General features: G+C 40.5%; 9 protein-coding genes and 3 long non-coding RNA genes across 25 annotated transcripts; 5 read left to right on the forward strand and 7 right to left on the reverse strand.

The window, feature by feature from the left end:
* Nucleotides 1–17,107: 17,107 nt before the first annotated feature.
* On the reverse strand, nucleotides 17,108–24,813 carry LOC124285486 (chromobox protein homolog 8-like). The gene is made up of 5 exons (XM_046721728.1): nucleotides 24,666–24,813; nucleotides 24,527–24,570; nucleotides 24,373–24,438; nucleotides 24,182–24,245; nucleotides 17,108–18,751 (listed from the first exon to the last, which is right to left on the reverse strand). Exons 1-5 carry the CDS (start codon nucleotides 24,732–24,734, stop codon nucleotides 17,963–17,965), a joined length of 1,032 nt encoding a protein of 343 aa, XP_046577684.1. The 5' UTR covers nucleotides 24,735–24,813; the 3' UTR covers nucleotides 17,108–17,962.
* A 9,278-nt stretch (nucleotides 24,814–34,091) lies between these two features.
* Nucleotides 34,092–77,206, reverse strand: LOC124285501 (probable chitinase 10). The gene is given in 23 exon segments (XM_046721742.1): nucleotides 34,092–34,486; nucleotides 36,187–36,524; nucleotides 37,971–38,107; nucleotides 39,472–39,591; nucleotides 43,085–43,270; nucleotides 43,922–44,027; nucleotides 44,974–45,049; nucleotides 45,052–45,097; nucleotides 45,204–45,462; nucleotides 46,124–46,316; nucleotides 63,247–63,426; nucleotides 64,729–65,046; nucleotides 67,555–67,631; nucleotides 68,294–68,361; nucleotides 68,364–68,435; nucleotides 68,989–69,108; nucleotides 69,886–70,071; nucleotides 72,000–72,123; nucleotides 72,808–72,932; nucleotides 74,077–74,332; nucleotides 75,100–75,292; nucleotides 76,859–76,913; nucleotides 77,147–77,206. Coding segments are annotated over 22 exon segments (3,411 nt in total). The 5' UTR covers nucleotides 77,147–77,206; the 3' UTR covers nucleotides 34,092–34,310.
* A 14,485-nt stretch (nucleotides 77,207–91,691) lies between these two features.
* On the reverse strand, nucleotides 91,692–104,184 carry LOC124285473 (chitotriosidase-1-like). 2 transcript variants are annotated; one of them, XM_046721716.1, is made up of 11 exons: nucleotides 104,078–104,184; nucleotides 102,838–102,886; nucleotides 100,141–100,333; nucleotides 98,270–98,525; nucleotides 97,321–97,445; nucleotides 96,449–96,572; nucleotides 95,625–95,810; nucleotides 95,029–95,148; nucleotides 93,761–93,900; nucleotides 93,090–93,340; nucleotides 91,692–92,559 (listed from the first exon to the last, which is right to left on the reverse strand). In XM_046721716.1, the coding sequence occupies exons 1-11, from the start codon at nucleotides 104,078–104,080 to the stop codon at nucleotides 92,375–92,377; spliced, it is 1,632 nt and encodes a 543-aa protein (XP_046577672.1). In that variant the 5' UTR covers nucleotides 104,081–104,184; the 3' UTR covers nucleotides 91,692–92,374. The 2 variants fall into 2 exon arrangements, with proteins under 2 accessions (XP_046577672.1, XP_046577673.1); XM_046721717.1 differs by lacking the exons at nucleotides 102,838–102,886; nucleotides 104,078–104,184 and adding an exon at nucleotides 101,223–101,358.
* Nucleotides 104,185–126,931: 22,747 nt separating this feature from the next.
* Nucleotides 126,932–128,593, reverse strand: LOC124285474. Of its 2 annotated transcripts, XR_006900824.1 has the most exons (3): nucleotides 128,168–128,593; nucleotides 127,191–127,491; nucleotides 126,932–127,128 (listed from the first exon to the last, which is right to left on the reverse strand). It is a non-coding gene; the product is annotated as an uncharacterized LOC124285474 (long non-coding RNA). The 2 variants fall into 2 exon arrangements; XR_006900823.1 differs by having other exon boundaries at nucleotides 126,932–127,491.
* Nucleotides 128,594–128,942: 349 nt separating this feature from the next.
* On the reverse strand, nucleotides 128,943–155,303 carry LOC124285472 (acidic mammalian chitinase-like). 7 transcript variants are annotated; one of them, XM_046721709.1, is made up of 14 exons: nucleotides 155,179–155,303; nucleotides 143,300–143,348; nucleotides 142,818–142,866; nucleotides 142,340–142,532; nucleotides 141,362–141,617; nucleotides 140,808–140,932; nucleotides 140,031–140,154; nucleotides 138,916–139,101; nucleotides 137,817–137,936; nucleotides 137,078–137,208; nucleotides 136,171–136,208; nucleotides 134,252–135,457; nucleotides 133,566–133,631; nucleotides 130,046–131,288 (listed from the first exon to the last, which is right to left on the reverse strand). In XM_046721709.1, the coding sequence occupies exons 3-14, from the start codon at nucleotides 142,864–142,866 to the stop codon at nucleotides 130,903–130,905; spliced, it is 2,880 nt and encodes a 959-aa protein (XP_046577665.1). In that variant the 5' UTR covers nucleotides 143,300–143,348; nucleotides 155,179–155,303; the 3' UTR covers nucleotides 130,046–130,902. The 7 variants fall into 7 exon arrangements, with proteins under 7 accessions (XP_046577671.1, XP_046577668.1, XP_046577665.1 ...); XM_046721714.1 differs by lacking the exon at nucleotides 155,179–155,303 and adding an exon at nucleotides 151,195–151,280 and having other exon boundaries at nucleotides 134,252–134,308; XM_046721708.1 differs by lacking the exon at nucleotides 155,179–155,303 and adding an exon at nucleotides 151,195–151,280.
* LOC124285476 lies at nucleotides 149,670–173,893 on the forward strand. The gene is made up of 4 exons (XR_006900826.1): nucleotides 149,670–149,752; nucleotides 162,478–162,485; nucleotides 171,383–171,389; nucleotides 173,883–173,893. It is a non-coding gene; the product is annotated as an uncharacterized LOC124285476 (long non-coding RNA).
* LOC124285475 lies at nucleotides 161,406–166,190 on the reverse strand. The gene is made up of 2 exons (XR_006900825.1): nucleotides 166,129–166,190; nucleotides 161,406–162,722 (listed from the first exon to the last, which is right to left on the reverse strand). It is a non-coding gene; the product is annotated as an uncharacterized LOC124285475 (long non-coding RNA).
* Nucleotides 173,894–176,227: 2,334 nt separating the features above from the next.
* On the forward strand, nucleotides 176,228–219,377 carry LOC124285459 (toll-like receptor 4). Of its 3 annotated transcripts, XM_046721693.1 has the most exons (3): nucleotides 176,228–176,326; nucleotides 204,196–206,552; nucleotides 219,169–219,377. In XM_046721693.1, exons 2-3 carry the CDS (start codon nucleotides 204,216–204,218, stop codon nucleotides 219,346–219,348), a joined length of 2,517 nt encoding a protein of 838 aa, XP_046577649.1. In that variant the 5' UTR covers nucleotides 176,228–176,326; nucleotides 204,196–204,215; the 3' UTR covers nucleotides 219,349–219,377. The 3 variants fall into 3 exon arrangements, with proteins under 3 accessions (XP_046577649.1, XP_046577647.1, XP_046577648.1); XM_046721691.1 differs by lacking the exon at nucleotides 219,169–219,377 and having other exon boundaries at nucleotides 204,196–206,929; XM_046721692.1 differs by lacking the exons at nucleotides 176,228–176,326; nucleotides 219,169–219,377 and adding an exon at nucleotides 201,062–201,076 and having other exon boundaries at nucleotides 204,196–206,929.
* LOC124285463 (toll-like receptor 4) lies at nucleotides 191,499–193,377 on the forward strand. The gene has a single exon (XM_046721699.1). It carries the CDS (start codon nucleotides 191,635–191,637, stop codon nucleotides 193,177–193,179), a length of 1,545 nt encoding a protein of 514 aa, XP_046577655.1. The 5' UTR covers nucleotides 191,499–191,634; the 3' UTR covers nucleotides 193,180–193,377.
* A 7,493-nt stretch (nucleotides 219,378–226,870) lies between the features above and the next one.
* LOC124285502 (toll-like receptor 4) lies at nucleotides 226,871–228,972 on the forward strand. The gene has a single exon (XM_046721743.1). The coding sequence runs from the start codon at nucleotides 227,050–227,052 to the stop codon at nucleotides 228,970–228,972; it is 1,923 nt and encodes a 640-aa protein (XP_046577699.1). The 5' UTR covers nucleotides 226,871–227,049.
* A 20,183-nt stretch (nucleotides 228,973–249,155) lies between these two features.
* On the reverse strand, nucleotides 249,156–250,503 carry LOC124285465 (toll-like receptor 4). Its single transcript, XM_046721702.1, has one exon. The coding sequence runs from the start codon at nucleotides 250,446–250,448 to the stop codon at nucleotides 249,534–249,536; it is 915 nt and encodes a 304-aa protein (XP_046577658.1). The 5' UTR covers nucleotides 250,449–250,503; the 3' UTR covers nucleotides 249,156–249,533.
* An 11,675-nt stretch (nucleotides 250,504–262,178) lies between these two features.
* Nucleotides 262,179–269,461, forward strand: LOC124285461 (E3 ubiquitin-protein ligase TRIM56-like). Of its 4 annotated transcripts, none has more exons than XM_046721697.1 (4): nucleotides 262,179–262,279; nucleotides 265,448–265,748; nucleotides 266,507–268,071; nucleotides 269,179–269,461. In XM_046721697.1, exons 2-4 carry the CDS (start codon nucleotides 265,448–265,450, stop codon nucleotides 269,218–269,220), a joined length of 1,908 nt encoding a protein of 635 aa, XP_046577653.1. In that variant the 5' UTR covers nucleotides 262,179–262,279; the 3' UTR covers nucleotides 269,221–269,461. The 4 variants fall into 4 exon arrangements, with proteins under 4 accessions (XP_046577653.1, XP_046577654.1, XP_046577651.1 ...); XM_046721698.1 differs by lacking the exon at nucleotides 269,179–269,461 and having other exon boundaries at nucleotides 266,507–267,452; nucleotides 267,550–267,687; XM_046721696.1 differs by lacking the exon at nucleotides 269,179–269,461 and adding an exon at nucleotides 264,017–264,105 and having other exon boundaries at nucleotides 262,202–262,279; nucleotides 266,507–269,097.
* Nucleotides 269,462–288,358: the final 18,897 nt, after the last annotated feature.

Genomic DNA, 288,358 nt, shown 5'->3' on the forward strand with positions numbered 1-288,358 from the left:
TTTGGACTAATTAAAATATGTATATTGAAGAAGAAATATAAATGCCGTATGTATGCTTTACGGTCCTAAATAAATATTCATTGACTGAATTTGTACTTTCAAAACCACGTCAGATTATGTCGACCAAACTGTTTCGTTTATACAGCTAGCTAACTTAATTGTTGAAAGTTTTTTCCGGTTGTTGTTTTTTTGTTCAGCTAAGATAATGTTGGCAGTTGAAAATACGGACATGTGAACGTCATAATTGAAACGTTATTTACATGAATGAATAACCGGCGAATACTGTTAGTTTAACTTGGTAGATCATGAATTTCAGAAAACAGTTTCGATTAGGTTTAACACAATATGGTCTTTAATACAAATGACTGGTGTGTAGATACCATGTTGCGTGTTAACAGGGCCGCATGAAAATGTCCTGAAACTCATCACCAACATCCGACATGTTACATCGCAGTTCCGGATTCAGTTGTACATATATACATAAATTAAATATGAGGAAAACACCAGTTAAATTGTGATGGATTAAATAACATGCATATCGATCCAATATATTACAACCCTTTCAGAATCGCGATCGCAACTATGTGATTGTAACGACGGACGTAGAATTATGATCGCTTTGCGGAAGCTGATGAATATTAGATTTATGATAACAAATATTTTCTTATTTTCCTGTTATGTTTTATATTAAAACAGGAACAGTTATGCATGACATTGATAAGTCTCATCATGTGACTGGTTACGCGCTAACGATCAGGCATGTCTGGACACAACGTCCAATATCAGACTGGGCCCAGTTCAACACGCAGGTGTTAGGCGTTACAGGGTCCAGGGCTTTTATACTCTAAATATGCTCTGTGTGTACGTATAATCTGGGATTAACTCGCGGCAAAGGCATTAGCAGTATGTATAGAGTGGGCCTGGGGCGGAATGTCAGTCACAAGTTATCGGAGTCAGCTGCAGGAATGTGATTGCAATTCTCGCTTTGAAAATATTTAGCGGTACACTTACTGCGGAAGTTCAATTTGACGTAATAATTAATCAATCAATGTTACCGTTCTATGACTGATGGATTTGAATTAATGATGAAGCACGCAGCGGAGATATTGGTGGTAAAAGTAAATATTCAAACAAGAGTTTTGACTGATTTGTTTATTTCGAAAAACATGCAATGCACTTGGTGTTATTAAGGTATATCTGTACACCTGTACGTTCAACAAGTTTGATGTGGAGATGCCGATCTCTTCAGAAGATATGTGTCAAAAAGCAGAATTTGTAATAACATTTCAAAATAAAACATATATGAAACTGTTAGAAAATGAAAATGTTGAAATACCATGAAATGGGGATTTTTAAATATAACTTTACACAATTTTTCTATTTTATTTCTGTATTTAATTACATCATACAAAACAGTCGTTTTTCATTGTTAACGCTCTGCGCGTGAGATAAATTTCAGGGAAAACATCCTCGGTCTACACCGGTAACTGAGAAGGCGTGGCGTAGATGTCAAGCTGACCTGAGGTATCGCGGGGAGCAGGTGTCACGTGCAACTGTCATGGCGTCGTTTATCAGAAGAATCGTTGATACTAAGTCTTGTCGGTGCAATGTTTTTCATTTGCATATAGTTATAATTATGTCAGACTCACTGATGATATAAAATTACATTTCTACAATATAAAATGCAATATTAATCTGTTAGAACAATCCTTAGTTTCGTAATAAGCAGTATAATTACAGGTTTTCGTTTTGCCTGTAAAAATACCCCTCACCGCTTGAACACCCCGAAATATTATTATTATGCTAGCATGCTCTATTTATACCTCCCATGGTTTGACCACAGTGTCAGAATCCACACTGGAATGTCGGTACAGCTACAGTAACAGGGGTACGGAGACAGCTTTTTGAGAAAAGGGGGGAGGGATTGCACAGTTAATTTTCACCCGTTTTCACCCGAGTTTAAATGGTCATTTAATAAACTTCCAGGACAATATTGCGCACCCGTGCACCCCACTCTGGATCCGCCTATGAGTACTGGTTAAGATGAACAACGGGTGAGTGTTATGATTATACAACTTCTTTCTAATTAACATTAGTGCAGTTTGTTCCCGTATGTTCATCACGCCGACTTCTAAATGCCACTCAAAGAAGTTACAGTAAAGATAATCACCTACAGACGTGTCACCAGCTGCAGTCCGTCTATCTTGTCGGGTACCGTCTTTGAAGGGTATATCAGTACACAACGCATAATGCGTATTATCATCTGGTTGGGTAGCCACTATTAGAGGTGGGTATTGCAGAGAATTTTCATATTGCGATGCGAAAGCATGTATTGCGATATGTATTGCAATATATTGCATGAAGTATTTTCAAACCAAAAAATACTTATAATCAAGTTAATTCTTGATTTATAGAGCAAAAACACAACAAAATCACTAGGCTTGATTAAGCTTTAATAACAACTTTTAATCATGATAAAATAAAAATGTGAATAACATTTGGCACAAATGAAACAAGGACATATCCGAAGATTTCCGAGTGTTACGAAATTTTCCGAATGCAAGTCAAAATTCGATCAGCGTATCGCAATACGTATCGTTTTCAGGTCTGAACCGGTAAATACCGGTAAACCGGTTATATTGCGCAGCCATAGCCACTGTACGACAGGGTAGACAGATGTAGGTGTATATTGCTTTATGGAGGACTATAGTGTGATTAAGAATCCAAGAAGAACCGATGCCAGTTGACATGCAATCGTAAACTGACCCTTTACATGTCTGCTCATTTGAAAGTAGTAATGTGCCGTAGGCCATTCACAACAGATTAGACCTGAACATTAAAGACTACTTAACAGAAGTTATAGAAGACTCGTTTCCTTCGTATAACTTTCATATTACAGTCATACCACTGACGACTAGATAATAATTGGCAATGAAAGAATCGTGTTTCTTTAACCACTTTTGAAAGGACTTCAGTATGTATTTTCCTTATAAGAATTCGAAGACAGGGTATCTTTGAGGTATCTATCTAAGTGGCCAAAATAAAAGACCATTTGAAGCCTGAATAGTAAGTGTTCGATGTCGAAACTTTGTCCCGTGAGTGATTTATAAAGTCAAATATTTTTGTCATCGTTGTTAAATGCGTTTGACAATGTTAGAACAAAAGGAAATACGAAAGAAAACAGACAACACATATATGGTACATGTACCTATGTAATGGATACATCAACTAACACACAGACAGACACATCAAGTTTTGACAAAATGTGTGAGATGCCACACATTGAATGGTAGTCTGTCATATAGACGCTGAGACAAATATATCCAAGAAAGCCCATGCAAGTCTGGTGAGGTGAGGTGAAATTGGGTTTAACGTCGTGCGTGAGAATATTTCGCTAATATGACGACGTGCATGCGAGTGTGTATGTGCGGCTGCTTGTACTAGCCCAGACTGAAGCTGGTTTTATAGTGCTAGCCCACTGAGATACCATGCCGCAGTGAAGCATGAATACCCCACTCAGACACATTATACTGACTCCGAGCCGACCAGTCCTTGTTGTACCCATTAATGCCGAGCGCCAGGCAGGGACCAACAAGTACCATATTTTAACGTCTTTTGGTATGACGCGGTCGGGAATCGAACCCGCGATCTTCCCCTCTCCGGGCGGACGCTTTAACCACTACACCACGGAGGCGGTGTCTAGATTTCCACAGTTTCAGGAAATGATGAAAGTATCTGGCTCCTTTGCATTATATTTTATTATTACAATTTAGGAACTGTTTTTATTTGCGTAAAATATGTTCTTTTCAGACAGACAGACAGATAGTTTATTCAGTATTTTAGACCAAACGACCCATAGTACAGTTACATATTTTCAAAGTTTACATGCTAATCACGTTTTACATCTACATGTATATACAAATGCATTTTTCAGAAAACGAACGACAGAGGTAATAACATCTTCATATGTTCATTTCAGAGACTAAATTTAGTTGTTAGTCTAATTGACTGGTAACACGCAGTAGATGCAATCAATGACGGCTCTCGTAGACTCTATATGTACCCTGTTTTAAATTCTGACCGCCTCTGTGGTGTAGTGGTTAGAGCGTCCGCCCCGAGAGCGGAAGGTTGCGGGTTCGATCCCCGATCGCGTCATACCAAAAGACGTTAAAATATGGTACTTGTTGGTCCCTGCCTGGCGCTCGGCATTAATGGGTACAACAAGGACTTGTCGGCTCGGAGTCAGTATAATGTGTCTGAGTGGGGTATTCATGCTTCACTGCGGCATGGTATCTCAGTGGGCTAGCACTATAAAACCAGCTTCAGTCTGGGCTAGTACAAGCAGCCGCACATACACATACACACGCATGCACGTCGTCATATTAGCGAAATATTCTCACGCACGACATAAAACCCAATTTCACCTCACCTCACCTCACCTCACCTTTTAAATTCTTATTTTCTCTCATTTCAGATCTTGTATTTGTCTTAGTTCGCAGTTCGGAGTAAAATTTACATTCACCACGATTTTATCTTACGACATTGTATGAAATATTTCGAAACTATTTTGTATAATAAACTATAGAACCCCGGAATCAATATCAATAAAATCTTATCAGGGTTATATCAAAAGTTAATTTGAAAAACATGCATTTTATGCACCGGTTTATAAACCTGGATCCATGTAAACTACATCAAATAGAAATAAAACACCTCGTTACCAATCTATTTGTAAATATTATTGCATCGAAGAATTGATCGGTAGGCGATAAAACCTGCCCTTGCGCAGAATCAGAGGCAGTGCTAAAGGGGCTCTGTCGTTTTGATATTGATTTGTAATTATCATCAAATGTTACACATTTATTTCAATCGTCGATAATTTCATAATTTTACAACATTAGCTGTAAAAATATTTCCTTGATCTCTAGAAATTTACATTTGTCGGCATGGCTTTTATGTTCCAGGACGCTACAGAGACTAGACGTGACGGATCTCCACTGACAAAGAATGTATTTCGGAGTTACAATCAATACATTGAGTTTGGCGTGAAATACTTTGAAATAAATTGCATAACTCGGACATTTAAGTACATATTTATACGGATATACAACATGATAAATCAGAGCAAGAGAGAGCGAGAGAGAGAGGGAGAAAGAGAGATGGGGAGAGACAGAGGGAGAGAGAGAATGAGAGAGAGAGGGATGGAGAGAGGGATGGGAGAGAAAGGGAGGGAGAGAGAGAGGGAGGGACAGATACACATACGGACATTAATAGACAACCGAACAGGCACACTCACACTCACACACACATCGCACACACACGCGCGCGCACACACACACACGTGTAATTCATGCGAGTCATTGAAAATGATACCTTTACATACCCCTTTACGTAATCTACATCATAAAATGCTTAATGGCTCATACTGATAAATAGAAATAAATCCATTTGATAACATGTATTCGTAAAATAACAAAAGTCGATTAATATAAATATTCAATACATGCTTATCATCACAGCGATCGATTTGGGACAACCAATGCCTGAGAGAACATTTAATTCCAGAGACTTACCACACTATAGCCCTGATATGCACTGGTCTAGATGACTTAACAGCCATTGTTAATCCCTGATGTATTGTACATTGACTGTCGGCCACCCTGAACGATGTGTGCAGCAATATATTACTGTCACTCTTTAATTACTGCTGTTTATAATTATGACTTTATACATGCCGTGCGACCTTGCATTCAAAACCTTGCTCCAAAGACGAAAAGATACTAGGAAGGTCTTACCGTCGGCCCAACTAGGGTCTGGTTAAGTGCTCCAGGCCCAAACGCCACAAGTACTGCACAACACTGACTTTGTACATACTGTCGGTATAAAGCAAATGCCGTAAGCAAGCGAGAACCGTACACCGAACACATACATACAGGAGCATACACGTTATCATATGTAACGTCACTGAAGAACGCGTGGAGATCCGGGTTAGAATTGGTCTTCAGCAACCCATGTCGTTAGAGGTGACAAACGGGATCAAGTGGTCAGGCCCGTTGACTTGGTTGACACATGTCAATATATCCAAATTTCGTAGATCGATGCTCATGATTTCAATCAGACTCGATTATTTACAGACCGCCGTCATACACATGTAGCTGGAATATTGCTGAGTGCATCGCCAAACAACCAACAAACACTAACGTCTCGACTAGTGAGTGAATGTTGTTAATTTAGAAACCGTTGCTGAATTCAGAATTACTTTGTCTATAGAATCCAGAAGAGTAGATAAACTTGATTTCAGCTCAGGTCTAAACTGCATGTAAATCTAAATTCAACAGGTTTTTCTTAAGAATCTACGAAGCACACATGTTGTTCATAATGAAGTAACTATAATCAACGTAAAAGATATTCATGTTTCAACCTTCAGGGTAAATTGTTACCAGCTAAGCAAGGTTCTACCGACAGGCTTGAGGTCTACTGAAAGCGCAGGGTTCTACTGACAGGAAATGGTCCTACCAATAGAGAACGGTTCTACGGAGATGACATGGTTCTATCGACTGGGGTGGGATTTTAACGACAGAGCAAGGAGTTCTCTGACAAGTCACAATAATCCGTATAATGTGTGGCCTTCACATTTTGTATTCAAATTGTTTTTGAAGACACGGAACGCTTTATAGATAACCATTTTATTGTTTATTTCGGAGCTACGGTTTGTATATATATCCTATAGTTTCGATGAAATGGACATGTTGAGGCCGTTTTCAAATTTTACACACCAGAGACAAAAGTTATATCCGACGAAATTCGTAGTTCTGGCCTGTACCGTATGGTCCCTTGTTGTTCCAGGTGAGCACCTGACTTGCCCTTGTGAACACCCGGTGTCATATCTATGTGATGGTGTCTTATAAACACATGATGATTATAGTGGGTATTGTACATTAGACTCTGCTGGTATATTTATTTCACTTGACTACGATAAGAACTCAGTTGTTCCCTAGCTTGAAGCTTTAACAGATGCGCAGGGTTGTATTCATATATGATGATGATGATGATGATGATGATGATGATGATTATTTGAAGATTTAACGTGCGTTTTCCAAAATAATGTGAAGTCGCACACGAAATCTTGTGTGTGATTATCGAGCACTTTTGGTAACACTGTTGGACATTGTTCTGGATAAAATATTTTTTTTCGTGACTATATCGGTTATGACTGTGACGTCAAGTACATGTTTACTCGTGTATCATATTGTAAACAACACGTCTCTGCTACGTGCAGTGTGAAGTAGTTGTTCGATTGATGGCCATCTCCACAGGTACGCGTGACAGGTTTCCCACAAAAACACAATTAGCAAAGCGTTAGCAAATTGTAATCATTCATAGCATCTATATCATCCATATGAAACCTCCTAGTCAAGTTAAAATTAATAGTTATAATGAAAAGTCGGTGGTTTATAAACCCACGACAACAACATAACTTAATGTTCAAAATACATGTTAATTTATATATTCAAATCTATCTATTAATTCGCTTGTTTGGCACACTATCAAACATCCTTAATACAGAGAGTTAAGTATGACGTCCATGGCAGCATCTGTGTCAACATCTTATATCAAAGGGTTTATGGTATTTTCTAAACATTTTATTGTAGGTGGTTTCTTCTCATCATGTTTTTGGTTTTACACGTTACGATAAGAGTACAATTTTAGGACGTCATTTTATTTCATATTACGTTTTCATCATATATTATGGTATGGTACTTCACCATATATTATGGTATGACCAAGTTATTTTGGTTAAAAAAAATATTTAAAAAATTGTTTGCAAAAATCAGATACACGGAAAAGAAGTAGCATTCTGTGCGTAATACATATGTCCCATACAGAAGAAACGGGAAAAGAAAAAAAAATCACAGAACAATGCCATGTTTCAGTTGCTTTGAAGAATATGTTGTTGAAATAACACACAGCTATATGAAAAAACGGGAAATCAGAGGAGAGGTATTGCTTATGTCTTCGTACTATATATACAACAATGCAAAATGAAAACATAAACGTATGTCAATTTCATGACATTGTTTCATATTTAAAAAGTCAAGGGATAAATATGCACTTATCTAATTCTTTCATAATACTAACAAAAGCTACAGAATAGTTTTTCTTACGTGACTTAAAAAGTTCATACATGCTAATGAAATGAAGATCGATTGCAAAGAAATTCTTTCTGAAAACCGAGTGGACAAAAGATAAATATTCGTTTTCTATAAAAAAGGAGTAAGTCTGTTGATTGTAATAGAACTTTTAGCCAAGCAACCTGCAAGTGTTATGGGTCCGTGGGTGCTGGTAATTCAGGTTTACCCTTCATATAGATTGGCTTAATGTTTCATGTATCTATACTTATTGTAGTGTTTCATCAACAAATATTGTTTAAATCATTTTCACAATTCATTCAACAACAACCGTCAATAGCAATAACGTGTGGTGGGGGAGGCTGAGTTCTTTTCAGCAAGGAAAATCATATGTCTCAGAAATATAATATTTTTTAAATGACCACCTTGCAGCAATGTCTTAGTTTGTTGCAGAAGTTTTCTATTTAAACCACAAGTATCTATTTCAGAATTTTCAGGGACACTTTTCTGATAAAATCCCAACCCCAAGAATATCGACCCAAAGTGAGCGTAAATTTTATAAGCGGCAATGTATTTTCCACGCAGTATTTTACGTTGATCCCGAAACCATCGTTTATGTTTTGTTCAGGCTCACCGGGGCAAGTGTGGTATACCATGGTAATGTAGAGATTCGACCAGTGATCATCTGGATGTACTTTAACGATGTACCTTCATCAATTCAAAGATGAAGGACATCCATGACGACCAGGGTTAGAAAATTGGTTCCAAGCAACCTACTGTAGCGAGATGTGACAGGTGGTCAGAGACGGTGACGTGGTTGAAATCGTGCCCCGACGTTGCTCGCAACACCTCTATCATACACGGACACGTAGTATTAGCGTAACATCGCCCTGGCTTTTCTTCTTCTTCTGCAAATATCATCATCAAGACACACGCCGTGCTGAATTAGCGTAAGGTCGCCCTGAGCGTGCGCGCGCATGCTTCTGAGACGGTATCAGCATCCTCTGACCGTGGCACAAATCAATAAATTGAAAGGTAGCAGTAATTTTTAATATGTGCGACATTTCGCCTTTCCCCTGTAACAAAACCCCACATGAGTCAGGAGTCTGCAAAAACTAACTCTCTCACTTTAAAAGGGCTGGCGGAGATCTTATTTTATTTGTTCACAAACCGAATAGCGAAATATAATAAAATAGAGACTCAGTATAGAACTGAAATAGCTTTGATGTCTTGGCAATATCTGATAATGTGCATCAACATAATTACTGCAGCAGTACAACTATGTCGGATGTGTGCAAAATGTGTCAGTATGAAGAAATGGCGGAGTGGTTTAACATTCTGCTTGTCACACACAATACACCCGGTTGGATTTCGCACATGAGTACGTATTGCACAATTACGAAAAGTATGTATGAATGGATGCTATGTATTCAACTTAAAAGATGTTAAGGAACATCGATTATTTTCATATGACTATAGCCTTATCTGACTGGTTTGACTGTTCTAACTCTAAAGAACTCGCTATAACAGATTCGACCCGTGAAGAACCGGGTTAGAAGCGACAAAACCCTTTCCACATTCCCAGGAAATCTCTGCCAAAAGCATGCTTGTCGTAAGAGGTGACTAACGGAATCGGGTGGTCAGGCTCGCTGACTTGGTTGAAACATGTGATCGTATCCCAGCTGTGTAGATCTATGCTCATGATATGTTGATCACTGGATTATCTGGTCCACACTAGATTATTTACAGACCGCCGCCATATAGCTGTAATATTGCTGGGTGCGGCGTTAAGCAACAAACCAACCAACTATAACAGATTCACTATAGGTGTGGAATGTTAAAAGGTGGAGGACATCATACGAATGGATCATTGATCACGGAAGACGAGTTCAGTCAACCCCATGTTCGTTGTGCCCACGGCCATCGTAAGGCAGGACAATTGGGCAAAGCGGTGTTAAACAATACTCACTCACTGTTCGGATAATGTATGTACAAAAAAGGTCATGTATAAATATAATCAAACGATTTTGTTAGTGTGTGACTTTCTCATCTGGACGACGCATCCATATGAATCAGTGGATAAACAGCCGATTAGCATGTATCCTATCAACACATCCTTACGTTTCTTTCATACAGAAAGAATCAGAATCGCATCAAAGAACATTTTGGCACTGATACCAATGAACACATGACGATCTGATGTGTTCTACTGGAACACTACGGCAGATGTTAGAAACCTTAATGCCCAAACAATGCTTCAAATCGTTATTTTTGCGCATGAGTATCATTATATCTGAATTTGTGAATGTTTCTTTTACCTATCCATGGAAATATATTGAGGCATTATCCTTCAATGTTTAAACTAAATACATTATCGATGTATGCTATAAAAAGAGGCATTATCCTTCAATGTTTAAACTAAATACATTATCGATGTATGCTATCTCTCAACATGGTATGTGTTGCAGAACCGAGTTCATTCAAACTCACTTCAGTTCAGGTCTGGCCAAAATATTGTCAATGTAATGAAGATATATAGCACAAACAAGAGAAATGTATACACTATACTTTCGAGTATCGGGCTATAAAATATTTCTTGAGTCGATGAATCCTTTCTTACCAAAACTTATGTTTCACAAGACTAAAACAGGAGATCTCGTTTCACAAACACTCAAGATTATTAGAAACAAAACAACGGGAGTGATGACGATGTGTGTGAGGACTGACTGAGTATGGTGTGCAATATTCCAGAGGAACACCAGAAATGGGCTTCACAAATCCCATGTCGGGATTCGTTTGAAAACGCTTTAACCACTTCCCCTATTGAGGACCTGTTGAAATCATATGTTTGAAACATAACTTCGCTATTGAGGACAGGGAAACTATTAGCAGTCGTCAACATATTTACAGCTACCCCAAGACAAGCACAACACTAGAAAAACCATCTACTGATTGATTTACTCACGAAAGTGCTAAATTCACAAAAGCGGGTTTTGTATTTTATTGTCCATGCATTGATCTCTCATGAATGATTTTTTTTATTTTACAATATAAATTGTTAGGACACAACAACCTGTGACTTGTAAACAACGGATGAGGTTTCTGTAAAGAAAGTAAGTGAGATTATGGTTATGAATAATGATTCTAGCAATATTGATCAAGGTCAGGAAACAGGAATGGGTTTAACATGTGTCAAATCGAACCCGGCGAGCGAACACTTTATCAAATTGGCTACCCAGGAAATAAATTTCGTAAAATCTTTTTCAATGTTCATGTACACAGCGTAGATTGTAGGATTCCGACTTCTACGACATGTGAACATGCGTCAATGAACAACTCTCAAATCGCAATAACACCCGGTGTTCGTACATGAACCCTGTAGTGACCAATATTGTCCAACATGGTCACAAACTTTTAGCGTTAATGACCTGATACCATGGTAACCAGAAGCTTTGTCAGCAATAAATGCTCTTAAACTCCAAGCGATGCATTGTCGGAATATTTCTACACCTTTACTCCAGATGTTCACATCGTAAAAAAAAGACCTAGATTCCTTTTGATTCTGTAAAGAGTACGTTTATATATGCCGCTCCACCGGCAGCATTCGAGCCACGTAGTGACCATTATATGGGAAACTCACGTCAGAACAGATTTATTCCCTTCAACATAGAATAATTCCGAGTGTGAACCACGTGATGTTCCTTGCTATTAGGGCTGCGCAATATAACCGGTTTACCGGTATTTACCGGTTCAGACCTGAAAACGATGCGTATTGCGATACGCTGGTCGAAAACCGGTATTTTGACTTGCATTCGGAAAATGTCGTAACACTCGGAAATCTTCGGATATGTCCTTGTTTCATTTGTGCCAAATATTATTCACATTTTTATTTTATCATGATTAAAAGTTGTCATTAAAGCTTAATCAAGCCTAGTGATTTTGTTGTGTTTTTGCTCTATAAATGAAGAATTAACTTGATTATAAGTATTTTTTTGTATAAAAATACTTCATGCAATATATTGCAATACATATCGCAATACATGCTTTCGCATCGCAATATATCGCAATATGAATATTCTCTGCAATACCCACACCTACTTGCTATCTAGCCGTTTCCGTAAAACAGAAGCCCAAAATGAGGCAAGTTTAGATTTTCTTCAGGTTGGAATCTCCTACCCTACTGCAGTTAGTTTTCAGTTCAAATGGAGTTCTTTGTTTGTATAACAAATGTATAATGTATTTTCATGCATACATATGTATATGTATATTCGGGCGATACTAGGAATCAGTTCCTACTCAAATATTCTCAGTGATGATCGTGCGTTTAGTCACCAATTTTCCAAACGTCATTAAAAAATTCAGAATAACATATCAAAATAACAAAACCACCCCTAAATATATTAAAACATATCCGATTCTTTTAATCATGTCTGCATTGGAGCTTTACATGCATACATCTGCCCCATTACCAGTAGCTTCATCATTTAGGACATACGATGTAATTGGGCTAGGTGTCTTTGTGTACTGATTTAGATGTTACAAATCACGTGACGTCTAACAACCGACCACGCCCTGCTTATTTGTAGTTTATATACAGCGTGACTCAAGTTTAACCGGGAGTTCTAATTCAAGAATTCCCGTCTCCACTTTATTTCATTTCTGCAATTACATCTGGTTACTTGACGTTCAAATCAAAACTCTTTCGTTAAAGGCGTATTAGTAAATGAGTTATTCGATAACATATGACCTATATTTCCCTGGGCTGGGGAGAAAAAGCGTCATAATGTCTGCCCGCAAATAGGCTGAACGGTTCAAAAGAAAATTTAAAAAAAGATTTAATCTTTTCTGCCGTAGCTTAAACTGTGATGTTATTAAAAAGGGTCACTGATGTATGGTATGATTTAGTCAATTCATGTATTTTATTTCTATTTCCTGACTAATCAAGTGACGGACGTGCGGGACACACGGCCAGCTGACATGAGATGCCCATTATGTCGGTCACGTAGACTAACATCTAGTCTCTGACATGACCACTTCAAAGAGAAAAGGTTTCCTAAATTATATTAATAAAATTAATAAAAATGAGCCCAAAGATTTTCTTCATTTTCAAACTTGCCCCACTTTCTAGATCTGCATGGGCTGTATGTGGTATATCTGCTTTCAGTGTCTGTACGACAGACCACTGATCACAGTACCAGGGTACATCAGTTAGGAGAAGTGAGGTATATATGAAAGAATCTCGTCGAACGTTATATGCATCATTCCAACACGATAAAACCCTATGAAACAGATGTAATGGGATAAACCTAGATACATCATTCTATATTATAGGATCCTATAAACCGTTTCCAGGCCTAGTTACTATTATCAACAAGCGTTGCGATATAAGATGACATAATGCTGACTGGCATAAAACAAGAAAGATGTAAACGCGTATATGCAAAAGATCACAAGTTCGTGTGAAAATCTTGTTTCTGGAAATCTTTGAAAGTCTGGGATGATTGGGCAATTCTAGATTGCCAAATCTACAGTGTGAATGGTTTGGATTTTACTTATTTAATATTTTTGTTTGTTGCCGATATATAGTTTCAAATAGGGTAATTTTATTTCTTTGGCCAAATGTTAATCGGACTGTACAGCTTCCAAACAAGAAAACATATTCTTATCCTCCTGTGCATTTTCATATATCCCTATCCCCCTCTGCCTAACAAAAACTGCCCGGACTGGAGATGATGGAACTCCAATCAGTTCTTGGTTCTCCTTTAACTTCATGGATGGGAATTTCCCACAGTTAGAACCTAAACACGTGTAGCTGTTAAACATGATTCTAAATATGTTAACATCCTAAACGTGTCAAATACAAAGTGCGAAAAACACAGTTGTAGTTTCGATCTAAACACATTTTCAGTTTATCAGTCTATCTCGGATTAACTTTGGAGTTAAAGCAAAAACGACGCAGGTGGTCGTTCATCACTCCGCTCAAGAATGATTGCCCTGTATAATGCCGTCAGACCAAGATTCAGAGCGAAACTGATGTTCGAACCCACGACCAGCTGATCCGACATAACATGCCCAACTGCTCTGCCCCGGGGGTGATTTTCATTTTATGCCGCACAGAAATATAACAGCTATATTTTTACGTCGGTCTGTACAAAATCGAACAGGACCCGAACAAAGAAGTGACTGTACATTAAAGAACGAAGGCATAACTTGGCTTTTACAGAGCTTCAAACCTCAAGGGGGCTTTGGGGTAGCCTAGTGGTTAAAGAGTTCGCTCCTCACGCCGAAGGCCCGGGTTCGATTCCCCACATGGGTACAATGTGTGCAGCCCCTTTCTGGTGTCCCCTGCCGTGATATTGCTGGAATATTGCTAAAAGCAACGTAAAACCAAAGTCACTCACTCAAACCTCAAGACGGAAAAAAGCTTGAGATGCGGGGTCCAAGGTGGGTTTTATGGGGGCGCGGTCCAACTGAAGCCAACGCATAATTGAAATGCCCTTCTCAGTAAAGACACTAAAACGATGTCTACAGACCTATTGTGTGAGTTTTTCATATGTTTGGCGTGAGATTTATCAGTTTTGTGGTGAAAGCGTCACATGAAAAAGCGTGAGTCTCAAGCCAAATGCGTGAGTTGGCAGGTATTTCAAGCTTGGTGTACTTGACCTTTAATCTCGACAGGGTCTGTTGATCTGCCATTATTAAGGTGCAATCGGGCATCCTCGAGACAACCAGGAGACAATACGTTTCGCATCACGTACTTACTTCGTTGTTCTAAAAACACTTTATCTATCATTCATAATGATTAAATTTGCAGACTCAGAACAAAATAATCTTTGGGATGATCCTCTCTGTGCAAGGATACACGAAAGTACCTGAACGTGTCTGGAATATTCTGACAATATTCCTGATTGCCTTATCAAGAATGTTCCGGATCATTCAAAAATAAATAACGAGAACCCAAAGAGAAGGTTGGACTTGGTTATTTTCCCCGAGTGACTTGTTCAAGAGAGTGGTCCATTATCGAGATTAAATGCAATAAAACACAAAAGACGGCATTCCACAATATGTCGCCATCAACAGATGACAGATTGAAGGAAACGGTATCAAATAGGAATAATTCCTCACTGTGTAAAGAACACAACTGCTTGGAGGTTTCACATCTGAATTTATGTGATGTGCTGATATGAAGAATTACATAGATGCGTGTAAAAACTCCATAGTATTTTAATTTGATTTTTTTTTCTGCAACGCTTACGGGAATACTTGTCAGCTCAGTTAAACATCACTACACCTGATGCCTGTGAACAAAATGGGAAACTTTAGTCCTGTGCTGAGGAATATCTGGAGTGAGTGAGTTGAATTTTACGCCGCTTTTAGCAATATACCTACAATATCATGGCGGGGGACACCACAAATGGGCGTCACACATTGAACATATGTGGGGAATCGAACCCGGGTCTTTGGAGTGACGAGCGAACGCTGTGACCAGTGGGCTGTCCCCCATGCCCCGAGTACCATCTTAATTTAGGTAGTCAATACGAACCTAATGCTAATATCGTTTAACATATGCAAACTGGTAACCTGTGCCTATAAAATGCTTCTATTCAACGTTCTCTACCACTGACTGACTGACTGAGTTTGGTTTTACGCCGCTTTTAGCAATATTCCACCAACATCACGGCGGAAAGAGACACCAGAGTTCTCTACCAATGTACTTAAAGTATGACTTACTGCCCTATGGGTAAGCAGGAGGCAAGTACGGCAAACAGTCTCCCCATTCTCCAATCCCAGTAATAATCATTACAACTATCCCTGTCGTCTTAAACATCCCCAGATGCAGTCTTTCCTGAACTTAACTACTCCGCTTTTGATGAGATATTTTATCGTTTCATCGTTCACAAAAATAATTCCCAAATGTCATTTGCACATTAAAACAGAATAAAATATTCGATATGTCCATAAAACGTGTTTTGTGCAGTATGTCTGGATTCCAATTTAAATGCTTTAATGATATTCAACCATATTACTATCAAACATCTTTTGCAATAAAAGTGGACTGGGGCGCACTGGCGCACTTTCAGATTTCGCCCGTTGTCAGGGACTAGATCCCAGAAGGACTTCGCTTTATGCAATGTAGACGACCATATGTTTCATTTCTCTCTCTTAAACCCATTTTCCTTAATGAGGAATCTAGCTCGACAATTCATGAATTTTTTCATAAGACGTTTTCTCCTCTAAAACCATATTTCTTTATGCTCAATCTTAATGAGGATTCCATCTCGACATTTCAGTTTGGTTTGGGTGTCTCACAAAATATACCTTTATCCCAGTCATAGTGGAGCTACACATGTCAGTCGGTCTACATTTGCGGTAAGATGACAACAGATTGTGGTGATCAGGTCTGTGCTTAACCCACTCACTGAAAATAACCATTTTTGAAATACACGAACTTTTACGTAATTATCACTGCATTTAGAAAGAGTCCTTCACGTGACAGTGAGTGAGTATGGTTTTACGCAGCTTAAATCAATATTCCAGCAATATCACGGCGGGGGACACCAGAAATGGGCTTCACACACTGTACCCATGTGGAGAATCGAATCCGGGTCTTCGGGGTGACGAGCGAAAGCTTTAACCACTAGGCTACCCCACCGCCCCTTGTAATTTGAAATTGATAATAAACACTCATACAGAGTTTCTGAAACGTACTCTGAAGTCGCGCTGTTTCAGCGTTATCACCAACCTCATAATACATGCATAGATTATTTTTCCCCGCCCGGACACACATCGACGATATATTTTAGATAATCTGCTCTTGACCATTTTAACTCGTGTTAATCAGATGTGGTATTTCTAATTGTTAAAGAAGCATCTAAAAACTCAATCTGGTTATAAAAATACCAAAATAGATTCATCCATTTCATTGTCCTAATGCTTTTCGATTTTTTTAATAAAAACATCACAACAGAAAAAAAACGAAGACAGCATTAAATTTAATTAGCGGAAAATACGCAGCATTCACTTACACAAAATGTTCTAACATGGGATGTGTATAATTAGGAGACACCGCGCATGGTCCCACTACAACATATATATCTTGTACATAACATATACATTTCACCACGTTGCATATCAGTCTCTCTCACAGCTCACTCTCTCACTACCGCCGATCGCATGTCAATATCACTACCGTCTTGTCATTTCAGTTTCCATTTGAAAACGTGAATCCAAGTTTTTAATGTTATCAACTTATGACGTAATGCAAAAAAACCCAAACATTTGTTTGATGCTCCTTCGTAACTGATGATATTATTTTTCCTGTGTCAGAGATAAATACTTTTAAATGATTGACTACGAATTGACTACGCATTGTGACTAAATCACGTTCTTCTAAAATGAGTTTACTGCTCTCTCTACTACACGCAAGTAACGAAATATCAATATCAAAATATGCATCATTTATGACAAGTTGACACATCATATCAGTATTAGATTTATCGGCTGAGAACGAAATATAACCTGTCATGCTGAGCACACTTCGACCCTTCTAATAATGCACATTTCTTGGATACAACGAAGGCCGACACATGTCCCAGTTCAGAATCGCTTTCATTCAATCACGTGATCGCCATCAAACACGTGACATATCCAGAGCAACAATTAAAAACACCCTCCCATGACGTCAACGAAAGGTGACATGACGGCGCACAAATCTACTCGGCGACACAAGTATAGAAGCGGCAATGATCACAGCTGTGATCATTTGCATGATATGAGGTTTGTAAGTCACACATTCAACGCATAATAATAGTAATCCATTTCTGAATATGCACTCATTCATTGTCCTCGCGCTTCCGGAAGAAACCGGAATCGGATGTGCACTCTCTCACAGTTATCGTTATGGAATCACGCAATGATACGTCTGTGATACAAACTTGATCCAGAATTGGTTTGATACTTGACGGTGGGCTCCAATAGCTTTTCGTTTCCACAGCTTTCTCTTTCACTTTCACTGACTCGGCTGGGGTCTGAAGATTCGAGTTGACATCGGAGAAATTATAGATTGACGGATCGGAAATCTTTTTTGCATCTCCGTTGGGTTTGCTATTACCGTGTCCGTTTCTTATTCCAGTATCGCCCGAAACATTTTCTTTCTCTTTAAGCTTGGCCTCTTCGGCTAGTTTTAATGCATACTGTTGCTGTTTCAACCGTTTAGCAGACGGTGGGCGTCCAACTTTTCGTTTCCCCGGGACGACGATTTGAGGTTTGCGTCTACCCGGCGCGCCTTTCAATTTATGTTTGGGTTTAGCTTTTGGCGGCACCCAGCCCGGGGGTCGGGGGTATTTGGGAGGCCTCCCTGGACCTCTCTTGACAGGGACTGGGGGTGGGAGTGAGTGGCCACTTGTGGAGGGTCCAGCTCGCGGGTCACTTTTGTCTTTCCTGTCGTCTTCGTTTCTGTCGACTTTTTCCGACTTGGCTATTTCCTTGGCGCGAATGTTGGAGAGGACTTCCATGCTGCTGCAGCTGGAGTCGTCGTCCATGTTCGAGTCTCTGTCGCGACGTCGTCGCACACTCGTCTCAGATTCTGTGTCGCTGTCGTCGTCGCTGTCATCAGAAACAGTCTGGAAATAAATAAATAAATAAATAAATAAATACAACATCTTACAGCACGGTAGATACACTGGTCAGTGCCTTGATCTGGAAATAATAGGTTTATGCCGCTTTCAGCAATATTCCAGCAATATCACGGTGGGGACACCAGAAATGGGCTTCACACATTCTATCCATGTGAGGAATTGAACCCGGTTTTCTAGGGTGACGAGCGTACGCTTTAACCATTAAGCTACTTGTGTGGTTGACAATGGGAGACATATAAAGCAGGGGATCAGCACTGTTTAAATACTTTCAAGTACTTTAGCAATATTAAGAAACCGAATTAGTCTATACACCCGTATTCCTTTCTCATGTTCGCAAGTTTAAATGTGTTCCAAGTCAATTCGGCTCTAATCTTTTCCTAGATAATTTGGGGGCTGTGGGGTAGCCTAGTGGATAAAGCGTTGGCTCGTCACGCCGAAGATCTGGGTTCGAATCCCCACGTGGGTACAATGTGTGAAGCGCATTTCTGGTGTCCCCCGCCGTGATGTTGCTGGAATATTGCTAAAAGCGGCGTAAAACCAAACTCAGTCAATCAGTCCTAGATAATTTAAGTTGTGGATGGCTTTTCACTCCATAAATGTATGTAACCTTATCTGTTCAAGGAGTAATGAAATGTTTTATTACCTACACGTATTGATCCTAAAATAATATCGTTTCTCAAATTATCCACATTCCTGCTCGTCTCCCTAATAATTTATCAGATGACAAATACATATTTCATACACAGCCTTGTTTCATGTCAGTCTGTTATTCCCGAGTCGTGATCTGGTATCTCACGACAAGCCACATTGTGTGGATACGGGCACAACTGTTTACAGTTCCCGTGAGGATTTCACACAGACTGCGCCTCCAATAGTGAATAAGTACGCCTTTACGCCGCGTGTAGAATTATTCATATATCACGTATATATGAGGACTCGAAACCGGGCTTGGTCATGGCAAGCTAACCCTTTAATAACACGGCTCCCTATAGTGCACCCTCCAGCTATATGGCGGCGGTCTGTAAATAATTGAGTCTGGACCAGACAATCCAGTGACCAACAGCATGAGCATTGATCTACGCAAGTTGGATACGATGACATGTGTCAACCACGTCAGCGAGTCTTACCACCCGATCCCGTTAGTTGCTTCTTACCACAAGCATGGGTTGCTGAAGACCAATTCTAACCCGGATCTCCACGGGTGTATTTAAATCAAAGTATTGCAATAGAATTCCGCCATTACTACACCTATGTACTATGATTATATGTTATTGTGATCACGATGACATGACAAACACAACCCACGTAGGGTAGTTGGCAAGTGCTACAAAAAGATCTCGTTCAACAGTTCCAGACGAATAATACGGTAAAAGTACACAATTCTGTTGTCAAAACAATCATTTTCTTCTTAAAAGTGTGATACAAACTCAATTTTTCACTTTAAAAAAATAATTTCTCGTATGGAGTAAATGATACTTATATATGGTTACATGTCAGTGAGGCAGTCAAAATACTACAAGAATGTTTAAAATTCAGAATGATCTAATCTGGTTTCGTTATAGTGTAGGATTCATTGTGTGTACGTTTGCATTCCATGCGAAATAGTTGGTCATCATTAGAGTGCAATATTCGACTGAAAAGCTTGAAATTAATATGAACAAATTTGTATCCTGATTGGCACACAAAGGCAAATTCAGCGATGTCGGAATTCTGCAGCAAGTGACATTTTATGAAAATCGAGGTATCGCTGAATTCTGGGAAATCGCTGGCACCGGTTAGACATTGCAATAATTTAATTCAGGAAGGAATCCAAACCTCATGACATGATATCCACAGTTTCAATAAAACCGTAACTTAAACTCGTTATACATGGGATTACAGACTCTATTTCGTCTTAATAAGGTTTCAATACTCTTTCTATTCGATTTTTCTCATTCGAATGAATTGTTTCCTTATTCTAAGAAATTTTAAGTTTCTAATCGGTAACAAGACGATTTAAAATCAAAGACTAAATTTTTAAATAACTGAATTTATTTGTAGCTCATTCCACCACATGTATCAGTTTGATCTGAAAGCCCCGGAGATAATAATGGTCCTTGTAGGGCTGTAACGATAATCTCATTGCGATATGATACGTGTGTCGATATAGAAATATTTCTATGGTCTTAATAGTAGTCGAAATTGAACACATTTACAATAACACATTTACAAAAATAAACATTTACAATAATAAAACAGTTGCTTGTGGGACCCTGTATATACAAGACTAAGATACATTCTACACTCGTCTGATCCTTCCAACAGTTTAAGGGTCATATTTGATAGAAAAGCTTGACAATAATACCAACAAATTAGCATCCTTTGACAAACAAAGGCAATTTACGCGAATGTCGCAATTGTGCATCAAGTGACATTTTTGGAAAATCTTACTGCGATCGAGGTATTGCTGAATTCTGGGAAATCGCTGGCACCGGGTAAACCTTGCAGTAACTTATTCAGGAAGGAATCCAAACCTCATGCCATGATACCCACTGTTTCATTAAAACCGTAAAATAATCTCGGTACACAAGGGCATGTCGCATCCAACGAAACAATGTCGTGTTACTGTTAACTCCTAAACTCTTATCGAACGTTACAAGCCCTGTTGATTGGGTCTTTTATTTGCTGGATGTCTAACACCGAACTCGACATTTTTCCAAATGTGGCAGAGATTGACATCATGAGCATACCCCCAGTTTCATTAAAACCGTTAAATAATCTCGGTACACAAGGGCATATACTAAGATGATAAGGCAACACCAAACATATTCCACGGGACGCACAAGGCCAAGACAATGTGGTGAAAAATAATTGACTGGATGATTGACAATCAGTGACGACACCGGGTGTTCACGAAAACGGCATTTCCCGTCCTGTACACAGCTCGCATACAAGTACATGTTATCGTTTTGGTCTGTTTGATTGGCATTTTAGAAGTTGATGAATAATAAGAAAGGTATGATACTTCATAGATGACAACTTCTTTATCATAATATGATGCGACGTCTGGTATAGGTCCTTGTACCGTTGTCAAACCAGAGTATCGGTATAAGAACTCTTACTTGACAACGGTAAAAGAACCCATACCGAAACGTTGCATCATAAACTAATAAAGAAGTTGTCATCCATAAACTCTCTTAAATTTCTTGTTATCGATTGTATGAATACATTGTATTCTGATACGCGTATTCTGTACATATGATAATCGTATCGAGGCACTGAATGTCGCATCCAACGAAACAATGTCGCGTTACTGTTAACTCACATACTCATATCGAACGTTACAAGCCCTGTTAATTGGGTCTTTTATTTGCTGCATGTCTAACACCGTACTCGACATTATTCCCAATGTGGCAGAGATTGACATCATGAGCATTGAACTACGCAACTGGGATAAATAGGTATGCTCCAAGAAGACACTAAGCAGTGGACAGAATAACGGAACCACTTTGTCGTCGACAGTAACTGAAAAATCCTAGACAGTTGCGTCATTATAAGAATGGTTATATAAGGTAATATCCCCGTTAAGTAACACGTATTGGGTGATGAATATACCTCATTATTCCATTGTATTGGCTTACGGGCAACACCTGTCTAGAAACTGCTACACAACACAATCGGTTGTCGGCTATGGGAGTAATTTATTGCAACCAGATAATTTCCTTAATTATGACTTCTTTATATGCATGTGCTTAGGTATATACATGTAACTTCAGTTTGACAGTTTATACAATGTTAATCTCGTCCAGCCGTTGTAATACCAATAGGCGCTGTACATATTTGCCCCAGCATGATTTAAAGCGGATATTAATTTCGTCATCACAAAACACAAATTCGTTTCAAACACAATTGGACTTTTCACATTAATTTAAGTGCTCGGGTTTTCTCGTTTGTCACAATTGCGTTGTTTGTAATGGGTTACTGTCAGAATAAGATACGTTCAAAACTTAATACATATATAAAACACCTTTCTTGCTCATATCGCTTGTTTTTAAACAAACGCTAATGATTAAACATTGTGACACATGGCTATGCATTAAGTCATAACTGACATATCGTTTATGTTTACGACAGAGAGTAGTATTCACACACATGAAATCTAGTTCTGAACCAAGGATTGCAAGGACAACGGACATTAATAGGCGTACGGCGCAGATGACTGAATGAAAAAGCGTGTTTTGTAAAGGCCGCTTCAAATAATATGAAAATAAACGAACTACAGTTGTCACGGTAACAGTTAGCAGGTTCTACGGGCTTATAAAAGTACACAACAATCATTCCCTAAGTCAACGTGAAAATTCCGGGTGTGATATTGAGTAATATTCACCCACAACGTCAATGTGAATACGTCAATGTAAATACCACAACGCGACAATGCCACATTGAGTAGTATGTACTGGGGAGTTGTTTTGTGAGGGGTTAGTTAAAGTTTAAACAGAGGGCATCCATTCAGCCATATGTAGCGTCGATGGGGCGAGGGTTTGGGTGTGATAGCGGATGTAGCATATATATAAACCCAATTAAAGCACTCTCTCATGCAAGCTGCATACGTTTGACATATTAATTGTTTGACCTTTACGTTAGGCAAAAACCTGAACGAGTTTAATAATTTCATTAACACTTGTCGTGTAAATATATCTAAATACAACACGCACAAATTGCAACACATAAACATTGTTTATAGGAAACTGTAAAGTCGTATTCCCATCACGAAAGTTAATTTGTACATTATTTGTGTATCTCAAGTTACAAATATATTAAAAGGGAAACAAATGAATGACATATTTGTGGAAATATGAAAAAATACTATGAACGTCAGTGTGATAGAAGTAGAAAAGAGCGTTGCTGAAACCACTCAACAAAATTTTAATACTGAGCTTGTAAACACAAACCTTAAAAATAACAAGAACTATTGAGTTAAGTGTCTTAATATATACACAACAAACAATATATATCTGTACATATATCTATATAATCTGTCTATATTTATATATATATATATATATATATATACACATCTATACATACATACACACACACATATATATATATAATCTGTCTATATTTATATATCTATATCTATATATCAATATATATTTATATATATACATATCTACACACACACACACACACACATATATATATATATATATAATCATGTACTCCTACACATCCGTAAACAAGACTGAACATTTACGTTACGCAAGTGAACGTTCGCGCATATAATATGCATCAACAATCATTTCTGTGGAATTTCTAAAATATGCAACAAATGTCACGACCCCTGAATTGTTTAATCTTAGCTTCAACAACATTGAAATTTCAAATGTGAAAGTTGAAAAAAACCAAACAATTCAAATATTCTACAATATTTACCTGCAATTTCTGTTTCTTTGGTTTTGGTCCCCGTTTTAAGCCAGTCGGCGGGTTGTCCCTCTGACTGTAGACAATCACAAAGCGGATCAAATTACAAACATTATCAGGTGAACAAATTACTCGCCAGAGCAATACGACAGCGCGACTTGAATATTCAGAACGGCCATTATAATCTCACAAAATCAACCTACCTATTTTTGAAAGCTTCGATTAAACGCAGATCTAGAATGTTTTCAGCTGGCTCCCATGTATTGTGTCTGCAACATAACAAAGAACAGCGTTGAGCCCGTGTGCACAAGCAACAACGAACCCAGTACCCCACGAAAATAGGTGATAGCTACTTACTTAACAGACCAGCCTTTCCATTTGACGAAGTACTCAGTCCTTCCCTGAAATCAAAACACGAGGACGATTAGACACTATCATGGAGGGTGCCTTCGCTAAATCGACTCGCGCAAGGAAACTGGGATACATAGCCACCTACCCGACGTATCCTCTTTTTTGTGATGCACTCGGCAGCAAAAACTCGTTCCCCCATGTTCGATAGTTCCATAATGTGCGAGCCGAACAATGTGAAACGCGACCTTTGTTGACGACGCTCAGTTTATCTCGGCCCAGCTCATTCTCCATCCCATAATGCTCCGCGCGTGACGTCATGACTATCATTTTCCACTGCGCGAGGCAGGCAGTGAGACGGGTTAGGGGAAAGACGGGGTTTCTTGCCCCTCTCGCGGCTAAGAGTGGGGGTGAAGGGCGGGGGTGTTTATATGATCGTCTTCCCTTTTCATTATCCTACTGATAGAAAATACCGTATTGTGGGTTTATGGGTTTTATTGAAAGATATAATTAAAATAACGCATTAGTGCGTTGTGGAAAATTTCCAGAGTCAAAGGTTTACAAAAAATGTCCGAATATCAACGGGTCATTCAAATTAATGACAATACGGAAATAATATACTGCGTTTGTGAAAGGTGTTGTCAAAGTGGGTTATGTTTATGCTTTTTTAGGTGCAAGGATATTTTTCATGAAAACATTTGGCGTGTGTATGTTGTCGGTTATTTTCGATGTACGAGTTTTCGTACAGTTTTGCGTTAATCCTGCTTTTGTAGCGTGCGATATGTATGCTTAAATTTTCAATGTAATTAATTATGAACATTTTGTTTAAAAAATACATGCACTGTATTCATTCGTCGCCAGATCTCATGAAGCAGATACGTGTGTGGTCTGTTCGATTCGATTTTAGTATCACGCTGGCGTCAATATTTATATGCAGGGTACGTGTTCATGTGGCATTTTTAAATGTTTTATTTACCTGAGAAATTAATACATAAATTGTATAAAATGCAACAGCTATGATTCAAGACTTGTTTCGGTGCCATTATTTCTCATTGCAGCACAGGCAGATATTGCTCCTGTTTATTATCAAAGGAAGGTAACTGTGTATGGTCGTGTATATTGGAAATTGAAAGTGTTTAAGAATATGAATGATGATATGGACTATATTGCTCAACAGATTGATCAATCTTCTATGTACAGAGTAAACTAAACCCCAGCTAGCGTTACATGTATTGCATTCTCAGTCAAAAGAAAGTCTTCCTCGAGGTTTTGTTATCTCTTACAGTTAAACATATTTTACTGGATAGGAAATAACACATCACCAAACGTCTGTATAAACGCAAAACCGTACTGAGAAATTTGAAAAAACGAAACTTCAGAAATATTCTGGTATTTGGTTAACAATCACCAATACACATTACTGGATGTGTAAAAGGGAGTTTTCAGCTACATGATCCTGAAAAATTCTGATATGACTAAACAGGAACGTTATCACCATGACTTTTGCCTTTCAGTAAATTCATCACGATAGTTTTAGTCTATGATATGATTAAACAGGAACATGATCAAAACTACTTTTGTCTCTCGGTAAATACATCACGATGGTTTAGTCTATGATATGATTGATGTAATATTCACAATATTTATCTCATTGTAATTGGATACCGTTAACAACAGTTTCACATTCATATATTGCATTATTAGATGACTCGTGTGCAAAGCACGAATACTATCATTTACGTGTCACATATCTATATTTTATAGATTTACAAATGTGAACCTATCTGAAAATGGAACTGGGGAAATTCATGAAAGCTGTTTAACATGCTGTCAAGAAAGGAGGTATTTCTGTTTATCGCTGGTGCAGCATCCAGGTTTAGCACTGTCTATAAACAGAAGTGAAGAACGCGCTCCACATGTCATCTCTGATGAGACAGCAGCTTATCGTATTGAACCTTACCATGAACGTACAGGAGAAGGCAAACACAGGAAAGAAACCCTTTTTCTGTAAACCTTCTCTTATGTATGTTGAACTTCATTTTTTCTTGTTACTGAGCAAAACTAAATTATTGGTGATTATGGTAACCGTGAAGGGGAAAAGCTCATATACCACCACATGTTTACAGTATTTCTTTAAATTATAGTGATGAGACAACTTGAGGGTGTTCCGTTCATGTAGCAACAGGAGTGGGAATGCACACAACCATTAATATTTCTGTCAATCAGACATTCATAGTTCTGTCTGAGGGATATTAGGAATATTATCCCAAAAGGAGTATAGAAAATTTGCTCAGTTTTGTTAAAAACATTCCTCTATTTTTCCGCTTTCGTTTCGGTTTAATTCTCACTGCATTTATGCATTAATAATCAACAGTTTCGTAAATGTGTCTATATTAGGGAGGTGTACGTGCGTGGTGCCGGTATCGTTGTTAGTTTTTGCAGTGCGTCAATGTGCAGTGGACACTTGGACAGTACTTGCAGTGATTCTAAAAGCTTGACTTATTTAATACGATAGTAAAAATAGGGTTTCATCAGTTTGAAACAGGAACATCTAGTTCAAGTGATTTTTTTGTAATAAAATATTTGCTTAAAGGAATAATACATCTTTAATGGGCGAATAAATCAAATATTGGTTTACTATAATATACCGATGACTTCACTAATGTATTCTGAAATACGATGTGGCATCATCACTGTTCAATTAAAACTTCAATTCAATTAGAACCCTAACAAAAATGTAGCACAAGAAATTTAAAATAATTGTGTTTTGCGCAGCAACGGCGATTTATAACAGCTCCTCGGAAATAATACATACGTGACGGTGCGCATGCGCTGGAGACAGATGCCTCTGACGTAGCCGACTACAACATCGTATAGGAACAAAATATACAAAACTGGTTATATCACTTTCTCTGTGCCCTCATTAATTGCGATTGAGGTGTGACTTAATTTCTAAAACTACTATTTTTAATTAATTTTACTATACATAGTTTTATCAATTTATATAATACATGATCTTTTGGAATCGAATTGTAAACTCTCGGGCAAATGAAACTTAACGCCCATATTTGATGGTGGCAGAAAATGAAAACTACAAGGCGTGGCTATATTGAAATGAGATGAGATATTTTGAAACATAATTATATTCAAATGTATTCGGCACATGTACCACAGTTGTATTTGGCACCTGAAGCTTGCAATATCTCGGCTAGTGTTTCCAACCTTGTAACGTGTAGATAATGTTCGTAGCTTTTAGTTCAGTACCTATTTCCGATGATAAACTTTCTATTCCCGGCAATTTGCGTGCGTGCTCAGCCATCGGTGTTTCTTGGGATTTGTGCAAACTGTGTATATTGCGTGAAACGTGCTTAATTGTTGACAGAATAGGTTTCCCAAGGACTAAAATGTGCACATTAATACAAATGTTCGTTAGGGCTCTTGTCAGTTTTTTTCGGAGCACCTGTCATTTAACGTGGTGATGTCATGAATTTTCTGTATTGTTGAGTGAACATTTATGATTCAGAACTGTAGAGATACGTTTAGAAAAAGCATGAAATAGCCTCAAGAAGATGTTCTGCACTACAGAAACACTTAACTGTTGGCACGTAAATAGTAATATTCCACAAAAATGGGAAACATAGTAGACTCTGGGTGAGATAATAATATTCATTTTGTATTGTAGCTCACAAATTCTTTATTTATTCTGTTCTAACGTTTTCACGCCTATGATAATGGTTTTAGCACCTGCACGCCACACAGGTGTCAATACAGGTGTGGTTATCCAAAGGCAAATAAAATGTGAATGACTTGGTTCCTTACAATATCAATGACAAAAACATTGAGTCAGCTATAAAGATAGCGTGTCTATAAATCTATTAATGTAGCGAGTCCAGGTTAAGACCCACGAAACAGAAAAACACCCAAAGTAATCCATAGATTACTCATTTGTTGAATGCATCGAGTCATACTATAGAACATCGCTACACGACCATCCTTTATACGATATTCATATCCTGGCACTATATTAATCGCGATTCACCGATAGTGTGGAGCAAGGAGAAGAATATTATTTTATTATTGTACTGAAAACAATGAATTCATGAATAAATTTGATATTAAAATCATTTCCTTGAAAATAAATATATTGGTTAATACATATAATTTCGATCAACTTTAAAATAATGTTAAAAAAGTGTACTTTGCAGTTATAGAAAGATTAATTTTACTTTTCAATGCAAGGCATGACAAGCCCAAATTCGGTATACCTTAGTTTCCATGAGACATATTTTCAGTTACCCCACCGATCACATTTTTGTACAATATTGTCATACTATATACCTGCTGAATATAAGGTGTCCGTCTTCACTGGAAGTGTTATGTTTAGGTTCTGTCGTTGCCTATTACCTTCTTTATCCAACATTTAATTATATGAAGTTGGAACTTTTCTTTGCACACCCAATAATCGCCAATGTACTACCAGTTTGCTTTTGATAATACTCAAACAAAAATGTATATGTGTGAATTTAAAAATGAACGAAAACTAACAATAGATGTGTCTATGTATGAAAACAAAAACATTTGACCGGAGACTTTGGTATCTTGCCTTGAATGCACACAGAGAAACGACGCCTTCTTGTCTGTTTATTATCACTTTTCTGTATAGCAACATCTAGTCACTTTACTATAACGTATTCAAAGTACATTGATCTGAATAATAAATTTCCATGACAGTTAATTTGAGAAAAACATTATAGTCTTTGTAGAACCCATTATTACCAGTAAAACCTAATCAAACATTGGTTCAGTTATGTGCTTCCAAACAAGCACATGATGGTGCTTGAGAGCCACGATCGCGGGATTGTCTTATATTTCTTAAGGCACTGTGTTATTTTACCATGTCCTTTTGTAAGGGATTGCGCACTCTTCACCCCACAACAAACATCTTTCCATACCTGGGTATAAGATTGGTGCCATGTGCCATGTTCAGATTCATAGGTTGTTACCATGACAGTAGGATCCATCTCGCACAGTGTTCCACACGAACACTTATTTAAAGCGTCAATTCCAGGGTATAATCAGATATGTCTACTGGACGTGGTCAAATATTGCCTATCGGTGTTCATTGCAATCAATCACCACGCAGGCGTTGCCGGGAACACATGTCAATATACACTGAAATATCACCGGACTACATGGATAGTAAATTTCAGTATATATTATGTAATATACCATATCTATTCCACCATCGTTAAACTGTGAAACAGGTAAAGGATTGACATATACAGCATGGCTAAACAAAATAAATTGAAAAACTGCATTTTAACAGACAAATTAGAAACGTTATGAAAACGCGATTGTGTTAGCAACATCTTAGAAACAAATGTTAGAGTGAGTGAGTGAGTTTGGTTTTACGCCGCTTTTGGCAATATTCCAGCAATATCACGGCGGGGACGCCAGAAATGAGCTTCACACATTGTACCCACAAATATTAGAAGACAAAACACAGTAATGATGCTCTTAAATCAAATATATATAATGATCAAATATATTAAACATGCCAGGGATCAACGATATTTTGGGTCATGTTTTTATGAAATTATTTGCTAAGTCTTGGTTTAAAAAATGAAATAGAAGCGACAAAACTCTTTCCACAAATCCCCAGAATATTAATTATCCCTAAGTGTTTTGCTCAGTATGCATCGCCATGGAATACATCACCATTTATTGCTTTGCTCCGTTTTTGTCTTTATATAAATTACCTGTAGTTCATGTTCGTCTGTATGACATCTTCAGTGTTTGTAGTGAGTGAGTTAATATTTAACGTCACATCGGCAATATCTCAGCCATATCGTGACGAATTCAGTGTTTGTAAATGTTAGCGTATGTGTAAAGTGATACTTTGATTATGTGTTTTTAGTATTCCGGGACATGTACATACGATATGTCTTACAATACATGTCAAAAGTAGCAAGCGATTCTAATATTTACAACTGTAACGCCACAGAATAATAAGTCTTGACCACCAAAACCATATCCATAGTGGGTTACAGGCAAAGTAGTAGTGCAGTAATTTTCAGGCGTGAATGATCGTCCATTTTGCCTGGGGTCAGTTTAATAGTACTATGTTGAGCAACTCTGTGTATTTTGCGTAAGCACTGATGTCTTTAAGAATGGTTTTATTTCCAGCCACGACAAAAGATTCGTGTACCTATGTTCTGATACTGACATTAGGTTGTTCTTGTTGTATAGTAGCTGATTAAAGTGTTGTATTGTTGTTGATTAAAGTGTTGTATTATTGTTGATTAAAGTGTTGTATTATTGTTGTATTATTGTTGATTAAAGTGTTGTATTATTGTTGATTAAAGTGTTGTATAGTAGCTGATTAAAGTGTTGTATTGTTGTTGATTAAAGTGTTGTATTGTTGTTGATTAAAGTGTTGTATTGTTGTTGATTAAAGTGTTTGCGTATGTTCTCTGTATTAATGTGATCAACACTTGAAGTTTACGACCTTGTGTGATGGTGATTAAAGGGTCACACGCACTTAAACATGAAATATCCACACAAAATGTTTTACATGGATATTCTATATGGGTATATGAGAAAGTATGACGATTGTAACACATGTGAGTGAGTTAAGATTTAAAGTCACATCGGCAATATTTCAGCCATATCGTGACATAACACATGTGGGGTGGATGACAGGTGCATTTCTTTCATATTTTACATGAATATTCTATATGGGTATATGAGAACGTGTACACCGATTGTAACACGTGGGATGAAGGCAGGTGCGTTTCTTTCATATTTTACAGGGATATTCTATATGGGTATATGAGAAAGTATACCGATTGTAACACATGTGAGGTGGATTTCAGGTGCATTTCTTTCATATTTTTACATGAATATTCTATATGGGTATATGAGAAAGTATACCGATTGTAACACATGTGAGGTGGATTAAATGTTCATTTCTTTCATATTTTTACATGGATATTCTATATGGGTATATGAGAAAGTATACCGATTGTAACACATGTAGGGTGGATGACAGGTGCGTTTCTTTCATATTTTACGTGTTTATTCTATATAGGTATATGAGAACGTACAACAGCTCGTTTGGAGAAAGAAACTGACAGTAAATTCTGTTTCTATATGGAGGAAATAAGTGCAATATCGGGGAGGCATCTAGTGTTATACAGGGGGCGTATTATGTGTTTGAAAGGCGATTTTATCTGACTCGTTCCACCGGATGTTAAATAATAGTGATATTCGGGTCACGTTGTAAGTATGCTAAAGATATGAAATATTTTCATTAATGATGACTTTTGTATATATAAAAAACAAACACAAAAAAACCCTCAAAATAAAGCAACAACAAAACAAAAACAAACCCAGAACGATGTTCATTGTGTTGTATATATTTACTACAAAAAATAATAACGATGTGTATTACTGAACTTTGAATCCCGCTAATATATTTGCCTCTCATTTCGCTGTGTAACAGATTTTTTTTGCAACAGTTAAAGCTTCATTCACTACGATAATCAACTGTTCGACACTGTGTGATTTTAGCGTCATTATTCCTGTAATCATGAATTCTGTCTTTAGGTTTCTGTTTTATAAATGCAACCACCCCCAATCCATGCTTCAATTCCCGACGACCCTTGAACCCCAATCCCACCCCGTAGACCTGGACACGAGTTGTGCATTGTCTCTTCTAATTGCTTAATACTCAACACGGTATTGTTACAAACCAGGTGCCCTATCTTTGCCTTAATGCTTCTTTATCTCGAATTCGTTTTCCCATCAAAGCCATGGGACGGCTTATTTGAATTACGCAATTCAACGCATATAAAAAACATTCCACATTAGGCTGTATCAGGTGTTATACGGCCCCTTGGGACGAGTCTATTTCACAACAAAGGGAGAACAGGGTGGCGTGTTTTCCCTTTGCCGCTGTAAGCGGAGAATATTTGAACATGCGGATGGTGATGTTATTTCAACGTCAATCCTTGACGATACGGAGATAACAGTATCATAAAACCTATATGTTGACCTTTAAAAAATCATAATAACAACAGGATATTTATGTTGATGCTTGTATATATTTTATACAACGACACCAGGTCTACATTACAAGCATATTTCAATCACACCTGCCGTTGTCACCATTCGAGAAACAAAAATGCACCATCAGTATAAAATATATTTTCAAGTTGCATTCGTTTCCAGGCCAGAAGCTGCTCTTCAAAAGCATTTTGCGTATAAACATGCAATAAATTTGTTACGAAAAACGATCAATGAATTTCATCGACTAACAAACATATTTAACCGTTGATCTGAACTGAGCACATTCTTCTACCAATACTTTATTATATACTGACTTTCAAAAGTTTAGACTTACTAGTGTAAATATAGCCACTTACTTCAGGCAAATGTTCTAAACTAATTTTGGCAAAATATTCCATACTGTTTAGAGGTACTGTTCACACATGAACTAATGTATTGTAAAACAAATTCGTAACGTTGAAAAGATTATTGTCATGAGTTCAATAAATGATACAAATCAGTGAAAATTGGTGAATTCTTAACAAATTTTACACCAAAACGCAGCTGTTCACAAGCACGATATTTGCACATGCTTATATAGTGAGTGTTTTCAGTGAGTCTAAACTTTTGAAAGGAAGTATACATGTATATTTTTTTATATGTATTTGCAGGAAGTGTGACAGATAACGAAAAAATGCATTTATGTATAATGCACGTTCTATGTCAATCCTGAAACGTTCATTGTAAAAATCTGACGTGCTTCTTTCTTACTGTGATATATTTATAGTTGATCTGTCAGAGTTCGCTGTTTCGTCCTTGTTAATCCTGACGAATGCCCATGTTCATTGAAATACATACAAAACTGCCTGCTTTGAACGTGTGCACCTCATATTGTATTTTATCCCGTGCCTCTTATGGGTGTTTTGTTGTCTGATGCAAGGCATCGGGATTTATGTACACAGGACCTATAGATTGTTTTAATGGTTTAGAGGCCATGTGGTTCAAGATGCTAAACTGCCTTGGCCCACTAGTCCTTTGTTCGAATCCCAGAATTAATTGGATTATGAGCCTTGGTTTGCCACCACAATAACCAAGCCCGTGGGTTTCATGAACACGGTGAACGTTAACGATTTGTCGCTTTGTTTTCCTCACTTGGGACTGACTTTATAAGATTTAACTGAAATATTTGGTGAATGCAGCGTAAAATCAAACACGGTCTGTATCATGATAGTTTATTTGATACATGCCAGTTTGATCTAATCTCCTCTCAAATCTATGTGTCACCAACATGGGTACAGATAATTTAGTGAAATTGGTTTTAGTTCAAGTTAGAAATTGTTCAGCCACCTTGGTCACATGAACACATTCATGCAAATTATTGAAGTCCAGAAACTCACAAAATGTCTTTATGACATACAAACTACTTGAAATATACAACAGTCACCAAACAGTCAGATAAACGTTAACCTGTTCAGTATATACTTCACAGATTTCTGTTTCCACAGAAATAAAAAACACTTTTTTCAAAATATTTTTATTCAAAAACTGTAACATCGAAAAGTTCGTGGGGTACAAATGTTATAAAATGAAATAATGATTTATCAGTCTATCAGATATGTTAATGCATACAGCCACTAAAACTTCAGTTATGTAAGTCAGTGAAACCAGATCTTTCTTTGCGGCAATGTGTTTTTTCAATGTTTACACAAATGGCAATCCGTGTCCAACGAAGAGATCCACTCGTTTAAAATCTGCACGTTGAAACCTGGCCAATGAAGTCACATAGTCTCACGGTAGCGTTATAGCCCGTCCCGGGGGGACAGTCGAAGGGGTAGTCGATGCCGAATACGCAGATGTGGTAGGACGTGCACACGAAGGGGTCAGGCACCCAGGCCACGATTTCGCCCTCACAGATGTTTCCTGAAATAGACAACACCACTCAGAACTAATGATTGTCAGTTCAACTTAAACAAACACATTTATTTCAGGTAAGCTCAGAGTCACCTAGCCTTGTTCCAAGGCTGTAGTGAATGCTAAATCCCTGGATGTATAGTAATTCTATCCTTTTAAAGTGGCAAGAACAGTTTGTTAAAGGGACAATGTGTTCTTTTTATTACTTTTTTAGAACACTGGGAGTCTGACCACCCGATCCCGTTAGTCGCCTCTGACAAGCATGAGTTGCTGAAGATCAATTCTGACCCGGATCTTCACGGATCTCGACATACCTGATCTGAAGAGTGAGTGGGTGAGTGAGTTTAGTTTTACACCGCTTTTAGCAATATTCCAGCAACATCACGGCGGGGACATCAGAAATGGGCTTCACACATTGTACCCATGTGGGTAATCGAACCCGGGCCTTCGGCGTGGCGTGCGAACGAACGCTTTAACCACTAGGCTACACACCGCCCTTGAACTTATCCGGTACTCACTTTTCTTGAGTTTTCACATTTGGAATCGAAAACCTTGACATAATTTATGTCAAAGCGTAGTCTTGAAAGAAGTTTAATTTCTTATTTGAAACTAGGGCCGTATTGCTCGAGGTAGCTGCCTTCCGACTGACTTATGTCGCCATCTTGTTTTTGATTCCAGTGGTCGGTCAGAGTTTGCGTAATGTTCTCACGTGACTTGCAACGTCCTCTGATCTTTACTGGCAGCTAGAACTACGATCTGAATTAATGATATTGAAGGATGTTTTAATCAAGATTCAAATTCTATTCTGTCTCATAGCAGTAGGTGATGTCTATAACTTGAGACGTCAGGAATATTCTGTGATCTTAAGCTGCACCCTAGTGACGTCACCTATTGTCCAACACCTTTTTGTTTTGGAACTTGAGCCGGATTTTCATGAATGTCCAAACGTGCTTTGGTGCCCTGGCTTCAACAGAATTATTGCATGTCGGCAATAAAGCTTAAAAATAATTTTAATTTTGAAATCTTATCCCAAAATATTAATATTTTCTCAAAATATATTGTTTTACTATTTTTCGTCATCATGTCATTGGCACGAACATCCGGCATGGTGACAGGTGTCCAGTACTCCGTATAAACCTAATGTTTACAGCCAGAGTGTGGTCCACACTCTCAAGCAGTGTGCGAAATAGTTTCCAAATTTTGCTAGCCAGTCGGTCAAGCTATGTTTAAAAGTTACTAGCCCACAAAATATTTCATTAGCCCGAAATTTGAATGTAGAAACTAAGCAAAATATTACAAAAATAGATGAGAATAGGATATTGTCGGCATGACACGGGTTTCATCATTAAGCTGCTAATATGATGACCATTGTTTATCAGGCCATAATCTTGCATGACTTAAAAGTGTGATGCATTTACAAAATGACCCCATGAAATTAGCCAGTCGGGCCAATGGCTGTGTAGATTTACTGGCCCGACTGGATTTAGTTAGCCAGTGGCTATTTCCCACACTGACTCTCAAGGATAAGATGCCGACAAACCTAGAATCTTAGTCGGGGCGAACCGGATTTGAACTATAAGTTTCAGGAACCGAAATCTGCATGCCGAATTGCGACTCTTACGAGTGGGTATCGGTGGCCTCCTTGTGTAGAGGGAGGGAATTCAAGGAATATATGTGGGTTTGTTTCACACTAGAAATACCACACTTACCACCGATAGGGGGATCCGGTCGACGGGTAGTTGGCCTTCGTGTGGTGGGTCTACGGGTAGTTGGCCTTCGTGTGGTTGGTCTGCGGGTGGTGGGTCTACGGGTGGTAGGTCTTCTTGTGGTGGGTCTTCGTGTTGTGGGTCTTCTTGTGGTAGGTCTACGGGTGGTAGGTCTTCTTGTGGTGGGTCTTCGTGTTGTGGGTCTACGGGTGGTGGGTCTACGGGTCGTAGGTCTTCTTGTGGTGGGTCTTCGTGTTGTGGGTCTACGGGTGGTGGGTCTACGGGTGGTTGGCCGTGTTGTCACCGGAGGCCTTGTGACTACATTTCCTGAACAGGTTGTCCTGTAAGAAGTTAAGGATCATCATCATCATCATCATCATCATCATCATCATCATCATCATCTCTTAATCCTTGATTTACAAAACAAGTCGCTTCATCATCACTATCATCATCATCATCATCTCTTAATCCTTGATTTACAAAACAAGTCGCTTCCGAGGAAGGTCATCGTTTTGGCTTTACGGCGGAGGACACCAGAAATGGGCTTCACACATTTTACCAAAGTGGGGAATCGAACCCGGGCCTTCGCTTCAACCACTAGGCTACCCCACCGCCCCACCTGAAATATAGTAACGTCGATAACTAATGTTGCTTACGTGAGTGAGTTAGACTGTGTATGTATATGTGTCTGTGTGGGAATGATTACGTTTAATATTTCAACTGCATGTACGTCATACTGCAGTATGTCTATGACAGGTAAACCAAACAACACGAGTCGGGGCGACTACTGGGTTAGAGCCAACGATCACCAGATCCTGAGAGACAAGAAAGCAGCTCTGAACTGCGAATAAATGACATTAAGCAGAATACACTTGTGAAAATAATGACATCTTTTGTCTAACGAATCTGGCTTCTCAATAATGTTTTAAGCTCATGCTAGGGCATGGATCTCGATTTTGTCAGTTTGTCCGCTTTTAACTGAACTCGTTACAACTGTCAAAGTACAAATATGATCATAAATATTGATAATATGATGATAATAGAATTGTATGTCCACTCAAATCTTGTATATCATGGAATGGAGAAGGTATTTTCCCATCGTCCGTCCTAAATATAGATAATTGTTTTCCGATATACGCTTGTGATTTGCTTATTTAGACAACTGGACCATGACTGACTGACTGAGTATGGTTTTACGTCGCTTTTAGCAATATTCCAGCAACATCACGGCGGGGGACACCAGAAATGGGCTTCACACATTGTACCCATGTGGGGATTCGAACCCGGGCCTTCGGCGTGACGAGCAAACGATTTAACCGTTAGGCTACCCCACCGCCCCACTGAGACCATAAGCAATACGACAGGATTTGTTTACTGCTGACCTAAATAATGATGCATGAGAATAGTTCAGGTTTCATGTTATGGTGATGTTTACATTTTCCAAATAGTCATGGTTATAGGTTATTTGTTTATAATTTATTAAGTAGGCGAGGTGAATGGGGTTTAACGTCGTACTTAAGAATAGTTCGATCATATGACGATGTACATGCGTGTGTATGTGTGCTTCTTTTTTTTCATAGTGCTAGCTCACTGAGATACCATGCCGAAGTTAAGCATGAATACCTCACTCAGACACTCTATACTGACTCCAAGCCGACCAGTCCTTGTTGTACTCATTAAAGCCGAGCAGCAGGCAGGGAACAACAAGTACCATAATATATCTTTTGATATGACGCGGCCTGGGATCGAACCCGCGACGCTTTGTATTACAAACATAACCAACGTACCCGTCTCTGTCAAGAAGACAGCTCTTGATTACATTCATCAGGGGGTATTTCTCACCGCACGATACCCCCGAAAAGTCATCCTGGTCCACAGCCCACACCATCCCGCCGCCGAACCCCTGTCGCATCAGCCAGTTCATCTGAAACACGTCATGCACGTGTAACTAATCGGTCTGAGCACAGACTATAATTATCATTTCAAGGACTGACTGACTGACTGAGCGTTTGTGTAGTTTTGTACGCCGCTTTGGTTTTATAGCAATATTCCAGCAATATCACGGCGGAAGGACACCAGAAATGGGACTTAACACATTGTTGCCCATGTGGGGAGCGAAGGCCCCAACAAGTACCATTCGGCGTCTTTTGACGACGCCAACGCTCTAACCTTCCGCTCTCCGGGCGGCTACCCCACCGCCCCGGTCATTTCAAGGAAAACATACAGCATCCAAGGGAGTGTTAAAGCAAAATCCTTCACAACTATTAGGATAGGATAGGATGTTTATACAGCGTACATATCCACGTAACTAGTACATGCTCAATCTCAACGGCACATCGTATTATCAATCTCAACTCCCTGGGGATCATACAACTCATGCAGCCACTAGGCGTACCGAGTTATTGTGGCTCTCCCATCCTTTCGAGGCACCCATTCACAGCTGGGCGGACTGGGATACATAGTCACAGTACTTTGTCCAAGTTTACTGCACGTTGCTGTATCCGCAACTAGATGTTTGCACGTATTCATGTGGCCACCATCTGGGAAAACTACCAACGGATTTGTGGGTTCCTTTAAGTGCACAGGGTTGTGCACCAATATGAGTGAAACATTATCTGCGGGTGTAGATGGCAACAAAATTTCAGCTGGTACAAATTTTGTTTCTATTTTTAAATTGTCTGAATAAAAGTAAAGTTCGGACGAGTAATGCTTAGCAAAATCACTGAGGTCGTAATTTGAAATTGATAATAAACACTCATACAGAGTTTGTGTGTGTTCATTTGTGACTTCAATGTAAAAATGGAATTTGTACAAATCAACAGACAGACATATTTTGTATCCACTATCAAAGGCCAAATGTCCCACATTACAACTGATTTGAAATAAAATTGATAACGAGAAAATAGAAATCTTTAATTAAGTTGTGTATACGAAGAGGTACACGTTTTTATAAACAAAAGCAATAGAGTGAATGTTGACATTCTTCCAATTTAGTACACTGAAAAATTGTCTGTTGACTGTCGAGAATCTGAATAAAATGGGGTATACATGTAGGTCTTAGAATAGTGATAAACATGTGCCCATACCCTTTATATATTCAAAATGTAACGCAACATTCACTACAATGTAACGTTGACATGTCCATTTTCAAATTAAACTAATGACAGTAGAAGTATATTCTACTTAAACTGAATTTGAATGTGTTTTGCTGGCATTGGTTTTTTCAATGTTCACGGAAGGCTGTGTGCGAAGACTACGTTTAACGCAACCCGAGTTATCTCCCTTTACCTTATTTGTGATGCTGGACTTGTCGTCGTATCCCACCCATTGATCTCCGCTGTAGCTGTACGGCACCTGGAGGGCGTCTGAATACTTCAGTGTGTAGCTGTTCAGTACCCCAGAGCACAGCTGGAATAATGATGGTGGACTTAGTACCTCTCCTTGCAGAAGACTACTGCGGCTGAATGTCAACACACACACACACACCGACACACACACGTAAAATACACACACATTATCTACATGGTTGACACTTTTCAAAATAATTACGTGGTTGTTTTTTTATAAATAATCCTTAAATACCAGGTGTGTACTTTCTTGTGTATGTTTGTTCATATATAAATACACACACATCATAGATATATATTCACACCTTAATATGCACTGAAAAAGACAGGTTCGTGATTTAACTCAGCACAGCCGTTAAATGGCGTTGCTATATACAATAATATGATGAAATGTCAGGCCATCTATTTTGGCAAACGTGTATTTCGCATCTCCAGCCTCATACAGCAAGAGGAATCGTGACTATCCGGCTTAGAATTGGTCTTTAGCAACCTATGCTTTTCGTAAGAGGCGGCTAACTGGATAGGGTGGTCAGACTTGGTGACTTGGTTGATACATGTCATAGTGTCCCAGTTGCGTAGGCCGATGCTTTTGCTCATGCTGTTGATCACTGTATTGTCTGGTCCAGACTCAATTATGTACAGTCCTTCGTCAAATAGTTGCTAAGCTGTGTGCAGCGTTAAGAAAAACAACAAACATAAACAAGGCAGATACAATATAAACACTATACGACCGATTTTTCACTAAATATGCTGTTTCTTTTCTGAAACCCGTGAAGGTCCGGGTTAGAATGAACCTTCAGTAACCCATGCTTGTCGTGAGAGGCGACTAACGGGATCGGGTTGACACATGTCATCGGTTCCCAATTGCGCAGATAGATGCTCATGCTGTTGATCCCTGGATTGTCTGGTCCAGACTCGATTATTAACAGACCGCCGCCATGTAGCTGGAATATTGCTGAGTTCGGCGTAAAACTAAACTCACTCACTCACTATTTTCTGAAACTGTAAAGTTTAAAAGGCTTTGCACCAGTTTGGGGTTTACATATTATAACGTAGATCACCTACTCACAAAACGAATCTTTAATAAACTTAGCTGAAGTAAATTTCACTTGAATTGTTTTTTGCTGAGTGTGCTATGGTATTAACATGATAATAACATCGTGGAAATTTGAGAAAACAAACGCAAATTCAGGGCAAAAAAGAAAAGGAAAACACAGGGAAAAGGAGAACCATAGACAAATACCTTACCTATTGAATATATTTGCTATTAAATGAGAACCAGACTCATCACCATATATACTCATGCCAATAATGGTTGTCACCCCCTCCCCACCCCAACACCACACACCTACCCCACACCCCCTCTCCAATGAAAAAATTTAAGGGGGTGACAACCATTATTGGCATGAGTATATGCTACTCAAACTATTATGTTTACGCTAACCTAACAACAAGAGAATATCCGGAAAACAATTTCGACCGGGGCACTAATTACATGGCTGAGGTTTAGATTGACAAAGAGCAACAAACTAAGAGTGTTGCTAGACGAAGGTGAAAGAAGGTGAATAAATTACATGATATATTAATGAAGTACGACCTACAAAATTTTAAAAAGAAACATGGTTTATTAAAAAACAAACCCCTAAACAGATAACAAATAGATATATTTTTTTCAATAAATTGTAAATATGTAATAAAAAATATACCAGGATGATTTTTTTTTGGGGGGGAGCAGTAACAGGTACACTATCATATATAACATAAAACAACAGGCTTTAAATAACACAAAGCAGTGTATCTACGTGCGCTTAAACTATGATCAGGTAGGGATACAGAAGGAATCCTCTTCTCCCTTGTTCGGGACAGAATTCAGTGATGCTCGCGAGGAGATTACTAACTAGCGTCTACCTGTCCGCCTTTGATGTAGCAACGTGTCGTCAGGTACACGGAAAGGTGTCTATAAACATGGAGGTCAGGTAAAGCATCCGCCCATACACAGGTAAGACAGGTACAAATATATATGTATCGTGACACCCCACGCTGACCCTGTACGGCCGGTAACGTAACGTCACCAGCGTGTGGTTGTCACTGGGGTGCGGCAACACGACTATAGTCTTCGTAACACTGCATCGTGATTTTTATATTATGTTTCAACTATCTCAGAATAGATAACATATCTTCATAGAAATGAAGACAGTGCTCGTCTTTTTGTAATGAACTGAGTATACGTAATGTTCACACTGTCTCATTGTGTTTATGTTCAATATCCGCTCGGGGCGGTGGGGTAGCCTAGTGGTTAAGGCGTTCGCTCGTCACGCCGAAGACCCGGGTTCGATTCCCCACATGGGTACAATGTGTTAAGCCCATTTCTGGTGTCCCCCGCCGTGATATTGCTGGAATATTGCTAAAAGCGGCGTAAAACCAAACTCACTCACTCACTCACTCAATATCCGCACTCTAGGGAATGGCGTTTTATCAAAAGTTGTTCGAAAATGATTGAATAACCCATCACTTAAATCTCAGAGTAAAATCTCGGGCTTCATTGATTATAGAAGAAGATAATTATTTGCTTCAGTATTACTTATTGCATACAACGGAAGCGCATAATATAACAGTATATTGCAATTTGTGGTTATTAAGACCAACGAGATAAAAGTGTCCCTATATGAACAATATTAAATTAAAGGGCGGAGAATACTAAAAAGTACATTCATAAAATACAAAATGCAAATTTGTAGAGAAAATAACTATAATAATATGGATCGAGTCAGGTGTCCGTTTTAAGGAGCATATTATCGAGCCATCAGTGCTGCGAGATATACAGGTATTTGACATCATACCTTAATACAGGTACATATTATATCGTGATATGAATTAAGAATGGATTGTTTTGAAATCATGTCAGTTAAACAGGGTTTTGTTTGTTTATTGTTTAACGTCGCTGTCAGCTGTGTTCCAGACATATGAACGTGGCCTATAAATAATCTCGTCTACGTAACTTGAATAGGATGGCAGACATCCACAACGTCAGCGACCGTAGTCGCCTCTTACGGCAAGCATGTCTTGCTGAACTCGGATTTTCGCAGTAGGAGAAGTTTACGTTCGTCAAACCAAAGAATAACATTTGATCATTCCCTACATGGATACAATTTGAGTTCAGTTATATTTGTGCAAAGTCGTTACAGTTACGAGTGAGTCACCCGTGAAGATTCGGCTTAGAATTGATCTTCAGTAACCCATGCTTGTCGTAAGAGGCGACTAACGGGATTGGGTGGTCAGACTCGCTGACTTGGTTGACACATGGCATCGTATCCCAGTTGCGTAGATCGATGTTCATGCTGTTGATCACTGGATTGTCTGGTGCAGACTCGATTATTTACAGACCGCCGCCATATAGCTGGAATATTGCTGAGTGCGGCGTAAAACTAAATGCACTCACTGACTAGGAGTCACAGCACTGATAATCTTCAAAACTACAATAAAAATAAAACATATTCACAATATCCTCTCTGAAGGATCAATCGTTGTTCCATTACTTCATGTCATTATCCTACCTCATAGAAGAGAAGAATGCCTCTCTCTCCTGAGATAGGCCCAGGTCTCCCTCCTTCTGTCACAGGGGCCCCGATGCCGTTGTTTTGGGGGTTTGCCAGTGTGAAGGACCGCCCATACATTGGCATGCCAACGGCAATCTTTGACTTCGGAGCACCCTTTTGATTCCAATAATTTGCGGTATAGTTCTGTAAAAGTCAAACAGTTGAGGTCAGTCCTTTTACAGGGTCTATTTGGATTAAGGTTTCAACCAAAGGGAAACGAGTAATTAATTTTACTGTTAAATAAAAACACTGGTTGTGTACAGTAAACCACGTAAAATGAACTCAAAGGAACCACTAAATATATTTTGTGAAAACCGCCGTATTTTGACTAAGCTATATAGCAAACGACAGTGACAAAAAGCAAAGCATAAAACCCACAAGAACCTCACCACCCACCCACCCAATGATACCAATAAATAAAACAATCACTTCGTTAGATTCCTGCTAGTTCTAGAGTTTTAGACGTGTAATTTGGTTGTCACACATATTCTTGGTTGGTAAAACCGAGGAAACTACACTAAAGAAGTTGTCTTGTCACATAATCGCATGGTAAGAATTCTGGTGAAAATGAAACGTGATTTTATTGTCTCGAAAGGAAAGGAAAAGGAAACCAACCATTCATCCAATCTCAGCCATATTGCAGCCATTACTCGCAGAAATCAATGCCATTCAATTTGTGGACTGAGTTTAAACAAATGAAGATAGACCACAAAGATTAGTAGCTCTAACGATCGGCTAAGAAGTATTGACACATACGACACAAAGACTGAACCTCTAGCCTAGTTGAAGACGTACCACGTTCAAGATAGACCCGTCATCGTAGAGCGGGCTGTTGTGACCAGTGACGGGGTCCCAGGCGCCGTGGAGGTCGTAGGACATGATGTTTATGATGTCCAAGTACCTGAAATTATTAAATTGTTTCTGTGAGTGTGATTGAGTAAGTTTAGTTTTACGCCACTTTAAGCAAAACTCCAGCAATATCATGGCGGGGGACGCCAGAAATGGGCTTCACACATTGGATCCCTGTGGGGAATCGACGAGCGAACGCTTTAACCACTGGGCTACCCCACAGCCCTCTTTCATTGTTTGTATCATTAACACGCCAAAACGTTCCGTATGTTTTCAAGGATCTCTACATTTCTGAACAGCTGCTTTATCACACAATGTGGTTGTACATAGAAGCTAACCCTGTCCACATCCATAAGAAATATCTGCTGAACGCAGAGTCGATTGTACAATTGTGACTATATTATGAGTATATATTTGTTTCAGCAGTATTACAGCTGTACGATGTTGTTTGTAAACAAATCGAGTCTGGACCAGGCAATCAGTGATTGTCACCATGCGATACTATATGACAGAGTTTGTATTAATGAATCACTATGAAATAGTGACGATACCAGGTGTTCGCGAAAGTTATTGTTTCATATTTAGTTCATGGCGTTTCCTGGAAATATATTTTCTGTAAATCAAGGGACGGTGGGTTAGCGTAAAGGTTCAAGCGGCCATTTGCCATGCCAAACACCCGGTTCGATTCTCCTCATGGTTAATGTGTGTAGGCCATGTTTGGTGTTCCTCAGGTTCTGTGGTGGAAATACATTAAATTACGGTTACAACGAACCAATTATAAATCATTATAACCGTACTTCGTTATAAGCATGTCAACAAATATATACAGGCATCCGGACTCAGAAAGGTTCGATGGATCCGTCAGTTCCTCATAAGCGTGTCCGTCAATTTACTACACGTGGCGTAAAACTTCATCTGCTTACATTAGGGTGCTCACTCTGCGCACACAGCATGGTATATCTGAACCAGTGCCATTGTCAACCTCGCAACTAACTCACTCAGATAATTCAGGAACTTCATATCCGCTATCCACAATGGCGGGACTCGCCGCTACTGCTGCTGTCAGTTGGAGACGGGCAGACCAGTGTCCCTCGCATCGGCTTCAAATCCTCGCCTCAGATCCTAGGATGGAAGATGTCGACCATCAGCCTTTATAAAATCAGCATCTTCAAAAGTAGGCATCTTAAAAGTTGTTATAAATAACACGTGTCTATTGACAAACTCTTACCCGACATAATAACGTAAAACGGCGCTTGTCCTCTGGCGGACTTCCCCGTGGTCCCCATCCGGGGTATTCCCAGTCAAGGTCAAGGCCGTCAAAGTCTCTGCTTCGTAGGAAGTTGATAGTCGAGGACACGAACTCCTGCCTGCTGGAGGCTGTGGAAGCCATTGCCGAGAAAGTCTGAGTTCCCATGCTCCATCCTCCAACAGCAAGCAGGACCTTCAGGTTTGGATTCCGCTCTTTTAGACTCATCATTCTACCGTATCTTGCAAAAAAAGACGTAACGTTGCTCAAAAGTTTGTGCTGAATACGTTCGGGTTAGTTCTTGTTTCATAGGGACTGAATGTCATCAACTATTAGCAAAAATGCTCTTATGTCAACCTTTTATGGCTTTAAGTTTAAAACAATTAATTCATTGCGATCATTAAAATTCTCTCAGCTTCAGGAACGAAGCACTTTATATCTTCACATGAATCATGTAGAAAGAAGCAAGAAGTCTTTAAAGGCCAGTTCATCCTGAAAATATTGCCACTATCACCAACAACCAACAAGTATAGTTGTCAGCTACCAGTCAATTAATCCGTCTTCGCAAATATTAGAGATAAAGCATATTCCTGAATCAGTCCATATTTGATGGCGTCTTTATATCGCGTGACTATCTGGAGAGAGTTATCTTTACGAAAATGGAGGTCGTTATGGAAAACAGAAATCCTCTGGGGGATAACAAATTATGCAGTAAAACAGTTTTGACATAAATTATACATGATACAGAATGTCTTGAATATCTGCCGGCAAGTGACATTGACACCAAATGTCCACGGGGTGTTTCAGTTCATACACATCAACTGCTAGTAAGGTATTGTTCCTTAAACACGGAGTAAGACAACACTGAAGATGTTGCCCATCCATTATTTCATGAAACTTACAAGCCTGGGGGAAACTCCGTGTCGTCATTCCACTCAGTCGGGATCAGGATGTTGCCCTGAAGGAAGGCGAAGGAATAGATGATGTGGGTGCACAGGAAAGGATCAATGTCCTCGGGAAAGAACTGCCCCGTCCCCAACCTGTATTGTGACCAGTTGGTGTAGTAGCAAACCACGTTGAAGTTCTGCGAGGCCACTGGAATGGAATGTCAGTTTAAGTTTACACTGCTTCTAGATATCCCCCAGCAATATCACAACGGGAAAGGCTCCACTCACTGAACTAATGTCCAGAATCCAGCCCGGGTTTTTAAAGCACGAACTCATCAATCATCATTTATCGCTGAGCCCCTTGCTGAAATTGATCTAAAACTGTTAATGAAAGGGGTACACGTTTAAATTATTTGAGAGTAACAGTAATTCGTGAAGCTTTATACAGCCCCTTTGTCATGATAGGATCTGCTGATCGTGGGCTAACCTTCACCCTTGATCTGTCTGAACCAGTTACCTGAAGCACTGATCTGGTCCGTCAAACACAAGTTTCTTGCAAGGGTTATAGATGTGGATAATGAGTTGCTCCACAGTATAAAGTTTAAACCACAGCATAAAGCTGAAGGTAGAACTACCTCGACACATTAGTGAGCTATCGCTAATCATTAGTTCCCGTTCAAATGCACTAGATGTAATAAATAAGTTAATGTTTCTATAGAACTTATGTTTAGTTTAGCTGTCCGCAAGATATACCGTGAAGAACTTTGAATGAAATTTCGACCAGGAAGCCTAGTGAATAATTGCATTATATATGACATCTCCTCTATCGTGACTTATAGACACACAACCTGCTCATATCATATCGAGTCCAACGTAATCCAACAAAAAAACTTTTCTATCGATGCTACCTTCTAGGTGTGAGACGATACACGAACATTACTTCTTCATCAAATGTCAAATGCTGGAACTGTTTGACTATAGCGTGCTTGAAGTACTGGTGTCGCATTCAATGTACAGTTGTCATGTGTGGTCAACGAATGGCACGACCTTCGCGTTTGTAGTACTTGTTAATTCAATCTGAGCGGCATAGGCCACTTGTAATTACAGTGTGATGGATCAACGTGTCATTTCAGGTCAATAGACATAGATGATGACTCTTTTGCTAATGACGTTAATGATGCATCAGTGCAAAGTTGTGTTTCACATTTGTTTTAGATGCTGTTGTCATGAGCTGAGTACGTTTGTGCTACGTCAGGCAGGAAACACACCCACCCAGTGTTTTGACCGAATTGAACCTGAAAATCAGAAGTATTTTGCGAAAATGAATCTCAGACTCTTTTGGACATGCACTTAATATCATTTCCCCCCTGTAAATTATAGCAGGTATGACTATACCAGCATCCGTAATGATTATACTTTAGACCATATTGCTTATAAAATACACGCACTGACTAATAGGTATAAGCAGCCTTTCCAGAAGGTGCCCTATCATTTGAATGTCGACACTAGTTATTGTTGTGCAACAGATCAAACATAAGATTGGTTATGATTCTGAAATTCTGAAACCCTGTAACGCCATGACAGTATACAGTCCCGTCAATCCACATGGTAGCACTTCCAGTGTATAAATGTAGACTTTCCCTAAAGACAATCCTCCAGATTAACCAAGTTTCACTGTATACAGGTTCTCACCTTCTTTTGCACAGAGAGCCAACAAAGAAGCCGCTATTAAATATCCAATGCACGACATCTTTGAAAGACAAGGAATCACTACTTCAGGGAGGAATCTTCAACTGATCCCCGTCGTAGACCGGAGTGCCTCTGGGTTATGCTCTCTCCCCACCTCTGTTTTCCTTAACAGAAGATCCTGATCACCTGAAGGGAAATGGGTGCGAATAGGATCTTACCATCTCTTTTTACCTTCAACTGGAGGAGGGAGCGTCAAATATTTGCGCGTTCACAGCTTAATCACCTTTCTCACGTGCTGCGCATGCTCAAAGAAAGTGTTGTTGTGGAATATTTGTTCAGGAACACCGTCAAATGGCGGTGAAAGTGATACTTCAGTGTAGCTTTATTTTAAGGTATTGTGTGACATTGATTGCCCTGTCTGTTGTGAAATAGATGTTAATTCGAAGTCAAACTTGTTTCACGAACATACATCCGCCAAACCCATCCAAAGAGAAGGCTGGTCAGTCGAGTCATATACCGACGGTAAAGATATTCAAAGACACGATCGACAATTTTTTACAGTTTATAATATTCTTATTGATCTGTCCATTAAACTCACTGTTGCTAATATACGTAAATTTTAATTCAAACTTTTTTGAGAATAAGGAATGTAAACAGTTATGATGAATAAGGAATACAGTGTATGTATTGAATTTCTATGTTATAATTATTCGCTTCAAATGATGACGTGCAGAAAAGGCATTTGAACGTGAAGACGGTTTGCTATCCTATGATGTAGTAAGCCAGCAAATCTATACTACAGCTGCCAGCATAGTTTGTCTGTTTTAGTGTGGTCACGGGATTCAGATGAGGCCTACTAAATAATCATGGCATTGTTAGAAAGTTAATTGCTGGGATTAGCTCCCAACACAACCGTGTCACCACTAGGTAATCCCCAACGTGCACGTTTCGCTGATGACCGTGAACTTGTGACATTTTGGGAACATTTTAACGTTCATCCCAAATAGCATTAAATACCGAATTGTCACAGGGACAGTCATTGCATACTTGTGTCATTCAACGTACAGCTTGACGCCGTGTCACCATAGAACTGGAGATTTCAGAACATATTTGGAAACAGAGAGTAAAACTTACATTGCTTGCTGTGAAGCCGCATCGTCTCGACACTCTTATCACATACGGGTACTGGTCAGGCATTGACCATAACAGTGAGTGAGTGTGTTTAGTTTTACGCCGCACTCAGCAATATTCCAGCTACATGGCGGCGGTCTGTTAATAATCGAATCTGGACCCGGACTTCACGAGTCTGACCATAATATGTAGTGAAGGAATCACCTTCCTGTATCAACATGCATATCATATGGACTCGTGTTCAAATGAACCGTACATCAGTTATTCTGAAGATGTTAGACGTTTTTAAATGCGGTACACAAGAAACACAACTAGTGGTCACCCATGTAACATGCTGTTGCAGGAACACGCAACATACAGAGAGAGGCATCAGTTAACCAAATTACGTGTCACTGATCGACCTTAAACGGAGAACCACTTTACGTTATGTCGCGTTAACGTCTTTGGATACTTGCAAAAGCATGACATGTGTTTTTTGACCACTGTTTTGTTTCGATAGATTAATGTTTGTTCAGAGTATGCTTGCGGATGACGACAAGCAGGCTCTTAATACTAGTTTCGTTTAATTTGGATTACATGTTTATTGTTTGTGAGAACCTGGTTTCGACATCTGAAACTAAAACGTCAACTCCACCTCGACAGGATTCCATGAGTACTCAGTTTCTGGCATCGGTGCCATCCTGATAAGTGTTTAGTGAGTGAGTGAGTTTAGTTATACGCCGCACTCAGCAATATTCCAGCTATATGGCGGCGGTCTGTAAATATTCGAGTCTGGACCAGACAACCCAGTGATCAACAGCATGAACTTCGATCTGCGCAATTGGGATACGATGATATGTGTCAACCAAGTGAAAGAGCCTGAACACCCGATCCCGTGAGTCGTCTCTTACGACAAGCATGGGTTGCTTAAGATATATTCTAACAGGGATCTTCACGGGTCGGTAAGAGTTCAAAGTCCTTTGTGTATGATGAAATTTAGAGTTAGGTGTAACACCGCTTTGAACAGTATTCAAGTTTTATCACGCAGTGTAAGTTTGATGTGGGATGTTAACTAACATGTACAAACAGTTATCATACTGAAAAAACAGGTCTTGAACCCGCCATCATAGATTCGAAGGGGCGACTTAGTGAGCTTGTTTTAACGTCTCTTTGAACAATTTTAGAGTTATGTCAAGGCTTATTAGCTTGATATGGGAGGAGAGTCCAACGTGATGCAGGTTCCAGAAGGCATGGTGATGCCAAACCTAGAAACATAAACGAGGTAAAATGGGATTCGAACCCACATTTACAGGTTTCTGTTGCCTTAGACGACTTGACCATTCGTGACACCCGCCTAATCCCAACTCCCTATAGCTTGAACAACCTCCACGTATACAGAGAACACCTGTACACAATGCAGTGAATGAAAAAAATCGTTTGGATTTTGAAGTTCTCGACAGCTTTTTATTCATGCAGGTTTCGTTTCCGACAGCAGTCCGTATGCGATGTTTTGTTGATTCGACGTACATCAAAGACATGGTTGTCCATTCAGCCTAGCAAGCTTGAAAACAGAACATGATAGTTGTGCTTAATTAACGCGAGAGGGCTCTAGAAATCCGCTTACAAACAGTCTACATGTTTAGCCTTCACCCGGCGTGGGGTGCACAATGAACAAACACAAACAGCGTATACGGATGTAATCAGGATCTCTAGGCTGTACATGATGGACATTGTACGCTGTAAAGAGGGCAAACGTTTCAACCTAAGCAAATTTCTGTCGCAAATAATGACATACGTCACCTAAACTTTGGTTTATGTTTAATTATTTCAATCGTTTTATATATATATTGTGAGTGAGTAAGTTTGATTTAGCGTCGCTTTTAGCAATATTCCAACAGTTTCAACGTTGTATCTGGGCCGTCGAACATGGGCCTTCGGTGTGAAGCACAACGCTTTTATCATATATTCTTGCATTCATATTGTACTTGGGCCTGTGGCCTTATACTGAATAAATTCAGAATGTTAAATAACATATTGGATCGGGTTAGGTTCATGTATTATTTATGTGCTGACCAGTTTAGTCTGCGACTACGAAAGCCTACTGCTGCCTCTTTTGAAGTATAAAATGTTTTTATCAGCGAAAAGGTTCCCCTCGTAAAAAATAGCGAAAAGTGACAACAACATAATGATGGTTTGTTAAACAACTTTTTTATTCGGGTGTCCAAAATTGTTGGTATGTGACTGTTCAAAGTTTGTTTTGTTGCATTTATTAGATTTTGTATTTGTAAGAAATTCATCGGTGTCAAATGAAATCAAACGGACTATACCATCTTTTAGTATGATCTTCCAGTCTCCGGTCTGTGCTCATATGATTTCCGAGGCCGTCTATGATATTAGGAATAATAAAAATGCTAAATGTACTAAACTGCTCGATTGACTTACAAGAACCTGAAGTGATATTTTTGCATATGTCGTTTAATCGAAAATAGCGTGGATGATTCAGGCTCAATTCTAACCAAGAAAAAGTACAAGACATACCATCATGGATATAAAGACAGTCACGGTAAGTGCTTGTGTTACTTCCCTTCAGGATTCGGAGTAGGCCTGTTTTTAGCAAACCGTTGTGGGCGGTTCCTGATGCATATTATTGTGTCCCAATTGCGTAGATCGATGCTTATGATTGCTTGAAGCATTTACTTTAGTGGCTTGATACTGTATTGAGACACTGATTGCACTATTCCAGCCAAATCAAGTCGGGTAAAGCCAACAACGGACTTACGTCTTTGCACCCATGTAGTGAAACAAGCGGCCATCGGCGTGAAATAATTAAAAATACATGACACTACTAGAAACTAACCTTTCTTGTCCTCACAAGACGTAGTTACTGGCATGTACATGGCAGAGGTGTTCTGACGCAACATCGGTGCTAACTTGAACATTAACCATATGTTATTAGTCGACTTGTAGACGTGGGGTCACCAGTGAAGCAAAGGATCATCCAAGTCCTGGAAGACCATTAACCGAGATTAAGTTCTAATTCGTCTATCAATGTTGATGGCTGAGACTGCCTCGTCTCCATGAAGATGGCAGATAACTTCTTTGAGTGGCATTTAGAAGTCGGTGTGACGAACAACGTTGAATTGCAGTTCTTTTTTTTGTTTTCATCAAAGTGTAATAGTCGTGGTTCTCAGAAGACAATCATGGCCAGTGACAGCTGAGTTAAGTTACATAGTGTGTAGGAACATGATGTGTAATCAACCTTGTTTGGACTTGGTCTAGAGTCCTAGGGTAAGAGAAAGCAATATGTTTCTTCATGTTAAAGTTTGTCAACCCAGTCAAAAATTGGTCGATCAAATGAACCTCCATGGACACGCATGGAATATCTGGATATGCCAGATGTGCTAACCTCCTTAGCTGACACCCATAATCAGTGACCGATTCATCCCTGCCTTGTTTACGATTTCTAAACTCCTGTAAGCTAAACACCGTTCTCTAGGATTAAACCTTTGTGTCAGAACGTTCTTAACGGCAGAAATAACTATTGAGCTGACCCATAGTTAAGCTACTGAGTAACCTTTGAGCATCACCTCTGAGACACATTGTCAATTGTTGAGCTCTCTCGCTATCAGACCACCTATTCCAATTGGCAACCTGTTCAAAGTGTACCACATAATCCTGCCAGTCACAAGATTTCCCATCAAAACAATCAGGTCTAACTTCCCTTCGTGAGAGTCGAGATGACCCACTAGCAAGCAAAGATCCAGCTGGATCGCTATGATATGTCTCATTTCCAGCCGATCCTAAACCTAAAGGCTGTGGTATAAGTGGCCTTGGGTCCAAACCCAGACTAGCTGACGGGATACCCATCATGTCTTGGTTAAGGTTTCCAAATGCCGACTTGTTAAATTGAAACGAACGGACCTACTATCTATCCTTCCACTATCAAACGCTGCACTATCCTCCATCCGACCAAAATTCAAACCCGGAAATGGCTGTTGGACTGAACCAGTCGCTGTCGCACTCTGTGAGTCAGCTACTCCAATATCTACTCCAACCCCCCAACCTTCATCCTCTCTATTCACTGGAAGAACATTAGGTGTGGACGTAACAAACTGCATTGGACGTGTAGCTACAGACACAGGAGGAATAACATGCGTCTGATTCAAATTACCAGGCTGCTCACTGGATGAGAAACCAGCGTTGGATAGTGAAAACAAGTCGAACTGATCCATGCTGAAAATAACCACGAACTACTCAAATAACCTCCCAAATTAATCTTATGCAAAAAAAACTACACTAAATCAATTAAGTTACATTGTTTACTAATTACTATCCTGCTATATAAATGTGCAAATTATTTTATTTCCCTAACTTTATTACATCCCGATCCGGGTCAGGGCACCAAATCTGTAATAGGCGTGGTTCTCAGTAGACAATCACGGCCAGTGACAGCTGAGTTAAGTTACATAGTGTGTAGGAACATGATGTTTAATCAACCTTGTTTGGACTTTGCGTTGTGTACTTTTATTTTTATAGGGGTGCGTTCGGGTTAATCTGTTCTCTACTCAAAACTCAGTGACCAGTTCGTAAATCGGGCATAAAGCCTATTGGGAAATAACAGACACAAGATAACACTGATAATAATTTATTACAAAAGACAACAAAAACTTAACAGTCTGTAAACTACACTTCTCTCTCACATAATTAAAAAAAACAGCTTTGTGAGAAAAAAAAACACCAAACCCCAATAACCTCTTCAAAATAGAACCTCCCGAAACCAACCCCGTCTAACTGGACATTACCCAAAGTCTATAACCTAATTCCTATTCCGTTTCCTACTCCTAATTCTCCCCCAACCCGACCTAACACTAGTTTAACAGGAACCTAACTTCCCCATCTCAACAATCCATAGAGAAACTTCTTCTGAAAAGCCACCCCAAACCAACCCCGTTTAACTGGACATTACCCAAAGTCTAAAGCTTAATACCTATTCCGTTTCCTACTTCTACTTTTCCCCCAACCCGACCTAACACGAATATACAGAACTTAGCATCCCCCTACATGAAACCTAACATTCCACTCTGCAAACGGGGAGGGAATGATCCTGAAACAGGACCTCGGGACAGAGATATTACCTGATGCTCGGATGACCGAAAGCTAGACACTGAATCCAGAGAGCCAGGTCACTTATATAGTGCTCTAGAACGACCTCTGACATGGGTCAAAGTTCACCTACTGATGACGGACGTCTCCGCCAATCAGAGCCTACCCAACATATTTAGCACCAACCACGGTGCCTACCCAATGTATCTAGCGCTACGATGAACGGTAACCCCGGTCAAGAAGTTGTCCCGTAGTAGAGCAAGTGAAACAATGTGCTACAAGACTATCTGGTAGACAGTTATTCTACATGTGGTACGTATAGTTTGAATATCCTGTTATGAAGCCCCTGCCCCCCTTACGCTATAATTTAACTTACGCTATAATTTAACCCAGTTTTCCTACTAATGTAGTTTTCTATATGTACCTTTTCTCGATATTGACTGTATGTGGTGCTCACATATAATGCCATTCAGACTCTGACAGCTCGACAACAAACAATACCAACAATGGGTTTGACTGAAGGTGGGATAAACAGAGGTGATAGACAATTCAACGTCAACCTTGACCAACCGGTGGGGACTAATGGAGTCATTCTTAATATACTCTCCCAAAAGGAAACGCATCATGAAAATAGCAATTTCATGTAGCAATTAATTAAAACATGAATTTTCATTTTACAAAAGGTTTTGCTCTGTTTATGAGTCCTATGGTGTTTATGTTTTGAAACATCACAACAGAACGCACCATCCGTAAAATACCCGTATTTAACAGCATGATTTTCAATTTCGGCGTGTAGTGTCACAGAATACACAATTCACATGTAATGCACGTGAAAGTTGGGGATCAGATAGTCTCAATGATGGGTATAAAAGGTTGATCGCTGTCTGTCGATTATTCACTGTATTTGGAATATTGTTGACGAACGCAAAATGCCACGTCTCAGTGAAGCCAACCGTCATATCGCCATTGGTTTGCTTGAAGCTGGCCAGTCTCAACGTGCAGTTGCCCGACGCATGAATGTTCACCAAAGCACCATTTCACGGCTCTGGGAGAGATATCGCCGGCAGAAAGCGGTAGCAGATGCCCCTCGTAGTGGGCGACCTCGAGCGACCACTGCGGCGCAGGATCGCTACATCCGGGTACATCACCTGCGTCATCGAACAGCTACGGCGACCAGTACCGCTCGACAAATACCCGGATTGAGGAGGCTTTCTGCACAGACCGTCAGGAACAGGTTAAGAGAGGCTGGTTTATGTGCCAGAAGACCTTATTTTGGCCCTGTGCTTCTACAACAACATCGTCGACATCGAGTTCAATGGTGCACCAACGTTCAGGCCTGGAACCTACCGAATTGGCGTAGAATCTGGTTCAGTGATGAATCACGATTTCTATTGGAACGACGCGATGCAAGAATGCGGGTGTACAGACGTCGACGTGAACGTTTCGCCGACGCTTGCGTTCCCCAGGTGGACAGATTCGGCCGGACCAGTGTTATGAAGTGGGGAGCGATCACCTGCCGTAGGAGAAGTGATTTGGTGATGATCCAGGGCAACCTGACAGATCAACGGTACTGTGACGAAATCCTACGCCCACACCTCCTTCCAATCATTGATCGCCAGAGGGAGTTGTTTCAACAGGACAATGCCAGGCCCCACACAGCACGTCACACTAGAGACAGAATCACAACATCAATGTGCTCCCCTGGCCCTCAAGATCACCGGACTTAAACCCGATCGAACTTCTGTGGGATGCCCTGGACAGACAGGTGCGACGCCGTAACCCTCAGCCCCAGACACTTCAGCAACTCGCACAGGCACTACAGGCAGAGTGGGCTGGGATTCGGCAACACGAGATTCTGAGACTTATTCGTTCGATGCCGAGGCGATGCCGTGCAGTTCTGGATGCCCACGGTGGTCACACGACGTATTGACTTCAGCGCCACCACACGTCTCCATGTGACACTCAAACTGACTTTCCTCTAGTTGGTGCAAAGACGGATAAGTTCCCAGTGTGCAATTTCGCTATATTTCATTGACTCATGAAGCCTACAAGATGTTTCAAAATAAACATAAAAATACAGTTGAAATTCCTATATGCGTTTCTTTTTGGGGAGAGTATATATTGTTTTGAACAAATATTGACTGTTTCAGTGTCAATCATACATTGTTTGATGTAGATCATTAATTGCAAAAGGACTTTATGGGAATTGCACTTTGGGATGAGTAATGACACAACAAAAAAATGCATGTACACTTTTCAAATATGGAAACGCATAAGCCATTTTTAGAAGGATTTATTGCGTTAGTTTAAGAGCAAATATTTCATGTAATTTTAATGGTAAAAGGGTGAAAATTGACACATCTATAGACAAAGAGTTCGCCAACACAACAGTGGCCTTGTTGTGTTTCTGTTTACTTGAGTCCACGAAAGTCAGTACTTTGTATGGCCACCTTTGGCAGCGATTACTCCTCGGCACCGTCTCGGCACAGACTGGATAAGTCGACGAATTCGATCTTGCGGAATTCTTCCCCACTCTTCCTGCAATGCGATGACCAGTTGTAAGTGTCTGAAGCGTGTTTTGATCATAGGTCATCATAGGCGTTCTATCAGGTTTAGATCTGGTGATCAGGAAAGCCATGGCAAGACATTGATGTAAGAATTGGCAAGGTAGCGGACCGTGACGCGTGCTGTATGTGAAGTAGCGTTGTCATGCTGGAACAACTCCCTCTGTCTAACCATGTGACGTGCAAGGATTTCGTTGGTGTGCCGATTTGCTGTCAAATTCCCTAGAACCACCACTAAATCAGATCTTTGTGTACTGGAAATTGCACCCAACACCATGACACTGTCTCCACCGAATCTGTTGACCTATCGAATGTAATTAGGGGCAAAACGTTCATTTCTCTGACGGTAAACACGCTGTCTTCCATCTCGCCGATGAAGAAGAAATCGTGATTCATCACTGAACCAGAATCGCCTCCAGTTTCTAAGGTTCCAGTTCCGGACTCTACGACACCATCGCACGCGTTTGCGCCGATGAAGTCTCTCAAAACAGGGGCGATAACTGGCCTTCTTGGTCGAATCCCCACTTCACACAATCGATTCCTGACAGTTTGGTCAGTTGTGGCAAGACGATGACGCAAGTGAGCAAACCGGATGTAGCGGTCCTGGGCTTGGGTGGTAGCTCTTGGACAGCCGCATCTCGGGCGATCTTTGGCGGAAATGGTTTGCAGGAAACGATCCCAAAGGCGAGATATAGTGCTCTGATGAACGTTGAGCGGCCTCTGGTGATATTTCGATTGGCGGCACTTAGTCGTGGCATGATGATTTCCTCTTTTCCAGGTAAAAACGAATGACAAAATTAAACACAACGTTTGCCCTTTTATAGTGATCGATACCGCATGCTTTTCCGCTTACTTGCACGTGCTTTGTGCTTTGTATGTTTTCTTGGTGACGTTTTAGCGAATATTTCTTCAAACGCTTCTGAAACAAGGGGAAAAGTTAAAATTGCCGCGTTTTGGCGCTGAAGCTGTTTACAATCACACAAAGATGACGTTTTGGAAAGAAAAAAATATATTTGTAATGTTTTGGATGCAGCTACATGAGTCTAATATTCTCAAAAGTCACCTATGCGTTTCTTTTTTTGAAGAGTGTACTTAAACTGCAATTCCTTATCCAGCAACAATTGTTCCTCCTATTGGATAAGGATATGTTAGTTTTAGTCGTCCACGTGTGTTATATACGTCAACAGTTCCTGTTCTAACAACATGCAGAAAGGTACCAACGATGATAATATCGGAGCAATCGGTGCCACGAAGGTTGATCTTCTTCCACCGCTTCGTTTTTAAGAAGTAGATATACAAATGAGCTACATTTTTGCAACACCACATGATCCTGTTATGGGCTGCTGATATACAGGTAACAGGAGTACAGGGAGTGGCTGTGACATACCCATGACATGCTGTCTGATTATGAATATTTCTTCTGACGTTGTAGCGTACTTGGCATAGTCTCGTTTGATTCACCAGAATAAAGAACAGCTGTTTTGTGCTAATGTCAATTGCAGCCCCACGCACTTGTGTATTGAAAGTTGCTAGTTTTATAAGCCGACCTGTTGTCCTGACTACGTACACAGATGGTTGCGATGTTTTAGTTGTGTATATTATGTCACCTGATATGGCATCGTTTAGAAGATATTTTAAAGCAACACCCGTCTCCACAACAACACGGGGAGGACTCCCGGTTAAGCATCTCTTATAAATAATTCCTGATTTTGTCGACAGAATCACTACATTCCTCCTGGAGTCAAACAATAAGGTCTTAGATGAAGCCTCGAAGGGCCTCACTTCCAAGCGTGTAAGACTGTGTCGCTGGAAGGAGAATATATACAGTTGGTAATTGTTGTTTGGGTCTCTTTGTGCACACAGAACATTTATCCTCAGTTCTTGTGTGTTACCGTGCTTTTGGAAGAGTGATGGAGGTTTGCATATTCGTAAACGGCCAACGGATTTAGTTGAGTCAGCATATGACAGTCCAGCAGCCGGTGTCTCGTACGCGTCATGTCCCTGCCTTGCGGTCAGATGGGTATTGTTAAATGGAAACACTTTTTTGGATGGACACACTTCCCTGCAAGATCTACTTCCAATGTTCTTGATGTAGATCACTGTTGTATGATACACCAGGCGCACTAAGGCAACTGATGGTGGTGCTTTCTCAGACCCAAAGACTGTGGCAAATAGATGACAACACTTCATCACATTTCTGTTTGGTCTCCACACGGCAGTAGTGCACGACTCCTCCGAGCAACAACTTAATATACATTGTTTTTCACTCTGAGTCAGGTTACGATCATCTTGCAGAATACCGTTTGGACACGATACCACATTGTGACTACGGGTTGGGTGAATATTAGCCAGCAGACAGCTCAGTAGAAAAGCACTGGCACCGTCCATGATTACCGAGAGTCTGGAACAGCTACTATGCAAACCTGAAGATAAAGTTATTATCAACCTAATAGAAAGAATACATACATATCTTATGAAGGCATATAGATCCCGTGGGAAGACAGACATTTTAACGCACCTGACAGAAAATCATTTACGCTGACTGACTCCTGAAAGAGTTCCCACCAAGACGCGCTCGAAGGTATAAATCAGATTATAAATCTTGTATGGCCGCCATAAAATAAAAGTTGATGGCCGCCATAAAATAAATGGTATTCACTCGCGCACGTATGTGTGTCTGTGCGTGTGTATGCATGCACCTATACTTTCTTTGTGTGCGACGTTTCAAATTGTGGCCTTGATTAGATATTGATTAGATGCTAAACTTTGGCAATTTAGATGATTTTGAAAAGCGATTCTCTATCTCAAAATCTATTGAGTACAATTTGCCTAATCTCGTCATAAATGCCTGTCTTGGAGGATGACCTGCTATAACACCACGTGTCAGTTTTGTTGTATTCCAAATTGATGCATGTTTTCTTGAAGAACAATTGTTGACATTAACGTGTGGAACATTTGTCAAACAGTAGGAAGTATATGCTTCAGAAAATATATGAATAAAGAATAATCTGATGCTGACAACCACTTTCTGAAAGTGCCGATTATTATATATTCAGGTAAACTACTGTACCATGGCAATCTGTAGAGAACGGCGAGCCCTGATCAGCATCCAGATTACAAAGCTGATAACTTGTTTACTTGTTTATTCCTTTAATAGGCCAACGGCCAACATAACAAATACATCATACATACTGTCAAAAGCGCATTGCCAACATTTGCCTCCCCCCTCCCCCCACCCAACCCAACCCACTTGCAAAGACCTTTCGTGACAGAAGATAGCACTAAAAAGGAAATAAACATTCATGGATAATTCAGATTATAGTTTTGCTTTACCTGAAATATATGATAAACAAATTTGGCTAAGTTGAAGGTTAATACTTCAACTTTAGTTTGTAAAAGACTTATAAACTTCATCATGTTTGGAGACTTGTATACGTCCAGAGGTAGGTAGCGACGTCTAAATGTCAAGTACTTAGGATAAACATGATAACATGATATTCATCCTCTATGTCATTTTTGCAAAAAAGGACATAATCGGTTTTCTAAAGCTAGTTTTGGTCGAGCCCATCTTCCTTTCTCAATCATAAGTGAATAGGAAGATAATCGTAGTCGTGTCAAGGCTACCCTATAGTTTATAATATCAATTTGAGATAAATACTTTTCCATGGTAAGTGATGATTTGATAAGCAAATATATATATTGTTTCACTAAGTGAACTGACATTATATTTCCACATTTGAGAATGTATATCAATAACCCTTTGTCTAAAAGCACTGATAAATGCTGTTCAATTTAGAGTCACTTTCTGTTGTAACCAGATAAAACCATATCCATAATGAAACAACAAGTCTCTAATGAGAGTAACCCATGTCGTATATGTTGGATTCTGCCGAGCATTGTCGACTAGAGCCCTATATATAATGCTTATATATCGGTTTCCGTCACAGGTGATAATCTTAATCCAATATTTCACAATGCGTACCAATCTATTGGTAATCAATGGCAGTACGCCCATTTCACTGATGGACAAAAACTTTTAGCACGCAGAATGGCGTTGATAAACTTTATGGATTTCGATAGCTGGCGCTTCCATAAATCCCCGAACTAAACAGCCATAGCATAAAATTGGCAGTACCTGGCTTTAAACTTGATACTGCGCAGCTATATGGATTGGACAACAATATTCGTTGTAACGAAAATATGGATTTCATAGCCTGCTCTGATAGAGTCTTTTTGAAACTATTAACATTTGCTGAGAAGACAATACCAAATATTTGAAACTATTAACATTTTCTAGTACCTGATCACCATAATACCCACTTGTCGCAATATCTCTGTAAGAAACCAAGACCACGCTGCAAGCCCTCGACGGATTCACTGAACAAGACCATATCATCAGCAAATAATAACATAAATAGCTTGATGTAAAACACTGTCATGCCAATATCATTGCAAGCAGAGAGGTCAGACACAATATCATTTATAAACAATGAAAATAATATAGGCGATAAATTTTCCCCTTGCCTTACACCTAATATTTGATGAAAAGAACTCTGAATACCTATTTCCGGGAAGTTTAACACAAGAGGACACATCTATGTATATATTTTTAATAAATGATAGAAATTTGGAACTAATACCCAAAGAATAGAGTTTAAACCAAAGGGCTTGCCTATCAACATAGTCAAATGCTTTTCGAAAATCCACAAAAGCACAATATAATTATAACGTCAGTTGCAATTCAACCTTCAGAGGTTCGGGACAATTTGTCAAAGTGAAAGCAAATGTCATCAGAAGAAACTGAGAAACCAATGAGTGAAATGCTAAACTTCTCGATTGATAACACCCCAACATTTGGGGTAGACCATTTAGAGTGAGTGAGTGAGTATGGTTTTACGCTGCTTTTAGCAATATTCCAGCAATACCACGGCGGAGAACACCAGAAATTGGCTTCACACATTGTGCCCATGTGGGGATTCGAACCAGGGTCTTCGACGGGACGAGCGAACGCTTTAACCACCAGGCTACCCCGCCGCCCCAAACCATTTAGAAAAGATATAGACATCCGTATGGGCACCAATTGTGCTCCCCTCCTTGCGGATCTGTTTCTTTATGCACATGAATCAGAATTTCTGCTTGGGTCGGCAAAATCAAAAGAAGGTAACAACGCAAAGAAGATCAACTTATTCTTCAAGTATATCGAATTTCCTTCAACCGATTTGCCCGTAAATGACACAAAGAACACTTTCAACCTTCATGTCGAACGATATTCCAATCGCTCCAGCCTTTGGTGTTTACGTTTCACAGTTCAAGAGGTACAATCGAGCAGGCTCTTTTCACCAAGATTTCAAAGATATTCTTATCAAGTATACTATGACGGTTACAGCATTCACGTCCCCAGTAAAACATACCAAAGGTTTCACGGGGGACACGTGGACGCGATTTGACGCAGCAATGACCAAATGACGTCTGATTTCATTCCCTATTTCGACTTCCCTAGAACAATAGACTAGCTTTTGCGTATGTTCATGCTATCGGTGAGGCAGGATACGCTCGCCTTTTCACGAACGCCTGGTATCATCATTATATAATGATAGTACTCACAAACACATGCTCAAGATATAGTCGAGATTGCAAATCGACTTTAGCAGAGATTTATTACGGATGTGGAAACGATTTTGTCGCTTTTATTTATTTCTACCGGTATATCTTGCGTTTAATACCGATGTCACATTAATCGATTATTTAGGCAAGACCAGGGCCCCAATCCACAAAGCGTTCGTAGCGCTACGACATTCGAAAGCCTATGATTAACTATAGAGTTACGACAGGTCGTAACGTTACGAACACTTTGTGGATCAGGACCCTGGTCATGTTATTTTGATCGCAAATACGTATCACTGTCGTTAAACTAGTCACAATATGGCACATATAAGATATATGTAATCCATTCTTTGACAACAAAGGTTCGTTTGAAGGAGCCAAAAGGAATAATACTAACAGGACCCATGGCGTGTGTGTGTGTGTGTGTGGGGGGGGGGGGGGATCTTGTGGTCAGATTCGCTGACTTGGTTGACACAAGTCATCCCAGTTGCGTAAATCGATGCTCAGGCGTAGGTCACTGAATTGTCCAGACTGCCGGCATATAGCTGGAATATTGCTGAGTGCGGCGTTCAACTACAAACGAACATATCACCTCCATCCTACCAATTTAGTCCCATCATATTATTATTTCCCACCATCGACCCGCAAATGTATTTTTGTACATGACAAATAATAGTTGTGTCCTATCGTACTTCTTTATCACACATTAGAAGATAACGTTGGAACTAAAAGCCCTCTGAATCTTTAACAGATATAGAATATAAAATTATCGCGTATTCGATCATATTGGAGGTACATGTTTTATGAGTGTTGTTGCCTAGCAACATTTTTAGGCAATTTCTTTTCCACATTGAAAAGTAAATATTCTGCAAACAGAACACATGACATTAAATGTCGCTTTTCTGCTGTGCACTGTACCCTTAAGGCCACTTAAATATTCTGCAATAAACAATGGTTGACGTGTAATGTACCCATTACATATCACGTGACAGCAGTGAAGGAGTAAAATCATTTTGCAATATAATTGTACTAAACGTTTATTTCAGACCGATTGTGCTGCAGTTTATCAATGTTGGCAACTGGGGACATTGCCCACCATGTCGCAGTTGTTGATGGCTGGGTTGAAGACCGTCCCGGGAGCACAAGGTATTCTGTAGGTGTTGTGGTTGGCACAGTCGAAGAAGTATTTGCAGTCGGTCGGGTCGGTGTGCACGCCGTCGTCTTTGTCGGCACAGAAAGTGTGTATGTCTGAAATGCGTGAGTTCACGAATGTATACCACAGAAAGTTAAACACATAATTCTTTGAATACGATAACAAGTTAGACTACGTGGTGTTCCATGAACGCTATGGCTGACAGTCTGGCTTCTGTGAGAAAGTACTCTTAATTCCAGCATACATTTATATAAAGGGATGGATGGATGCCGTGGGTTTATATAAAGTAAGGGATCCACTGAATTTAATGTGGCTTCCATTGAGGTCTGTATTGACAATGCCTCTGACTGAACTTCAGAGCACATAAAACCCAGAGCATAATGAATTTTGAACAGCATGTTCGCGGCGTTAACAACAATCAAGACAAAACATGTTAAGTTGAATAAAATTAATTGATTGGTTTCGTGCATGCTCCGCACAACTTGTGAATAGTCGGATATTGATCCCCAAGTTTGAGAACAGATAAACAATTATTTACCGGCTATACATCTTCACTATCATCAGTTCCCCTACTTTTGTCATATTCTCTAACGAGAGCAATTGATATTATTATTGTATCGATATGAAACAGACACGCGCATACTCCACTCTATATCACGCAAATCAACATTTAGCGTTGTACTGACCTTTGTAATGAGAGGTGAGTGTGACGTCAATAATGACAGTCCTTGACGTTAACGTTAAAATTTATGACAGTTGTGAGAAATGTGATACTGGGTTGTATTTGGCGTCAATACCATAGAGCGTGTTAAATAATAATTAAATGCGCACTTCGTATGGATTTTACTCTCGTTCTTAAGAAACAAAGCATCCGGGTTTCTGGACATAGATTTGCACATGTTCAATTACTTATAAGAAACAAAACACGTATAATGAGATTAGTTTGACGCCGCTGTTAGCAACATTCCAGCAATATCACGGCGGGGGACACCACTTAAACCCCTAGGCTACCACACCCTATTACACATAGATAGAGGACCCGTGAAGGTCCGGGTGAGAATTGATCTTCAGTAACCTGTGCTTGTCGTAAGAGACGACTAACGGGATAGGGTGGTCAGGTTCGCTGACTTGGTTGACACATATCATTGTATCTCAACAGCGTAGATCGATGCTCAGGTTGTTGATCACTGGATTGTCTGGTCCAGACTCGATTATTTACAGACCGCCGCCATATACCTGGAATAGTACTGAGTGCGGCGTAAAACTAAACTCACCCACTCGCCATTATGTGATAGAAGACCATGCAATCGTTGCTCATGCAACGGTTAAGATTCTGACACGGCCACACAGTGGTAATAGTTCTGCTTACGTAACACCCGTTTGACCTGGACACTTACTGACGTTGCCGGGAGCCTGGGTGTGTGTGGGCGCGTTAGTGATGGTTATGGGCCTTGGGGTTGATGGCCAGTGGGTGTGCTGTACTGGGGCCTGGGTGTAGGTGTTGCCACCGATCGTACAACGGAAGTTTCTCGGCCAGTCACAGAATGCTGTGTTTGAATTGAAGACAAGACCTTCCGCACACATGGTTTTGTAGGCTGTCTGTCCGGCACAGATGTAATACTCCTGGCAGTCGTAGGGGCTGGCGTAGAAGCCGTCGGGTTTGCCGCCGCAGACGAAGTCTTGGGAGTGGGCGATGCTGCCGTGTGATCCAGGGGCTGAAAAAGAGATGGGGTAATAGCACAGTGTGTGGAACTGAGATGGGTTTTTTCCGCTTTTTGCAGAATTCAAGTAATGTATAACAGGGATGAATCCAGAGACTGTATATTGTGTACATATTCATAACTAATCATTTTCATTTTATTCTTATTTCAGGTGATCCAACAGACGACTATCTATACATCATATATACGTTGCAATTAGTTTACGTAAGTCTTTATGAAGGCATATGTTATTCAGATAGGTTTATATATATGAAGGCATGCGTTCATCAGATGTTCATACCTATATATATGAAGGCTGTGTATTTATTGCTTTTACAGAGTGTTTCTTCCACTACGACCCGTGAAGGTCCGGGTTAGAATATTGGTCTTCAGTAACCTGTGCTTGTCGTAAGAGGCGACTAACGGGATCGGGTGGTCAGGCTCGCTCACTTGGTTGACACATGTCATCGGTTCCCAATTGCGCAGATCGATGCTCCTGCTGTTGATCACTGGATTGTCTGGTCCAGACTAGATTATTTACAGACCGCCGCCATATAGCTGGAGTATTGCTGAGTGCGGCGCAGAACTAAACTCACTCACTCACTCTTCCACTACGGAATAAAATATATTAAACTCACAACCCGTAACCTGTGGTTAATTACGGAGGGTAACGCCACTATTTCATGGCTGCAACAAATGCAACATCGAAAGACACGATCAGCAGGCTTCACGCAGGACCCGTGACGGGAATCGAACACGGACCTTTGGTGTGACGAGCGACCACTCGGCTACGCCGCCACCATATATAGATACGGAATTTTACGAGCGTAATCTAGCTCTTTAAAAGATTTACACTCGCAAGTTGTAAATGTATCCTCAGATGTGAGCATTTACCTCATCTTCACACTTTACGGAAACCTATTACACTTTATGATGTGCATTAACATATAAGGGTTTGCTCTTCGATCATTGCTAACGGTAAACTAGAGATGATAACTTAGACGAGGATATACTTAAACTGCTATTAGACTGATAACTGAACACTCTGTAGTCCGTCCTATATTCAGCAAATATCTAATGGTGTTAAACATCATTAATAGTACAGTCATGTATATCCGTTTCCCGCCACCGTTGTTTTCTAGCAGCTTTCTGAACAGAATTTAAACAAGTTCAGTTGATCTCATGTTCCCCTATAGTCTGTCGCTTTAGGAACTCGTTTTTTGCAAGTAACGTTTACACAGCAGAAGGTGTTAACATGTTACAACATGCGACACACATTGCGACATCGTTGGTAGCTATTCCAGTACTTGCCAGTACTCCCTTGTGAGAGAGTGAGTGAGTGTTTACATCGCATCGGTAATATTACAGCCATATAGCGATGAAAACAAGGTAATCAATTTAAAATATCTGTCGACAAAGGACAGTAAAACCAACTAGACTATCACAGATATGTATGTAAAACTAGTAATTAAATCCAAAAGACTTTAACTGTAGAGGACGACACAATATAAAAAAACAGGCTATAGATCGCCAACAACTAAAGGTAGATCACCATACTAGGGACCATGGGAGTACTCCCTTGTGAAAATGTTGCTTTTGTCACAAACTTTATATGATAGTTTCTTAAGTAAAATCTTTAATAGTTGACATATATTTTAGAAATTCGATATCCAATTAGGTCGTCAGATATCATCATTAATTGACCTAATTAAAGTTGGATACCTTCTGTTGTTTAAACCTAACTTGCAAAACTGACTGACTGACTGAGTTTGATTTTACGCCGCTTTTAGCAATATTCCAGCAACATCACGGCGGGGGACACCAGAAATGGCTAACTTGCAAAAAAAAACGTGTTCCAAAAGTTAGGTTGATGGACTATAGCGGAACATTAGATCAACTGAACTATAAATTTTGTTTAGAAAGCTGCTAGAAAACAACGATGTCGTGAGACAGATACATGACTGAACTATTAAGGTGAAAGATGTTCCACACCATTACATATATGCTGAATATTGAATAAATATCTATTTTTTCAGATTTAGCCCAACTAAACGATGTTAACGATAGAGATGCAGGCATACATGTAATACATACGACAAAGAACTGAGTTGAGTTTGGAAAAAGGAACTGAAATCACATGAGATAAGAGAGGCCGCCATTTCTCTATGCAAGATCAAGGTCAAGGTCACGACAGGATTACAAATGGACTAGATCTTTATGTAGGAAAAATCATATTCTTTTGTGATGTATACTTTTCAAATGTAGTGGAATCACTAGAAGTATAACCAATGTCAATTCTAAGTTGGTATAGGTTCCAAACAACTCTGCCACTAAGCGGATCATCGAACGGCGTGGGTCAGTGCTGATGAAAATCAGTCAGTAGATTGTCTCGTCACAATCACATAAGTACAATGAACAATCATAGAGTGGAAATATTGCTTACTGTGACGTTTATAAACAAACAAACAAACAAACAAACAAACGAACAAATATGCAATAGATGTAAACGGCAGAACAACTTACTTGTGACTTGGGGTCGGTGTGTGGACGCCCCTGGCTGAGGTCTCGCCGTGGTCATCGCCGGGGCGGGTGTGTTCAGGCTGCAATGGGGACAAACCCAATTAGTTTTGTACATTGAAAATTTATTCAGTCAATTGTTGCCAGGACTGTGTCCGAAAATAATCTTCTGAAGTGTCCAAACGCACATAATTTCTCAGTTGGGATCAATATTTGATGATTTGAGTTAACCCGCAGTGTTGTGCGTTTACGTTTTGCAGATTAGAGATTCAAAGAATAGTGATGAGTGCGTTGTGTTTAAGCCGCCTTCTGCAATATATCAGCAACATCACAGCATAGAACAATACACCCGTGTGCATGGTATATTTGTTATATTACACGTTTTCAGTAAAGTACAGATTCTAGTACTTTCGTTAGTCCTATCCGGGATTGTGGAAGCCGTAATGGCTGATTGGGTTAGATCGCTGACTTTGCGTGTGTGCCATTAAATGCTTGACTTTTAGAGTTTGGGTTCGAATCCCGGGTGGACTTAACCTAACAAAAGTACAAGAATCTGTACTTTACTGAGAAAGTGTAATCACAAGAAATGAATACATTTTGTTACGTGTGTAGCGAATACGCTTCTGACAAACAAACCAATGAAGCCACCTGTTGAAGAAATGGGTCTCACACATCTGTTATTTGGAAACCTGTTATGTCAAATATTCTGGTCCTTATGACTACTGTATGAATTGCAATAACATACACTCCTCCAGATGTCTGGCATTCATTGTTGATAGCGTGCATAAGAGGGTATGGACCCTTTCCACATGAAGTCCCCTGAAGTCATCAAGGTCGATAGCCCAGATCATCACACCACCGAAGCCATTAGATTTTACGTAGCGGACCTAAGAAAAGAAATCATACGTTTAAAGCTGTTTCATTTAGCTGAAAACTTTGTTGATTGTGTTTTGGGCTTGATATGTAGCCTAGGGGAAAATCCCAAATTTACAGCATCAGTGACCAGGAGAATGCAATTCCCTATTTTATGATGTAAACTGTTGCCCTGCCTTTGCATGTGTTTGTGACGGAGTCACATATCGGACATATGTGCCTCCCGCTAACGCCTGTTACCTTCGTGATTTGTGATGGTGATTCGTGACCATCGTGAAATGGATGTGTTATAATTATGGAAATGTTATTTTTTCTGTACTCACAAAATAAAATCTGAAGGATGGATGCCGAAATCGTTCAGAAACACTTGACCTAATTCAACCTACCTAAAACCTAAGATTCACACTAGATAACATACTGAATATATTCACTTAAAATATATTTGATGAGAAATGTTATATCGTTATATCTATATATTTACACGCTATGACGCAATATACGCAAATACCATACAATGTACATTCGGTGGGTGTCAAATTGCAATGAATCTCTTAGTCTAGAACGTACCTTTTGTTTCAGACTTTCTTCATTATCATAACCGATCCACTGGTCACCTTTGACCAAGTATGGCACTTGCTGGTCAGTGTCCTGATGCACAACACCTCCGCTCTTGATCATGTTACAGATCTACACAACGAAAACGAATCGTAGTCATCTTGTGTAAAAATGCATATGTCATTAACACTATGTCATCGTATCACCATTACGTAGATCGATGCTCATGGTCCCAATCATTGGATTATCTGGTCCAGGTGCCGTGACATGGCAGGTGTTACTGTTGTGCAGCATCAGATAAAAATACCTCCATTTGGCGGGTGCTACCTTTTCGCGAACACCCGGTGTCATCACTCATCACAAAGAAACTGTTCTTTACTGTGTTATCGTCAACAATGATGACACATTCAAGCAGGTGTCCTCATGTGACAATTTGGGGTTTATGCTGTGGACACCATGTAATAACGACGTCTCTTGTGAGCGAATCATCAATAAAGCATCTGTACCATTTACAGCCTGTTAAGCACAGAGAATCTACCAAACAAACCAGTGGTTGAGAGCATGAGCAACTGTACACGCCATCAGCACACGATGACATGGTCTGACGCGGTTGGTTAATTCTTACCAGCTCTGTACAGCGAGAGCCTCATCATAACAGATTAAGCTGGTGAATTACTATACATAATGATGAAAACATTAAGCAGAATATGTTGAACAGTATGTTGAACATCAGTATCACGGCTTGAGACATCAAAACTAGGATCAGACATAATACCACTCCAGGGAATCGAACCAAGGCCTAGTGGTTACGAACGAATACTTTAACCACACGAACCGTATTTCTTACAGCGTTTGGCATCTTGTGAATTCTTTATTTCACCAAAGGGTAGACGTTCAACGTATTCTTACCTCGTAGTAAGCGAGGAATCCTCCTTCTCTGGTGTACTGGCCTGCTTGCCCCTTGCTTCTGGTGGGATCGCCGACATGGTCTTGAGAGGGGGACTTGAGAGTAAATGTCCTCCCATATGTCCCCATTCCGATCACAAGTTTGTCCTTGGGCGCTCCCTTCGAAACCCAGTACTTGGCGGCCCAGTCCTGAAACAGAGTTACACAAGGAACTGACGATACTTCCATGGGTGACAAGACAACGATTACTACTTTGTTCATCGGTTGAGTACATCTTCCGTGTTTTTGTTATGCCGCCTTTGCCTCTGTTGGCCCGTCTGCTTTGTTGTGTCCTCTTTTGGACCGTGTGTTTTGTTGTAGCCTCTTTTGGACCGTGTGTTTTGTTGTAGCCTCTGTTGGACCGTTGGTTTTGATGGAGCCTCTGTTGGGCCGTGTGTTTTGTTGTAGACACTGTTGGGCCGTGTGCTTTGATGAAGCATCTGTTGGACCGTGTGTTTTGATGTAGCCTCTGTTGGGCCGTGTGCTTTGATGAAGCCTCTGTTGGGCCGTGTGCTTTACCTCTGTTTGGCCGTGTGTTTGGATGTAGCCACTGTTGGACCGTGTGTTTTGTTGTAGCCTCTGTTGGGCCGTGTGTTTGGATGTAGCCTCTGTTGGACCGTGTGTTTTGTTGTAGCCTCTGTTGGGCCGTGTGTTTTGTTGTAGCCTCTGTTGGACCGTGTGTTTTGTTGTAGCCTCTGTTGGGCCGTGTGTTTGGATGTAGCCTCTGTTGGACCGTGTGTTTTGTTGTAGCCTCTGTTTGGCCGTGTATTTGGATGTAGCCTCTGTTGGGCCGTGCGTTTTGTTGTAGCCTCTGTTGGGCCGTGTCCTTTGATGTAGTTTATGTTGGGCCGTGTGTTTAGTGGTTTAGTTTACCCGCAGTGAGATACATAACCACTTCTACAACTCTCCGATGGAGACACGTATCGATGTACCCTCTATGCTTGTTTATGTTTCCTTATGCATACTGCGGTGCGAATCGATGCGCTAATACCACAGTTTGGCATTTACTCACAACTTAGAGTTACTCCCCCTGGACCTATTTCAGTCTGCCAGATCATTAATTCGGGATACAATTTTGCAATTGTCATGTACCAAATGACTATTAGGCAGTAACTGTTGAGCAGGCGATTCGAACTGGGAACATAAACAATGTACCGTACCTGTTAGCATAGTACATTAAATATAAATGAATCAGAATCCGGCATCAAGGTTTATGGTAAACTAAGGTTTACAAAACGCCATTGAGCAATTTAACTCAAGTATGTACATGCAAGGTAATGTAATTGTACATTCCACACGTTTCCACCAATGCCGATGGGGGTAGCCTAATGGTTAAAGCGTCCGTTCGTCACGCTGAAGATCCGGGTTCGATTCTCCACATGAGTACAATGTGTGAAGTCCATCTCTGGTATCCCCCGCCGTGATGTGGCTGAAATATTGCTAAAGGCGGCGTAAAACTATACTCATTCACTCGCTCATATTTCGATCGGCCGAATATATTTTTCAGAACTGCCTCGTTAAATCCTACAGCAGAAGCCTCAGTTGTTGATATTTGACACTTCAACACGCATCTGAATTATATTTGACCTTACACACATTTGCAGACGAATTGACTTTAGTGTGGATTTTTTTGTTGAGTCTTGTTAATAATTTATGCCACCATTCATCTGTCAGTTTAAGGGGAAGTAGTTCCCCGTTGTGATTTTCTCAGATAGCGCGATATCTCTTCGTGCGAGTGACGGCGTCTTTACATTCTGAAACCTCTGGGTTAACAATCAATATGCGGGTTGGAATTAAAAGGAATATATCCTCCAATGGAAGTGAGTGAGTGTGTCTAGTTTTCCGCCAATGTTAGCAATTTTCCAGCAATATCACGACAGGGGCTTCACACATATACCCATGTGGGGAATCGAACCCGGGTCTTCGGCGTGACGAGCGAACGCTTTAACCTCTAGACTACCTCATCGCCCTCCAAAGGAAAATTTGAGTCAAAAGGTTTATTTTGTCCCATCCCTCAGATCAGTGTTATCACCATCTTCCTCAAATATATCACACGTATTGATCCTATCTGTTCTTACCACGTTGAGATTGCGGTCATCTCCAGTCTCGCTGTGATCGGGGTACAGGGGGCTGTTCTCACCAGTGTGGGGCTCCCAGCTGCCGTGGAGGTCATAGGTCATGAGGTTGATGAAGTCAAGGTATCTGAAATATTAATAATACAATCGTCAGTGCAACAACCATCGTATCAACCCTTCTGACATCATCCCCTTTTGGGACTTCATCAAAGGGGGAATTCTTCTTGGTCGCCTCGATACCTGTAAATTTCAAGAAGAACTATTAACAATTATTATAAAGTTTTGAACTGCATCCGTAATACAAACGAGTGAGTGAGTATGGTTTAACGCCGCTTTTAGCAATAATCTAGCAATGTCACGGCGGGGGACACCAGAAATGGGCTTCACATATTGTACCCATGTGGAGAATCGAACTCAGGTCTTCGGCGAGACGCGCGGACGTTTTAACCATTAGGAAACATCACTTTATCTTAAAGGTGAACATTAGTACCATTTGATAAATTGTAGGTTGTTTTTAAAACGAGTTTTGCAAGAACGAGAAACGTAAATTGCGTTATTCGTGTACCATCTGAAACAATACAGGCATATATCTTTCGCATTGTTCCAAAATAAATATACGAGTGTTTACTTAGGTACAACATAACGAATACTAATCTTAGATCTTCATAGGCACAAAATTACAAGAATACAATACACGTTACATACCCTCGTATACCCAACATACATACCGAACAATTTAAATATTGATATTATTGGTGGAAATACACCCGTTACGACCTCGGTGATGCACGGGTGCTGTCAGTATACGTACTTGGATATTTGAGGGATGTCGTAAGCGGTATCTATGTTGGGTTTGCCCGCAGCGACGGCGGCAGTAAGGAGGAGTTCAGGTTGGCCGGTGGACTGGGCATCTTGTTGGAACACCGCTTTCACTTCCTGATTTAAACATGCAAACAAACAACCCAGTTTACATTCAGCGTAGAAACGTAAATGCCTGTAATGGTGAGTGGGTGAGATGGGTTTAACGCCATTTGAACCATTCAGACCATGGCGTCTCAGTCTGATGTTGATCAGGTTTTAGACGTTTGCCACTATTAATGAAATCCATGAGCACTGGAATGCTGATTACTGACAAAAACGAAAGACAGCAGAATCAGAGCTTACCGCGTACCGGGGTTCGAGCCCACAGATTTCTGGCTTCCTAATTGAGGAAATTGTGGCGCCATTGACGACTTGGTCACGTGTCTTTAATTGCAATGTCAGGATATGGAGTAGTAGATCAATACATCTAACAAATATGTCCCTTGTGTGCAATTTATGAACTGTCAATGGAAATCAAGATTGGCCACGACTGAAAGAAAATCAACTTTCCTTTGTCGGAACGGGCTTTGTAAACTCTGGTGTCCCTTACTAGTTTCCAAATAATTAAATACACAATTACATACATACATACATACATACATACATACATACATACATACATACATACATACATACATACATACATACATACATACATACATACATACATACTGACATACATACATACATACATACATACTGACATACATACATACATACATACATACATACATACTGACATACATACATACATACATACATACATACATACATACATACATACATACATACATACATACATACATACATACATACATACATACATACATACATACATACATACATACATACATACATACATACATACTGCTGCTGCTGCTGCTACTACTCCTACTACTACTACTACTACTATTTTCCCCACTCTGAATATTATGCAAAAGGCATAATACCTTTGGTGTTTAACGCCAGTCAGCAAATTCCAGCTATTTGACGGCGGTCTGTAAATAATCGAGTCTGGACCAGATAACCTAATGACTGACATCATGAGCATCAATCTACGCAATTGGGAGGCGGTGACATGTGCCAAGTCAGTCGCCGCTTACGGCAAGCATAGGTTGCTGAAGACCAGTTGTAACCCGGATCGTCACGGCGAGACAGAACAGCACGGGAGGCATGATCAAGCCACTCTCCTTCACTCACTCTCCACACTCAGGATTACCTTCAGAAGCTCCACATAGTTTTGTTTGTCGACGGAGGGACTGCCTCTGTTGGCGGGATACTCCCAGTCTATGTCTAGACCGTCAAATTTCAGGCGTCTCAGGAACTTGACGGTGGAGGTTGCAAAATCGTGTCTACTGGAAGACGAACTGACCATCTGAGTGAAGGTAGCCGACCCCATGTTCCACCCTCCTATCGACAGCAGGATCTTCACGCTTGGGTTCTTGGACTTTGTGGTGTCGTGGAACTTCTCATACCTTAGGAACAATTTATATCCACTGTTACATACCCTTGTGAAAGGCTAAAATATCGAGTTATATATTTTATATGTGCAAACTATACAAAGTATGTATTGGAAAAATGTAAATTTATAACTAAGTATAGCTCGTATCTATGAGGAAAAAGTGACGATTTTTGAAATTGTTGATTATGTAAAATTCAAATAATGTTTAGAACCTGATCACAGTCACTTTTACCGATGATTATATATCAAACTCTGCCTGTGAATCCTTTACAATGGCCTTTCACATCCTGACTCAATCCTTTAACCTTACTGTTAGGCCACATTGTATAAATTTCTTGTTTTTCATCACTTTTTTTAAAATACGGGGGATTTTATTTTTACTTTTTAACATTTTCTTTCTGATTATCTACACGATGTAAATCGAAAACTTGTAATGCTGGAAGCTGAGGCGGATTTCGGAAGTCTGTCGGATTTATACATGCAAATTTATCAGTGCAAAAAATAAAATTTAAAATTAGGGTCGGGCCAAATTTTAGGGTCAAACAGTAATGAGAAACAAGAAATTATTATTATGTGGCCTTATGATGATACGGTATATTTAGTACCCCTTTCATGGAATGGCGTAAAGGATCGTGATGTGAAATATTTCAGTTTTCACGGGAACACTTTTCGCTTGGCCTCTTGGCCATAGGGCACGATGTTATTAAGCAAATTCCGCAATATTCAGTTTTTTTAGAGAACTGTGTGCCTGTGAACGCTGGCGTAGAGATGTGAACTTACATCCCCTTCATCCAGTCAGTGGACTCGTCGTTCCACTCAAACGCCTTGATCTGATTCCCCTGTAGTTTAGCGAAGGCATAGTTGATGTGAGTACACAGGGACGAGTCGATGTTTTCGGGGGTAAACTTCCCGGCCCCCGGTCTATACTGGGACCAGTTTGTATGGTAACAGACAACTCGAGGACAACCCGCACCTGTAACCAGCCGCACAGACAGAAACATGAATCAGATGTAAACAAATATCTAATGAGGTATGCAGCAATGATGTTTTGAACTGGGGTCAGCGATCGCTTTTAGCGGCAATCCATCGATCGCTCGCCTGAGTGATTGCCCTTTGCCAAGGGAAAACGTTTCTCGTCTATGCCACGAGACCTTAGACTGGGCTCCTGTCTTTCAATCTGATGAACATTCGTGACCAACTCGTGTTATTCCGGGACAAGCCGAATAGCGACTTATTGGAGGTTACGGAAAGAAGTGGTGACGAATGTCTGATGAAGAGAGTTGAGCCTGCGTCACAAATCAACAGCAGAAACTGTCTAAAGAAACGACAGGTTTGATTACAACATAGATGGTGACATGCCCTATGCAGCGACGAAATGAAATAACGTAATCGTCCTGAGATATGCGGCCAAAGCCAATGGTTCTGAATGCGGGAAATGACCTCAAGCAGCAGAGGTCAACAAACACAGATATGTAAACTGATCCTGCATGGGCATTGTTATTTTAGTCCGCAGTTTCTGTGAAATGACGGCCGTATTTATACGACACCACAGTATCCAAAAGGAAAGCGATTTAAGCACTTGCAGTTTTCATGTACCCAATGATATTAAATGGCCTTCTGTGTTATGTGGGTTGTCGAGTGAAGCAGGTCATAACTCCTGCCACTGAGTGAGTGAGTATGGTTTTACGTAGGTTTTTTTCCAATATTCCAGCAGTATCACGGGGACACCAGAAATAGGCTTCACATATTGTACCCATGAGGTGAATCGAACCCAGGTCTTCGGCGTGACGAGCGAACGCTTTAACCACTAGGCTACCCAACTGTCCCAATTCCTGCCAGTTCTTCAGTCATATTGCGGTTATCTTAGTGTAACGGTCGAAGATCTGTTCTATCAGTGTATCATAATCGTGCTTAAGTTGCTCTAGACTACCTCTTAGGTTGGGCGTCTTGGGCTCAAGGGTCTGAGGCATTACCCCTCACTAGCAGAGTTGTGTGCCTTGGCTGCTACCGATCAAAGGTTCGAATGTCGGTTTAGTTTTCGAATCTCCGTTTGTCAGCTCTTTACACATGGCCCTGGATTTCACCTGTATGACAAACCTCTACGATCTGTCCTACTTCTTAAGCAGGCATGATGGTGTTACAACTAGTTGAAGAAGGGTTGAAGTTAAATCACTCTTGACGTAACTCATTGTATTAATATATACAGCAATAGGCTGTAATATACAATGTACATTTACTTGCCAGTAAGGCGTATGAGTTCAAACAGATACGCTGAACAGAACCATTTCATTTTACGACGTTTTCATGTGTTTGATTGTGATAGACATTTACTTGCCAGTAAGGTGTATGAGTTTGAGCAGATACGCTAACATTTCATTTTTCATTTGTTTGATTTTACACAATTTCGGAACACATTCTAGTGTTAAACCGAGTGACTCCACTTTGCTGAAGATACATAAGGCAATACTCACACACTCACGCACTCACTCATTGACTCACTCATTGAATCAGTCGCTCACTCACATTTCAGACGACTTACCATATGCTGTGCTTGCCACACAAGCCAAAATGGCGAGCAGCGTTAATTTCATCATCTGAAAACATAACATTGAAAACACATAAGGCATGTCTCAGAAGGCCTTATCATTTAATTTTCTGAAATCGATTCTGGAAATCCAAATACGCTTCTTATCTATGCATTAATGGCATCTGGTTTAACAGTTGCAACAGACACGTGGAATACGACCACCATCGTGTTTTCAAAAATGTGTGTGTCCAAAACGTAAAATTACGCGAAATATTTTGGAATAGAGAAATATGTACCTACCTTGTCGTGAGATGACGCCGTCTGGTAATTTAGCTCTAAACCTTTATATCAGTCCGACCTAGGTCAATTATTATCTGATATAAGATTACGCTTTGGTCAGCAAAACAGTGCCTTTGTCACACGCTTCATTCCACGTTTAGAAAATATTCACATGCATGTAGATATCAACGGGTAAAGTCGGGATTAGATGCTATATCGCGACATAAACACGTCATCACTCCGAGTCGTTTAATTTGATTGATTATGTAACTGAAGGGTTTCTTTATCGGCCTTTTTATTTTATTTTTTACCTTTTGGTTCAGGCGCTCCTGAGTAGTTCCCCGGGGGCGTCGTAAAGTGTTTTAGTTCTGGGCGGGACGAGTGTTATACAATTGGGGGACGCTCATTAATTATTTTGAGGATGTGGGGGTTTTGGGAGAGGGGGAGCAGAAATGAGGAAGATAATTCATGGGAGGGTTGTGTCAAGGAACGTCGGCACGGGTACATCAACGATATGCAGCTGCATATGTTACTGCAACGATATGCAACCAAACAATGAAAATGACTTGGTTTCCTGAAACCTGAAAACCATCCGTATAGTGGGTAATTGGGGAATCCAGTTGGTTTCCATTCACTGAAACTGAGTAACTGAGTTTCCAACTAGATTCCATTTTGGATTCTTTGATTTTTGCATTTCTGTAAATGGAAACCAACAAGAAACTAAGGTTATAGGTTTCTTGTTGGTTTCCATTCCTGGAATTTGCAATTGAAGTTTCATTAAATGGAAACCAACATAAAACCAGAATATGTAGTTTCATGTTGGTTTCCTGTGCACTGTTTTGAACTAAGTAACTTCAAATTTGCAAGTATTTGGCATGTAGTTGACCATCCTGGCATCCAGTTGGTATCCATTCATTGAAACTGGGTAACCTAGTTTCCTAATAGAATCCATAATGGATACTGTAAACTTATAGTTCCGGTAATGGAAACCAACAAGACACTATGGTCTAGTGTCTACTGTTGGTTTCCATTCCTGAAACTTAGTTTCGAAGATTAACTACTTTCATATCATATTACATTATCAGTAATTGCGTAGAATAATTATGAGGTCTTAAAATTCAAAATGAATATGCCTGGGGAAGGAATAGCAGATTTACATTTGAAAGAGTACGTAATTTGTAAGATTGCTTAGATGAACAAGAAGAAAGGTTACCCCAAATAGTTGTTGACGCATCATTCGGTGGATAATAGCCAACTTTCATAATGTGTCCTCAAACTGATGATACAAAAAAAAAAGACACATGTCATTTCTTCACATTCATTTTTATTTACTATCAACTCATACATGTGATAGGCAGAGAAATGAAGCAGTATCATGTTTCTGCTGCCATACACACAAACACACAAACTTCACAATAATCATACTAAACATACAAATGGTGGGATAACGGAACAACAACTATAAAATGGCCTTTGTCCAGCGCCGGGCACACTTCTCAGTTGTATTTTTTGTTTGTTTTTTTTCTTGTTTATTTTTTTTGTGTAGTAACACCACTCTTTCAAAATTTCTATTTCTTCTATTTTTCCCCCTCATTTCTTAATAAGTGTACTACCCCGTCGCCGAAATATCTTAGTTGTGCGTGCGACGTTAAATAAAGCAAATAACTACTACTACCAGGCACACTTAGTCTGGATTGGGATAAATGAGGCAGGTCCAGGGTTCAGTTGTCTGCTTTGCCAAACTGAGGATGAGACACTTTCTTTATCTAAAAATAAAAAATAAAACAATGATAAATATATACAAGAATAACACTTTGAAAGATGAATTGACTCAGCATTTAAAAAGGTACATTGGTCAAACTTTATATTTACATGGTTTTGTTGAACCAAGATGTTGAGTGTGTGGAAAGAACTGATATTGTGGGACACCAAATCACTATACTGTTATAAGTTTGATATATATGACACATGAAGTGTTTCACGTGTGTACGACAATAACTGTGAAGTCTGACAAGCTTAGATGAACAATCATCAGTTATCAAATTTTATCATTTATTACAATCTTAATTGTTATTAAATACCAATTATTTATCGTCATTTCATATCATGGGGAATTTTGAAAATCTAAATAGATGGATGATATTCTACGATGAGTAACAATTTTCACTGTAGTAATGAAAAATCGTAAACGTCAAAAAGTGAAATTTGAGGGGAAAATCGGTTTAATTATGTTTGCTTTAGAATGTGAAAGAGTATAAGCATTTAGGAAGTTTAGTATAATGTCATTCAAACAATTGTCAATCCGGTACATACATTACGGATTTCTCAATAACTAGAATATCAGGGAATTAAAGGGCCACTGATGCAGAGCGATTCTTGTTTCGAGCCAACGTGTTAATTGCCGCGATCGGCTGCCGGGTGGGCAGTGTCTGCTCTCTCGACCGTGACAGACACCGGGACTGGGCATCTGACCACCTCGGCAGACTTGTCATTCGAGTCGTCGCGACGGGGAACCCCCTTTCTGTTATCTGAACGCTGATTGGTTCGTTACACCCTTATCTACCCAGTCCACAAACATGGACGCCAGTCAACATGGCTAGTTTACAGGACATCGTATGCAACTGCAAAAACACGTGTACCCGTGTATCGAAGAGAGGATCGTGTCCGTGTCGTGCCGCCGGGAAACCGTGCACGAGTTTGTGTTCTTGTGGATGGATGGTGCCATGCATCAACAAGCCAGAATGCAAGCCTCCGAAGCCGATCGATGATCGACGTGGACTTGAGTGATTTCGCCGATCGCGAAGTCCTCAGCATGGCACGAGACGTACGTTATACGTTGTTACTTGCATATATTTTAATATTTATATATATATATTTGTCTTCACTAAATGATTACGCAAGATTATGCACACACACAAATTTGATCTTCGTATAATGTCACCAAAAGGTAAAGCATCATGTCAGTTGAAGATTAGAAATTCGTTCACCACAATGACAAAATAGTATTTGAATTATCTTTTTTAGTATTTACTATAAAATATAGTTTCTGAATATTTGTTTTACAAAAAATTCCTTGCAACGGTTGATTGCTACAGTATTACACTTGCTGACAATCTCAGCAGATTCTCAGCACGGTTTATGTAAATGTAGTTTCTCATGGAAGCATGTTATTATTTTATCTTTCTCACAAAAGTTAATATGATTTCAGGACATGGATGGTAACATTGATCACACCCCACTTCTCCCAAAACCCAACCAAAAGAGGCCGAGGAAGGCTGCAGCTGATACTCTTGTGCGCAGAAGGCTCGAGGTTGACCAAATGCAGGTAATGTGCAGGATAAGCTAAGAAATTCTAATTCACACATGTTCACAGAATGACAGCACAGATAAGGAGCTGGGATCTGCACCTTTTTTTTGCTTGACTCTAATTCTATATCTCTATGTTCAGGAATTGGCTGCATTAGATGTCACGGGACTGCGGACTGTTGTGACAGAACTGCTGTTTCGGGATACGACCTACCAAGATGGTGCAGGTGTGGCAACTGTAGGCCCATGCCATCAGCGCAAGAGGACAAGTGCTGCTGGCAGACTGGCTCGTCCCAGTGTATAGTGGACGGGCCAAACTTTTACACTGTAATTTCACCTGCAGTGCTTAATATCGCCATGACACACTACAACGACTTCTTTGTCCACGATCAAGAACGGAACAATACAACCTACAGATACCAAGCCTACAGACAATTTACGTTACAAAGGTTTGGACATTTAGGTCATGGAAACAGACGTGTGTGGTTTTGGCTATACGTTGGAGGTTTCCAGATCCCAGAGGTATTTACATACCGTTAGGCTACAAAGCAATGTAAATTAAACCATTTTGTATATTTTTTATGTTTTGTATATATTTTTTATGTTTTGTAAATATTTTTTATGTTTTGTATGTATTTTATATGTATATATTGTATGTTTTGTATATATATTTATTGTCGTGTGTTTTATGAATTGAATGAAATGAAATATTAATATTATGAAAGTTGTTGATTTATATCTTAATCCTTGATTGAAGTGAAACCAATTGTTGTAACCAACTCACCATATCTAACCAGACCATACACACACAAAGTGGAGCTGTTATCTGACTGATTGGCAAATAAATCTACATACCTCAAGAGCAATTACAAACAGAGTGAATCTCAGGTCATAAATCTAGGCGCACCTGTGTGTAATTCATTAGGTATGTTACATATACCACATCACATGTATGGGTGTACTGTCACAACATGTATGTGACGATAATTAATACACAAGAGTTGAGCAATTACTAACAAAGTGAATCTAAGGTCATAAAATCTACATACCTCATTATGAGCAATTACTTACAAAGTGAACCTAAGGTCATAAATCTAGACACAACTCTGTGTAATTCATTAGGTATGTTACATATACCACATCACATTTATGGGTGAACTGTCACAACATGTATGTGACGATAATAAATACACAAGAATACACAGTTATGCCGGTAATGATATATATATTTATTTAGAGTGTACATTCCACAATAGGACTCAACACATAGGAAATAACAAATGATTGCTGGGATTTAGAGCCAATATGGACAATCGTTATCATAATTACAAAATGTAAGGTAGATGGTCCAAAGACAATAGTTTAAATATCTATCTGGGCGTGGAACTGAATGCAGTCTAAACTCTTTCACTTCTTGAATCGCGTCAGACACTGATTTACAAGTTCTGCCATTGGGGGACAGGGTCTCTTTGCAATTGTTGACGATATACGCCTGGGATCGTCATCGGCCATTGGTATTTTCCCTTTCAGGCCTCCAGTCTGCTCATTTTGTCTTTGCTGGAAGGCCAGCATCTGTAGGTCCCATCTGTATGAGCAGTTCTTCTCGACTTTGGCAGTCCTTGGTCTCCAGCGCTGGGTTCTTTTACTGTACACAATATCTACAATGTAATAATAATAAAGTAAGGTAATATGTTAGCAACTTTGGTCAATGTCTAATACATTTCATGGCAAAAACCTGGTACCCTCTATTTCTGTAATAGGGAGGAAAGACATTCCCCTGCCATATATGAATATATAAGTAAGTTTGTCTGATAAGTAGTCTCTCTTAGTAGCATGCTTACATTGTTTTACCGTCACTGGTTCTTTGGTCTGGTCGATGGAGATGGTGATCAGTTGCAACGATTCTACATGTATTTCAAAACAGCCACATTATCCCTTTTACCTGATAACGAGGAAGCTTGGAGACGTATAAAAACAGTCGTACTTATATATAAACATATCCGGTTTATTATTGTAACTCTTGTGTAACCAAAATATCAAATAAATTCATTTCTATTCCTTCATCCTAACCAAGAAGTAATATTTTTGAAATCTACAAACCGAATGTGGAAATGGTGGTTTCCATGTCGTTTCTTCTCAGTTTCAGTGTTCCGGAAACCAACTTATTTTTGTAGTGTTTCTCCTATCTATAGTTACATCTCTCCCACATTTCACGTAATGACCAGTAATGTGGACTCTGGTCTAAATTCTAAAAGTATTTAGAATATTGAAATAATATACAATGTCACAACGTCATGCATTTTAAACATATATAAAATGTAAATATGTTTAGAAAATACATTATGATATGTCCTTTCTCTCAAAACTGATTGAACACTTAACATATTCAGATTATGGGGAAGTTGTGTCTTGGTTGTGAGGCCAACATATTTCATCTGACCACAAACCAAATGTGTGTATTTCGTTTAGGATTTAAGCATATTCCTTAACATGTTTGGACCTAAACATGTATCATGTGTGTTTCTATTCTGAACGCTTGCTGTACACTTTGGTAAAACCCGAACCTCCACACAGGCAGGTTCACTTATACAGACTATACACTAAACGCCAAAAGAAACGCTACCCTCCTTCCTTAATGACGGAGGTACCTATCTTCAGCTGGCGTTGTGATGTGTGGACGTCCACTTCTTGGTCTGTCTACGGTGATCCCAGTCTGTCTTATAACCGTGATACGGTGGCATCCGTGGGCGTTGGCAACAGTATTGTATGTCGACCCCATCTGCACCATCCCAATGGCTCTTTCTCTCCCTTCAGCTGTTAATCGTGGCATATTTCTCTTACTTGTGTATCAGATCATGTCTTCTAGGCGCTCTTTATACACTGTAGAATCTTTCTGCATGTGAAATGGATGTAAATACTGTTTGAATATTGCTGCGTTTTGGCGATTGATATTGCTGTGTGTAAAATGGAAATGGAAAAATGTTACTTTGCAAGCAAAAATGTTAACAAAGATAATTGTAGATGTTCCTAAACATTTTTTCACAATATCAAAGACACGTTTTAGTTGTTTTTCACTAATGCAAATCAGCAGAAAATGTTTGAAAAGACTGAAATCATAGCAATGATTATTTTACAATTTTAAACACTCTACAACAGTTGTTTCTTGTTTTAATAGTTGAAAAATGGTGACTTTAAATGGTTTATCGTTGTCTCAAGGCAGATTTTTTTTTCAACCTTTCTTTTGGACATCAAAATCACTATTATTGGTTTATTTTGGCATGGGCGAATATAGGACAATTTGACTCTTCTGTAAAAGATGCATTTCACCCAAATATGAATGCATTTCTTGTAAACTAAAACCTTCTAACATATCTCTGATAGTTAATCAGTAATTCATAAATGTAGGAGGGTAACGTTTCTTTTGGCGTCTAGTGTATTATATAGTTCATGTGTATCCCATTTAAAGGAGTGAGTGAGTGAGTGTAGTTTTACACGGCACTCAGCAATATTCCAGCTATATGGCGGCGGTCTGTAAAAAAATAATCGAGTCTTGACCAAACAATCCAGTGATCAACAGCATGAGCATCGATCTGCGCAATTGGGAACCGATGACATGTGACAACCAAGTCAGCGAGCCTGACCACTCGATCCCGTTAGTCGCCTCTTACGACAAGCACAGGTTACTGACCCGGTTCATTCTGACCCGGACCTTCACGGGTCCATTTAAAGGAGAATACTAACGAACACAACACTTTTCGTAGAGGTAAATTCATTCGAAAAGTCACCTTCCGTCAAGAAAAATTGAAAAAAAGTTGGTAAAATCGCTTTAAACAGGCAAAAGCACATTCGTGACCAACTATTATTTTAGTGAAGGAAAATCTTCTTTGTCAGTCATCAAAATGTCCAACCCAAGCTATGGAAATATGTCCTTCTCTCGCTTGTCTCTCTACTCTTACAAATTTCATTTGAAACTTTTGTCACTTTTCAGGTCAAATGATCAGTTTTGATTTATTGAACTTCGTGCTTATTGGACAGTGGTTTCAGTTTATTTTTCCTCAAGCTTAAGGAACATTGGACAGTTTTCCTTTCTCTAGCTAGTGATATTGTTGACGAATGCTTGTTTGTACTGATTGTTTATTGTTATCTAACTTTCAGAATCTGGAAAGCAGGAAGAAAGTCCTGACAACGATTGACTGGCCGGAGAAGAAGAAGCAGAAAGTTCTTCCTCTCTTGGGGAAAGAGTTAACATTTCTCAAATTGGAAAACCAAATAATATGGATTCATCTACATTGATGAGTTTAAGAAAACATCCCATACTCACTGCTATTTATGCCCTTATTGCTTTTAATTATTTATGCATTTTGAAAATTCAGTTTTTATTAATGTGAACATTCCAAATAACATTTGTTTATCAGCAAATTGTAAATAAACCTATCATGACTTTGTGTTCTATTCTGTTATTTGTCATCCTGACGGTTTTACCATTGTGCAGTTGTATAAAATACCTGATTTGGTATGTGTGTTCCATGAAACACAACCTCTTTTCTGGAGGAGCGGGTAAGGGGCCGGCACAACAGATGCAGTTTCATGGAAACCAGGTTATAAGCTGGGAACTAGGTTGGAAAAAAACAATAAACTAAGCACCAGCAGGAGCCTCCATGGACGAGTGGGCAAAGTCCCGACATGGATACCATCCAGATACTGGTGCAAAAAGTAGTTTCAGTTTTAATGAAAAACTGGGTTATAACTTGGAAACCAGGTTGAAACCTACAACAAACTAAAACATGGAAACCAGGTTGAAACCTACAATAAACTAAAACATGGAAACCAGCTTGAAACCTACAACAAACTAAAACATGGAAACCAGCTTGAAACCTACAACAAACTAAAACATGGAAACCAGCTTGAAACCTACAACAAACTAAAACATGGAAACCAGGTTGAAACCTACAACAAACTAAAACATGGAAACCAGCTTGAAACCTACAACAAACTAAAACATGGAAACCAGCTTGAAACCTACAACAAACTAAAACATGGAAACCAGCTTGAAACCTACAACAAATTAAAACATGGAAACCAGCTTGAAACCTACAACAAACTAAAACATGGAAACCAGCTTGAAACCTACAATAAGCGAAAAACATGGAAACCAGCTTGAGAACCTACAAAACAAACTAAAACATTGAAACCAGCTTTGAAACCTACAACAAACTAAAACATGGAAACCAGCTTGAAACCTACAACAAACTAAAACATGGAAACCAGCTTGAAACCTACAATAAACTAAAACATGGAAACCAGCTTGAAACCTACAACAAACTAAAACATGGAAACCAGCTTTGAAAACCTACAACAAAACTAAAACATGGAAACCAGCTTGAAACCTACAACAAACTAAAACATGGAAACCAGCTTGAAACCTACAACAAACTAAAACATGGAAACCAGCTTGGAAACCTACAACAAACTAAAACATGGAAACCAGCTTGAAACCTACAACAAACTAAAACATGGAAACCAGCTTGAAACCTACAATAAACGAAAACATGGAAACCAGGTTAAAACCTACAATAAACTAAAACATGGAAACCAGGTTGAAACCTACAACAAACTAAAACATGGAAACCAGCTTGAAACCTACAACAAACTAAAACATTGAAACCAGCTTGAAACCTACAACAAACTAAAACATGGAAACCAGCTTGAAACCTACAACAAACTAAAACATGGAAACCAGCTTGAAACCTACAACAAACTAAAACATGGAAACCAGCTTGAAACCTACAACAAACTAAAACATGGAAAACAGGTTGAAACCTACAATAAACGAAAACATGGAAACCAGGTTAAAACCTACAACAAACTAAAACATGGAAACCAGGTTGAAACCTACAATAAACGAAAACATGGAAACCATCTGGATCCTGCTTGGAGGAGTGGGTAATGCATCGCACTTGAAACCAACCGGAAACTATAAGTTAGTGTATTATATAGTTCATGTGTATCCCATTCAAAGGAGTGAGTGAGTGAGTGTAGTCTTACACCGCACTCAGCAATATTCCAGCTATATGGCGGCGGTCTGTAAAAAAATAATCGAGTCTGGACCAGACAATCCAGTGATCAACATCATGAGCATCGATCTGCACAATTGGGAACCGATGACATGTGACAACCAAGTCAGCGAGCCTGACCACTCGATCCCGTTAGTCGCCTCTTATGACAATCATGGGTTTCCTGAAGATTCATTCTAACCCGGACCTTCACGGGTCCATTTAAAGGAGAATACTAACGAACACAACACTTTTCGTAGAGGTAAATTCATTCGAAAAGTCACCTTCCGTCATTAAAAATTGAAAAAAAAGTTGGTAAAATCGCTTTAAACACGCAAAAGCACATTCGTGACCAACTCGTGTTATTCCGGGACAAGCCGAATAGCGGTTACGGAAAGAGGCGAGTGGTGACGAATGCCGACAGTTAATGAGCAGAGGGGGTATCACGTGACATGACGTCACATGTGCCTGTTGCTGATGGCTTTCTCTTTGATTTGGCCTCACAACGTAACAGTGTCTTAGATTTGGCCTTTTAGCACCAACGTAACAGTGTCTTAGGATTCTGAGTGAGTGAGTTTTAGTTTTACGCCGCTTTTAGCGATATTCCCTTCTTTGTTCCAGCAATATCACGGCGTGGGGACACCAGAAATGGGCTTCACACATTTTACCCATGTGGGGAATCGAACCCGGGTCTTCGGCGTGACGAGCGAACGCGTTAACCACTAGGCTACCCCATCGCCCCTAAGGATTCTGAAGCAATAGAAGATGTTCCTGAAGTCATTTCTGAAATCCATTTTAATACCCCCGTTGCGGGGAATAATTACAGTTATATAGTTTAAGGGCGATGTGCATGGTAGTTGAGTTGATCAGATCCAGACATAGAATCATATGGAAAACATACTTTTTTTTATTACTGGGAACTTGCGATATTATTATCCATCGGATTCATGTAAAATTTTGTAATGAGTTGAAGAAAAAATAAGAACCGCCTCATTATATGTATCTAAATACATTAATTTCTGAAACATTTATAACCGTTCAATAATAACACATTAGATTCACATAACGTTACACTGATTTAAAATTAAAGAAGTTTATAATATGTTCCTGACATTTAAGAGTCAGATTGAACGATCTCATCTCAGAGCGCAAGGAGTTGTCTCCCTTCAACTTTGCCCCGGTTTGTTACTGTTATGTCAACGTTACTGACAGCGTGGGTGGCTGAAGAAGATAACGAGAGTTTAGAAATGAGTTAAATGTCAAGTATGTTACAGGAACGGATGAAAGGGTTATCATTGTGCACAGACGACGAAAGAGCAAGGTCTATTTTAAGTCCAAGTGAAATAAAACATACAGATTAACAGATAAGCTGCTATGTGAACTGACCAAGACCGAAAACTGGTGAATTGTAGACCGTATCAATACGATCCGATTTTACATCTTAGAAGACAATCTTCCAGTGAAGGTGAAGAAGAATCAAGCGAAACGGAGGCACCCCTTGATGTTAAAATAATAAAAATAATAAACCATACAATTTATCAGAAATATTATTTGTCAGCAAAATGTGATACAGTTCAACCAGCACACCCACCCCTATCAATAAATGTAATTGCAGTTCCTTTTGTGTCAAATGGGTGGCTGCAGGGTGTCTGGGATTATGCTTCAGACGGGGGAAAATAGAAATCATCTGCTATAAAATTACACTGGAATTATTTTGTTGAAAAAATTAGGAACCTAGTTCTCATTATAAACGTATCAAGTTTCCATACAAGATCCCAGTCTGGTCGAGCAGAGATAATATACGCGACGCAGATAAGTTATTCCCCGAAAACTGGTGAATTATAAAATACTAGTCAGGACAATGTATATTTCTCTAGTTTTTAGCTTATATAAATAGTTATTTGGCCTCGGTCAAAACCTTAGAATGACATCTTGTCAGCCAATGAAAATACAGAACAACTTTCTCGGCACACACTACAGACATAGCGAGTCTGATGCCGACGTGCGTAACTGGACAAAATAGAAAACAATGAATGTAACAAGTACTTCATGATTTGCCGTTGTATTCGGCAATTTTTCGGGTAGACTGTGCACAGCATTTAGAACGTTATAGCGAAACATTTTGAAGCTTATATGAAATCTCTTTCTGATTTTGATAATATATATCTCAAGGGTACCGCAGTCGAACTGCCCCACCTACAAAAACTTGGTCATTGATAATTATTTGGTCAAATGTTCCATTAGTAAACTCATAACTATATAATTATATAACTTATATATGACGAACATAATATCTAAGTTGACAAAAAATATGCATTTATGGCATATATTTAATCATTTAAAATAAATTTGGGCATTTTGACTACCTCCCTGGGGCAATTTGACCAGAAATCCAAGGCAACTTGACCAAATGTGCTGGGGCATTTTGTACCCGGGGCAATTCGACTGGTACCCTATTTCATCACAATCGAACTTGATTTAATCAGTGTTGAAACATACCATTGACAGTAAGTTGCAACATGGAATGGTGAAATATAAATGAAACTCGCAGGTACTGCTTCCTTCTTCAGCCTAGCTTTTGGATTTCCATACGCTATGTGTGCATGTCTCTTTCACATGCGCCCGACTCGATCGGAACATTTCTCCTGCCTAAATCTGTCTTTTTACTTGGAAAATGGAAGGAATGGTGGCTCTTTCCTTTGTTCGATGATGCCGTGCATCCCCAGGCAACGCAATACACCATGGTACCATTTACAAAAACGACAGAAACAACATGATTTGTATTACTGTAGCGCTTGGTCTCTGGCAACATGGCGGACTCTAGACACATGACGTCACGAGCGGAACGGTCACGTGAGTTCCAGCGGAATATGCATAATGGCCGAAGCTCAGATAATAGAAACTGATTTCGCGATTAAATCACAAATAACCATATGTTTGAATTAAAAATCGGAGTACATGTTTCTGATGACTTTATCGTTCACCGAGCAATTGCAATTGTGTAGTATTCTCCTTTAAAGATCAAATTTTAATGAAACCCGTGAAGATCCAGGTTAGAATGTGGTCTTCAACCCATGCTTGTCGTAAACGGCAACCTGCGAGTTCAAATGGACAGGCTGTCTCACTTGGTTGACATTTGTCATCGTATGCCAATTGTGTAGATCGATGCTCATACAGTATATCACTAGACTGTCTTGTCCAGATTCGATTATTTACAGATAACCGCCATATAGCTGGAATACTGCTAAGTGCATGGTTAAAGAACTAACAAGCAAAAAAAAACAAAACAAAAACAACAACACTAATTGCTCCTGTTAACCTTCAAAGCAAGGACAGGCCTAGCCCCTGTGTATCTCCAGGAACTCCTCCAGGAATACAAGCAAGCCAGGTCTCTTAGATCCATTGGACAAAGCATGCCGTGTGTTCCACACGCAAGGACCACCATCTATAGAGATCGATCCTTCGCCAGAGGAGCTCCACGACTCTGGAATGATCTGCCAATAAAACTGAGACTTATAAATAACTTGGCCCCTTTCAAAACCAATCTCAAGACCCATCTTTTCTCAAAGACATACGCCTAGACCTAGTGGACCTTGCTGATACATGTGACATGCATCCTCTCAAAGCGCTTTTGAGCAGTTATACTGACTGGATTCTTGCGCTATATACGTTCTTAGTTGATGATGATGATATACGCCCAATAATAATCAGTTCTCTTCTTAACCCAAGAATACTGAAACTGCAACGCTTCAATATTCCCCAAAGTTCCTGTGTACCAGATATTTGTTCACATATCTTGGTCAGTTCAAATAGCAGCTTATCTGTTAATCTGTATGTTTTATTTCACTTGGACTTAAAATAGACCTTGCTCTTTCTCCGTCTTTGCACAATGATAACCCTTTCATCCGTTCCTGTAACATACTTGACATTTAACTCATTTCTAAACTCTCGTTATCTTCTCCAGCCACCCACGCTGTCAGTAACATTGACATAAGAGCAACAAACCGGGGCAAAGTTGAAGGGAGACAACTCCTTGCGCTCTGAGATGAGATCGTTCAATCTGACTCTTAAATGTCAGGAACATATAAACTTATTTATTTTTAAATCAGTGTAACGTTATGTGAATCTAATGTGTTATTATTGAACGGTTATAAATGTTTCAGAAATTAATGTATTTAGATACATATAATGAGGCGGTTCTTATGTTTTCTTCAACTCATTACGAAATTTTACATGAATCCGATGGATAATAATATCGCAAGTTCCCAGTAATAAAAAAAAGTATGTTTTCCATATGATTCTATGTCTGGATCTGATCAACTCAACTACCATGCACATCGCCCTTAAACTATAAAACTGTATTTACAATTGCACCAGCTCCTGCTTGTCAGTTCCACATGCACTGGCAAATTAATTTGTCTAAACCGTCTTCACTACTACAAACTATATATTGCTTGGTCTTGAGACAGGGACCCATGCAATGTATGTGATCTTGTAAAGGTGCGTTCGCTCGTCACGCCGAAGACCCGGGTTCGATTCCCCACATGGGTACAACGCGTGAAACCCATTTCTTGTGTCCCCCGCCGTGATATTGCTGGAATAATGCTAAAAGTGGCGTAAAACACAACTCACTCACTCACTTTACAAAGGGACAAGAAGAGGCACTGACACGTCCTTACAAAGAAGGAAGAAGTCGTTGTACAGAAAGACTCATGCATAGACACCAATGACAGGACATGCCTAATAGCCTTTCTACGGACACCTGGTGTCATTATTGACAGTGGTCCTTTGGCGCCCAATGAAGTTTTTTTTTCTTATAATCGAGCGACCCGTGAAGGTGCGGGATAGAATTGATATCTTTAGTAACCCATGCTTGTCGTAAGAGGCGACTAACGGGATCGGGCGGTCAGGCTCGCTGACTGGTTTGACACATGTCATCGGTTCACAATTGCACAGAACGATGCTCATGCTGTTGATCACAGGATTGTCTGGTCCAGACTAGATTATTTACAGACCGCCGCCATATAGCTGAAATATTGCTGAGTGCGGCGTAAACCTAAACTCACTCACTCACTTACAATCCAGCAGATCCTCCTGCCTGGACAGAGTTATGTTTACAAAGCAGCATAAACTGATTTGTTGAAATTAACTTGATTGATATAATTCACAAGCGTCCTAGGTGTTATAGACAAGAAGAAAGACACTGGTCGTTTATATACAGAATATTTATTTCCAACAATTTCCAAAGCGGACATTTGTAAAAGAAAAATATATTTCCTTTAAGACACAACTGATGTTACAGTTTTTGTAAACAAGGCTTAAAAAGGTTGATGTTGCACTGGAAGCTGGAAGGGGTTGTTCGGTTGCAACCTAAAACTAAGACTGTTTAACGTTGCATTGTAAATATATACCATTCTTCGCGACAATGTATGTATCAAGCGTTGCAATAATGAACTTTGCTCAGTGGTCTTGTCCCACCGTCGTCATGATGTAAGATCTTTTTTACCTTCAACAAATGTCATTATGCTTCATGATAACATAAAAGCTATGCTAATCAAAAATAAAAATATCTTAACGGTAATGTAACCCCCCCCAAAAAAACAACAACAAACAACAACAACAAAAAAACAACCAAAAACAAACAAACAAAAAACCCCAAAAAACCAACAACCAGAAACGAATATTTCGTATAATTAACGTATACCAAAGGCCTACTGTATACGTCGAAATGAAGTTCATTCGTAACAATCACCAACCGCCATCCCTAAGCGAAGCAATTTAAAAGTATTGAACTATAAATATTGGCAACTAATCAGAAACAATAACATGGATGGCAGTTCATGCAAAACAAATTTTAGTAATATTCATAAATACAGGTGATAATTATGTTCTATGTATCCTCAGCTGCACGGACGTTGTGGGGCCAGTCGCACACGCCGTGTAGTGGGTTGAAGACGGTGCCAGGGGCACAGGGACGTATGTAGGTAACACCGTTATAGCATTGAATGAACTGGCCGTCGTCTGTGGGGTGAGCATATAGGCCATCTGGTCTGTTTTCGCAGAAGTTCGTTAAGTCTGAAAGAAAAGTACTTACAATATAACTGTGAAGGTTGATTACCACTATTTAGCATTGTCCAGATACCAAACATGTGCGAGATTTATAAAACTAGAATCAAAAACAGTCATACGGACATTGTTGTATTGATGGCCTGGAAACATCCCATCGCATCATGTGAGTTTGTAAATTTAACATTGTTTTATCATATTTAATTTGTTAAATGTAATATTTTATTTCACGCCCTTTTACCAAGTCACAGGGATAGTTCTTAGATGTCATATTGAGGATTTCAAGACAGATTGACAGACAATCGACATATATTGCATCAAGTAATGAGTGGTCTCCCTTTGAATGTGAACGTATACGACCTCGCTTAAGTGAGAACGTGAGTACGGTTCCATGATTTTCAGTAATATTCCAGAAGAATCGAACCCGAACGAACGCTTCAAACACTGGACCAGCTTTTGAACGCTATATATAGCGTCTCTGTATATATAGAGTCACATGCACGCACGCAGGACCAACAACATTTATCTGTGTTGCCCACCTGGCTGTGGAGCTGGAGGTTTGTCTGTGGGTTTGTCTGTAGGGTGTGTAGCTGCCGTTGAAACCCCAGTTGTTGAAGTACTTGTTGAAGTACTTGTTGTCGTACTAGTTGAAGAACTTGTTGTCGTACTAGTTGACGCACTTGTTGTAGCACTAGTTGAAGCACTTGTTGAAGCACTTGGTGTACTCGTCACCCCAGTGGATGAGCCTGTCGTTGAAGCCTGGGGCGGCTTAACAGTTGGTTTGGGAGTGCTTGGAATATAAAACGCACATGATCAGAAAGTCAGCATTTAGGTATTAGAGATTCAACATACACTCAGCAAGCATATTCATTTGTCCCTTAAACGCTGCGTAAATATAGTCCAAAATTACATAAACGTCACCACAAGTTGTACCTAAGAGGCCGTTCATAATTTATGGCTGGGGTGGGGGGTGATGGTGATTTTTATGGAGAAGCATATATTTTTCACGCATAATTTCCACAATTTACAAAATTGATGACCCCCTAGTGCATTTGTACAAAACTGATGACCCCCTCCCTACCCCCAGAACACAATGGGTGACAACCCCTACCCCCACCCCCAATCATCATCATCATCCCCTAGCCATAAATTATGAATGGTCCCTAATACTAAACAATTAGACTGGTCCACAATTCAAGAAAATCAGTACCTCCCAACATCAGCCGCACACTGGCCATGTATAGCACTAAGTAGCGGGTATGGCTCTCCTCCACAAGATCCAGTGAAGTCATCCAGGTCCAGAGCCCATATCATCACTCCACCGTATCCCTGGTCTTTCATGAACTTTACCTGTGGACAGGTAGAGCTGTGTCTAATCATCTCCCTATCAGAACCATTTCAGAAATCTCCCGAGCCTCACATATACGGCTTTCAGTGTTGGCTACCCGGAATCAGTGTCCATTACCAAATACGTTGTGGTCATGTCATATCGACAAATATCTCATTTTACATTATCTGTTTTAAATGGTCAACAATTAATCGTAATTAATCTACTGTACGTTTCCTGCAAAGATACAGCACTTCGATGACACGATTCCTGCAGTATCCTTTGCAATCATCACATGCGGGTAACTCGAGCAACCTACAGTTGTATAGTAACAAATTGGTTCAATATTGGTTCGCTGGTCACGCCGAAGACCCGGGTTCGATTCCCCACATGGGTACAATGTGTGAAGCCCATTTCTGGTGTCCCCCTCCGTGATATTGCTAAAGCGACGTGAAACTAAACTCATTCTCTCACTCATTAGGCTGGAAGACTGAAAATTCTACCATACGTACCTTGGTCTCGAGACTGTTCTGATCGTCATATCCTACCCACTGGATACCCCACCCCATGCTCTGAGTCTGGAGGGTGGTGGGGTAGGCTTGTGGTTAAAGCATTCGCAAGTGACGCCTTAGATCGTGTTCGATTCCCCACATGGGTACAAAGTGTGAACCCATTTCTGGTGTCCCCGCTGTGATATTGCTGAAATATTGTTAAAAGCGGCGTGAAACTAAACTCACTCACTCACTCAAGAGTCTGGAAGACCGACAAATCTACCATACGTACCTTGGTCTCGAGACTGTTCTGATCGTCATATCCTACCCACTGGATACCCCACCCCATGCTCTGAGTCTGGAGGGTGGTGGGGTAGGCTTGTGGTTAAAGCATTCGCAAGTGACGCCTTAGATCGTGTTCGATTCCCCACATGGGTACAAAGTGTGAACCCATTTCTGGTGTCCCCGCTGTGATATTGCTGGAATATTGTTAAAAGCGGCGTGAAACTAAACTCACTCACTCACTCAAGAGTCTGGAAGACCGACATATCTACCATATGTACCTTTGTCTCGAGACTGTTCTGATTGTCATATCCCACCCACTTGATACCCCAACCAATTCTCTAGAGTCTGGAAGACTGACAATTCTACCATACATACCTTGGTCTCGAGACTGTTCCGATCGTCATATCCCACCCACTGGTTACCACTGACCAGGTAAGGAACCTTCTGGTCCTGGATGTAATGGACATCCGCGCCACTCTTAATCAACTGGCAGATCTGGGATTCAAGCAAATGTTCAATAATTCCTTGCATATGAGGTAAAAGTTCCAGATGATTAAAAATGTCAAAAGGTATGAAATTCCACCTGGACTAGAGCGTAGTAACAGGTATCCGGATGGTATGTTAACGCAGTTTAGGTCAGGACGTTTAGAATGAAGTTATGCAAAAAATACATAGCAAGATTAAACATTAAATAAACATTGCGTAAATAACAAATAGAGATTATTGATTGATGATAAATAGTCTTGAAAAAATATCCACCAATCGTATTGCTTTTTAGAACGATGATTTTCAGAAATTTAAAAAGAAATTTAACATTAAGTTAAAACTAATTATAATTGGCCACCCATATGAGTATTCTTCAATAAGGCCATATTCGCATCCCAATCAAGCACATTGACATATGTAAAAGCTTCAACTCCAAACCAATATAACTCTTATAAACTCTGCAGATGTTGCTAGGAGAACTTCACCTCATAATAGGACAAAAATCCTGCTTCCCTGGTGTACTTCCCGGCAGTGCCCGCCCCCCGAGCCGGCGCCCCCAGGCCACTGGCCTCGGGAGACACTAGGGTGAAGGTCCGGCCGTATGTGGGCAGCCCTATCACCAGCTTCTCCTTGGGAGCTCCGTTCTTGGCCCAGTACTCAGCTGCCCAGGCCTGAAGCAGATTCAGAGATAATGATAATGACTTGATGCGTCTGGACAATTCAATGTAACTTTCTCAAACTACGCGAACGAAAAGAAAGCTATGGATGGATCCATCCATCCATCCATCCATTGATGTTATATCGCAATCTGACATGGATAAGAGACGTTGAACTGACTCAGGACTGACCAGTCCATGCTAAAGGCCCTCGATACCAACAGACAGACCATGGAGTCACTTTAATGTAAGAACACTTCTCCATGTCAATTTCGGGGCCGTCTGCAACCCTTGCTTGTGGCGATTAACGGAAGCGGATGGAATGTTCTATGAAGACTAGATGTATTAGACTATTACACGTAGACTCAATGCTCCTTTATATAGTTTTTTAAAGAAAACACCCACATATCTTGCAATAGTGTTTCTGTTCAACTTTATCAGAAGTACTGTTATTATTCTTTCAAGCATTCTATGGGACAAATAATATTTTCAATGACATCGCCCCCTCCTCCTGAAACACAAACACACACATACGTACCGGACTCTTCACGCAGCACTGGTAACACTTTCATAAATACAACGATTTACTTATCCGAATTTCATTTTAAGGACAGTACAAGCAAAATGAAAGGCTATCTATGAATGACACTCACGACGTTGAGATAGCGGTTCTCTCCCTTTTCACTTGAATCAGCATACAGGGGACTGTTGTGTCCGGTAGTTTTATCCCAGGAGCCATGCAGGTCGTAGGTCATGATGTTGATGAAGTCCAAGTATCTGAAGCACGAAGTCGCAGGTGTCTGATAAGAGGACGTTGTACCGATAACTACCAATAGGATAGCTGGGACATTCCAGGGAGACATTCCAGTTATCAACATTAGGTGCAAAAGCGGAGTTGCGGATTTCATGTGTACAAGGATCCTGTAACCTCGGGTTAGAATTTAAGATTCGTCTCTTTAGGACATTTGGTTGTGAAACATCTGTGCTCATTATTCAGAAAATGGAAACAAACCTTGAGTCCCACATCAATATGGTCCCAAGAAAACCAAATATCATAGGCTTCACCAGGGTATACAAGATTATATATTCTACTCCTACGTGACACATTTCTACCTAAACATAGAACAAACAACTCTTGTGTCGTTGTGTAAAGTGAACGTTAACGTCAACCAGCGTCCAGAATCGGGTTTCTCGAACATGGTAAGACAAATATGATCATCAGGCTCGACTCACTCAATCACTCTAGTATCACCTCATTGCACAACATTGTTTGGACGTATTTTGTAATCGTGTAGTCCAGAATCCTCCAGAATATTCTGTTGGATTTGATAAATAGCAAGACATTTGAAAAGTCTCTTGTTTAAACTGCGCATGCGTTTCAATGTAGCGGAAGCTCAGTTTATCCGGAAAACCACCCTAAGCGATTGATAAGATTGTATTTATATCTGTTCACAACAATAAGTAGGTTATGAATGGGCTATTATAAAACATTATCGTTCATGCAAATAAAGTATTCACTGTATACTTTGAAATAACAGGGATGTCATAGCCAGCATCGATATTTCCCTTCCCAGCAGGCACCGCGGCAGTCAGCAGGAGACGAGGGAGGCCGGTTGTCTTCGCATCCACTTCAAAGACATTCACCAGCGTCTGTAAATACAGATAAGTTTCTGTTACCCTTTCAAGAAACACTGCAATGGATTGCACAGGCAACAGAACAAATACATGTATAATCTGACACGTGTCACACTATCAAATTCGACAGGGAAGCAATCACGTCTTGGTTAAACTAACTGCAATAAAACACTCTCTTATGTTGATATGTACATAAACTGGTAGAAAAGATACAACATAATCTGTTACAATCATGTCTTGGTGAAACTAATGTTACTCCTGAATTGAGTACCAAATCAACGGCACGTAGATGAATGGGAGTGAGTGAGTGATATAATGTTAAGCCGCACTCAGCAATATTCCAACTATATGCCGGCGGTCTGCAAATAATCGAGTCTGGTTCAGACAATCCAGTGATCAACAACATGTGCATCGATCGACACAATTGGGATGCGATGACATGTGTCAACCAAGTTAGCGAACCTGACCACCCGATCCCGTCAGTCGCCTCTTACGTCAAGCATGGGTTACTGAAGATTAATTCTAACCCGGATCTTCACGGTTCGAGAACAATGGGGAGTCGGACAACAGTGTACTTGGGATGCAAGCAAGATATTTCAACTGCAAGGTCAGCGTATTTACTATGTTTCTATGAATCTTGTCAATCACATTTCTGCCAAAAGGGAGAGAAACTTTCCATCATCAAGAAGTTCAACGTTATCAATATAAAATAGGTGAATAAGAGGTGTCGGGGATATCTGTCTGTTGAGGAGGTCCAGGATGGTAACCCTCCTCTTGTCTAAGTAATAAAATTGTTAACTTTTACATAAAACTAGCAGGAACTGATGAACATATTGTACCTCAAGTAGCTCAACATATTTCTGCTTATCCTCTGGAGGGCTTCCACGCTTTCCGGGATACTCCCAGTCAAGGTCAAGGCCGTCGAACTTTCTTGTCCTGAGAAACTTCACAGAACTTGTTGCGAAATCTTGTCTGTTGGCTGCTGTTTTCACCATAGCTGTGAACGTTGCTGACCCCATGTTCCAGCCACCGACAGACAACAATATCTTCACGTCGGGGTTTTGTTTCTTGGCATGGTCGTGTAGTCGTTCATACCTGGACATAGGATAAAGGGCTGAAAGAGTCCGTTGTCATGATTTTGACCATTAACGCATTTAACGAAGAGTATCCTTCATTTCAACGAACTGTTGTTTCCGGACATTTTCAGCTAATCCATAATGTTTTGCAAAGTATCACATTTTCATGACACGAGTAGTAGCAATTATACTTGTTACATATTTATACTATAAACCACATACACACACACACACACACACACACACACACACACACGCACGCACGCACACACACACACGTGTATTTGGACAAATAAACTAATAAAAATCCCGGCTTAAAGGCTATCCCCCTCCCTCCCACATTCACAAATACACTGAATTAATATATTAATATCCCGGCTTAAAGGTTATCGTCCTTCCTCCCACGTGAACAAATACACTGAATTAATAACCCGGTCTAAGGGCTATCTCCCTCCCTCCCACATTCACAAATACACTGAATTACCCTGTGCGCGTCAGTGTAAATACTGCGTGAAGTGGGACACCTTACAAACTCTGTTTGCATTTTATGCCTTCCGTATGAGAAGCGTATACACATTTTTCGTTATTCAGACCAAGCATTACTGAATGCATTCACATGCATTATACGCTGACGTCTCAGCAGAATTCGAAGACCTGGTTCTTGAACATTATTATAAAATAATCTCCGCGGGTTTTACTACCAGGAAGGACAATGGAATCGAATGTTGTTTTAAGCCAACCAGCATTGTGTATGAATTAGGGAACTCGGTGATTAAAGTATGGTCACTGCAGATCGTCAAAAAGTTTCAAAGCAAGCAATGAGCTAATTCCAACATGTAATCCTGTGAAAAGCATACATATGAAAATATTGTTATTTTCCAAGGATCGAGCTAGTTTCATCACGCCAAAGTTACCGCAATGCCTAATTGCAGCGCGTATCAGTAAACACATACTTTTATCACCATAACATAGTAAATATCATAGAATTCTGCTTGGAATCATCTGTCCCGCTTGCAAATATTGTTTGTTATATTGGCAACATAGATATACATGACAGGGCTACAGATAAGGGGCGTACAGGCGTAATGTACGCCTCAAAATCAATTAAGTACGACATAATATAAGATTTCAAGCGTATCGTGTACGCACATAAATACCTTTGTACGTCTAACATTTAATTTCCGTGCAAATTGAAATCTATTTCGGATAAACACTTGTCAAGTTTCTTTTGCGAAACACGATTTGACACATGAGGAAACCCCGACAGCAGGAATCACATGCGTTGCCATGCAACGATATGCGTCACTATTTTTCGATTGGCGGAAAACTACTTTTCCTATTTATATCAAGTCGGACCTGACATTTCGCGCATCACACGGTCGCTCAGTTATTTCTCACGCGTCTTCAAATACAAATACATGGTAGGAAATAGTGATCGATGAATCGTCCAGACAAACCACATCACAACTCGCTCACACAAAAACATGTCAGTACTCCTTCAAAATTCTCAGTACACCTCCACTTGCAATATGATGTGTAAGTACACTCGCACCCCCCAAAAGTTATCTGGAGCCCTGTACATGTATTCCTGAAACTAAATCTGTATAATGGAAAGTTTCGAATCCACAACATACATTCCCTTGGACCAGTCTGTAGAATCGTCATTCCATTCATAAGGCGCCAGGTGGTTCCCCACGAGCTTGGCGAACGCGTAGTTGATGTGTGTGCACTTAGTTGCATCCACATCTTCCGGGAAGAACTTCTCTCCTTGAGGACGATACTGGGCCCAGTTTGTGTAGTAACACACGACCCGCTCACACGTCATGACTGGAAACAAACAGCGGATGTCAAATGCAGGTCAACTGTACACAGAAGGCATTCTTTTGTTAGTTTGTCTAACGCACTCAGCAATATTCCAGCAATATGGCGGCGGTCTCTAAATAATCGTGTCTGGACCAGATAATCCAATGCTCAACAGCATCGATCTACGCAATTGGGATACGATGACATGTGTCAACCAAGTCAACGCGCCTGACCACCCGATCCCGTTAGTCGCCTCTTACGACAAGCATGGGTTACTGAAGACCAGTTCTAACCTGGATCGTAACGGCTGAAAAACCGTTGTGTGTGATCATAATTGAAATATATTACAATGACACAACTTCTGTTGCATGTTAGGTAAATTGTAAAAAATACGTATAAAACAACAAGTGACAGGTGAATTTCAGTTCGTGGTTTTTTTTCGTAAACACAATTTTTAAGATTACCCTTGTTGCGTAAAGATAATATTTTGTCTGGCCGACCTAAACATCGAGAGATTGATATTACGAGCATCGATGCAGGCAGCTGAGTCACGATGACCTGAAATCAACCACATCTCATCGAGCCCGACCACAAGCATGTGTGGCTGGAATGTATTCGTAACAGAAACCACCACGGGTAATTTTTTTAGACCGAGAGACAGCTACAGACGACACACTTACCCGTCAATCCGCACAAACAAGTTTCCACCCGAATGTATTTCTACGTATGCATGTATCATATTCATTTACTGAAATTAAACTTAACGGCTCATGGGAGTTCCGTGTAACTGCTGACACTGGACCGGTTTTCACTTCCCCGTCAAGCAGAACAAACATTGATCGTGCGCACATTCTACCTGTACAGGTGTGTCACTGCTAATATAAAACATTAATCACAAACTAATCATAAATACCCTGGTTGACCCGGCCATGCTGATACACATATAGTCACCAGGCGGAGAACGCGCTCATGAAAACCCACAATATCCAGCGAGGCATTGTCTTTCGTAATGGATGCTTTCGTCGGACTTCGCTGTGACCGTTAACTTCCGTGTAAAGGGAGGTAATTGGTTGTTTAGATTGTGACTCTCCTGTCTGCTACTCTGTCAGAATAGGGTATTATACATGCGCTGTCTGTCGGGTTCGATCCTGCGATTTTGTTGCTACTTTTACTGTTGTGGACAGATGCCGTTTTACCTCAGGGCCCTAAGGACATCAACTTTTGTGGATCTACTGTTACAACGTTAACTGCTGCTAGTACGCCAAATACAACTACTATTACTACTGCAAAAACTCCCACCCCTACTAGTTCTGCTTCTGCTACTGCAACAACTTGTATTTCAACTACAACATCTTCTACCACAGTTCTTCTTCTACTACTTCTACTACTATTGATGCTTCTACAGATTCTACTAATATTATTATTGAACCACCACCATTACCAACACCAAATACTACTATTACCATTTCTGCTGTTACTACTACTGCTGCTGCTGCTGCTACTGCTGCTGCTACTACTACTACTACTGCCACTGATACTATTCCTACTACTACTACTTCTACTATTACTCCTCCTACTACTACTACTTCTACTTCTACTACTACTACCACTACTTCTACTACCACTACTACTACCACTACTTCTACTACCACTACCACTACTTCTACTACCACTACTACTACTACCACTACCACTACTACTACCACTACTACCACTACCACTACTACTACTACTACTACCACTACCACTACTTCTACTACCACTACCACTACCACTACCACTACTCTCACTACTACTACTACCACTACCACTACTACTACGCATACAATTCCCCGCACACTTCAGTACACACCCACAAAATGTTATCAAGGAAACTCTATTCAAATGTCAGAGGAGTACATGATTATTAAGCCGGACTTAATATCAATTGTTTCCAAACACCATGAGTTTTAGGTGACGTCATTCCGTCAATAAATCAGCTGAAGGGCTGTCTTCACCTCTGATCAGATTACACAAATTTTCTGAGAAAGATTATTAATACTATAAACAATAACCCACTCATAACTCTGACCTTTTGATTATCTATCCATAGTAAAATAACATTCCACATAAAGGACTTTCAGAATTTATGAACAAGGGACAAATATTCGGAATAGTACCGGTTATAACGAACACGCTTACTACAAATTGACGGATATAACGAACTGGTATTTGTCCGGGCCATTACCTGTATACTTTGTCATATAAAAGTTAGAATCCTTTATAACAAACTACGATTAAAACGAACTTAAATTAGTGGTCCCTTTGAGTTCGTTATAACCGTAGTTTATGTATTTCACAGAAATGTATTGATGTCTGCTCTGTATCGAAGTGTATATACTAAACTAATAAATAAATCCACTCGTGACAATATTTACTGGTAATCGGGGACCATATCGAACAAACGTACTTCCGACCATTGCCTTACCAAGGTTTCTTAAAAGACTAAGTCCGTTTGACCAAACTCATCTCCAGGAACTTGTACTCACCGCATGCAGCTAGCCACAGGCAGGACAGGATGAAGGGCAAGACCAGCATCTGTAGCAGGAAAATACCCGTCATACGGCATGTGAAAACTTTTTACACATAATAAACACTAATATCGCAAGCAATAACACAACCCGTTAGGATACAATCTTTGAAATTGGTGAGCAAATATTTACTTGAAACGTTTATTTGCTCAGAGGAGAAAAGCTGAAGGCTACCTTTAGAAAATATTTCTGCCGAATGCGTTGTTGCTTGTTAGGAAAGGGAGTGGGTAGTTCGCTCCATTCAGTTGAATTTTGTTACATAGAGTTTACATGAGTGGTGACACTAAATCAGGAACCCGAGCTAGGTGAGCGTGAGTGAGTGAGTGAGTGAGTGGGTGGGTGGGTGGGTGGGTAAGTGAGCGATTGAGTGAGTGAGTGAGTGAGATAGATTTACAGTCACATCGACAATATTTCAGCTATATCGTGACTAAAAAAGTTATAAATTCTTGATAAATTGTCAATTACAAACCCAGTGTAGCAGGCTGCGTCCATTTATATACTTCCAGTACCAGAAAAAGCCGCGGACAGAGCATGCAGAGATATTACACCCTTTAGTAGGAAATATGAGAATGTTTGAACTGAAGAACACCGAATAATGTACTTTACACAGTAACTATGTACTTCCTGGTAAATTCAAGCATCAATAATACCCGTGAGCATAACATTTAATATTATAAGGCTCTGAGAGATGGAGCGTCAATGTATTTGTAGTGTTTCCCCAAGGATCCAAACGCATTTAAAAAGGGTCACCCTTATTCCAAAAAATGGTCACGCAATGACAGATTTGGAAGTATTATGTCAAGTTATGCATGCAAATGATTCTTAAAGACTCTAAGGGCACAGTTATTTCACATAACTTAAACGTGAAATAGAAACTGAAAACCACCAAGTGTTAAATCAATTATTGTATTAAAAAGAAAGACAGGGGGTCAAATAAAAAGGGCAGGGCGCCAAATAAAAAGGGCAAGGCGCTGCCCCCTGCTAAAATGCCTAGGGAAAACACTAATTTGAAAGCTTTGGACAAGGAAAGGCTTATTAAAGTTGATACATCAGGTAAACTACTTGTAATATATCGAGACATTAACGTAGCATAATGTGTGGTGATGTATCGAGCCCTATTTGGGTTATTAAACAACAAACCAGTTTTATATAAATTACAGATTAGAAACGGTCATCTTTGGAGGCAAAATATACTCACCATGTATTGAGGAGCTGGGTCTGATTTGCCTGACAGGCACACGTCTATATATACGACCTGATTGACGTATCACACACGGGGGTCGATCAATCTGACATTTTATATTCCAAATAATTGAATAATTATATAACCTGACAGCGGGAGTGGACAAGCTTGTCACGTGATTAAAATCTCGTGTGGTTTATTGGCAGCATAACGATGGCCAGCGAACTCCCGGAAGTAAAGACGGAATGAAACAGACATTAAATGACGCAACGGAAACATGTGATGCTGTCTACAAGCAGTTCGTGACTGATTGGTGTGTGACTGTGCATGAGGAACAGCTGAGACACCCATATCAATTGTTTAATTAGATTATAATGCATGCAAATTGCCTTCTGTGGCAACATGTTGTTATCGGTTATGTGGCGGTAAGATGGACCACTTTGAACGACTTTTATTCAGTAGATTCACCGCAAGACGAACCGCATTCACGGGCGAATTAATTTCGACAAAGTCAGCGGTGTCCTGCTTAACTGCCTAAACAGATTGAAACGAATCACCACTCTATCAGTGCAACCAGTGTTCTTTAACAGAGATGTTTATTCACTCTAAATATACATTAACTCAAAGGAGGTTTAATAGACTAACATCTGGTCTCTGTAATATACATATTCTACAGAATACAGTCTTGAATTATATCAAGAAAATATAAAGAACTTAGAGACTTTTCTTCATTTTCTGAAGTAATCTAGACTTGCCACATATTATAGACTTGCATGGGCTTTTATTGGATATATTTGCACCTGATTTTTCACAAACTGAATCATTAATCAAAGCCATATGGAAATGTCCAGTGACAAGACAAGAAGTGGTGCACTTGTGCCCAATCCCTTTGGCTTTTTGGACAATGAAATATATTTAGGATAAACAAAATGTCGGGGGTGCTTTTTTGAGTTGCATATAAATTTTACATATTGTATATGTTTTATTTTCTGAACTAAACTGAACTGATCTGAACTGAACTGAACTGAACTGAACTGAACTGAACTGAACCCCCGGCCGCGTTCTGCGGCATTAGAGGTACTAGTATATGGTTACATCATTATGTACCACTTATATATGTTACATACACGCACGATACACAAAATGGTAATATCGCTTGGTTGCAAGAATACACTATGTCTGTATATACATTTAACCAGCTTAATAAACAATGTTACACTCATTACAGTGAGTGAGTGGTGAACTTGCTATGTAACAAGCAATGGTTAATGAAGAATGCGAGGTTACATACTGGGTTCCTGTTTGGCGTTGACATAAGAACACAAAAGGTTTGCTTGGATGGACAATTAGTAAATTTAGGTGGTATGTAGCACTGTGTCAACTCTGAGTATAAATCACATACCAAAACAACATGATATTCATCTTCAGCAGCACCACGATTGCAGTATTTACATATATTTTCAAGTGCATGAAACTTTTCCTTTGCAAAACATAAAATCATATTAACAACAACGGGAATCAGCCAATGATGTTCTCTCTGACTTAATGTTTATACTATAGAAGTACTTTTCACAAATAAATTGTTCTTTGGATAAGGAATATGTGTACGTGTATTTTGTAAGAATACTTTAACTTTTACAGCGGATATTCACTTTCCTGGTCATTCTTACATTCTCATTTCGACAATTATACAGGACACCAAACTGTTGTTATCGTGCTCGCGTTTGTGCAATATCAGTTCAGATTATCGGCCTTTTCACCAGAATCACATGTAACTGTTCTTAAAGTGGCTGATTTCCCTCTTAGTGTATAAACAGATAAACGAAGCAGCTATGTGGTCACACCTAAGGCAAGTTAGTTTCTTCACAACTGCCCCTGTTCACCCAGCCGAACATGGGTACCCGGTAGTATAATTCATATGACTATTAATCTTCTAGCGCCTCACAGGCAGCTTGGGTTATCCGGGGTAATAATGTCCATCATGTTGTATGCGCTCAGAGCATGTCCCTGCAGCGGGCATTTCAGCCCTATATAAGTAGCCAGTTATTCTTATTACTAAGTTACAAACTAGTTACAATATAGCTGATATACAAACTAACGCTATACTAAGAGAGAACACGTTGTCACTATAGTAGGTGCGAACACACTTTGTGAACCCAATACCAGTATACCCTTTATGAACCCACTACCAGTATACCCTTTGTGAACCCACTACCAGTATACCATTTGTGAACCCACTACCAGTATACCCCTTGTAAACCCACTACCAGTATACTCCTTGTGATGTGAACCCTCAACCAGTATACTGCTTGTGTAGTGAACCCACTACCAGTATACTCCTTGTGTTGTGAACCCACTACTAGTACACTCCTTGTGTAGTGAACCCACTACCAGTATACACCTTGTGTTGTGAACCCACTACCAGTATACTCCTTGTGTAGTGAACCCACTACCAGTATACTCCTTGTGTTGTGAACCTACTACCAGTATACTCCTTGGGAACCTACTTCCAGTACACTCCTTGGGAACCCACTACCAGTATATTCCTTGGGAACCAACTACCAGTACTCTCCTTGGGAACCTACTACAAGTACACTCCTTGGGAACCTACTACCAGTACACTCCTTGTGAACCCACTACCAGTACACTCCTTGGGAACCCACTACCAGTACACTTCTTGGGAACCCACTACCAGTACGCTCCTTGGGAACCCACTACCAGTACACTCCTCGTGGACCCACTACCAGTACACTCCTTGGGAACCAAACTACCAGTACACTCCTTGGGAAACTACTACCAGTACTTTCCTTGGGAACCCACTACCAGTACGCTCCTTGGGAACCCACTACCAGTACTCTCCTTGGGAACCTATTGTCAGTACGCTCCTTGGGAACCCACTACCAGTACTCTCCTTGGGAACCCACTGCCAGTACACTCCTTGGGAACCCACTACCAGTACACTCCTTGGGAACCCACTACCTGTACACTCCTTGGGAACCTACTACCAGTACACTGCTTGGGAACCCACTACCAGTGCATTCCTTGGGAACCAAACTACCAGTACACTCCTTGTGAACCCACTACCAGTACACACTTTGGGAAACTACTACCAGTACTTTCCTTGGGAACCCACTACCAGTACGCTCCTTGGGAACCCACTACCAGTAAACTCCTTGGGAACCTACTTCCAGTAGGCTCCTTGTGAACCTACTACCAGTACACTCCTCGTGAACCCACTACCAGTACACTCCTTGGGAAACCACTACCAGTACACTCCTTGGGAACCTACTACCAGTACACTCCTTGGGAACCTACTACCAGTACACTGCTTGGGAACCCACTACCAGTGCATTCCTTGGGAACCCACTACCAGTTCGCTCCTTGGGAACCTACTACCAGTACACTCCTTGGGAACCCACTAGCAGTACACTCCTTGGGAACCTACTACCAGTACACTCATTTGGAACCTACTACCAGTACACTCCTTGTGAACCCACTACCAGTACACTCCTTGTGTAGTGAACCCACTACCAGTATACTCCTTGTGCTGTGAACCCACTACCAGTATACTCCTTGTGTAGTGAACCCACTACCAGTATACTCCTTGTGTTGTGAACCTACTACCAGTATACTCCTTGGGAACCCACTACCAGTATATTCCTTGGGAACCAACTACCAGTACAGTCCTTGGGAACCTACTACCAGTACACTCCTTGGGAACCTACTACCAGTACGCTCCTTGTGAACCTACTACCAGTACACTCCTTGGGAACCCACTACCAGTACACTCCTCGTGGATCCACAACCAGTACACTCCTTGGGAACCCACTACCAGTACACTCCTTGTGAACCCACTACCAGTACACTCATTGGGAGCCTACTACCAGTACTTTCCTTGGGAACCCACTACCAGTACGCTCCTTGGGAACCCACTACCAGTACACTCCTTAGTAACCTATTGCAAGTACGCTTCTTAGGAACCCACTAGCAGTACACTCCTTGGGAACCTACTACCAGTACACTCCTTAGGAACCTATTGCCAGTACGCTCCTTGGGAACCCACTACCAGTATGCTCCTTGGGAACCCACTACCAGTACACTCCTTGGGAACCTACTACCAGTACTCTCCTTGTGAACCCACTACCAGTACACTCCATGGGAACCTACTACCAGTACACTCCTTGGGAACCCACTACCAGTACGCTCCTTGGGAAACTACTAGCAGTACACTTCTTGGGAACCTACTACCAGTACCCTCCATGGGAACCCACTACCAGTACACTCCTTGGGAACCCACTACCAGTACACTCCTTGGGAACCCACTACCAGTACACTCCTTCGGAACCCACTACCAGTACACTCCTCGTGAACCCACTACCAGTACACTCCTTGGGAACCTACTACCAGTACTCTCCTTGTGAACCCACTACCAGTACACTCCTTGGGAACCTACTACCAGTACTCTCCTTGGGAACCCACTACCAGTACACTCCTTGGGAACCCACTACCAGTACACTCCTTGGGAACCTACTACCAGTGCGCTCCTTGGGAACCCACTACCAGTACACTCCTTGGGAAACCACTACCAGTACACTCCTTGGGAACCTACTACCAGTACTCTCCTTGGGAACCCACTACCAGTACACTCCTTGGGAACCCACTACCAGTACACTCCTTGGGAACCTACTACCAGTACACTCCTTGGGAACCTACTACCAGTACACTCCTTGGGAACCCACTACCAGTACGCTCCTTGGGAACCGACTAGCAGTACACTCCTTGGGAACCCACTACCAGTACCCTCCATGGGAACCCACTACCAGTACACTCCTTGGGAACCCACTACCAGTACACTCCTTGGGAACCCACTACCAGTACACTCCTTCGGAACCCACTACCAGTACACTCCTCGTGAACCCACTACCAGTACACTCCTTGGGAACCTACTACCAGTACACTCCTTGGGAACCTACTACCAGTACACTTCTTGGGAACCTACTACCAGTACACTCCTTCGGAACCCACTACCAGTACACTCCTTGTGAACCTACTACCAGTACACTCCTTGTGAACACACTACCAGTACACTCCTTGGGAACCTACTACCAGTACTCTCCTTGGGAACCCACTACCAGTACACTCCTTGGGAACCCACTACCAGTACACTCCTTGGGGAACCTACTACCAGTACGCTCCTTGGAAACCCACTACCAGTTCACTCCTTGGGAAACCACTACCAGTACACTCCTTGGGAACCTACTACCAGTACTCTCCTTGGGAACCCACTACCAGTACACTCCTTGGGAACCCACTACCAGTACGCTCCTTGGGAACCTACTACCAGTACTCTCCTTGTGAACCTACTACCAGTACACTCCTTAGGAACCTATTGCCAGTACACTCCTTGGGAACCCACTACCAGTACACTCCTTGGGAACCCACTACCTGTACACTCCTTGGGAACCTACTACCAGTACTCTCCTTGTGAACCACTACCAGTACACTCCTTTGGGAACCTACTACCAGTACGCTCCTTGGGAACCCACTACCAGTACACCTCCTTGGGAACCTACTACCAGTACACTCCTTGGGAACCCACTACCAGTACACTCCTCGTGAACCCACTACCAGTACACTCCTTGGGAAACCACTACCAGTACACTCCTTGGGAACCTACTACCAGTACACTCCTTGGGAACCCACTACCAGTACAGTCCTTGTGAACCCACTACCAGTACACTCCTTGGGAACCTACTACCAGTACTCTCCTTGGGAACCCACTACCAGTACACTCTTTGGGAACCCACTACCAGTACACTCCTTGGGAACCTACTACCAGTACACTCCTTGGGAACCTACTACCAGTACTCTCCTTGGGAACCTACTACCAGTACACTCCTTGGGAACCCACTACCAGTACGCTCCTTGGGAACCCACTACCAGTACGCTCCTTGGGAACCGACTAGCAGTACACTCCTTTGGGAACCCACTACCAGTACCCTCCATGGGAACCCACTACCAGTACACTCCTTGGGAACCCACTACCAGTACACTCCTTGGGAACCCACTACCAGTACACTCCTTCGAACCCACTACCAGTACACCTCGTGAACCCACTACCAGTACACTCCTTGGGAACCTACTACCAGTACACTCCTTGGGAACCTACTACCAGTACACTTCTTGGGAACCTACTACCAGTACACTCCTTCGGAACCCACTACCAGTACACTCCTTGTGAACCTACTACCAGTACACTCCTTGTGAACACACTACCAGTACACTCCTTGGGAACCTACTACCAGTACTCTCCTTGGGAACCCACTACCAGTACACTCCTTGGGAACCCACTACCAGTACACTCCTTGGGAACCTACTACCAGTACGCTCCTTGGAAACCCACTACCAGTTCACTCCTTGGGAAACCACTACCAGTACACTCCTTGGGAACCTACTACCAGTACTCTCCTTGGGAACCCACTACCAGTACACTCCTTGGGAACCCACTACCAGTACGCTCCTTGGGAACCTACTACCAGTACTCTCCTTGTGAACCTACTACCAGTACACTCCTTAGGAACCTATTGCCAGTACACTCCTTGGGAACCCACTACCAGTACACTCCTTGGGAACCCACTACCTGTACACTCCTTGGGAACCTACTACCAGTACTCTCCTTGTGAACCCACTACCAGTACACTCCTTGGGAACCTACTACCAGTACGCTCCTTGGGAACCCACTACCAGTACACTCCTTGGGAACCTACTACCAGTACACTCCTTGGGAACCCACTACCAGTACACTCCTCGTGAACCCACTACCAGTACACTCCTTGGGAAACCACTACCAGTACACTCCTTGGGAACCTACTACCAGTACACTCCTTGGGAACCCACTACCAGTACAGTCCTTGTGAACCCACTACCAGTACACTCCTTGGGAACCTACTACCAGTACTCTCCTTGGGAACCCACTACCAGTACACTCTTTGGGAACCCACTACCAGTACACTCCTTGGGAACCTACTACCAGTACACTCCTTGGGAACCTACTACCAGTACTCTCCTTGGGAACCTACTACCAGTACACTCCTTGGGAACCCACTACCAGTACGCTCCTTGGGAACCTACTACCAGTACTCTCCTTTGGAACCTACTACCAGTACACTCCTTAGGAACCTATTGCCAGTACACTCCTTGGGAACCCACTACCAGTACACTCCTTGGGAACCCACTACCTGTACACTCCTTGTGAACCTACTACCAGTACACTCCTCGTGAACCCACTACCAGTACACTCCTTTGGAAAACCACTACCAGTACACTGCTTGGGAACCTACTACCAGTACTCTCGTTGGGAACCCACTACCAGTATACTCCTTGTGTAGTGAACCCACTACCAGTATACTCCTTGTGTAGTGAACCCACTACCAGTATACTCCTTGTGTTGTGAACCTACTACCAGTATACTCCTTGGGAACCTACTTCCAGTACGCTCCTTGGGAACCTACTACCAGTACATTCCTTGGGAACCTACTACCAGTACACTCCTTGGGAACCCACTACCAGTACACTCCTTGGGAACCTACTACCAGTACTCTCGTTGGGAACCCACTACCAGTACACTCCATGGGAACCCACTACCAGTACGCTCCTTGGGAACCCACTACCAGTACGCTCCTTGGGAACCTACTACCAGTACTCTCGTTGGGAACCCACTACCAGTACACTCCATGGGAACCTACTACCAGTACTCTCCTTTGGAACCTACTACCAGTACACTCCTTAGGAACCTATTGCCAGTACACTCCTTGGGAACCCACTACCAGTACACTCCTTGGGAACCCACTACCTGTACACTCCTTGTGAACCTACTACCAGTACACTCCTCGTGAACCCACTACCAGTACACTCCTTTGGAAAACCACTACCAGTACACTGCTTGGGAACCTACTACCAGTACTCTCGTTGGGAACCCACTACCAGTATACTCCTTGTGTAGTGAACCCACTACCAGTATACTCCTTGTGTAGTGAACCCACTACCAGTATACTCCTTGTGTTGTGAACCTACTACCAGTATACTCCTTGGGAACCTACTTCCAGTACGCTCCTTGGGAACCTACTACCAGTACATTCCTTGGGAACCTACTACCAGTACACTCCTTGGGAACCCACTACCAGTACACTCCTTGGGAACCTACTACCAGTACTCTCCTGGGAACCCACTACCAGTACACTCCATGGGAACCCACTACCAGTACGCTCCTTGGGAACCCACTACCAGTACGCTCCTTGGGAACCTACTACCAGTACTCTCGTTGGGAACCCACTACCAGTACACTCCATGGGAACCTACTACCAGTACACTCCTTGGGAACCCACTACCAGTACACTCCTTGGGAACCTACTACCAGTACACTCCTTGGGGACCTACTACCAGTTCACTCCTTGTGAACATACTACCAGTACACTCCATGGGAACCCACTACCAGTACACTCCTTGGGAACCCACTACCAGTACGCTCCTTGGGAACCCACTACCAGTACACTCCATGGGAACCTACTACCAGTACACTCCTTGTGAACCTACTACTAGTACGCTCCTTTGGAACCTACTACCAGTCCACTCCTTGTGAACCTACTACCAGTACACTCCTTGGGAACCTATTGCCAGTACACTCCTTGGGAACCCACTACATGTACACTCCTTGGGAACCCACTACATGTACACTCCTTGGGAACCTACTACCAGTACTTTTCTTGGGAACCCACTACCAGTACACTCCTTGGGAACCTACTACCAGTAAACTCCTTGGGAACCTACTTCCAGTAGGCTCCTTGTGAACCTACTACCAGTACACTCCTCGTGAACCCACTACCAGTACACTCCTTGGGAAACCGCTACCAGTACACTCCTTGGGAACCTACTACCAGTACACTCCTTGGGAACCTACTACCAGTACACTGCTTGGGAACCCACTACCAGTGCATTCCTTGGGAACCCACTACCAGTTCGCTCCTTGGGAACCTACTACCAGTACACTCCTTGGGAACCCACTAGCAGTACACTCCTTGGGAACCTACTAACAGTACACTCCTTTGGAACCTACTACCAGTACACTCCTTGTGTAGTGAACCCACTACCAGTATACCCCTTGTGTTGTGAACCCTCAACCAGTATACTCCTTGTGTAGTGAACCCACTACCAGTATACTCCTTGTGTAGTGAACCCACTACCAGTATACCCCTTGTTTTATGAACCCACTACTAGTATACTCCTTGTGTAGTGAACCCACTACCAGTATACTCCTTGTGTAGTGAACCCACTACCAGTATACTCCTTGTGTAGTGAACCTACTACCAGTATACTCCTTGTGCTGTGAACCCACTACTAGTACACTCCTTGTGTAGTGAACCCACTACCAGTATACTCCTTGTGCTGTGAACCCACTACCAGTATACTCCTTGTGTAGTGAACCCACTACCAGTATACTAGTTGTCTTGTGAACCTACTACCAGTATACTCCTTGGGAACCTACTTCCAGTACACTCCTTGGGAACCTACTACCAGTACACTCCTTGGGAACCTACTACCAGTACACTCCTTGGGAACCCACTACTAGTACGCTCCTTGGGAACCCACTAGCAGTACACTCCTTGGGAACCCACTACCAGTACCCTCCTTGGGAACCCACTACCAGTACTCTCCTCGTGAACCCACTACCAGTACACTCCTTGGGAACCCACTACCAGTACACTCCTTGGGAACCTAGTACCAGTACTCTCCTTGGGAACCTACTACCAGTACACTCCTTGGGAACCCACTACCAGTACGCTCCTTGGGAACCTACTACCAGTACTCTCCTTGGGAACCTACTGCCAGTACACTCCTTAGGAACCTATTGCCAGTACACTCCTTGGGAACCCACTACCAGTACACTCCTTGGGAACCCACTACCTGTACACTCCTTGGGAACCTACTACCAGTACTCTCCTTATGAACCCACTACCAGTACACTCCTTGGGAACCTACTACCAGTAAACTCCTTGGGAACCTACTACCAGTACACTCCTCGTGAACCCACTACCAGTACACTCCTTGGGAAACCACTACCAGTACACTGCTTGGGAACCTACTACCAGTACTCTCGTTGGGAACCCACTACCAGTATACTCCTTGTGTAGTGAACCTACTACCAGTATACTCCTTGTGCTGTGAACCCAGTACTAGTACACTCCTTGTGTAGTGAACCAACTACCAGTATACTCCTTGTGTAGTGAACCCACTACCAGTATACTCCTTGTGTAGTGAACCTACTACCAGTATACTCCTTGTGCTGTGAACCTACTACCAGTATACTCCTTGGGAACCTACTTCCAGTACACTCCTTGGGAACCTCCTACCAGTACACTCCTTGGGAACCTACTACCAGTACACTCCTTGGGAACCCACTACCAGTACACTCCTTGGGAACCTACTACCAGTACTCTCGTTGGGAACCCACTACCAGTACACTCCATGGGAACCCACTACCAGTACGCTCCTTGGGAACCCACTACCAGTACGCCTCTTTGGGAACCTACTACCAGTACTCTCGTTGGGAACCCACTACCAGTACACTCCATGGGAACCCACTACCAGTACACTCCTTGGGAACCCACTACCAGTACACTCCTTGGGAACCTACTACCAGTACACTCCTTGGGGACCTACTACCAGTACACTCCTTGTGAACATACTACCAGTACACTCCATGGGAACCCACTACCAGTACACTCCTTGGGAACCCACTACCAGTACGCTCCTTGGGAACCCACTACCAGTACACTCCTTGGGGAACCTACTACCAGTACACTCCTTGTGAACTCTACTACTAGTAATGCCTTTGGAACCTACTACCAGTCCACTCCTTGTGAACCTACTACCAGTACACTCCTTGGGAACCTATTGCCAGTACACTCCTTGGGAACCCACTACATGTACACTCCTTGGGAACCCACTACATGTACACTCCTTGGGAACCTACTACCAGTACTTTTCTTGGGAACCCACTACCAGTACACTCCTTGGGAACCTACTACCAGTAAACTCCTTGGGAACCTACTTCCAGTAGGCTCCTTGTGAACCTACTACCAGTACACTCCTCGTGAACCCACTACCAGTACACTCCTTGGGAAACCGCTACCAGTACACTCCTTGGGAACCTACTACCAGTACACTCCTTGGGAACCTACTACCAGTACACTGCTTGGGAACCCACTACCAGTGCATTCCTTGGGAACCCACTACCAGTTCGCTCCTTGGGAACCTACTACCAGTACACTCCTTGGGAACCCACTAGCAGTACACTCCTTGGGAACCTACTAACAGTACACTCCTTTGGAACCTACTACCAGTACACTCCTTGTGAAACCACTACCAGTACACTCCTTGTGTAGTGAACCCACTACCAGTATACCCCTTGTGTTGTGAACCCTCAACCAGTATACTCCTTGTGTAGTGAACCCACTACCAGTATACTCCTTGTGTAGTGAACCCACTACCAGTATACCCCTTGTTTTGTGAACCCACTACTAGTATACTCCTTGTGTAGTGAACCCACTACCAGTATACTCCTTGTGTAGTGAACCCACTACCAGTATACTCCTTGTGTAGTGAACCTACTACCAGTATACTCCTTGTGCTGTGAACCCACTACTAGTACACTCCTTGTGTAGTGAACCCACTACCAGTATACTCCTTGTGCTGTGAACCCACTACGAGTATATTCTCCTTGTGTAGTGAACCCACTACCAGTATACTCCTTGTCTTGTGAACCTACTACCAGTATACTCTTTGGGAACCTACTTCCAGTACACTCCTTGGGAACCCTACTACCAGTACACTCCTTTGGGAACCTACTACTAGTACACACTCCTTTGGGAACCACTACTAGTAATGCTCCTTGGGAACCCACTAGCAGTACACTCCTTGGGAACCCACTACCAGTACCCTCCTTGGGAACCCACTACCAGTACTCTCCTCAGAACCCACTACCAGTACACTCCTTTGTGAACCCACTACCAGTACACTCCCTGGGAACCCACTACCAGTACACTCCTTGGGAACCTACTACCAGTACACTCCTTGGGAACCTACTACCAGTACACTCCTTGGGAACCCACTACCAGTACACTCCTTGGGAACCTAGTACCAGTAGTACTCCTTTGGGAACCTACTACCAGTACACTCCTTGGGAACCCACTCACCAGTACGCTCTTGGGAACCTACTACCAGTACTCTCCTTGTGAACCTACTACCAGTACACTCCTTAGGAACCTATTGCCAGTACACTCCTTGGGAACCCACTACCAGTACACTCCTTGGGAACCCACTACCTGTACACTCCTTGGGAACCTACTACCAGTACTCTCCTTGTGAACCCACTACCTGTACACTCCTTGGGAACCTACTACCAGTACTCTCCTTGTGAACCCACTACCAGTACACTCCTTGGGAACCTACTACCAGTAAACTCCTTGGGAACCTACTACCAGTACACTCCTCGTGAACCCACTACCAGTACACTCCTTGGGAAACCACTACCAGTACACTGCTTGGGAACCTACTACCAGTACTCTCGTTGGGAACCCACTACCAGTATACTCCTTGTGTAGTGAACCTACTACCAGTATACTCCTTGTGCTGTGAACCCACTACTAGTACACTCCTTGTGTAGTGAACCCACTACCAGTATACTCCTTGTGTAGTGAACCCACTACCAGTATACTCCTTGTGTAGTGAACCTACTACCAGTATACTCCTTGTGCTGTGAACCTACTACCAGTATACTCCTTGGGAACCTACTTCCAGTACACTCCTTGGGAACCTCCTACCAGTACACTCCTTGGGAACCTACTACCAGTACACTCCTTGGGAACCCACTACCAGTACACTCCTTGGGAACCTACTACCAGTACTCTCGTTGGGAACCCACTACCAGTACACTCCATGGGAACCCACTACCAGTACGCTCCTTGGGAACCCACTACCAGTACGCTCCTTGGGAACCTACTACCAGTACTCTCGTTGGGAACCCACTACCAGTACACTCCATGGGAACCCACTACCAGTACACTCCTTGGGAACCCACTACCAGTACACTCCTTGGGAACCTACTACCAGTACACTCCTTGGGGACCTACTACCAGTACACTCCTTGTGAACATACTACCAGTACACTCCATGGGAACCCACTACCAGTACACTCCTTGGGAACCCACTACCAGTACGCTCCTTGGGAACCCACTACCAGTACACTCCTTGGGAACCTACTACCAGTACACTCCTTGTGAACCTACTACTAGTACGCTCCTTTGGAACCTACTACCAGTCCACTCCTTGTGAACCCACTACCAGTACACTCCTTGGGAACCCACTACCAGTACGCTCCTTGGGAACCCACTACCAGTACACTCCTTGGGAACCTACTACCAGTACACTCCTTGGGAACCTACTACCAGTACACTGCTTGGGAACCCACTACCAGTGCATTCCTTGGGAACCCACTACCAGTTCGCTCCTTGGGAACCTACTACCAGTACACTCCTTGGGAACCCACTAGCAGTACACTCCTTGGGAACCTACTAACAGTACACTCCTTTGGAACCTACTACCAGTACACTCCTTGTGAACCCACTACCAGTACACTCCTTGTGTAGTGAACCCACTACCAGTATACCCCTTGTGTTGTGAACCCTCAACCAGTATACTCCTTGTGTAGTGAACCCACTACCAGTATACTCCTTGTGTAGTGAACCCACTACCAGTATACCCCTTGTTTTATGAACCCACTACTAGTATACTCCTTGTGTAGTGAACCCACTACCAGTATACTCCTTGTGTAGTGAACCCACTACCAGTATACTCCTTGTGTAGTGAACCTACTACCAGTATACTCCTTGTGCTGTGAACCCACTACTAGTACACTCCTTGTGTAGTGAACCCACTACCAGTATACTCCTTGTGCTGTGAACCCACTACGAGTATACTCCTTGTGTAGTGAACCCACTACCAGTATACTCCTTGTCTTGTGAACCTACTACCAGTATACTCCTTGGGAACCTACTTCCAGTACACTCCTTGGGAACCTACTACCAGTACACTCCTTGGGAACCTACTACCAGTACACTCCTTGGGAACCCACTACTAGTACGCTCCTTGGGAACCCACTAGCAGTACACTCCTTGGGAACCCACTACCAGTACCCTCCTTGGGAACCCACTACCAGTACTCTCCTCGTGAACCCACTACCAGTACACTCCTTGTGAACCCACTACCAGTACACTCCCTGGGAACCCACTACCAGTACACTCCTTGGGAACCTACTACCAGTACACTCCTTGGGAACCTACTACCAGTACACTCCTTGGGAACCCACTACCAGTACACTCCTTGGGAACCTAGTACCAGTACTCTCCTTGGGAACCTACTACCAGTACACTCCTTGGGAACCCACTACCAGTACGCTCCTTGGGAACCTACTACCAGTACTCTCCTTGTGAACCTACTACCAGTACACTCCTTAGGAACCTATTGCCAGTACACTCCTTTGGGAACCCACTACCAGTACACTCCTTTTGGGAACCCACTACCTGTACACTCCTTGGGAACCTACTACCAGTACTCTCCTTGTGAACCCACTACCAGTACACTCCTTGGGAACCTACTACCAGTAAACTCCTTGGGAACCTACTTCCAGTAGGCTCCTTGTGAACCTACTACCAGTACACTCCTCGTGAACCCACTACCAGTACACTCCTTGGGAAACCACTACCAGTACACTGCTTGGGAACCTACTACCAGTACTCTCGTTGGGAACCCACTACCAGTATACTCCTTGTGTAGTGAACCTACTACCAGTATACTCCTTGTGCTGTGAACCCACTACTAGTACACTCCTTGTGTAGTGAACCCACTACCAGTATACTCCTTGTGTAGTGAACCCACTACCAGTATACTCCTTGTGTAGTGAACCTACTACCAGTATACTCCTTGTGTTGTGAACCTACTACCAGTATACTCCTTGGGAACCTACTTCCAGTACGCTCCTTGGGAACCTCCTACCAGTACACTCCTTGGGAACCTACTACCAGTACACTCCTTGGGAACCCACTACCAGTACACTCCTTGGGAACCTACTACCAGTACTCTCGTTGGGAACCCACTACCAGTACACTCCATGGGAACCCACTACCAGTACGCTCCTTGGGAACCCACTACCAGTACGCTCCTTGGGAACCTACTACCAGTACTCTCCTTGGGAAACCACTACCAGTACACTCCATGGGAACCCACTACCAGTACACTCCTTGGGAACCCACTACCAGTACACTCCTTGGGAACCTATTACCAGTACACTCCTTGGGGACCTACTACCAGTACACTCCTTGTGAACATACTACCAGTACACTCCATGGGAACCCACTACCAGTACACTCCTTGGGAACCCACTACCAGTACGCTCCTTGGGAACCCACTACCAGTACACTCCTTGGGAACCTACTACCAGTACACTCCTTGTGAACCTACTACTAGTACGCTCCTTTGGAACCTACTACCAGTCCACTCCTTGTGAACCTACTACCAGTACACTCCTTGGGAACCTATTGCCAGTACACTCCTTGGGAACCCACTACCAGTACACTCCTTGGGAACCCACTACATGTACACTCCTTGGGAACCTACTACCAGTACTTTCCTTGGGAACCCACTACCAGTACACTCCTTGGGAACCTACTACCAGTAAACTCCTTGAGACCTACTTCCAGTAGGCTCCTTGTGAACCTACTACTAGTACACTCCTCGTGAACCCACTACCAGTACACTCCTTGGGAAACCGCTACCAGTACACTCCTTGGGAACCTACTACCAGTACACTCCTTGGGAACCTACTACCAGTACACTGCTTGGGAACCCACTACCAGTGCATTCCTTGGGAACCCACTACCAGTTCGCTCCTTGGGAACCTACTACCAGTACACTCCTTGGGAACCCACTAGCAGTACACTCCTTGGGAACCTACTACCAGTACACTCCTTTGGGAACCTACTACCAGTACACTCCTTGTGAACCCACTACCAGTACACTCCTTGTGTAGTGAACCCACTACCAGTATACCCCTTGTGTTGTGAACCCTCAACCAGTATACTCCTTGTGTAGTGAACCCACTACCAGTATACTCCTTGTGTAGTGAACCCACTGCCAGTATACCCCTTGTTTTGTGAACCCACTACTAGTATACTCCTTGTGTAGTGAACCCACTACCAGTATACTCCTTGTGTAGTGAACCCACTACCAGTATACTCCTTGTGTAGTGAACCTACTACCAGTATACTCCTTGTGCTGTGAACCCACTACTAGTACACTCCTTGTGTAGTGAACCCACTACCAGTATACTCCTTGTGCTGTGAACCCACTACCAGTATACTCCTTGTGTAGTGAACCCACTACCAGTATACTCCTTGTCTTATGAACCTACTACCAGTATACTCCTTGGGAACCTACTTCCAGTACACTCCTTGGGAACCTACTACCAGTACACTCCTTGGGAACCTACTACCAGTATACTCCTTGGGAACCCACTACTAGTACACTCCTTGGGAACCCACTAGCAGTACACTCCTTGGGAACCCACTAGCAGTACCCTCCTTGGGAACCCACTACCAGTACTCTCCTCGTGAACCCACTACCAGTACACTCCTTGTGAACCCACTACCAGTACACTCCCTGGGAACCCACTACCAGTACGCTCCTTGGGAACATACTACCAGTACACTCCTTGGGAACCTACTACCAGTACACTCCTTGGGAACCTACTACCAGTACTCTCGTTGGGAACCCACTACCAGTACACTCCTTGGGAACCCACTACCAGTACGCTCCTTGGGAACCCACTAGCAGTACTCTCCTTGGGAACCCACTACCAGTACCCTCCTTGGGAACCCACTACCAGTACACTCCTCGTGAACCCACTACCAGTACACTCCTTGTGAACCCACTACCAGTACACTCCCTGGGAACCCACTACCAGTACACTCCTTGGGAACCTACTACCAGTACACTCCTTGGGAACCTACTACCAGTACACTCCTTGGGAACCCACTACCAGTACGCTCCTTGGGAACCTACTACCAGTACACTCCTTGGGAACCTACTACCAGTACACTCGTTGGGAACCCACTACCAGTACACTCCATGGGAACCCACTACCAGTACACTCCTTGGGGACCTACTACCAGTACACTTCTTGGGAACCTACTACCAGTACACTCCATGGGAACCCACTACCAGTACACTCCTTGGGAACCTACTACCAGTACACTCCTTGTGAACCTACTACTAGTACGCTCCTTGGGAACCCACTACCAGTACACTCCTTGGGAACCCACTACCAGTACAGTCCTTGTGAACCTACTACCAGTACACTCCTTGGGAACCCACTACCAGTACACTCCTTGGGAACCCACTACCAGTACAGTCCTTGTGAACCTACTACCAGTACACTCCTTGGGAACCTACTACCAGTACTCTCCTTGTGAACCCACTACCAGTACACTCCTTGGGAACCTACTACCAGTAAACTCCTTGGGAACCTACTTCCAGTAGGCTCCTTGTGAACCTACTACCAGTACACTCCTCGTGAACCCACTACCAGTACACTCCTTGGGAAACCGCTACCAGTACACTCCTTGGGAACCTACTACCAGTACACTCCTTGGGAACCTACTACCAGTACACTCCTTGGGAACCCACTACCAGTGCATTCCTTGAGAACCCACTACCAGTACACCCCGTAGTGAACCCACTACCAGTACACTCCTTGGGAACCCACTACCAGTACACTCCTTGTGAACATACTACCAGTACACTCCATGGGAACCCACTACCAGTACACTCCTTGGGAACCCACTACCAGTACGCTCCTTTGGGAACCCACTACCAGTACACTCCTTTGGGAACCTACTACCAGTACACTCCTTGTGAACCTACTACTAGTACGCTCCATGGGAACCTACTACCAGTACACTCCTTGGGAACCCACTACCAGTACACTCCTTGGGAACCTACTACCAGTACACTCCTTTGGAACCTACTACTAGTACACTCCTTGTGAACCCACTACCAGTACACTCCTTGGGAACCTACTACCAGAACACTCCTTGGGAACCCACTACCAGTACACTCCTTGGGAACCTACTACCAGTACACTCCTTGGGAACCCACTACCAGTACACTCCTTGGGAACCCACTACCAGTACACTCCTTGTGAACCTACTACCAGTACACTCCTTGGGAGCCTACTACCAGTACACTCCTTGTGAACCCACTACCAGTACACTCCTTGGGAACCCACTTCCAGTACACTCCTTGGGAACCCACTACCAGTACACTCCTTGGGAACCTACTACCAGTACACTCCTTGGGAACCTACTACCAGTACACTCCTTGGGAACCCACTACCAGTACACTCCTTGGGAACCCACTTCCAGTACACTCCTTGGGAACCTACTACCAGTACACTCCTTGGAATCTACTACCAGTACACTCCTTGGGAACCTACTACCCGTACACTCCTTGTGAACCCACTACCAGTACAGTCCTTGGGAACCAACTACCAGTACACTCCTTGTGAACCCACTACCATTACACTCCATGGGAACCCACTACCAGTACACTCCTTGGGAACCTACTACCCGTACCCTCCTTGGGAACCTACTACCAGTACACTCCTTAGGAACCTATTACCAGTACTCTCCTTGGGAACCCACTACCAGTACACTCCTTGGGAACCTACTACCAGTACACTCCTTGTGAACCCACTACCAGTACGCTCCTTGTGAACCCACTACCAGTACGCTCCTTGGGAACCTACTACCAGTACGCTCCTTGGGAACCTACTACCTGTATATTCCTTGCTCACAAGGTTTATAGTGGTATTATACCCCATTGTCAACCTAATGCAACTATAACCCTTGTGAACAATCTAAAGCTGACACGAACACTTTACCAGTATGCCCGGTTCTAACACACTGCCAATATAGCAGAGTCGAATATAGTACTAGTACAATTGTCTGAATTCATCTGAAAGTCACGTTTCTTGGCAAGTCAGTGCTTGAGGAACATCTGTATGTCGTTTATCACCGTGACGTAGTGTTAGTGTACGTGCATATGTTACGTACGTGACACACAGAAGCATGGGTCTGGCCTTTTCGTACAGTCACCTAACATGGCGTGAAGGGATATGGAAGGCCTACAGTACGACAGTGTAACGATAGATGAGACAAAATCATTGGTCACAATATGAGTGAGTGCGTATGATTTTGCCACTTATAGCAATGTCACAGCGGGGGACAATATCGCAGCATGTGGGGAATCGAACCAGGGTATTCGGCGTGATGAACAAACGCTTTAATCCAATGGCAACCCCACCACCCGGGGAAATATGAATATCTCATATCCGCTGAAGAAACAGAATATTCTTTTACCTCTTGAATATAAAGACATGATCAAATAAAAAACATGCCATGTACAGAAAGTTTTCATGCTTGCAGGCGGGCGCGGCTGTTTCAAATGTCTTAAGCCATGCGAATTGCTATGAAGAGTTGCGTCCCTTTGACGTGACTAAACTTGTGGGTCAAATCCCAGAGGCTTTTAGAGGAATATATCTTCACTATGAATAGAGATTTTATCATTTTTGAGAATTGCTGTGCTTATCTAAGCACTGCTCCACAGAACCATGTAAAGCAATAAGTAATCCGATTTGTTGCTATTTTTCTTGAAATACTATGTTTTAACTGCTGAGTATGGCATAAGTACAGCACCATGTATTTGGTATCATAAGAAACCCAACAGATTCAGCTTTCTCACAAATACATTTCAGACCAGTCATTGTTATGACACATTGGATTCAGGGCGTTTCCATGGTTACCATTCATTTTTAATTGCATCACAGACATGCATTCTATCATGCCTTTATGTAGCTAAATATTGCTTTTTAAGAGTGTTTACAGGTGTTCATGATATTCTGCTCTCTGGGTGATGAACACATGTGGATAAACACCTTCACGATCAAAAGTCAAGGTCAAATCCGTCAATTTTGTAGCCGTTTTATTATATATTTTATCATATATTGTTGGTATGTCAACACATTGGTTCAGAGCTCAGAATCACTATTTTATGAAACCAAATGTTGCCAAAATGAAAAGTGTTATTCAATATGATTTTTTGGGGGGTGTCACCGTGGCAACCAGGAATTTCAATGACAGATGAAATATGTTCAATGTGCGGCTTTGTTCGTTTACCGTGCCTTGTTAAAAAGATTGAATGGTTGGCTGGTGTGTCAAACCATTTGTCAAACCAAGTCAGCGAGCCTGACCACCCGATCCCGTTAGTCGCCTCTAACGACAAGCATTGGTTACAGAAGATCCATTCTAACTCGGTTGTTAAAAAGAAAGCCCACCACTCACTCACTGCAACCCTTGTTTATAATATAAATACCTTGAAAATGGGCCTACAGCCACACACATACAACACTCAAACAATAAAAATAAAAAAAAAAAAGGCTATTTTCATCTCATCAAACTGTTTATACATTGCACCCTTAATCTCACAGCTTAACATGGGCGTGGCCATTTTGAATGCCAGTGAGCATAGCAGGAAAGACGTATTGGATGATAACATAGTTTGTGGGTTAGTTTACGGGTCCGGGACAAATGAAGCTGAACTATATGTACTTGCAGTCATGATAGTGTTCACGATACCCAGCACCAATAAGTTTACATGTTAGACTAACGCTTTGTCTCTGAATAAATATAATATTGATGGCAATAAATAATCTCATTTACATTGAAGAGCAGCCCATACTAATCTGATCATTGTGAAGGGAAACTGCATGTAGCCAATGCAAGTGAAATGTAAACTATTTGATATTTAGAGCACTGAACAGTGTCATAATGGAGAGATAATAACGTTATCGGTGAAAGTGAAGACTATACTGGTTAACTGCTTGATGGGCATTTAGAAGTTGGAAGGTAACATAACAACGTATGGTATGGATTTACAACTTCTGTATTATTTACAACACGCCGTTTCTGGGCTACTTCTTGTGTTTTTAAAATTATCACGCATGTTCATGTGACCTTGAGCTTTAAACAATTTTCATGTCCTTGTTTGTAAACAGCTGAGTTGTATGTTACACAAGTGAGTGAGTGAGTTTAGTTTTACGCTGCACTCAGCAATATTTCAGCTATATGGTGGCGGTCTGTAAATAATCGAGTCTGGACCAGACAATCGAGTGATCAACAACATGAGCATCGATCTGCGCAATTGGGAACCGATGACAAGTGTCAATCAAGGCAGCGAACCTGACCACCCGATCCCGTTAGTCGCCTTTTACGACAATATTCTAACCCGGACCTTCACGGGTATGTTACACAAGTAATCACTAAAACATATGCATAAAACAAAATGTAATCACTAAATGTCACATATGCATAAAACAAAATGTTAATGTTATGTTTGAGTTATTCACGTCGGTCTTTCCTCCTCTGACTCGCTCTGATCTAACTAAGAATGCTCATTTAAAGTCCATGCTTTACTGGATTCATAACATCGACTTAATTATTGCCAAATGCAGGCGACACCCGGAAGGTATGAATGTCATTACAAATGGTAACTAGAATGTATATTTTACTGAAAATACAGAACTGAAATATATTTTTTAGTGTGTTTTATCCTAAGCTATGCAATATAAAAATTAACCTGTTAATTGATTACTTTTGGCGTTTAACACCAAAGTACCGATAATTGTCATGATATCACGTCGGTCTTCATCATAAATGGTCATATGGGTTGTATTCATTATGTCCTCATGACATAAAATTACGCTTGGGTACTAACCAAAGATCTAACTTTTCTTTTCAAGATCATGCTCACTTTTCACTTAAAAAAATACACAAATGATCCATCTACTTATGCTTTACTGGATTCATAACATCGATCGTTAATTATTGGCGTTTCAGAAAGTGCAGATGCCAAGTTTCGTACACAATGTTTTTTAATATGCTATTTTGTAAGAAACATTGCGATATCTTAGGTTTTGTAAATAAAGTCATTTTTGCCAAATTTGTGACAAAATGGATTTCTCGCCACCTACAAACCTAAAAGTGGATTTTACTTCAATGTCCTTTTGCGTTACTAATATTGCGTTAATATGTTACATATTGCGTTACAGGAAGGTTACATATTGCGTTAGACATGATTTTTGGGGTTGTACATGCCTCAAAAGTCTTTGTCCACTAATACACCAGGAAGGTGTGACATGATTTTTGAAAACTTTCCCTAAAAACCCAAATTATAGTGACGTGTACATTTTGTATTTGCTGTTATGCGATTACAGGGAAATACGTAAAGCTTTATGACCGATCATGAGTTCCCGATTTCCCAGAGCTCTTCTGTATTTATATTCTGATTGTTCGAGATTGTAGGCTAACAGGAAAAACAGCCAACTTCCCCGTTACATTCTAACTTTATAAACTTCGTGTCACTTGAAATGAAATATAATTTGGAATTGACAAACGAACAAAAATATTTAGGAAAGGTGTATTCGGCGTCGTGACATTCATAGGTAATTTGTAAACATAACGGTCAGTCGGCTGTGAGTTCAAACAGAGAGCACAGAGAAGAAGAACGTTTTGGCAGCAACAAGACACGGAAAGTGCTGTCGCTGTGTGGAGCAATTGTACACTACAGAACGCCGTTCTGTGGTTATTTCTGATGCTCATCCTTGCAACAGTGCATCACAATAATAATAGTGCACAAAACCAATTTGATGTAAAATTTATTCAACACATTAATAACCACTGTAAGAATATTGCACAAGAAGGAATGTGTCATTCAAACCTTTACAATCTGCCTAGACCACATAGTAGAAGTGCACAAGAAGGAATGTGTCATTAAAACCTTTACAATCTGCCTAGACCACATAGTAGAAGTGCACAAGAAGGAATGTGTCATTAAACAACCTTTACAATCTGCCTAGACCACATAGTAGAAGTGCACAAGAAGGAATGTGTCATTAAACAACCTTTACAATCTGCCTAGACCACATAGTAGAAGTTCACAGGAGCGGATGTGAGAACGACTGGACTGCTATCTAGGAAACGTGGACAATGCACTTATTGTATGTCAAATTACATATGATGTCCAACTGTCCTTTATCTAGCATTCTTGTTGACGTATTTACGTCCAGGAACGTCACGATATCCCTAATATTGAAGGCAAGTCCGGGAGAACGTCACGCTGAATGTTTGACCCGCGATGTTTTGAAGACACCATGACATTTGGGTTGGCACCATCCAGGTTGTTGTCGCAGAACTACGTCAAATCTGAAAAATACAATTCAACAATGGAGTCTTTGAACGGCATTTGGAAGTGATACACATATAGGCAGTAAGTTATGGACGTCAACTTCAAAATTTTCTAGGAACCTAATGATGGCGAATATACTCCGAAACGTCGTGTTCCTTAAATAAAGAAGCTGACATCCAGAAATGCTCGTCTTTAATGCAACAATCCATTATGATATACTTGCAAACAATAACAAAAAAATTATACTTCTTGTCAGGACATGATAGACATACGAGAATGATATGACACAGTTGTCATGGGAACATGTTGGTAGTACGTAGTAGTCTTTGCAGTAGAAGTAAGTATAAATATTTCATATGACAGTACATGAGGAGTGTGGGTTAGAATTAGTTCCATAAACCCCCAGGAAACACAGGTAGTCTGGTTGTTTGTGTATCAGGGAGAGGGATAGTGTTCATTCTGTCGGTCACTGGTTTGACATACCCAAATTCAATACAGCTTGATCGTTGTGGGCGTGTCTTAAATAATGGTGGCCCGCTACCTGCGAAAAAAGGTTTTTATTTTCAAACAAGTCACATTAAAACTGTTTTCTAAAATATGCTTGTCTCCATCAGTATAACCCAGGTATCCATGTCAAAATATTCACTGGCGAGATATTATGTCAGACCTATAACTATATTTATTTTCGAATACCTTGTTCAGTGGTCGTTAGCAGGATCACTGCCAATGGTGCACTTGAAAGTGTAAGTTCTCTCACAGCTGCCAGTACGGGGGTTGAACCCGGAGCCAGGAACGCAGGCCAAGACGTATGTGGTGCCATCCATGCAGTGGAAGAACTCCCCACAGCCCTCAGAACTTGGGTAATCTCCGTCCGTCCTTCCTCCACAGAAGCCGGTTCCAGGTGCGCTGGCAGGAGCTATAGGAGGTTTTACAATTGCTGACAAAACAGAATATGATGCCGTTTATGTCACAAATATATATGTTGCTAAGTGACCGAAATGTGATATTACCCAATGCAATTACGACAATGTATTTGACTCAAGTATGACTACTTACACGCAAAACGCATGCTTCTACAGAAATGACACGCTTGAGACTAAGCTATAAACAAATACATTAACTTCATGCGTTCACTAAGGTTATATATCTATACTACTCAAAGTTAAAGATCACCCGCGTTTTTCATTTGACTAAGTATAGAATGGCAGATTAACTGTTGTCACATGAAACAATAAAGTGGCCTTAATTTCTTTAGCAGCACTGATATCAAATATACATAAGTGACTTGTGGAACATGCTTACATAGAAAGCAGAATAACTATACATTAGCGCCAGCTCATTTACTCAGTAAATGTATGTGTACCATACACCGATGTGATTGACATATTCCACTCATATACAAACTGTATTGACTGAACCAACCACACACATCACTTAGGACTCTTCGTAAATCACAAGCAAACAATACTGGTACTGCAAATGATTTTATTGGCGTTAAATCGCAATCGTACATTCTTTGAAAAATATTGAGTCGTATGGCCTTGTAAATTACACTCGGAATGTTTAACTATTGCTAAGGGAGGAACATTTTAAGGTTTTACTCAGGCATTCTGTTAATTGAAATATATTGTTCTTGTTCTTCTTTTCGCAAAAAAATGTGTAGATTCTGAAATATGCTGAGATTGAGAAAACAAACCTTCTACAGGCTCTGAATCCATACAAAAGCCATACGACCAATTTTAACATTCAGTACTTACCACTATTAATATACACACAAAAATAAGAATCATTTGATATATAGCGATTATGGATATAATTGATTGTCAAGCAGATGCTCTGTATATATGGCGCTTCACTGGCTGTTGTTGAACCTCATCATCGTCTTTATGCGCATTCTGGCACGTTGGCAGGGAAGTCACAACTTCCGCCTGCCGCGCTGTAGACGGTGCCGCTGGCGCACTGCATCCTGTTTGTCTGGCCTCCTGCGCAGTTGTAATAGTAGCCACAGTCGGTGGAATCAGCGTAGAGGCCGTCAGCCTTGCCGTCACAGAAACCCCCATCCCCTGAAACTAAAAGGAGTACAAAATCAGGCTCCGTCACACATAGTCCGTAGTTGAATTTAACTAAATAGCAGGGTTGTTCTCACTTAAAATGTTCTTAATAGAAGACAACAATCTGGTATAAACTTGTTTTAGTTTTTATCTTTTATAAAGAATCAAATAGCTCAATGAAAAGAAACCGAGCGAAAATACGATATTCGTTAATCAGAGTAGACTTTTTTCTTCGAATTTAGCAAAAGCATTAAAGCAGACAAAATAACGCAAGCAAAACTAAGCAAAGTCTAGTTCAGATGAGTTTAGATATGCTCAGTTAGCCAGAATAATACGCTGTGGAGAATGGAAGGAAGTGCAGTTTTACCTTGTCATAAGCTGATGACGATGTGGAACTCTACCTGAGTCAATTACCTGTATATTGCTTAGAAGCAGGTGGTCAGTTGTCAGCTGTATTGAGTCGGATAAATACGGAGGTGTAATTACAATATTACATATTATATCTATGTCTAACACGAGAAAGGGTTATATACTTTTTATTTCGTTTTATCACAACAATACAAATATAATGATATAATGGTTAAGAAATACGAGCGTCCAGATTACTGACAGCTCTTTGATGGTGTTTGGTAATTCCAAGATAGTATCGTGACAGATTCTGCTGAATACCGAATCTCTGTGAAATAGTACAACGCTCTATCATTCAAGGCTATTGGTACGTTCGTACACAGACTTGGGAACAATACTATTTTTTGAGAGAGTGGTATTTTATACCGTACCGATCAGTATTTCAGCTAAAGCACGCCGTGTCAGCTGAACGTGAGGTAACAGTGAGACCAATACCGATTTGAGGAAGCCAACGAGTCCAAATTCGGTGCTGTCAGACCACGGAAAATAATCAAAATAATTAGGAGATTCGCACCAACGACACGTATCCTGCTACGGGTGAAACGAAACATCCAAAACGCGTGATTTGCAGTAAGATAATTGCCATGATGATGAAATATACAAACAGTTTTCAAAATTGTTATCTTCATCAAGTCAGTTCATGCTTCTTATGAAATCTAAGACCTACTTCTAAGAAATGTAAGTCCGGGGATGTTACTCCTTTAGACTTGAGACAATTTATGGGTCACGATTTGAACTTTCGACAGGGGTAAGATCTTCTGATTCATTGTGATATATTGCTTTTGAAGTATGTTTCAGAACGTCTTACAATTCAAATACTATCACCAAGGATGAAGTTACAATATTCTGAATAATGATCTCTTCTGTGTGTTATGCGAGTAACCTAAGTGATCATTCCTGCTATAGCCTTTTAAATTATAGGCATGAAGCATCCATACATGTTGCCGGCACAACAGATAAATGGTCCAATCATTGCCCGCATTTGGGTGCATTCTGGGCAGTATCGCAGCCTTTCGTGGTGGGATTGTACACTGTTCCCAAGGCACAGGGCATCACATAGGTGTTAGAACTAAGACAGTCTATAAACTTCTTGCAATTCGTGGGATCGGCGTATCTGCCGTCGGCCATTCCGTTGCAGAAATTGGATACTGGCGTCGAGCGTCTTGGAGGTTGAGCTTGAGGTTGTGCTTGAGGTTGTGGTCGAGGCTGTGCCTGAGTTTGTGCCTGAGTTTGTACCCGAGGTTCAGCTGGATATAGAGCTTGATATTGTGTTTGATACGGTGCTTGATAAGGTGCTTGATACGGTGCTTGATACGGTGCTTGATACCGTGATTGGGTCTGAGCCTGAGGATGATCTGAAGCATATGGAAGGCAAATAAATATTTCAAATATGACATTAATTTTGATTTCATTACTAAAATTAACAGAAAGTATCCTTTAGCATACATCTTTGAGAAAAAGGCTACGTTGATGTAAAACTTCCAGTTGAATATTCACTGATGCAGCTCACGTTTATCAAACTTCGTTATCAAGAAAATACAAATAGGTTTAGATGACACAACACAGAGTTACATAGCACTTTAAACAAGTTGTTACACCACAACCACATCTACACTGGTTACCCTTTGTAATAGTTATTGTTATAGTGCACAAACATTGAATTTACCTTTCTAGGACGATGTTAGTATATGTGCAGACTGTCCTGAAATGGCGATGATCCATCATCTCTGATGACTCTATTCAAGCCTTCAGCTGGTCGTGTACTGTTTATATTTACAGTTTCAACTGTTTGTACATGCCATAAGGGTAATGACATGTTATTTTGTCATTTGATAGCAAAAAAGAAACATACCAGCATAATTGTGAAACATATATTCCTCGAGAGTCTCACATTACAGGAGTCCGTCAAAGCACATTCTGAAGTAGGGAAAACTACCCTCGGAAATTACAATAAATCGGATTGAAACTGTTTTTACAAAGACGAACTTTTGCAGCCGTTTGAAATAATAAAGTTGACATTTTCGTCATTTGTATCCAATGAGCTTTTATAGAACAAAATCGTTGACAGAACTCAGTTTGGAAGTATTTGATCTAAGCAAGTATTTAAATTTTGACTTGATCTGAGATGATGAGAATCGGCAGTATTAAGAATTATTATAAAGCGTCAATTTGTTACGCGTTGGGGGGTTACATATACTTGCCACATGCCCCAGCATGACAACAGTCTGGTATAGGAATGTACGCCACTGACAACCAGTGAAACCAATGGACATAAGATAACATTGTTAAACATAATGTTAAAGTATGACCAGAAATTAGTAAGAATGTAAAGACTGTAATTCAAAAAAAATAAATTCACTCATTACTCACGTATTAAAAGTGAATATTAGCAGAACATAACTCCAGATTCAAAGGCAGGTGAACAGTTAGTATTTTGTCAAGTCACCATGGGCAGCAATGCAGGGTTCAATGCGGCGGGGCATACTACTGATCAAAGAAGTTAGAAAGTCGTGGTCCATGCTGTCCCAATATCGGACCGCCTCTTCTTTCATTTCAGCAATATTTGTCAGATTTTTCTTATTGACACTTCCTTTTTCTATTGGATATAGGTCAGGGCTATAGCTTGGCCAATCTAATAATGTCATATTTTGGGTCCGAAACCAGGCCTGTGAATGTTTTGAACGATGTTTTGGGTCGTTGTCCTGCTGGAAAATCCAAAAATTTCCATAGAACACGTGAACAGATGGAAGTAAATGTCCCCCGAGAATATCTGTGTACCGCTCACTGATCATATTCCCTTCAACTACACAGAAGGGCGTTGCCCCTAACACAGATATGCCACCCCACACGTTAAATTTCGGACTGTACTTTAGGCGCTGATACAAGGTTTTTCAGTTTGTTTGGTCCAGAATTTCAGTGTATTAGGAAACAGCCACACAGAACTTTCATCTGAGAAAATCACATTGTCCCAGTTTAAATTTCTATGCTGTAAGCACCAGTTCAACCTTCGCTCCTTTTGTTCAGGTTTCATGATCGGTGATGGAATTCAGCCACAGTTCCTCTATCAATCATATCCAGCCTTAAGTTTTCTAAACTCCTTCGTTTGTTTTTAGAAACAAGAATACCAAGCCGCCTCATGTCACCGACAGTCAATTTTCTGGGCCTACCTGCGCCTCCCTCTATGCCATATTCATTTGCAATATTTTTCAAAACACGATAAACAGTGGACAGAGGGATGCCTGTTCTACTTGAAATCACTTTACCTGATCTGATGTCCTTGTTATAATACTCTAAAATCAACTTCGTCTTCTCTAAATCATCCATACTGAGGATCATTGAAAATGTCGTCTGCTAGCAAGTAAACAAAGGGGGATAACTCTTCACAAACTAATGGAAAAGGATTAACGGAATTGTCTCTCATGAATGAAACCAAGCACTTGATAGCTGGTCAAGGTTGTTTATACTAGAAATCCAATTAAACATATTCCTAAAATTCTCAATAATTTCTGGTCATACTATAGTATCAGTGACTAACCCAAGCACGACAAGGCATCAAGGACACACACTAGGCCTCACGTACACAACCACTATATGTAGACTATAATATACTCGTAACAGTCATTTCTAAATACCCTGAATCATTGAATGCATTCGATACTTCCAGTCAGAATAATCAAGAGGTGCCGACTGCCACAATACTGGAACAAAGGGTGCAACGAGTTATGCATAACGAACTCTTGAAGATTTCTCTCACACAATAAAAATAAAAAATAAAATGTAAACACCTTGGGCTTTTGTCCAACATAGCATTGAATGATACTGAAACGTTTGGCAATAGCAGGGGTATTGTTTTAATTTTTTTCCTGTTGTTTGTCTTCCAAGCAAAGTTCAACTCTCGTTGACACGTGTCATGCAATGAAGTCATGAGATTGTTATATTCAGAGCGAGGATCATGGAGACAGACAGCAAGTGATAAAGCACGGAGCTAGCAACTACAAATACAGATAGACAATGTACGTTTACACAGAAATATGTACCATCAGCAACTTCAGCTACTACACCGTTGAAAACAAATTACCATGATATTTAGCACATCCTTGTAAACTGTTCATGTAACTATGCATACTTAATTTATGCTAAAAATGAAACGATTACATTTTAAAAATGGTAAGAGCCAATATATTAATATTTAAAAGGCCTCTTTACTTATAATTTAACGCAATTACCTGAATCATCACTGTGAGCACTTGTGGAAAGCTTTAGTCTACTTTTCTTGAAGGTATATGTGCAATGTAGTTGTAATGGTGTGTGTACGTACCGACAGGGTCACCTCCGGCTGGTGCTGCTGTTGTTGCTGCTGCTGCTGGTGCTTCAGCTGCAACAACGAGTGGGCATTTGTAATTATATGGCCAGTCGCAGTACTTCTTGCTGGGATTGTAGACCAAGCCTTTCCCACAGGAGTTCTTATAGGAAATGTGGTTGAGACAGGTAAAGAAAGTTTCGCAGGAAAGAGTGCTTGGGTAAAGACCATCGGGTTTCCCTCTGCAGTTGACTTCCGCTGGCTGGAACTTGTTCGTGTTACCCTCTGTTCCACGAACATCTCCCGTCAACTTGGGTACAGTATTAGCTGAGATAAACGATGTCCGCATGCCTAGACTTCCTGAGAAAGAAGGAGCTTGAGTTTGGGACAGCACGTGGTTTACCTTTGGTGACGTTCGGACATTTTGTTGAACGACAGTGCCAGGACGTGAAAAAGATTGGCTCGGGTAACCTCTTGAGTAGTTCGGGATATGGAACATCTGAACAGACTTCTGAACTGGAGCTGCCGGCTGTTCATATTGCTGTGCTGACTGGAGAAGGGAGATTAGTGACTGTGTGTATTGATGGAGGGTTTGGTAATCCGGAGTTGGATAGGGATTCACCACAGATGACTTTGGGTACCCTAGGTGAGTAGAACCAGTCGGCATTTGATATGGCTGCGAGGTACGAAGGTCCGACGAAGAAGGGGAGGGGCGTGGTTGATGGAGCGTCCCCGTTGTCATGCGATATGGCTGCCATTGCTGAGAAAATAACCCAGGATTTAAATATGGTTGTCGGGAAGAAGCGGGTGGTCTTTGGTATGGACGAGGAACTGATGAACTGATTGGTTGTGACGGCAAAACAGCTCCCATTCTCACTTCATATGGTTGATTCCATCGAAGATCTGGAACACCAGGTCTCCGTTGATTATTCGTTGAATGTTGGACGCTGGGTCCCGGTTGGAAGACTGTTCCTTGGGGCTTGCCATATGTGCGCCGACCTGATTGATCAGAGTATTGTTGCAGTGTCTGAAGAGCTGAGTACAGAGAGGCTGGTTTGGGAGTAGATACAGGTGATCCTTGATAAAGTTGCGATGGTTGAGAAGAGGATTTAGGGGTTTTCGGATTTGACCGTCCCACCGAAGCAGTCGAACGAGATGATGACCCTGATGCATGTTGACTGGATGGGCTTGAACTCGGGAACACTATGACAGGTTTACGGAGAGCTTAAAGAGGAAGCAACAGACATAAGGCATGAACAAGGTGCAAAGAAGTCTGTCTGTTCCTTATGATAAAGTATAAAATATAGAAAAACCTACGCGAGAGGATGTAGAACCGAAACAGATTTTGGAAAAAGACCAAAGAGTGGTGACGTTATGTCTATGGATGTTTCTAAGAAAATGTTTCATGATCTAACTGACAAAAGTCCATGGACAGAATTTAGAGTTTGTTTGAACGAATCCGTACATGGTATTAGCAATTTCACACATTACATTTCTTTACCATTTCATCGTAAGACGTGACTTAACTGATAATACATCTGAAGTATATTTCATTAACAAAACATGCGTGTTTTGGAGATATTATTGACCCATATGCATGGACAGATGTTATTTGCACCAAGAGTATAGAGATATATAGAGTGTACAAAGTAAAAATAGATGGAAATATAGAGAAAGAAACACGCTTGCAGAAGGGTTTGAAATATTTTTCAAGCTCAATGACATCTACAAAACTAAAAGAAACTATATAATCAATGTTGTAATATACAGTTGTATATAAAGGTTAGTTAGAATTTATAAATTGTTTTCGTTTAATTCATACAAATATGGTTTTTACTTGCGACTGTGGTGACATTTTGTGTGGTGAAACGAATATAGGCCAAAACCAACCATTTACGACAAATGAAATCCACACAATGGGCACTGTTACAACTTACTGGCGCCAGCATCAACTTGGGTGGCCGGTGATGGAGCACTGTAAGAAACATTCAACGCTGGTTAAAACCAGGACACAAGTAGATCTTAGAAGGTTGTGAGTGAGTGAGGGGGTGAGTGGGTGAGTGAGTGAGTGAGTGGGAGTGAGTGGGTGAGTGGGTGAGTGAGTGAGTGGGTGGGTTTTGGGTGGGTGAGTGAGTGAGTGAGTGAGTGAGTGAGTGATATCAAGGCCCGTGAGCTTAATGTCCGCGGAATGCCTAGTATAGTGCTGGCAAACATAAAATTCAAAGAAACCATCACATTTTCTGGCGTGTCCAGAGACGCAGCTGTGTAGAACGAATTGTTGCGCATTGCGGCCGATGTGGCTCCATTCGAGCAAGAATACAACTAGCAACCGCAAAGGTTATGTTGATATATAAGTGATGTTATGTTGATATTTCAGAGAGGGTGGGTTTTGTTAACGGCTACTCAAGGCATATATTTGCTTTTTGTTTGTTTGTCTTTTGACGCCACAGAAAACATTCTAGCTATGTTGCATTTGTTTGTAAATAATCGAGTCTGAACCAGGCAATCCTTGTGATCAACAGCATGAGAATTGATCTACACAACTGGAATACGATGACATGTGTCAACCAAGTCAGCAAGCCTGACCACCTGATCACGTTAGCTTGTTTACGACAAGCATGGGTTGCTGAAGACCAATTCTAGTGTGTGTAGAGTGAGAATAGGTTTACGCTGCACTCAGCAATGTTCAAGCTATATGGCGGCGGTCTGGAAATAATCGAGTCTGGACCAGCCAATCCACTGATCAACAGCATGAGCAACGATCTGCGCAACTGGGAGAACAATTGTAACCCGTTCATATATTTGCAGTGTGTTATTGAGAGTAAGTACTATGTAACTGCTTACGTCAAACCGCATTCATTGAAGATAGTATTCATCAGGGGAGAGGCTCCAGCACCGCAGGAATTGGTAAAGTCATCCAGGTCCAGAGCCCAGACCATCACTCCGCCATATCCGCTGTTCAAGGTGTACCTCACCTGACATGAAACATTAATTCAGAAACAAACAAAAAGACATGGACATCAATATCCTCCGCCAGAGTGTCATGTTCCTAGTTTGACCACTATAATTCTTCCTGCATATAGCGATACATAAGCTGCTAAATGAGAAAATCTGTCCCCATTTGGGGATACCGTGCACTAAGTCAAGAAACGCATGGCAAGGGCCATAACTCTGTAACAAATTGTAACACAGTTTCCGTTTACGAACTCCATCAAGGCATTCATGTCCTGAAACCACATACCAAATTTAGTTTCCCTGTCTATAACGGTTTCTGAGAAAATCTGCCCCCATTAGGGATACCCTGCACTAAGTCAAGAAACGCATAACTCAGTAACAAATTGTTACACGGTTTCCGTTTACGAACTCCATCAAGGCATTCATGTCCTGAAACTAAATTTGGTTTCCCTGTCTATAAACGGTTTTTTGAGAAAATCTGTCCCCATCATCCCTGACGGACGGACGGAAGGAGCTCAAACCTATATCCCCCTCCCTATTCGTGGCGGGTCATAATAACGAGTAACTGGTTTGGGTAATGTTTTGGAATTCCTAAGAAATATTTTTGCAATTGTAAAACCATCTTTACCTTTTCCCTCAGACTTTCTTCGTCGTCGTAACCGATCCACTGGTCTCCAGACACAATGTAGGGAACTTTCTGGGAGGCGATTCTGTGAACTGGGGTCCCGGCGTTTATCAGAGCACAGATCTTAACACAATCAATGACATAAAAACTTGTAAAAGAATAAATCAAAAACAAGAAGAAACCAACACAATATATAAAGATTTACACGCATAAATTCACACGAAATCTATTATGGGGGTAGGGTGGCGGGTCTGGGTTGATTGTTAAATTATTAAAGACTTGATACGTTCTTGGTTACTTTGTGGTGGTGGTGAGTGAGTGATTGAGTTTAGCTTTACGCTGCACTCCAGCTATATGGCGGCGGTCTGTAAATAATCGAGTCTAGACCAGACAATCCATTGGTCAACAGCATGAGCATCGATCTGCGCAACTGGGAACTGATGACATGTGTAACCAAGTCAGCGAGCATTACCAACCTATCCCGTTAGTCGAGGGGGTTAAACATTTTCATCAGATTGGGGCCATGTTCTTTTCGAAAGAGTCCCAAGCGCTCTCCATCCCCAGAATTTCAAATAATTCAATAATTAAAACTTCTTTTAAATAATCAATAATAATATGATTCATAATAATGACAAGGATGTGAAGTGCTGGCGTACTAAGAATCCATTATTTATGTTGGTTTAAAGCTGCTTTGAACAATATTCCAGAAACATCACGGTGTGTCAAACACAGGTGATACAGGTCTCGATTACCACTTCGGGAACACCGTGAACTAGGGTTACAGTACTGCTAAACCGAAAAACATAACCGGCGTGAAACGGGATTCGAATCCGTCGATTTTGGGTTGCTAGCTTACCCAAGGGACGCAACTCTGCACGTCGAATTGCGATACCTTAGACGACAAGGTCTAACGAGCCATTTTGACGTGTAAGATGTAGTTTTATCAGGGCAGATCCCTCATACAATTACAAAGAATTCATCTTGTTCATCCCAGTAAGGATGTTAACAATCCCAGATTGTAACACCCCAAAGTTTTATTGACTTGCATCAGTGAGAGTTCTTGATAATTACAAATTCCTCCCTGACAGGAATGTTTACAAACCTCGTAGTAGGACAGGAAACCAGCCTCCCTGGTGTATTGTCCTGCCGTTCCGCCCCCTTTAACGCTATCTCCAAGGCTGTTGAGAGTGGTGGACGTCAAAGTGAAAGTCCTTCCGTAAGTAGGGAGACCAAGCACAAGCTTGTCCTTGGGAAGACCGAGAGACTCCCAATACCGGGCTGCCCAATCCTGCGATATAGAGTAAACTACAGTTCTAACGCACTCGTTCTTTACACGAATTTCGTCTACAATGCACAGCAAAAGAGGTGAAATCTAAAATCGCCAGTTCGTTAGGAGCGTGTCCGTTATGAATGGAGTTCGAGACAAGGTTTTTTATATCTTATCTCACACATAAATGTCGCTTTCTGATTGGCTGAACGCTCTTCTATAATTTCCAATGGACCCCGCTTACAAGCGAGTAACATTTAAATTTACCCCGCTGTCAATGGCAACGCATTTGGTACTTCGTGGTGGTAATTCTTTATCTCGAATAAAATTGAATCACGTATGATGTACGGAAATTACAGATATTTTGCGATTGCAAATCGATGGAAGGGAGGTAACTCTAAATATGTTTTTCTTGTCAGCAAAATCTAGCGATGGCTACAAAAAGATTTGTGCCCGTGCTTCAAACAATTCAAAATTTACACTAAGGAGTTCGGTAAGATAAATACGTTGTTCACTGGTCCCTCGGGGCCCATGGATTGATGTACCCTCGATGTTTGTTTATGTTCTATGAGCCCGAAGGGTCAACAAACATCGAGGGTACATCAACCCATGCCCCTCTCGTGACCAGTAAACAACTAGTTGAAAGACTTCACAAAAACTTATCTATTAGTATTTCCGTTGAGTGATGCAGTGTCCATGGTCAGTTTAAGAATCAATTAAGAATCCAGGTTCTGTTTAGTTTATTTTAGCTATGTGTTGTGTTTTTCAGTGTATATTATTATAGTACGTATAATTTCGTTTGTCGGGGGTTACATGTTTTCAATCAAGTTCCGCGACTTTATCATAGCAAAGCATATTTGTACGGCACGTAATTATATGTTTTACTACTAAAATAAAAGTTTCACAGTGAAACACGATCACAGTGAAGAAATTATTTTTGCTGAACATACGACATTGAGGTAGGCCTGATCCCCTGTCTCGGATGGGTCGGCATACAGGGGACTGTTGTGTCCAGTGATGTTGTCCCAGCCGCCGTGCAGGTCATAGGTCATGATGTTGATGAAGTCGAGGGCGCTGATGCAGAAACAACATGCTTTAGTACAGAAGGCTGCACGGTTACGTGACATAGACTTTTGAATAAATTACACGGGTCAAACGCAGCGAGATTTTCAACCTCAACCTCATATGCCTCAGAGGAGATTCAAAGGCCATTGGACTGAATGACCTTTACAACGCGATACAAACAACACATTTGGGAATGAACAGACAGGATGATTAATATTACCACATCTGTCAGATGCTATTTATGATACAAAGAGTTGTTTCAAAACGTATCTAACGAGCGTATCTAATTGGTTGTTTCATAACCAGTCAAAGCGAACTCATCATTATGAAACAACTCGTTGTAAGGTAAACGGTACCTGACAGTTTTGGTCCGTGAAGGTCCGGGTTAGAATTGATCTTCAGCAACCCATGCTTGTCGTAAGAGGCGACAAACGGAATCGGGTGGTCAGGCTCGCTGACTGGGTTGACACATGTCATCGTATCCCAATTGCTCAGATCGATGTTCATGGTGCTGATCACTGGATTGTCTGGTCCAGACTCGATTATTTACAGATCGCCACCATATAGCTGGTATATTGCTGAGCGCGGCGTCAAACAAAACTCACTCACATTCTCACTCACGGGTGGGTGAACAAAGTAATCAGGTTTTTGTCAATACTTACGCTGCAGCTCCTGGGACGTCGTATCCGCTGTCGATGGTGGTCTTACCGGCAGCAACGGCAGCAGTTAGGAGCAGCCTTTCGTTTCCAGTTGCAGCTGCATCGGCATCGAATGCGGCGTTAAGTACCTAGAATGTGAAATAAGACCTCGCGAAACACGGTGTCACGTTCCTAGAATATAACAACACAATGAAATGAGACCCCACGAAACACGGTGTCAAGTACCTAGAATATAACCACACAATGAAATGAGACCCCACGAAACACGATGTCAAATACCTAGAATATAACAGCACAATGAAATGAGACCCCACGAAACACGATGTCAAATACCTAGAATATAACAGCACAATGAAATGAGACCCCACGAAACACGATGTCACGTACCTAGAATATTACAACACAATGAAGTGAGACCCAACGAAACACGATGTCACGTACCTAGACTATTACAACACAATGAAATGAGACCTGGCGAAGCATGCAGGTGCATGTTCCCGCTATAGAGTCACAATAGACAACTATAACAGTGTTACAGAGCGTGAGTAGTAGCAAACCTTCAGCAGCTCGATGAAGTTGTGCTTGTCTTCCGCTGGACTACCTCTGTTAGCTGGATACTCCCAGTCAAGATCAAGACCATCAAATCCTTGCTCACGGAGGAATGTAACTGAGGTGGTCGCAAATTCTTCCCTTGATACTGCTGCCCCTACCATGGCTGTGAATGGCTCTGAACCCATGTTCCACCCACCAACAGACAGCATTATTTTGGCATTTGGGTTTTGGGCTTTAACGTGGTCTTTCGTTCTCTCATACCTGGAAAGAAACTCTATTATGGGAGAACATGTATGGTCTACCTTCATCAACCGTGCCTCAGGGAATTCACCCACTGATCTACGTACAGCGGATGTTAACATCTCACAGTCTCTGGTGCACTGCATTCTTAAGGGTTAGGATGACACGGTTGAAAATACCAAACATAAAACTACAATGGATCTACCTGTTTTTTTATTAAGTCAAAATTATCTCTTTTGAAGGATGTTTCGTTGGCTGAAGAATATTTCAAGACAGGCACGACAATAGGGATAACATATAATATGTACAAGAATACTTTTCATAAAATTGGTGACAAGATTTCTTTAAGAAGATATCTTCAAGCACAGCCAAAGTCACAGGCAGCCATTAGTTACAGAACAATCACGTAATGAAATGGATATTAAAGTATGGTGCTTCTAGCTTCGTTTCAACGAGGACACACAAGTAACCTGCCAGTTCCTGTCAAAAAACAGCATTACACATAGGCTATTCTGTATAAGTAACTTGCTACAACAAAAATGACATTCCAGATGTTAGTACTGGGGAAGGAAGGGTTTCGCACCTGTTCGGTTTGTGTAGTCTCGTTTTTTTCATGAATTTGCTGTATGTTATAGAAATATTGGTACATGTTGTAAATACTTCCGAAATCAGGTATGAATTGTATATATGTACATAGTTCCACATCCTGGCATTACCAAACAATGTCCACAACGTCTACTTACATTCCCTTTGCCCAAGGCTCGGACATGTCGTTCCATTCGAAGGCGGCCAACATATTTCCATTCATTTTGGCGAAGGCATAGTTGATGTGGGTGCAGAGTCGAGGATCGATGTTTTCCGGGAAGAACTTGTAGGGTTCAGGGCGATACTGGGACCAGTTGGTGTAATAACACACCACTCGCTGGCATGTTTGAGCTAAAATATGATTCATACATAATGGCGTAAATTCTTAAATATTACTCCAATTACAACTCGTCTTAACACCCATTACAACTACATTTAGGAAATTTTGAACGTTGTCCTGTCAACAGAAGTATCGTTCAGGAATAAAGTATTTTACATGCTGCTTATCAGAATAAAAGCTGGAACCACCCAATGCTACAGCACTATAGGCATGTTATACCTATATGTCAGAATATGAGACTTGATTTGGGTGCTGTCCTGTCATGTTGACTCGGTTTCCAAAATGATTAAACTCACCGTAGGTTGAAGCAGCAAAACAAGCCAATACGAATACCAACGTTCTCATCTGAAAAGTATTTAAGAGTACTCAAGACAATCAACACTCGTTTGCTTACATCTTGTAGATATATGTCATGGTACCTTTCATTTTAAACTATCCTTTCATTGTCTATGAAAAATATAGAATGGAAGTATTATCGCTTTGAGAAGAGAGCAGAACAGAAATATAATATTGCATATACAACAAAAATACCTTTTCGTGTAAGTAGATTTAGGGATCACTCATGATGGGGTTGTATTTGAAACAATTTAATTTCTCCCATGTGCACCGAACAAACTTAAGTATGCATTCATTTTCATTATTACATATATAGTTTGACGTTAGGGTTATTTTCACTAAACAAACTATTCATTTTGCGCATATTTCTGCCCTCACTTACCAACGTTAAGCACTTGATATATATTAATATGATATTACCAACTTGCAATTGGATACTTACGGTTAGTGTTTAACGATCCAATGACACCGGTATGGGTATGTATTGCTAACTGTAAATCGAAAAGGAAAGTAATGATTGTACTAAACCGTGTATATATGTCAATAAATGCATAGAGTCTTACATGTCACCTTTACTGAATGCACGAGTGGATTTGCTTTACCGTCGCTTTCAGTCTGGCGTTTGCTTGCCTGAGAAGCTCTGGAATATGTACTACAAGTCCAGAAATGGGAATTGCCCCGGGTATAATAGTTGTCACAGATGCGTCAGATTAGGAAATGTACTCGATATGATGAAAAATTTCAAACGTTGACCAGTGAGTGAGTGAGTGAGTGAGTTTAGTTTTACGCCACACTCAGCAATATTCCAGCTATACGGCGGCGGTCTGTAAATAATCGAGTCTGGACCAGACAATCCAGTGATCAACAGCATGAGCATCGATCTGAGCAATTGGGAAGCAATGACATGTGTCAACCAAGTCAGAGAGCCTGACCACCCGATCCCGTTAGTCGCCTCTTACGACAAGCATAGTTGCCTTTTATGGCAAGTCAAACGTTGATCATATATGGACACCTTGATCAAACAACGTTCGAGCATGTGTCGCATGACGTTCTTTGAAATCTTCGTAAAACAGTATGTTTGAATGATCATCAAAACATTATCACCGTTCTGTTGCTGACAAACTTAACTTCTCTGCCTGTATGTCTTGAACTATGGTCGCACACCATCGTCGTTAAACGGGGGCCCCAAGCAGGCTGTCTCATTTCAGATTATCAAATTGATATTGCAATGATTGATGGCGGAGGTGTCAGAAATACGTTTATTTGAAACTGCTCTCAGCCGAAAGACAAATAAGCATTTTGCACTCGTGAATCGTGAGATTCATCTGATATAAATATAGATGAAAGCTTCAAGCCCTGTAGGTTTAAGTAAATCTGTGTAATCTGCTTTTTTTATTAGTCTTTAAAAACCAACTAAAGTAATGTTTAGCTAACACTTGGATACATGTAGTCCAAATAATGAAAGTTCAGATGACTTTAAAACAAACAATTGTAAAAGTTCTGATTTCATAAAAAAAACACGACAATCGTTAAAACCGGTGTAGATGTAATTGAATAGAATATTCTGTCCCCCGAAATGTTAGCGGACAATAATTTGGGAATCAGTTTTTACACCAAAAAAGATCTTCCATTGGATGTTCTGACAAATAACGTCTTATGAGCTATCAGTCCCGTTATCAGAAGCTGTAGCGATATATTTTCCCACTTAAAGCAAACTTACGAAACAATTAACAACATGTCGTCCTGAGTTAATTCAGATTCGTTAGTTAACTAAATATCTGTTAAAGGAATATTTGGACAGGATGTTTCTTTTCGACTGATGTCCGTACAGAGAAGCAGCGTGAACCATATGCTGCTGCAGATCTGTGAATGTTTTCTTAAATGATCTTGCGCTAATAAACATCGTGCTGAAACGAATGTATGATTTCTTATAAACCCATTGAGTCCAAGTCCACTAAATCCTTATCAGTCATATTCTCAAACAGCCACAATACTGTATTCTACCAATAATGCAACATAACTAGTTCTGAAACTATGTTGAAATTAAGATGTAAAAGGTACTACTGTCCTTGTTTTAATATAATATTCCTTCATATCGATACAAATAATTCTAAATATGGATACATCCCATTCCTTAGCTTACTAATATAATATAACGCTACAAATGAAAGTTGCCTTTCCAAACCATTTTGATAAGACGAACGAAATTAATTTAGTATCGATGATTATATTTTCACTATACCCTCAGTTGAATTTCTTATATGTTAACTCAATAGAATTATCGGGTCCTAGGTGTAAAAACCTAGTTCTTCCTTAAATATGAAGCTCCGCTGCTATACTTTAATTGTTTTCATTTTTGCCAAATGGCGCGAATTCAAATTTGATATTGCAGAGGAAGCTGAGAATGGAAATCGAGTGCAAAGTGATTCACTGACCGGGGCAATGTTGTACTATGAGCATTCACATAGTGGACGGAATTTCGCTCATTCTAAATGCACCTATTGTTTTTGTCATCTGTCGTGTATTCAATAACACGGGGGAATAAATGACAATAGCTAAGTAATAACTAATAGTTTTATAAAACCATTGTGTCTAGTATTTTCCTTCCTTTTTCCTGTTTCAAGTAATTAAACTGACACAAGGAAGTCCAAAATAACTTTGGTGTACCTTTTTTCTGTTTAAGCAGTATTAATCCGGATCCAAATGTTGTTTATTTAAACTCAGTGTACTTATAAACCAACTTTAAAAACCTACCAAAAGCTACAATTTGGCGAGCCCTCCTTAGCCCTCGTCAATAAAGTCTGTTGAATATACCAACTAATTCTAAAGTAAATGTCATGTAATAATTGCAATCCAGTATTCAAACACGTATAAAAGTCAGAGTTTACACGTTTGTTGGTACACTATGGAATAACAGATCAGTCGTCCTTACCTGCCAGTGAGCCCGAGGTTCCCCTTCTCTGATAAGCTATCGACAAGTTGAAGCTTTATAGGCTTTTCCTGTTGGCATTAACCCTTACATTTCTCATGAAAATCAAATTTTATTTGCTAAAAACGGGTAGGGAATTTTATTGCATCTCTTCTGAGCAAGACTCGTCTCACGTTGGCACGTATGTGTGTCGATCACCTTCTCACAATATTTGAACAAAGACTCGTGAAATATATCATTGAAGAGTATTCTGGCATTTATTGGAAACATTAATTTTTCGCTCACCAAATTAGATCACTGAACAGTCTTAAAAGGTATCGAAGCTAAATAAATAGAATATAAAATGAAAGATATATAGCTAGAGCTTTAGGGGAAAGTAAAAATCTCTTTAAACGGGGAAGTAAGCAGACATATTAAGCACTTAAGGACATACAAAAGCCATACCCTAATGAAGGCTATTCTGTGTCGTCAGCAGTTCACGGAACTAACCGACTATCGTCAACGTTCGTGACGGCATACTCTTGTTTAGTGCCACGATTACGTATAATACTTTAATCACTGCTTATGTGTTTGTTGCATAAAGATTAAGGAAATATTGACACACTACCTTGATAGTGAACTGATATGAAACAAAGCCACGAGTATGACAATCCACAGACGCTTCGATCATTAAACGGTATGTCATCAATGCAATGACAGCTGCCTAGGAGGGCGTACAGGTAGCTCCAACTTCTTGCTGATATGATGCCAGATATGGGATAAAGGGACATTAACTTGGTTTACTGCTGTAATTGTCATATAAGCTTTTCACCAAATAATTGCGTATATAAGTCAGTTCCATATGACAAAGTTCTCCACACCCCAGCACATATATACTTCCACATGCATAAAGGGCATATGTACATATGTGTGTAAGCATTACCTACATACAAACTAGAGTCCAGATATAGGTAGTGGCCCAAACTCCTTTATACATAACACTGACTGACTGACTGAGTTTGGTTTTACGCCGCTTTTAGCAATATTCCAGCAACATCACGGCGGGGGACACCAGAAATGGGCTTCACACATTGTGCCCATGTGGGGATTCGAACCCGGGTCTTCGGCGTGACGAGCCAACGCTTTAACCATTAGGCTACCCCACCGCCCCTTTATACATAACACATTTATCACATCCTAATTTGTTACATTTATCTAAAGAGGAGCATTTATTAAGAGACGAATATTTTCTATATCGGTGTTTTTGTGTTCGATGGTCGAGCGTGTCATGCACCTTGTACCTTGTTATGAGTTTTTATGATATCGAACTGGATTGTGAAGGTGGAACATTTAACTGTCATAATTTCTTATGATACACATTATGCTAACAATGTGGATCGTGTGTTTATGTCACCTGTCAATTATAGGGCTGTGTATTGGCAAATAGATTGTATTGCAATATATTGCGATTCAGATACCCATATTGCGATACGTATTGCAATATATTGCGATTCAGGTACCCATATTGCGATACGTATTGCGATATATTGGGACTTCAGTGTTTGACAGTGAGTGACACTAATTGTGCATGTCAATCGTATTTTCTACATTATAAATCCTTAAACATATATGTCATGGTTCTGATAACAGCAGCCTCAAAATCAGGTTGCATAGTTAGGGATTCAATTTTCTTTTCTGTACAATTTATAGCATTGTAGTATGCCGTTTTGTCATTGATTAACGAAGGAAAAGATTTGTTGTGAATGAAAGTGTGTAGATTTTAATCTAAGCCATAAAGATAATCCCAAACACCTCATATATGTTCTTTACCCAATATACCGGTTCTCAGAAAAAAATACGTATCGTTTGAAAAGCGTATTCCGATAAATCGTTATACTGGTAATACTGTGCAGCCCTAGTCAATTACAAAATAATACAATTGCAAACACTCAATTCTAATTTATTGTATGGATAAATTATGATAATATTTTCCTGGTAATGCTTGTCATCAAAGAGAAATTAGACGAATCAGTGACATGCATCTTGTGCACATCCATCTTAGACTCAGAAGCTATTTGTCACCCCTCATATGAAGAATTACGTCTTTGCACTTTGATCAGAAAGCGAACAGCAAATGAACAAGCGGCGTCATAAATGATACAACACAAGTAACATTTTATCAACTGACAGGTTAATATGAGTAGTCCAATATACCTGGCACCATACCTGACAACTAGGTTTTACCAAGTGTATTTCCATACAATTTGTGCATGCACAGAACGTCAGGTCGACTTTAAAGAAATGTGTCAATGGTTGTACCGAGATGAATAAATCAATTGCACATTAAAGTCGAACTAGTTTCACAATGGTAATGCTTTTCAAAGAACAATTCACCGCCTTCTTGAGGACAACATGACAGTACATGTTAAGTCCTTGTATTTTAGGTTAACACGCTTCTGATGCATGGCCATTGGCTTCGGAACACGCGTTCGCACATGACATTGCAATGAAATACACCCATGACTGCAGTGACAGTGTTTCGCAACATTCTTGAGGAACCTCTGTTTGTACAGTACAGGAATATTGTAATAGACACACTTTTGGGGGTTTTGTACTGAAAACACGACGGAAGCTGGGTGGGCGAGGGGTGTGGTGATGGCACACGATCACTGATGAAGGAACAGAAAATGAATATATTTGGTACGAAGGAGATTGATCATGTTAAGTAATGAGACAATAGTTTGCTGTTGGGATGAGGGGAGGTCAACTGGGCTTTAATGTTGCGGTCAAGAATATTGCATTCACACAGCGTGTGGACGTGAACATTCGTACGTATGTGTCTGCATCTATGTTCGTTAGCATGCTTATGTGTGTGTGTTTGCCTCTCTCTCTCTATCTCTCCCGATCTCTCTCGCTCGCTCTCTCTTTCGCTCTCTCTCTCTCACTTTCTCTCTCTCGCTCTGTGTGTATGTCTGTGTGTGTGTGTCTCTCTGTGTGCATGCGTGTTTGGGTGGGTTGGTCCGTGCGGTAATTCCGGTTAAGTGTTTGTGCCTCTGATTGCGCTAGCCGGTCTCAGCAGCGTGCCGGTCTCACCAGGCATGGCAAAAACAAGTACAGCCCTTTAACGTCTTTCGACATGATGTGTTTGGGGATAAAAACACCTGTGCAAGGCATAGTGCATGCCATTCCATGGCATCTTCTAGGTATTTAACATTAAATATGAGCCTGTCAGTTGTTGTGGTGTTAGGCGCTGTTCTAAATAAATACCCCTGTCAACGTCCAAGCCGAGGCTGTCTGTATAGTTCATATGCACTGTCGTGTTGGTTGCAGGTAATTCATCACTGGTCTCCAGTTTATGGGCACAGCTGCTAAAGTTTTAACTTGAATCTCTTCTCTTCAACATACATAATGTGAAATGTGACGTGTGTTATGCACCTGTACACGTATTGGCAATAAAAGACGCCTCACATAGGGTCCCTTTAGTTAAATAATTAAAAGATATACAAATAAAATTAAACGTACTCCACTATCGTCTTTACTGTTACTTATCCACACGACACAATATGTCACCCTCTGACACACACTCATTCTACCTAAGTCTGTTGCCTATGTGGTGAGCAAATTCACCATCCGTATTTTGGTGGTTCTATGCAATTTCAATTTAGGAGACCACATCTACTGCAATTAATTGTTAGTGAAAATAAGAGAATGAGTTTTTTTAAAGTATTCTATTTATATCAGGGCGTGTGAGCTTAACAAAACCAGAGGTTATTCACATAGTAGACGTTTACGAAAATAGGTCAACTATGACATCAACGTCAGAAGTAAATGTCGTTTATCTGCCTTGACAGATTCTATAATGAAATTGTGTTGTTGTTGCTTTCGGTTTCGTTTTTATTGTTCCCAGTTCAAATTTTTGAGAGTTTGTAAGACAGAATTCGAAATTACACAAAAATTCACATTTTAGGGTTCACAATTACGTACCGAGTATAGAGTATAGCTTTATTGTTAAGTTGTGAATGTAGATCGCCATTTTGGGTCATGAGTTTGGAGGCTATAATTTTTTTAATTGTAATGAATTTTCCACATTGAAAATTTCTCTCAAAACATACAGGAACCTTTGAAGTTTTGGAGTATGTTCAATCCCACATGAATGGATATATTTTTTGATAGTTAGGACAATATGATTTAATAGTCTATCACTGTATAGTGTTCCAAACCAAACAAGGTATTTTGTTAGTTTAATTGTATTTTCTATATGATTATTCATCCAAACTTCCAAACAAGTTCATTCCAGAATATTTGTGTTTCTCTATAATGAAGAAAGTTCACTAATGAATATAAGAAAGAGAATTATATGAATGGATGAATGATAACGGTCATGACACAAGGTTTTGACCAACCAGTAACGCCCGCTACCTAACACGCTTGCATAAGTTGTATTGAGTTCCTATATTGGATGCTTATATGCATCTAGAAAACGGAGGATACAGATTGTTTCAACCATGTGTGGAATTGAACCCGGATCGTTGACGTGACAATCGCATGATCTGTGTACTGAGCTGCCCCATCCATTTCTGTATCTTTGATGCCTTTGTTGCTTTTGGTGCGCGTGTTGCCCTGTTTTATTGTGTAATATTTAGATGTGTCCTTACACTAAAAGTGATATTTTCAAAATGAGCTACGCTGAACGACACTACAATACCCTACTATAAGCCACACGCCACGCCACGTCGCGCCACGCCACGCTATAGCAAAGATCAGAGTAGGACAATTCAGTAACGACGCCATAAGGACGCTATGTACAGCCAAGTAGCGATAGTATACAGTACATACTACAGGGATATGTCCACGGTTCAGACTGATACATCACGTACCAGTGCAGATGATACTTAATACGGCTGGGACAGTGCTGTGGTACAGTACGGCACTACAGTGCATTAACAACTGTTTGGTCTGTGGTACAAAACTAGATACAGAACAAGGCAGGTGGAGTGAAGTTCCCGTTAGCGCTGATCTTATGCAACATTTTTTTCAAGATTTGACCGCGCACCCAGATGATGCCACAATAAGATTACTATGTTAAAAACTAAACGCGGAGACTTTTTTACCACATACATTTTCCAATACACACACACATGTGTGTATGTAAGTGTGTGTCTGTTTATGTGTGTGTGTCTGTCCGCGTGTGTGTCTGTTTGTTTTGGAGGTGTGTGTGTGTGTGTGTGTGTGTGTGTGTGTGTGTGTGTGTGTGTGTGTGTGTGTGTGTGTGTGTGTGTGTGTGTGTGTGTGTGTGTGTGTGTACACGTTTCAAAGAGGCTAAGAGTAAGGTCATCCTCCTCATCGTCAAAGCATTTGACATTTGTATTGTTTATAGCAGACCATTATACAACACAATCATATGTCCCAGCAAAACATAAGCCACTTACCGGTTGTATCTCCAAAACGTGCCCGACAACATTTGAATCTCCCGAAAAGCCTGTAAGATTCTAAACTGGACGCCCTTCTTCCTAAGATCTCAAGAGCTTACGAGATGGGGGATGGACAGGCAATAAATCTCACAGCTTCTCAAGCGTGAGATAAATGGATGGATAGGTCTCATCACAAAGACAGACATAATCTTAGGGCTTGCGTAAATTTCAATAAAAATCTTATATTTGTAAATATGATCGTATGCATTTACGTTTATGGTGTACTGTAGTTCAACGGGAATCCATTTCTGTTTAATAATCACAAATAATGTGTCTTAGGGTTGCATGCACAATATTAATATGACAATAAATGTCTAGATGATGTCTCCAACACATATGTAATGCCAGGAGTTACGACAGGGAACACACAACAATGTCGTGTATAAATAAAACACATCAGGAAACGGCACTACATGCAGATATGACTGGGTTCAGGAGGCCTCCACGTGAACGCGCCCTTGTGAGTATGTGTCATTAGCAGGAAACCAGACAATGCAATTTTTTAGGTACAGGAATTCTACACCGAAACATTGAAAATGCAAACAACACGTTTTCCTGTATCGAAACATTTTGAAGACTTAGATAACTAGTATGTTAAATATTATCATATCACAAAAGTGCATGAAACGATGATTCAGTTCATAAGATCGTCAACTGTCACTAGGAAACATTGTTTTGTAAATTTGGAACATATTTATCAATACGGATACATTCCGTTAACCTATATAATTGTTTAAGCCGTAATATATTCACATCTGTTTCAAAACTGTAAAAGTCTACTACGGCACCCGATTTCAGAGGCGAGGACCGATTTTCGGCACGCTGGGGGATAATTTACATTGTGAAATTACAAAATAATTGTTATTCGTAATTTGATCATTTTTATGCAGATTCAACGACATTATCTTTTATATACCGAATTTTGTATACTTTGTAGAACATATAATCCATTAATTCAGTCATTAGTAATCAACCTTTCATGATCCAGGAGCGTATTCACTAACGGGATTTAGGTGATATGGACTGGTGCTTCATAAGACAGTTTTGCTCAGTATTGAAGAGAAACACTTTAACGAAAGAATCCCACGTAATTCGTAGCCAGACATGGTTTAATAGTGAGCAGATAGTGAGTTAGATACATTACAGCGTACCGTGTGTCCATCCTAACATGTACCCTCTGTGTGGGGACACAGAGGAGAGTGGAGAGTGACGTTGATTGACAGTGTTGTGTCGGGTGTTAGGTACAAGTCGTAATACTGAGACATTTCAGGCAGACTGACAACCTTAACTCTTCACAGTCCCGACACTTTGTGATCCTCTGAGAATACAGGATATCTGAGGCTATTTGAATTTGTAGGTTATCACTCTGACGCGAAGTGTGAATACATTACTTATTGTAGAACATGGTTTGAATCAAACTGGAACTTCTTAAACCGATCATAACTATGAAAAAAGGATATTCAGTAAACTAAAGAACTCAAAGGAATTACTTATGTTTGTTCTCGATATCCGTAGTTCGTTATATGCATTTCGACTACAAATATACAGCAAGAGGACGGGACCAAAAATACAGTGCGTTGTAAGCGTGTTCGTTGTAAACGTAGACACAAAGGATGTGCTCAGAGGTACAAAGGAGTGAGTGAGTGAGTTCAGTTTAATGCCGCTTTTTAGCAATATTCCAGCAATATCACGGCGGGAGACAGAAATGGGCTTCACACATTGTGCCTATGTGGAGTTACAAAGGATATATGTAGTCAAAGTTACAAAGGATATATAGTCGAAGTTATCAAGGATATAGTCAAAGTTACAAAGGATATAGTCAGTTACAAAGGATATAGTCAAAGTTACAAAGGATATAGTCAAAGTTACAAAGGATATATGTATATAGTCAAAGTTACAAAGGATATAGTCAGTTACAAAGGATATAGTCAAAGTTACAAAGGATATAGTCAAAGTTACAAAGGATATATGTAGTCAAAGTTACAAAGGATATAGTCAAAGTTACAAAGGATATAGTCAAAGTTACCAAGGATATAGTCAAAGTTACAAAGGATATATCAAAGGATATAGTCAAAGTTACAAAGGATATAGTCAAAGTTACAAAGGATATAGTCAAAGTTACAAAGGATATAGTCAAAGTTACAAGGGATATAGTCAAAGGGATATATAGTCAAAGTTACCAAGGATATAGTCAAAAGTTAAAGGATATAGTCAAAGTTACAAAGGATATAAAGTCAATATAGTCAGTTACAGTCAAGGATATAGTCAAAGGATATATAGTCAAAGTCAAAGTTACAAAGGATATAGTCAAAGTTACAAAGGATATAGTCAAAGTTACAAAGGATATATAGTCAAAGTTACCAAAGGATATAGTCAAAGTTACAAAGGATATAGTCAAAGTTACCAAGGATATAGTCAAAGTTACAAAGGATATAGTCAAAGTTACCAGGGATATAGTCAAAGTTACAAAGGGTAGAGACACTTGTTATACATATCTACCTACTTAGCTCTTTAACATGCGCCGACAATAATGCAGAAACCTGATCCGAAGTTTCTATTGCGAAACTGAAAGAACACTAGGGGTGAGAAAATATTTTTCGTTCCGTTACAAAACGCTTAGGGCCCTTCAAGAAAACTCATATGAAATTCAACTCTTTCACATGGCGCAACCCGTACATATGTGGAATTAATCCCACTTAGGTTTTAGCGCTCATTAACCTGTCATTAAACCAACCATGTCTTATAATAAGTGCTAATTCTATGTCAGACAAAAGCTTCGTGGCGTGCGTGACATCCCAAAAACACATCAGAATGTGAACGTCGGAAGTGATATGTTAAGACAGTTATGACTTACTTAACTTCCGAGTTTAGACATCTGTCTCAGCTCATGCCACTTGGCGGATCACAAGAAGGAGAAACTGTTTGTTTGCTGCCACGGAAGTTCGGGAATATAATGGGAATATGCTTAAAATATTCAATTATATCAAAAGGACATATCTATTGGAAAGGTAATTTTGTTCTGACCATGTACATCCCATTAACAAATTACACATGATTCCGTGAATTATTAGAGTGTAAGGAATCCATGAGTAAATGAAGGTTGATGCAAGAGCATCCTTCAGAACCATGCATCCCGATGCTTGACTGAATCATCATGTGGTCGGGGGTTTTATATTTAGGACTGATTTCATTCTACAAGCATGGCCTTGCGTTTCACTTCACATGCAATCGTGTTGCACTGAAATATTGCTGAAAGTGGTAAACTGAACCCACTTTAATTGCAGTGTTTTACAAATACAGTGCACCCTGGTTATAATGCCACCCTGGATATAATGCCATGTTTTTGCCAGAATAGATTTCATGCCCTTATGATACCCTGATTATAATGCCAAACTGGATATAATGTCATTTGTCAATGGTTTTTGGAACAAACGTAATTTCCCCCTGGTTATAATGCCAATTACACCTGCTGCATGTAGTATACATACCTATATATACCGACAATACACACAGAAACTGGGCGACAGAACCTGTGCCACATTACACAACAATGGGTCCTACAGAAGGGACTACACAATATTGCTGTAGTACCGAATTCATATCACATGATAGTCCTACCAAATACAAAATATATCTGAAAATAAATACATACACTTTGAATAAAAGCTGTAAAGCTATTTCCGAAGTCAAAATTAATCTCGACTAAAGGCCTTTTAACAACTCGGACTATTTCACAAGATGCGTTATTAATCACTATAAATGGTGATATCAGGGTTTCGCGAAAAGGTGAACACATCCCGTCACCCATCAATGCAAATAAATATTTACCTGTTAAAAAGCGGTAGCATATCGTACAAACATCATACACAAGAAACTATCAGTGCAGCAATGTTGTGATCATATGCATGAACAAAGAAACTAATATTTAGACAAGTAGATTACCTTCTTCAGACAGATGACGGAAACGTGGATTTTAAGCAGGTAGACACGACTCTTGCTCAGGAATCTCCAATATCACATATATATCTGAATGATACAGAACAGGATCTACCGTGAACAGACAGACTGTTACAGGTTAACAATTTCAGCATTAATCTGATGCACGGTACAGCCGTAGAAAGAGGAAGATTTATTACAACCTGCAGCTATTGTTGCATGTCACAGGGACCCAGTGTTATGTCTGTGTTGTAGAGGAAGAGCAGCACCATTGTCTCTACTACAGGTTATTTGAACAATGAAGCATCAGTTCACCTGACGCCCTGGTCAGATTGTTTAAGCCGTGGCTTGTGGCACCATGAAATTCTTAATATGCTTACCTTTTTAGAAAACATATCACTATTATCACATTCATACCATTGTTGAGAGCTGCTTTGCCCTTTACAAGGACTGAAATCTATTTCTGAGGATAGTCAAGATAACGAAGGGTATTCTTTGGTACTGGCGTTCTATGTATTATGTCGCTATGTCAGTGGCGATTGTGAGGTGAGTTGAGGTGAATGGGGTTTAACGTCGTACTTAAGAATAGTTCGCTCATATGACGACGTGCATGCGTGTGTGTGGCTGCTTGTACTAGCCCAGACTTAAGCTGTTTTTTAGTGCTAAGTCACTGCGATACCATGCCGATTACATTTCAGGCTCCACAACAAGCACCATATGTTAACGTCTTTTGGTATGACGCGGCCGGAGATCGAACGCGCGGCCTTCTGCTCTGCGGTTCAGTGGCGATTGTATTGATAGTTGTTGACCATGATACTTCGCATGAACATTGTCTTATTTTGATTCTCCATGAAATGAATTGCATCTAAAATCCATTTGATCGAAAAAAAAATCATTTTCAAGGAACTGATTGGAACAAATAACTTACTTCGGACTGTTGAAAAAGGTTTTCATTTTAAAAAATTAGGCGAACATTTTTTACACAATAAATCTGGCTATACAGACATAGCTGAAAGAAGCTATTCACATTTTTCAGCATTAAGAAGTGCAAATGTCTGTTTTGAGAATTTTCTGTTCTCGACAATTTACATTTTTCAAAATTTCACCCATCCTCTTCCCCCAACTCCCATCAGGAAGCTTGATGTCACACCATTAAGTCATGCTACTTCGTTGTTGCACATGACGTCATGGATTCACTTGTGTCGAAGGGGTTGTGTGATTTATGCCTTAGAATTGTGCTTTGGTCTTAAACGTTGCTACATATAAGTAATGTACTCTCCCAAAAGAGAAACGCATCATGAAAACAGCAATTTCATGTTGCAATGAATTAAAACGTGTTTCATTTTACAAAAGGTTTTGCTCTGTTTATGAGTCCTATGGTGTTTATGTTTTGAAACATCACAACAAAACGCACCATCCGTAAAATACCCGTATTTAACAGCATGATTTTCAATTTCGGCGTGTAGTGTCACAGAATACACACTTCACATGCAATGAACGTGAAAGTTGGGGATCAGATAGTCTCAATGATGGGTATAAAAGGTTGATCGCTGTCTGTCGATTATTCACTGTATTTGGAATATTGTTGACGAACGCAAAATGCCACGTCTAAGTGAAGCCAACCGTCATATCGCCATTGGTTTGCTTGAAGCTGGCCAGTCTCAACGTGCAGTTGCCCGACGCATGAATGTTCACCAAAGCACCATTTCACGGCTCTGGGAGAGATATCGCCGGCAGAATGCGGTAGCAGATGCCCCTCGTAGTGGGCGACTTCGAGCGACCACTGCGGCGCAGGATCGCTACATCCGGGTACATCACCTGCATCATCGAACAGCTACGGCGACCAGTACCGCTCGACGAATACCCGGATTGAGGAGGCTTTCTGCATAGATCGTCAGGAACAGGTTGAGATAGGCTGGTTTACGTGCCAGAAGACCTTATTTTGGCCCTGTGCTTCGACAACAACATTTTCGACATCGAGCTCAATGGTGCACCAACGTTCAGGCCTGGAACCTACCGAATTGGCGTAGAATCTGGTTCAGTGATGAATCACGATTTCTATTGGAACGACGCGATGGAAGAATGCGGGTGTACAGACGTCGACGTGAACGTTTCGCCGACGCTTGCGTTCCCCAGATGGACAGATTCGGCCGGACCAGTGTTATGATGTTGGGAGCGATCAAGGAGAAGTGATTTGGTGAAGATCCAGGGCAACCTGACAGCTCAACGGTACTGTGACGAAATCCTACGCCCACACCTCCTTCCAATCATTGATCGCCAGAGGGAGTTGTTTCAACAGGACAATGCCAGGCCCCACACAGCACGTCACACTAGAGACTTCCTCCAGAACCACAACATCAATGTGCTCCCCTGGCCCTCAAGATCACCGGACTTAAACCCGATCGAACATCTGTGGGATCGATGCCCTGGACAGAAGGTGCGACCCCGTAACCCTCAGCCCCAGACACTTCAGCAACTCGCACAGGCACTACAGGCAGAGTGGGCTGCGATTGGGCAACAGGAGATTCTGAGACTTATTCGTTCGATGCCGAGGCGATGCCGTGCAGTTCTGGATGCCCACGGTGGTCACACGAGGTATTGACTTCAGCGCCACCACACGTCTCCATGTGACACTCAAACTGACTTTCCTCGAGTTGGTGCCAAAGACGAATAAGTCCGCATTCCCAGTGTGCAATTTCGCTATATTTCATTGACTCATGAAGCCTACAAGATGTTTCAAAATAAACATAAAAATACAGTTGAAATTCCTATATGCGTTTCTTTTTGGGAGAGTATATTTCATAACGAACGATATTTTGTCACTGTCTACGTGACTAACGGGTTCCGGTGGTCAGACTCGCTGACTTGGCTGACATATGTCATCGTAACCCAATTCCGTCTATCGATGCTCATGATGTTAATCACTGTATTATCTGGTCCAGACTTGATTATTTACAGACCGCCGCCAGATACCCGTAATATTGTTGAGTGCGACGTAACCAACAACAACAACAACAACCCCAAAGACCACAAAACAGAAAATATTGTCTACGTCGATGCATTCCACCTGGAATGGAATATTATTTCATATACAGAGTGGAAGTGATGAAACCGCATTACCCCGCCTCTTTATGAATGTCAAATGTCCCATAAATCCTGAAAAAGACGCGACAGGCGTATAAACCTTGACATTAAACAGGGTTTACGTGATGTCCTCAGGAAAGGTCAGGACGACCTACATCTTCTTGGTCAATGGTCAACAAAACAGTCTTCAGTTCATATTCAGTTACATTACCTGATGACCCGATACCCCGCCTTTCCCATTGTTTGTGTGTACAGCAAGAATGTTTTCATCTCAGGCAGGTCAGGGGATAACCTGAATCAACGCCCTGTTACACACGAATCTTTCTGCAATGGGAACACACTTGTTTGCCTTCTCCCATATTTTTTTACAGGGTACAATGTTAAAGTTACTTCTCTCATTCGGAATTTTTATAATGAACTCAAATAAAAAAGTGTGATCAGGTAACTTCTATTTATCAATTGTGTGTTTGCGTAAATCCAATTTCTTTTAATAGTATCAATAGTATTGTTCTAAAGTTATGTTAAGTGGAGAAATATATCATTAAAGAAATTCAAAATATGACATTTAGGTTCTGTCTGGCAAGTTTTGTGTTCCTCGCTGAGTTATGGTGAAATGTGTTACCAGTGGCCTTCTCCGATGGGGGAAAGAGTTATGTCCCTTAGGCACAGACAGTTTATACCATTGCGGAATTTGTACAAACATTTCAGAGTACGTGAGAGGTATTGGGGAAGTAAACAGATGTTGCTCCAACGGCAAAGAAACGTTGGCCCATGTTGGCCCGATGGTCACAATTACATCCAACGTTGGGCCAACGTAAGTAACGACGTTGGCCCAACGTTAGCCATCTGGGGTAGCCGTCAGAATGCCATCTGGGGTATGATTATGGGTGTCGCTTTAACATATTTTTAGGTTTGTCACCTCAACCGTCCCGCGTGAATTTCACCAAAATCGTAAACGTCTTAGAAGTATATATTTCTTCTGTCAACAGCTGACCAGCCCTGATATTACTAAAACACTGCGATGCGATAAGGGGACGCAACCCTGAGCAGCGAATTGCATACTGGGTTTTTTCTGTTAACGCAGTGGAACCTATCATTTTGTCTTCAGCCACCACCTTGATTCAGTGATATACCGAACCTTTCTAGTGATGCATGATTGATGTTAGAAACACTCCATGACAATCAAGCAGAGTAACTGACCCAAATGTCTTTTTGTCAATGTGTCTGAGCGAGATGATACTAAAGGTATTAAATCAGTCACTATTTATTCCCAATGTTCACTGACCATCACGAGAGATCGATACGGTTTAGCATCGGTTGTATTGATCATACATTTCAATAATTGTATGATTATGATACAATACCAAAATATCCAAAATATCATTAAGATTCCTTTTTGAAGGATCATCTGTATAGCCGGATAAATAATGTATCATGTGTTATTGGTACGCTACAAGATATTTAAGCACGCATGGTGACTGGCGTAAAGTGGCTACAAGTGGGAAGCTTCGGTAAGGCGTAGCTTATATTTTCAACTTGAGTATACATGTCGACACCTGAATATAGCGCTAGCGCAATGGCTATATACAGACGATCGTTTTTCAGTGTAATTAATACAACTTATTCACGACCGCAAGTTAAAAACTGCATCCAATGCAATATTAACAATGCTAAGTTCAGGTTATTACATCTAATCTATTTGTCTATCTATCTGTCTATCTATCTATCTATCTATATATCTGTCTGTCTGTCTATCTGGCTATCTATCTATCTATCTGTCTGTCTGTCTGTCCGTCTGTCTGTCTATATATATATATTCATTCAATGTAATGATTCATTAAAATTATTTATCTCTGAGTGTCTTTAAATCTCGAAAAAGCAGCTTCAAGAGAAAGAACTATGACATCATACTTATAAATCATTATTGCCTTAGCGTTTTGAAAAGTAACGCTTTTGTTCATAACAGGAAGTGGAAAAGGGGCGAAACCTGTACTTAATCTGAATCACCATGAGACATAAAATTATCGCTATGACAGGTCGGCTGTCAGCTCACATGCTGTTCTAGGCTTACTTCACAATATGCTGCTTCCGTAGACCCAACGTGACAATGATAAATCACACATCAAAGACCGACCCCAAACCCGCCCATGACACAGTTGTCTGCCTGTGAATAAAGTATGAGGTCCCAGTATCACTGCTACATATAGGGGAAGTTTCAGAAGAGTGATTTTAACACCGTCAAGGGGTGTGTCAACTGATCCAAGATTTGACATGACAATGTTAACTGCTCCAGTGTTTCAATAAAGTGCGTGAGTGAATATGGTTTTACGCCGCTTTTAGCAATATTCCAGCAAAATCAAGGCGGGGACACCAGAAATGGGCTTCACACATTGTACCTACGTGGGGAATCGAACCCAGGTCTTCAGCGTGACGAGCGAACGCTTTAACCACTAGGCTACACCACCGCCCCGTTTCAATAAAGTCCTATATCACTTTGGGCGTTATTCCGATATAACTGTTACAATGTTCAGTGGGGATATTCTCTCTATCCTGGTAGGAGCTGTTTGAAGATAAAATTGGATTTTGTATTGAAGAGTTTTCCCAATAAAGTGAGTGAGTTTGGTTTTACGCCGCTTTTAGCAATATTCCAGCAATATCACGCGAGGGACACCAGAAAATGGGCTTCACACATTGTACCCATGTGGGGAATCGAACCCGTGTCTTCGGCGTGACGAGCGGACGCTTTAACCACTAGACTACTGCTCCTTTCCCAAAAGAAGAAGTGCACGCTGAACTATATATCTTAGACGAGATATAAGGCCCATCGTATCTCGAGCAATTACGTTAGGTGTGTGTTAGAAATCCTTGCAGTTTCTTACAGAAAGATCGTTGTTATATTTTCTAACATTCATATCCATATTCAGCGAAAGTCTTGCCCATAGACCACAAGGTAAAACAGGTATTTCCCATATATGAACAATAGTATCACTTGGGGCTTTCCTCCGTGATGTGAGCCCTCCGCCGTGATATTGATGGAACATTGCTAACGTGGCGTAAATCGTAACTCACTCACTCACTCCGTGTTGTCACTAACATCATCTTCAGTTGGGATATTCTCCCTAACATGGGAGTAACGAATGGAAACTGGATTTCAGTTAACAGAACTTTATTCGTCTATGTTCAGCACGTACAAGTCCTTTGTCTTGTCACATCATACACATTTGGTGCTTTATAATGTATATCTGACAGATGATGTTGATAGGGACACAATATGTTCGCTGATTATGTTACCGTTGTTACATACGTCTATCTGGCCGGGCTGATCCAGACTCGTTCCACATGAAGCACATATGTTATCACCCTAGGCAAACGACTTTCTTCGTAATGTGTCTCTATTCAGCCATCAACGAGGGATACCCGGTAGGATGAGATGGTAATGTGACTGATAGCCGGTTATCGCCTCACGAGCAGTTTGAGTCGTATACTCCGAAGGGAACTGAGAACGAAAATGGAACGGACACTGATCCGTTAACCTGACTGAATGACTGAGTTTAGTTTTAGGCCGCTTTTAGCAATATTCCAGCAATATCACGGCGGGGGGACACCAGAAATGGGCTTAACACATTGTGCCCATGTGGGGAATCGAACCCGGGTCTTCGGCGTGACGAGCCAACGCTTTAACCACTAGGCTACCCCACCGCCCCGATCCGTTAACTTGATCTAATGTAGATGTATTGCTATACACATTTCACTTTAGTACTGACGTATTACAATTATTGTCTGTATTATTATACTTCAAGGTCCTCCTAAAATTTACAGTTTGGGACAGGTACTGAGAGATGTCACTATTAAGCATCGTATATACATATATGATGACGCACAAAGGCCAAAAATAAACATAAAATATTACCTGTAATAAACATTATATGCACATATGTCGTGTTACGAATCAAGAAACATGCAGATTCAATATTATGATATGAAAATGTGAACACAGGGATATACATCCATTAATGTAACAACACTGCATGGTTTTGGTGTAGGTCAAATTGATTGTCTTCAATCGTTATCATTAACGCATTGTCATCGAAATCTTTCAAAACGTCTTCAATAACAGGACATACATGACTAGAGTGTTAGCATGTGCCAAACATGCGTGTTTCACGATGAATTATTCAACAGCTCCATTCAATATGCTTAGTAAAAGACTTCAGTTTCAAGAGCCTGCAGTTGCGTCGATTCAGGAAACACTGGGTTGATGGTGGAGCTGTATACAGGCGGGCTAGGGAAACTGTCATCATCAAGATCATCTTCATCCTGCTTTGGCTTCCGACACAACAACAGTATCCCACACAGTAGGCAAAACGCAGAACCAACTAACACAAGGTAGAGACCGGAAGAAAATGTCGAGTGTCCATCGGCTTCATACACTGCGTAAACAACCGCTCCGGCGAGACCAAGAACACCTGGAAAATACATAAGTAACGATAAGACATATGAGTGAGTGAGTTCAGTTTTACGCCGCACTCAGCAATATTCCAGCTATATGGCGGCGATCTGTACATACATGTAATCGAGTCTGGACCAGACAATCCAGTGATCAACACCATGAGCATCGATCTACGCAACTGGGATACGAGGGCATGTGTCAACCAAGTCAGCGAGCCTGACCATCCGACTCCGTCAGTCGCATCTTACGACAAGCATGGGTTACTGAAGATCAATCTAAACTGGTATTTTCACGGGTTACAATCGGACTAGAGCTACGTCTTTAGGAGTGTGAGAAACCTATGGACGTATCTTGATGACATGCATATGTTTTCATTATGGTTTGTCCACACCATTCTAATATTCATGGGTTTTACTAAATTGAAAACGCGTAAATCTGAATCACTCGGTTTTTCAACACAAAAGATGACAAGATGATGTAACTTCAATAATGTTCAATGACAGGTTGAAGTAAAATTATTCATAATGAAGATAACTTCTGACTCAAATAGCTACCTTAACCATAACCATTACATGTACATAAATCCGGTTGAACATTCTCTGTTTCCTCCAGGTGAGGTGAGGTGAAATTGGGTTTAACGTCGTGCTTGAGAATATTTCGCTCATATGACGACGTGCATGCGTGTGTATGTGTATGTGCGGCTGCTTGTACTAGCCCAGACTTAAGCTGGTTTTATAGTGCTAGCTCACTGAGATACCATGCCGCAGTGAAGCATGAATACCCCACTCAGACACAGTATACTGACTCCGAGCCGACCAGTCCTTGTTGTACCCATTAATGCCGAGCGCCAGGCAGGGACCAACAAGTACCATATATTAACGTCTTTTGGTATGACGCGGTCGGGGATCGAACCCGCGACCTTCCGCTCTCCGGGCGGACGCTCTAACCACTACACCACGGAGGCGATCATTTCCGCCAGGATATGAGGATTATAATGTGTAGAATATGAAGGATATTGCATAGCAAGAGTTAATTGGTGTTCAGCAGTAGCATTATACATATTCCTATAACAATGACGCCTACTTTCGCAGTGTGCCACAAAGTGAGAATCATTCGCTGACATACACGGAAATCTAACCGCGTTTTGCACTGTGTAAGTATACCTTCAAGCAACAAAAGAAATAAAACCAGATCATCTCTATTTTCTCATATAGTCCGTTTGGCTCAAAATCGGACCGATGAATTGCAATCTAACTCGAAAACTCATAAACATATAATACTTAATGAAACGCTGATCATAATTAAAACGTCAGACCAACTCTGTGAGGTTTTTGCAGAATATATATCCTAAAAATAAAAAGTTGTATAACAAACTATCATTAAAATTGTGACACAGTTAACTATTTCTTACGAGGGAGGAGTGCAGAGAAAGGGACAGCCGGGTGTGCGAGAAAAGATGGAGACGGCACAGCACAGGATAATGAATCAATAACTTGGTGGGCACTTGTGCACGTGCTTCTCTAATACCTGGCTGACCCTTTCTCTGCACTCCTCCCTCGTAACAAATAGTGAACTGTGTCAAAATTTAAATGATAGTTTGTTAAACAACTATTTTAATTTTAGAACATAAATTCTGCAAACAAACCACAGAGTTGGTCTGATGTTTTGATTATAATCAGCGTTTCTTTGAGTATTATATGTTTATTAGTTTTCGAGTTACATTGCAATTCATCGGTCCGCTTTTGATCCAAACGGACTATAGTTCTACAAATAGGCTAACATCCAGAAAATCTCAAAATCTGTTATAAAAGGAGGTTGATTTGACATGACATAAAAACGTGTTCAGCAACATCACTGGCATGTGTACCACAATGGTTTTCTTCAGGTTGTATAGGAGATGATCCTTTATGCCTCGTAATGTCAGCAAGGTTTTCAGGATATGATTTAACACGTCTCCATAACCACAGTGCTCTACCGGATGTGATACAGACTGGCTGAGTGAGTATGGTTTTACGCCACTTTTAACAACATTACAGCAATATCACGACCGGCTACACCAGAAATGAGCGTCACACATTGAACCCAGACCTCCGGCGTGACGAGCGAAAGCTTTAACCACTAGGCTACCAACCGTCCCTCTGCTTCAGATGTATCTAAACAGTGATAATATGCCGTGCAGTTTACTTTCTATTACTAATGCATCATAGTGGCGCACATGCTACTACATGATAACGTTGCGTCATCAACAAGGCGTATACAGGGATATTGTCCCCATGAAAGATTACGTCCTCAAACAGAGTTGTTCAGCTGAGACAGTAGGTCATTAATAAAAAGCCAAGCAGATATGACACAGCCTTGTTCAACGCCTTGTTTTACCTGAAATTCGTCAGACATAAAGCCAGCATTAATAACAATTATCATCGCATGTCAGTCCAAATTCAATCCGGTAAACGAAAAAAAACTCATTTCGGGCAATTCGTAAAATCGAATATTTAAGCAAAACGGTAGAATTAATAAATGACATTATAAATATTTCCGACAATTGCGTTAGTACAGAATGTCATAAAGCGCCATGAAGAGTCTTAATTGGTATGGGTGCCAAGTCGTGGTAAGTATAGAGTCCCATGGGAACGAAAGAAAATTACGGTCGAGGGTTCGAATCCCGATTCGTTCCGAATATGGTCCTATGCTTGTGAGCATCATACATCACAGGTTTCACAACTGCAATAAGCGTGCGAGACTTGCATCACTTCGAAACTTCCACCACATCAAGATGGTATAATGTTAAAACTGGCAATAAATCCAACCCAATCATTCTTAATATGATATGACAGCTGAAATACGTTATTACTTAATAAACAGTGAATTAGAGCCTTGTTACGTAAAAACTCAAATAGCCAGTATTGTCCGAAGCATAGGATTACAGATATCATGAATAATTCATAAAACATTAATTTTCTGGGGCCAGAGAAGCCGTTGGGTTTTGGTATAGATTCCTTCGGATGTTTATTTTATAGTTTATTCAAGGATTACACTGTCATTGTATCTAATGCCGCAAACAGATGGAAGGAGTTTTACTGTATGTCCACAAATCCTTTATCATCTCATGACCATTACTGGAACCAATCCTTGTGATTCCGATCACCAGGTATACCAATAAAATATGCCCACTTTATTGACACATTGACAATGCAGTTAATATATGCACACAATAAATGTCAGTGTTGCCAATCACTTGTGTTACATTAATAGCTTGAAAATTGACATGCAATAAGGGATTGTTGTGTGAAAATAGCAATGGAATGTTTGAGTTCATCCGTGAGTTTACTGATCAAATATAAGGGACATTAACATGTGAGTAACATCTCCAACAACAAACAATGCCGGTTTTATGAAAACGGAGGATATGTAAACAGCCCTACCCGTACAGATACACAGAGCTGGGAGGCCGAGCCTGTCACAGCTGACGGCGTGGATGTTCCTCGAGGTACAGTTGAGTTCACACAAGATGACAAGACATATGCAGTAGCTGACAAGAGCGACGGCCTCCAACGCTCTCACAGCATCAAACCAACCTGAAACACACAATACATATTGCAAATCTAGTGCCACTATGTAGTGGATATAGTTTATACACACAGACATGAACATATAAATATGGCTTAAAGGAGTCCCAACAGACATACATACATACATACATACATACATACATACATACATACATACATACATACATACATACATACATACATACATACATACATACATACGCACGCACGCACGCACACACACACACATACATACATACATACATACATATATATATATACAGAGAAAGAAAGAGAGAGAGAAAGATAGATAGAAACATAGATAGGTAGATAGATAGAAACTAGAGAGATAGACTGTATTTAATACAATTATTAGTGTTATACATATATAGAGAGAGACATAAGATATATAATAATGAGTTATTAGTTATATATATATATGTATATATATTTGGTTTAAAGGAGTTAAATCTGTTGCGCTAGGCCTGGCGAGAATCTAGTTTTCCTTTTTCTCCTTTTAAGAAGTTCGACATGGCCGATTGCATATGGATTTGAATGTAACATGAAATGTTCTGTTTGAACGACTGAGTAATGTTTATTCGAAGAAACAGCTTAATGATAAAGAACTGCCATTATGGGAAGAACTGCTGCATGACCGTCGATAATAATTATATAACATTTTCAGGACACAGTACACTATCGAAGTATATATCACTGCGAGGCCAAGACAAACATTAAGTTTGTTTCCGGGCAATATTAGTTTAAAATCAGAATGAAGTATGAATACATCTTTTCAGAGATTACCGTTAATGGTTGCGAGAAGCAATGGGGACTCGGGCGACCTTGTCGTATAAAGGCACGTCATTTGCTATGCGGAGTTACTTCCCTTATTGTTCGCTCTGATAATTAGTCTAGGTTTGACAGCACCATTCCCTCGCTTGTGGGTTAACAAGGTATTAAACGTCTCAGACCTACATCATTGTCGATTCATTCTCCTGCAATGAGCTGACAGGCTGTCATATAAATGAAATACTGTCAAAAAGCAATATTACACTGAACTCAATCTCTCACCAAAACAAAATATTCCAGTAATAGCAAATAATGATGATAATTAATAAACGGATACCAAAACCAAAGATCCAAGATACCTTATACTTATATATATTATCCGTGCATGAAGGGTCAAATATGTGTTAATCCAGTATGATTTTGGTGCTATGATGTACGAGTGATTTAGAATTTTCTCATTCAAACATAAAAGAATGATACTTACATCTTCCGTCTAGATTTTTCATCATTAACATGGCCAAGTAATATTTTAATCACTCGGTTCTATATTAATTGTACACTTGCATTTTCATAAACCGACTCACCGGGGGATCCGCGTCTCGGACTCGAAGTAATCGTTTCAACGATGAGACACCAGGTGTTAATGCTTTATCCAATACGTGATAAAGTTTCGGTTTGGTTATGGTCGGCACATCGATCAATGTCATGAGGCGTGGTGTTCAAGGCCTTATTGTGTGTGTGTGTGTGTGTGTGTGTGTGTGTGTGTGTGTGTGTGTGTGTGTGTCTGTGTGTGTGTGTGTGTGTGTGTGTGTGTGTGTGTGTGTGTGTTTTTCCTCTTTGGAATCTCGTTCAGCTATCTTGCAACTATGCCGATCTGTAAATAATTGAATCTGGGCCACACAATCATGTGACTGACATCATGAGCATCAATCTCGTTAGTCGCCTCTTACGACAGGTGTGGGTTCCTGAAGACCAATTTAAAGACGCCCTTTTACGGGTGCTATATGAACAAGTCCCAATTGTTTATCCAAAAATATCAAAAAATGCTGAGAGTTTGACGACTGTGTTAGTAGTCAAAATCTACACTTTCATATACATACCCCCTCTCGAGTGTGTTGAGTAAGACTCACACTTGAAAAACTCGGTGCAGTTCTGCCACAATCCAGAAATAATATGTGCATCTCGTTTCCACGCCGGCAGGCCAAAGCCAATAACAAACTGAAGAAATCCGAGAACAATGCCACCACAAGCCAGTCTGTAGCTGCATGACTTTAAAACCCAGCCTTTCATTGCTGGTTGTCAGAGCTCATCGATATAAAGACATCGATATATATATCGTCATACATACAACACGTTTCATCACAGTACGGTGTTGTCCCTTTGAAACCCTTCATCGTTCATGCCACCATGCAACATCCTTGATACAGATGCAGGTTGGCTTGTATCATGCTGTATCGTTATCCATCATGACCCTAACACTTCAGTATGTCATGACATCAAAATAGGTCGATATGACATCCCATCTTCTGCATTTCAGCAAGGTTTCGCCTTAACACACTCATAGTTATCAGCTGCGTGGATGTCCTGGTATTAGCTGGATGACGTTCTTACGAAGGTTTGTAAACCACGACGGCAAAATTGACGTTGTCTACCGTGTTACAACTGCGCTGTATCAACAGACACTATGTCACCCCTACAGCACAGTTCATCATCACCTAGGTAAAGAGACTAGATTAAGTATGTGGGTATTCAATTAGATTCTCTGTAGAAGTAATGTCAATAAACGTACTGTGTCATACAGGGCGGTCTCCTTGACGCATGCAATTGCTGCTAGTGTAAAGAAATATCTAAAGGTAAAGTATATTTGCAGAGATGTTAAAGCCTCAACGCTCTTCCCTGTAGCTAAACACGGCCACAATGTCCTTTCTCCACACAACAGCTGTATGATAATATCTGAATCCGGTTATCACGAAATCTTCATTTTCGGGACCATTTTATTGTGTCGGGTGTCATATCTAGAAACGGTTAATGTCAATGTGTCATAGTGTGTCCATTAATCCATGAATGTATTTCATTGTGGGTGTTTGCCTCGGCCACTCCTGTCATGTATGACGAGCATGTCATTTTTCATGTCAAGTTACATGTCATTTTGCACACTGTGTTTCATTTATCATTATAATTAATAAAAATTAATAAACGTAGCAATATTAATTCCATAATCATAAAATGTCTGCTGAAAGAAGAGTCGATCCTACGATTCCGACAACAGTAAACTACGTTATAACGAGCTCCCCTGAAACAAACTGACGGATGTAACGAACGTTTTTGACCCGGTCACTTGCTGTACACTTTAGTTATGTAGTATAACAAACTACTGTTATAATGTTCTATACTTTAGTTATATAGTATAACAAACTACAGTTATAATGAACTATACTTTAGTTACTGTTATAAAGTACTATACTTTAGTTATATAGTATAACAAACTAGTTATAACGAAACATACTTTAGTTATATAGTATAACAAACTACTGACATAACAAACTATACTTTAGTTATAAAGAATAACAAACACTGCCATAACGTATTATACTTTAGTTACATAGTATAACAAACTACTGTTATATATAACGAACTAAACTTTAGTTACATAGTATAACAAACTACTGTTATAACGAACTATACTTTAGTTACATAGTATAACAAACTACTGTTATAACGAGCTATACTTTAGTTACATAGTATAACAAACTACTGAAATAACAAACTATACTTTAGTTATATAATATAACAAACACTGTCATAACGTACTATACTTTAGTTACATAGTATAACAAACTACTGTTATATATAACGAACTATACTTTAGTTACATAGTATAACAAACTACTGTTATAACGGGCTATACTTTAGTTACATAGAATAACAAAGTACTGTTATAACGAACTATACTTTAGTTACATAGTATAACAAACTACTGTTATAACGAACTATTCTTTAGTTACATAGTATAACAAACTACTGTTATAACGAACTGTACTTTAGTTACATAGTATAACAAACTACTGACATAACAAACTATACTTTAGTTATATAGTATAACAAACTACTGTTATAACGAACTATACTTTAGTTATATAATATAACAAAGTACTGTTATAACGAACTATACTTTAGATATAGTATAACAAAGTACTGTTATAACGAACTATACTTTAGTTACATAGTATAACAAACTACTGTTATAACGAACTATACTTTAGTTATATAGTATAACAAACTACTGTTATAACGAACCATACCTAGATATATAGTATAACAAACTACCGTTATAACGAACCAAAATGAGGAGTCCCTTTGAGTTCGGTATAACCATAGTTTACTCTGTATCATGAGCATGTGGGAATGTATCAGTGGTGACGATAAAGACATTTGTGACTCAGTGGTACACCATAGTACTTCTTTTGGTAATCAGCATTCGTTTCTACATCCGTAACTATTCTCTATAAACGGTAACACCCTGTTGGTAATCTGGGGAACATCCCGTCACTATGTGCTGCTTGTCTCAAGATTACACAGAACACGTGAAGATCCGGGTTAGAATTGGTCTTCAGGAAGCCATGCTTGTCGTAAGAAGCAACTAACGGGATCAGGTGATCAGGCTGTGTCATCGTATCCCAATTGCGTAGATCGATGCTCATGCTGTTGATCACTGGATCGTCTGGTCCAGACTCGATTATTTACAGACCGCCGCCATATAGCTGGAATATTGCTGAGTGTGGTGTAAAACAACGACCAAACCAAACCACACGATTACACAGCACCAGGTGGTCAACGCAAACGTAGTTTTAATAAACCGGTTTAAGCTGATCTACATGCAGTTACAGGAACAACAGACCACAGTCTTTCCGATGGTGGTTAAACAAAGAATATGTTGGATGTATGATCTAACAATCTGTAATAAATAGTCCATGACCAACGAGTATGTCCCTTACTAATTAATCAGCGAGAGAGAGAGAGAGAGAGAGAGAGAGAGAGAGAGAGAGAGAGAGAGAGAGAGAGAGAGAGAGAGAGAGAGAGAGAGAGAGAGAGAGAGAGAGAGAGAGAGAGAGAGAGAGAGAGAGAGAGAGAGAGAGAGAGAGAATAACTGTATGACGTGTGTTCTCTGAGTTACTGTGTGCGGGTGTTGAGTATACCGTTCTGTTTGGCACGATGACTCAGGACACGTCATCAGGCCTTTATTGTCTGGTTCAGACATGTTTACCATCCAACATGACGTAAGTAACGTATTTCCACCTTTCCTCCAATGTTCTGGTCGGCAGAACACGTCGACTTGGAGTTTGAAAGTTTATCGACTATTGTTGAAACATTCAACAGTGATATATTGGTACAGGCTTAATATAGAGTAAGGATTGTACATAATGATAAGGCCCCTTATATAGCGCCGTTATAACGAACTATACTTTAGTTATATAGTATAACAAACTACTGTTATAATGAACTATACTTTAGTTATATAGCATAAGTTATATGGAGCAAGTCCATGCTCTAAGGGCATACAACATAATGGATATTATTACCCCACATAGCCCATGCTGCCCATAAGGAGCTAGAATGTTAACGGTCATGTCTCTTATCCCACCACTGAGCATATATAAGAGCAATATTATGATATGTTCTGCCAGCGAATTAGTTAAATAATGCGAGTCCTGGGGTAATACTCTTATTTCTTGAACTGTCTGTATGCAGGCAATTTGTCTTCGTCCTCAGATAAAAGTTTCAATATTGCATATGTATTCACACGCAGTAACAAACCCAGAAGACGTCTTGGCTTCAATGCAAGTTTGCAAGGTATTAAACGTAATTAAAAGAGTGCTTAAGAATGATGTAACATGCATATATATTGAAAACGTGTAGTAAAGTGCACATGAAATAAGTACTGTAAGGGGCACAAGCATGAGCCACTTCTTACTTCAGAGCGTTCCAACAATCATAACGTAAGCAGTAAGGTAAATATATTCCTGCTCTGTTTTATTCTCCGCTCAGCCCAGTATGTATTCCAGGGACCACGGGGTAGCCTAGCAGTTAAAACGTTCGCTCGAAGACCCTGGTTCGATTCCCCATATGTGTACAATGTGGGAAGCCCATTTCTGGTGTCCCCGTCGTGATATTGCTGGAATATTGCTAAACCCGGCACAAGACCTCACTCACTCACTCACTCACTCACTCCTCGAAATGACCATATATGTGACAAAGTAGTTTCTGGCGCCTTTAGTCTTTCTCCAGAGATACGTCCCCATGATCTGTCAGAATCTTGTAATTGTTGGTTTAGATATGATCTTGGCTCATGGTTTGTCAGCACGACACACGTGCTCATCCAAGAGATTCCTTACTTCAGGCATTCCTTCCACATAACCTTCTATGATCTTCGAGGCGTGCTTCTGATGAGTCGACCAGTGTAACATGAAATCATTTTGTTTCAGTCATCAGTGAGCGCTGCACTGTGTGCATGGCGAGTGGTGGGTGATGTTGACGTACACATCTGCCAATGACGTCCCAGTTGTTATGAGGGGAACGGCCAGGAACGAGTGCTGGCCATGGCGTGACATTGATGTTTGGCCTTTGTTCATTATGCTATGAATGAAGGACGTTTGCCCAACACGTTGGGAAAATGACATCACGACATCAACGAGGTCCCGATAGAACTGACCTATGACTCGTGACATGGACAATATGCAGCGCACTACGTCCAGCCATTGTGCTACCATACCAGACCAGAACCCAGCATCAAGCTGCACAACCCGTAAGCCCTTAACGAGAGTGAACTTTAGTTCGGCAGAAAATATGACATTATCCTTACGTGAATTACCCAGTGCTGACCAATATTGCGTGACTGAATACTTTTACAATATTCCAGCAATATCACGGCGGGGGACACCAGAAATGGGCTTTACACATTGTACCCATGTGTGGAACCCATCCGGGATTTCGGCGTGATGAGCAAAAACTTCAATCACCGGGCTCTCCCACCGCCCCAAATGTATAAGGGAAGTCTGTCAAAACACACACTGGTGATCATACTGGACATCAGCTCTTATCTTACCTTCATGTGAAATATTTTAATTTCATTTATCAATGACGCTGTAACAAGTTTCCGTGTCACCCCTCCCAGGAGGGTGACAAATGGAAAAAATATAACCCGCCGCCACGGTAACCGCCAAACTCTCCACCGAGAAGCTATCGCTAACAATCGTTTGACGTCATAATATGACGCATGCAGTGTCCGGAGTTCGAAAACCGTTCGATTAGCTGTTTTTGAGTTCACTATGTACAGATTTATTCTACCGACTTTCACTGCTTTATTAAAACTGTTTTATACATGAAATCGTTTGCACACTCAACTTAAACATAATTAACCATTTACATAGCAGTGTTAACATTGTCAGAATGTGTTTCACTGATTTAAAAAATCCAGTCGAAGGGCAGACGCCATTTTGTTTACATGTCATATAGTCGGTCTTTAAAATATACTACCCATCAAAAGTTTAGACTCACTAGTGTAAATGTAGCCACTTACTTGTCCACTGTTCTAAACTAGCTTTTTGCAAAATATTCCATACTGTTTAAAGGTACTGTTTAGTTATGAACTGGTGTATTGTAAAACATATTCGTAACATTGAAAAGATTATTGTCATGAGTTCAGTAAATGATTAAAATCTGTGAAAATTGGCGAATTCTTAACAAAACTTTACACCAAAACGCATCTGTTCACATGCACGACATTTGCTCATGCCTTTCGCAATTTGAAGCATCATCCTTGTGCAATTCATCTGCATAAGGTTTTCAGTTGGTTCCCCCAAGTTGGTGGAGAAATTCATCTTCGATGTAACCACATACATATACATAACATATAGTGAGTGCTTTAAGTGAGTCTAAACTTTTGATGGGTAGTATAAAATAAAATGATAGTTTGTAGACATTTAACATGACGGTAAGATAAATACGTTAAATACTGCTACAAAGAGGCGTACATCAGACCGTATTACCCCCGAGAGAAGCATACAACTTATAATATAAAGGATGCGTCATCGAGTGATTGTTACTCAAGAGGTGTTACCTCACCAAACTATTGGTATTGAAAGAGCGCTTCAAGAACAACGTCAAACCATCCATTCGCGCCACTGTCTCAACGGACTACATATAAACCTGAATATACCTAAAATGTGAAATCAACTTAACAGTGACTAAAGTTATGTCCGATGTATTATCATAAATCCAAACATTGACTTCTCCAATAAGCCCTCCTTTTCAGGTGAAAAATTGTTTTGACTTTGCGAGTGTTTATTGTAGGTGACACCGCGGCCGATTGGACGACAAAACCTCCTCCTTTTCTGGTATCATCACTATTTCATAGCGGTTCCAAAACACATCCTTAAGATAAATCGAAAATCGTACTTTGCCACTGCTTTTAGCAGAGTTTTGACACACCTGACCATGTGACCGTGATACGAAACCCGATCGTAGCTATCTAGAGAGCCCAAGGGACGCAAACTGCGCTTCAAATGACTGGAACACCAATCTTATACAGTCTCATCAGCGTTACTGATAATATTTGGCACGGGTGGCCCAGTTATTTGAAGCGCCGCAATATGCTGCACGGAGTTGCGTCCCTTGGGCTCTCCAGATAGCTACGATCGTGTTTCGTATCACGGACCACATCGTCAGGTGTGTTAGCACCATGGGTTTGTGGGTTTGTTTTACCAATGTGGTGAATGTTTGTAAACCCAAATCCGTAGAAGCTTTTCTCCCACCTGTATTGATTACTATTAGCATAACCTTATTCAAAGTTCCATTCTCGCGAATCGCAACATAAGAAGCGGGGCGGCGGGGTAGCCGAGTGATTAAAGCGTTCTCTCGTCACGTCGAAGACCCGGGTTCGATGAGTACAATGTGAGAAGCCCATATTGCCAAAAGCGGCGTAAATCCAAACTCACTCACTCAATCACTCACCTAAAAGCAGATGAAACTAATATGGTTATTGTATGATATTTAATAATAACTAATCCTGAAAGCCAACCGCTAACATCTCGTTTTGGCCGTACACATCGGTGAATGTTATGAACATAAACTGCAAATGTCGGCTCTCTTCTTGATCCTGTGTATGAATTGAGTCCCCGATGGCCATCTCGGAAAATGATAGTCCTTGATAAGAGTCTGTTTCCTTATTTTAGACAATCTATTTCACCTCAAGATATTCTTTTTCTAAAATATACCCTTCAATGTAACTTGGAATACCAAAACAAAGGGATGTTGAGATGCACTGAATGACATGTGTTTGGAACAAAAAATAGTTTTCAAGAAAATATGGCAGCAACAAAATTTTGGTTGAGACTTTATTATAACAATAAATTCATCTGTTACCAACTAATATACCAAAAACAATAAGTATGATATACTGATTCACGTGACAAAAGGTTCATGGATGTTTCTACAACGGGTGCAGTGCATGCTGTTCACTGACTGGTGGCGCGTGGTCCTGTGCTTAAAGCTCAGGTCACAAATCGGTGAAGATAAGCAGCGTCGAGCTCGGAGAGTCCTTGGATGGGTGACCGTGTTTGGCAGCTTGACTCCTGAGAGTTTCTAGGACTTGAGTCCTGCCCCACAACGAAGCACATGTGACACATGTGGTCTCACCTTAGGCAAGTGAGTTTGTTCAAAATTGTCTCTGTTCACCCAGCAGGAAAATGGGTACCCGGTGGAAAAAAGTCATATGACTATAACCTTCTAGCGCCTAACAGGCAGCTTGGGTTATCCGGGGTAATAATGGCCTTGATTGTTAGCGCTATGAGCATACCTAGTGTGGAGTTTGGCGCTATATAAATGGACACATTATTATTATTATTAATTACGATGTGATCACTGCTTCCGGGTCACTATACTCTTGTGTTCACTTATTTCACAGGCCAGCATACTGTGCAGTGCTACGTATACAAATGCCATATACGGAAGAAAGTTATACGTTTACAGTATTTACAGAGCTAGTTTCACGTTTATATGAATTGATAGAAACTCATTTATCATTCACTTTCAAAGCGATGACTGTGGTCAGGAAGTGAATTTCAGTTTACACGACCACATGGCACATTTAAACTTCCTGAACTCACTTTCTATGCGCTAGCATCACTGTAACAACCGGACACGAGCAAGGGTACAGGGTACAGTGCACACTCGACACCGTAAGAAGCACATACTCTCCTTACAGTCTCTGTATGAAAGCAGTAGGGTAAGAGTTTTATGCTTGTGTGTGAAGTATTTCGCTTTAGGATTGTACTGTCCTCAGCATGCTTGCCATTAGTAATAACGTACGCCCTGGGGCACTGGGGCAGGATGTGTGTAGTATTTTTGCATTGAAAACATACCGATGAATTTCACTTTATACAAAAATGTAAATCAAATAAAGTGAAAGTAAGATTGCTAATCCTCATAACTTTACCTTGCCAGTTGAACATTAAAATCTCAGAATTGTATTCAACTTAGGATAAAAGTTGTTTAACAAACGATCATAGTTTCAAATCGCTATTATTGGTTTGTATTACAAGGGTGTGTGCACATTAAAATGAAACACCGAAAACAAGGAGGGTTGGTTTCTACGGTGGTCTAAGTTAACGCTCATCACGCACCGCACGTGCATTTGTTTCTCTGTTCCAACTACTGCGCGTACCCCCTTGTAATACAATTCAATTGGTAAGGTAAAATTATGAGGATACGCAATTTTAATTTCACTTTATTTTATTTACTTTTTTGTTTAAAATGAAATTCATCGGTACAAACAGACTATAGTTAATGTTAAATGATCCATGAGACTGTGATTCGGCAACGGGCTTTATATAAGTACATTGTACGTGGTTTCCTAGACTTTCACAAGGTAATACTTCATAGTTTAAATGATAATTTATAAAAGATATAAATAACCCTCTATCAGACTGGCGTCCCTCCACGTATCTAAGCTTGCGTCTTTGAAGGATAGAATTACTATACACCTATGGGCTTAGCCTTCAGTACAGCCTTGGAGCAAGGCTATTGGTTTCGATTTCTCGAGGTACAGCTGAGTCGACAATAGTAGTAGTAGTTTTTAGGTTGAACGTGTATTGTTTTCAAGGAGTAGTATTGAATGTTCTCAGCAATTAAATGTCACGACTCCCACAGAGAGAAGATTCACCACAATAGGGAGGGAGTCTAGTTTTACGCCGCACTCAGCAATATTCCAGCTATCTGGCGACGGTCTGTAAATAATCAAGTCTGAACCAGACAATCCAGTGATCATCAGCATGAGCATCGATCTTCGCAATTAGGAACCGATGACATGTGTCAACCAAGTCATCGAGCTTGACCACCCGATCCCGTTAGTCGCCTCTTACGACTGGCATGGGTTACTGAAGATCAATATTCTAACCCGGACCTTCACGGGTTTTCACCACAATAACTCATAATAATGGACCGTTCATAATTTATGGCAACGGGGTGATGATGATTTTTATGCAGAAGCATGTACAGTGTGAATCACCTCCCTAACATTTATGTACAAAGTAAGTGATTCCCTCTACCTTTGCATATCATGTACAAAATCAATGCCCCCCCCCCCAATTCCCCTTCCCATAATTTTAAGCAATTTTTTAAAATATCCTTATGAACAAAATTGATGACACCCACCCCACCCATTACATGTGAACAACATTGATGACCACCCCTACCTCCCAGAACCTCCCTTAAAATTATCATCACAACCCCCACCCAGGCACCCCACCCAAACGCCCCTAGCCATAAATTATGAACGGTTCCTAAAGTCAAATTCCATTTGCCTTAAGTACTTTTAATACCCTATTTTCTTTGGATCATGTTTTGATGATTTCATTACGACCATCCAACATAATGAATAAAAATGCAAACCTCGGTGAATTTTCGGACCTCGTTGTCATGATAAACGGATGAGTGATGAAGCATACACGATAAGCATCCGGTTCTTGGTGTCTCGTGGTAGAATAGTTGCCCGTCACTTCCAGAGACAACCAATATTTCCTGCCGGAGATTGTGCCTCGAGTTCTTGTTAATGATGAATCACGATACGGTTTAGAGTTCTGGATTCCAAAATAACATAACATCACAGTTCGGAGTGAGCGCAATCATAATTTGGGATCAGATCAGTAGAGAACGATGAAAACTATGTCATACAAGGTTGCTAAATTTGATTTAAAACCGAACGCGTAGTTTTTAGAGCTATTATCATTTCGTTATATACCTCTGATTTTCCAACACAGTACTTTTATCTCCATTCTACCATAACCGAGTTATTCAGATTGAAATACAATACATACTGTGTTGGAAAACCAGAGGCATATAACGTGCTTATATACCTCTGAATGACTTTGATTAACCAATCACAATCCAGTATTGACTGATGTTAGAATGGCAGTCATACATGTTTAATGTCCCTTAATAACGTTGGGGCAATCATATTTTCCTATGAATTCATAATAGGCTATATATATTGTGTCTGTACATGGGAAATGTAGTTTTGCTTTATCAATACGAGGTAGGAATCTCTTATATTGCCTGGCGTAGTGCTGGAAAAAGTAGTTATTGAAGCTCTTGGATATCAAGATGTTATTGGACCTATCGGCCATTAGCACTTCTGTCAAGAACAATTTATTGAAATGAAATGATTTGTTGAAGCAAAAAGCAGTATTTAGAGTGAATGTTTATGAAAAGCCCAAACTTGTTTTATCCAATGAATGATACCACCTTACACGTCTTGCTGTCGGTCGTCATATACAGATGTATTAGTTGTCCTAGAAGAGATACGTGGCATTTGATACACAACCAGAAATTATTGAGAATTTAAATATTGTAATTTTTGTTATTTTTTCACTCATTACTCACGTTTTAAATGTGAATATTAGCAGAACATAACTGCAGATTCAAAGACAGGTGAACAGTTAGTATTTTGTCAAGTCACCATGGGCAGCAATGCGGCTTAAATGCGGCGGGGCATACTACTGATCAAAGAAGTTAGAAAGTCGTGGTCCATGCTGTCCCGAAATCGTTTCTCAGTTTGTTTGGTCCAGAATTTCAGTGTATTAGGAAACAGCCACACAGAACTTTCATCTGAGAAAATCACATTGTCCCAGTTAAAATTTCTATACTGTAAGTACCAGTTCAACCTTCGCTCCTTTTGTTCAGGTTTCATGATCGGTGATGGAATTCCTCGACTTTTCTGCCAACCCATTGCATGCAGCTCAGTTCTAATTGTCTCCTTACAGACAGCCACAGTTCCTCTATCAATCATATCCAGCCTTAAGTTTTCTAAACTCCTTCGCTTGTTTTTAGAAACAAGAATACCAAGCCACCTCCTGTCACCGACAGTTAATATTCTTGGCCTACCTGCGCCTCCCTGGTGCTCAATGCCATATCCATTTGCAATATTTTTCAAAACACGATAAACAGTGGACAAAAGGGATGCCTGTTCTACTTGAAATCACTTTAGCTGATCTGATGTCCTTGTTATAATACTCTAAAATCAACTTCCTCTTCTCTAAATCATCCATACTGAGGATCACTGAAAATGTCGTCTGCTAGCAAGTAAACAAAGGGGGATAACTCTTCACAAACTAATGAAAAAGGATTAACGGAGATGTCTCTCTTGAATGAAACCAAGCACTTGATAGCTGGTCAAGGTTGTTTATACTAGAAATCCAATTAAACATATTCCTAACATTCTCAATAATTTCTGGTCATGCTATAACAACACTTTAAACCGGACATTCAAGTCATAAGTCGACCAGAACATCACGTGATTCAATGATTTTGAGGACAAAACGAGTGTCAACTTTGAATTACTGTGAAGAGTGTTTTTTTATTCTATGCAAAGAAAAACGTTTCAATTACCACACAAACATAAACAGGAGATTGAAACCTTGGGAAGTAACCCCAACCGGAAAGTAGAAGGTCAGTTATGTCACATTTTGTAATATTTTAATTGTATGGTATTTCCGTGGTTAAGAACTATGAAACTGACATAAAAAGAGCTATTACAAGCAGACACAAGTATATGCATGCTGCTACATATATTAAATAACCTTGAGTGGAGCGTTAAACCCCATTTCTCTTCACGCAGTGACCTACTTGCACAAGGCGGATTAGCACGTCATTAGCATAATTTCAAATATAGATCTATTTTGCCTGTGGGGCAATGCATTCTGGTAGTCGTTGAAAGAGACACAGAGACGTAGGTCAAGTCATGTCGGGTCGTAGTAGTTCCTTGTTGTTGTGATTTATATTTGTGATGAGGAAAAAGAGCGTGATAATATAATTTTGAATTTATAATGCGCCTTTCCCGTGTAGAAGGCATATGCTCAAATCTGTAACACGCAATCTAATTATTATTACCCGGATAACCCAAAGTGCCTGTGAGGCGCTAGAAGGTTAATAGTCACATGACTTATCCCACCGGGTACCTGTGTTTGCTGTGTAAAGGCAAGTTTAAGCAAACTCACTTGCCTAAGGTGAGACCACATACATATTCATGATAACGGTTTGCATTGGTCCGTATAGAGTTTCGACCGATATGAAAATATTATAAAAGTAAAAGTCATGATTCTGTCTTATACATTGTGACTTAAAAGTACATAGTGGATATTTTACAACACCCTTAAGAATATAATAATAGAGGATATTTTGTTAATGTTGTTTATCAACATAATATAAAATGCGCCACGAATGAACATATCAACGTTGTCAGACCACTCGATGAAATATACATGTTATTTGACAACATTAACAAAATATCCTGTTTATTATATTTTGATCATTTGTTTATAAATGATCGAAACATCGAATTAGTCTGCATTTTATTACGTAACCCAGTTGTAGTTCCAGGCAAAAGTGATATTCTACTCAGTGAAATAACATGTTGTTCTAAATACCATTTATATTTCCATCAATATGTACAGTATTTCACCCTTAAGAATATAATAAATCTATTTATTTCTATTTATTCTGTGTTCACACATACACTACAAGAGTAGGACTGGCAAATGGTTGGTTATTGTTCTAAATATGTATAAAACAACGTTGGATATAAATCAAATCAAATCCTCGAAACTGTGTGTAAAATGGGGTAAGGGAATTCGAGAAAATATATTTCAAGCTGGATGTTAAGTGACACATAAAATATTGTTTGCAAAATATCCTTTTATGTTCGCATGCAATCAAACACAATAAACTAATAACTGGTAAACTACATTAATGTAGGTGAAAATATATAGATTTGTCACTTAGATTATCAAGCATTTCCAGATAACAAATGAAAATGTTTAACAGGAAAAATGCTTGGAATATGTTCATTGCGATGTCTCATTGTTAATAAGATGATGCAATATGTTTAATTTCCACGTGTGTACTCAACATTATGCCTGTGTTAATGAGAAACCTGGCATACGGTAGTCAAGGAGTCAAGGTGCCCTTGCATTAATGATAACTGAGTTTGACACATGTATAGGCAAAACAGATCATGTATTTGCACAGACAGTCTAAAAAATATTTTGACGTATGAAATCTCAATTCTGTTTTGCCACCTAGATATACAAAGACAAGACGTATTCCCAATGTCGTCTTTGCATTACCATGGGAACAGAAAAAATATTACAATTAGTCAAAAGGTCACGTTGTTGTTGGACTTTGATTATGTTGATAAGTGTTAATCGTTTCTTCATCTTCATTGTAAAGATTGTCATGGTAAATTGTACCAAACTGTATTTAAAGGTCTATCCACCGATGTCCAAGAGTAACTAAAGCCAGTATCTGATACTGGCACCGGTGTCCCCCAAGGTCGTGCATTTAGTCACGTATTATTCATTCCTTTTTACACAGTTTCATGCAGCATGAGGCCAACATGTTTCTCGTGGAATTATTGTATCTAAAAACAATTACAAGATACTGTTATGGTTTGCTAATGCTATTTTCGTGTTTGAACTGTTTTTAACGGGTGTATTCTGCAATTTGTAGTCCTATACATTGTTTATTATTAGTAATGGCAAATGTATACACACACAAGCAGTGGTATTAAATAGTTCAGGGAGTCACTTAGGATATGAAGTAGACATCGAACCGAGTTGCAATATTAGGTACACCTTCTTACAGCCGTGCGGGGCGGTGGGGTAGCCTAACCCAGCCCATTTCTGGTGTCCCCTGACGTGATATTGATGCAATATTGCTAAAAGCGGCGTAAAACCACACCCACTCACTCACACATATGGCTGTGTAGGAATAGCTTCTGATGAGTTCAGGCTAATCAGGGTTTATAGTACACGGTGGTAGTGGATTTGCTTAATAAAGAGATAATGTAGGGTTTGTGAATTACAGCTCTGTCCCTTAACGGATAGACCTACGCCATTGGAGGGGAATATGTTTGTCAAGGCACAATTTGTGAGGGTAAAGATAATTCGTCGTCTTATGGTAGTGCCTGGATTGAGTGATACAATTGCTTGGCAGAGAGTGTTGCAAGTGCAGTGCCCAACGCTCGTAAATCGGCCACCAGCCACTCTGGGCCATTGGATGAAGTTTTTCACCCAAAGCAAAGCAAAGCCTGATGCAAAGGTTATTTTTCCAGTTTTAGTTCGTTCAGGGATAGGCAGTTATGGATAATATCGATAACTTATCGTTCCCAAGTGTTGACTTGACTGACCATTGTTGTTAGCATATGTCCGGTGATCCACTAGAGGTTTCAAATTGTCCCGTAGAGAAAACAAATCTGAGGTTGAAAGAGGGCTTTCTGGTCAGTGTCATGTCCAGGTCGATGGCAACTAGGTAGTTTAGCCTGAGGTAACCCAGGTCGAATTGTCGGGCAGTTGTGTGTCTGGAGTGTTTGCTCGTCGGAAGATGCCGTGTATTGAGATTGGAGCTAGCTCTGCATCTATAGGTGTTAAGGTACACAATGAACGTTTCCGGGCTTCGGTATGAAGGGTACCTCAATCGGTCGGGAACAGTGGTGCTTCCGATTCTCATAAGTTGTCAAGTAAGTTTAGATCCGATGAGTTTGTGTCGGAAATTGAAATGTACTTAGAGGAAATATTGGGGGAATGAACAAATATATAGCAAGAGTTAATATTTCACTGTATAATGAATATGGCCAGGGAATCCTAGATAATTGGGAGATAGGTAACAGATTTTTGAGACACGAAGTCATCAGTCTCGCTGCTAAAGATATGCAGTCATTTAGGCCGTACGAAGACTTACCATTTCATTGTATCAGATTCAGTTATGCCGTGGATGTAACATAATTCTGAAGAATGTCACAACACAGAGTAAATTCAACCGACATATGTATTAGGAGTTAACCTTAAGAAATACAAATATATTACATAACCGCCTACCAGTACGTGTTGAAACTAGTACGTGTTTCCGTGTTGAAAGTGAGTGAGCGAGGGAGTTGGGTTTTACGTCACTTTTAGCAATATTCCATCAATATCACTGCCGGGGACATCAGGAATGGGCTTCACGCGAACGTTTTAACCACTGGGCTACCCCACCGTCCCACTCAAGTTGAAACTAACTGGAAATCAGTCCTTAAAGGAAACACTTGGTTGATACTGGATTGTATGGTTCAGATTCGATTATTTACAGACTTCGGCCATATAATTGGAATAGTGCTGAGTGCAGCAGTAAAACCAACCGTATCAGTAGATGCGCCTTACTCTATAAGTCCATGCATTCAACACGTGTGCATAAGCAGCACCTAAAATCGCTAAATGATTGCACTCCCCTAACCAAGTATGCTTTTTTATTATGATATCACTGGTGCAATAAACAACAATAATGGTACCACATTTCGGTGAGTTTTGTGCAAAATGTATGGCAGTTGCAATAGTGAGTGTCTTTCAGGAGTAACCACATATCCATTACCACGTCAAAGTGTTTTTTCCGAGATCAAGTAATCGTTTCTTTCGAGATACGACAGTCCTGATATATACTAATATGTTGCCCGAGGTGTTAAGTGGGCACGTGAACCTACAAGGTTTATAGCTTCTACAAAGTATTTCTAGCTGACAAAGTTTTTCTATTACCCCAACTCTATATATCCCACATTAGTTAACCGGACTCTAATAATGATAATTAATGAAGAAATTTGCCGGGACCAAAGAATAGTGTTTACTTATCCGGTATGTTTAGTTAAGCGGTCTTTACTTAAGCGGTTTCTACTGTATATAACAACCATTTCAGTCAATCTTTTTCTATTGACCAGAGTTATTCGAAAAGAACTGATAAATATAAAAATATATGAATACAGATGTGCTTATGCAATAGTTACAACGCTTTTCAGCTCATTTCACTCATTAACTTAAGCACTAATACTATTAAAGTCTGTGATAAAGTTGTATCAGCAGTCATGATTGCTGTGGATCCTAAAGTACTGTCGGAAATAGAAAAAAAACCCTATTTTTCTCATTTATATCTACAATTTATGTAGGTAATATGTTCTGGCTAACTACCGTCTCAGTGATAGGGAGATAAGATAGGAAACTTAGAAAAAGGACTTTACTAAGGAAAGATTAGTGCAGAAATGAGCAATGCGGTTTTTTTCGATGTCCAAAGCGACTGATTTGGAACAGACCATGGCTTAAAGCAATTTAGTGTGCGATGATAGTGTATTTCAAAGGACACTTTTAAATTGAAATTAAACTTATCTTCATTATAAACGAAAGCTGACGTAAAAAATAATAACGTTAATACTGACACTATTGAGGATGTAGCTACCATGGAGTCTCACTGCCACTATAAAAAAGAAACTGGTAGGAGGGGTCGTCTCAAATCAAAACAATACGGATGTCGCAGGCGGTGGTGGGAGTCGGGCTGAGGGATTGAGATATCAGCTGAGATAACATAACCCTTTAGGGAAATTAAACTGGGGAAGCAAACTGCATGTCAAAACAATTTACAAATAATATCCTGTCCTGTCGATCTTCGGGTGGTCATACCACCTATATATTTTGAGACATTTAATACGATGGCTGATTTAAGCTTTTCTAGGGTATCATACTCTATTACATATGTCAACATAAACTTTATGAAAGAAAGACACGTAAGATGTTTAGCAATAGATGAGACATATTCAACACACTGTCACATGACTTCTGAGATGATCCCTTGTGCCTGTAAGCAGCATATGCATTTCATGCTATGTGAGTCGACGGTCCGTCGTCATACCTGGCTGAGCGACCTAATTGCCATCTATTGCCTGATCTATTGTTTTCAGCAGCTATTCGTATTTTTTTCTCAGTTGTGCCCGATTTTACGAGTAAACATTCTTTTCTGGATATCCTATAACGCATCCCTCAGAACGCCCAGTTAAGCCGATGTGGGTTATTTCGACATATGATATTTGCAATCGTGTAAGTTTTAGGTATACAGAGTAACAGCCTAAAAACATTTTTTTTCTATTTCCTCCAGTACTTTAGTCACTGTTGTTTCACAATGAAGAGGTCAGAATGATTTCGAGCAGATAATGCTACAGTTTGTTTTCATTTTAACGTGGGAAACCACCTTCCCTTCCAAATTATACCCAAGAGTTGCTATTCAGTGGAAACAAGCTGACCAAACTCTGCAACGATTCCTTTGTACATCTAACTTTACTGATGCGTTTAGATTAGACAAATAACAGTGTAAACTTCAATGAAACGGCAGCTTTAGCTCCTTTGCGAAACCTACGGAATCTGTCATTACGGGGAAATAACTTAACATACAAGGCTTTTTCCCCTTCAGTATTTCAAAGTTGCACAACCTTACAACACTTAACATAAATGACAACATTGCCACAGATGACCCTACAGTGGAATACCCAAGTGATGCCTTAGAAAATCTGGTATCTCTTACTACTTTGTATATTGATGGTCTAAGGAATAAAACATTTGGATCGGGTTTTTCAAAACTAAAGCATCTAACTCATCTAACAATCCAGAGTAGAGGAAACAAGTGTGGCATGTATGGTGTAACAAACGATACGTTTAAAAAACGTACCCAATCTCGAACATGTAAAGATTATTAATTGTCATCTTCACTATATTGCAAAGGGATCTTTTGCTCATCAAGACAATCTCAAAACTTTAGATCTGTCTTCTAATCAGTTTTAATATATTTATTTCCGGTACTGAAAGGCCACAGGCCTGTAGTACAATGCATTTATAAATCAATATTTACACGCACGGATAATATACATGAAGAAGGGAAAATAATCAACTTTAGGTTACATTGTGTTCTGAGATATATTCTGTCCTAAACAACATGGCATAGTAAACAAACATGGACAAGTTTTGAAGTATAGTATGGGTTATGTTATTCAACAATGCTGAGAATTTATAAAGGTTTGGATGGGCACAATGATATTTCTTAATATACAACTTTCTGATGGAATTATAAGCAGGGCAAATTAAAAGAAAATGATATTCATCTTCTATTTGGTTAAGATCACATAGTTTGCAAGTTCTATTTTCTTTTTTGACATTTTTAAATCTTCTGATGCGCCGTAAAATGTTTACGATAATCGTGGCCTTGGCCCCACCCCTAGTGGGAGTGTTCCCTTGGAGGGCGACGCGAATCCGACCTGAGACCACGACGACGGGACGACCTTGGCTGTTGCTACGCTCTCGCGAGGTGTTCCCAGCATGGTGTGAGGGAGACTGGGTGGGTGCAGGTGTGTCTGTCGTCCTATCCGGGTCGTCCCAGGGTGCTTCCATCAGTTTGTTACCCTTGAAATAGTAACGTATGTTAGGGTTTTCACTGCTTCGTCGTTGAAGTTCCTTACGTTGGTAAGTTGTGAGGTCGTTAGCAATCCCCACCCCCTGGTCCTTCAGAACACTCCTCATTTTCACCGATTGCCACTTATCCTCTCAATGACACATGCGAGCTATAATGGGCCTAGCCTTGTCACCCTTCTTAGTAGACAGTCTATGTGCCCTTTCTATATCCCTCGGGACTAAAGGTGGGAGATTCTTCACTACCCTGGCCTTATTGAGAACTGTCAAAACTTTATCCTTACTCTCAGTGTATGTCTCTCGTTGACCGCTCTCAGGCACATTATATAGCACGACATTGTTTCGTCTGCTACGTTGCTCTTGATCCTCCAGTTTAGTGTCTAATTCTTCCAAATACTTCTCAATACCCACTGTCCTGTCATTCAAAGCCTCATTATCTAATTTCATCACATCCTGCTCTTGTTTACTAGTGTTTATGTCCTCTCTGAGTTCGTGGATGTCAGATTTCATGTCTCTAATGTCATCTTTGAAAGATCTTATATCCCTATATAATCTATCCTTACTCGCCTTTATCTGTTTCACAATGTCCCTCCTCATCTCATCTAGACCATCAATAGGACCGGGATTGAGTTCTATATCTCCTGACAGATGTAACGTTGAAGGAATCAGTTTCTTTACTGGGAGAGTTGCTGTTATCAGATGTTTATAGCACAAATCACTGGTCAGTCTTGAGCTATCTGTGACGTCACTATTGTCGCACAAATGTAAACAAACATTTTCCCCAGTCAGTAGATCAAACTCAAGACGCCCGATATCAGCACAAACCTCCACATATCGCACAAGGGAAAAGGACAAGATGAGATGTATAGAGAATAGCACAGCACAGAGAGTCAGTCTGCCGGGTACATCAGAGCTGGCGGTGTATGGGGTGTAGGAGTCACAATGATCTCACTTTCAAAGGTGTTACAAATGCTATGTATGGAATAGCTTCATCACTTGAAGGGTTATTCATTGATGCAATAGAAAGTCCATTTGAAGTTTGTGTTTTTGTGAAAACCTTCAAAATACCAGTCTCACTGAACTGCATGTGAATAGGAACAGTGTGACAATATTTCAGGAAGGCGCACTGAGTCTTTTCCCCAAATCACTGAAAAATACACATATGAAAGGAAGCAGATTTCAGTATGGTGCTTACGTTTTCGAAATTTCATCTTTGGTTGGTTTAGAAGTGGTCGATATTGGAGGTTATGTCAATAGAAGACTGCCGTTTCCGTCTTTGGATGATTTCAAACACATGCCTGTTCTTTTTAAAAGCCATAGGTCTGTATACGTTGATGATGAATATTCATCCTATCCTCCTTTTACTATTCTTCTACCTCCAAACCTACAGAAACTAGATTTTTCAGAGTCACAAATGTACTTTCATATCACAAGAGTTCAAGTTGGTGAGAACAACATGACAGAAATTGATGCTTCACGGAACCTGTTTACAGAGTGGATTGGCGATGTTATTGGATTTGAAAAACTTGAAACCTTAAATCTATCATATAACATTGCGAATTTTGCCACTTCGCAATTTTTCGGGTCTTTCAAGAACCTTAAACATTTGGACATTTCCAACAATCTTTTGGGAACTGTTCTGGGGAATATCTCCAATGGTAACATGTTCAGTGCCCTAAGCAAACTTCAAACGTTGGACCTATCAGCACACTACATAAATAACTACTCATACTCTCTTTTTTCGAACCTATCATCACTGAGAGTGTTAAACATTTCTAAGAATACGATATATGCCTTACACTATGATATAATACACATGAAGAACCTAAGTGTTTTACAGTGTTCCGGGAACCAAATACACTGGTTAACTAAAACGTTTACAACCAGTCTTGACAAACTCTCGGATGATCAGAATATAACGGTAGATCTATCTGGAAACCCCATCCATTGCAGTTGCATCAGCATTTGGTTTCTGTCATGGATGATAACAGCTAAAGCTAAAGGCGCCATTTTCTTTGGAAATCTTTCAGATTATGTATGCATTTATGATGATGGACATTCTGTGGAACTTGATAACTTGGGAAAGGTTGTTGCAGATTTAACATCCTGGTGTCAACATGTCTCTGTGCATTTTGGGTTGTTCGTTGGAATGTCTTTAGTGGTCTTTTTTACTGTTAGCATGGTCATTTGTTCTCTTCTGTATCGATTTCGTTGGAAATTGAAATATGTTTATTATGCAGCACGTCACAGATACAGTACGACACACTCATCCAACCACACGTTCGTCTACGATGCCTTTGTTTCCTTCGCAGAAGAAGATCATGACTTTGTTGTTAATGAGCTCCTGGTGAAGTTAGAGGAAGAATCAGACATGAGTCTGAATTTCCATCAGCGGGACTTCACCGCTGGTCGCCCTATAGCTCACAATATCATTGAAGCTGTCAAAACTAGTAGAAAAACACTGGTTATCTCGTCCAGTCATTTCTTAAAGAGCTCCTGGTGTGTCCACGAGCTTCAGATGGCTCACATGGAGAGTGTGTCTACCGGTAGGGACGTGTTGCTGATTATTATGATGGAGCACATTCCAACCAACCAAATCCCAGTGGAAATATTGTATCATATACAATCGGATTCCTATTTGGAATACCCACTGGAAGGAGAGAAGGTGATGTTCTGGAGAAATCTTATTGGAAGTCTGAAAGAATAAAGAACTTTTCGAGACGCCTTAGACTTGGACATGCATAGAACTTACTGAAACGTACCAGCATGTATCCCCGACAAGGTACAAAAAATACAATGAAAAATGTAATATTTGGAGCAGCTGCAGCTGGTTGAAAAACGTGATCGAATGGTATTCGATTCCCGGAAATTGCAAGATTATTCACTGCGTATTGACATGTACAAATATCGCACACAATTGTATTGTTGCGTAGTCAGCAGTGTTGACGTCATTCAAATCATATTGCGACCTAAAGTCGGAATGACGTCACAAAAGAACAGATCCAGATGATACCATGGGAACCAGCTGAAACTGCCAGCAGATAATACCACAGTTTGTTTTCATTTTAACGTGGGAAACCACCTTCCTTCCAAATTATACCCAAGAGTTGCCATTCAGTGGAAACAAGCTGACCAAACTCTGCAACGATTCCTTTGTACATCTAACTTTACTGATGCGTTTAGATTTGACAAATAACAGTGTAAACTTCAATGAAACGGCAGCTTTAGCTCCTTCTATGAAACCCATGGAATCTGGGTCATTACGGGAAATAACTTAACATACAAGGCTTTTTCCCCTTCAGTATTTCAAAAGTTGCAATAACCTTACAACACTTAACATAAATGACAACATTGCCACAGATGACCCTTACAGTGGAATACCCAAGAAGTGATGCCTTAGAAATCTGGTATCTCTTACTACTTTGTATATTGATGGTCTAAGGAATAAAACATTTGGATCGGGTTTTTCAAAACTAAAGCATCTAACTCATCTAACAATCCAGAGTAGAGGAAACAAGTGTGGCATGTATGGTGTAACAAACGATACGTTTAAAAAACGTACCCAATCCTCGAACATGTAAAGATTATTAATTGTCATCTTCACTATATTGCAAAGGGATCTTTGCTCATCAAGACAATCTCAAAACTTTATAGATCTGTCTTCTAATCAGTTTTAATATATTTATTTCCGGTACTGAAAGGCCACAGGCCTGTAGTACAATGCATTTATAAATCAATATTTACACGCACGGATAATATACATGAAGAAGGAAAATAATCAACTTTTAGGTTACATTGTGTTCTGAGATATATTCTGTCCTAAACAACATGGCATAGTAAACAAACATGGCCAAGTTTTGAAGCATAGTATGGATTTTGTTATTCAACAATGCTGAGAATTTATAAAAGCTTGGATGGGCACAATAATATTTCTTAATATACAACTTTCTGATGGAATTATAAGCAGGGCAAATTAAAGGAAAATGATATTCATCTTCTATTTGGTTAAGATCACATGGTTTGCAAGATCTATTTTCTTTTTGGACATTTTAAAAATCTTCTGATGCGCCGCAAAATGCTTCACGATAATCGTGGCCTTGGCCCCACCCCTAGTGGGAGTGTTCCCTTGGAGGGCGACGCGAATCCGACCCGAGACCACCGACAGGGGACGACCTTGGCTGTTGCTACGCTCTCGCGAGGTGTCCCAGCATGGTGTGAGGGAGACTGGGTGGGTGCAGGTGTGTCTGTCGTCCCATCCGGGTCGTCCCAGGGTGCTTCCATCAGTTTGTTACCCTTGAAATAGCAACGCATGTTAGGGCTTTCACTGCTTCGTCGCTGAAGTTCCTTATGTTGGCGGTAAGTTGTGAGGTCGTTAGCAATCCCCACCCCTGGTCCTTCAGAACACTCCTCATTTTCACCGATTGCCACTTATCCTCCTCAATGACACATGAGCTATAATGGGCCTAGCCTTGTCACCCTTCTTAGTAGACAGTCTATGTGCCCTTTCTATATCCCTCTGGACTAAAGGTGGGAGATTCTTCACTACCCTGGCTCCCTGAGCTAACTTTCAATGGTGTTACAAATGCTACGTATCGAATAGCGTCATCACTTGAAGGGTTATTCATTGATGCAATAGTAAGTCCATTCGCGGTTTGTGTTGTCATTGAAAAGCCGTTTTGTGAAAACCTTCAAAATACCAGTCTCACTGAACTGCATGCGAATAGTAACAGCGTGACAATGTTTCAGGAAGGCGCACTGAACCTTTTCCCCAAATCATTGAAAAATATATATGAAAGGAAGCAGATTTCAGTATGGTGCTTACGTTTTCGAAATTCCATCTTTGTTTGGTTTAGAAGTGGTCGATATTGGAGGTTATGTCAATAGAAGACTGCCGTTTCCGTCATTGGATGATTTCAAACACATGCCTGTTCTTTTTAAAAGCCTTAGTTCTGTATACGTTGATGATGTCTATTCATCCTATCCTCCTTTTACTATTCTTCTACCTCCAAACCTACAGAAACTAGATTTTTCAGGGTCACAAATGTACTTTCATATCACAAGAGTTCAAGTTGGTGAGAACAACATGACAGAAATTGATGCTTCACGGAACCTGTTTACAGAGTGGATTGGCGATGTTATTGGATTTGAAAAACTTGAAACCTTAAATCTATCATATAACATTGCAAATTTTGCCACTTCGCAATTTTTCGGGTCTTTCAAGAACCTTAAACATTTGGACATTTCCAACAATCTTTTGGGAACTGTTCTGGGGAATATCTCCAATGGTAACATGTTCAGTGCTCTAAGCAAACTTCAAACGTTGGACCTATCAGCAAACTACATAAATAACTACTCATACGCTCTTTTTTCGAACCTATCATCACTGAGAGTGTTAAACATTTCTAAGAATACGATATATGCCTTACACTTTGATATAATACACATGAAGAACCTAAGTGTTTTACAGTGTTCCGGGAACCAAATACACTGGTTAACTAAAACGTTTACAACCAGTCTTGACAAACTCTCGGATGATCACAACATAACGGTAGACGTATCTGGAAACCCCATCCATTGCAATTGCATCAACATTTGGTTTCTGTCATGGATGATGAAAGCTAAAGCTAAAGGCGCCATTTTCTTTGGAAATCTTTCAGATTATGTTTGCATTTATGATGATGGACATTCCGTGGAACTTGATAACTTGGAAAAGGTTGTTGCAGATTTAACATCCTGGTGTCAACATGTCTCTGTGCATTTTGGGTTGTTCGTTGGAATATCTTTAGTGGTCCTTGTTACTTTTAGTGTGCTTATTTGTTCTCTACTGTATCGATTTCGTTGGAAATTGAAATATGTTTATTATGCAGCACGTCACAGATACAGTACGACACACTCATCCAACCACACGTTCGTCTACGATGCCTTTGTTTCCTTCGCAGAAGAAGATCGTGACTTTGTTGTTAATGAGCTCCTGGTGAAGTTAGAGGAAGAGTCAGACATGAGACTGAACTTCCATCAGCGGGACTTCACCGCTGGTCGCCCTATAGCTCACAATATCATTGAAGCTGTTAAAACTAGTAGAAGAACACTGGTTATCTTGTCCAGTCATTTCTTAAAGAGCTCCTGGTGTGTCCACGAGCTTCAGATGGCTCACATGGAGAGTGTGTCTACTGGTAGGGACGTGTTGCTGATTATTATGATGGAGCACATTCCAACCAACCAAATCCCAGTGGAAATATTGTATCATATACAATCGGATTCTTATTTAGAATACCCACTTGAAGGAGAGAAGGTGATGTTCTGGAGAAATCTTATTGGAAGTCTGAAAGAATAAAGAACTTTTTGAGACGCCTTAGACTTGGACATGCATAGAACTTACTGAAACGTACCAGCATGTATCCCCGACAAGGTACAAAAAATACAATGAAAAATGTAATATTTGAAGCAGCTGCAGCTGGTTGAAAAACGTGATCGAATGGTATTCGATTCCCGGAAATTGCAAGATTATTCACTGCGTATTGACACGTACACAATATCGCACACAATTGTATTGTTGCGTCGTCAGCAGTGGTGACGTCATTCAAATCATATTGCGACGTGAAGTCGGAATGACGTCACAAAAGAACAGATCCAGATGATACCATGGGAACCAGCTGAAACTGCCAGCTGATGACACTTTACTGCCGTACCAGCACTCGATGTCAATGAGTGTAGACAGTAAAACTCATGTGGGCCTTTTGATTTGCTTTTGTGTTTACAATGTCGACAAACATCATGTGTTGGTCAATTTCCGTGTGTTATTAAGTATTTGGAACACGGTAATATTTCATTTGAAACCTCCGGCTAATGCCGTCGGACCCAAATGAATTGCCGTGCTTCAAATACTCAATAACGCCCGGAAATTGGCCAACACATGATGTTTATCTCCTAAATGAATCGTTTAACTAGTTGTACCAACAGCTCATGCACGTCACTTAACTCAGCAAAGAGAGATTGATGTTGCTTCAAATGTATCCACCGATGAATAGAATGAACACGATCCACAAATAAAAAACAAAATTAATCTCTTTTATTGTCAATACATGTATATCATACAAGTTGCACTTCCCTCTGTTAATGTTCGGATCAAATATATTTCCAATTGCATAATATTGCTACATTGTGTGTTATGTTTGGAACTGTTGCTTAAGTTATCATTAGTAAGCAATATTCTTGCATAACATGTGAGACGCCAGAGCTGGGTTTGACAGAATGTACCCATGTGTTTCTCTTACCGCTGACTAAGAATCCTCCTCGTTGTCGTCGGCAATCATCTACTGGTGTAACAGGTTTCATATGAAAGGTGAGTGAGTGAGTGAGTGAGTGAGTGAGTGAGTGAGTAATATTCCAGCAATAAGATGGCGGGAGACACCAGAACTGGGCTTGACAGAATGTACCCATGTGGGGAATCGAACCCGGCTCATTTCAGTAACGAGAGTACACGTCAACCAATAGGCTAGCTCATCGTGCCTATTGTTTGAAAAGTACGTGTCATTGAAATAAAATAACCCTTGTGATAAATTGATGGCTGTAGCTTAATCATTTATTGAAACTTGAAACTTGATTTCCTAGATGTAGAGATAGTAGTTTCAAACATAGTAGGTCATTGCCACACAAAGAATAAGGTTTATTCACCGTGGTAATGTTGTGGAAGTTACTTCAGGACACAATTTTCCTTCATTTGGGTACATGTAACTATGAGGAAAACTTCAAGGGGTCGGAAACTTCATTGTTTGTTTTCATGTCCTGAAAAAACTCTGAAATGATAGGCATCAGTATGAGATAATGTCACATCCTTGTTTCAGAGTATTTCAACGTGATGTCACTGTCAACAGATTGCATTCATTCAGCATTGACCTGATGAAAGAGCGAGGAGTATTTTATAACGGTGTGACAAAGCATGAAAAAATGTTATCCATAAATCGTGTAACTTATTCGTGGTCTTCAAAGTTCTAAATGCTTGTCAAATACTTTAAAAAGAATATAATTGGCCTTGCGCGACCAATGTTGTAACATGCGTAGCTTGTACAGAGAGTGAGTGAGTGTGTTTTGTTTTACGCTGCACTCAGCAATATTCCATCTATATGGGGGTGGTCTGTAAATAATCGAGTCTGGACCAGACAATCCAGAGATTAACCAAGTAACATTAATATTGATCCATATCAACATGATTGCACTCCGAGACGATGGGATAGCCTAGTGGTTAAAGCGTCCGCTCGTCACCCTGAAGACCCGGGTTCGATTCCCAAAATAGGTACAATGTGTGAATCCCATTCCTGATGTACCCCACAGTGATATAGCTGGAATATTGCTGAAAGCATTCTAAAACCATATTCAGTCACTCAGTTGGGAATCGAACCCAAGTCTCCTGAGCGACGAGAGGGGCGCTTCAACCAGTCATACATGTTAAATTTCCCTCGATAAGATTGGGGCAATTATATTGCCCAGCTTTAATTACCGGGCCTGTATGCCTATTAATTCCTCATCCATGAATATATCAGGAACACTTCCAGGTGTTTGAAGTTATTAATGCACTCCGACCAGAGCAATTGTAATCTTTCAGTTCCTCATCTCTGAAACGTATCTAGTCAAGGTCATGTCACATCCTGGTGGCAGAACAATGGTATCCCTGTGGACTCCACACAATTTCATCGTAACTAATGATAGTGCTGATATATGTTTGTTGTGTTTGTCTTAAACAGGAAACAGATCAAATTGGCTCAAAAGATAAAGTCTACTTTATGCCTGATGCTATGAGGAAATTGCGACACACACGCAGCCAAATAAGAGAATTTGATCAATCGACACCATTTTTTAAACAATCAAGAAAGACAAAACATTAACGTTTACATGATTGTATCAGTGATGGGTCTTACGGGTCGTTTATGTATCATGCTGCGAATCGATTTCCCAATGAGGATTTGAGCAGCCTTGTCGGAATGTCCACTTCTGTTGCAGCGTCTTCACCAGTGTCTTAGCGTGTGGTCATTGAGATTCGTTTGATCATGGCCCTGAGTTGTTCTATTTGGGAGGGGGAAGAGTCAGAGCATATATCTTGCCGTTGCTTTCTGGTAATGTTTTGCTGCTGAGACAGTGAGTTTCGGTATGAGCTCGGTGAGCACGAGCGTTATCTTTTTAGAAAGCAAAACATGGTCCAGAGCATCATTATTAGCTGACGTTAATACAGTTATTGGTTGTAGTCCAGGTAGTACTTTTAAGTGACCTTCCATGGACAATAGACAACAGTGTTCTGGTAGTACTATTGATCCCCAACCATATAACACATCCACCACCAAATGTGCCATGTTGTCTTACGATTACATGAAATTCCTTTTGGCGCCACAACAGACTACCAAGAGTGAACCTTCGGTTGGCAAGCTCTGAACACCATTGGCATGTTGATAGAATGTAGATATGTGTTCATCACGTTTTAGATGGTGGTTATTGAGAAAACAATATGAGAAATGATGGACATCCTCATGGATAACACTCATGTAAAACTTAAAGGGTAAATCTAGAAGTAGTCATGCGAAGGCTACTAACGGTGATCGCTCCTTGCGACCCTGTTTCTTTAGACATGGAAATTAGAATGCAAAACGTGAAGGGTAAAACATTCAGTCTAGAAGCAATCATCCCATGGCTACCAACGGTGCCCGTTCCTTGAGAACCTGTTTCCGTTGAGATAGGAATCAGAATGTAAAAATTGGAAGGGTGAAACATTAGTCTAGAAGCAATCATCCCATGGCTACCAACGGTCACCGCTTCTTGCGAACCTAAACATAGGAATCAGAATATCAAAACAGTAATAGAGCCAAGATGTCTAACTTCAGCTTCGGGTATAACGATATCTGATAACCACCAAAAAGACAATTCACTGATTTACCAGCCAGCACTTGCAATAAATTAGAGTAGTGAGACAACCTCATGTCTTTCATATGACGATTTATCTGAAGATTCAGGATTATAAAAAAACAACAAAACTTTAACAAGTCAATATGTTGTTTACATTTAATGTCGAGCAATATTAAAGGTGAGGTACAGACGAGCATGATCTCCTTACTAACATTTCAAAGATATTTCATACGGCTCTGAAGTTCTATTGACGATAAACATAAACAGGAGATTGAAACCTTGGAAAGTCACCCAAACCGGAAAGTAGAAGGTCGGTAATGTCACAGTTTGTGTTTGAAAGTAATATTTATCAATTGTATGGTATTTCCGTGGACAAACACTATGAAACCGACATAATTAGAACTATTACAAACAATCAAACACAAGTACCTGCATGCTGTTACATATATGAAATAACCTTGAGTGGAGGGTTAAAACCCATTTCTCTTCACATAGTGACTTACTTGCACAAGGCGGGTTAGCACGTGATGAGGATAGTTTCAAAATTAGATCTATTTTGCCTGTGGGGGAATGCTTTCTGGTAGTCGATGAAAGAGTCATAGAGATGTTAGGGTAGGTCAAGTCATGTCGGGTCGTAGTACTTCCTCGTTGTTATGTTTTATATTTGTGAGTGAGGAAAAACACCATAATAATTTTGAATATATATTGCGCCTTTTCAATGTACAAGGCACATGCTCAAAGCGCTAACACACAATCTGATTATTATTACCCCTGATAACCCAAGCTGCCTGTGAGGCGCTAGAAGGTTAATAGTCACATGACTTATCCCACCGGGTACCTGGTGTACTGGGTAAAGGCGTTTAAACAAACTCGCCTGCCTAAGGTTAGACCACAGACATATTAATGATAATGGTTTGCATGGTTTTCTATAGAGACTCGACTGATATAAAAGTATTATAAAAGTAAAAGTCATGATTCTGTCCTTTATTTTGTGACTTAAAAGTACATATATTTATTTCTGTTTATTCTTTGTTCACACATACATTACAAGCGGAGGACTGGCAAATGGTTGGTTATTGTTCAAATAGGTATAAAACAACGTTGGATATGGATCAAATAATAGAAACTGTGTGTAAAATGGAGTAAGTGGATTCGAGAAAATATATTTCAAGCTAGTTGTTAAGTGACACATAAAATATTGTTTGCAGAAATATCCTAATATTTTCACATGCAATCAAACACAATAAACTAATAACTGGTCAATTACCTTAATATACCTGAAAATATACAGATTATCAAGCATTTCCAGATAACAAATGAAAATGTTTAACAGGACAAAATGCTTGGAATATGTTCGTTGCGATGTCTCATTGAAAACAAGATGATAAAATGTGTTTAATTTCCTCGTGTGTACAAAAGATTATGCCTGTGTGAATGAGAAACTCGGCATACGGTAGTCAAGGAGTCAAGTTGCCCTTGCATGAATGATAACTGAGTTTGACACATGTACAGTGGAAACCCTCTAAACCGGCAGCGCTCCAATCCGGCATGCTCACAATATCGGAATTTGGTCACGGCAGAAGGTAGCTAATTTATCATTTACACGCCCTCTAATCCGGATTCAGTTTATTCCGAATTTCGGCACAACAAAGATCGCCCAATTGACTGTTTGTACAGTAATTAAACGCTCTCCGATCCGGCATCGATATCTCTGCTCTCCTGTTGATTGGCTGATTGTAAATTATGAATGAATTGTCGTGTGAGCGAAAACAATAAATTGGACAAAATTAACACACTGACGCATGATTGGTTTTTGACTGCAAGCAGTAACAATATGCCCATTTCTGGCCCAATTTTGAAAGAGAAAGCTATTCAGTTTGCTTCAGAATTACATGTCAGCGAGTTTAAGGCATCAAGTGGTTGGCTGGCACGTTGGGAGACGCAATACAACATCAAGCAGTTCAAAGCGGCACACGGAAGATCATTCGCAGGTCGAAAAGGGAAACGTTGTCTAAACCGGCACGCCCTCTATGCCAGTCCCACCGAATGCCGGTTTAGAGGGCTTCCACTGTATAGGCCAAACAGATCATGTATTTGCACAGATAATCGAAGATATATTTTGACGTATGAGACCTCATTTCTGTTTTTTTCCATCTAAATGTACACAAAACACATTCCCAATGTTGTCGTTGCATACCAATGGAAACAGACAAAACATCATAATTACAATTAGTCAAAAGGTCACATTATGTCCATTTTGTCATGTTTTGGCAACATAATTGACTGAGTGCAGGTGCAGAAAATCCTAACAAGACATGATCACGTGACTGAATTAATTAGCATACTGTATTGTAAGATTTGCATAGCCTGCTATTAAAAACATCCTCGTGGCAAGTCATTGGTATGCCTACCTTTTGTGTGTTGACAGAATAATTGCTGCCTTTACAAGGCGGCCTTGTGGTTATTTCATTAAGCCGACGACCTGGGTTTCTCACATTGGTACAATGTGGTGTGAAGCCCATTTCTGCTGTCCCCGCCGTGATATTGCTGGAAGATTACTAAAAGCAGGGTAAAATTGCTCATCACTCATTCACTCACTCACTCTCTGACTATCACATTTTCGCGATTGCGAGTGGGAAGTGACAGCAACACAAAAAGCCCTCTATTTCACTTGTAAGAGCAGTCGACTTCATCCAGGCGAAGGCATCCCTAGGATTGCTATTCTGTTCCACACACTTCATAGACACATGGTGCAGCGGTTTCCCTAGTCTGTCTCACAGTTCCTGAACCACATTAGTTTTCCTACTGCCCAGTTCTCCCTTCAATGCTAAAGCTCAAAATGAAGCAAGACTAGACTTCCTCGGGTTCTGAATCTGCCATCTCACCGGGGCTCCTTTTCAATTTAAATATCTGGTACTCTCAAAATTATCTATATATATATATATCTCCTTAAATGATCGACTCTGGGCAGACTTGCCGAATGTCTTATGTCCAACAACCTTGGTGGGCTTAATTTCATTGTGGAACACCTTGTTTTCATCATGAGTTTGGACATGCATCTGTTATTATTAATCCCAGTCTTTATTAATTCAACGTCTATTCCATACCGTCCTCTTTGGTACGCCAAACATCTGCTCAGAGAATGTTCTTCTGCTGTATCGCTGACTTATATTATATCCTTTTACTGTTCAAAAAGACACAGCCATATTTCCGGTCACGTGGAACGTGGACATGATAATACCGTTATTCAAGTCCGATGAACAGGTGATCCCACCAGTTACAGGTATCTCTTGTCTAATATCCTTAAACAAATATTCATAAGTGTAATACGTTCGCAAACCGAAATGTCACGTCTACAGAGCATTCACTGAATTTGATTATGTTGATATTAAGTATTAATCTTTTTTTTCATCTTCATAGTAAAGATTGTCATGGTAAATTGTACTCTGTACATTTAAAGTATATCCACCGATGTCAAGTAAAACCAGTGTCTGATAAATGTCCATATTTTGAAACCAGCAAAGTCCCCCAAGGTCGTGCACTTAGTCCCGTATTATTTAGTCCTTTTTACACATTTTCAAGCACCATAAGGCCAACGTGTTTCTCGTGAAACTATGGTATCTAAAAACAATTACAAGATACTACTATGGTTTGCAAATGATAGTTTTCTGTTTGAAATATGTCTATAGGTACGTGTGTACTCTGCATTGGACCCGCGAAGAAGTGGGTTAGAAATGGTCTTCAGCAACCAATGCCTGTAGTAAAAGACGACTAACGGGATCGGGTGGTCAGGCTTGCTTACTTGGTTGACACGTGTCATCGTATCCCAGTTGCGTAGATCGATGCTCATGCTGTTGATCATTGGGTTGGCTAGTCCAGACTCGATTGTTTTACAGACCTCCGCCATATAGCCGGAATGCTGCTACATGCGGCGTTAAACAACAAATCAACCAACCGATATTCTACATTGAGTAAGGAAAGCGTTATATCAGCAATGCACTCTGGTCATCTATTGTTCGAACAATGTCAACCTTTATCCACATTTTTATATTTGTACAATATACAGGCTTACAATTGGAAGATATACTGCCAAATGTAATTGTATCTTAAATACATTATGCTTGTAACACATGTAGTAGGTAAGGATCGCGTTATAGATGTATTTGACCCATGATGTGTTCATATCTCAAATCGAAACCTGTGACGAGGAAATTGTTATTGTTTCAACTGATACAAAAGATCAATATTATATATTTGCTAAATAACTACAGCACAGGGGAAACCCGACGAGCACAAGGGTCAGTGCAAGAAGTCTACTAGCTCTGTGTGAAAACAACAGGGTGAGTTTAATATGCATACATTTGAGATTGTTTGTTTTATGAGTGATAAACTATATGCTTGCGTTCAGTTCATGTCAAATAACGGGTGTCCTTTAGGACACTGATATCGCATAATATGTACTTGTTATGTGCGTGAGACTGTACTCCAGTAGGACGTAATCGTTCGTTAAACACTGTGATACAAGCAAACTACTTCGACTGACGAATATGGTTCTTTTGTTCAGCGGACAACATTGTAAGTCCCTATCTGAATGTAGCTTTCTCATTTTGTTGTCTTTACAGTGTTTATTATTCGTAATGGTAAATGTATACACACGAACAGTGATATTTAATAGTTCAGGGAGTCACTTAGGATATGAAGTAGACATCGAACCGAGTTGCAACATTAGGTACACCTTCTTACAACTGTGCAGGGCGGTGGGGTAGCCTAACCCAGCCCCTTTCTGATGTCCCCTGACGTGATATTGTTGGAATATTGATGAAAGCGGCGTAAAACCACACTCACGCACGCACTCACTCTTATAGCCGTGTAGGAAAACTTTCTGATGTCGCATGAGTTCAGGCTAATCAGGGTTTATAGTACATGGTGGTAGTGGATTTGTTTAAAAGAGTGATAATGTAGGGTTTAGGAATTACAGCTCTCCACTTTAATGGGATACACCTACATGTACGCTATGGGAGGGAAATGTTTGTCAAGGCACAATTTGTGAGGGTAAAGGGTAAAACTTGTTGTCCAATGGTAGTGCCTGTGTTTAGGGATACAGGAGCTTGGCAGAGTTTGTTGGAAGTGCAGTGCCCAACACTTGTAAATCAACCACCAGTCAACACTGAGCTATGGATCATGATTTTCACCCAAAGCAACGCAAAGTGTGCTGCAAAAGTTAATTCTCCAGTTTGAGTTTGTTCAAGGATAGGTGGTTATGGGTCATATCGATAAGTTATCGTTCCCAGGTGCCGACTTGATTGACCATTGTTGTTAGCATATGTCCGGTGATCCACTAGAGGTTTCAAATTGTCCCGCAGAGAAAAAACCTGAGAACTCTCTGGTCAGTGTCATGTCTAAGTCGATGGCAACTAGGTAGGTTTAGCCTGAGGTAACTTAGGTTGAATTGTCAGGCACTTGCAAGTGTGTGTCTAGAATGCTTGGCGCGCTGGAAGATGCTGCCTGTTGGAGCTAGCTTTGCATCTATAGGTGATAAGGTAGACAATGAACGTTTCCGGGCTTCAGCAGGAAGGGTACCTCAATCGGTCGGGAACAATAGTGCTTCCGAGTCTCAATGTGTCTGTATCAGTGTATAATGAACATGACCAGGGAATCCTAGATGAGTGGGAGTTAGATAACTGATTCAAGTATTTTATAACACCGAGAGGCACAAAGTCCTTAGTCTCGTTGCTAAAGGTATGCAGTCACTTAGACCGTACTGGAGAATTACCATTTCATTTGATCAGATTCCGTTTTGCCGTGGATGTAACATAATTCTGAAGAATGTCACAACACGGCGTAAATTCAACCGAAAAATGTATTAGGAATACATACATTAGATAACCTTAATAAATACAAATATATTACATAACCGTCTACTAGTACGTGTTGATTTTCGGGATGAAAGTGAGTGAGTGAATGAGTTGGGTTTTACGCCGCTTTTAGCAATATTCCAGAATATTACGACGCTGGACACCAGAAATGGGCTTCACATATTGTACCCATGTTTAACCACTGGGCTACCCCACCGTCCCACCCAAGTTGAAACTAACTGGAAATCAGTCCTTAAAAGAAACACTTGGTTGACATATGTCATCGTATTACAATTGCGTAGTTCGATGCTCATGCTGTTGATACTGGGTTGTATGGTTCAGACGCGATTATTTACAGACCTCCACCATGTAACTGGGATATTGCTGAGTGAAACAGTCGGCTCCTCAGTGGCTGTTCTGTTACTCTATAAAGTCCATGCATTCAACACGTTTATATATAATATCATAAACAGCACCTAACAAGGAAAGACTGCACTCCCCTAACCAAGCATGACGTTTTATTAAGACAACACTGATGCAATAAACAGCACTAATGGCACCACGATTCGGTGAGTTTTGTGAATAATGTATGGAAGTTAGTGAGTGCAATAGTGTGTGTCTTTCAGGAGAAAACACATATCCATTACCATGTCAAAGTGTTTTTTCAGACTTCAAGTAATTGTTTCCTTCGGGATACGGCAGTCCTGATACATACTTATGTGTAGTTCGAGGTCTGAAACAGTAGGCCTGTTTAGTGGGCATGTGACATATTACAGTGAATTTACAACGTGTCTGTAGCTTCTACAAAAGTATTTTTAGCTGACAAAATGGAATCTAAGTGATTTAACACAAGTATTTGAATTACCCCAACTCAAATCACATATATAGCAACCATTTCGGTCAGTTTTATTTCTATTGACCAGAGGTATACGAAAAGAATTGAAAACATACATGTTTATGCAATAGTTACAACGATTGTCAAGGCGATTTCCCACAGCAACTTAAGCACTATAACTATATTAAGTCTTTGATGAAGTTTTATAATGATGGCTATTTATACCACACACAGGTGCATGCTCAAAGCGCAAACACATTATTACCCGGATAACCTGTGAAGGTTGTTAGTTGCATGACTTGTCCCACTGGGTACCCACTTTCTGCTTGGTGAACAGAAGCAATTCTGAACAAACTTACTTGCCTAAGGTGAGACCACATGTGGCACATGTACTTCGTCTTGGGGCAGGACCGAAGTCCCAGAAACTCTCAGGAGTCAAGCTGCCAAACACAGTCACCCATCCTAGGACTGTCCGAGCTCAACGTTGCTTAACTTCAACTGAGTTGTAACAAGGGCCACGTTTCACAAAGCTCTCGTAGCATTCCTACATCCTATCCTATAACACAAGAGGTACGAATGCGACGAGATCTTAGCCTTCAGAGAGCTTTTTGCAACGGGACCCTGAGCTCTATGCATAGGACCACACACCACCACAATCAGCTCTCATGGTTGTTGTGGATCCTAGTCATTCTTGTTTCAGAATGAAGGGGTCAGAATGAGTTCGAGTTGATAATGTTGCATCTACAGTTTTGTTTTCATTTTAACGTAGGAAAACACCTCTAACCGACGATGCTGCTCCTGTTCAATAATGCTGTGTGGATACAGATGCTTCTTGCCAGTGTTACTGTGGTTGATATGGTATTCAATCAACACCCATGTGTACCTTGCAAGTGTATGGTCAATGGAACTGCGGACTGCAGGAACAAAGGCCTGGATCGGATACCACCTTCCCTTCCAAATTATACCCAAGAGTTGCTATTCAGTGGAAACAAGTTGACAGAACTCTACAATGATTCCTTTGTACATCTAACTTTACTGATGCGTTTAGATTTGACAAATAACAATGTAAACCTCATCGAAACGGCAGCATTTGACTTGTTGCCAAACCTACGGAATCTGTCATTACAGGGAAATAACTTAACATACAAGGCTTTTTCCCCCTCATTATTTCACAAGCTGTCAAACCTTAAAATCCTTATGATAAATGACAACATTGTCACATGTGACCCCATACTGGAATACCCAAGTGATGCCCTAGAAAACCTGGTATCTCTTACCACTTTGTATATTGATGGTTTAAGGAATAAAACATTTGGATCAGGGTTTTTGAAGCTAAAAAATCTAACTCATCTGGCAATCCAGAGTAGAGGAAACAAGTGTGGCATGTATGGTGTAACAGAGGAAACGTTTAAATACTTACCATATCTTGAACATGTAAAACTTGTTAATTGTTATCTTCACTATATTGCAAAGGGATCTTTTGCTCATCAAGACAATCTCAAAACTTTAGATCTTTCGTCTAATCATGAGCTAACTTTCAATGGTGTTACAAATGCTACGTATCGAATAGCGTCATCGCTTGAAGGGTTATTCATTGATGCAATAGTAAGTCCATTCGCGGTTTGTGTTGTCATTGAAAAGCCGTTTTGTGAAAACCTTCAAAATACCAGTCTCACTGAACTGCATGCGAATAGTAACAGCGTGACAATGTTTCAGGAAGGCGCACTGAACCTTTTCCCCAAATCATTGAAAAATATATATATGAAAGGAAGCAGATTTCAGTATGGTGCTTACGTTTTCGAAATTCCATCTTTGTTTGGTTTAGAAGTGGTCGATATTGGAGGCTATGTCAATAGAAGACTGCCGTTTCCGTCATTGGATGATTTCAAACACATGCCTGTTCTTTTTAAAAGCCTTAGTTCTGTATACGTTGATGATGTCTATTCATCCTATCCTCCTTTTACTATTCTTCTACCTCCAAACCTACAGAAACTAGATTTTTCAGGGTCACAAATGTACTTTCATATCACAAGAGTTCAAGTTGGTGAGAACAACATGACAGAAATTGATGCTTCACGGAACCTGTTTACAGAGTGGATTGGCGATGTTATTGGATTTGAAAAACTTGAAACCTTAAATCTATCATATAACATTGCAAATTTTGCCACTTCGCAATTTTTCGGGTCTTTCAAGAACCTTAAACATTTGGACATTTCCAACAATCTTTTGGGAACTGTTCTGGGGAATATCTCCAATGGTAACATGTTCAGTGCTCTAAGCAAACTTCAAACGTTGGACCTATCAGCAAACTACATAAATAACTACTCATACGCTCTTTTTTCGAACCTATCATCACTGAGAGTGCTAAACATTTCTAAGAATACGATATATGCCTTACACTTTGATATAATACACATGAAGAACCTAAGTGTTTTACAGTGTTCCGGGAACCAAATACACTGGTTAACTAAAACGTTTACAACCAGTCTTGACAAACTCTCGGATGATCACAACATAACGGTAGACGTATCTGGAAACCCCATCCATTGCAATTGCATCAACATTTGGTTTCTGTCATGGATGATGAAAGCTAAAGCTAAAGGCGCCATTTTCTTTGGAAATCTTTCAGATTATGTTTGCATTTATGATGATGGACATTCCGTGGAACTTGATAACTTGGAAAAGGTTGTTGCAGATTTAACATCCTGGTGTCAACATGTCTCTGTGCATTTTGGGTTGTTCGTTGGAATATCTTTAGTGGTCCTTGTTACTTTTAGTGTGCTTATTTGTTCTCTACTGTATCGATTTCGTTGGAAATTGAAATATGTTTATTATGCAGCACGTCACAGATACAGTACGACACACTCATCCAACCACACGTTCGTCTACGATGCCTTTGTTTCCTTCGCAGAAGAAGATCGTGACTTTGTTGTTAATGAGCTCCTGGTGAAGTTAGAGGAAGAGTCAGACATGAGACTGAACTTCCATCAGCGGGACTTCACCGCTGGTCGCCCTATAGCTCACAATATCATTGAAGCTGTTAAAACTAGTAGAAGAACGCTGGTTATCTTGTCCAGTCATTTCTTAAAGAGCTCCTGGTGTGTCCACGAGCTTCAGATGGCTCACATGGAGAGTGTGTCTACTGGTAGGGACGTGTTGCTGATTATTATGATGGAGCACATTCCAACCAACCAAATCCCAGTGGAAATATTGTATCATATACAATCGGATTCTTATTTAGAATACCCACTTGAAGGAGAGAAGGTGATGTTCTGGAGAAATCTTATTGGAAGTCTGAAAGAATAAAGAACTTTTGAGACGCCTTAGACTTGGACATGCATAGAACTTACTGAAACGTACCAGCATGTATCCCCGACAAGGTACAAAAAATACAATGAAAAATGTAATATTTGAAGCAGCTGCAGCTGGTTGAAAAACGTGATCGAATGGTATTCGATTCCCGGAAATTGCAAGATTATTCACTGCGTATTGACACGTACACAATATCGCACACAATTGTATTGTTGCGTCGTCAGCAGTGGTGACGTCATTCAAATCATATTGCGACGTGAAGTCGGAATGACGTCACAAAAGAACAGATCCAGATGCTACCATGGGAACCAGCTGAAACTGCCAGCTGATGACACTTTACTGCCGTACCAGCACTCGATGTCAATGAGTGTAGACAGTAAAACTCATGTGGGCCTTTTGATTTGCTTTTGTGTTAACAATGTCGACAAACATCATGTGTTGGTCAATTTCCGTGTGTTATTAAGTATTTGGAACACGGTAATATTTCATTTGAAACCTCCGGCTAATGCCGTCGGACCCAAATGAATTGCCGTGCTTCAAATACTCAATAACGCCCGGAAATTGGCCAACACATGATGTTTATCTCCTAAATGAATCGTTTAACTAGTTGTACCAACAGCTCATGCACGTCACTTAACTCAGCAAAGAGAGATTGATGTTGCTTCAAATGTATCCACCGATGAATAGAATGAACACGATCCACAAATAAAAAACAAAATTAATCTCTTTTATTGTCAATACATGTATATCATACAAGTTGCACTTCCCTCTGTTAATGTTCGGATGAAATATGTTTCCAATTGCATATTATTGCTACATTGTGTGTTGCTTAAGTTGCTTAAGTTATCATTGTAACTTCTTATATATGTGTACATGGATTTTGCATCTATTGCACTTCTACATGTGAAATGTTCTGTAGATACTTGTAGGATTAAAATATTGCACCTGAACGACATGTTGTTATTATGTTTGGAACTGTTGGTGGCACTTGTGAGTGAGTGAGTGAGTGAGTGAGTTAGTGAGCGAGCAATATTCCAGCAATAACATGGTGAGACGCCAGAGCTGGGTTTGACAGAATGTACCCATGTGTTTCTCTTACCCCTGACTAAGAATCCTCCTCGTTGTCGTCGGCAATCATCTACTGGTGTAACAGGTTTCATATGAAAGGTGAGTGAGTGAGTGAGTGAGTGAGTGAGTGAGTGAGTAATATTCCAGCAATAAGATGGCGGGAGACACCAGAACTGGGCTTGACAGAATGTACCCATGTGGGGAATCGAACCCGGCTCATTTCAGTAACGAGAGTACACGTCAACCAATAGGCTAGCTCATCGTGCCTATTGTTTGAAAAGTACGTGTCATTGAAATAAAATAACCCTTGTGATAAATTGATGGCTGTAGCTTGATCATTTATTGAAACTTGAAACTTGATTTCCTAGATGTAGAGATAGTAGTTTCAAATATCGTAGGTCATTGCCACACACAGAATAAGGTTTATTCACCGTGGAAATGTTGTGGAAGTTACTTCATGACACAATTTTCCTTCATTTGGGTACATGTAACTATGAGTAAACAACAAGGGGTCGGAAACTTCATTGTTTGTTTTCATGTCCTGAACAAACTCTGACTGACTGATTGACTGAGTGTAGTTTTACGCCGCTTTTAGCAATATTCCAGCTACATCACGGCGGGGGAACACCAGAAATGGGCTTCTCACATTGTACCCATGTGGGGATTCGAACCCGGGTCTTCGGCGTGACGAGCCAACGCTTTAACCACTAGGCTACCCCACCGCCCCTGAACAAACTCTGAAATGATAGGCATCAGTGTGAGATAATGTCACATCCTTGTTTTATGAGTATTTCAACGTGATGTCACTGTCAACAGATTGCATTTATTCAGCATCGACCTGATGAAGGAGCGAGGAGTATTTTATAACGGTATCACAAAGCATGAAAACAATTGTTATCCATAAATAGTGTAACTTATTCGTGGTCTTCAAAGTTCTAAATGCTTGTCAAATACTTTAGGCAGAATATAATTGGCCTTGCGCAACCAATGTTGTAACATGTGTAGCTTGTACAGAGAGTGAGTGTGTTTTGTTTTACGACGCACTCAGCAATATTCCATGTATATGGGGGTGGTCTGTAAATAATCGAGTCTGGACCTGACAATCCAGAGATTAACCAAGTAACATTAATATTGATCCATATCAACGATTGCCCTCCGAGACGATGGGATAGCCTAGTGGTTAAAGCGTCCGCTCGTCACCCTGAAGACCCGGGTTCGATTCCCAAAATAGGTACAATCTGTGAATCCCATTCCTGATGTACCCCACAGTGATATAGCTGGAATATTGGTGAAAGCATTCTAAAACCATATTCAGTCACTCAGTTGGGAATCGAACCCAAGTCTCCTGAGCGACGAGAGGGCGCTTCAACCAGTCATACATGTTAAATTTCCCTCGATAAGATTGGGGCAATTATATTGCCCAGCTTTAATTACCGGGCCTGTATGCCTATTAATTCCTCATCCATGAATATATCAGGAACACTTCCAGGTGTTTGAAGTTATTAATGCACTCCGACCAGAGCAATTGTAATCTTTCAGTTCCTCATCTCTGAAACGTATCTAGTCAAGGTCATGTCACATCCTGGTGGCAGAACAATGGTATCCCTGTGGACTCCACACAATTTCATCGTAACTAATGATAGTGCTGATATATGTTTGTTGTGTTTGTCTTAAACAGGAAACAGATCAAATTGGCTCAAAAGATAAAGTCTACTTTATGCCTGATGCTATGAGGAAATTGCGACACACACGCAGCCAAATAAGAGAATTTGATCAATCGACACCATTTTTTAAACAATCAAGAAAGACAAAACATTAACGTTTACATGATTGTATCAGTGGTGGGTCTTACGGCTCGTTTATGTATCATGCTGCGAATCGATTTCCCAATGAAGATTTGAGCAGCCTTGTCGGAATGTCCATTTATGTTGCAGCGTCTTCACCAGTGTCTTAGCGTGTGGTCATTGATGTTCGTTTGACCATGGCCCTGAAGTGTTCTATTTGGGAGGGGGAAGAGTCAGAGCATATATCTTGCCGTTGCTTTCTGGTAATGTTTTGCTGCTGAGACAGTGAGTTTCGGTACGAGCTCGGTGAGCACGAGCGTTATCTTTTTAAAAGGCAAAACATGGTCCAGAGTATCATTATTAGCTGACGTTAATACAGTTATTGGTTGTAGTCCAGGTAGTACTTTTAAGTGACCCTTCCATGGACAATAGACAAGAGTGGTAGTACTATTGATCCCCAACCATATAACACATCCACCACCAAAAGTGCCATGTTGTCTTATGATTACATGAAATTCCTTTTGGCGCCTCAACAGACTACCCAGAGTAGTCATGCGAAGGCTATTAACGGTGTCTGTCTGCTCCTTGCGACCCTGTTTCTTTAGACATGGAAATGAGGATGCAAAACGTGAAGGGTAAAACATTCAGTCTAGAAGCAATCATCCCATGGCTACCAACGGTGCCCGTTCCTTGAGAACCTGTTTCCGTTGAGATAGGAATCAGAATGTAAAAATTGGAAGGGTGAAACATTAGTCTAGAAGCAATCATCCCATGGCTACCAACGGTTACCGCTCCTTACGAACCTAAACATAGGAATCAGAATATCAAAACAGTAATAGAGCCAAGATGTCTAACATCAGCTTCGGGTATAACGATATCTGATAACCATCAAATAGACAATTCACTGATTTACCAGCCAGCACTTGCAATAAATTAGAGTAGTGAGACAACCTCATGTCTTTCATATGACGATTTATCTGAAGATTCAGGATTATAAAAAAAAAAACTTTGAACAAGTCAATATGTTGTTTACATTTAATGTCGAGCAATATTAAAGGTGAGGTACAGACGCCTGCCTAAGGTTAGACCACAGACATATTTATGATAATGGTTTGCATGGTTTTGTATAGAGACTCGACTGATATAAAAGTAATATAAAAGTAAAATGTCATGATTCTGTCCTTTATTTTGTGTCTTAAAAGTACATATATTTATTTCTGTTTATTCTTTGTTCACACATACATTACAAGCGGAGGACTGGCAAATGGTTGGTTATTGTTCAAATAGGTATAAAACAACGTTGGATATGGATCAAATAATAGAAACTGTGTGTAAAATGGAGAAAGTGAATTCGAGAAAATATATTTCAAGCTAGTTGTTAAGTGACACATAAAATATTGTTTGCAGAAATATCCTAATATTTTCACATGCAATCAAACACAATAAACTAATAACTGGTCAATTACCTTAATATACCTGAAAATATACAGATTATCAAGCATTTCCAGATAACAAATGAAAATGTTTAACAGGACAAAATGCTTGGAATATGTTCATTGCGATGTCTCATTGATAACAAGATGATAAAATGTGTTTAATTTCCTTGTGTGTACAAAAGATTATGCCTGTGTGAATGAGAAACTCGGCATACGGTAGTCAAGGAGTCAAGTTGCCCTTGCATGAATGATAACTGAGTTTGACACATGTACAGTGGAAACCCTCTAAACCGGCAGCGCTCCAATCCGGCATGCTCACAATATCGGCATTTGGTCACGGCAGAAGGTAGCTAATTTATCATTTACACGCCCTCTAATCCGGATTCAGTTTATTCCGAATTTCGGCACAACAAAGATCGCCCAATTGACTGTTTGTACAGTAATTAAACGCTCTCCGAACCGGCATCGATATCTCTGCTCTCCTGTTGATTAGCTGATTGTAAATTATGAATGAATTGTCGTGTGAGCGAAAACAATAAATTGGACAAAATTAACACACTGACGCATGATTGGTTTTTTGACTGCAAGCAGTTACAATATGCCCATTTCTGGCCCAATTTTGAAAGAGAAAGCTATTCAGTTTGCTTCAGAATTACATGTCAGCGAGTTTAAGGCATCAAGTGGTTGGCTGGCACGTTGGGAGACGCAATACAACATCAAGCAGTTCAAAGCGGCACACGGAAGATCATTCGCAGGTCGAAAAGGGAAACGTTCTCTAAACCGGCACGCCCTCTATGCCAGTCCCACCGAATGCCGGTTTAGAGGGCTTCCACTGTATAGGCCAAACAGATCATGTATTTGCACAGATAATCGAAGATATATTTTGACGTATGAGACCTCATTTCTGTTTTTTTCCATCTAAATGTACACAAAACACATTCCCAATGTTGTCGTTGCATACCAATGGAAACAGACAAAACATCATAATTACAATTGGTCAAAAGGTCACATTATGTCCATTTTGTCATGTTTTGGCAACATAATTGACTGAGTGCAGGTGCAGAAAATCCTAACAAGACATGATCACGTGACTGAATTAATTAGCATACTGTATTGTAAGATTTGCATAGCCTGCTATTAAAAACATCCTCGTGGCAAGTCATTGGTATGCCTACCTTTTGTGTGTTGACAGAATAATTGCTGCCTTTACAAGGCGGCCTTGTGGTTATTTCATTAAGCCGACGACCCGGGTTTCTCACATTGGTACAATGTGGTGTGAAGCCCATTTCTGCTGTCCCCCGCCGTGATATTGCTGGAAGATTACTAAAAGCAGGGTAAAATTGCTCATCACTCATTCACTCACTCACTCTCTGACTATCACATTTTCGCGATTGCGAGTGGGAAGTGACAGCAACACAAAAAGCCCTCTATTTCACTTGTAAGAGCAGTCGACTTCATCCAGGCGAAGGCATCCCTAGGATTGCTATTCTGTTCCACACACTTCATAGACACATGGTGCAGCGGTTTCCCTAGTCTGTCTCACAGTTCCTGAACCACATTAGTTTTCCTACTGCCCAGTTCTCCCTTCAATGCTAAAGCTCAAAATGAAGCAAGACTAGACTTCCTCGGGTTCTGAATCTGCCATCTCACCGGGGCTCCTTTTCAATTTAAATATCTGGTACTCTCAAAATTATCTATATATATATATATCTCCTTAAATGATCGACTCTGGGCAGACTTGCCGAATGTCTTATGTCCAACAACCTTGGTGGGCTTAATTTCATTGTGGAACACCTTGTTTTCATCATGAGTTTGGACATGCATCTGTTATTATTAATCCCAGTCTTTATTAATTCAACGTCTATTCCATACCGTCCTCTTTGGTACGCAAAACGCTTAAAGGATGCAATGAAAACCGGAGACACAAAGGGCGGAAAGAAGTTTACATCTGCTCAGAGAATGTTCTTCTGCTGTATCGCTGACTTATATTATATCCTTTTACTGTTCAAAAAGACACAACCATATTTCCGGTCACGTGGAACGTGGACATGATAATACCGTTATTCAAGTCCGATGAACAGGTGATCCCACCAGTTACAGGTATCTCTTGTCTAATATCCTTAAACAAATATTCAGCGTAAGTCTACAGCGCATGTCACTGACTTTGATTATGTTGATATTAAGTATTAATCTTTCTTTTTTTTCATCTTCATAGTAAAGATTGTCATGGTAAATTGTACTCTGTATATTTAAAGTATATCCTCCGATGTCAAGTAAAACCAGTATCTGATAAATGTCCATATTTTGAAACCAGCAAAGTCCCCCAAGGTCGTGCACTTAGTCCCGTATTATTTAGTCCTTTTTACACATTTTCAAGCATCATGAGGCCAACGTGTTTCTCGTGGAACTATGGTATCCTAAAACAATTACAAGATACTACTATGGTTTGCAAATGATAGTTTTCTGTTTGAACTATGTCTTCAGCAACCAATGCCTGTCGTAACAGACGACTAACGGGATCGGGTGGTCAGGCTCGCTTACTTGGTTGAAACGTGTCATCGTATCCCAGTTGCGTAGATCGATGCTCATGCTGTTGATCACTGGATTGTCTAGTCCAGACTCGATTGTTTTACAGACCGCCGCCATATAGCCGGAATGCTGCTACATGCGGCGTTAAACAACAAATCAACCAACCGATATTCTACATTGAGTAAGGAAAGCGTTATATCAGCAATGTACACTGGTCATCTATTGTTCGAACAATGTCAACCTTTATCCACATTTTTATATTTGTACAATATACAGGCTTACAATTGGAAGATATACTGCCAAATGTAATTGTATCTTAAATACATTATGCTTGTAACACATGTAGTAGGTAAGGATCGCGTTATAGATTTATTTGACCCATGATGTGTTCATATCTCAAATCGAAACCTGTGACGAGGAAATTGTTATTGTTTCAACTGATACAAAAGATCAATATTGTATAATTTGCTAAATAACTACAGCACAGGGGAAACCCGACGAGCACAAGGGTCAGTGCAAGAAGTCTACGCTCCTAGCTCTGTGTGAAAACAACAGGGTGAGTTTAATATGCATACATTTGAGATTGTTTGTTTTATGAGTGATAAACTATATGCTTGCGTTCAGTTCATTTCAAATAACGGGTGTCCTTTAGGACACTGATATCGCATAACATGTACTTTTCATGTGCGTGAGACTGTACTCCAGTAGGACGTAATCGTTCGTTAAACACTGTGATACAAGCAAACTACTTCGACTGACGAATATGGTTCTTTTGTTCAGCGGACAACATTGTAAGTCCCTATCTGAATGTAGCTTTCTCATTTTGTTGTCTTTTACAGTGTTTATTATTCGTAATGGTAAATGTATACACACGAACAGTGGTATTAAATAGTTCAGGGAGTCACTTAGGATATGAAGTAGACATCGAACCGAGTTGCAATATTAGGTACACCTTCTTACAACTGTGCAGGGCGGTGGTGTAGCCTAACCCAGCCCCTTTCTGATGTCCCCTGACGTGATATTGTTGGAATATTGATAAAAGCGGCGTAAAACCACACTCACGCACGCACTCACTCTTATGGTTGTGTAGGAAAACTTTCTGATGTCGCATGAGTTCAGGCTAATCAGGGTTTATAGAACATGGTGGTAGTGGATTTGTTTAAAAGAGTGATAATGTAGGGTTTAGGAATTACAGCTCTCCACTTTAATGGGATACACCTACATGTACGCCATGGGAGGGGAAATGTTTGTCAAGGCACAATTTGTGAGGGTAAAGGGTAAAACTTGTTGTCCCATGGTAGTGCCTGTGTTTAGGGATACAGAAGCTTGGCAGAGTTTGTTGGGAGTGCAGTGCCCAACGCTTGTAAAGCAACCACCAGTAACACTGAGCTATGGATCATGATTTTCACCCAAAGCAATGCAAAGTGTGCTGCAAAGGTTAATTCTCCAGTTTGAGTTTGTTCAAGGATAGGTGGTTATGGGTCATATCGATAAGTTACCGTTCCCAGGTGTCGACTTGATTGACCATTGTTGTTAGTATATGTCCGGTGATCCACAAGAGGTTTCAAATTGTCCCGCAGAGAAAAAACCTGAGGTTGAAAGAGAACTCTCTGGTCAGTGTCATGTCTAGGTCGATGGCAACTAGGTAGGTTAAGCTTGAGGTAACTTAGGTTGAATTGTCAGGCACTTGCAAATGTGTGTCTAGAATGCATGGCGCCTTGGAAGATGCTGCCTGTTGGAGCTAGCTTTGCATCTATAGGTGATAAGGTAGACAATGAACGTTTCCGGGCTTCGGCAGGAAGGGTACCTCAATCAGTCGGGAACAGTGGTGCTTCCGAGTCTCATAAGTTCTCAAGTAAGTTTTAGATCAGAAGAGTTTGAGTCGGAAATCCATCTGTTTTTAGAGGAACGATTCGTCGAATGGGGGAATGAAAAATGTATATGGCAAGAGTGAATATATCAGTGTATAATGACGACGGGGGACACCAGAAATGGGCTTCACACATTGTACCCATGTTTAACCACTGGGCTACCCCACCGTCCCACCCAAGTTGAAACTAACTGGAAATCAGTCCTCAAAAGAAACACTTGGTTGACATATGTCATCGTATTACAATTGCGTAGTTCGATGTTCATGCTGTTGATACTGGGTTGTATGGTTCAGAATCGATTATTTTTCAGACCTCCACCATGTAACTGGGATATTGCTGAGTGAAACAGTCTGCTCCTCAGTAGCTGTTCTGTTACTCTATAAAGTCCATGCATTCAACACCTTTATATATAATATCATAAACAGCACCTAACAAGGAAAGACTGCACTCTCCTAACCAAGAATGACGTTTAATTACGACATCACTGATGCCATAAACAGCAATCATGGCTCCACGATTCGGTGAGCTTTGTGAAAAATGTATGGAAGTTAGTGAGTGCAATAGTGTGTGTCCTTCAGGATTAATAGCTGACAAAATGGAGTCTACGTGATTTAACACAAGTATTTGAATTACCCCAACTCAAAATATCTCACATATATAGCAACCATTTCGGTCAGTTTTAATTCTATTGACCTCAGTTATCCGAAAAGAATTGAAAAAATATATGTTTATGCAATAGTTACAACAATTGTCAAGCCCATTTCACACAGCAACGTAAGCACTAAAACTATATTAAGTCTTTGATGAAGTTTTATAATGATGGCTATTTATACCTCGCCTTTACCACACACAGGTGCATGCTCAAAGTGCAAACACATTATTACCCGGATAACCCGGATAACCTGTGAAGGTTGTTAGTTACATGACTTCTCCCACCGGGTACCCTCTTTCTGCTTGGTGAACAGAAGCAATACTGAACAAACTCACTTGCCTAAGGTGAGACCACATGTGGCACATGTGCTTCGTCTTGGGGCAGGACCGAAGTCCCAGAAACTCTCAGTAGTCAAGCTGCCAAACACAGTCACCCATCCTGGGACTGTCCGAGCTCAACGTTGCTTAACTTCAACTGAGTTGTAACAAGGGCCACGTTTCACAAAGCTCTCGTAAGCCTAAGATCACGTAACGTTTCTCGTAGCATTCGTACCTCCTATGCTATAACACAGGAGGTACGAATGCGACGAGATCTTAGCCTTCAGAGAGCTTTTTGAAACGGGACCCTGATCTTTATGCATAGGACCACACACCACCACAATCAGCTGTCAAGGTTGTTGTGGATCCTAGTCATTCTTGTTTCAGAATGAAGGGGTCAGAATGAGTTCAAGCAGATAATGTTATGTGTCATGTTACATCTACAGTTTTGTTTTCATTTTAACGTAGGAAAACACCTCTAACCGACGATGCTGCTGCCGTTCAATGATGCTGTGTGGATACAAATGCTTCTTGCCAGTGTTACTGTGGTTGATATGGTATTCAATCAGCACCCATGTGTACCTTGCAAGTGCATGGTCAATGGAACTGCGGACTGCAGGAACAAAGGCTTGGATATGATACCACCTTCCCTTCCAAATTATACCCAAGAGTTGCTATTCAGTGGAAACAATCTGAGAGAACTGTACAATGATTCCTTTGTACATCTAACTTTACTGATGCGTTTAGATTTGACAAATAACAGTGTAAACCTCATCGAAACGGCAGCATTTGACTTGTTGCCAAACCTACGGAATCTGTCATAACAGGGAAATAACTTAACATACAAGGCTTTTTCCCCCTCATTATTTCACAAGCTGTCAAACCTTAAAATCCTTATGATAAATGACAACATTGTCACATGTGACCCCATACTGGAATACCCAAGTGATGCCCTAGAAAACCTGGTATCTCTTACCACTTTGTATATTGATGGTTTAAGGAATAAAACATTTGGATTGGGGTTTTTTAAACTAAAATATCTAACTCATCTGGCAATCCAGAGTAGAGGAAACAAGTGTGGCATGTTTGGTGTAACAGAGGAAACGTTTAAATACTTACCATATCTTGAACATGTAAAACTTGTTAATTGTTATCTTCACTATATTGCAAAGGGATCTTTTGCTCATCAAGACAATCTCAAAACTTTAGATCTTTCGTCTAATCATGAGCTAACCTTCAATGGTGTTACAAATGCTACGTATCGAATAGCGTCATCACTTGAAGGGTTATTCATTGATGCAATAGTAAGTCCATTTGCGGTTTGTGTTGTCATTGAAAAGCCGTTTTGTGAAAACCTTCAAAATACCAGTCTCACTGAACTGCATGCGAATAGTAACAGCGTGACAATGTTTCAGAAAGGCGCACTGAACCTTTTCCCCAAATCACGGAAAAATACACATATGAAAGGAAGCAGATTTCAGTATGGTGCTTACGTTTTCGAAATGTCATCTTTGTTTGGTTTAGAAGTGGTCGATATTGGAGGTTATGTCAATAGAAGACTGCCGTTTCCGTCATTGGATGATTTCAAACACATGCCTGTTCTTTTTAAAAGCCATAGGTCTGTATACTTTGATGATGTCTATTCATCCTATCCTCCTTTTACTATTCTTCTACCTCCAAACCTACAGAAAGTAGATTTTTCAGAGTCACAAATGTACTTTCATATCACAAGATTTCAAGTTGGTGAGAACAACATGACAGAAATTGATGCTTCACGGAACCTGTTTACAGAGTGTATTGGCAATGTTATTGGATTTGAAAAATTTGAAACCTTAAATCTATTATCATCTATATAATCTATAAAATCTATATACTTTTTCGGGTCTTTCAAGAACCTTAAACATTTGGACATTTCCAACAATCTTTTGGGAACTGTTCTGGGGAATATCTCCAATGGTAACATGTTCAGTGCTCTAAGCAAACTTCAAACGTTGGACCTATCAGCAAACTACATAAATAACTACTCAGACGCTCTTTTTTCGAACTTATCATCACTGAGAGTGTTAAACATTTCTAAGAATACGATATATGCCTTACACTTTGATATAATACACATGAAGAACTTAAGTGTTTTACAGTGTTCCGGGAACCAAATACATATATATAGAATATAATGGTAGACCTATCTGGAAACCCCATCTAATGCAATTGCATCAACATTTGGTTTCTGTCATGGATGATGAAAGCTAAAGCTAAAGGCGCCATTTTCTTTGGAAATCTTTCAGATTATGTTTGCATTTATGATGATGGACATTCCGTGGAACTTGATAACTTGGAAAAGGTTGTTGCAGATTTAACATCCTGGTGTCAACATGTCTCTGTGCATTTTGGGTTGTTCGTTGGAATATCTTTAGTGGTCCTTGTTACTTTTAGTGTGCTTATTTGTTCTCTACTGTATCGATTTCGTTGGAAATTGAAATATGTTTATTATGCAGCACGTCACAGATACAGTACGACACACTCATTCAACCACACGTTCATCTACGATACCTTTGTTTCCTTCGCAGAAGAAGATCGTGACTTTGTTGTTAATGAGCTCCTGGTGAAGTTAGAGGAAGAGTCAGACATGAGACTGAACTTCCATCAGCGGGACTTCACCGCTGGTCGCCCAATAGCTCACAATGTCATTGAAGCTGTTAAAACTAGTAGAAGAACACTGGTTATCTTGTCCAGTCATTTCTTAAAGAGCTCCTGGTGTGTCCAGATGGCTCACATGGAGAGTGTGTCTACTGGTAGGGACGTGTTGCTGATCATTATGATGGAGCACATTCCAACCAACCAAATCCCAGTGGAAATATTGTATCATATACAATCGGATTCCTATTTGGAATATCCACTGGAAGGAGAGAAGGTGATGTTCTGGAGAAATGTTAATGGAAGTCTAAAAGAATAAGCAATTGAATTGCCGTGCTTCAAATACTCAATAACACCCGGAAATTGACCAACACATGATGTTTATCTCCTAAATGAATCGTTTAACCAGTTGTACCGTTACAGCGCACGCACGTCATTTAACTCAGCAAAGAGAGATTGATGTCGATCCAAATGCTTCCACCGATGAATAGAATGAACACGATCCACGAATAAATGCCGAAATTAACCTCTTTCATTCTCGATGCATTTATATCATACAAGTTGCACTTCCCTCTGTTAACGTTTAGTTCAGATAATTCCGAATTGCATGTATATTATTGCTACTTTGTGTGTTGCTTAAGTTGCTTAAGTTCTCATTGTAACTTCTTATGTGTACATCAATGTTGCATATATTGTACTTCTACATGTGAAATGTTCTGTAGATACTTGTAGAATTAAAATGTTGCACCTGAACGACATGTTATTATTATGTTTGGGACTCAAGAGGAAAGAAACTGTTGATGGCACTTGTTGGGTAGGCCATCACCATGTCACCATTTCAGTCAAAGTTTACTAATAAGAAGCAGATACATATTTTTATTTAGAATCTTTTAATAACCTGAACTAAATCTGTTCTCTTACCCCTGACTAAGAATCCTCCTCGTTGTCGTCGGCAATCATCTACTGGTGTAACAGGTTTCATGTGAAAGGTGAGTGAGTGAGCGAGTGAGTGAGGGGGGTGAGGGAGGGAGGAAGGGAGGGAGGGAGGGAGCAATATTCCAGCAATAACATGGTGGGAGACACCATAACTGGGCTTGACAGAATGTACCCATGTGGGGAATCGAATCCGGCTCATTTCAGTAACGAGAGTACACGTCAACCAATAGGTTAGCTCACCGTGCCTATTGTTTGAAAAGTACGTGTCATTGAAATAAAATAACCCTTGTGATAAATTGATGGCTGTAGCTTAATCATTTATTGAAACTTGAAACTTGATTTCCTAGATGTAGAGATAGTAGTGTCAAACATAGTAGGTCATTGCCACACAAAGAATAAGGTGTATTCACCGTAGTAATGTGGTGGAAGTTACTTCATGACACAATTTTCCTTCATTTGGGCACATGTAACTATGAGTAAACTTCAAGGGGTCGGAAACTTCATTGTTTGTTTTCATGTCCTGAAAAAACTCTGAAATGAAAGGCATCAGTATGAGATAATGTCACATCCTTGTTTCAGAGTATTTCAACGTGATGTCACTGTCAACAGATTGCATTCATTCAGCATTGACCTGATGAAAGAGCGAGGAGTATTTCTATAACGGTGTGACAAAGCATGAAAAAAAGTGTTATCCATAATCGTGTAACGTATTCGTGGTCTTCAAAGTTCTAAATGCTTGTCAAATACTTTAAAAAGAATATGATTGACCTTGCGTGACCAATGTTGTAACATGCGTAGCTTGTACAGAGAGTGAGTGAGTGTGTTTTGTTTTACACCGCACTTAGCAATATTCCATCTATATGGGGGTGGTCTGTAAATAATCGAGTCTGGACCAGGCAATCCAGAGATTAACCAAGTAACATTAATATTGATCCATATCAACATGATTGCACTCCGAGACGATGGGATAGCCTAGTGGTTAAAGCGTCCGCTCGTCACCCTGAAGACCCGGGTTCGATTCCCCAAATAGGTACAATGAGTGAAGCCTATTCCTGATGTACCCCACAGTGATATAGCTGGAATATTGCTGAAAGCATTCTAAAACCATATTCAGTCACTGAGTTGGAAATCAAACGGAGTGGCGAGAAGGCGCTTCAACCAGTCATACATATTAAATTTCCCTCAATAACGTTGGAGCAATTATATTTTCCAGTTTTAATTACTGGGCCTTTATGCCTATTAATTCCTCATCCATGAATATATCAGGAACACTTACAGGTGTCCGAAGTTATTAATGCACTCTGACCAGAGCAATTGTAATCTTTCAGTTCCTCATCTCTGAAACGTATCTAGCCAAGGTCATGTCACATCCTGGTGGCAGAACAAAGGTATCCCTGTGGACTCCACACAATTTAATCGTAACTAATGAATCGTAACTGGCTCAAAAGTCTGCTTTTTGTCTGATGCTATGAGGAAATTGCGACACACAACTTTGAAGCAACCAAGTTAGAGAATTTGATCAATCGACACCATTTTTGAAACAATCAAGAAAGACAAAACAATAACGTTTACAAGATTATATCAGTGATGGGTCTTACAGCTCGTTTATCTATCATGCTGAGAATCGATTTCCCAATGAAGACTTGTCCACTTCTGTTGCAGCGTCTTCACCAGTGTCTTAGCGTGTGGTCATTGAGGCTCGTGTGATCATGACCCTGAAGTGTTCTATTTGGGAGGGGGGAGGGTCAACAGTGTTCTGGTAGTACTATTGATCCCCAACCATATAACACATCCACCACCAAATGTGTCATGGTGTCTTACGATTACATGAAATTGCTTTTGGCGCCTCAACAGACTATCCAGAGTCGGTTGGCACGCTATGAACACAACTGGTATGTTGAAAGAATGTAGATTTGTGTTCATGACGTTTTAGATGTGAAATGTCGGACATCCTCATGGATAACATTCATATAAACCTGAAGGGTGAAACATTCAGTCTAGAAGCAATCATCGCATGGATACCAACGGTGTCCGCTCCTTGAGAACCTGTTTCCTTCGACTTAGGAATCAGAATGTAAAACTTTAAGGGTAAACCATTCAGTCCAGAAACAATCATCCCATGGCTACCAACGGTGTCTGCTCCTTGAGAATATGTTTCCTTCGACATAGGAATCAGAATGTAAAACTTGAAGCGTAAACCATTTAGTCTAGAAGCAATCATCCCATGGCTACCAACGGTGTCTGCTCCTTGCGAACATAAACATAGGACTCAGAATATCAAAACAGTAATATGGCCAAGATGTCTAACTTCAACTTCGCATATAACGAAATCTAATTCATTGATTTTCCAGCCTGAACCTGAAATAAATTAGACTAGGGAGACAGCCTCATTTGTTTCATATGACGATTTATCTGAAGATTCAGGATTAAAAAACAACAACTTTAACAAGTCAATAAACATTTAATGTCGAACAATATTCTAGCTGAGTTAGAGACGAACATGCTCTCTTTACTAATATTTCAAAGATATTACATAGGGCTCTGAAGTTCTATAAATAACAAACATAAACAGGAGATTGAAACCTTGGGAAGTCACCCCAACCGGAAAGTAGAAGGTCGGTAATGTCACATTTTGTGTTTGAAAGTAATATTTATCAATTGTATTGTATTTCCGTGGTGAAGCACTATGAAACTGACATAAAAGGAACTATTACAAACAGACACAAGTACATGCATATTGCTACATGTATGAAATACCCTTAAACCACAGTTCACTTCACACAGTGACTTACTTGCACAAGGCGGGTTAGCACTTGATAAGCATAATTTCCAATTAAATCTATTTTGCCTGTGGGGGAATACTTTCTGGTAGTCCATGAAAGAGTCATAGAGACGTTGGGGTAGGTCAAGTCATGTCGGGTCGCAGTACTTCCTCGTTGTTGTGTTTTATATTTGTGATGAGGAAAAACAACATAATAATTTTGAATTATAATGCGCCTTTTCCATGTACAAGGCACATGCTCAGATTGCTAAAACACAATCTGATTATTATTAGCCCGGATAACCCAAGCTGCCTGAGGGGCGCTAGAAGGTTAATAGTCACAATACTTATCCCACCGGGTACCCATTTTCTGGTGGATGAACAGAGGCAAGTTTGAACAAACTCACTTGCCTAGGGTGAGACACACATACATATTTATGATAACGGTCTGCATGGTTTTGTATAGAGACTCGACCGATATAAAAGTAAAAGTCATCATTCTGTCCTATATGTTGTGACAAAAAAGTACATCTGTTATATTTCTATTTTCTCTCTGTTCACACATACAATACAAGCGTAGGACCGGCAAATGGTTGGTTATTGTTCAAATAGAACAGCGTTGGATATTATGGATCAAATCCTAGATACACTGTGTGTAAAACGGAGTAAGTGAATTCGATAAAATATATTTCAAGCGAGGTGTTTAGTGAAACATAAGATATTGTTTGCAGAGTATCCTTATATTTCCATATGCAATCAAACACAATAAACTAATAACTGGTAACCTAACTTTATGAAAGTGAAAATATAAAGATTCGTCATTTAGATTATCAAGCATTACCAGACAACAAATGAAAATGTTTAACAGGAAAGATGCTTTGAATATGTTCGTTGCAATGTCTCATTGTTAATAAGATGATACAATATGTTTAATTTCCTCGTGTGTACTCAACATTATGCCTGTGTGAATGAGAAACCTTTCATGTGGTAGTCAAGGTGTCAAGGTGCCCTTGCATTAATGATAACTGAGTATGACACATGTATAGGCCAAACAGATTATATGTATTTGCACAGACCGTCGAAGATATATTTTGATGTATGAAATCTCAATTCTGTTTCGCCACCTAAATGTACACAAGACATATTGCAAAACCATTGAAGCAGACAAAAGATCATAATTACAGTTAGTCAAGTCGCATTATGTCCAGTTTTTCACGTTTTGTCCCTTCCAGTATTCCATAGATTTCTGATCGCTTTGGCGACATAATTGACTGAGTGCAGGTGCAGAAAACCGCCACAAAACATGACCACGTGACAGAATTTATTAGCATACTGTATTCAATTTGTAAGATTTATATTTCATGCTATTGAAAACATAATCGTGGCAAGTCGTCCGATGTCCAGGAGTGAGTAAAGCCAGTATCTGATAAAAGTTCATATTCTGAAACCACCACCGGTGTCCCGCAAGGTCGTGCACTTAGTCTTATTATTTATTCCTTTTTACATAGTTCCAATATCATAATGCCAACGTGATTCTCGTGGAATTATTGTATCTAAAAACAATTACTATACTTTGCTAATGATATTTTTACGTTTGAACTGTTTCTAACGTGACGATGTTTTGCAGACAGCCGCCATATACAGTAGTTACACATGTAGTACGTAAGGAGCGCGTTATAGATATGTTTGACCCATGATGTGTTCCTATCTCAAATCAAAACCTGTGACGAGGAAGTTGTTACCGTTTCGAAAGAAGATCAACTTAACTTCCCTTTGAGCTACAGCACTGGGGAAACGCTACTAGCACACGGGTCGCCACAAGGAGCCTACATGTGAAAACAACGGGGTGAGTTTAATTATGTATACATTCGGGATTGTTGTTTTGTGGGTAATAAACTATATGATTGTGTTCAGTTCATTTCAAATAATGGGTGTCCTTGGGACACCGCTATCGCATAATATGTACTTGTCACGTGTATGAGGCTGTACTCTAGCATAGTAGGACCTAATCGTTCGTTAATCACTGTGGCACATGCAGAATATTTTGACTGACGAATATGGTCTGTTCAACAGACAACATTGTAAAGTCCTTATCTGAATGTATCTTTCTCATTTTGTAATTCTCTGCCGTGTTTATTATTCGTTATGGCAAATGTATACACACCAACAGTGGTATTAAATAGTTTAGAGACATTGAACATTTGTAGACATTGAACCAAGTTACAATAATAGTTAAACATTCATACAGCGGTGCGGGCGGTGGGGTAGCCTAACCTAGCCCGTTTCTGGTGTCCCCTGGCGTGATACTGCTGGCATATTGCTAAAAGCGGCGTAAAACCCAACTGACTCGCTCACTCATTCACATTAGTTCAGGCTAAAAGGGTTTAAAGTACACGGTGGTAGTGGATTTGCTTAATAGAGAGATAATGTAGGGTTTGTGAATTACAGCTCTGCTCCTTAACGGATAGACCTACGCCATTGGAGGGAAATATGTTTGTCAAGGCACAATTTGTGAGAGTAAAGAAAGCTTGTTGTCCTATGGTACTGCCTGTGTTCAGGTTGAAGTGAAGTGCACATCGGCTACCAGTCACACTGAGCTATTGGATGATGATTTTCGCCCAAAGCAAAGGAAAGCCTGCAGGAAAGGTGAATTCTCCAATTTGTTCAGGGAGAGGCAGTTATGGGTCATATCGATAAGTTACCGTTCCCAAGTGTTGACTTGATTGACCATTTTGTTAGCACTATGTCCGCTGATCCACTAGAGGTTTCAAATTGTCCCGTAGAGAAAAAATCAGAGGTTGAATGAAAACTTTCTGATCAGTGTCATGACCAGGGTCTCCTGTCACAAAGCACTAAGGTGATCGTAAGTCACTAAGGTATCCTTAGTGCAGTGTTAAAGAATGGGAGTTAAGGTTAACCTTAGTAAAAGGTTGCTTCAAGAAAGGAGCCCTTGGTCGATGGCAAGGTAGGTTTAGCTTAGGATAACCCAGGTTGAATTGTCAGGCACTTGCAAATGTGTGTCTGGAATGCTTGGCACGTCGTTGCGATTGGAGATAGCTCTGCATCTATAGGTGATAAGGTAGACAATGAACGTTTCCGGGCTTTGGCAGGAAGGGTACCTCAATCGGTCGGGAACAATGACGCTTCCGAGTCTCATAAGTTGTCAAGTAAGTTTAGATCAGAAGAGTTTGTTTCGTAAATTGTAATGTATTTCGAGGAAAGATTCGGCGGGTTCGGGGAATAAAAAAGTATACGGCAAGAGTGAATGTATCAGTTTATAATGAACATGGCCAGGGAGTCCTAGATGAGTTAGATAACAGATTCCAGTATTTTGTGACACCGAGAGGCTGCTGAAGGTATGCAGTCACTTATGCCATGCTAAGACTTACCATTTCATTTTAGCAGATTCCGTTTTGCCGTGGATGTAACATAATTCTGAAGAATGTCACAACACGGAGTAAATTCAACCGAAAAATATGTGAATACAGATGTCTTGATGCAATAGTTACAACGCTAGCTCTTTTCAGTTCATTTTTACACAGCAGCTTAAGCACTAAAACTATTTTAAGTCTTTGATGAAGTTGTATCAGCAGTCATGATTGTTTTGGATCCATGTCACTGTTGTTTCAGATTTAGAGGTCAGAATGAGTTCAAGCAGATAATGTTATGTGTCACATTACATCTACAGTTTTGTTTTCATTTTAACGTAGGAAAACATCTCTAACCGACGATGCTGCTGCCCTTCAATGATGCTGTGTGGATACGGATGCTTCTTGCCAGTGTTGTTGTGGTTGATATGGTATTCAATCAACACCCATGTGTACCTTGCAAGTGTATGGTCAATGGAACTGCGGACTGCAGGAACAACGGCCTGGATCGGATACCAACTTCCCTTCCAAATTATACCCAAGAGTTGCTATTCAGTGGAAACAAGCTGACCAAAGTCTACAATGATTCCTTTGTACATCTAACTTTACTGATGCTTTTAGATTTGACAAATAACAGTGTAAACCTCATCGAAACGGCAGCATTTGGCTTGTTGCCAAACCTACGGAAGCTGTCATTAGAGGGAAATAACTTAACATACAAGGCTTTTTCCCCTCATTATTTCAGAAGTTGCCAAACCTTAAAATCCTTATCATAAATAACAACATTGTCACAGATGATCCTACAGTGGAATACCCAAGTGATGCCTTAGAAAACCTAGTATCTCTTACCACTTTATATATTGATGGTTTAAGGAATAAAACATTTGGATCGGGGTTTTTGAAACTAAAATATTTAACAAAACTGACAATCCAGAGTAGAGGAAACAAGTGTGACATGAGTGTTGTAACAGAGGATACGTTAAAATACTTACCATATCTTGAACATGTAAAGATTATTAATTGTCATCTTCACTATATTGCAAAAGGATCTTTTGCTCATCAAGACAATCTCAAAACTTTAGATCTTTCGTCTAATCATGAGCTAACCTTCAAAGGTGTTACAAATGCTACGTATGGAATATCTTCATCGCTTGAAGGGTTATTCATTAATGCAATAGTAAGTCCATTTGCGGTTTGTGTTGTCATTGAAAAGCCGTTTTGTGAAAACCTTCAAAATACCAGTCTCACTGAACTGCATGCGAATAGTAACAGGGTGACAATCTTTCAGGAAGGCGCTCTGAGTCTTTTCCCCAAATCACTGAAATACGTATATATGAAAGGGAGCAGATTTCACTATGGTCCTTACATTGGAGACATTTCATCTTTGGTAGGTTTAGAAGTGGTCAATATTAGAGGTTATGGCAACAGAAGAATGCCGTTTCCGTCATTGAATGATTTCAGACACATGTTTTTTCTTTCGAAACGCCTTAGTTCTGTATACTTTGATGGTGACTATTCACCCCATCCTCCTTTTATTATTCATCTACCCCCTAATCTAAAGAAGGTAGATTTTTCTGTGTCACAAATGTACTTTCATATCACAAGATTTCAAGTTTATAAGAACAACATTACTGAAATTGATGCTTCACGGAACCTGTTTACGATGTGGATTGGCAATGTTATTGGATTTGAAAAACTTGAAACCTTAAATCTATCAGATAACATTGCGAATTTTGCCACTTCGCAATTTTTCGGGTCTTTCAAGAACCTTAAACATTTGGACATTTCCAACAATCTTTTGGGAACTGTTCTGGGGAATATCTCCAACGGTAACATGTTCAGTGCTCTAAGCAAACTTCAAACGTTGGACCTATCAGCAAACTACATAAATAACTACTCATACGCTCTTTTTTCGAACCTATCATCACTGAGAGTGCTAAACATTTCTAAGAATACGATATATGCCTTACACTTTGATATAATACACATGAAGAACTTAAGTGTTTTACAGTGTTCAGGGAACCAAATACACTGGTTAACTAAAACGTTTACAACCAGTCTTGACAAACTCTCGGATGATCATAATATAACGGTAGACCTATCTGGAAACCCCATCTATTGCAATTGCATAAACATTTGGTTTCTGTCATGGATGATGAAAGCTAAAGCTAAAGGCGCCATTTTCTTTGGAAATCTTTCAGATTATGTATGCATTTATGATGATGGACATTCCGTGGAACTTGATAACTTGGAAAAGGTTGTTGCAGATTTAACATCCTGGTGTCAACATGTCTCTGTGCATTTTGGGTTGTTCGTTGGAATATCTTTAGTGGTCCTTGTTACTTTTAGTGTGCTTATTTGTTCTCTACTGTATCGATTTCGTTGGAAATTGAAATATGTTTATTATGCAGCACGTCACAGATACAGTACGACACACTCATTCAACCACACGTTCGTCTACGATGCCTTTGTTTCCTTCGCAGAAGAAGATCGTGACTTTGTTGTTAATGAGCTCCTGGTGAAGTTAGAGGAAGAGTCAGACATGAGACTGAACTTCCATCAGCGGGACTTCACCGCTGGTCGCCCAATAGCTCACAATGTCATTGAAGCTGTTAAAACTAGTAGAAGAACACTGGTTATCTTGTCCAGTCATTTCTTAAAGAGCTCCTGGTGTGTCCACGAGCTTCAGATGGCTCACATGGAGAGTGTGTCTACTGGTAGGGACGTGTTGCTGATTATTATGATGGAGCACATTCCAACCAACCAAATCCCAGTGGAAATATTGTATCATATACAATCGGATTCTTATTTGGAATATCCACTGGAAGGAGAGAAGGTGATGTTCTGGAGAAATCTTATTGGAAGTCTGAAAGAATAAACAACACGATGACACACCTTAGACTTGGACATGCATAGAACTTACTGAAACGTACCAGCATGTATCCCCGACAAGGTACATAAAATACAATGGAAAATGTAATACTTTGAGCAGCTGCAAGATATTATGAAATGAATCGTTTAACCAGTTGTACCGTTACAGCTCAAGCACGTCACCTAAATCAGCAAAGAGAGATTGATGTTGATTCAAATGTATCCACAGATGAACAGAATGAACACGATCAACGAATGTAAAGCAGATTTACGATGTTTCATTCTCGATGCATTTATATCATATAAGTTGCACTTCCCTCTGTTAACGTTTAGATCAAATTATTTCGAATTGCATGTATATTATGGCTTCATTTTGTGTTGCTTAAGTTGCTTAAGTTCTCATTGTAACTTCTTATGTGTACATCAATGTTGCATATATTGTACTTCTACATGTGAAATGGGCTGTAGATACTTGTAAGATTAAACTGTTGGACCTGAACGACATGTTATTATTATGTTTGGGACTTAAGAGGAAACACGAAGTCGAACTGTTGGTGACACATGTTGTGTAGGCCATCATTATTTCAGTCAAAGTTTATTAATCAGAAGCAGATGCATGTATTTATTTAGAATCTTTGAAAAACCCGAACTAAATAATAGTTGATGGTTTCTCTTACACCTGACTAAGAATCATCCTCGTTGTCGTCGGCAGTTATCCACTGGTGTTACAGGTTTCATTTGAAAGGTGAGTGAGTGAGTGAGTGAGTTACTCCAACAATCTAGGAGACACCAGAACTATATATAGGCTTGACAGAATGTACCCATGTGAGGAATCGAACCCGGGTCATTTGAGTGACGAGGGTACACGTCAACCAATAGGCTAGCTTACGGCGCCTGTCATCTGAAGAGGTACGTGAAAATATGGTTGAAGTTACTTCAGGAGCAATTTTTCTTCATGTGGGTACATGTAACTATGAGGAAAACTTCATGGAGTCCGAAACTTGTTTCTGTTCATGTCCTGAACTAACTCATGTCCTGATCATATCACATCCTTGTTTCAAAGTATTTCAAGGTGATGTCACTGTCAACAGAATGCATTCATTCAGCATTGACCTGATGAAAGAGCAAGGAGTGCATTTTAACGTTGTGACAAAGCATGAAAGAAGTTGTTATCCATGATTCGTGTCATCTGTTCATGATTTTCAGAGTTCTAAATGCTTGTCAAATACTTTAAGGTGACCAATGTTGTAACATGCGTAGCTTGCACATAGAGATTAACCAAGTAACAGTATTACTGATCCATATCAACATGATTGCACACCGGGGTGGTGAGGTAGCCTAGTGGTTAAAGCGCCCGCTCGTCACCCTGAAGACCCGGGTTCGATTCCCCAAATAGGTACAATGTGTGAATCCCAGTCCTGGTGTCCCCCAGCGTGATATAGCTGGTATATTTCTAAAGGCGGCATAGAACCATACTCACTCTCTGAGTTGGGAATCGAATCTGGGTCTTCTGAGTGACGAGAGGGCGCTTCAACCACTACGCTACCTCTCAGATGAACTCTAACAATATTAGGCCTACAACATCTCATCTCCTCAAGAATAATCCTTGTCGCTACGAACGAGCGGTTTAACCAATAGCCTACCCCTTGCCTTAAGAGCAGTTCATATAGACAACAATATTATTGTATTTAATAAGTTTTAAATGTCACTTTCAAAGGGATGCATGTTGTATGTCGGTAGTATAATGTCATGCGTACAATAGGTGTGAAGATGAAAAGATGCCAAATATGAATCCCATACTGAAGCTGAATGAATAGTTTATACATATGAAGATGTGACTACCTAACTCAAATCGCATACAAGACACTTTCTCACGAACGTATTCCAGTGCAAAGATAGTCATTTCATACATAAACCTATGCCACTTATCACATGCATTAATTTCGAATTTCACATATATAATTCATGTAACGACCACAGTTAAGGATATTGGCGAGTTATTGCTTTGTTTGCTTGTTGTTTATCGCCGAACTATAAAGCTATGATCGAGGCTGGACCAGACAATCCAGACATTTGTGACAATCCAGACATTCGCCGACCAAGCCAGCGAGCCTGACCACCCGATCCCGTTAGTTGTCTCTTACGGCAAGCATGGGTTACTGCAGACGAATTCTAACCCGGACCTTCATGGGTATGTATTTTGTTATGAATGTTTATGCACATGTATGAATATCATCAATTAATCTGTTTTTTGTGACCATGCACATAATAAAATGAACGTTCACCAAGACAATGCAACTAAAAAAATCAATATGAGTTTATATATTATCACGGACATGCAAGTGTAAATATGAAGAGGTACTTTGAAATCTGTGCAAACTTTAGGCAATGTGCAAAGGATGGTTTGGGTAGGGTGTGCTGGTACAACGGTTCTATTACACCGTGCATGATGCACACCGCCGAGGTATGTGGTCTGTAAGCCCCCTCACAAACACGTATATTCCCAATGATAAAGGGTGGTAGGGTAGCCTAGTGCTTAGCGTTCGACTGTCACACTGAAGACCCGGGTTCAATTCCCAACGTTGGTACAATGCGTGAAGGTAATTTCTGGTGTCCCCCGCCGTCATATTGCTGGATTATTGCAAAAAGCGGCGTGAAACTAAACTCGTTCACTCACTCAGTGATAAAGACAGGTCTTTGTCGTGTTGTTGCCTTTGGTTAACCAAGCCAAAACAGCTACACAATCCACGCTTTGTTGAAATAGAGAAGTGTTATTGTAACTCCACAAATGTCACGTTGTCGCATTGCCGAACTTTGGTTCAGTTTGTCACTTCTGGTGACGTTTATCAGGATTCCATACATTTCTGATCCATAACAGTTGATCACTGGAATGTCTGGTCCAGGCTGGATTATTTACAGACCGCCGTCGTACAGTTGGAATATTACTGAGTGCGGCGTTAAACAACGAACAAACAAATATACATATGTAACGGGAAGATCAATTGTATTGCCCCGACAACAGAATATGTTTAGACATCAAAGGCAAACCCTTTCAAGACTTGATCACGCCAAGTCACTAATTAGCACAATGCATGCAGTATTTACATTTCCTGGTACGGAAACCATCCAAGAAATTGATAGCCATGCCTTGTTAGTGACAATCAATACTGCTTTACACGTATGATTACGAGAAAATGTGACTTCAACATTCTCAAATGTAATGTAATGTCAGTGCTGGGAATATTTGAAAACTCGAACATATGTCGAGACATCCACAATTCTTACTTAGACGTACGCGCTGGTTATGTGTGACAATGGACTGAGTTAATTTAAGAAAGTATAGAAAACCACAAATTTCGTGAAACCCAAACAAACCACCGAGTTTAGGAAATAACTATAATCATAATGTTTAAAATACAAATACTCTTGTGTCCATGTTGAAGAGATTTAAGTAAACACTTTGAATTATCCGAGTTTCCACATGTAACAAGTACAAAACAAGTGTGTAACAAATAAAGTGTGTAACAAGTACAAAATATACAAATTGTAAAATGTTCCGGAAAGGCAATCTATTTTAATATGTTTTGTTTTATGTTCCTGTTTGGAATCAATTTATAACACCTTACACAATACAACTGTCAGTGAAAAGGTTTACATTTTCACAAGTCCATGATTTGTTTATAGTCACCACTGGGTCATGGGTCGAGTAGTACTTCCTATGCAAATTAGCCAAATCTTAATGAGGTCGGGTCTGCTGTCTTGTCCTTAGTTTTCATTGGTTGAAGATGTGCAGCATCTTGATTGGATGTTGAATTTAGTTGCATTTGGAAAGTGTGAAGTTAGTTCATTTACTGTCTTTTTCCCAACCTGGCAAGGTGGTGGGAAAGTTATGGATGGAGGATTGTGATTTTGGTGAATTACAGGTTAGTTCCACTTGGTTTTATATAAAAGGAATAAAATACAAAAATATGTTAAATTGTTGAAAGGTTAATTCAGTATTTATTGTTGCTGAATTTATGTATTTGGTGGAGGTATACTTTTACTTGTGGTTAGAAGTTGTTGGTGTCAATAATTTCACTTTCAATTGATTCAGATTTATGTTTGAGTCCAAACAGATTGTACGTTTACTTCACTGGTGAGAATTAGGATTCCCATGCTAAGTTAGGCATACATATTTTAGGTCCTTGGCTGGTGATTTGTTGGTGCCTCACAACATGTGGCCAGTTTGAAACAAGGTGTCCCATAGATGGTAAGACACGTTGATGTTTCTTTATGTTCAGTGGTAGTACTGCAAGTGTTATCATCTGAACAATGTGCAATGAAATGAATGTGATGGAATAGATATTTTGATGGAGAATTATATATTCATATACATTGTTTCAGACTTGTATTTATACAAACTACAGTAATAAACCGGAACTACAAGCATCCCCGTTAAAGACACAGCCGAAAAATAGATTACAAAGGGACCAGGGTTTTACTACGACACAACCGTAATTGTACACAGGTCGTACTCACTCCAGATTATGACCACATGATATTATTGAAGTGAGGGAGTTTAGTTTTAAGCCGCACTCAGCAATATTCCAGGTATATGACGGTGGTCTGTAAATAATCGAATCTAGAACAGACAGTCCAGTGATCAACAGCATGAGCATCGTACTACGCAATGATGACATGTTACTACCAAGTCAGCGAGCCTGACCACCCGATCCCGTAAGTCGCCTTTTAGGACAAGCATGGGAGGCTGAAGATCAATTCATACCTGAATCTTCACGGGTTATTCTTGAAGTAAGCATTACTGAAGGTATGTCACATTCAGCCACACTGTATAGTCATCGCACGTACACCTACCAGATAGATATACATAGAGAAATATTTGGCTCCTTGGGGGAGGTCTTCTCTGTTTCATTGTAAGTTTGGCTGAAGGGATGCTGTAAATCTAGCAAGGGGCCATGCAGGTAGCAAAAGTACTGTACGTCCCCATGGTCCCTAGTATGGTGATCTACCTTTAGTTACTGGCGATCTATAGCCCATTTCTATATCGTCTTGTTGATAAATAATTATTTTGGTCTTTTAACTGCTTTCAGCTAGTTTTATAATGCACCTTTATATTCTAGCTATTATACTGTCCATCAATGACAGGCTTCTTATTAACACTATATATTATACTTCTATTCAATTTCTCATCATTTTATGGCTGACTATTGCCCTTGTGACGTTACGGTTTAATGTTAACTCACTCACTGTTTCTATACTGAAGCCATTAAAAACAGCAATTGGTATTTGTTGTCCTCAAACTTACAACAGAGGATGTAGGGATAAAAGGCTGTTGTTCTGGCCCAGAGCATTCCTCTCACATGAACTTTGATACTTAAAACTGAACCTTTGACATTTCTCGTAAACACAACCACATTCATGAAACACATTGTGCACATGCATTACCTGCACCCAGGCCCTGTAAAAGCACAAGGAATTGTGGAACTCAATCACTTTGAGAAAATGCCACACTTGACACAAGACGACGGGAATCAGGTTATCCGTATGGTCAGCCAAGGTGCTTCAGATGTGATGATTGCCAGGCACTTTAATGTGCATCCATGCTGCCTTCGGTGTCGTCACCCGTACAGTGGTCCAACCTTATTGCATCGCCACAGATTTGCCAGACAGCGATGGGCAGCAAATGGGGCCTATCTTGGCAACAGGACATGGCCAGATGTCATTTTTTCAGATGAATCCAGGTTTAACTTATCCTTTGCAGATGGACGTCAACAGATTTATCGACGTAAGGGAGAAAGACTTGCGCCAAACTGCGTCTTTGAACATTATCGTTTTGGAGGGGGTGGTGTCATGATCAGACCACAGACCATCAGAGGCTGCAGACCATCCAACAGCTGTTCCTGAGAAATGTGTGTCTTTCAATGCCCCAAAGACTGCGAGCATGTCTTGCAGCGCACGGAGGACACACACGATATTGACTGCAAGTGACCCCTCCTTTGTGTGATGTCGTTGTTGCGTCACTGATGCTGTTGTTGACTGGACATTTTCAGATGAAATTATTCACAGATGTTCATTTAAAACATATCTGCCAGTTAGGTTTATATATGTTGAAATTAGTGTGAGTAAAGAAAGTATGAATGTCAAATTGCATTTTTAATGGCTTTCAGTAAAGTAAGAAAGACACCTCGCCTTTTCGCGAACAACCGGGATGTACACTATAATTTGTAGTGCTGCAAATGCACGTGCTTATGACACAGTAGGAATTATCATACCACGGACCCTGCTTTTAGAAGAGATTTCTTATTATTTCATTATCGCTGTTATCATTTATATATTTAATAGCAACATAATTATAGCAGATAGGGATTGGGTGATCCTGGTACTGTCAGGCTGGTTAGGATTAGCATCAACTCAAGGCCCTTGCTTACTCCTTCTACAGGAACCCCAGACATGTATGACGTTTCGTAGGAAAGGTGCGCATATATTGTCACGTTTTCAGTCTTGCCTATCACATTAGTGACTGTCAAAAGGGACAGAGAATAATGCAATGTTTTCATCCGCATTCAGATTTCAGCGGCACTGTAAACAAATATTCAGAGGAAACAATTTATCTAATAATGTACACAAGTTGCTTAACAGGATGATACTGTTTCAATAGAATACGGAACCATTATGCTGTTGTCAGATGACACGACAACGTCAACTGGATGTCGGAAATACAACCGGAATGGTGAGACACTGAATGTCATCGGTTAAAGGAAAACGGATACTTGCGCTTTGAGAATTATAAGCTTACGGGTCACAAGCAGAGCGACCAAAACACCTTTGGAAGAATCACTTTGTATGCCGTGATAACTGTAGAAATGAACCTTGTACTAAAACAAATACAGAAGATATTGTCAGTGTCCCTATGAGACAAGATGAAGCATTAATGGAATCCCGGAACAGAATGTACTATTTAGGAACACTTTGTGCATTCGATATATGAACTGATATTTAACAAAACCTTTGATGACAGAAGCATCATTATTGCATGGTTTATTGATATTTTACGGGCAGTGGGGTAGCCTAGTGGTTAATGCGTTCCCTCGTCATGCCCGGATATTGCTAAAAGCGGCGTAACATCCAACTCACTCACTCACACTACTGATATTTTAATTCCCATTCACGAGAATTTAGCTTCAAATTATGTAAGGTGGATAACCCTACTATATGTTTCCAGTAAAATATTTACTTTCATAATTATCAAAACACTTTTAGACCGAAAATATTTCATATCATCAAGCCTTCAAAAGATGATTACTTGTTTGGATTACAATTTAGTTATATATACATGCATGATAGAGACTAGAAATTGTTTAAAAATCAGATTATGGAGCTCGTTTAATATACTCAGTAGGACAACATTGAAATTAGAACTCCAGTTTAAACACAAGAAATATTTTACTCCTTAAAATGCAGGAAAGAAAATGAAGCCTTTGGCTTCACAAAATATAAATACTGTCTTTAAGAAATTTAACCAATATATACTGTATGATATATGAATTCACGTGACTAAAACCTCAGCGGTGTTTGGAGGTCTAGATTTATGAGGTAATCCTATTGTTTTAGGTATTGAGCCGGTTCACCATAGCTTAAACATTGCCAAATGATATAAAACCGAAATGTGTTTGTAAAATGCAGTTATATCCTTGCGTTCAAATTACGTTCAGCATTGCAGCTGGGAAATCTTTGTCTCCCGCAAACACAGTGTTTTGAGAGTGAGTGAGTGAGTTGTAAATGTTTGCAGCAAGTGCCTGACTTAGTCATGTCTGGAGCTGATACAAGTAATATTTGCCAAAAAATTGATAGAAATACCGTATGGATTTATTGGCACAAGAGTGAGTGAATATTCGCAACTAATACAGAAACTGCTGCGATAAGCAAGTTCATATCATTACAGATGTTTACTGTGATGTGGCTGAGTGGATGCATACAGGAAGATCCGGGTTACAATTAGTCTTCAGCAACCCATGCTTGTCGCAAGAGGCGACTAACGGGATCGGGTGTTCAGACTCACTGAAGTGGTTGACGTCTCCGTACCCAGTTGCGTAGATCAATGTTCAGGATGTTGATCACTGGATTGTCTAGTCCAGCCTCAATTATTAACAAACCTCCGCTGTATAGCTAAATATTGCTGAGTGTGTACTTTATGAGATTTTAGTTTAGAAAATTACATGTCTAAGCACGGTGGTCATAGCCCCAGCCCCGTGAAACGTAGTAGGTACGTCCATACACGTGTTCTACATGAGAACAAACAACAGGGTACGTGTTTTGAAGCATGGCCTCACCTTTTGACCCGGTTGAATCTTTTTTGTAAGATGAGCGAGTCTGGTTTATGTCTTCCGTTGATGTTTACAATATTCTTGAGATAATTCGCTAAAATTATGTATTGTGTGATTACTATGTTTGTCATTAGCGTGTATGAAGGACGGTCTTCAGACGACACTGAAGCAGAATATGATTCCTTATAAAAGTAATAATAAAAGTTTAAAGCCGATAGAATACTATATTCCGGTGGGGAGGTGGTGTAGCCTGGTGGACAAAGTGTTTGCCCGTTACGCCGAACACCTGGGTTCGATTTCCCGCATTGGTACAATGTGTCCTCCCGCCATACTTGGAATATTGCTGAGAGCGGCGTAAAACAAAACTCACCCAATTTATAACCCAACAGCAACCCAAACGTGTTATCCATCACGATGTCGTCGAGATTTGTGAAAGATGGATTGAAGCTACAGTGTTGAGTGTATGCCTGAAACACATCTTCAGTTTCCACGTCAAATCGGCGAATTATTACCCACGTGGTCAACGTATGGGTAGTTGCATACTAATCTTGTACGTCACACGAGTGTCGTATAGCGTTGACCTGTGTCGTAACGACTTGACCTGAGATTCTAACGATTTGATTGGATTGGATAACCGATGACCTCTCAGTTGGGTCACGTTCCGATGGAACTACTTGTTCATTCATAACAAACACGTGAATTCATTCATTCTACAACTTAGATGCATTGTGGGAATGTAAACATTGCGAACGTTGCCGTGTCGCTGTTTAATTGTGAGTCGAACTGAGATATTATATCTGTCAAAAAACATAAACGCAATGTTTCCACCAGTGATGTTAGCCCAGTGAAGCAGTTGCAAGCCAAGAAAAGGGGGTGCTACGGAGTAGTTTACTGTAGGAGGCGGTACGAGAGGCGATGACAACTGACATGCATCGTGACGTCGGTTACCAAGGAGACAGACGAGAATGGCGTAGTGACGTCAATACAGTGTGACGTCATGCAAAAGTGTACTTCAGACGAACAAAATTCTTCCGCAACCTCTTTATGAAACCGGTTTCGGTTTGAAACCATAACAATAACGAAAATATGCTATTTTGTCAATTCAATGCATGTAAAACGTAGGTAATAAATAAAATACCACGCTCGGTCTCATTACATACGAATTATACGAAACTCGTGACCTTCCTATGATTATGATTCTCGCTTTCGCTCGGTCAGATACCATAGGCAGGACACTCGTTTCGTGTAATTCGTATGTTATGAGACCTCGTGTAGTATTCTCTATATAGAGACTAAGTTATCATTAGTATATGATAATAATTAATGATAGTACTTGATTTCTTAAAAAGTAACCCATTTATGCATATCGTCCCTTTTTGGGTGGCGGGTACTTCAAGGGCCTAGTGTCCATCAACAGGTGCTCACTGGTTCACTGACAAAGTTAAATCAAATCTATGCCAACACCATCCTGAAAGTCTGGTGGAATGCTGAGCGGAAAATGTGGGTTTAAGGAGAGACTAGAACATGTCTTTGGATTTGGTGTTTCTCAGTTAAGAAGCCAGAACATGCAGACCCCCTTAACACGGTCAGACATGGTAGAAGTAGACAGAGGCTGATTAAGTAGAGCACCTCTGGAGGATCGAAGTGCACGTTGAGGGGAATACAGGAGATCAAGTCCTTAAAGGTCACATAAACCCTAGGGGGTACAAATACATAAATCACTAACTGGCATCGTTATAAATGAAAACCCGTCATTAAAACTACTCATTTCGACCTTTAATTGACTTAAATGGACCTTTTTGACAACAGTGCACAATTCTCACCCGCGAACGAAATTTCAACCAATCAGAGCGGCGCGCCTCTGTGACGTCATATGAGGAATAGCTTTGAGGGCCGATGCAAAATTCATCTACATTTTAGGGGTTAAATTATCTTGTTTACAGGCTTGTATAAACCTGAAATCGTGACAATTGTTGTGGAAAATGAAAGCTATATGTTCTTACAATCTACTGTCATTTAATTTTGTCTCCTGCTTTGCCTAGTTTCCGAGTTACAACTTGTTTTCATAGACGATTCTGTCAAAATCGATTGGTGTCGTTAGGCCCTATTTGTATAATGACTGATCCAATTTGATCCCATTTCTGTGTTTTTTTACCTCGATATTTAATCATGTCATGTAAAAATCTGTTTGTATTCTCAAAACAGTGTCGGCCCATAAGTGTTCACATGCAATACAGCAATTAATACTCCCTTGTTGTAACCCGTGTTAGGTGGTATAAACCTACACATGTTATTTGTCATCATTCACTTGATGGTCAGTTAATGAATTTATAACAGGTATAATTAGTGGTAACACACTTAGATTACCCGACAAAGATTCCCATTTGGCATTTCTTGTGTCTGGAGTAAATATTCAACATTATAAACATCGATCAAAGGATTAACCGATAACACGCTGATTGATTAATTACTTTTATCTTACACAGCGGAATTGTCAAAAGGTAGTTTTTATGTATGTAGATTTACTAATCTATACTGAATACACTCTGTCGTGTCGGTGTCTGCGTAAAAACAACGTCCTTCTTTCAAAGGATTAACCGGCAATACATTGATTGATTGCCAATTATTGGCAAACTAAATTACTGTTTTTAAAGAAAGGCGGACATTATGCAATTAGTTGCCAGGTGTGCTATCTTGGGTGACCAATGAGACTATACACCAATACCTGAAAAGATTCATCACTTTTTCGTATATTAAACTGTTAAAAGACACATCATTTGGAACAGTTTTGTGGATATTGATGGATACATTCCTCGAACAAGGTAATGGCCTGATATTGTTCCTATAACTTTAATCTGTTTTAATTTTAATATTTGCATTTTGTTTTTATTCATTTGTCGTAGCATTCAACAGAATCATTGTTTTCGCCGTGAAGTGTAATGAGACAGACAACATGCACTAGGGTGTGTGTGCGAATTATGATTCACATTGGCAAACTATAAAATGTCTAGATATTACAGATCTGTTATAAATTCACTATAAGTATCAGCAGATCGTCTGCTTTTTATTTAGTTTCAAAATGCATACAAGTATGATAATAAACTAATTAGGATTATACGACCAAATATAAAGACGCACATTGACTAGTATCTACATACTGGTTAGTGGACATTAACCATGGGAATGTAGCAAGAAATTTATCGCGCAGTATTGTGACTTCGACCCCCACCTCGCTTCCGTGGAAGAAATCGTTATGTTATAAGTTGTGTCACGCAAAATCCGTTTGGTTATGATTCCAATACATATTTAACTACGAGTAGAAAGTAGTCTTGATTTTCTAACTTGAAGAAAACAAACTATAATCTCATTAATTCTAACAGATTTTTTTATTATTAAAAAATTCGGCACCCTGTCGGGAACATCCGCCAGTCTGAGGATAAATGGTATTTAGGTTTGTTTTCACCGAGTTACAACATCAAAACTACTTTCTACTGGTAGTAAAATATGTATTTTATTGATGGCCAATAGGATTTTGCATGACATAGCGTATAACATAACAATTTCTCTCGTGGCAGCGAGGTGGGTGTCAATATAATACTACTTACAATATTATTGTTACTTCGACCACAACCTCACTTCCGAGGAAGAAATCGTTATGTTACAAGTTGTGTCATAGAAAATCTTTATGGTCATCAATCATATGCATATTTTACTGCAACTAGTAAGTAGTTTTGATTCTTTAACTTCCGTGAAGCGATCTGAACACAAGTAAGATATCGTTTCAGGCTTCCACAACGCTCGCTTCGCACTCACAAACATAACCCATTTAGCACGAACTGCGGGGTCCTGTGGAAACCTGTGCATGGGGACACCATCGCCCGACCCCTAGGAGCAATTGACGACAAAGCAACGATTCGGCATGTCGTCGTTGATGTCGAGAAATCATCAAAATGATGAGCGTGCTACACATTTTCTATACAACTAACTGAAAATCGTTCCTCATATGACGTCACTGCAGTGCTCTGGCGACAGAGTTACGTAACCTGTCTGTGGTTTCGTTGGCGGGCGAGAGGGAAGCAGGCGACTTTTTGGCCACTTTTAATCGCTCGGTATTAATTAACCACAAGTTTTTAAAGAATAAATTTGGTGTTCCGCATAAGACTAACCACAAATCTTTCATATGTAATGGTTAAAAGAGTAACAAAAAACAAAGTTTATTGGTTCTTTAAGGTATGAAGGATAGTTATCATTGTTGGGGTAATCATGGGTGATAATACACGTCTTGAAGATAATTCGAAGGGAGACAGGAAACCAGTGCAAGGTTTTGAGGCAGGAGGGAAGTGTTCAGTTCTAGGAATCTTTGCGATGCATCGAGAGGAAGAATGTTTTAATTCGCTGTAACTTGGCTTAAAGAGCATTACAATAATCAAGCCTAGAATATACTTGAGAAGTTGCGATGTGACATGACCGTAAACTGTTCAGTATACCAGATGAGGAACAGATGAAGGGAGAACGTGTGTTAATTATACTAAATATTCGCTTGATGAAGCGGAGATAGATAACCAAGAGATCTCGTGCCGAGAAGTTGCATGCCAGTGAAAATACACATCAATTGAGTGCAAAATGTGAACTGGTGATTGATATAATGAGTGTCTTGTTTGTTTCAGGATTGTGTGGTAAATAATGCTTGTACCCTCATATACACATCTCAAATACTTGCTGTAATATAATTCAGAGCGGACATTGACATCCTGGGTACTGAAATACCAACATTTGAAACTAAGGAAGTCCGTCGGAAGGTCGGCGCACGTGGCTCTAATTTGTGGCCAAGGGAAACCGAAAGATGCTGTCTGGCACATGGGATTGAAGAGATAAAACTAGGTCTGGCCGACTGAAAGTAAAAACAAGATGAATCGATGTTAACCTATAGCATGATATTTTAGTATACCAGACGCACACGCAAACACGCACACACACTCACTCACACACACATAAACATGCGAATTCACACACGCACACACACCTACTTGTCTACGTCTGAAGGTTTCTAGGACTACCCCGCAACGAAGCACATGTGGTACATGTCGTCTCACCTTAGGCAAGGGAGTTTGTTCAAAATTGCCTCTGTTCACCCAGCAGAAAATGGGTACCCGGCGAGATATGACATTTGACTATTAACCTTCTAGCGTCTCACAGGCAGCTTGGCTTATCCGGATAAATAATAATCTGATTGTGCGCTTTGAGCAGGATGTGAAGCCTGGAAAATATCTATAATATTCAGCATTATAATCATTCTTATTATTGTCGCTTTATGAGTGAACTAACTGTAATTATAACATGATCCCTACGTCACACTTCCTGGTGATCCACTCAAAGAGACAGAAGTGATATTCTAGATGATGCCAAAGACTGAACAATGTGTCGATTCATTTCCTGTTGTCAATGCATCTAAGTCAAGCAATATGGGTCAGTGAGACGACCAAAGTCTAGGGCAGATCAGGATCGTGATTGAAGTTGTTGCCTTTCGTGTGGTTTCGTGATTATATGTTTTCGTATTCTTAAAAACAAAACAGACGGAAACACAATGTGTTATGTCCAAGTTTCATATTTCTGTTTTACACGTATTTTTAACACATATAATTAAAAGCGACTAAATCCTTTCTGCATCCATAAGACATCTCTACTTATAGCAATATCAATGGTACGATTGTACTGTCTTAAGAGCACATGTCTGTTTAAAGCCACATTCAGCAATATTGCATGCAGTTGTATAAAAGAGGTCTGTGAATAATCGAGTCTGGGTTAATCAGAGGAAGGGAATTGTTATATAATGGTTACTGAATGATATTAGATTACCAATGTACCTGAAGCTTAAGTTAAACGTCTTGGCTTAATTGCCTTGTTTTGATTTTGCCAACCCGAACAGACATTCTGATTCATATGCAATAGGAAACAAATCCGCAAAGAGGGGAGCACAGCTGGTGCTCAATGGGATGCCTATTTCTTGTCTAAATTAATGTTTCACCCCAAATATTATACACATGATATCAATGAGGAAGTCCAGCATTTCACATATTGCTTTCTCAGTAAACATCAAATGTCATTTGCTTTCATTTTTCATACTTTGTCCTAAAACTCTGAATGCAGATACGCAAGAATACATTTGTTCACCACTGTATTGACAAATCTCTCTCTCTCTCTCTCTCTCTCTCTCTCCTCTCTCTCTCTCTCTCTCTCTCTCTCTCTCTCTCTCTCTCTCTCTCTCTCTCTCTCTCTCTCTCTCTCTCTCTCTCTCTCTGTCTCTCTCTCTCTCTCTCTCTCTCTCTCTCTCTCTCTCTCTCTGTCTCTCTCTCTCTCTCTCTCTCTCTCTGTCTCTCTCTCTCTCTCTCTCTCTCTCTCTCTCTCTCTCTCTCTCTCTCTCTCTCTCTCTCTCTCTCTCTCTCTCTCTCTCTCTCTCTCTCTCTCTCTCTCTCTCTCTCTCTCTCTCTCTGTCTCTCTCTCTCTCTCTCTCTCTCTCTCTCTCTCTCTCTGTCTCTCTCTCTCTCTCTCTCCCTCTGTCTCTCTCTCTCTCTCTCTCTCTCTCTCTCTCTCTCTCTCTCTCTCTCTCTCTCTCTCTCTCTCTCTCTCTCTCTCTCTCTCTCTCTCTCTTGCTCTTTCTCTTTCTCTCTTGCTCTTTCTCTCTCTCCTACAAAATTTAATATTGAAAATATCTAGTTACAGGAAGCTGGAATCGTGTTTATATTTACATGTTTCACAGCAAGCGGAAAATAAAACAACAGTTCGTTCTCAGACTTTAGATTTTAATGACCAGGAAGTTTCCCCCTCTTCAAACCTGAAAACAATATACAAGCTTTCTCCCATAATATACAACACATAAGGTCACACCATAGTTATGACATTTATCTCTATATAACCCTGAACCAGGAACTACACGAAGGTATTCCGTAGATTGTTATTTTTATTATATACTCAGCAGCAAAAAAAACGTCAATACGAATTCAAACTTAGATAGGCACTGTAATCAAATCATTACAGAAATGGACATAATAAGCGGCTCAAAAACATTTCTGTGTACAATATTTTGACACATCGATGAATAACTCACACAATTCCAAGACATTACGTAAACGTTTGCAGTCCATTCAGACCCTTGACATCAGTATCTAGTGTGACCACCACCAGCGGCAATAACTGCAGCACAGCGTCTATGCATGGAGTGCACCAGTCGATTGATGAGAGCCATTGGCACCTGGAACCACACTCTGAGAAAGGCCTGGCTCAATAAATCGGCTGTGTTCGGCCTTGGTATGACATTATTCAGTCTCCTATTGAATTTCGTCCCAAATATGTTCAATTGGGTGTAAATCAGGACCAAGGGCTGGCCACTGCATAATGTTGATACCGTTCTGCTGTAGGAAGTCCCGTGTAGTTCTGGCAGTATGGGCCCGGGCGTTATCATGCTGGAAAATGTTGTTCCGGTGACGTGCGAAATGTGGTATGACGTGGGGTCTGAGAGCTTGGTCGATGTAGCGCACCGCTGTGATGCCGCCTCCTCTCCCTGGACCAAGGTTCTGGAACACCACAGGACCCACTCTCTGGTTCTGGCCTATTCCACCCCATACCATGATGCTTGCACCTCCCCATGAGTCTTTTTCCATAACACACTGGTCTGAGTAACGCTGGCCACGTCGTCGCCATATTCTTGTTCTGCCATCTGCAGTTGATACGCAGTACCGACTCATCTGTGAACAGAACAGTTCTCCATTGCCTGTATCGCCAGTGTTGGTGTTGTAGGGTAAACTGTAGACGTTCACGCCGATGACAAGGGGTGAGGATAGGTCCACGGTAAGGTCTACGGCAATGGAGGTTACCGCTGTTAAGACGTCGGCGTACTGTATCAGTACTGATTGGTCTTCCGTGTGTTCCCACTGTCTGGCGTGCTGTTTCGGATGCCTGCATGAAGGGATTCTGTACATGCTGTCGCACAACATGGCGGTCTTGTCGTCTTGTGGTCACCCTTGGTCTGCCAGTACGGGGGCGATCATTTGTGGTGCTGGTGACCCGGAAACGTTGCTGCAGCCTGTAGATGGTCTGAACGTTGACCTTGAAGTGATTGGCAACAGCTTGTGCAGTGTGGCCAGTCTCCTAGCGCCGGGTTCCTCTAAGCTGTCGTGAGTTGCGGCATCCTGCTGACGTTGTAATGTGAATGTTTCAAGACCAGGTTTGGGGGGGTGCATTTTATAGGGCTGGTCCTTGTGAGCAGCACGTGCAGCATGAGTTGCATGAAAAACATGGAGAACACCGTACCATCTCCGAGATCAGGTTACGTTTTTGAGACCATTGGTTCCATTCTGAGTTTGGGAAGGAATGTCTTTGCTCAGGTAACATTGGAGATGTTGTCAATAATATACAATCAAAACATTAAATGAGTTTACAGTTATCCGTTTCTGCGAAGGAAAACTCCAAACTGAGGTTTCTTTTGCTGCTAAGTGTTTATAATCAGGTAGTGATATGCTAAGTTTTGCATTTTCCGTATGACTGTACTCACACAACATTATCCTAAGCCTCGAAAAGTCCAGGAATAAAATCCATCTCACATATATCTTATCTAAGTTCCGTACCGTTAAACAACAAAGACTTGAGAAAATCCCATGTTGGGTCACGTCAGATTGAAGTATCAACTGATATGACTGATAAGAAGTCAAAAGCAAAACGAACATATTGTAATGACATAGGGTTGGATTGGCCCTCTGTAACTCGAGGGCGACAAACAGGACACGGTGGTTGGCATGGTGACTGCTTCATGTCATCGTGTACCAATAGCGTTGATCGATGTTCATGATATCAACCATTGGTTGAGGCTGGATTATTAATAGTCCTGTAGATGCAGCTGGAGTGATGCTGGGTGCAGCGAGTAACAACAAACAAGCAAACTTAAACTTTAACTTGTGCCACATTGAAGACAATCATGCTCCACAGCCTCATGTTGAATCTGGCGGACAAATCGTAAACATTGTGCACGACAGGATGAGCCCTGTGTATGATTATCTTAGCTCGGATACGTGCCGTGTGCAGTCGATTCCTGATGGTCTGTGCTGACGAATCTACCTGACCAACTGTCTGCTTGTGGAGGCTGCAGTCACACATCTTTTGCGGAAATTACGTAACCTGATTTGTACGTCATTTTCATATGATCATGGACAAACTGCAAACGGTGCAAGTCGGTTGCACACGGGTCATCAGACTATGTATTTCCTGACAACTAGAACCCAGGGCATGTGCAACTGCTGCAGCAGATTGTCCAGCATCAAACATACCTACCTATGCCATGCTCACGTTGCTGAGTTGTAAGGTAGCAGCGTACTCGCCTTTTTTATTCAAACTTATAATTACCATGTATGTTCCTGTTTAATGTGTAGGATGACACACCCCGCACCCCCACCCTCCACCTTTCCAGAACAAATGGGTGACCTCCCCTTAAAATCATTATCACCCCTTAGCCATATATTATGAACGGCCCCTACGGTGATCATACAGCTCGGTGGTCGTTGTGTTTCACGCATGTTTCACGTTTTACGGCCAAATCAAAAAGCCTACATGTCATTGTCACTGACACAGATACTGAAAACAAACATTAACAATACTGTTGGGGTCAGGTTTTTTAATGTTGTAGATTATATACAGCTGGAACATACATTACAAGACGAATCGGGTATCTGTTTGTAGGTGGTACCACGTTTGGTTTGATGGAAACTATTTCAGTTCCAGGCATCTATTGATGACATTGTACACATATTGTTGACGAGAACAACCAATAATTAATTCAATGGAAGGAAAACAAGTACGACAATCACATAGAATAACGAAAATCAGTTATTTGATCAGTATAACTTCCTTACAAGCTATTTACACGTATGAAAACGTTACAGGGCTAATTGTACACATGTATTACCTTCTCCAACACGTTATGTACATATATGCATGTATGTACAAATAAACATATATAATAAATCAGTAAGCAATAAAGTAATAATACCAGCTGCTAATTTCTAGGAATACTGTATCTGGTGCATTTATAACAGGTAAAACGATATATACAACTCAGTGTTTGCTAAGGATCACTACTATAAAAATGATATCATATGCATCTGTTGAAATACCCAGAGACATTATTGTACAGAAAAATGTTCAAAGAACAAAGGTCCGTTTCATGGTCTACATAATGCGAATCTGACCGCGTGACCAATAACCCTGTCACTCAGACCACAACCCTGTCACAATGAGAATATATGATCATAAACAAAATACATTATTTCTCTGTCTCTCTGTCGGGCGTGTGTAATCCACCTGGTGCTTTGGTTTGGTTTGGTTGTTGTTTTACGCCGCACTCAGCAATATTCAAGCTATATGACGATGGTCTGTAAGTGATTGAATCTGGACCAGACAATTCAGTGATCAGCAGCATGAGCATCGCACTACGCAATTGCGATACGATGACATATGTGTCAACCAAGTCAGTGCGCCTGACCACCCAATCCCGTTAGTCGCCTCCTACGACAAACATGGGTTGCTGAAAACCAATTCTAACATGGATCTTCACGGGTTCCACCTGATGCGATCACAGCCCGACATGGTCGTCTCATGCCCTCAGTAAAGGTCTGAATACATGACAAAGGAAACTCGTTCCACTATCGACTAAAAGTATTAGCAAGTTCCTGTAGAGTTATCGAGTTCCTATACAAAGGGCGATCTTCAGCCTGTATGACACATGTGTCCGATGGGGTTGAAGTCCGATGACCGAGCTGAGCTCTCAGCGCGAACAGTTGATTCCTGTTCTAAGTGGACACAAGAACTTTGTACGAAGGGGTCATGCGTTATCACCCAGGAGGACAAAGTCCGATCCTACAGCACCAGCAAGTGGTCTCAATGTGCACTCAGTTGTAAGTTTGTCCCGTTGCATGACGGTTCTTACAGTTCTGTCGATCCCACCAAACATTATGATTCACACCACCACCTCTCCCTCCACTTCTCTATTCATCGAGTACCATGAAACGTACTGGACCCCAATCCTGGTCTGTCCGGATGACTTGTTCTTCAATCAATACGTGATGTCTAGTCCTTGTAATGCACATGCATGCATTCTGTAATCTGACATCAGTCTCCATGAGTTGATTACTTACTCGCAGAGGAGGCACTTGACTGTCTCACAGTCCCTGAACTACATCGTTCCTATAGCCTAGCCCTCCCGGCAATGCTAAAGGTCTAAATGAAGCAAGTCTAGATTCCCTCAGGTTCGGGGAGGATCTGAATCTCTGGTCTCCCTTGGGCTCCTTTTCAATTGAAATGGGTACATTTGTCACAACCAAACTTATATATATTCCGAGAGTCTAAGGAGGCACGTTAACGCATATGGCCTTCAGCACGGTAATTCTGAGAGCCACGGCAGGCTCAAATTGATAACGTCAGGAGAAAGCACTGCCAGTCTTCCCGTTGTGTATTGGAACATTGTCGACGACTTGTGTGTCTCCCGATAGCTGTTCCAAGCGTCTGGAATCGATTCCATGTACTGTTGATGACATCAAGGGTCAGGTTCTTTCGCCTATGTAGCGGCATAATTCAACGGTCGTCAAACGTCGTCTTTAGACACTGAATGATCACACGTGCATTCCGTTGTTGCAATCCTCAGCAGCAAATCATGTGATTTTGATGTGCAACGATTCTCTTTGAAACACATAAAGTACATTTTTCCATTGACCCAATCATTAAAATATTGATGTACTACAGAGATTACCAAATCATTGCGCATCGGTATAATCTCTTTTCAATTGACCATTCAGATTTGATCACCCACCAAACATTGGGCAGGATATATTATCTCACAGCAATGATGCGATTTGATTGGTTCCCGTGAACACGATCAGAGCATACTAGTACATTTCTGAGCTTCAGATAACATCCCATATTCCCCATCAAGATGATATCCATGCTACAAATGGATTTCTGTATTTTCTTGCTGCCTATTACTAAGCAAAAAGCTTCAAAGTTATGTTGTCATTGAAATTCGTGTAACACAGCAAGTAAACCTCAGCTCAATCGAACAGCTGTTTACTTTCAGTTTGTTTTCATCATGTCACAGATCAATACATGTCAGCAACATAAATTCATTGTAGCAGTATGGCCTAAAGATACTGATGCAGCTTCTTCTACGATCAGCGATTATCATACATTGTGAACTTAATACACTTTAAGTCGTTTTGATCGAATGTGACAAAGTCGTCCAAAATAAGTCAGTCTGTCCATCATCCGGGTATTCTAGATACGTGTTATTGTGAAAATGGTAGAAGATTTCAGGTGGAATATCACATTTGGGGATATGTCTTATTACCAGGATCACCAGGATGTCTCTATCAGTTGTGACACTTTCCATGTTGGCCATCTGCAGCTCATATCTGCACCACGTGCTCTTCAAGAACTCTGGGGTCAGTACCAACACTGTCTTCCGACTTCTCTGTATAACGTCAATAATACTCTCGGCAATAGGTCTCCCTGGTAGGAAATCCCGACTATGAATGTTCAAATGCAATCCTTTCTCTGTCTCCAAGGATGGAATTAATTCCTCAAAAACAAAAGTTCTGTCCTCCTCAGCAAACGACACAAATGCATCGTAATCATATTCAGGTTCATTGGTTTTATCTGCTTTGAACCGTAATCTGGTAGCATAATACCAGTAAGAAAGCTTCCATCGATATCGATATGCTATAGCTGAAAGAATAACGACTAAGGTCATAAAGAAAAGGAGCAGAACAATACCCATTGTAAGACCAGAATGTTCGCTACACGTCTCAGACAATTTACGGACAATGTCAACTCGATGCATTTCTATATTCAGGGTGAAGCCTTCATAAGTACAGTTAAAACGGTCATAATTTTCAATTTTCACTGACGTTGTTCCAAGCCAATTAAGGAATGGGATAAGGTCACAGTTACAGGAAAATCGATTCTCAGATAGATCTATGGTGAAATTACGATTTTTCGTGATTCTTTCGATTAAGGCTAAGTCCTTAGAATACATTGTCCACATTTCGTTGTTGCTTAAAATGAGCGTACTGAGCAGCCTAGTATGAGCGATACTAGATGGAAAATTCCAAATTTTATTCATAGACAGATCTAAAGTGCTTAATGAGCGGAGTCCCCTAAACAACCGTTTGGGTACCTTCCAAATATTATTTTGCCTCATATTCAAGAATTTCAACCTGGTTAGATTCTGAAATATTTCTCCATCGTGATCATTTGCAATACTTGTTCCTAAATAATTTAAAGATAGATCTAGGTGCTTGAGTTGTGGCAGCTGTGAAAAGAAGTTGGTGGAGACAGATTGGGCAATGTTGTTAGATAGAGATAAATGAGTTAATTTATGGAGGCCATATATGGGGCCCTGCCATATTGTGAGGACATTGCTTGACAGATTAATAATTTGTAAGTTATTTTCTCCAAAGTGGATCTCTGAAATACAGGCTGACAGTTCAGAATATGTGTATTCGAACTTTCTTAAATTGGGCGGGACAGGAAAGGGATGTTTATGACTGGTTCTAAAACGTTGCAGTCCTGAGGACAAGGTTTGGAGAAACTCATCCTCGTGATTATCAATACTGTCAGAGGCATTAGCACATTTTACTTGAATATTATTCATGTTGGGTACAGGAAGCTTATAATTCATGTGTATTGCCCGATGCGGCAAAAATGTCCCATAGGGAAATATGTGAAGGGGATCAGGTTTACCATTCAAAATCAACACTTCAAGGCCAAGGAGGTTTTGGAGGTCATCTATGTAAGGGCCAAATGAAAATCGATTACACAGAAGGTAAACACGTTTTAGTGATGGCGGCAGCACCTCAAACGTTTTCTCACCAAATCCGGAAAGACCGTTACCATTTGCATGTATTTCCAAAATTGATGTATTCTGCAGGTACCTTATGTGCCTTGCTTGAATAATATTGCAGATCGTTCGGATATTCATTATCTCATTGACAAACAGTTTTCGAATGGTTGTGTCCTTTAAGCCATACGTTATATTTTCAAGACCTCCTAGTTTCAATGCACGATTCTTAGATATGTCCAACATTGTTAGGTTCTTCAAGGGTGTCAGTGCATCCGCCTCTATTGTGGTTACGTTGCAAGAAGAAACATTGAGTTTTCGTAAATGGATTACATTCCTGAAAGTGTCCTTGATTAACCATTGAATGTTGCAATTACCAGATAACATCAGCGTATGGAGCTGTGAGAGATTCCAATATCCAGGGCCAAAGGATCTGTTTTGGAGTCCATCCATCTTTAACTGTTGCAGAGAACTAAGATCGCTCAATACTTCCTCAGCATAATCGGACAAGTTGTTGTAATGAAGAGTTAGATTTTCTAGTTTTCTAAGGGGTTTGAATATCTTTGCGTAAGAATTTGAAAAGTGCAGAGCATTATCATGTAAGAAAAGCGTCAGTAGCTCCTGTGCTCCCTCAAAAGCTCCATCTTGAATTTCATGAATCTTATTATGCGACAAGTCCAAGAGTGTCAACATTCTGTACCGTTTGATGGAACCTGCAGGGAACACTTCGATTTTGTTTCGTCGGAGATAAAGTTCACAGGTGTCACTTGGAAGAGACTGGGGTATTGATGTATTATGCCTTTGAGAGCAGTCGAATACAGGACATCCCATTGTGGCATTTACCTTTTTTGCATCCATCATCTTCGCGAATGATATGCATCGTCACAGACGACATCGTCAAGGTCAATGTGAGTAACAGCAGCCCATCCATTTCCTGCAAATGATATGTCATCAAGTCATCTTTCAATCGTATTATTTGTAGATATATTACCTGTTTGCAAAACAGACAAAAGGGGAATAAGTGACAGAGCATAATAATCTGGGAGGAACGTGTATCTTTGTTTCAGATTGGAAAATACTTGAATAACATTCGTTCATGCTTATCCAGAATGCGGTATGTTTTTTTTTTCTAAGGCGCCTTCATGTCATATTGTCTCAGCAAACCTTCGATGTGAACACCCTAATATTCCCTCCTGACAGGACCCTTAAACCCCAGTTTAATCTATAAATGGTACTTTACATCTTTTCGAAAGCGACCTCCATGAACAGTCCTGCCTGAAATGGTTAACCAGAAGTTCAGACTAGATGATCGACAGGAGCAGACTGATGTCGTACGGTTAGAACCGTTTTATCACCAACAACCATGTCAACGTCCGATTGTTTTTGCATGTAATTACAGAGGCGTTTGACAGTCCAGGTTTATTGACCAGTCGATCCCGAGGTCCGCTCTGTCACTTGATTATTAGTCTGAAACTTTTCGAATATTATTCAACCACAAACCAGAGTCCTGATTTCGCGTTGAACGGCCCTAACCGAGAACTAACATAAAATACTTTGGGACACATGCCAGACTAAGTAAACTTAGGCTCAGTATTATTCGTTACATTGCCATCCTGAGTCCAACAAACCCTTGCAGGGGGTCACGTCAGCTCATCTTTCAGCGACCTATGACCGTCCAATCAAACGCGAGACGGACGAACGTATGTAACCAATCAGACAACGGCTACTATTTAGGGTTCGGTGGGATATACAAACGATTTTTTGATTTTCTCTTGCCTGGTCGCTGACACTGATCCCTCTCAACAAACGAAAATCATCATAAAACACACATATTTGACCTGCAGTATATACGCTTAGGGGTTTCTGATGACTTGGTTACGGTTAGCTTATATTTCCGCAAGATGCCATCCTGGAATATTGACAAAAAGCTATTTTCAGCAACTGTTGACTCGCTGTTGTGAATAATGCGTTATCAATGTGTATCACTCGGAAGCGTTCGTGCTGAAATAGCATTTGGATTTGTTCGAGTTTTCGAGGTAAAACTTCAAACGGTATGTGCGAATGGTAACTTTAGCGATTTGATAAGCTGTGTTCTGATTGATCAATTCAAAGGGTTAGCTGACGCAACCTTCTACTGGGGTTTGTTAGACTTAGCATGGCAGTGTAACGAATAATATTGACCCTAACTTTACTTAGACTGGGACACAAGCATAACAAGTCTGTGTTCAGAGCAAGATTTCATAATATGTTGACTGTTGCCAGAGCACTAGCTGCAGTATTAAAGTAGATCTCCATGGAAATGGCTTTGTACACAAGAAGAGAAAGAAGCTCTCTCCCCTCTCCCTGGTATGTTTAGAACATGCAATCTTTGATTTGTTCGCCGAGGCGGATTTTAATCCAGAAAGGTGTTGGAATTTAGCTTCGAAAGTTCAACATTCAAGCAGAGAACGATCAGTGTGAACAAAGAATAAAGGTACCTGAATATTCCAGCAATACCAGAACGGGGAACACAAGAAATGGGCCTTACATATTGTACCCATGTGTGGAGTGGAACCGGGACTTGCGGCGCGACAAGGACAAAATGCCCGACCACTAGGCTACCCTCGGGCATCGTAAAGGAAAAGATGGTACAGACAGGATTGTTCTTTTGGGACAATTTTCTCAAAAAGTGTTTAAGTTAGAGACCTGAAATTGTACCCATTTGTGTTACTGGCCACAATAAGTTTGGGGTCTTAAGGTATTTTACAGAGTAATGGCCTTTGCTCCGTGCAGAGTGCAATCTGTGTGAAATTGATACTGGTTTTCTGTGAAACTACTAAAGTCACAATGATGACTGTTTGCAAGCATATCGAAGAAATGCTTCCAGAGTGACCCGACTTTCTAATCTTTGTTTTTGTTTTGATTTCGGGTTGTTCTTTTTCTTCTATTTTCAAGCATACACGTTTATAGACGTAGTGTCTGAATGGGAGTAGTGGGCGAGTGTAGTTTCTTGAGTGTGGTCCATTTACGCGAAGCTCTTGTGTATTTCTTAATTCTATAAATGACGGTTAATGTATGTATACTATTCGTTAGAGATCATCTTCGAAGATGTTCTCACTGTCTCACATACCACACGTTGAAAAAACACACTCATACACACAGGCACATACATCCACATGTAAATACTCACATGGACACCGATAGAGATACGCACTCACAAACCTTATGGTATTTTTGGTCTCTGCGAGAAAAGAGTGTTTCGAGAAATGTGTGTAACATTAGACGTGTCTGACTTGAATAGAATCAACAAAACCCTTTCCAAATCCACAAGAAATCTCTGCTAAACGCAGAGTCGATTGTGCAATTGTGACTATATGAGTATATATTTGTTTGATCACTATTATAACTGTACGATGATGTTTGTACACAAGTCGAGTCTGGAACAGACAATCCAGTGATTGTCACCATGCGATACGATGACAGAGCATGTGTTTACGATCACTATGAAATGGGGATGATACCAGGTGTTCGTAAAAAGGTGAGGAGCGTATCCTGCCCCACCGGTGACACCCGTCATAAACATGTGGAAATTCTTGTCACACAGTATTGATAAATAATAACCTTCAACGCTGCATGGTTCTCAGATTCTCTTGTGAATCTCTATTACAACACAATCACAAATGGTTCCGCCTGCTTGTAAAGATTCAGGACTAATTTCTGAAAATGAATTTCTCTTCTAAGGGACCGTTCATAAGTTATGGCTAGGGGGTTGGGGGTGATTGTTGGGTGGTGGGGGTTGGGGTGATGATTTTTATGGAGTAACATGTACAATGTGTATGTACCCCAAGGATTTATGTACAAAGCAGCTGCCCCACACACACACACACACTGCAAGTCATGTACAAAATCAATCCCCCCTTCCCATAATTTTAAGCTTTATTTTTTTAATATTACCATATACAAAATAGCTGACACCCTCCACTATGGTGGCTGATTAGGGCCATCGCTTTCTCACCTTAAAATTCGGAGGCGAGAAAGGGAGAGAGCGATATCACGAGACGAGAAAGCGATAGCACAAGACGAGAAAGCGATAACGCGAGACGAGAAAGCGATAACGCGAGACGAGAAAGCGATAACGCGAGACGAGAGAGCGATAGCACGAGACGAGAAAGCGATAACGCGAGACGAGAAAGCGATAACGCGAGACGAGAAAGCGATAGCACGAGACGAGAAAGCGATAGAGCGAGAAAGCGATAAAGCGATAAAGCGATAGAGCAAGAAAGCGATATACCAAGGCGAGAAAGTGATAGAGCGATAAAGCGATAGAGCGAAAAAGCGATTAAGCGATAAAGCGATAGAGCGATAGAGCGATAAAGCGAGAAAGCGAGAAAGCGAGAAAGCGAGAAAGCGAAGCGATAGAGCGAGAAAGCGATAGAGCGAGAAAGCGATATTTCACATAATTCTGCCCTGTCTGCACATGACGTCTAACCTGCGTATGATTTAATCCAACAGGAGGCTTTATTTTCATTTGGTATAGTAGTATAGAAACAACATGAACATGCTTTCAAATTCTGTGGCATTTTTCTAATTAATCCTTCAACTTGTCCAAACAATAATCCAACAATAACTCCAGAAACCGAGTGTGTTTTCGTTGAAATATATGAGTGCTCTTAAAAAGTCTGTAGAAAGGATAACAATCATTTAATTTATTGTTACATCACTAATAAGGCTTGGATTAATTCCTGGCTTGCATTTCTTTATTGTCATTTCCCTTGTTAAATGCCACCATTGTTATCTCAGTATTCATGCCGGGATTAACAATCCCTGGCTTCCATTTGTCCATCCACCCTACCAATTTAGCGCTAATTAAGTGCTGGCTTCCCTTGTTATCTTATCACTGTTGTTTCAAATGTACGTCTTTAGCTTTCTCTTCCTAGTTTCTAGTCTCTTCATTTACCTGATGAAGGATAAGAATATACTCCGTAACATCATGTTTCAGTCCGGTGTTAAACAACAAACCAACCAAACGAACTCCCCGTCGGGCTTTATTGTATCAGTGATGGAATTTCATACACCCTGTGCCTTTCATCTGGTCTTTTTATGTGTGCCTATTTTACACATACTAGTATATATTTCCACTATTATGTGAAAAAGGTGCTGTTCTAAATGTATGTGCCATCGTCTCCCATACTTCTACAAGAATGGCTTGTCTACATACTTATATGTCTGTCTGTCCCCATATCCCAACTGTCTACTTGAGACAGTGCCACAAGTCATCGACCGACGTGATAGGTGTGTTTAACAAAAACGTAATATAATTATTACTTGGGGAATAAAGCACTATATCATAAAACACCTGTATATTGAAAATAATTTAGTTTAGATGGGGAGTTGAGAAGTTGGACGTAAGAGGGTTGGGAACTTGATTGCGTATAAGTAAGTAGTGTAAAGTATATTGTGACTTATTGTGCAGAACAGTTCAACTGTTGCTGATAAGCTAATAAGGAGTCTACTAAATAGATGAAAAGGGGTTAAATGTTACAAGTAGGGCTGGGGAGGCAGGGTACGGTGTTTATGTTTTGGTTGTAAAACGTGCGGTGTGTGGCCTTGACATTGTGAGTTAGTCTGGATAATCGAGTTTACACTGTAATGTGTGGCTGGATAGGGATGTTTTAAAGGGTTATTCTGAATTTAAGGGTGCCTACTTTTGTTTGGTGTTTTGATATTTTGTTTTCAGACCCAGTCTGGTAGTTATTGAGTAATTTGGTTTCTTCTAGTAACTGCTATCTAGTAGGTACTAGTCTTTGCACCTATGGCATTTTTTATATATTGTAAGGAGTTTAGTTGGGGATAGAGAAGGACGGGAACCACTCACTCCAGTGTGTACATGTTTTGTAGATGTGCAGGAGGGTTTATTTGGCTGCAGTGACCTCAATGCTAAAAAATATGAAAGATACATTTTAGAAAGTCCGATATGCTCATGTGGACTAGCAAAATGAGGATAGTTTTCACTTTTTCTTTACTTGTCCAATATATACTGTTACCCGAAATTACATGTACTTTTACCGAAAAGGATATACATTAGACTCAGTACTATTCGGAAATGCCCATGCAACTGCACCTGTAAATATGCAGATTCTTGAATCTGTTCATTTATATATCGTAAAATCAGGCAGATTTGACGCCCTTTTCTCAATTGTCTGCATCCCAGTGAATGTCACCTATTGCTCTCATTCGATTTGAATCGTTTTGACATGAGTTGACCAAGTTATAAACAAGATGATACAGGTAGATAGTTCCATATATTGAACGAGTTTCAAGTCCTCCTCTGGAAACGAAAATGTTACGAAAGGTTAATTGGATACACGCGTAACCAATCACTTTTTCAAAACCTATGCGACAACGTCCAGCTGTAGCCTTTACTTTACTTTTATTCTCAATAGACCACCAATAGTGGTATAAGAGTACATATCACACACATCAATTATTACATACAGTCAAAATTGCGGCGGAGGGTAACAATATATTGTAGAAGACCAGTTGTTGGTATAACATGTCTATTATCTAACTTTTGTCAGAAGAAAACATGGCGGAAAAGATGGGTTTTGATAGATATTTTGATGGCAGAACAGGTTTGAAATTGGCGGACCAAAATGTCGCTTACATTATAATAAAGGAGTTGTATATCCATATAACTTTCCCCGTTGTTAAGCACACCAACTTCTAAATGCCATCCAAAGAAGTTCACTATATATGGCTAGACCAGCGTTTAACTGCGTACTATTTTCAGCTTTGATTAGACGAACGCTTGGCTGCATCCTTTATTTGCTTAGATTACACCATTGACTGTGGAATGGTTCTGTTACTACATTGAGGTACCAAGGTGCTTTACTGTCACGTGTGTCTCCTCTATCTTTGGGTGGGAGCGAATTGGGTTCATGTAGGTGAAGTTCTTCAGTTAATAAATTTCATCGTCTTTATTAATTCAAAGAAACTACAGCTGTATTTTGATCACCCTGAAATACAATAAAGTGACATAAACATAAACGGTTATGTTCCCATGCCTCATTTCTAATTCCTCCACCTATAACCAAACAGCGAGAACTGATAATTATTTTTGAATTGTCTACATACGGCTCATTTATAGTGTCACATACTTCAAAACTCTCTGAATGTGATGTACATGTAATAAACTGAGCTGCAAAAGAAACGCAAGCTCCAATTTGTTTGAAATGTAAGTGTAACTCACCATTCCATTAAGTTGGAATTGAACTGATGGCGTACAATATAGCGTCACAAAACCATCAACAATGAACCTAAAACATGAATATTGCTCTTAGGCGACATATATTTCAATTCACACACTCACTCAGTGATTTTATTTTAGGATGATGGTTTGGATGTGGTTGATTGTCTTAGTGCTGGCCACTCATGGTGGAAATCGCCATGAAAATATACTCGTCACAATGCCTTATTTGTCATAGGTCCCTCCCGTTCATCTGGCACTTCCGACACATTTCTCACACAACATCATAATTCAAAGAAAACCATAGAAAAAGAACCAGTCAGACTAGAAAATTCGGAAACTTTTGGAAGCAGTACACATCAAGAAGATACGATCCGCTCTCAACAGAGATGAAGGATAGTACATTCCCAATGCCTACCATCACTTGATAAAGTAATCAATAATATTTCTTGTGTACATTATCTGTTTCAATTCAACTATGTACATCAAACCCATCTTTTGTATATACATCCACCTGGCATCCTATAAATCCTAATTCAGTCCTTGTATATCACCCTTCTGGCTTCCAATCAACTTACTCAATCTCTTCTACAAGCGTTGTACATCAACCTCATTTAATGTATAAACAACTCATTCCCTATCTACTGTAATAACAACTCCTGTATATATTCTCTCAATTTGTTACTCATGTATCACTTGCTTGACAACGACATTAGAATCTATGTCGAAACGTCGCCTCCACAGAATAAAAGAAGTTGTATATCCAATATAATTGTCATTTTTCTTCATCAACTCAACATCTAAAATGCCCATCAAAGAAACAATTCAATTGGTTGGTGTGATTAAGTTTGTTAAGACAATTCGAATCCAGTTATGTCAAAAAATATGTAATTCCTTAAGTCACATCACAAAATGAACGTTTCCGTTATTTCACGATATGACTATTGCATACGTGCAAATTGCATGTCAAAGGAAAGTCTACATCTCTATTAGACATTTTCTAAACTTCAAGTCATACACCGCCATTCGTGGGCAAGAACATAACTGAAAACCATTTAATACTATCCAGAAATTACGATGGCGACTGAGCTCCCGTTTGTAGTCGATCATGCGCAGACAGCACTGAATTGTGGGTAGTATCGCTTTCTCGCTTTCTCGCTCTATCGCTTTTTCGCTTTCTCGCTCTATCGCTTTCTCTCGCAATGATATCGCTTTCTCGTCTCGTGCTATCGCTTTCTCGGCTCGTGTTATCGCTTTCTCGTTTCGCGTTATCGCTTTCTCGTCTCGCGTTATCGCTTTCTCGTCTCGTGTTATCGCTTTCTCGTCTCGTGATATCGCTTTCTCGTCTCGTGATATCGCTTTCTCGCTCTCGCCTCCGAATTTTAAGGCGAGAAAGCGATGGCCCTAATCAGCCACCATACTACACCGTGTGTACAAAATTGATGACAATACCTACTTTCCCAGAACAAAATGGGTGACCCAGCGTTAAAATCACCCACCCTCCAACCATAATGTATTTACGGTCCCGAAACTCGCGCCAGTGTCCAAGTTTACAACATGGGAAACTGTGTAAAACTAGTTTGAGGAACTTCCGCGCATCTGACGGAATAGCGAAGACAGTTGTAAATATACACAGTATATACAATATACAATAGTACGCATTCCGATTTTGAATTCAATGCCTAGCCTACGGTGAACACCAAAATCTCACGGAGTTGTCCTAACTTCATTCCCGACTAATTATTATGATTATGTTTTACAGATTATAGATAGTATGCAGCAGAGAGTGTATTATTAATATAAAATCTCCAAAAGAATTATGAACTGTATTATGGTGTTCATTTATAGAAGCACACAGTCACACAATTACCATACAATCGCTAAAGGATCACCAAGCTCAATGTGCATTATACATAATATGCAAGTCGCTCTGAAGTTTTTATGAATAGAAAAAACGGCCTGCCTCAGCAATGATAAACTTTTCTTTCTTTTGTATTGGGAACTGGGGCAAACATAGTCTTACCTTTAAAGATGCGTTGTTCGTCTCAGGACTTGTGCTAAAAGTAGATTGTGTGTAGATTTGTTGCTTAAAACGCAGATACACTGATCCGATCGACGTAGGCCGGGAAGGAGAGTGATACGAAACCGTCGCCCGTTACACGTGACACGTGACAAGGGTTAAACTCAGGAGGGATTTATTAGCACGTATTATAGTTCCTCGTTTTTGTTTTGCGTTGCAACATACGAAGGTATGAAACATTCTGTCAGTCATTTCAAAGAATCCACCGATCAGTCAATTTGATAAAACTTTGTGTCGTGCTGATATATAGATCTTGCTGCACACTGAAAGAAAGTAAGGCATGGATATTGAATGTAGGCATACACCACCTCATTTCACGCCACAACTCATTGGCTCCAAATACCCATACGACAGTGTAATGCATTCTGAAACAATGTATATATTGCGCTTTTAACATGTTTTTGTTGACGTTCAAAAGAGGATAGTAGGGTGCTAGTTACTAAATTTAAGAGTAATCTAGAACTTCAAGATCAGGCGGAAAAGTCCAGCAAAGAAATATATACAATTCCCCCAAAAATGAAACGCATAACCCAGAAATCTGTTGCGACAATGGTGTATTTTTTAAACATGTATAACTCGTCCACAAATAGAGTTTAGTACATGAATTTTTTACAACAATTTAGAAGAAGGTAATGTCTATACAACCAAGTGGATAAGTGTAGTTAACGGAGACGTTGAGCGCGATGGCGACAACGTAGCATGGTTCCGACATCCGGTCTCCTGGCTCTCAGTTCAATCTCTTTCAACCTGTTCCGTACAGTTTGACTGGATATCCACCGAAGTCCAGGCACCCTGGCTGCTGTGCTCTCATCCGTGGCAGCACGATCACGCAAATGTAGTACCCGGATGTACCGCTTTGTTAGTTCAGTAACATGGACTGAGAACCAACTGGGTATCTCCATATCCCACGTTACCAGCACCGGAATAAATCCCTGAAAAACCTACACAAGTGTTCGTCTTCATTAAAACTACCATATACGAATACCTCTGTTACACTCTCACTCTATAGAGGTATTTCAGTACTTCAGTTATAATCATTTCCCCGTATTTTGTATTACTTTGCAAACCTAGGTTATGTTTTAATATGATTGTTTACAGTATAACATTTCGTTGTTGGTTAGATGGCTGACTTTGTGTGCTGGCGATTATGCAATTGGGTGTATGACTCTGTGGGTGTGGGTTCGAATCCCGGATGCAACTCAACCCAATAAAAGTACTAGAATCTGTACTGAGAATCCCAAACATAAGATTTGTTACATTTTACCACTTTCTATACAGAATTGTGTAATGATTCCGTTGTTGCGTGATGGTTTCACACTGAATTCTCTTGACTATACATTTCTAGTGAACCTATACATTCAATTGGAAGTCGGTACGTAACAATATACGAGTGTAAGATTATTCAGTAGTTAATAATATATCAATGATGAACACAAGGATACGAGAAAGATAATCAACAATTTTAAACTAGTAGTGAAACAGGCATACTAGTTATGAAAGTTTGTTGCCCATGGGTTCTTTAAAGTAAATGTGTCAACCTTATATGCACGATTTTCTTAGAATAGGGTGCTCATAGGTTTGTGGTATTTTAACTTTGCGAAAAACACGCACAGAAAGCATGTGTTTTGTACAACACCGTAAGACCAAGGGAGCTCGATGTGGCTACCTAACACTGGGTACAGGTCTCCTCTGCTGAATGCGTGTGTTTCAGGACAGTCCTGTCGCAGTTACTTCCCTTTAAAGATGGCTGCGAGGCGTAGCAAGGGTTACCATCAGTAACGACAAACGCAGGCCTTGTTCACAAGAAGAGTAAGTATTAATTATCGGAAAATTAGGTTGTTTGTTGAGTTTGCAGAACGGCTGCTTATACATGAAACGTGCTGATAAGACTTCATGTAGACACTGAACAAAGAGAATTCCCGGAAGTCAGTTGTTTATGGGTGTGAGGAGGCGAGTGCATTGAAGGTCTCGACACCATTCGTCACCACTCGCCTCTTTCCGTAACCTCCAAGAAGACTCCACTCGATACTTGTTATGTGCGAAAATACGACAAACCAATCAGAACGCGCGTAAATGACTGCGGTGCTTTGGTAAATATACTCCTGAGTACTTAAATCGTTTATGGCATTATGTCATTGTTTAAATAATCAGGGAAAATATATATCGTCATATTGAAAGTACAAGGAACTTCGCTAACAGGATTTTGCTGCCTATTATGAAGTTTTTGATAAGAATCATGCGATTGACGGTGAGCGATTCAAATACACGCACGTGCGTTTGTTGACACGACGGCTCTCATGAGTCCAACTGAAGGTATTTCTGGGGATCTTGAAAGCTTGCTATGGAGATTGTACGTGCGCTTCCAACATTTTGGGAAATGTAATTATAAATCGCTACAAGTTTCAAAACAATAATATTAAACATATATATGCATGTAATTGATCAACTTTAATCTTTAACATTGGGAATAGATTCTATATTTCACATCTCTGGGAATATTTTAGTCTGACATTTTTTTGGTCATTCATATTCTTTTCAGCGAATTCATTTAAAATTCCACTTGGGGTATGACAGCAAGCTTACGCGAATGTTCAGTTTGAGAAATATTTTAGAGTCATTTTTGAGTGTCTGCTTTGGGATTTAATGTAGCTTTTATAAATGTTATTTACATAATTAATAAAACAAATCCCTATGGTGATTATCAAACCCTATTTGGAAATATAAGGTGAATATCTGGTAATAATTACGTGAGAATAAGTCTGTAACAAATAAGTTTTTCTCCTTCTTTTATTTGTATCAAATAGGTTTAATTCTTTAAAAACACAAACAGCAATACAATGTATGATTACTTCGGTGATATTAAGTACCATTAGAATCAAACAAGAATTGAGTTATCGTTCCTGTTTAAAGTAGTTCTGATGTTCATGCGCCAATATGAAATCCTCCCAGAGGGGCACGAGTCGCTATTCGGCTTGTCCCGGAATAACACGAGTTGGTCACGAATGGTCTCGACAGGTGGCAGAACCATGACAATATGCCTTTTATAAGGAGTTTATAACTGGATACGATATTAGTATTATGATCTCTCAACTGACTTTTGTACTATGGTTACATTTATCACAAACAGATCCAGGAACCTGTGTTTGCTGGGCACTCGCACCTCTTTCTTATCATGACAGCCGCGTCCACAAGCGAAATCTAGACTATAGTCTATAGTCTGTCAACCTAACTTTAGGGACTGCATTTTTGCAAATATCCGTTTTGTTATTCGTTTCAATGTAAAAGTGTTTACATGTACCTTCATGTTTCTCCGTTACTTGACAGGAACCTATTTTAATGTCAGTTATAACTATCATTATTTTTTCGGGATTGTTTTGATCAACTCATTCTGGGCGTGGGTTCAATCGATGTAATGTTCGACAGATTTACTCTTGTGTCACTCTGTGTAAATCATACTCACTGACCCAGGACAGACACGACAACTATGTTGTCCCACGACGCAAACTCGCAAAGACCATGATTAAAAGCGTTTATCAGTTTTTTCAGGAAGGAAGCTGAAAGGGGTGTTCCCTTGTTATCATTCAAACACTTTACAAAAAGGACGTTGAAGGTTTACAAACGACTCGACATCCATAGTAAATCTGACCCGAGCTCATGCACGTGAAACACATGCCTACGTTACCTGTCAGACATTACATCAATTGAACCAACACCCGGAATGAGTTGATCAAAATAATCCCGAAAAATATTGATATTATTATAGTTAGATAGGTAATCTTTTTAGAGACGATCACCGTGTCTTTAAAAAAAGGTTCCTGTTAAGTCAAGGAGAATCACGGAGGTACATGTACACAACTTTTAAATTGAAACAAATAACAAAAACGATATTTGCACAAATAGATGCAGTCCAAAAAGTTAGGTTGACAGACTATAGTCTGTTGTAATGATGATTGTGTCACAATCTTATCAACCGGAAATGGATCAGCTGAAACTCGTTCGGTTTATGTAGTTTAAACCAATATTATTTTGCTGTAATATGTATTTGCTGTATATTTTTATTGATTGAAACATTGAGTAAAGGTATTGAATTTAAACTTTAAGCAAATTAAAATGAATAAAATTATAATTATAACATTTAATGAATCCAGTGATGCTTTTAATATTTCCCTGAACGAGAATTCGTTTGAACAGCGGTCTCAAACGAACCTTATGATAATGTAAAGCACGTCATGTTTGACCATGTTTCTACCATGGAGGATATTTTTTAACAATGTTAGTCCTAATTTAATTCTTGGATTTGTTATAGAGATTGCATTGATTCATACGTTTGGATGAACATAGGAGTATTTTAGTTCGTTTCGCGCATTTGGAAATTCAATTAAGGCAAATAGCCGGGACAGAAATAATATTTAGTTATATCGTTGGTTCGTTATAAGAGTGTTCGGCATAAGCATAGGTCACTGTAGTTGTGCTTCTTATTTCACTGAGGCGATGGGATAGCCTAGTGGTTAAAGCGTCCGCTCGTCACGCTGAAGACCCAGGATCGATTCCCCACATGGTTAATGTATGTGAAGCCCATTTCTGGTGTCCCCCGCCGTGATAATGCTGGAATATTGCTAAAAGCAGCGTTAAACCTAGACTAACAACTAGTCTCTGAAATGAACATATTTTACTGAAAAATGTTCATAGTAAAAAAAAAAAGCTGAGGAAATCTAGACTTGCCACATTTTCTAGACTTGCGTGGGCTTTCTTGGATATATTTGCTTCAGGGTCTGTACGACAGACTACGTAAAACCATACTCACTCACTCACTCTCATTTTACTGTTCACTGTCTCACATGCTGGGAAACCAGACAAAGTATTTGTTATCCATAGGGTACACAATTTACAAGGTTTCACTGTTGATGATGGAATTGGTGAGAAAGGATGAACCTTAATGAAACTGAATTCTTGTTACGTTAAATGTTTAATTCACAGATGGCGACAGCCGATGTAGAGAAAGTGAAAGAATTTCTTACATGCGGGATCTGCCATGAGCTGTACACAGACCCCTGTACACTGAGGTGTGATCACACATTCTGCAGGAAATGTGTCACCTCATACATCCAAACCAGACCTGATGCTGTTCAATCCAAGACCATCCCCTGTGCCTTTTGTCGACAAAATACCAAGGTCCCTAGTCCAAGCTTGCCCAAGGAGGAATGGGCGTGGCAGATCAAACCCAGCATCATTATACAGGGTCTGACAGACACACTGGAACATGGCAAAAAGCCAGATCGTGAGTCATAAGAAGTCTACATTTATGTATCATTGGAAGATAGAAGAATGAGTGAGTTCAGTTTTACGCCGCACTCAGCAATATTTCAGCTATATGGCGGCGGTCTGTAAATAATCGAATCTGGACCAGACAATCCAGTGATCAACAGCATAGGTCACTGAAGATCAATTCTAACCCGGATCTTCACTGTAATCTGTTGAAGAAACAAACGAGTGATGTTCACACACTCGGTATGATCGCACGGGGACCTGTGTGTCTTTGTAAATAATGATATTGTGCTTATGTAGTGTGTGATGTTTTTAAGTGAGTGAGGTAATACAGATTAAGGCAATTTCACTGTCTCTAAAATGTAATCTGTGGGTAATTCTGGACTGTCTGGTTGGGTGGTTAACCGAAAGGGAATGGGGAGAATTAACAAAATAATCAGGTTAATATAGGATTCGAACCTACGATCAAGTAACCTTGAACCACTAATGCAGCTCGCCATAGGAGTGGGTGAGTGAGTTTAGTTTTATGCCGCGTTTACCAATATTCCAGCATTATCACGGCGGGAGACACCAGAAAATGGCATCACACTTTGTAGCCATCTCGGGAATCGAACCAGGGTCTTCAGTGTGACGAGCGAACGCTTTAACCACTGGGCTACACCACTGCTCCACGCCATAAGGGTTGTCAAGAGTCTTGTTTGGAACTCGTAAGCTGTTTATATATTTTATTGCCATATTTTTCCAGTAACAGACTTTTTCTCTTGAATACAGGTACAAGCTCCCAGAGTTGTTTTGTGTGTGAACAGCTTGGGGAGACAACTCCGGCGACCTTCTGGTGTAGTGAGTGTGAGGTGACCCTCTGTGCCAGATGTGTCAACATGCACCGTGCAAATCCAGCTTCTCGGAACCATGAATTGTTTGATTTGTCTGCTGAGGTGAAAGTGAAGAAGAAAAAACGGATGGTCGCGTGTCAGGAACACAGAGATGATCAAGTGAAGTATCTCTGTAAAGACTGCAACAGACCACTTTGTCAATCCTGCTGTGTGGTCTACCACAGGAAATGTGACTCTGTCGTCACACTAGAATCCGAGATGTCCCGAATGAAATCCGAGCTGCATACCAGAGGCCTCGCCATACAGAATGATCTCAATGAAAAGACAAAGAAGATTGACAAATGGAAATCGAAAATTAAAAAGATACAAAGAGACAAAGTTTCCGTGAAGAAAAAGATTCAGTCTTACTCAGAGAAGATCATCATCGTTTTGAAGGATAAGGAAAGAGCACTTATAGAAGAAGTGGATGGCATTGCAGAGAAACAGATCATGGAGTTAAAGGCTGATGTAAAACTGGCAGAGATCGAGTTGCAGATGTTCAAGCAGCACCGAGAGTTCCTTGACCAGACCTTGGTCTCGGAGAGTGAGATGGACCTGTATGAAGCATGTCAAGCTTGGGAGTCAGGAAATGAAGAGGATACCGCACCAAAGACAGACAAATCAGAACGGAAGCAAATTCATAGCATCCGATTTGCACCGGAAGCTGATACCAATAAGCGCACCCTTGATGATTTGAAACTTGGGAAGCTTGACATCACATACACTCAAGGAGAACACAATGCATTGTCGTCAATGTTGCTGTATAAAACCGTGGACTTCAAATTAGAGACTGAAGGAAAATCTCCTCTCCTAAGTGAGGTGATCGTGCTGGTTGTGGGTGAAACATTGACGTTGGTTACTTCTGACAAAAATAACAAGTGTTTGAAATCTGCCTACACTCGCGACGATCACCAGCGTTTCAGTAAGCTCGATTTTGATAACTTTCCGCATGGTATATCCCAACTAAGTCACAATCGGGTTTTAGTGGCTGTTCCGAGGAGTCTTCAAATTGTAACGGCGTTGGTCACTCCCGACCTCGAACTGGAGAAGTCCATTACAACAGAGAAAGAGTACTTCAGCATTGCTGTTCTTAACGCATCATCATTTGCAGCAAGCTCGTACAGCAGTATTGATATACTAGACATGGCAGGTAACATCATACGGTCAGTCACTGGCCAAAAGGACGTGGAGCTTTTCACTTACCCAAACTACATGTGTGTCAACAGCATAGGCCACGTCCTTGTTTCTGACTTTGGTAAGGGGTCTGTAACGTGCCTGACGTCGGAGGGGGATGTCGTGTGGAGATACGCCCCCACTGGGGATGAAACACTCGAGTACGTTAGTGGTATAACATCAACCAGCACTGGTGATATTCTAGTCGCAGACAGGAACACGCACACCATAATGCAACTCGCAGCACCTGGCACGTTTGTGCGAGAACTTATTGGGCGAGATGATGGTATCAACGACCCAACTGGACTTCATGCCGATATAAACGGTGCCGTTTTTGTGTGTGATGGAAGCGTGATAAAACAGTTTGTCTGATCAACAATACATTAAAAAATACTGTTCAGTTCTGATATGCGTGAGAGATTTTGGTTAGTTCTAAGATATGTACATATTATTCAAACGGTGTTCGTGAGGTTCTTAATTTTTGTCTGTGTCTCCATCATCAGATTCTGAATTTTCATTCCGATGTGAAATTTCTTGGATCAGTTTCCCGACGCTGTAGAGATTTATGCCATGATAAAGGTCATCTTCGTCTACATTAGTAACAACTTGATTCCGAAGCAAAGCCCATTTATCTCCATCATAAATTTAAACGATTTAAAGGCTATTACCAAGCTACCTAAATTTTAAGATTTCGTTAAACAGGTGGCACAGTGTAAATATTTTATGTTTGATTTTGTTCCCATTGCCTCGTTAAGTTTTAAATATAAAACACATAAGAAGTACGAATGGCCTAAATGACACTTGATAGTATGAATATCCCAACTGGTTTCGTTTTAAGACTGTCGTATATTTATCACAGATTTTCGCAAGCTTCTTGTGTCGTCTCTTTCTGATAGTAATTCGTAAATAAACTCTTCTGACCTACACGGAATTGTAAAATGCACTGTTTTATTAGTAGATAACTGTTATGATGTTTCCTGGTGTTTTTTGGGTTTATTTGGCCGCTTTTCGTGACATCATAACATTATTCTGGAAATTTCTACAGTCTCAGAACAACCTTTCTTTCCGTAAACTTAAATAACCAAAGGTCAGATTCCAGGGTTGTTTGTATGTTTGTTTAAAGTATTTAAAGTTGCTTAAATAAATTGTTGTTGTGATTTAAGGATTCATTGCAATGGAAATGATAGTTGTCATTGAAGCCGCTTTGGGATAATCTCCAATATGATGCCTGTTAATTTTGTTCTTAAATTTTTTTTTATAATGTACTTCTCTTAACGTCTCTCCTAGTAATCAAATAAAGTATTTCATGTATGATAATTTTGTTTTGTATGGGTTGGATTGTTTATAGGCTGTCATTATTATGGCACATTCGAAGGGGAAACCCAAACTTTTCATCAGAACAATCGAAATGAAAACCTTATAACATCAAATTCTGTCTAATACGACTGACATTGTGTTCCGGTTGGGACTATCATAAACGTTGGGCTATCTTGGGCTATTCTGGCAGGTTAAATGGTATTTGGCTAAATACGAAAAGAATTAACAATCAAAATAATGTAATAAATTTTGGAAAACATTTAGGTATACTATGTAAGATTAGATGCGTTATCTTAACATCTATTTCGCCCTTAACGCCAAATGGAATCATATTCGGTCGAAAATAAAGGCTGGTTACCCTCTTGCATTGACGTTCTATATTGAACATGTTCCATGTTTAATAATGAACCACAACAATCAGGAGCATTATGTTAAAGCAATAACTGAGGGTATTTTGAGACCTCACGTACCACGGGAACTGATCCAAAGGTTAGTGATGGTTTACCTAAATCCGAGTTCTGGAGTGTTGGTGGGGTAGCGTAATGGTGTATGGGTTCGCTTGTCACGCTGAAGACCTGGGTTTGATTCCCCACATGGGTACAATGTGTAAAGCCCATCCCTGGTGTCTCCAGCCTTGGTGTTGCTGGTACTTTGCTAAAAGCGGCGTAAAACCATACTCACTCACTCCGAGCCCTGGATATGTCGAGGATGACGTGAACACAACGTACGGAAGCGTTATAGAGGACTTCACTATTGATGTCAACATGTTCTACTTTATATCTTGCATGGGGGTAAGCGTTCGCAGAGCCTCGGGTTCTATATCCATATCAGCACAATGAGTAAAACCAATTTCTGGGGTCCCCTGCCATGATATTGTACGAATTTTGATAAAAGCGGCGTAAACCATACTCACTCAGTCTATGTTCCCTCACCTTCGGTGCAGTAAGGTCATTTATGTTAAAACCCTGAACGTAACTGTATTCAATGCTGCTGTGTCAGCGCAACCGATGAAACTGGCCAGGTCAAGGCACCGAAAGCATGATGAGCTATCCATTCCATCGGGGAAGCATAGCTGTCACACGAACCTGCCGATCCGATGCCCCTTAGTTGGCAAGCATGGGATTCTTGGAACGTAGCTTTCTAGTAAAATGTTCATAACCAAAAGCACTTGTCATACACGTTTGTGATACACACTTGTGATACACACGTGATTCACATGATCATTTTGTGTATATCGACAGCCTCGAGGACAGGTCCGCCATAGCGTCATGTGTGTTTGTAGCTAGTAATAAACACACTACACACACATGTAGATCCTTTAACTACTTATACTTCTATTGCAACAATGCTTTTGTGGTTGTCTCCCTTTACACAGCTATCAAACATGGTCGAAATACCGTGTCAAGGATTGTTTGTATTACAATAAATCCCCTCGGTCTTATCATTAGCTGTGGAGCGCAATAGTGCAGTGGTAAGACGTTTGCCTATTACGCTGGAGGCCCAGGTTCGATCCCCGGTCGAGGTACCTAGGTTCGGGTCCCGAGGTGGGCACATTTGCGTAGTATCCTTGGACAAGATACTTAGATCAACATTGTCTCAGTTCACCAAGTTTTAAAATAGGTACCCGTGAGGATGTGCTGGCAATGTGAATGTTTCGTTCATTGGGCCTAACAGGCAGCATGGCTGTATACTCCCCCAGGGAGTTGAAAAAGGTGTCGGCAAGTACGACAGTGTCCTATGACCGGGAATATTTAGTACGTGGAGCCGTGAGCAGGCAATGTGCCTGGATAGGAGCGCCATATACGCGGAGAGTAACAGACAACAGCAGCAAGCATATCTCACGCTCAAGTCCTTGGATGATTGTGGGAAGATGACATGGGCTAGTCACATCCTGGCTCTACTCTTTCAATATGGATTTGGCTTTGTGGGGATAAGCCAGGAGATTGGGGATACAAAACATTTATATATACTTTTAAACAAAGATTACAAGACTGTCTGACTCAGAACTAGCACTTATCTCATTTAGAATCTTCCAAATGCAGTTTTTTACTCTCAATACAAGTCACTACTAAATGTTGAAAAATATCTGCTTTCAGCTGAAATACCATTATACTAAAAATAGCCATTGAAAGATTTAGATAAATCTAATCGCAATTTACTCCGCATTATTAATATTTTTCAATGTAATTGTTATTATGCATGCATATATCTGTACCCAAATTCCTATGTAGGTTGTATGGACCTGAGGCCTTGAAAATGGAATAAATTCTGTCTGTCTGTCGGTTTATAAGCGGACTAATACTGTTATTACTTTTTTTTGCACCTTTCCGTCACTGCTAATGACTTCTGATGGATCTGTTAGAAAAGTCTTTTAGTTGGATTCACAGCCCATTGTGAAAATACAGATTCAACAGATCATATCTTTTGAGCACCCAGACACTGAGTGTCCTACTTGAGAAGATGTCACGGATCAGGATATGACCAAGTGTTTGCCGTCCCGACTGGTTACTGATACAACTCACGAGGATATGTCAATCCGGAAACCTCTAGCTCCTGACTCACAACTTGGACCCGTGAAGATCCGGGGTAGAATAGGTCTTCAGCAACACATGCTTGCCACAAAAGGCAACTATGCTTGTCGTAAGAGGCGACTAACGGGATCGGGTGGTCAGGCTCGCTGACTTGGTTGACACATGTCATCGGTTCCCAGTTGCGCAGATCGATGCTCATGCTTTTGATCACTGGATTGTCTGGTTCAGACTCGATTTTTACAGACCGCCGCCATATATACTGAGTCAAAAAAGAAACTTCACAAAATGTAATTTGAAAAATAATGAATAATTTTTCTCTGATGATACATCTACGTATCCGAGATGGGATCCCTATCTGTCGACTCTAGAAATACGTTAGCAAAACCTACTCAAACCCATCCATTCGTCGTGCAAATGACGTTAGTGCCAAATCAGGTTTTGCACGTGCAGTCGATCACGTGATCTTCGCATCGAAGTTTTCTTAATATGCACGTGTTTGTATTTGCCTCAAGAATTGAAAAAACACTTTTAAACCACAGTTCTAACGGTACTTGAAATGCCACGATTGTCCAATGTGCAATGTGAACGTGCCGTTGGCATGTTGCAAGCGGGAAGATCAGTTATTGACGTCGCAAGAGCAATGGGATGCAGCCGTCGTACTGTGTATAACTTGCGAGGTCGTCTACAACAAACTGGCACCACTTCTGATCGCCCAAAGTCCGGTCGTCCACCTGTGACGTCACGAGCAGAAGACCGTCAAATCGTCCTACGTCACCTACGTGACAGATTTCTGCCGGCTACACGAACCAGGGCTGAGATGTTTAGAGGTCGACTGTCCTCACAGACCATTCGAAATCGGTTGCGGGCTGCCAATCTCCATTCTCGACGTCCATATCGTGGGCCAATATTGACGCCGTTTCATCAACGTCAATGTCTGCTGTGGGCCCAACGTCACCTCCGATGGACCCAGAGAGACTGGAATCGAGTCGTCTTTAGCGATGAATCAAGGTTTACCCTCAGATTTGCGGACGGCAGGCATAGAGTCTGGAGACGACGTCGTGAACGGTATGCCCAATGTTGTGTACAGGAAATCGACAGATTCGGGGGCGGAAGTTGCATGGTGTGGGATGTTTTCTGTGGGAACAACCGTTCCCCACTTCTGATCATCCGTGGAAACCTCACAGCTGCTGCTTACCGCGACCAGGTGCTCACCCCTGAACTCGTTCCTTTCATGACGGCTCATGGCCCAGGTCTACAGTTCCAGCATGATAATGTTCGGCCGCATACGGCGATGTTGACACGAAATTTCCTTCAAAACGCTGGAATCAACGTCATGGACTGGCCATCGAGGTCCCCTGACCTTAATCCAATAGAGCACGTTTGGGATGCACTTGGGAGAAGGCTTCGTGGTCTTAGGAACCAACCTCAGAATTTGCAGGAACTTGGCACTGCCTTGCAAGAGCAATGGCGCAGAATCCCCAAACACGTGTTCACAAGCATCAGGCAGTCGATGAGGAGACGGTGTTTGGTAGTGGTGAATGCGCGGGCGGCCATACACGATATTGAACTGAGAAATTTCGCATTTTTATTCCTGTGACTTGACATTCTGTATACCCATGTTTTGGAACGGCAGTGTAGCCTAATGGATCTGATTATGGCACTGTCAGTGTATCGAGTACATCACACAGATCTCAGCAATAAAATAATAACAATTTAACCATCTTACCATCTCTTGTTCTTTTATAGTGCCCTGAAGAAAGAATGTGAAGTTTCTTTTTTGACTCAGTATAGAGGGAATATTGCTGAGTGTGGCGTAAAACTAAACTCACTCACTCACTGTAAGGATTAGTGCGGTCCATTAATATTATTCCCAAAACAATAGTGCGTCTGTGTGGCGTTGGGATAGACTAGTGGTTACAGCGTTCGCTCGTCACGCTGAAAACCTGGGTACGATTCCCCACATGGGTACAATGCGTGAAGCCCATTTCTGGTGCCCCAAGCCGTGATAATGCAGGAATATTGCTAAAAGCGGCGAAAAACCAAACTCACTCACTCATTATCACATGGAGGATTTTGATTCGCTAAAAACGTTTTCCTAGTTGCCCACACTGTACGCTTCCTGGTTCTCGATCGTTCTGAACCCCGTGAAGGGGATGAAGGATATTTGATTCGTAGAAAGGTGATATAAGGATGGTGTCACGTCATATAGCAAGGTGAGTAAACATAACGTTTCCTTCACTATGGATAATGTGTTATCACACCACACCATCTATTTTACATCCCCGACATTGATTGGCATCATATGTCAGATATGATATGGAGGAATTAGTGTCATGGCATGTCACTGAACGTGCTACAGAGCAAAATCTCAGATAACCCGTGAAAATCCGGGTTAGAATTGACCTTCATTAACCCATGTTTGTCGTAAGAGGCCACTAACGGGATCGGGTGGTCAGGCTCGCTGACTTGGTTGATACATGTCATCGGTTCCCAATTGCAAAGGTCGACGCCCATGATGAATCAACAGATTGCCTGTTCCAGACTCGAATATTTACAGACCGCTGCCATATAGCTGGAATATTGCTAAGTGCGGCTTTAAACAACAAACCAACCAACCAACATACTAATGCATAAATTTACATTCTAAAGCATAAATATTGCATCCACGATTTGTAGCTAAAATATCTAAATCTGTCGCACAGTCCCTGAATCGCAGCATTTTCGTTTATGCTTCTAAAACCCTAAATGAAGCAAGTCTAGATTTCCTAGTGCTACATTTGACTGGGGATCCATTTCAAGAATGATTTTTTTCTATCCAAATTATATATATTCAGAGACTAAGCTTTAGTCTACTGTAATGGTGCTAGTTACATATGTTACAGGGAATGTGTGGAACCAGTGATTTCACGTAATCCCTAAAAGAGTCAGTGATTTTATGATTACAACCTGGAGTACGTGACATCCCTGGTTTCACACATTCCATGTTACATATATACATGTAACACCTGTATATATACACACTCCTACTTGAATAACGCTTCATCAGGTCTTTGTTTGTTGGATTAACCCGTTACTTATCATTCTACGACGACTTGATCAAATACTGGATTGTGATTGGTTAATTAAAGTCATTCAGAGGTATATAATCACGATATAATATGCCGGTTCATTCCCGTTAAGGCGACTTCTTTTTAGCGTGTATGAACATTGAGCAAATTTCGTTTACGCCTTCCCGCGAATGGTTTATCCTCGGTTTATCCTCACTGTGCAGGCAGCCTGCAGAGGATTAGGATTAGTGATGTTGTTTTAAGGAAAGGGGTCGTCCCATGATTTAGCTGAACTTAACTCATGGCCAAGGAACAGATTCCAAGCTGACAGATTGTCAGACTAATATCAACTCACCAATTATCCATGTTCAATTAATGTCACTGCATACAAGATTCATATCGTTCACAGTTATATACTAGGCACATAAATAAACTGTGCATACAAAAATTTAAAATCTAAATTTATCAAACCTGTGTAGACACATAAGGATTGAAACTCAGAGATTAGTGACATGTATCCAACATGCATGCACGTGCCACGTTCCGTGACGTCAGTGGGTTCGTCCTTGAGACGTGCAATACGTTGTTGCACGTGCATTCTGGGAAAGAGAAACAGAGCAAATGAATGCCACACAATACTGTCACTTTGGAAAGCTCAACCCCTGCCCTTGCGATCGTTCAAAAAATTAAACGGCTATTGAAACGCATAGCATGCCAAGGCTCACGTCTGCACAACGTCATGAGGCCATTGGGATGGTCCTCGGGGCAATGTCTCAACGACAAGTGGCTGCACATTTCCACTGCCACCGGAACACCATTTCTGCACTGGTGAGACGCTACCAGAACACAAATGACGTCATCGATCGGCCACGTTCTGGACGTCCACGTGTAACAACGCCAAGACAGGACATATGGATAAGGGTGACCCATCTTCGCCACAGGTTTCAGACTGCAGTGATGACGGCCCGAACCATCCCAGGACTTCGCCGTATCCATCCCAACACAGTTCGACAACGTTTACGTCATCACGGGATCAGACCACGACGTCCCGCCATACTGCCTATCCTGACACAACGTCATCGACAAGCTCGCCGAATGTGGTGCCGAAATCATGTCCGCAGACCCTTGTTTTGGTGGAGAAATGTTGTTTTTACAGATGAGTCCAGGTTTAACATTTCCCATAGTGATGGACGTCAACGTGCCTATAGACGCGTGGGAGAACGTTATGCACAGGCCTGTGTCTTGGAGAGGAATCGCTTTGGTGGTGGTTCTGTGATGATTTGGGGTGGAATAACAGCACGCCAAAGAACCCCTTTGGTGATTGTTCAGGACAACTTAACTGGTGTGGGCTACAGGGATCAGATTCTTCGACCTGTGGCAATTCCTTTTCTGCAACGTCATGGCCCTGGGTTAACATTCCAACAGGACAATGCCGGCCCTCATACGGCAAGGGTTGCTATGGATTTATTGCAACACCACAACGTTGACTTACTGCCTTGGCCTACAAATTCACCGGATCTCTCCCCGATAGAGCATGTTTGGGACGAGATGGATCGACGCCTACGCCGTCTTCCTCATCCGCCAGATAACGTCCTTGACCTTGCAAAAGAACTTGAGAGAATCTGGCGTGACATCCCACAAGCCCTCTTTGCACGTTTGATAGACTCTATGCGTCGTCGATGCACTGCTGTTCTCAATGCCGATGGTGGACATACCCGTTATTGAGCTTGTGACATGGTCGGTTGACCCCTGTTCCGCTTGTGGACTCGTGACGTCATTGTGATTGACTTTTCAATTGTAATTCTCCCGACTTGTTATGGTCTTATGATCCCTCCATTAAAGTTTATATGTACCTTCGATATTGATATCGTACTTACCAACTGGGATAATATTTTGACAATGCACAGTTTCTTTATGTGGCTAGTATGCTTAGTCACTATCATTCATCACCATGGCTAATGTTCAAGTAAATTATAGAGTTCAGTCCGAATATGAAAGGTGGTCGTAGCCTTGTCTATCAAGGCTATAAGTTTAGAATACAGAAGAGACGCAACACCAGTGTGCATTGGAGATGTTGCAAGACAGGCTGTCCCGCAACCACCAACACTGCCAATGATCTTATTACGACATATCGAAACACCCACAACCATCCGGCAAACCATAGTAAGATCACAGTGGACAAATTCCTTGCCAATGAAGCATATGATCAAGTCTGATTCCAGACCCATGCCTGCCCTGTACCAAGACGGTCTTCAACGTAAGTGACAAGTTTTACATCTATAGCATTTGCTTATTTGCATGGATATGGATATTGATAAGAATACAAGATTTGAAAGACAGAATTGATCAAACCTTTACTTTTATCACAGTTAACATTTTTGCGGACTATGTGACACTGCTGTGGATTGAAGTTCCTGGTTGACAGGTGTGGAATCACTTCCATACTGTGGGTGCCACGACCACAAATCATGTCGAAGGATGCCATGCAAGAGTAAGCAAACTTGGACAGAATCACCCAACATATATAGATTCATTGACTTTATCCCAAGAGAGCAGATCCACACTGAGACAACAATGCTTGAGATCCTACACGGTGCTAAACAGGCTCCCAGGAAGAAGAAGTATCGACACATCGATGATGAAATCCTGCGGCAGTATATTCTAGACGGAAATGGTGCTAAAACTCCAATGGACTTTGCCGATTGCATGTCACATTTAGTTGGACTTTAATTGTAATTCCGTGCTATCATGAAAGGTTGTCCATGCAGTGCTATTCCCAATCCACTGCTTATTTCTTCCATTGTTGACCTTTTATTACAACTGAGTATGTTAATTTACTCTGTTTAAAGTGTTTAAAAGTAAAAGTTTGATTCAATTATATGCCACTGTCGAGTGTGTTACCGTGTTGAAGAATTAAAGTTTATTTAACTTTGTGTATCACTATTGCCTCTATGTTATTTTTCTGCCGGACCAAAAATACTGATACGCCCTCCCCCCAGTAATCCCTCTGTTTGGTCGTTTAATACGCCTCAGTGCTTCATCGATTGTGAACAAAAGGTGCCTGCACAGGGAGGAGACCCCCCGCGAATGCTGTCGCCTTCCGAATTAACATAAACAAGGGGCGAGCGAATGTTTGTTCAAGTCCCTTCCATGCATGAACAGGCGATATATATATATAATATTTATTTCCTCCATTCTGAAGAGTACAAGGTTCACATAGTATATATACAATACGATAATTACATATTATTCTTCAAACAATGGTCGTTTGGCATATGCGCAGTCCGTACCAGATCTGAACGTTCGTGGAACAGTGCTTCATATCTATGTGACACCAACAGATCTCTGGTAGTATCTGTTCGCCATGCGGAACACATACTGCACACAAACTGCCGCGAAAGTGTCTCTGTCATCTGCGCACAGGTTAAAACTAGTCACACAGGATAACATGCACAGTGTGAAATCCCAATCATTAATGTTGTGGAGATGCACACTGAATTCCACACTACCAATAGCTATGATCTCACACCCTTCCATGCATGAACAGGCGATGTCGACAACAAAACAACTACATTCAGATATTTGTTAAATGTAACATGACAAATTGTGCCTTTTTTCTGACAAACAATAACACATTTATTCACATGTTGTGACGCATCTTCACATTGAAACAGTCATTAAGCAAGTTTCAAAGCGTACGATGCCCTTTCAGCATACTCGATGACAGAGACGTGCCCGGTGTCAAATCTGGTCTTCAAGTCATCCAGTATCGCTGAAGGTCTTGATACTTCTTTTTTTAGGAGGGGGGCTTTGTGCAGCGGTGTATTGCATCAAATGCATTTCTGTTGTCTTATGTTCCTTCATCAGGAATTGAATCAGTTCGAAAATATTCTGGTGGGCTTTTTCCCGCCCGTGCCATCCCTCCAAGTTGTTGTTGGTTCTGGGACCCATCGTGAGCTAGTGGTTCCACGCAGATGTAGGTCGACTGCCCTTGATCCAGTTGGTGGTGACATAATCGGCCAGTCACCGTTCCCTTGCAGTCCTCCGTGGTGCACCTCCAATAATCAACATCAAATTTTGCTTTTCGCTTACTTATACGATACATATAATTTCCAACACAGAGATATCTGCCACCTCTACAAGTGGAAAGATATCAGTACTTGAGTTGTGCATTCGCCATGATGATAGTGATGGTAATCTTAGAAACAGACCCATTTATAAGAAACTTTAATTGTCTTGCTATCATAGTTAATTGATATAAGCTCACGATGACACATACTTGAAAAAAAGTTCACTAAAACCAAAAACAATGATGATTTAATATGTGTTTACCACTGCAATTTCGACTAGGTAAGTCGATAATCCATGGTAATCTGTCAACACACTTGGGATACGATTCCATGCCAGTATGACAAGTATATCAAGGAAGGCGATAATCTATGCGAGAGCTCAATCCATCGACCAATGCTGCTTGTGAACATCCGTGTTCAGCAACCCATACCAAGAGGTGACTAACATCATCAGGCTCGCTGAATTTCTTTCATGCCTGTCAACGTAACACAATTGCTAAGACTGGTGCTGACGATGTCAATCACTGGATTGTCTGGACTAGACTCGATTATTTACAGACCGCCGCCATATAGCTGGAATATTGCTGATTGTAACCTTAAACGAACACACATCGACCGACTGTTTTCTTATCAGCTTGTTATACAATCTCCAGGATAAATGTTTTAATGACTTTGTTTATTCACATAAAGAGCCACATTGCCCACCCAAACAAAAGTATCATCTGTCACTCGATATTTTAGTGAAACATTATATGAGACAGTGATCTGTCGTTTGATTGGTCTGCACCTTCCTCAACATGAAATGTAATCACATAAAAAGATTTGTAAAAGCCAGCTAAGAATTTCCTCCCGACAGTCGGTGGCACTGTGACAACAAAGAAACTGTCGACTTGAAACTCACAGTCTAAACAAAGGTTGTACTTGTAAGTATTGTTAACTTTCGCATTCACTCAGGCATGCCTTTCCTGAATCAATTCAGCGATTCCTACCACATATATTATCAACGATAAAAGTGAAATCGTGATGAATAGAGGTTTTCGGTAAAGAATATCTCAATGTTTAAAAGTATTTAACATTTTCTTTAAACGTTGTTTGTATTGTATATTGTTTCCCGATATTGTGTATCTGACCATAGACTAACAACTAGTCTCTGAAATGAACATATTTTACAGAAAAAAGGCTCATAGTAAAACAAAATATCAAAATATAATAAAAAGGAGCCCTGAGACTTCCTAAAGCTGTCGAAATCTAGACTTGCCACATTTTCTAGACTTGCGTGGGATTTCTTGGATATATTTGATTCAGGGTCTGTGTGACAGACTAATCTGACCACATAAGCTGACATCGTGCAATGCAAGAACAATATAAAATGTTAATTGTATTGTATGGTGCTCAAGGGAATATGATTAATATATGCAGCATATCTGTATAATCACGATGAATAGGACATTTAATGTCATCAATGTATTAACATGGCATAACTGTATTCAGGAATGCAGGCATATTACCATGACTTATCTGTGTGGTCAGGAATGCAGGGATAGTAACATGAAATATCTGTGTTATTTTGAATGCAGGGATAGTACCATAGCATATCTGTGTAATCAGGAATGCAGGGATAGTACCATAGCATATCTGTGTAATCAGGAATGCAGGGATAGTAAAATGACGTATCTGTGTTATTTGGAATGCAGGGATAGTACCATAGCATATCTGTGTAATCAGGAATGCAGGGATGTTACCATGACATGTCTGATTGTTTGATGGGAATTCTAGAAGTTGGTGACTCAAAAATGATACACAGTATGTTAATCTGTTGTTGTCAAACATACTGTGTATTATACCCCTCTACCTCTGGTTGTATTTACTTTTAGCTTGATAACGATGTAAGAATCTACATCGAAACGTCGCTCTATGCAATAAATAAGAAGATGTCATCCATAAAGTTGTATGTTTCATTTATGACATATCTGTGCAATCAGGAATGCAAGGATATTACCATGACATATCTGTGTTATTAGGAATGCAGGGATAGCAACATGACATATCTGAGCAGTCAGGAATGCAGGCATATTATCATGACATATCTGTGCAATCAGGAATGCAGAAATAGTAACCTGTGTGATCAGGAATGCAGGGATAGTAACATGACATATCTGTGTAATCAGGAATGCAGAAATAGTAACCTGTGTGATCAGAAAGGCAGAGACAGCAGCATCACATATCTGTGTAATCAGGAATGCAGGGATATTACTATGACATATCTGTTTAATCAGGAATGCAGGGATATTACTGTGACATATCTGTGTAACCAGGAATGCAGGGATATTGCCATGACATATTTGTGTAATCAGGAATGCAGAAATAGTAACCTGTGTGATCAGGAAGGCAGAGACAGCAGCATCACATATCTGTGTAATCAGGAATGCAGGGATATTACTATGACATATCTGTATAATCAGGAATGCAGGAATATTACTGTGACATATCTGTGTAACCAGGAATGCAGGGATATTGCCATGACATATTTGTGTAATCAGGAATGCAGAAATAGTAACCTGTGTGATCAGGAAGGCAGAGACAGCAGCATCACATATCTGTGTAATCAGGAATGCAGGGATATTACTATGACATATCTGTATAATCAGGAATGCAGGGATATTACTGTGACATATATGTGTAACCAGGAATGCAGGGATATTGCCATGACATATTTGTGTAATCAGGAATGCAGAAATAGTAACCTGTGTGATCAGGAAGGCAGAGACAGCAGCATCACATATCTGTGTAATCAGGAATGCAGGGATATTAATATGACATATCTGTATAATCAGGAATGCAGGGATATTAGCATGACATATATGTGTAATCAGGGATGCAGGGATAGTAACATGACTGATTATTATGATGGAGCACATTCCAACCAACCAAATCCCAGAGGAAATATTGTATCATATACAATGGGATTCGTATTTGGAATATCCAGAAGGTGATGTTCTGGAGAAATCTTATTGGAAGTCTGAAAGAATAAAGAACTTGACACGCCTTAGACTTGGACATGCATAGAACTTACTGAAACGTACCAGCATGTATCCCCGACAAGGTACATAAAATACAATGGAAAATGTTATATTTGGAGCAGCTGCAGCTGGTTGAAAAACGTGATCGAATGGTATTCGATTCCCGGAAATTGCAAGAGTATTCACTGCGTATTGACACGTACAAATATCGCACACAATTGTATTGTTGCGTCGTCAGCAGTGGTGACGTCATTCAAATCATATTGCGACGTAAAGTCGGAATGACGTCACAAATGAACAGATCCATATGCTACCATGGGAACCAGCTGAAACTGCCAGCTGATGACACTTTACTGCTGTACCCGTACTCGATGTTAATGAGTGCAGACAGTAAAACTCATGTGGGCCTTTTGGTTTACTTTTGTGTTTACAATGTCGACAAACATCATGTGTTGGTCAATTTCCGGGTGTTATTAAGTATTTGGAACACGGGAATATTTCATTTCAAACCTTCGGCTAACACCGTCGGACCCAAATGAATTGCCGTGCTTCAAATACTCAATAACGCCCGGAAATTGGCCAACACATGATGTTTATCTCCTAATTGAATCGTTTAACGAGCTGTACCGTCACAAGAGAGATTGATGTGAGTGAGTGAGTGAGTGGGTGGGTGGGTGGGTGGTTGGGTGAGTGAGTGAGTGAGTGAGTGAGTGAGTGAGTGAGGAGTGAGTGAGTGAGTGAGTGAGTGAGTGAGTGAGTGAGTGAGTGAGTGAGTGAGTGAGTGAGTGAGTGAGTGAGTGAGTGAGTGAGTGAGTGACACCTGAACTCGGCTTGACAGAATGTACCCATGTGGGGAATCGAACCCGGCTCATTTCAGTAACGAGAGTACACGTCAGCCAATAGGCTAGCTCACCGGGCCTATTGTTTGAAAAGAACGTGTCATTGAAATAAAGTAACCCTTGTGATAAATTTATGGCTGTAGCTTGATCATTTATTGAAACTTGAAACTTGATTTCCTAGATGTAGCTATAGAGATAGTGGTTTCAAACATAGTAGGTCATTGCCACACAAAGAATAAGGTGTATTTACCGTGCAAATGTTGTGGAAGTTACTTCAGGACACAATTTTCCTTCATTTGGGTACATGCAACTATGAGAAAACTTCAAGGGGTCGGAAACTTCATTGTTTGTTTTCATGTCCTGAACAAAATCTGAAATGATAGGCATCAGTATGAGATAATGTCATATCTTGAAAGAGCGAGGAGTATTTTTATAACGGTGTGACAAAGCATGAAAAAGAATTGTTATCCATCAATCGTGTAACTTATTCGTGGTCTTCAAAGTTCTAAATGCTTGTCAAATACTTTAAGAAGAATATAATTGGCCTTGCCCGACCAATGTTGTAACATGCGTAGCTTGTACAGAGAGTGAGTGAGTGTGTTTTGTTTTACGCCGCACTCAGCAATATTCCATCTATATGGGGGTGGCCTGTAAATAATCGAGTCTGGACCAGACAATTCAGAGATTAACCAAGTAGCATTAATATTGATCCATATTAACATGATTGCACTCCGAGACGATGGGATAGCCTAGTGGTTAAAGCGTCCGCTCGTCACCCTGAAGACCCGGGTTCGATTCCCCAAATAGGTACAATGTGTGAATCCCATTCCTGATGTACCCCACAGTGATATAGCTGGAATATTGCTGAAAGCATTCTAAAACCATATTCAGTCACTGAGTTGGGAATCGAACCCGAGTCTCCTGAGTGACGAGAGGGCGCTTCAACCAGTCATACATGTTAAATTTCCCTCGATAAGATTGGGGCAATTATATTTCCAAGTTTTAATTACCGGGCCTGTATGCCTATTAATTCCTGATCCATGAATATATCAGGAACACTTCCAGGTGTTTGAAGTTATTAATGCACTCCGACCAGAGCAATTGTAATCTTTCAGTTCATCATCTCTGAAACGTATCTAGCCAAGGTCATGTCACATCCTGGTGTCAGAACAATGGTTTCCCTGTGGACTCCTGTGGTCTCAAGCAGGAAACAGATCAAATTGGCTCAAAAGATAAAGTCTGCTTTTTGTCTGATGCTACGAGGAAATTGCGACACACAAGCAGCCAAGTTAGAGAATTTGATCAATCGACACCATTTTTTAAACAATCAAGAAAGACAAAACATTAACGTTTACATGATTGTATCAGTGATGGGTCTTACAGCTCGTTTATCTATCATGCTGCAAATCGATTTCCCAATGAAGATTTGAGCAGCCTTGTTGGAATATCCACTTCTGTTGCAGTGTCTTCACCAGTGTCTTAGCGTGTGGTCATTGAGGCTCGTTTGATCATGGCCCTGAAGTGTTCTATTTTGGAAGGGGAAGGGTCAGAGCATATATCTTGCTGTTGCATTCTGGTAATGTTTTGCTGCTGAGACAGTGAGTTTCGGTACGAGCTCGGTTAGATCTTTTTAAAAGGCAAAGCATGGTCCAGAGCATCATTATTAGCTGACGTTAATACAGTTATTGGTTGTAGTCCAGGTAGTACTTTTAAATGACCCTTCCATGGACAATAGACAACAGTGTTCTGGTAGTACTATTGATCCCCAACCATATAACACATCCACCACCAAATGTGCCATGTTGTCTTACAATTACATGAAATTCCTTTTGGCGCCTCAACAGACTATCCAGAGTGAACCTTCGGTTGGCAGGCACTCAACACCACTGGCTTGTTGATAGAATGTAGATCTGTGTTCATCACGTTTTAGATGATGGTTATTGAGAAAACAATATGTGAAATGTTGGACAGCCTCATGGATAACATTCATGTAAAACTTTAAGGGTAAAACATTCAGTCTAGAAGCAATCATGCAAAGGCTACTAACGGTGCCCGCTCCTTGCGACCCTGTTTCTTTACACATGAACATGAGAATGGAAAACTTGAAGGGTAAACCATTCAATCTAGAAGCACTCATCCCATGTCTACCAACGGTGCCCGCTCCTTGAGAACCTGTTTCCGTTGAGATAGGAATCAGAAAGTAAAAATTGGAAGGGTGAAACATTAGTCTAGAAGCAATCATCCCATGGCTACCAACGGTGTCCGCTCCTTGAGAACCTGTTTCCTTCGACTTAGGAATCAGAATATCAAAACAGTAATATAACCAAGATGCCTAACTTCAGCTTCAGGTATAACGATATCTGATAACCATCAAATAGACAATTCACTGATATACCAGCCAGCACTTGCAATAAATTAGAGTAGTGAGACAACCTCATGTTTTTCATATGACGATTTATCTGAAGATTCAGGATTATAAAAAAAAACAATTTTAACAAGTCAATATGTTGTTTACATTTAATGTCGAGCAATGTTAAAGGTGAGGTACAGACGAGCATGCTCTCTTTACTAACATTTCAAAGATATATCATACGGCTCTTAAGTTCTATCAACGATAAACATAAACAGGAGATTGAAACCTTGGGAAGTCACCCCAACCGGAAAGTAGAAGGTCGGTAGTGTCACATTTTGTGTTTGAAAGTAATAATATATCAATTGTATGGTATTTTGCGTGGACAAACACAATGAAACCGACATAATAAGAACTATTACAAACAATCAAACACAAGTACCTGCATGCTGCAACATATATGAATAACCTTGAGTGGAGCGTTAAACCCCATTTCTCTTCACACAGTGACCTACTTGCACAAGGCGGGTTAGCACGTGATGAGGATAATTTCAAAATTAGATCTATTTTGCCTGTGGGGGAATACTTTCTGGTAGTCGATGAAAGAGTCATAGAGACGTTGGGGTAGGTCAAGTCATGTCGGGTCGTAGTAGTTCCTCGTTGTTATGTTTTATATTTGTGAGTGAGGAAAAACACCATAATAATTTTGAATATATAATGCGCCTTTTCAATGTACAAGGCACATACATGCTCAGATCGCTAACACACAATCTGATTATTATTACCCCGGATAACCCAAGTGGCCTGTGAGGCGCTAGAAGGTTAATAGTCACAATACTTATCCCACCGGGTACCCATTTTCTGGTGGGTGAACAGAGGCAAGTTTGAACAAGCTCACTTGCCTAGGGTGAGACACACATACATATTTATGATAACGGTCTGCGTGGTTTTGTATTGAGACTCGACCGATATAAAAGTAAAGTCATCATTCTGTCCTATATTTTGTGACATAAAAGTACATCTCTTTTATTTCTATTTACTCTCTGTTCACACATACAATACAAGCGTAGGACCGGCAAATGGTTGGTTATTGTTCAAATAGAACAGCGTTGGATATTATGGATCAAATCCTAGATATACTGTGTGTAAAACGGAGTAATCGACTTCGAGAAAATATACTACGCAAATAAAGAAACTGTGCATACAAAAATTTAAAATCTAAATTTATCAAACCTGTGTAGACACATAAGGATTGAAACTCAGAGATTAGTGACATGTATCCAACATGCATGCACGTGCCACGTTCCGTGACGTCAGTGGGTTCGTCCTTGAGACGTGCAATACGTTGTTGCACGTGCATTCTGGGAAAGAGAAACAGAGCAAATGAATGCCACACAATCCTCTCACTTTGGAAAGCTCAACCCCTGCCCTTACGATCGTTCAAAAAATTAAACGGCTATTGAAACGCATAGCATGCCAAGGCTCACGTCTGCACAACGTCATGAGGCCATTGGGATAGTCCGTGGGGGAATGTCTCAACGACAAGTGGCTGCACATTTCCACTGCCACCGGAACACCATTTCTGCACTGGTGAGACGCTACCAGAACACAAATGACGTCATCGATCGGCCACGTTCTGGACGTCCACGTGTAACAACGCCAAAACAGGACAGATGGATAAGGGTGACCCATCTTCGCCACAGGTTTCAGACTGCAGTGATGACGGCCCGAACCATCCCAGCACTTCGCCGTATCCACCCCAACACAGTTCGACAACGTTTACGTCATCACGGGATCAGACCACGACGTCCCGCCATACGGCCTATCCTGACACAACGTCATCGACAAGCTCGCCGAATGTGGTGCCGAAATCATGTCCGCAGACCCTTGTTTTGGTGGAGAAATGTTGTTTTTACAGATGAGTCCAGGTTTAACATTTCCCATAGTGATGGACGTCAACGTGCCTTTAGACGCGTGGGAGAACGTTATGCACAGGCCTGTGTCTTGGAGAGGAATCGCTTTGGTGGTGGTTCTGTGATGATTTGGGGTGGAATAACAGCACGCCAGAAACTTCTTTGGTGATTGTTCAGGGCAACTTAACTGGTGTGGGATACAGGGATCAGATTCTTCGACCTGTGGCAATTCCTTTTCTGCAACGTCATGGCCCTGGGTTAACATTCCAACAGGACAATGCCGGCCCTCATACGACAAGGGTTGCTATGGATTTATTGCAACACCACAACGTTGACTTACTGCCTTGGCCTACAAATTCACCGGATCTCTCCCCGCTAGAGCATGTTTGGGACGAGATGGATAGACGTCTACGCCGTCTTCCTCATCCGCCAGATAACGTCCTTGACCTTGCAACAGAACTCGAGAGAATCTGGCGTGTCATCCCACAAGCCTTCCTTGCGCTTTTGATAGGCTCTATGCGTCGTCGATGCACTGCTGTTCTCAATGCCGATGGTGGACATACCTGTTATTGAGCTTGTGACATGGTCGTTTGACCCCTGACCCGCTTGTGGACTCGTGACGTCATTGTGATTGGCTTTTCAACTGAAATTCTCCCGACTTGTTATGGTCTCATGATCCCTCCATTAAAGTTTATATGTTCCTTTGACATTGTTATCGTACTTATCAACTGGGATAATATTTTGACAATGCACAGTTTCTTTATGTGGCTAGTATATATTTCAAGCGAGGTGTTTAGTGAAACATAAAATATTGTTTGCAGAGTATCCTTATATTTCCATATGCAATCACACATAATAAACTACTAACTGGTAACCTAACTTTATGTAAGTGAAAATATAAAGATTCGTCATTTAGATTATCAAGCATTTCCAGACAACAAATGAAAATGTTTAACAGGAAAAATGCTTGGAATATGTTCGTTGCGATGTCTCATTGTTAATAAGATGATACAATATGTTTAATTTCCTCGTGTGTACTCAACATTATGCCTGTGTGAATGAGAAACCTTGCAAGCGGTAGTCAAGGTGTCAAGGTGCCCTTGCATTAATGATAACTGAGTTTGACACATGTATAGGCCAAACAGATTATATGTATTTGCACAGACCGTCGAAAATATATTTTGACATATGAAATCAATTCTGTTTTGCCACCTAAATGTACACAAGACATCTTCCAAATGTTGTCGTTGCATAACCATGGAAACAGACAAAAGATCATAATTACAGTTAGTCAAAAGGTCACGTTGTCGCATTATGTCCAGTTTTTCACGTTTTGTCCCTTCCAGTATTCCATACATTTCTGACGGCTTTGGCAACATAATTGACTGAGTGCAGGTGCAGAAAACCATCTCAAAACATGACCACGTGGCCGAATTTATTAGCATATTGTATTGTAAGATTTGCATTTCCTGCTATTGAAAACATAATCGT

Source organism: Haliotis rubra, unplaced genomic scaffold (genome assembly GCF_003918875.1).
Source record: "Haliotis rubra isolate DU_JTF1 unplaced genomic scaffold, ASM391887v1 Scf360, whole genome shotgun sequence".
In the NCBI taxonomy this organism is placed as follows: Eukaryota; Metazoa; Mollusca; class Gastropoda; order Lepetellida; family Haliotidae; genus Haliotis; species Haliotis rubra.

Bases quoted from the DNA above. Each gene is read 5' to 3' on its own strand.
- LOC124285459 (XM_046721693.1), top strand. From the start codon at position 204,216: ATGCTGCTCCTGTTCAATAATGCTGTGTGGATACAGATGCTTCTTGCC. The intron at 206,553-219,168 runs ATGGAGAGTGTG...CAGATGGCTCAC, and splicing joins ACGAGCTTCAGATGGCTCAC to ATGGAGAGTGTGTCTACTGG.
- LOC124285502 (XM_046721743.1), top strand. From the start codon at position 227,050: ATGAGTGTTGTAACAGAGGATACGTTAAAATACTTACCATATCTTGAA.
- LOC124285473 (XM_046721716.1), bottom strand. The intron at 100,334-102,837 runs GTGAGTACAAGT...GTTTGTTTCCAG, and splicing joins CCTGTGGCTAGCTGCATGCG to TCATGACGTGTGAGCGGGTC. The intron at 96,573-97,320 runs GTATACAGTGAA...TTCGTGCTTCAG, and splicing joins GACATCCCTGTTATTTCAAA to ATACTTGGACTTCATCAACA.
- LOC124285486 (XM_046721728.1), bottom strand. From the start codon at position 24,734: ATGGAACTATCGAACATGGGGGAACGAGTTTTTGCTGCCGAGTGCATC. The intron at 24,571-24,665 runs GTAGGTGGCTAT...TTTTGATTTCAG, and splicing joins CAAAAAAGAGGATACGTCGG to GGAAGGACTGAGTACTTCGT. The intron at 24,246-24,372 runs GTAGGTTGATTT...GATTGTCTACAG, and splicing joins ATCGAAGCTTTCAAAAATAG to TCAGAGGGACAACCCGCCGA.
- LOC124285463 (XM_046721699.1), top strand. From the start codon at position 191,635: ATGAAAGGAAGCAGATTTCAGTATGGTGCTTACGTTTTCGAAATTCCA.
- LOC124285465 (XM_046721702.1), bottom strand. From the start codon at position 250,448: ATGAATAAAATTTGGAATTTTCCATCTAGTATCGCTCATACTAGGCTG.
- LOC124285461 (XM_046721695.1), top strand. From the start codon at position 265,448: ATGGCGACAGCCGATGTAGAGAAAGTGAAAGAATTTCTTACATGCGGG. The intron at 265,749-266,506 runs GTGAGTCATAAG...TCTTGAATACAG, and splicing joins ACATGGCAAAAAGCCAGATC to GTACAAGCTCCCAGAGTTGT.
- LOC124285472 (XM_046721709.1), bottom strand. From the start codon at position 142,866: ATGAGAACGTTGGTATTCGTATTGGCTTGTTTTGCTGCTTCAACCTAC. The intron at 141,618-142,339 runs GTAAGTAGACGT...GTTTCTTTCCAG, and splicing joins GAGCCTTGGGCAAAGGGAAT to GTATGAGAGAACGAAAGACC. The intron at 137,937-138,915 runs GTTTGTAAACAT...GATTGTGTTAAG, and splicing joins GTTTCCTGTCCTACTACGAG to ATCTGTGCTCTGATAAACGC.